This window comes from Sander vitreus, chromosome 12 (genome assembly GCF_031162955.1).
Source record: "Sander vitreus isolate 19-12246 chromosome 12, sanVit1, whole genome shotgun sequence".
Lineage (NCBI taxonomy): Eukaryota > Metazoa > Chordata > Actinopteri > Perciformes > Percidae > Sander > Sander vitreus.
In genome coordinates, this window is record NC_135866.1 from 24,463,530 (window position 1) to 24,751,887 (window position 288,358).

Sequence of the window (288,358 nt, forward strand, 5' to 3'; positions counted from 1 at the left end):
AGAGAACAACCGAGTGGAGGGTGATATCAGAGGACTCACTTAGCCAAGTGAAAAAACTTTGTTGAGATATTTTGAGGTTTGCTTCTTGGTGTGCATAAAATGTGCATAAAAACAGGTGGATCAAGTGTAAATCCAAATGCTAGAAAACACAAAGAGAAATGATCAGTCTACCTTTCTTAGCTCTCAAAGGAGGTAGTGTTGATGTCCAGAGCCGTTTCTTCCTGTAGGTGGACTATGCGGATGCATAGGGCCCCTGCAGCAACTAGGGGGCCCCCAAGCTGCAAGTTCAGCCTCAATAAAATAAAATTGGCATGTCTTTATTTGTAGCCACTAGCAAGTAGCCTTCTTTGTTCTAAACATTTTAAAATAAACCTGTTTGAGGAACATCCTGCATCTGTTGCATTTATTGACATTGTTAACTTTTTTATTATCATTTAAATGTAGGTAAACTGTAGGTTTAAATTTCTTGGGTCAACTTGAGATGTTTAATTTGAATCCGAGAGAGGTTTTTACGAATCTAGCCTGTTTCCCTCTTAAAGTGTAACAGATTGCTGCATCTCCACGGCTCATCTTAAAGGTTTGAACCCCCCCCCTTCATAGTTTGAAAAAATAGGGGTCCCCAAACAGCATCTTGCCTAGGGCCCACCAAAAGCTAGAAACAGCCCTGCTGATGTCACCATCATCATCTGTCTCCTTGCACCCATAAACCCTTGTTGCGTTCTGTGGTTGTTTTCCAATATTTGGTTCAGGTTGCATTTTAACCCCAAACAAACTTCAAGTGGAAGAGGATAGAGACTCTTATTTTTTCAGGCGCCTTGCCACCGGAGGTTTCGGTTTCGTTTCGTTAGTGTTATAATAAAGTGCATCAAAACATGTGACCACGCCCCAAATGAGCCTGAACAAACACCTCCACCAAACGATCCTCAGCAGCACTCTGTCCTTCATGATGGACTTCACCAAACATTTAGAGAAGAACAATTTGACCGAACAGGCATCCCTTTGTCATCACCAACATGGGGCCTCTCACCCTCTCTCCCGGACCACTGAGCTGCAGCAGAGAGAAAGTCTGACACTTTATAAATGCTTCCATTCAAACTTCTGTATATATTTTTCCATTGTCTTCCTAATTTAATCTATTTTGAGCTATAAGCTATTTCTGATGCATCTGCCTTTAATAGTAGAATTCAAGCGTTTCAATATAAATGTAGGTTTTAACTAAACAAATCAGAGTCAGCCATGAAGTCACTTTAGTCTAGTTCTGTAGCCTGATTGGTGTAGGGGTAGATTGGTTTTCAGACATCAAGCATTTGCAGTTGATAAAGAATTTAGTGCATGCTTATTGATGGAGATGAACCTCATGATTGGTAAACATTCTCAAACCCCAGCTGAGCCATAATAACACTGATTAAAGAGGTAGTTAGAGAGGCCATCATTTGTTGTCATCACCGTGATTAGTGTTTGGCTTCTGTGTGAGTTGGTGAACGGGAGGTTCGTCTTGATGTTCGTCTTCTGTGTTTTTTCTTGACTTAATATGAACCATGCAGAAGTTGCCTCTTCAATTTTGGACAGAGGAAGCTAAATCATATAAATATGATAAAATAGAAGAATGGATAGAGGCTTAAAAACAGCAACAAATGAAGAAGGAGAAAGAATATTATAGCCATACTGGTTGAAATCTCACTAAGATTTGTTTAAACATGATTGCACATGCATGATACATATACATGGAAACTCAGAAAGTAAAAATATATGATCTTCCTATCTTGCTATAAACGTGTTAATCAGAGATAACCATGTAAAATAAATATTAAGGATAAAAGGGCAGCACGTGTATATGAATACATTTCAGTCCAATTTATTTTCTCCCTTCCCTACGATTAAACCTACTGTCGGTATAATACGTATTATTGTAAAATCACATAGCAGTAAATCAATTGTTTATGGGACATGGTCAGTATAATTGCACTTCTAATCTCCAAACTCCAGTCTCTTCTTGTGCACAGTACGGCCTTTCTGTTTGACAAATTACTAACTTTAACATTTTTCTTATGTTATTTCTTTCCCACACTATTCTGAATTTGCCATGTAGCTGAAAAAAGTATTTTATGTCCCATTAGAGATGAGGTATGAATATTTTACCCCAATGTCCAAAGTAGCAATGTCCAATATCCCTGCTAATGCCTGTACAGTGTTTTCTGAGCTCATTTATTGTGGTTTTATATGGTATTTAGTTATCTGACCACAAGCCTTATCATTAGTATGAGGGTAAATCACAAGTTATATTACGTTACGATATTATATAGATTTTTTGGGCAATGATAGGATATTTGCTAATATCACAAAGTCTGTCATGATACGATTCCCATTTGATTCCATTCAGGGGCCTGTGATCGATATGAGATGATATCACGTGCCCAACCCAATCAGTTACATTTATACCCACTCAGAAAAATCTACAAAAACATGATTTAACAATTGTATTATTGAGCTCTTCCAGACATTTGAATAAAAACACTAATAAATCTCAAAAAACGGTCTTTTCGAAATAAAGGCTCATCTCAAAGATGATAATATGTTTCAATACAGCAGCATTGTGAATGATGCACCTTATCCTAAAATCTGTGTGTCTATGTTTATTAGACTAGACAAGTGTACATGTGGCGTGAGGGGTAGACCAAGAGACCACACGTATGACCCAGTGAACACAAACACACAGATGGGAGGAGGAGGAGGAGGAGGAGGAGGAGGTGGAGGAGGAGGAGGAGTGAACTAACTAACTCTCTAATCTGCATCTGAGAAAAAGGGAGAGAAAATCAAGTCTGCTGTGTTGTAGAGTGCCAGAGGAGGGGGAGTCGGTAATTACACAGGGAGAGAGAAGGGGAGGGAGAGGGGAAAAAGAGAGAGATGTCAGGGAGTTACAAACAGAGCAAGAGACAGAGACGAACGGGGAAAGGGAAGACATAACGAGAGAGGAGAAGAAAAGAAAGGAGAAGGAACAGAGAGGACAATAAAAAGCTGAAAGGCCATCCCTTGAATATTTCTTGCACCACTGGACCTCCTGTTTGCATGTGTGCAGTTTTATGTAGCTGCGGTTAACAGGATCGGCTTGTTTGTACATTCATGCAAGACATAGTCAGAGGATGGGAGCCCTTCGCCACACTCTTGCTCTCATCTTCCTCTTCTCATCCACCATACAAGCCCAGTGGTGGAGTCTCCTCTGGGCAAACCCCCAAACCAGCACCAGCTCTACTCCTACCTCCATTCCTCCCATCGTCACTTCTCCATCCATTATCTCCCTGGGCCCTTCTGACACCCCAGGGACAACAGAGTGGGTAGTAACAGAGGACGGGGTGACAGAGAAAGCTCCGGAGGGTAGCACTCAGACAGAGGCGTCTGTGCTGTCCCCTTCACCAAGCCAAGGAGTCTCAATCTTTGGCAACAGCACTGCAGAACCTGGGACGTTACCTCCACAGGAGAACGCAGGAGGAGGCAGCAAAGCCAGGGCCCAATACAAACCACTGAAACACTGGAAGAGTGGTGAGTGTGACAATGATGTTAAAGAAAAGAGGCATTTAAAAAACATAATAGCATTATAGACAAGCTCTCCCATTGGCAGAATTGTAAATCAGAGTTGGCTGCAATTACTACGTATTTATTAGTACAGATTAGATAGGTTAGATTACCATAGTAGTTAAACCAGGAGTTCCAAACCTTTTGGCCTTTAAAGAGAAGCAATGTCTACATGTCACCCCTTATACGGCACAGTAGTGTATGGCTATGAGATAAAACAAAAAGTGATGTTCTCTCATGTGACCTATCCAGTATATCATAAAAAAGAAATAATAAAAGGTTAGAATTGTTTTTCTATCTTGTTCATCATCTCCCAGGTTGGGAACTGACTGGATTAAACCATTCTGTAACAATAAAATCACAAAATCTGTCTAAGCAAAGGCCAATTAGCCAAAAAAGGCTAAAAATGGCTAAAATGTCCTTAAACAGCCATTCATTATTATTTTGTCCACTTGGTGGCAGCAGAAACATTATATAGTAGCACCTAATAGAGTTGACATAGCAAACTTGTTAGCAAAAAGTTGCGTATACACATTAAGCAGACGAGGGGCAACCATATCCTTGATTTGGAGTTGTGTCCACCTTAAAGTAAATTCAATATTCAATCCCCTTTTACGTTTGACCGAAAAATATGTTTCCTCACCTGCAAATGCTCCATTTAGTTCACAGGCAGCAAGTCACTTAACTTTGTCTGTCTGCCATTTGGTGCTGAGCAGGTAATGAGCTGTGGGTTTAACAGAGCTTTTAGATGATAAAGAACTGCCTGTTACTGCTGGAAACAAAGTTGATGAGAGTAATTTGAGTAAACCAAAACAGATTAGTCGCCGGTCTTTGAACCACAACAATTAGCTAAAGTCTAAAGGCTAAAATGCTCTGTAGAGCTGAAGGGAACTGCAGAGTCAGTTGATACATCTCTGTGGGTTTGTCACTACAAGGGACCCCTTTTACAATACATGTAGTGATTTAATTAATTGTTAATATGAAAAATATCTACTCACAAACTGGAAGTAACCTATCCCTGGATGGAAGCAATAAGTGATTTTAAATGCCCAAAACATGCAGAGCTACTGTTACTGTTGAATATCTGTAAAGAAATGCTTTGAACTGCCAGGCAAGTAATTCTGCATGCTTGTGAAGGGATTAAACTCTTTAACACGTGATTTAAGGGAAACTGTGTGAGAAGACAGATCTCGTACTCTCTACCATACTCTTTTTTTTGTGTGTAATTGATCCACCATATTTACTAACCTAAGATTGTCTGTCATTAATCGTTGGTTCATGCTGCTGGGTCAGTGGTTCAGTCCCTTATTACAGTAAATCACATCTGATATCTTTCATGTTATCCTATGATGCCCCAGTGTATCTCACGATTCATAACAGAAGCCCTAGTTGTTATTTCTGCAGCGTGCTGGCATGTGACACAGTTGTACTCTGCATTAAAGCTTTTAGATTCTAAGAAATCTAGAGAGAGTGGGTCAAGCAGCAGGAAGCTTTTGTGTCACACAGCAGGGTCAAGGTGGATTTAAAAGGTTATACGTGGCAACGCTAAAGGGGGTTGTTCATATTGGTTTTCTAACTCTATACAAGCTGATCAAGCATCCATGTGGCCAACATGACGAGGATTAGGTTCAGCAGGGGGGAGTTGGAGTGGAAAAATGTGATGTGAAATGACTGAGAGATTTTGAAAGTTTGATTTGGTGACTGAAGCCATGAATGCAGTGGACTTAATGACTGTCATACTGTCTTATTGATATATGCTTAAAGAATAGGTCAGTGACTGAAGGATTTACAGACACTTGTTCACTGGAGTTAATTAATTTAGAAATTAATAAATCATCAGAAATATATAATCAGAAATAAGTGTTAGTATAACGTTTGTGTGTAATATTTGTGTCATTACAATTTAAATGATGTTTAAGTATCTACTCTTACATCACATGACGTCATTACAATGGGATTTGTCCACAGACCTTCCTGGCGTTGTTACTTACTTGTATAGGCCATGTGCATGTTCAAACTAGTGGTGAAAAGTGACTTAACATTTTTTCAAGTATTTTGAGTTATTCTACTTTGGTGAGTATTTCCATTATATTCAACTTTTTAAGATTCTTTTATTGACATTTTAGGCCTTTATTTGTGTAGGACAGCTTAGACTTGAAAGGGGAGACAGAGGGGGAACAACATGCAGTAAAGGGCCACAGGTCGGGGTTGGAGTCGAACCCGCTGCCGCTGCGTCGAGGAGTAAACCTCTATATATGGGTGCCCGCTCTACAAGGTGAGCTAACCAGGCACCCCGTTACATTTAACTTTAAACTTCTACTCCATACATTTATTGGTACATTTACCTCCACTACAAGTACGTGACCACTATAGTTCCAAGTTACATTGCAGAATAGGAGGTTATAATATTATTATTATATATATAATATTATTATAGCCTCTTTGGTTTACCCATTCCACCTGAAAACCTTGAACCTTTTTCCCTACAGTTACTGCTCTCTTCCTACTAGGGCAGTGTGGCTGGAAAAACTGATGAGAGTTGTAGATTTGTTCTTTTCTTAAATGTAATTAAATTTTTATCACAGAATTAAGTATGTTTTATTAATTAGGTTTGATAATGAGGTGAAACATAACTAGCATATTTCCCCCAAACTGTGCTGAGAGATTTACCATGTATTTGACCCATGGTCCGTCTGTTTCTTAAAAATGGCTGCCATCCTAGTCATGACTGGTAATCATCACCAGGTCGCTGCTGCCAAGTCAGTGTCACACCAGATTCCAACAGTGATATCGGCCATTATTTTCAAATGTGTGTTTCACACTATGGAAATGAAAACTCCAACCTCTGCAGTCAGTAGCCGCTGAACCGCAAGTCGGTTGTAGCATGAGCTCTCTCAGAGCAGTCTGTTCCTTTCTGTCATTACAGAGCACTAATGACTTCACATCTGGACTGGAGGTGTAACAGCTTTGGCGTGTTTGTGTGTGCGTTTCACTTATGGTGGTGTGAGTGGTGCACAGAAGCACACCATCAAACACACACATTCCTTAAATCCTCTAATCAGGTGTGTTTCCAGTTGGTCAGGCTGATGAATTAGAGACTCCCAAATGTTTGGGTTTGTGCATGTTCATGTGGGTGAGTTGTGGGTGAGATGTGTGTTTGATGTGTGCGCAATGTATGCAAATGCATTTCTATCTGTGTGTGTGTGTGTGTGTGTGTGTGTGTGTGTGTGTGTGTGTGTGTGTGTGTGTGTGTGTGTGTGTGTGTGTGTGTGTGTGTGTGTGTGTGTGTGTGTGTGTGTGTGTGTGTGTGTGTGTGTGTGTGTGTGTGTGTGTGTGTGTGTGTGTGTGTGTGTGTGTGTGTGTGTGCCAGAGATATAGGTAGCAAGGGTGATCCTGGCTGGAATGCTGAGGTGAGAGTTAGTCGCCACGGGAGATGGACTCTTTAGTGGGGGGAATCAAGGGAATGTGAAGCCATCTCTTCACATTCACACTAAATACTCTAATTGCCAGCCTTTGTGTGTGCATTTCTGTTTCGGAGGATTATGTCGATGCGAGGCAGAGCAGTGAGGCGTAGGCAATGAGTCTGGATCAAATCAAGTCAAATTAAAGCCATGCCAAGATGATTCTGGTATCTCTCCTCTTTACTCTAATTAGTACAGTACAGTGCCCGTACTGTACTGTGTGAAAGAAAAAGTGGAAGGCAATGCAAATGTAGAGAGTTTTTGTTCATCTACATTTTAGTGTTGTCTTTTTCGTCAACAATATTGCATGTTGATATCGCCACAGTCATGACAGCGGTCCTGTCTCGTCTCGTCAATATTATTGTTAACTGAGTTAACACTTCGTGTTCATTTCCATACAGGCTTAGAGGCCTGACAGTTAACGGGATTGATTTGCGCGGGGGTATTTTTCCAACGGTAATGTTATTAGTGTTATAGGTTAGCAGTAGGCCTACACTTAATTAACTGAATAGCATGGAATAGTTAAATAATAGTATGACTATCAAATGGCTGAAGATAAATATCAATTTTACTAATACTGGAACAACAGATTTGATACATTACAAATGTGTGCAAAATGAATGATTTATGCCATTCAACTGTACTTGTTGAGATATGTAGAGAATGTTGTTTTGCTATGGCTCTTAAATTGAATGTGAAACAGCCTGTTTGGGCATACATGTCCCGGAACCTCCCTAGATAGTTGGAGTCAACTTCCGTGTTTTGGTACAGTTGGTTTTTACACCTGATGCAAACCGTATGGGAGAACAAATGAACTGTAATGACCACATTTTCAAGTGGACTTGGGCATGAATGTGTTCACACAACTTTAGGATCCGGGCCCAGGTCCCTAATGTAAAAGCCCCCTTACTGCCTTATATTCCATTATATTTTAATACTTTGAATTGTCACTTGTATTTCCTTCACATAAATAAAGGTATTTCCAACATAAATTGGAACATTAAAAAAAATTATCAGAATGCAGAAGATGAAGTGTTTGACTACAGCCCTGGGTGGAGATCTCAACCCCCCAATGTTGAACCCAAAGTTACGCCCTTGATCTCAGAAGTATAGTTGACTTATAAGTAGATGTTTCAGTCAATAAAAACTATTTTACACATGTTACCTTATTTGTTTCTATGTACACATGTTTCCATTGTCTCTGTCTCTGTCAGAGCGAGGCTCAGGAGGTCATCTGGACCTGACAGAGTTAATTGGCGTTCCCCTCCCTCCCTCCGTCTCCTTCACTCCTGGCTATCAGGGCTTTCCAGCCTACAAATTTGATCCCGAAGCCAACATCGGCCGGCTCACCAAGACCTTTGTGCCAGGGTCCTTCTACAGGGACTTTGCCATCATTGTCACGGTAATGCTAGAGAATTTAACACTTCCACCTTTTATACACTATTCATACTGTCAAAGGGGTCAATGCAGTGGTCAAGATACACTATCAGATTTTATCTTAGTCTACTATATATATAAGTATTGTATAATAAAATACATACATTCATGGCTTTTATTCTATGCCAGAGAACTATCTTTATGGTCAGCTTAAAGCTATGTTGCCACCTTGTGGAATTTTTAAGATAAAGCAATCCTTCATGTTCAGGTGCTATATTTTCAAAAACAAATATTAATGCTTTAGATCTGTAAATGTATTCTATGATACCCATTCCATTTGTACTGGAACTTCTGTATATTACTGTATGTATATGTCTTATGGTATGACTGTAATATTCATATAATCAAAGCGGATGCCAAAGCAATAATCTTTCGTGACCCTATGTCTTTTGCCCTGACTCCAGGTGCGTCCAGCCAGTCAGAGAGGAGGCGTGCTCTTTGCCATCACAGATACCCATCAGAAGGTGGTGGAGCTGGGTTTGGCCCTTACTCCGGTGCGTGGGGGGCTCCAAAGCATCTTACTATACTACACTGACAGAGAGAAAGCTTCCCACAGCCACAAAGCTGCTTCTTTTAGTGTCCCAGACATGACCGACCAGTGGACACGATTCACGGTGAGCATTGCATGCTTTATATATTACATGACAAATTATAGGATAAGAGAGAAATATTCAGCTGATGCAGACCTTTTATTAAAGGTCTTTATCAGCAAGATCAAATCAGTAAAATGTGCAATGAATGTATTCTTTGCATTTTATTATTTTACTTACAGTTGGATAGGGATTGGTTTTGAACCTTTGAAATATATCTGTTGCATAGACTGACATTAGGAAAGAGAGAAGTGAAAGGAAAATGTATCTCAAAGAAGGAACATGCATTTGTTGTTAATGAATGTACACAAATAAGGGCATCAAATCTATTTAAATTCATGAATCCTCACCAATCGGTTTTAAAAAAAAATTTAATTTTAATTTTAGTGAAAACAATGGTAAATCCCCATGACAAAACATTACAATAATAGTCAATTTGCTCTGTCTATCAGTTGGTGGTGGAGCATGACGAGGTGCGTCTCTACATGGACTGTGGAGATGGTGAGAGTACTACTTTCCAACGGAGACCAGAAAGACTCAACTTCTCGCACAATTCAGGCATTTTTGTAGCTAATGCAGGAAACACTGGGCTTGACAAGTTTGTGGTAAGTGAAGAAATCCTCTAAATGTAAGTGTCTCTGTGGATGTCTTTTGAAGGACAAGTAGGGTTTCTCTGCAAAAAAAACCAAAACTGATTGAGACCGACCGCCTGTGTCAATATCAGTGTGCTGTTTGGCCTCAGGATTACATTTGTTTTGTGTGGATGTGTGTGCTTGTGTGTTCTGGCCTCTCATTACCATGTAAAAGAGCTGAAATGTCATCTGCCCTCCGTCCGTCTCCTCTGGAAGATTCACAGCATTGAGCCTACTGAAATAATTTATGTTTGGACGAAACGCTGCAACAAGCGGGGGGAAAAAAAACAACCTTGTTTCTTCCCTGTTTCCAAAAAAAGGCTATTCAGGCCTTTCAACCATTGAAATGACAAATGAAAGCTAGCAAAAAGCTACTTGTGAATGTTTTCACCATTGTAAATGATGTGGTATTAAGAATTGAAATTTCAGACAGGTCCTGTACATGTACAAAAGTAAATAATAAATCAAAAATGTAATGAGAGTCTAATCACCCAAATAGCATTCGGAAGTGGTCATGGACATTACTTGATTTTCTTTTTCAGTAAGCAGTCAAACAGCCTATATTTTGATGTGACAATCATGTAATTAAAAACCAACTCAGTGAAATCATTGGCCAAGAACATGGGTTTGGTGAAAACACAGGCATTACATACTGTATCTTCCTCTTCTTTTCCTTTCTTTTCACTATTCCTTTGCTGTTACATGAATAAAACAGTGGTAAGGTTAACATAGTCAGCCAAAAGCTGGACTAATCAGCAGACTATAGATGTCATTATAATAATAATGATGGTGATCTACAATGCCTCACTTGTCGATGTAGATGTCAAATGAAGCATGGTTCTGCAACTAATGTACTATTTTCAGCTCATGTTTACTGAGAAACTCATAATGTCACATCATTTAGGAAAATAAATCTTGAAAGAACAACCACCTACAAAGTAATTACCACTGATGATGCCTCTCATGCACATGCTTACTGAGCATTGCCAGGCCAGAGTGCACAAAGTGAAATTTGATGCCATTTTCAAGGCTACAGTATAATCCATATCCAACACAGTCTGCATCAGGAGGCAGCCGGGTCTAAACAGGGTCAAAATGTCATAACACAAGTAGTACTACTTCCTGAGCTGGCTGTGTTACAGATTTTACTGGATAGAACTATTAAGATCAGAGAGAGAGAGAGAGAGAGAGAGAGGAAGTAAGAAGGGAGGAAAGAATAGAGATGGTGGAGAAGGAAGGGAGAGGGGTGAGATGTGGATGGGAGGAGAGGATGCGGGAGTGAGTCGATGGCAGAGGAGGAAGTCAGAGACATCAACTTGGTTGTGGTCAGATCAAGGGCTTTACTCAGGCCTTTGAATCTGCTGCTATGTCAACTATGATGGTGTAGTAAGTTTAAACATCCGTCCCAGGCAATAGGAATGACAGCATACTGTATATTCTTAAATACTCAGCTACTACAACTCTGTTCACACTGACATTAGGGCTGCAACTAATGATTTTTCATTATTGTCAATTAATCTGTTGATTATTTTCTTGATTAGTCGATGTTGTTGTTTGGTCCATTGTAAGTGTCAGAAAATGGTGACAAACCGATCAGGGTTTCCCAAAGCCCATGACGTCTTCAAATCTTGTCTTTTGGCCACAACTCAAAGATATTCAGTTTACTGTCATAATGGAGTAAAGAAATAAAGAAATAGAAGAAGAAACATTTACATTTAAGAAGCTGGAATCAGAGATTTTAACTTCTTTCTTAAAAAAATTACTCAGAGTGATTATCACAATATTTGCCGATTAATTTAATAGCTGACAACTAATCGATTAATCTTTGCAGCTCTAACTGGCATTTTTACTGGAATCGCTGTCAGTCCATTTTCAACTCATCGGCACTCACAAAAGATAAATATGAGCTGCTAGTCCCTTGTTGCCATGGTGAGTGGACACGGCCATTCCCACTTTATTTTATGCTTTATTCAGTGTTCCTGACTTTCTGAACGGGTTATCTGAAGCATGACGACATAATATGTGTATGCTCAGCATCAGTCATATCCAATCGGAAATATCTGGGTCACATTGTGTGTGTGTGTGTGTGTGTGTGTGTGTGTGTGTGTGTGTGTGTGTGTGTGTGTGTGTGAGTGTGTGTGTGTGTTTGTGTCCCTGGTTTGTTGTCTTGTGTTTCAAAGAAGAGCAGTCATGGCCATGGGGCCCTTTTTAATCAGCATGTATTTGCGTGTTGTGAATTGCCATCTCTCTCCATGTTCCCATAGAACTATATAAACCTGCACGATTACCACCATGCTGTGAGTTTGAGTGTTGTGCATGTGTCTGTGTGTGCATATGTGTGTGTGTGTGTGTGTGTGTGTGTGTGTGTGTGTGTGTGTGTGTGTGTGTGTGTGTGTGTGTGTGTGTGTGTGTGTGCATCTTTGGAAATCCCGTCTCTATGGTGATATCAGCAAGTGGACTGTACTTCATTGTGTGTGTGGTGCTTCTCTGTTTATAGAGAGGGAGCAAAAGAGGCTACAGCACTACCAACTACAAATAAAACAATCCAAGTTGAAGTTTAAAGCGTCAGGTTGGCAAGAAAGGCTTGGCAGGGGGCCCATTCCCCAGTTGGAGGACCACTGCTTTAGAGCTATGTTCTTCATGTGACTGTTTCTTTATTTGGTTACACTTTACTTGAAGGTATCTCCATAAGAGTGACATGACACTGTCATGAAGGTGTCATAAACATTATAAACAAGTCACAAGATGTTTATGACATGACACTTCTTCTAGTAAGTGTCATTCTTTTTTTGTCATGACAAGTTAGGGTTAGGGTTCATGTGTCATGACAATGTCATGTGTTCATGACAGTGTCATGTCACTCTTATGTAGATACCTCCAACTTTCTTAGACAATACTATTGCTTCAAAATGCAACTGTATCTACGCAGAATCTAGAGAATTTAGTTAGTTAGTTATGATGACGAGGCCTTTAAATGAAACATCCACCCCAAAACATTTTCTTTTCAAAATGTTGTCTTGTTGGTGTAACTGACCAGTGAACTAGGAGAACATTTCAGAAACTCCTGAACATGAGGCTCTGGTTTGATCATAATGCAGACTTATTCAGAGAAATCCATTACTAAAGATAAAAGCATACCAATTTATCCCTGACAGCAGCAATAGGATGACTCTTATTTTGACCGCACAACGTTCTTGTTTTGCATTCTGGGAAATGTAGGAAATGACCTACCTAAATACCTAAGTGGATGTAGACAAGGCAGTTCTGAACATCACAGTTTGAAGATATTTGATAACAGTGTAAGGGTATTGGAAAAAATACATTTTCTTAAAGCTCTTTGTAGTTTTTCGTAGTAATTTGTGATCAGTCAAGTTGTATTTTACGTTGTATTATAAGTCCTGGTTGACTTTGTTATATTGAGTGTGTTTGTATGCACACTACTATCCCGAATATGATTAAGGTTATAGAGTATCCTCCTGGTTATGTGTGTTTGCATGTACACGACATATCCTGGTTTAAGAATGCTAAATATGATGGACCAGGGTAAGAAACTTGAATGCTAATGTGCATGTTGACGTTCTCATTGTCTGGCAGCAACGATCGCATTGATCATTGTACAAACAAAGCTTACTCCTGTCAATCATTGCACCTCACACCGGTCTCACTCACTAGGATTGATTTTAAGATCTTATTACTTGTGATCAAGGCTTTAAATGGTTTGGCCCCTTTGTATCTGGCTGAACTTTTACATCACTATTCAGCAGTCAGAACATTGAAGTGAACCAACCGCTGGCTTTTGGATGTACCAAAAGCTAGGCTAAAAAGTAGAGGGGATTGAGCTTTTGGGGCGGGTTCTCCCATCCTATGGAATAGCCTTCCAATGAATATTCAAGAGGCTAAAGACACACCTTCTTACTCTGGCCTTTGGTCCTAGCTGAGTCCGGGCGTCAAATGTCTTTTAATGTGTTTTGTTGTTTCATGTTATTTGTAAAGATGTATTTTACGTGCTAATTTTTGTATTTTATATTTTACCTTGTTCAGTACATTGGTCAACCACAGTTGTTTTAATGTGCTATATAAATAAATCTGACATTGACAATGACATTTGACATGTCTACATGCACTCACATAACTCATTTACTATGAATGCCAAGATTAAGATAACACTTTATTTAATCCCGAGGATTCTTGCTGTAAGAAATAAGACGATAGTCACAGTGAATGCATTAACTTGGGGTGTACCAACTTTATTATAATATATATATATAACTGAGTTATTATACCTGTATAACCCAGGTGTTTAGATGATTTAAAGAATGTTACCTAATTTTTTTTCTCTCTCTCCCTCTCTCTCTCTCCAGGGATCCATTCAGCAGTTGGTGATTAAAGATGATCCCAGAGCAGCTGAGGAGCAGTGTGAAGACGATGATCCTTATGTGAGAAACACACATAAACACAGATTGTTGACACAAACGAACTCACAATTTAGAACTATTTTAAAAAACAGGAATTTGTTTTATTAATTATTACTTAATAGTTTACAATTCTGTACAAATATACACATGAATCAATAGTACCCCCTAGCGGTCAAAGGACTTTACTAAACCAAAATACCTAGGACCTACCATGGGTTGGTCCTCTCACCTAACTGAATGATCAAATCAGTCAATTATATAATTAATATATTTCCTAAGGGATTTTTCATTAAACGTAACACCTCAGCAAGCAACTGAATTCTAGGGAGAGAAAATCTAAAATTGAAGGTTTTCAGTTGAATATCCTTTCCTTCTCTCATTTTTTTCCTCTACTACTTTATTTTATTTGCTCTATTGTTTGTAACAATATATAACTGGCAAAACATGATACACTGCATAATCATTGGTTGACATCATTTTTCTCTATATCCTTGTTTTCCCAAACCAACACATGTTGTTTGATTAAGGCTTCGGGATACAACAGTGGAGATGATGCTTTGGATGACAGAGAGACAGAGGAGGAAATGATGAAGAACACACACGAGAGAAAACATGGCACAGCACAGGTACGTTGGCTGGATGAAGTGCTGGGAGCAAGTACCTGAAAAGATATCTGTTGAAAGGTGCTTATGGTGTCATGTTTTGTTCGGCAGGATCATTACATCAAATAGAAAAATACTAGATGTCTTTGGCATATATGTCATGCCTTTTAGAAGTTTGGGTGACAAGGTCTGAAAAAAACTAAGTTTACTAAGAGGCACCCAAAGTCTGCAAGAAGGGCTCTAAATGTGTGTGTGTGTGTGTGTGTGTGTCAGCTAGTTGTGTCCTCTGCTGTGTATGATGCACACCCCCTTTCTTATCATCAGAACCTTAAAACAGCACTCCTCCGTGTGTGTGTGTGTGTGTGTGTGTGTGTGTGTGTGTGTGTGTGTGTGTGTGTGTGTGTGTGTGTTTTCTCTGTTCCGGTACCAACTTTCATTTTCCCACAACCAGGAAGTCAGTCTGACCCTGAACATCCCATATTCAACATTGACTTTGAAGCTTCAAAGGAAACTGTCCTTCAGCAGCTGAATAAGGGACTGTTCGGTATTTATGGAATGGATCACCGGAGGAAAATAGGGGAGGGTTGTGTCTTTTTATTCTTTGCTGAGGGGAGGGTCATCCAACATTTTTCAGTCCAGAGGGATGGGGTCACCCAACTTTTGTATTCATGTAACAGCAACATTTCAAAGTGGCTTGTTTGGTGCATATTTTTCCATGTAGCTCTTAGTCTCGGCCCTCCTTCGCTACCAGATGGGTCTGACCCATGAGTTTGCTGGGGGGCAGGGGGAGCTGCCCCCCTGGTGGCTGAAACAGATAATTGCATTGTTTAAAAAATGAGTGGAATAATTCTGGCATGATCAGATTTTTTATAAATATCTTAAATAACACAAAACAACTAAATGGTGGTAGATAATGCATCTGATTTAATATACTGCTTTAGTAAAAAAAAAAAAAAAGGCTGACGATGGGAGCAGCAGGACATAAAAAACTAAAATGACTGTTGTACTATGTCTGGACATCTTACCGTGCCAAGGTTGCAATAAAGGTTTCCTAAATGTCACATTTGATGTCAGCTTACTAATTGATTGCGGGTTTTGTGTAGATTTTGACTTTAATATGTTTATTCCACTTTGTTTAAACGGCGAAGTGGAGAAAGCCTAGTGACGAGTCCATAGCAACCAGTTTGTGTGTTGAATATTACCCAGAGTGCCTTGCTGAATGGTCTCAATATTTTATTGTTTTATTTCATGTGAATACTAGTTTACTAGAGGAGTAACTTAGTATTTGAAGTAATGCAGTAATGCAGGAATTGTGCATATTTTGTTTCCACAACAATGTCAGTGAGTAAATCTACTGAAATGGCCACCACACCATAACAGAGGAGTGGGATGCGTCAGATCAGAATGCAGAGGTTTAGTCTCATATGTCATAGCTGTAAAAAACAAACAAAAAAAACAATGGAAATCTGTATATATTTGCCAAATACAAACTAGTATAGAATGTATTGATTAATTGTTAGGGAAGGGTCATTCCTTTTTTCAAAATTGTTTTGGAGGGTCATAGAAATTTTTTAACTGGTGAGGGGAGGATTATGTTTTTTTTTTTGGCTAAAGGTCCCAAAACTCCTCTGGTGGCCCCTTAAATAAATAACGAACTGTCCCTAACTGTTAGATATTAAAGTCCTGGTTGATGCTTTCTTGTCTGGTCTGGAGACCTTCATCAGCAACAGTGCCCACAAATAGGACAAATCCTGTTAAATTAACAGCTTCACTTGCATAGTATGTGCTCTTTTACTATGTGATAAAACTATTTCGCACACTGCAAGTTACTCAAATTGTTTAATTTTGAAGGATTCTTTAACCATGTGTCCATCTCTGATTGTATCTCACTTTTACTTTTGTTATCGCCCTCCATTTTGTTTGCTACTTAAGTCAATGACAACATACCTTAAAAGTTGATAAGCAAATTTCCATTCAACTTGCAATGGCTGTAATGATTATACATCCTCTGAATTTTCTTTCAGCACTAAGGTTAGGCTAAAATTGATGGTTGTTTATGAGCCGGGATACAGTATTTGCTAAGCAAAATCATGCTTCTCACAGGAAGAATTATTTTAATTTGGGTGACCTATTGACCTGCTCATCTTCTTGATTTCTCTGAGGAGGAGGAGGACAGTGTTCCAGTCAGAGCTCCGCCCACTGAGGTGCCAGAGGTGGAGCTTGATGAGTACTCCGGTCACCAGACCCCAACTGAGGCCACTGAAGAGATACCAATGAGAGGTCAGAGTGACCCTCAATGTACAGTATTCATTTGTTCTGTGTCTTTAGCAGCTCATCAATCTGGCCTACTTCTGTGGTTAAGGTGCCTTGTGACTATGTATAGTATGTATAGGAAACACACTGTACTGTACTTACAGTTTCTTGGCTGTTAGGATTTTGTACTTCATGATCAACATCAATGCAAAGAATAATTTCTACGGAAGATCTGCTAATGTTTTCATTTGCCGCCTCAACAGGGGCAGTGGTGGCCTAAAGCTTAGAAAAGCAGGCTTTTGATACCCAAACTAGCATGATAAACATGGGTTGGAGAAATGAAAGAGTGGCGCTAGTTCTTCTTTGCCTTTTCTCAGGAAGGCACATTACAGCTCCAGAAATGCTACTAAAAGATCATCGTACTATGGTTCCAGGTGTGAATGTTTTTGAATGTGTGAGTGATGCCATACCTTGAAAAGAGAGCACACTTGTTTAGTGAATTTACTGTGCACTAGTTAAATAAAAAGCAGTTTCCTATAGATGTAATTATATTCTGATAGGACCAGATTAGGCAATTTGTTAAAGCAGCAACAGATGCAACAAAAAAGCATGTAGTTAAATAGATAGATAATACATGGTAATGAATATAATGTAGACAACAACAGCAAATAGGTACTTAAAGCATTATACTGTATATATATATATATATATATATATATATATATATATATATATATATATATATATATATATGGCTCTTTGATTGTCACAAAACTGTTACAGTACAAATGTCTGTGTCATGCTCGACAAGTGGCAAGTTACAGTTATGGGTGGTGTTATCCCATAAGAATCTGATTGGTCAAACTAGTTGATGATGTCATATGCTGTGTACAGGGCCACACCAGACAGAGGAGCCAGGGGAGAGATCAGGAGATGTAAGTTCAGACGGGGACTTTCTCGCCTCTCTTTCTCTTTCTTATTTTGCTGTCAGACATTATGACATATTTGAAATATTCTGCACAACAGCATCTTTTTAGTGTGTGTTTTTTACATTTCCAGGGTCATGTCAGGCATGGGTTAAAAGGAGAGCGTGGAGATCCTGGACCCAGAGGTCCACCTGGCCCACCTGGTCACCCAGGCCCCACCCCTCTACCTGGGCAAGCTCAGCCTGGACCAAGAGGCACACAAGGACCACCAGGAATCCCTGGATCCCCAGGACTGCCAGGGAAAGATGGACAGGCGGTGTGTACGCAAACAAGATAGAAAGCGCGTGTGTTGCTACTGTTTTATAGACCTGAGTTCATAAGATTCAGTACTGATCGTAAATCCTTCTCTGTCTTCACAGGGAAGCAAGGGGGATAAAGGAGATCCAGTAAGTTAGTTATGTCTTCTTCTGTCTTCTTTGCAATGCTTTATATCACATGTAATACCTCATCTGTGTTTTTATATCCAGGGTCAGAGAGGATCTCAGGGAGTTCCAGGTTTGGATGGAGAAGCTGGAGCTAAAGGAGAGAAGGTATGACCAAAGCACACAAGTTGCAATTAATAACTTATTACGACTCATAATTCAAAATCCCTTTTATTGTATGTCACCAAATGTACTGTAAAAGACAGATCTTTTCATCCTGTCCTCTTTCCTCTTCCCTTCCCTCTCTACAGGGAGACCCAGGAGTGGGTGAACCAGGCCCTCCCGGCCTCCCTGGGCCTCCTGGACCCCCCAGATCACGCAGTGTACCGGTGAGTATCACGGTTTATGGTTTTACTCTGTGTCTTTTTGCTCTACACGTAACATGTACTTGTGGTATTATTCTGCATTTCTTTGTGATGAAATCCATCCATCCATCCATCCATCTTCGTCCGCTTATCCGGGGTCGGGTCGCGGGGGTAGCAGCTCCAGCAGGGGACCCCAAACTTCCCTTTCCCGAGCCACATTAACCAGCTCCGACTGGGGGATCCCGAGGCGTTCCCAGGCCAGGTTGGAGATATAATCCCTCCACCTAGTCCTGGGTCTTCCCCGGGACCTCCTCCCAGCTGGACGTGCCTGGAACACCTCCCTAGGGAGGCGCATAGGGGGCATCCTTACCAGATGCCAGAACCACCTCAACTGGCTCCTTTCGACGCAAAGGAGCAGCGGCTCTACTCCGAGCTCCTCACGGATAACTGAGCCTCTCACCCTATCTCTAAGGGAGACGCCAGCTACCCTCCTGAGGAAACCCATTTTGGCCGCTCGGCCGTGATGAAATCAGCATTTAGTAAATGTAGATGAGGGTCAAGCCTAGTTGGCAACCTGAGTATGTACAGTATGTGTTAGACTGTGTGTGTATCTGTGTGATAGTATGGAGCAGATGCCCTGGGTTCTGGGTTTGAAGACCTAGACAGCGACACTGAACTCATCAGGGTAAGAAAAAAGGCAGCAGAGATAGACACGATGGTCTCATAGTTTAATCTGCACCGTGGAAATAATAGGAATTCTCTTTTCATCAGGGTCTTCCTGGTCCACCAGGGCCTCCAGGACCTCCAGGGCCTCCAGGACGTCCTGATGCTGGTAGTACTGGAAACCTGTCATCATCTGACACAGCTGAAGGCCTCTCTCCAGGGCTTGCTGGACCACCCGGTACCCCTGGCAAAGATGGGCTCCCAGGCAGACCTGGAATACCAGTAAGTTACCGGGATAAAAGACATACAGTATTCAACTTTCAGTTAAATTTAGTTATGAATAAACGTAAGTACGGAAGGCCTGAGAGGCAAGTTTTCTTTTTTCATAATCTGCAAAATAGGTGGGAAAAAACGTTTTTTGTTCACAAAAGAGGCCACAAGAGGCTGAAGTGCACCACTACCCCATGTTCCAGCACCAATTACTCAAAGCTATAGGTCGTAGTTTCTGTCTCCAACATGAGGAATTCTAAGTAATGACAACAGCACTGTCGGCGCGTCCACATGATACAAGCCTTCCGTGATTGTGCACCCCCACCCCTCCTCCACACAGTCGCTAGTAGCCAAGGAGGACACGCAGGATTAACAAAACATGATGGACTCTTCATAAGAGGTAATTATCTTCACTCAAGTGAAGTCACCGGACGACACAATCTTCTGAACATAGCCATACTGAGAAATACAGCGCGAGTTGTGTGGAGCTGATAGTCTTAATTAGCTCTGTATCAACTCATTTGGCAACGGCTTGAATGTAACGGACGTTCATTAACATTAAAAAGTTATGCACTAAAGCTTTACATACATTTCTAGCCAGAATAAAGATATGACAGTAATGTTACATAACTTGCTAACACACAATATATGTAGCCTACCTTATGTTTAGAGTGGTGCCCTTCAGCCTCTTTTGGCCAAAATGAGTATTACAACAACAAACACTTAACAACAAAATATTCTGGCAAAACCTTTCTTCACCTGTTTCACAGATGAAAAAAATAATTATGTAATTTAGAAATGTGTATTAGGGGTAATAAACACAGGAGAGAAAACTATTTAGATCAGACTTAGAAAATTGATCATCAGAGTTTTTTTCTCACTCACTTTCGCACATAAGACCTACAGATCTGTTTGTTTATTTTCATTGCAAATAATTTGCTATTAAACAGTCCAGAAGTATTATTATATGAATTAATAATTCATGTAGAGACATGCAGAGGGTACTTATAGGACCTACAGACACACATTTGATTAGTCAGAGTTTAAGTACACTGTTTTAAAAACAAGTGATGTTTGAAATGCTGTTGCAAAAAATTATCCATCTCAACAAAAATAATGTTGGATGGTAGACACTGGATACTTAATCAAACATTGTCAGCATGGCAACGGTCAAATTAAATATATGTATATATTGTGAGCAGTATTGACTATACATGTCTTCATTCTGCAAAAAATTGCTTTCAAAAGGCCTGTGAACTCTTGAAATTGGCATAAAATGAAAATTGTGAGGCTAAAACTTAAAGTGACTAGTTTTGAGCATCAGCTGTCAAGTTTCACTATTCACACTGTTTGAGTTCCATTTTGCATTAAAACGTTTGAATACTGTAAAATGTTTATATGTTGTATCATGCTTTGTAAGATTTGCTACCTTATCAATTACATTATTATTATGCAACTACTACCTTTACCTTAATGTTTTACTAGCTGTGTTGCTGTATTGTCATTGTATACTGTCTGTCTTTCTTGTTCTCTACCTTCCCTTCTATTTCCAATCCAAATTCACCTTCAGTTTGTGTCTTCTTTAATGATATTGTAGTGATCAATATTTGTGTGTGTCATGACCAATGACCAGTCTGTCTTTTATCCTCACGCTACCTCTGGTACCATCACCCCTCTGTAATGATTCTCACCCTCCATTTCTCCTCCTCTATCCTCCTCTTCTCCACCTTTTGCTCCACTCCTGCCACCTCGTCCTCCTCTCCACTCTGTTTCAGATGTTTGAGGATTGGTTTAGTGGTTCTGGGCCTGATGGTTCAGGCTTGAGCTCAGAGTTGTCCTCTGACCTCGGCTCTGGTTTCAGTTCTGGGTTCAGTTCTGAATCCAGCTTTGCCTCTGGTTCTGGGCTTGACTTTGGGTCCGCTTGGGGTTCAGGAGAGGTATATCTTCCTGGTTTGCTTGGTTTAACCAGCAAACAATAAAAGGCAGAATTACAGTCAAAAGCCTGAGTATTGATGAAGCAAAACTCATCTTCAATATAAAACAACATTACAGTAAATGTTAATTTGAGACAATTAAAAAAAACTTTAATTGTGTTTTTTTCTTGTTAAAACACTGACACCAGTGATAAAGGTAAAGCTCACTGCCCCAATACTCAGGCTAATGACGTATATTATCTCCAACCATGTTGTTCTGGCAGCTAGCTAAACTGATTTTTTTTTTTTTTTACTTAGCTGGCTGAAGTGCTCTGTGTGTGTGTGTGTGTGTGTGTGTGTGTGCGTGTGCGTGTGCGTGTGCGTGTGTGTGTGTGTGTGTGTGCGTGCGTGTGCGTGTGTGCTTGCACACTGTATTACCTGCTTGGAACTTTGACAAGTAGCTTTGGTTCATTTACTTTCTGTTTAAATGTTGTCATCATTACCAAACGAAACATTTCAGCATGAAGTTTCACTTTCCATGGTGAATGAACTGGAAGGAAATGAACTCAAACTTGCTGTATAACCTCAGTTTGAGCTGCCAATTTGCATTTAATACAACATGGTAAAGGAGCAAATCTGCCTTTTCACTGATGTGATTATGTTCTCGTGTTGTATATTGCCGTATGTTGGCTGTTCTCAGTCAATGCAAATACCAAGGCATACTGATTTGCACCACATCTAAAACTGAGCTACTACATTTATTACTCAAAATGTATTTAGCTAAATACATAATTTGTTTGAGTCTTACCCATACTGAAACAAATAATGTAATGCTAGTCCTAACAGTGGCTCTAGAGCAAAGCACATAAAACACTTAATTCTCATTAATGTGCTTATCAAATGTTATCATACCCTGCCTGTTGACAATTTGGCCCTAATTTAGCATATCAGTGTTTAAAATGGAAATGGGTTCATGATCTGGGCTGTGTAAATGTGCCAAGTACATTTTGTGTTATGTTTTCAATTTTTTTTACCACAGACAATTTTTTAACAATCCAGCTGTTAGTTTACAAAGTCCCTGGCCAGTAGTTTGGTATAAGTATAGACTTTTAGTAGTATAGGCAATAAGTCAGTGTGCCTTGGAATTTAGTACTGAAAAAGTCTGAGGCCTCTGGTACACTATGTTGTCAGTACAGAAACATTGCTGTAACTTTGGTCTGATGCTGCTTAGTTAAAGGAATACATTTAACTTTCCTGTTAAGTGATGAGAGAACAGACAACATCATCCTTGCCTCTAAGGTTGCTAACTCCACTGCTTCATGCTACATCTTAGCTGAATGACAGTAACCAACTCAAGCATAAGGAGCTGAATGGGAGATAAATGTAACTTGTTTATTTGTTAAATAAAATTAATACATGATGCAACAGTAGAGTTGGTCTTAACTGACTATGAGGCTAGTAAGTCAACATTTACACAACACTGTCTAAACCAAAGTGGGTACTGAAGTTAATAACAATTTTGTAGCTGACTCAGTGTGGCATGGATGATCTTATCACTTATGGAAACTGACTAATGACCCAGTATTCCTTTAAACTGACAGGCTGTCACCTTTGGATTTGGCGTTGGTCCCTGTTGGAATGGCTAATGGATCAACAAATAGCTTAGCATTAAATTGCTCCTTTATATTTATATATATTTTTTATATTTGCATATTTTCTGTGACCTATCACTGTTATTTGTCTACCTCTACTCATGTCTGTCTGTGTTTGCATGACCAGGGTCCTGCAGGAAAAGATGGGTCTCCAGGTCTCCCAGGAGCTATCGGAGAGAAGGTATGATCCTCAGCATGGATTGTGTCCTGGCCTAGAAACTCAGTGTGCTATATCAAAGTCACCATCCCCTTTTTTATTGTGGTGATTCAGTGCAGAGGGCATGTTGATATCCACAGGAAAGAAAGAGAAATTATTTTTACTGTACCACATTTAGGCACCACTGGACTAAGCCAAATGACCATGGTTTTGAGATTATATAATGACGATGAAAAAGTCAGGGATACAGTGTTGATTACAAGCAATTTTCTGATAGGCCTAATATTCTACACACACATCTAATCTTGTTTGATGTCCATGTTCAATGATGTATGGACTGCCTCTATTTATACTGAGCGTAATGCTAAATAAAAGCAGAAATTCTCCACAATTAATACTTTCTTTCTTTCTTTCTTTTTTTCTTTCTTTCTTTCTTTTTTTCTTTCTTTCTTTCTTTCTTTCTTTCTTTTTCTTTACATCCGTAGGGTAACCAAGGGTTACCTGGGCCACCTGGACCTAAGGTAATATACTACACAACAATAAACACATTTTTGGTTGTTAGTTCGGAAGAAGGACAACTCAATGTTAACCAGCTTTTTTCTGTTTATCTCTTCAGGGTGAATATGGTACTGTGGGTACAGCAGGGTCCTCAGGGCCACCAGGGCCAAGTGGTCCACAAGGGAAGAGAGGCCCATCAGGTCCCCCAGGACCCCCTGGCCCTCCCGGACCTCCAGGAACCAAATTCTTTGTAGAGGTGACGCCATTTCATACCAAATATCTACGCACATATATCACTGCTGTTGACTAATCCATATGGACCTACTGTACTTTATTTCATGAGCCAAGAAAGAGACAACAGGTTAAGTTAGAGCAGAGAAGAGCGATGGATGGCTGTTCAATGTGCAACAGCAGTCTGTGTTTTTATTTCTAGGATATGGAGGGATCTGGGAAGACTGACATGCTTATTGGAGCTGGAGTCAGAGGCCCACAGGTCAGTGCAAGAGTGTGTGCGTTTGTACTGTACTGTATGTGCGACTGTGTATATTGTTTCATATACAGTAAGTGATTTCTGTTTTTTGTTTTTTACCCCAGGGTCCCCCTGGCATACCTGGTCCACAGGGACCTAAGGTAATCTATTTATAAAAATGCATTACATGTACTCATTATGCTTGCAGAAAGATAGCTAATATATGTATGAGTCCTCTGTGAGTAGTGTGCCATGCATGCACTTTTTATTGCTCCGTCTTGCTCAGTAGTTGAAGATGCTCTCTCATTGTCTTCTGTAGGGTGAGAATGGAGCCACAGGTGCTCCAGGGCTTTCTGTCAAGGTAATTCTGAAATGGCAATGTTTTAGATTTCGTTTTCATATTGTATATAGTATTGTGTCCTTTCTGTTCAGTCTTTACTGTTTATATTTGTGGTCAGTTGATGTAAAATGTAGAGATCTAGGGCTATTTTTAGAGCTCTAGTCTTTTCATGATTTGAGTGTATTGATAGTAACAGTGAGGGATACCCATGAAAAGAAGTTCTCATCATTTATGCAAAATAAGAAGAAATATATTACATATTATGTATGCAACCCCAGTCACAGTGAAATCACCTCAGCTATGTGCATCCTTTGAGTTCTGTCAATGCTGCGTGTGATTGCAGGGTGAGCCAGGAGACCCAGGACCAGAGGGTATTCCGGGTCCTGCTGGACTACCAGGTGCTAGGGTAAGTAGCAGGTGTTTACACAACAAATGTGCTAATGATTCTTACATGATTTTACATTTGCAGTTATTGGTTGCATAGTAGTGTTTTTACGGTGCATCCTTCCTAGTATACAGAACTGAACTGTGCACAGACAATATAACTGTTCCAGTCTGAGTGGGATGATATGTCAAAATAATTTATATAAACCTCCTTAAAGTGCCCATATTATGAAAAAAAACACTTTTTCTGGGATTTGGGGTGTTCTTTTGTGTCTCTGGTGCTTCCATACGCATACAAACTTTGAAAAAAATCCATCCATGCTGTTCTGAGTGAGATACGGTTTCTGAATGTGTCCTGCCTTCAGTCTCTGGGTGAGCTGTTCAAAATTGGCACGGCTTGTGACATCACAAGCCGAAACGAGCTGGCTAACCGCAACTGTTAGCTTGTAGCGTTAGCGCTAGCATGCTACCTCGTTCTCAATAGCAAAGCACTGCTACAACACACACAAGTTCACCATAATCTCCAAAAGAACTACTTCCATGTGCGCCCTCATTTAGAAGTCTCCCAGCTAATCCTGCCTTGTAACTGACCGAAGTTGGAGAAACAGCCTTTCTTTTACTGTCTACGGAGCTAGCTAGCTGACATGATCTACATCTGAGCTGCTGCACATGTGCGAGTGCAATCAAAGATAGTACAGAAGAAGAAGAAAAGAGGTCTCACTCTGTAGCTAAAACAGAGACCAGGTGAAAAGAGGATCTGCAGCAGTGAGAGCGAGCGGTGCAGTACAACAAAAATATGATGTTTTTTGAAAATTAAACCATGTAAACCTATTCTGGTACAACCTTAAAATACAATTATGAACCTGAAAATGAGCATAATATGGGCGCTTTAAGCATAATATGCTTCTTGATAATGGTTAGCAACACATGAATAACTTTTAATTTCTCTTTACTCTACAAACAGGGGGCCAAAGGAGAAAAAGGCAATCAAGGACCCAAGGTAGAGTTACTGAAAACATAATATGTGGATATGAAGTGATTCCTACGTTTTCAAAAAGATTTCAGCCAAGGACCCCTTACAAAATAGAGAATGTACCAGGGACCCCTTATGTCTGTCCCTTGGAATAATTTGATGTCGCTTATTTTTTACACTTCTATATAGTTTTAGTTATGTGAAAGAGCAACACCAGAGAAATGTATTAGAAAGATATTAAGATTTAAAAAATTATAGATTTACGAGATTATAGAAGTAATCTATGAGACTATTACAGATTTAAAAATTGTAATATTATTTGTTGAACGATGAAGTCACCAGGTGGCCAGTAACGTTACACAACTCCAAATGATTGACAACGTTGCTCTGTAACTGCTGCATGTGTAGATAAGCAACAGTTTGCTAACAAGTTCTCCATATCAGCTTAAAAGGTAATGAAATGTGAACTTGTTTTCCGTTGCTCCCTAGTGGCTAAAAAATTAGCTATCGCAGGTAAACTTCCCTGATAACTCTTTGCTTCCTGCCAAGCCAGATGGCCTGCCCCTTTACTCACATTTTTATTATAAAAGTGACTAATTATGATATGTTTTGTCTTCTATAGGGTGATCGAGGCGTTGATGGACTCAGTATCCCAGGACCACCTGGGCTTCCTGGACCTCCTGGACCTATCATTAATCTGCCAGATGTACGCCCCCACACACACACACACACACACACACACACACACACACACACACACACACACACACACACACATCAAATTACATTTAGTTGTTACACGAATGAACATTCAAAAATGATTTGCCACCGTGCAGTGTTTTGCATTCCCTTGCTATACGTTTCGTGTTCCCTCCATAGAGGAAGTCTGTGCTGTATTATGATTTTGTATTATGTACTATGTATTATAACACCGCTGTTTGTGACCACAATATGAGTGGGCACACCCTTGCAGTAGCTGTAACTAGCTCTGGTGCAAGTCTGTATCATTGCTGCCAAGGCTGATTGAGACTGTAGCTGTGATTATGACTATAGCCATATCATATAATATCTGATGGATGTACCGCGGGTGTAAATCCCATGTGGCTTAACGATGCTTTTTCATCTTATGTTAATAGGTACAGTAAAGAGTCACAATAACATCCTTAAAAATAACAAAAATAAACCCCTTTTTCTACCATTTAAAGTCGGTATAGTTTTGTCCTTAATAAAGTTACCCTATTGAATGCATTTTACGAATCTCTAAATATGTAAAACATGCAGACAGTGCCCACATTTAATCATTGCATATTCTGTCTACAGCTGCTGCTCAATGTTACAGATGGTATCTTCAACTTCACAGAGATCAGAGGACCACCAGGGCCCATGGTGCGTAGCACTAAGCTATTAATGTCTTTTAAGATGTTACCTGCCTCCTTCTGCAAATGTTTGAATGCAAACAGACAACAGCAGATAATGAGGACAGAAGGGTGATACCTGGATTACCACTACTTACATGTGTGACATCAACAGTTCAGAGAGAATTATCAGTTACATAAATTGAGATTTGAGCTACAATACAAGGAGCCATTACTTTACTGTAGCAAAAGCAATGCATTTGAAGTGCTTTGGCTGCTTTTGTGTTTGATGTTGTGTATGAGCATGTCATTAACCCAGCTCTGCTGCTTTTGCCTCCATCCGTGCTTACGTGTACATGTGCATGTATGTGTGTGTGGATGTGTGTGTTTTGTCTGCGTGTTGCAGGGCCCTGAAGGCTTGCCTGGCAGAGCTGGATTTCCTGTAAGAGCAATTTTCTACACTACCTTATGCTGAGCATTTGTATCACCTGATGACTGAGTTATGAAAATGTGATATGAGTGTGTACATGAGTATTTTGCCGTTTATGAACAAAGATGCCACAATAATTTGAAAGCAATGTAACATATTCTTCTCCAATTTTGCTTTTGCTGTCTTTGGGCTAAACAGGGTAGGTATGTTATTGCCACGGATGGTGGCTTTTTCTTTTAGGTTACTTTAATATCATTTTAGCCCTTCATAAATCCAGACCAGGACCCATGAAATGTTTGTGAAATGTAGAATCCCCCAATCTACGGCCTTCCTTTTTAAAATGCTATCATCCTAACTAAACCGCCCAACTTACTCCTGATGCCCTTTCATCCCTCCAGGGCCCCAGAGGACCGAAGGGAGACATAGGCCCTCCAGGTGTCCAGGGCCCCGCAGGGTATAAGGTGAGGACTAGACAGAATGGGGATTGTTATAACAAATATCATGTCACAAATACATGTTGAAAAATGTCTTACATATAATACTGTTTATGCAGAAATATATAACCCCTATAACCATTCCTTTACACTTACAGGGAGAGAAGGGAGAGCCGGGGGTGACCATTGCTGCTGATGGATCTGTCTTATCAGCCCCAAAAGGCCCCCAGGGGCCCAAAGGCATCAAGGTACCAGACAAGAGATCCCTTACCCCTATCTGGCCATACCTTACCTAGTAATCTACAGTGGTCAATGACAGTAAGATGATGCATCTAATAATGTAACCCCGGAAAGTCATTTTTATGCCCTGGTCCCTCCATGCTACACCACAGATACTGATATTCACAATAATAAAGAGTCAAGGTCTACCTGCACTGCAGTATATCAACAGCAGTCACTCACAGCACACACATTTGAGTTACTGGATAAGATAAGCACACAGAAGGATGAGGAAATTTAAAGATTGGATGTCAATATTTCTTGCCAACTCTACTGGTGTTGATGCATCCTACAGCGATGTAACTTGACATGTCAGTGTTTTTATGGCTGTTATAATTCAATAAGATTTCACAGCTAAATTGAAATATTATAAACTACTTTACCCCTCCTGCCTAAATAAGTCAAGGTCAAAACTTTCTGTTTTATTATCCCTTGTAATGTACCTCAATTGCTTCCAATGTTCTAGTTATTGCACAACACTGCAAGTGCAGCTGGGTGACACAAGAGTCAAAACCAAAACACTAACTCACTTGAAATCTTAAGCCGGAATAAATACAAAGGAGCTCAACTTTTTTGAAGACTTGAATGAAGACCAAATCTGGGGTTTTGTGAAGATGGGAATATTCTTCAGTTGTTCTAGAGAACTGAAATCTCATACCACATCCTTTTCGTATTCTCATGTGTCATTTTGCTTTTCTGCTTTGTAATGCATAGGGTGACCGTGGGTTCCCTGGACCTGCTGGACTTATGGTGAGTTAATATCAAATAGAACATTAACATCTACAGACTCACAGTAATGTAATGTAACAGTAATTACATTTGTTAATTAGGACATGCTCCACACAAATCTTTTTATTCTTGTTGTTATGAACTACTGTAGAAAATTGCTATGTGAGGAATTGATGTTTGTGTACGTCACTGTGTTTCTGTTTATCCCAGGGCCCAATAGGACCATATGGACAAAAAGGAGAATATGGCTTCCCCGGTCGCCCCGTGAGTACCTTGCATTTGTTGTATATTTGTCAGGAAATGACCGTCCCTTTGTAGGTAGAGAGTGTACTGAGGTACTGCTACTCAAAGCTCAATGTGAAAAATTCATGACCCCAATATATTCTTTATGTAATATATTTCTTAGTGCCAAGAGAAACCTTTCAGTGGGGGACCTTCCACACAAAACATGCAGCACTTCTTGCAGTCTTTGGTTGGCTAGTACTCAAATGATATATTGCACTTGTACAGAGTACATGTACTGATTATAGAAAAAATAAACTACAATAATTTGTGCTAGTGGCCACAGACACAGCCCATTAAAAGTACATGATCAGGGATCTTTTATTAGAACTTGCAGAGCTCCATGTGTCACTCAATGCTTCGCCAGGCTCATGAGAAGGTACGCTAGGCCAAGGCCCGAAATAAGAGAGCACACCAGCTTATGTGCTAAATAATGATGATTCAGAAAATCAGACCAGTAATTAATATAAAAATCACTGATCCATCTCTACATGAAAAATTACCCAAAGTACCCTAGAACTCCCCGGAACTGTTCAAACCTGCAGGATGTCAGCACCTCATGCTTTAGAAGACATGCCTTTATTTGTCCCGCCAGGGGAAATTCACATTTGTAGTATATTTGTAGTACACACTGTACACAAAGCCTGATGTGTTTTAATCTTTCTCTTTCTGTAGGGCCGATCTGGTGCGCCTGGGAGGAAAGGGGACAAAGGAGATGCTGTCGGCCTACCGGTAAGAGGAAAAGGAAAGAAAGAAAAAGATCTGTGATTTTCTTGTAGTTGGATCCCAAATCAATAATGTATTTAACATTTAAGACAGATATATTCATATACCTACAAATAAGACATACAAGAATTGCTGATGTAACAGATCGTTGGTGGTGGTGTGACCCTTTTGGTTACGTTAGGATCGTGGGTTGTCCCTTAAGTTAGTTTTCACTTTGAAACTGTGTGCTGTCTGACACTGATGTGATAATATTATCTCTCTCAGGGACCTCCAGGTCCTCCGGGCCCACCTGGACATCCAGGAAAAATTATTGGGCTGAAAGGAGTAAGTTTCCATCTGCTGCTTTTTATTTCTCTACTTTGCCATTTTCAGTTGGACTGGGGGGATGATACACAGCACTTTACATTACAATATTTAAAATGCTTGTCTCACAGACATACGTTAGGCATAGCTTAAAACAAGCCCAAATCCAGAAAACTTATTTATATATATATTGATGGTCTGCATTATTAAAACAGGTTTGGCTTCCATAGAACATTACTGAACATGTGGATATGCACTAGAATTCGGTATGACATTGGTTCCAGTATTCACAGATATTTTTCAAAATGTTCTACATGCCATTGAAATCATTTGAAATATGCTATAATCTCATAAATCACATAAAAATACAACACATATAATGAAATGTTGTTTTGGACCCCAGGAAGACTAGCTTGTCGTCTAGGTGTCAGCTAATGGGGATCCTTATAATAAAACTGAACTACACATATTGGCTTTGACAAAAAAGATCAGTGATTAAGTATAAGTAGTCTGTGGAGCACCACTATCATTGGAAGCCAGTTTGTTTGTGTGTGAATTAATGTCTGTGAAGCTCATCTACAGTAGAGTGTTTGACCTGACTCATTTAGTCTGATTACACTGCTCTTCTTTGAATTTTAAAGACAGTGTTTCCGGTGCGCCCCAGACCGCACTGCAAAAAGGGACGAGTAAGTCTGAGTTGGACCATCTGATTGGTCTGTTTCACTTTGAAATTGTACCATCCGGTGGTTCTGTTGGTGTGTGGGAGTGGCAGCATGGCAGCTCTCTGGTCTGGGCTACAAACAGCTCTTTTACCTCCCTTCATTTTCTCATCTCCTCCTTCTTGGCTCTCCTACTGTCCTAATGATCCTTAAAAAGGCTACATGTCTGTGGTTCTGGCCCCATTTCATCAGGCATTAACATTCCCCTTGTGTGCAGGTTGTATCTAAACATGTATCTCATTATCTTACCTACCTGACACATATTTATGGTTGGATCTACATGCAAAAATGATTGTAAGTAGTTGCCAGATGTGGATTAAAGATGCAATAGCCATCTGTAAATGTGATGTGGCTATTCCAATCTTTGCTGCATATTGGGTTCGTTTACAGCCAGGTTTTCTGTGTGTTTGTTAAAGCAACACTAGAGAACATTTCCTGCTTCAGTCCCCCTACAGGTTGGAAGCGGAATTGTCCATTACATTACATTGTCCAGTTTATTCGAACTACAGAGCCGCTACCCAATCTGGCAAAGTTGCATAATGTAATGTAATGGACAATTCCGCTTCCAACCTGTAGGGGGACCGAAGTGGGAAAAGTTCTCTAGTGTTGCTTTAAATCCAATCTGATCACCCATGACGAATGTTAATGCCCAGTGTTAAAGGGGGCCTAAGCCTGAATCCTGCTTGCCTCGTCTGTCCTTACCGCCCTCAACATCTCAGGGAAGAGGAAGCGCTGGTTTACCTCTAATTGACATTATTGATACTCTTTTACTGTATGTACATCATAGTCATTGGCAATTCACTTTTCAGTTCAATCAATTCAAAAGAGGAATCTATAGAGGATATTTTACAAAGATTGTGGCCGTGACAGGCTATTTCATTTTTATTTATTCCAAAGAAAGGCTCCTTCCTTAATTGATTGTATTGTGATATATGTCTTTTTTGATATATGTGAGATATATCAAACTTTGGCCTGCCTTTCATCAGGTTGATAGAATGTTTTCTGAAATGTACAGTCTATTCTCGCGGTGCTGGGTTTGTGAGTTCTGTTTGAAGTGTTCAGTTCTGTGGCCTCTGGTGACGCTGCAGCTTCTGTTTTGCCGAATTCCAATCACGTAAACTGGTAAAAGGCTCTACGTAGGGGTTATATACACATACACACATTCTTAACAGAATACCAGCCACAATAACTGTGCAACGTTCATTACAATTGTCAAATTCTGACAAAGTCTGATTACAGGTTGGATGTGGAATTTGATGGAAATATATAATTTTATTAAAATCTAAGAATTATGATTGGAATTTGGCCCTTCAAATGCCACTTTTGAGGTTTGAGGTGTGGTGACGGGCTCCTCCATGTAAAATGAATCTCTAAACTTTCACCTGACTGATGAGTGAATGGGTAGTCATGACACTATCATGATTAAGTGTACAGTAGGTCACATTTTTTTTATGATTAACAATTTTTTTTTTTTAAACACAACACACAAAACATACAATTTGCTAAATGAACATACCCCCCCCCCATCACCACCCACCCAAACAAAAATCAAGAAAAAGATGACACAGTAACTACATCATTCAAGACCATACAACAAAATAATAACAAAATAGACAATAAACTAAGCCCGTCATCATACTTGTCTCTGTCCAGCACAAAGCTTCCTAGGAGCCCTCCAGAAAGCTCAAGTACATTCCCCATTTTCTAGTGTAGACATCAAATCTGGAAAACCGTTTGTATTGTTTGGCCTACAGATTTATACGTTTTAAAGACACATTTCAAATCTCATTATGTCTTATATTGCCTGGTTAGTTATTGAAACTCTCAAAGCAACTGCCATGAATATGTTAGCAACCACACATTGTTTTAAATCTCTCACTTCCCATCACTGTGAAATTTCCTATGTAAACAGGGGAAGTAGTCAAAAAGATTACAGTTAATGTGTTTATTTTACATATGGATTATTGTAGTGCCTATGCTTCCCTCATATTAAATACACATCACATTTTCATACAAGTGTGTCTGTCTTATGGAGTCAACATGCAATGACACAAATCTTTGAATTTGTGACGTGTACAAATCCTCACAAGCTGACAGTTGAGTATCGTGTAACGTAATGCTGATGACAAGGGAGTGCAGGGCTATCTTTGGTCTTTTTCTTATGACTGAAGGCTACAGATTGCATCTATTGGAACGTTGCCTTAAAACCCTCTAAATGTCATTTTCCTTTTAAAGATATTTGCAAGTTGCAATAGATAACTGTCAATGTGATGTAAGGGCACAGAGTTTCATTAAAGGCAGCAGCAGTCAAGGTGTTGTGTGACAGGGGGCTCCAGGAAGTCTTTGACTCGAGTAACTTACTGTAAAACACATTCACCCATGTTAAAAACAGGAACAGTTTAATTGCACTTATTATTACATTTATTAATGCAGATCTGTTTTAGAAAAACATGTTTTAACCCTTTTCCCTAACCTTTTGTATTTTAACCACCACAGCCAAGAGAGGGTTGTACGTGCTGCTGTATCAAGCATGCATCCATTGTATTTAACAGGTGTTTTTGCAGTGCTGACAGTGATGGCTTTTTACATCTGTGTCTTTTTATTACCGTGTTTAACATCCTTTACAGTTTTTAAAACTTTCATTCAATCTATGTGTTGAGCACTCTGTACCTTGTGTACATGCACATGCACGTGCCTGCTGTCACAATGTGCTGCTATCCTTGTAATGTTAACGGCTCTGTGTGTGTGTGTGTGTGTGTGTGTGTGTGTGTGTGTGTGTGTATGTATGTGTGTGTGTAGGAGTCATTGAGAGGGGAAGAGTTAGCTAAAGGAGACAAAGGAGATGTGGGAATACCTGGAGAGCCTGGTAAGACCTTTACAACAGACATCCCATTTAATGCCATTGACTTGCTCTCTCACCTAACACCTGGTTATATATATATATATATATATATATATATATATGTTTTTTTTAATGGTAAATGACTGCCATATCATTCATGTCTCCTCATTTTTCTTCTCAGCACCCGGGTTTCCAGATGGAATTGTGGTGAGTACTGATTCAGCATACACTATAGAGCTAAAGCTAATGTGTCAACGAGTTAGGATTCATGTCATGTTAAAGGTGCACTGATCAATATTTTACATGAACATTGGATCAAATCATTATGTCATGTGTGAAGGGGGACGCTAGCAGTGACAAACCCACCAAGAATGATCACCAGACTCTGCAGTTCCCCTCAGCTCTACCGAGCAGTTTATCGTCTCTCAGCTCATTGTTATGGCCCTTATCTTAGTGTTTTGCTTCCCCCTCACCGCTCTCATCAGCTTAATTTCCAGAAACAGGCAGCTTCTTTCAGCTATAAACCACTGTATGCTACCTGCCCAGTAGCAAACAGCAGACAGACACAGGTAGAGTCTAGCTGGTGAACAAATGGAGCATCTAAGGAGCCAGACATTTCCCTTTAGTAGTTGATATAGACCATGAGAGCTAAACAGGACCTACAGTTGGACTTAATTCATCAGGTGGCCAGAGCCACTAGTACAACAAATGCTATTGTTGTTCATTGTATGCTTGATGTGTAAATGGGCAACTATTTGCCTGCACATAATAATTGCACAACTAGTAATACACGTAATAATATCTGCTCCCTACAAGTGGTCAAAAAAAGATAATTCATACTGCTGTTTTTGCAAGTTAGAAGTTGAAACAGCTGTATGAATATATATGATTCTCATCCACGTTGCTAACATGTGTGAGGCTGTGGTTTTCACAAACAAGTAGGGATATAGTTTGAGAGAGAAAAAAATCAGGAGTCAACATTGACAATGAAATAGGCTTCTGGATCCTCCTGAATTTGTCTTTATATGGCGTGTGGTTGATCTTCAGTATTTGTCACTTTTTTGTGAATTTCTCAGGGTGCAAGAGGTGATCAGGGATACAAAGGTCAGAAGGGAGAGAAGGGTTCCGACGGTCTGCCTGGTCCTCCAGGACTGCCTGGGAGGTCAGGACTTGTGGTAAGTTCTAATAAGTATAAGCTACATCCAGAAAATACTGTTCCACTTAGTTAGTAATTATTCAGGTATTGGAATTATGAATTGTAATCAATGCCTCGGATCACATGACCTAAATATATGTATATGTATATATATATATATATATATATATGATAATGTTTGCTGAGTTTACTGCTGTTGAATATCTTTGAGGTTGCGTGTACCTCAGAGTGAAAATGTACATCTGAATAAAATAGTAAAAAGCAGTGAGAAATTACTAGATGACTATGTTCCTGTAGGGTCCAAAAGGGGAGTCGATCGTGGGTCCTCCAGGAACTGTTGGTCCTGTGGGTGAGCCTGGGGCCCCTGGGTTCGGACGACCTGGTCCCCGAGGGCCGCCTGGTCCTGCTGGACCCCCAGGACCTGCACCCGCATATGAATCGGGTATGTGAATGTGAAGGCGACAGAGAGATGGAGACCTCCGCTCATACCCATAAAAGTTATAGCTCTCATTTATTACATGTGAGTCTGACTGGAGCCCTTGTCTTGTATCTGTTAAATGTATTTCTGACGTGTTATCATCATCATCATCATCAGGTGTCAGTATCCCTGGCCCTCCTGGTCCTGCCGGCCCACCGGGATCTCCAGGATATGCCAATCCGGTAAGGTAGCTGCCATTTAGCAAGGCACTTTACCCATAATCTGCTGTTTTTTCACTTGTCAAGGGCTGTTTTGTGCACTACAAGAAATATACAGTACATACTAACATTTAACATTTAATGCGTACGTTTTTATGTTGCACCATAGAGTAGAACTTTTGTTTTCATTGTATGTATTTACAATGACAATACAGTCAATTCTGATTAATGAGTCCTAAAAATCTCAATTTGTTTTTAGAATTTTTGTGAATTTAGTGACATTGCCTGACTTATTCTACCATAATTTGTCTTACAGTCATATTGACACTTGTTGTAAGAAATGTCCAGAACAGATGTAATTGTGTTGTAGGTATATTGATAAAATGACTATTACTAGTAAATAATGCCGGTATGATGCTGTGATTGTTGTGTATGTTCAGGTAACTATCTATAAGACGGGCCACGCTCTGAGCAGAGAGACTCACCGGGCTGTAGAGGGAACCTTCGCCTATGTGTCTGAAAAGGGAGGAGAGCTCTACATCAGAACACGCAACGGCTGGCGCAAGATCCAGGTGTGTGTGCGGATATGTGTATGTTTGGATCAATGTGTGGACATAACCTGATAAAAATGGACTTGACTGGGGAAATCAACGTGGGATCATAGCTCTTAACCAGATTCTGTATGTGTGTCCCCCTTTCAGCTCGGAGAGTTAATCCATTCGGGACCTTCCCCCTCAGCAGCGTCTCAGACCCGACCACCAGAGTGGATCCAACCACACAGGATCCACAGCCAGGTATACACACACACACACACACACACACACACACACACACGCACGCACGCGCACGCACACACACACACACCCAGTGATTAACACACAATACCAAATAAAATAAGACCTGTTCCTGTTGTGGTCTAAAACTGTCTGAAGTAATGCATACCTCTTTGGAAACACCTTTAAACATATCCTTACATTTAAAACTACTTTACAAAACACACTAATTCCTGCTTTTGTGTAACAGGAGCTTCAAGAGGGCAGTCGAGGATATCAGCCCAGCTATAATGTACTACCACAGACCTTCAACGCTGTACCTGGGGTGAGTGTAACAAACACACACCTACCGACACATACATACATACATACATGCACACATAGGTCCTTTGAACAAGGCCTGCTAGTTGTACCTTGTAGAGGACTGAAAACAAAAGGGGACTGTGCGTTTGCTGTCCTGGGTCCCAAGCTGTGGAATAGTCTTCCTCTGGGACTCAGGTCAGCAAACTGAAGACCTATCTCTTTTCTTAATGTTTTTGTGCTTGAGCCATGTGCTCTATTTTGAGTAGTGAAGCCTCTAATTGTTCTGGTGTAATGTGTGTGCTGTTGTAATGTTTGTGTTGTACTCATTTTGTAAAGCACTTTGTAACCTAGGGTTCGAAAGGTGCTATAAAAAATGAGAAAATGCATTATTTTCTATATATATGTAATTCATAATACATTTATTATTGTTATTATAACACAAATACACATGCTATAGTGTATAAATAACTAATATAAATCAATTGTAATGTTGTGTTATTGTTCATATTACTGTCTGTAATTGTAACAGCAGCTGGTCCTTCCAGCTGTAATCAAGCTTTGCATTGGCTTTGATGTTTACTTAACACAGAAAGAGCACTGGTAAACTTTCCATCGAATAAACCTCAAAAAAAGCATAAACAATAAGTGGTATCAAAATAATGACCTCATCTTGAGCACCAGAAAAAGTGATAAAAAGGCATAGTAAAGTTTTTTTTAAAAGTGATTAAAAAAAAGTCAGTCATGTTTAAAAAAGGAATAAAAAAGTCATAGTATAGTATGTCGAAAGTAAAAAAGTCATAGTCATGTTAAAAAAGTGATAAAAATGTCAAAGTATAGTATGTCGGAAAAAAGTCATAGAATATGTAGTATGTAAAAAAAGTGATAAAAAAAGTCATAGTATATATAGTATGTCGAAAAAAAGTCATAGTATAGTATGTCAAAAAAAGTGATAAAAAGTCATAGTATAGTAGGTCAAAAAAAGTGATAAAGTCAGAGTATAGAATGTCGAAAAAAGTGATAAAAAAGTCATAGTATAGTATGTCGAAAAAAGTGATAAAAAAGTCATAGTATAGCATGTTAAAAAAAGTGATTAAAAAAAAAAGTCAGTCATGTTTAAAAAAGTAAAAAGTTGTAAAAAGTGATAAAAACAAAAGTCATAATATAACATGTCGAAAAAAGTAATGAAAAAGTCATAGTATAGCTTGTTAAAAAAAGTGATAAAAAAGTCATAGTATAGCTATGTTGAAAAAAGTGATTAAAAAGTCATAGTATAGTATGTCGGAAAAGTGATAATCGTATAACATGTCGAAAAGTGATAAAAAAAAGTCAGTCATGTTTAAAAAAGTAATAAAAAAGTCATAGTATAGTATGTCGAAAAAAGTGATAAAAAAAGTCATAGTATAGTATGTCGAAAAAAGTGATAAAAAAGTCATAGTATAGTATGTCAAAAAAAGTGATAAAAAAGTCATAGTATAGTATGTCGAAAAAAGTGATAAAGTCATAGTATAGTATGTTGAAAAAAGTGATTAAAAAAAAAAGTCAGTCATGTTTAAAAAAGTAAAAAGTTGTAAAAAGTGATAAAAACAAAAGTCATAATATAACATGTCGAAAAAAAGTAATGAAAAAGTCATAGTATAGTATGTTAAAAAAGTGATAAAAAAAGTCATAGTATAGTATGTCGAAAAAAGTGATAAAAAAGTCATAGTATAGCATGTCGAAAAAAGTAATAAAAAAGTCATAGTATAGTATGTCGAAAAAAGTGATAAAAAAGTCATAGTATAGTATGTCGAAAAAAGTGATAAAGTCATAGTATACTATGTCGAAAAAAGTGATAAAGTCATAGTATAGTATGTCGAAAAAAGTGATAAAAAAGTTATAGTATAGTATGTCGAAAAAAGTGATAAAAAAAAAGTCTGTCATGTTTAAAAAAGTAATAAAAAAGTCATAGTATAGCATGTCGAAAAAAGTGATAAAAACAAAAGTCATAATATAACATGTCGAAAAAAGAGATAAAAAAAAGTCATAGTATAGTATGTCGTAAAAAGTGATAAAAAAGTCATAGTATAGTATGTCTAAAAAAGTGATAAAAAAGTCATAGTATAGTATGTTAAAAAAAAGTGATAAAAAAAGTCAAAACATAGTATGTCGAAAAAAGTGATAAAAAAAGTCAGTCATGTTTAAAAAAGTAATCAAAAAGTAATAGTATAGTATGTCGTAAAAAAAGTGATAAAAAAAGTCATAGTATAATATGTCGAAAAAAGTGATAAAAGTCATAGTATAGTATGTCGAAAAAAGTGATAAAAAAGTCATAGTATAGCTTGTTGAAAAAAGTGTTAAAAAGTCATAGTATAGTATGTCGAAAAGTGATAATTGTATAACATGTCGAAAAGTGATAAAAAAAAGTCAGTCATGTTGAAAAAAGTGATAAAAAAGTCATAGTATAGTATGTCGAAAAAAGTGATAAAAAAGTCATAGTATAGTATGTCGAAAAAAATGATAAAAAGTCATAGTATAGCATGTCGAAAAAAGTAATAAAAAAGTCATAGTATAGCTTGTTTAAAAAAGTGATTAAAAAGTCATAGTATAGTATGTCGAAAAAAGTGATAAAAAAAAGTCAGTCATGTTTAAAAAAGTAATAAAAAAGTAATAGTATAGTATGTTGTAAAAAGTTATAAAAAACGAAAGTCATAATATAACATTTTGAAAAAAGTAATGAAAAAGTCATAGTATAGCTTGTTGAAAAAAGTGATTAAAAAGTAATAGTATAGTATGTCGAAAAAAGTGATTAAAAAGTCATAGTATAGTATGTCAAAAAAAGTGATAAAAAGTCATAGTATAGCATGTCGAAAAAAGTAATAAAAAAGTCATAGTATAGCTTGTTTAAAAAAGTGATTAAAAAGTCATAGTATAGTATGTCGGAAAAGTGATAATCGTATAACATGTAAAAAAGTAATAAAAAAGTCATAGTATAGTATGTCGTAAAAAGTGATAAAAACGAAAGTCATAGTATAGTATGTCGAAAAAAGTGATAAAAAAGTCATAGTATAGTATGTCGAAAAAAGTGATAAAAAAGTCATAGTATAGTATGTCGAAAAAAGTGATAAAAAAAAGTCAGTCATGTTTAAAAAAGTAATAAAAAAGTAATAGTATAGTATGTCGTAAAAAGTGATAAAAACGAAAGTCATAATATAACATGTCGAAAAAAGTAATGTAAAAGTCATAGTATAGCTTGTTGAAAAAAGTGATTAGAAAGTCATAGTATAGTATGTCGAAAAAAGTGATAAAAAAGTCATAGTATAGTATGTCGAAAAAAGTGATAAAGTCATAGTATAGTATGTCGAAAAAAGTGATAAAAAAAAAGTCAGTCATGTTTAAAAAAGTAATAAAAAAGTAATAGTATAGTATGTTAAAAAAAGTGATAAAAAAAGTAATAGTATAATATGTCGAAAAAAGTGGTAAAAGTCATAGTATAGTATGTCGAAAAAAGTAATAAAAAAGTCATAGTATAGTATGTCGAAAAAAGTGATAAAAAAAAGTCATAGTATAGCTTGTTGAAAAAAGTGATAAAAAAGTCATAGTATAGTATGTCGAAAAAAGTGATAAAAAAAAAGTCTGTCATGTTTAAAAAAGTAATAAAAAAGTAATAGTATAGTATGTCGTAAAAAGTGATAAAAAAGTCATAATATAACATGTCGAAAAAAGTGATAAAAAAGTCATAGTATAGTATGTCGAAAAAAGTAATAAAAAAGTCATAGTATAGTATGTTGAAAAAAGTGATAAAAAAGTCATAGTATAGCTATGTTGAAAAAAGTGATTAAAAAGTCATAGTATAGTATGTCGGAAAAGTGATAATTGTATAACATGTCGAAAAGTGATAAAAAAAAGTCAGTCATGTTGAAAAAAGTGATAAAAAAAAGTCATAGTATAGTCATGTCGAAAAAAGTGATAAAAAAGTCATAGTATAGTATGTCGAAAAAAAGTGATAAAAAAGTCATAGTATAGTATGTCGAAAAAAGTGATAAAAAAAAAGTCAGTCATGTTTAAAAAAGTAATAAAAAAGTCATAGTATAATATGTCGAAAAAAGTGATAAAAAAGTCATAGTATAGTATGTCGAAAAAAGTGATAAAAACAAAAGTCATAGTATAGCATGTCGAAAAAAGTAATAAAAAAGTCATAGTATAGCTTGTTGAAAAAAGTGATTAAAAAGTCATAGTATAGCTTTATTGAAAAAAGTGATTAAAAAGTCATAGTATAGTATGTCGGAAAAGTTATAATCGTATAACATGTCGATAAAAAAGTGGGAAAAGAGTCCTGTCGAAAAGTGCATTTATTTCTCCAAAACAAGAGGTTGGGAAAGAAAGTGACAGGAACACAACTTTTCCCTACATCTATTTGTATTCTTCATTCCTGTAACATGGGTCTTGAAAAGTATTGCACCCTATAGAATTTGAACAGTCAACCTTCAGTCTCCCAACCACTGTCTTATCAAGCTATCCAACCTGACATAAAAGTTGTGTTTTTGACACATTTGTCTCTTTCACTTAGTATATTGGACCTCAAAACTTACCCAAACATGTAAGATTCAAACACTCAACCTTCTGTCTACTAATCATATTAGCGTCCTAAGCTATCTGAACTAATAGAAAAGTTAAGTTTTTGGCATATTTGTCTCTTTCACTTAGGAGATTGGACCTCAAAACTTACAGAGACATATAAGGTTTGAACTCTTAACCGTCTGTCTTCCAACCAAACATTTATCTCCCTAAGATAAGTGAGATGACACAAAAATTATGTTTTTGGCATATTTGTCTCTTTCACTCAGTTTGTCAGACCTCAGAACTTACTGGAACATATAGGATTTGAACACCCAACCTTCTGTCTGCCAATCCTTCTCTTATCACTGTAAGCTATCTGACCTGTCAAAAGAATTTATGATTTTCGTATATATTCGTCTCTTTCGCTTTGTATATTCACCCTCAAAACTTCCTGAAATATGTAAGACTTGAACACTCAATCTTCTGTCTTCCACTGAAAATCTTATCACCCTAAGCGATCTGAACAAAGTTCACAAAGTTTATGTTTTCGTAAAAAAAAGTCATAGTATTGTATGTCAAAAAAGTGATAAAAAATTCATATATGTATGTCAAAAAAAGTCATTGTACAGTATGTTGAAAAAAGTCATAAAAAGTCATTGTATATTATGTTGAAAATAATCATAGTAGGGCTGGACGATTAATCAAAAATGTATCGACATCTTATCGATGTATTATTCCCATGGCGATAATTTAGATAATTTTTATAAAACTAAAACGTGACTTTTTTCACAAGACATTTTCATTTCAAGAAATGTGTGCTTTCATTTTCAATTTTATACATTCATATGCAAGTCATAGTATTGTATGTTGAATAAAAGTGATAAAAAGGTCATAGTATAGCATGTAAAAATGAAAGTCCATCCATCCATCCATCTTCATCCGCTTATCCGGGGTCGGGTCGCGGGGGTAGCAGCTTCAGCAGGGGACCCCAAACTTCCCTTTCCCGGGCCACATTAACCAACTCCGACTGGGGGATCCCTAGGCGTTCCCAGGCCAGGTTAGAGATATAATCCCTCCACCTAGTCCTGGGTCTCCCCCGAGGCCTCCTCCCAGCTGGACGTGCCTGGAACACCTCCCTAGGGAGGCGCCCAGGGGGCATCCTTACCAGATGCCCGAACCACCTCAACTGGCTCCTTTCGACGCAAAGGAGCAGCGGCTCTACTCCGAGCTCCTCACGGATAACTGAGCTTCTCACCCTATCTCTAAGGGAGACGCCAGCTACCCTCCTGAGGAAACCCATTTCGGCCGCTTGTACCCTGGATCTTGTTCTTTCGGTCATGACCCAGCCTTCATGACCATAGGTGAGGGTAGGAACAAAAACTGACCGGTAGATTGAGAGCTTTGCCTTCTGGCTCAGCTCTCTTTTCGTCACAACGGTGCGATAAATTGAATGTTATACCGCACCTGCTGTCTCCGCTCCATTGTCCCCTCACTCGCGAACAAGACCCCAAGGTACTTGAACTCCTTCACTTGGGGTTCTCAGGGACTCATTCCCTACCTGGAGAAGGCACTCCATCGGTTTCCTGCTGAGAACCATGGCCTCCGATTTAGAGGTGCTGATCTTCATCCCAGCCGCTTCACACTCGGCTGCGAACCGATCCAGTGAGTGCTGAAGGTCACAGGCCGATGATGCCATCAGGACCACATCATCTGCAAAAAGCAGCGATGAGATCCCCAGTTCACCGAACTGCAACCCCTCTCCACCCCGACTACGCCTCGATATCCTGTCCATAAATACTACAAACAGGATTGGTGACAAAGCGCAGCCCTGGCGGAGGCCAACTCTCACCTGAAATGAGTCCGACTTACTGCCGAGAACCCGGACACAGCTCTCGCTTTGGTCATACAGAGATTGGATGGCCCTGAGAAGGGACCCCCTCACCCCGTACTCCCGCAGCACCTCCCACAGTATCTCCCGGGGCACCCGGTCATACGCCTTCTCCAGATCCACAAAACACATGTAGACTGGTTGGGCATACTCCCAGGCTCCCTCCAGGATCCTTGCGAGAGTAAAGATCTGGTCCGTTGTTCCACGACCAGGACGGAATCCGCATTGTTCCTCTTCAACCTGAGATTCGACGATCGACCAAACCCTCCTTTCCAGCACCTTGGAGTAGACTTTCCCGGGGAGGCTGAGAAGTGTGATACCCCTGTAATTGGCACACACCCTCTGGTCCCCCTTTTTAAAAAGGGGAACCACCACCCCGGTCTGCCACTCCTTAGGCACCGTCCCAGACTTCCACGCAATGTTGAAGAGGCGTGTCAACCAAGACAATCCCTCCACACCCAGAGCTTTAAGCATTTCTGGACGGATCTCATCAATTCCTGGTGCTTTGCCACTGTGGAGTTGTTTAACTACCTCAGCAACCTCCACCAGCTCTGCCTCTACCATAGAGGGCGTATTAGTCGGATTTAGGAGTTCCTCAAAGTGCTCCTTCCACCGCCCTATTACCTCCTTAGTTGAGGTCAACAGCATCCCATCCTTACTGTACACAGCTTGGATGGTTCCCCGCTTCCCCCTCCTGAGGTGGCGAACGGTTTTCCAGAAGTACCTTGGTGCGACCGAAAGTCCTTCTCCATGTCTTCTCCGAACTTCTCCCACACACGCTGCTTTGCCTCTTTCACGGCAGAGGCTGCAGCCCTTGGGCCCTTCGGTACCTTGCAACTGCCTCCGGAGTCGCCTGGGATAACATATCCCGGAAAGACTCCTTCTTCAGTCGGACGGCTTCCCTGACCACCGGTGTCCACCACGGTGTTCGTGGGTTACCGCCCCTTGAGGCACCTAAGACCCTAAGACCACAGCTCCTCACCGCAGCTTCAGCAATGGAAACTTTGAACATTGTCCACTCGGGTTCAATGCCCCCAGCCTCCACAGGGATGCACGAAAAGCTCCGCCGGAGGTGTGAGTTGAAAGTCTGTCGGACAGGGGCCTCCTCCAGACGTTCCCAATTTACCCGCACTACCCGTTTGGGCTTACCAGGTCTGTCCAGAGTCTTCCCAACCCCCTGACCCAACTCACCACCAGATGGTGATCCACACCCGCCCGCGCCTCACACCCTGGGCAACTCCGGAGAAGAAAAGAGTCCAACCCCTATCCAGGAGTATGGTTCTAGAACCAAGACTGTGCGTAGAGGTAAGCCCCACCAGATCTAACCGGTAGCGTTCCACCTCCCGCACAAGTTCCGGCTCCTTCCCCCACAGAGAGGTGACATTCCACGTCCCCCAGAGCCAGCCTCTGCTGCCCGGGTCTGGTCCGTCGAGGCCCCTGACCTTCACTGCCACCCATGTGGCAGCGCACCCGACCCCAGCGGTTCCTCCCACAGGTGGTGGGCCCATGGGATGGAGAGATGTCCGCCACGTAGCTTTTTCGGGCTGTGCCCGGCCGGGCTCCGTGGCAAACCCGGCCACCAGACGCTCGCTGACGAGCCCTCCATCTGGGCCTGGCTCCAGACGGGGGCCCCGGGCTTCCTCCGGGCAGGGTCACTTCATCCCTTCCTCGATTTTTCATAGGATTTTTGAACCATTCTTTGTCTGGCCCCTCACCTGAGACCACATTGCCTTGGGAGACCCTACCAGGAGCACAAAGCTCCAGACAACACAGCCCTCAGGTTCATAGGGACACACAAAACTCTCCACCACAATAAGGTGATGGTTCCCGGAGAAGGTAAAAAAAAAAAAAATGAACGTGATAAAAAAAAATCGAAAAAAGTGAAGTATAGTATGTCAAAAATAGTCATAGTAAAGCATGTCGAAACAGGTCATAAAAAAGTCATAGTATAGTATGTCAAAGAAAGTCTGGAAGAACATGCAAACTCCACACAAAAAGTCTAAAAATAGCTAAATCATTTTCTAATAGCTGAAGGTTTTGTGAATAGTTTAAAGCTGGAATGACTGACTGGATTTTCTCCTTCCCAGCTCCATCTGGTAGCACTGAACACCCCGCTGAAAGGGGACATGCGTGGCATCCGGGGGGCAGACTTCCAGTGCTACCAGCAGGCCCGCTCCATGGGGCTAACAGCCACCTACAGGGCCTTCCTGTCCTCACACCTCCAGGACCTGTCAACCATCGTGAGGAAGGTGGATCGCAATGACATGCCCGTAGTGAACCTCAGGGTGAGGAGAAATTTACGTTTCACTATTGTGTTCACTGTTTTTCTCAGACATGATTCTTAGGCAATATGTTTTTCATTTCTTGGGGTTAAGGCATGTCACCCACTGTGTTCCTGCAGGTTCAAAGTTACACTGAGCAATCATAATAGATGATTTGTTTATTGTTGACATCAGTCATCCTCTCCTCCTCTACTCTTCTCTCCTCTCCTTTCCTCTCCTCTCCTTTATTTTTGGTCCAAAATATAGTAAGAAAAAAGAGACTCACATTTTATTTAACTTTCTGTCTGCGTCTGCAATGTTGGCCATCTAGCTAACACGCAGATACTGCTCAGGGTGCTGGAAGTGTATAGCAATGCCGGTTCTGGAACGACTGGTCAAGGCCCAATTGAGGGTGGAACATTGCTATTACCAGATGATGGACAATTTGCTGGATTTCAGTCATTTGTGGATGGAGAGTTGCCGGTTTATTTTTGAGCACATCTCTATTTGTTTGACAGGTTTTTTAGATTTTTGTGATTGTGATTCTTCTCTGAAAATGGTCCAATAAAGGGACTATGAAAACCAAACCAAACCAAACCTCTCCTCTCCTTCTTCTCTCAGGGTGAAGTGTTGTTCAGTAGTTGGATGTCCATCTTCTCTGGGAATGGAGGCACATTTGACCCCTCCACACCCATCTACTCCTTTGACGGACGCAACGTGATGATGGACCCAGCATGGTAAGTGTGTATGACTTTACCAATCATTGGCCTCCATGTGCGCCAGATGTAGGGGAAAAGAGACCAGCCAATGTGTTGCATTAGCCTGACAAGCTAACAGTGTCAGCAATGGATGACATAAAGACAAAATATAGCTTCAGATTTTGGGTTTTGATCTCAAATCGGGTAATACCATTTTGGTTCAGAATGCCTGAATAACACAGGCATGGAACAGGATAAGTTTTAGACCTTGGCAGAATTCTAAACACCTACAGTATGGGCAAATTACAATTTCCATTGACCTGACCTGCATGTCTTTAGACCTTGGGAAGAGCACTGGGAGACACACAGACACAGGGAGGAATATGCAAACTCCACACAGAGAGGCTTTTCTTGCTGTGAAGTAACAGTGTTAACCACTGAGGAAACCGGAAGCTAGCCTGGCTCCGCCCTCCTATGTACTTCTGCTCAATTTTAACTTTCCTTCAGTACTACGTCTGGGTTTGCGGTATATTCGTGGGTTTTCTCCGGTCAAATCTTTACCGGTCCAATCAGCGAACAGAGGGAGTGGCTGAGAACAATGACGTTGAGGTCGTGCGCTAGTTTGAGTTGTAGTTCCATAATGGCGGCGGAGAAACATGCGAGCGAAGCCATTCGGTCAGTTGTGGCAACGCTGCCGAATATCCAGAAGTTAAAGCCCGAGCTAGAACAATCTTTGCTGAGTTTTGTTGCTGGCCATGATGTTGTGGCCCTCCTCCCCACGGGGTTCGGGAAAAGTTTGATTTTCCAGCTCGCTCCGTTAGTGGTGAAGGAGTTAGCTAAGGCTAACGCTAGTGATGCTAAACCGACGTCACGACCAAACGTTAGCGATTGGTTATGGCAGATCCAGAGTGGCTCTGGGCAGATCCAATAGTTTTAAACTTCAACAGTACCCACCTTAAAGGAAGTTAACACTTGTCAATGGAGAGAGGCCAGACTCTCTGTACAAATGAAATGTACCAGAGTCTGGTAGGACCAGGCTAACAGGAAGCAACTTCATCACTTAAAGTGTCTCTTTTTTATTTTTTTAATCTACCTAGCTCTCATTCTGATTTAGCACAGTGGCAGCCCATAACCTTACTCACTACGTCTCTCCCCCTCTTCCCCCAGGCCAGAGAAGCTGGTATGGCACGGCTCCAATACGGTGGGCATCCGTGTGACCACTAACTACTGCGAGGCGTGGAGGACGGCTGACGTGGCGGTGACGGGCCAAGCTGCGCTGCTGCAGACAGGACGACTGTTGGGACAACACACCCGCTCCTGCTCCAACCACTACATAGTGCTGTGTATAGAGAACACATATGTGGGGAACACGCATCAAAAGAGGCCCTGAGGAGACTGAGGAAACACGCACACTCGCTCACATTAACACACATGCAGGCGTGCTGAAAGTGCAAGAGTAGAACATGTGACACAGTGCACGTACATTTTCATTCGAATGGGAAACACATGCAGGCACATACACACATTATGATGACATATCACTGCATAGAACTTACTTTCAAGTACACAGACAAAAGGCACTTTTGTTTATACATGCAGATAAAATACACACACGTTATACACACGTTATGCTCCAGTGTAGGCATGCGCCTACACTCGAGCACAGAACAGTGAACACATGCAACGTGCACACACATGTGAGTTCCTTTCACTTTGTTTAGTTTCATCTTTAGCACCAATGTGTAATCCAACACTTTATCATGTTGCCATGCATCCGTCCTAGTCAAATTTCTTATTATTTATATTCACTATGAATATGTAACAGCACAGACATGTACAGTATGTGTTGTTGAAGTGAGAGATGACTCTGGATATCAGGGACTGACACAAGCTGATCTGATCATTCCCCTTAACTGCAAATCTGTTCTACTTTACATTTTTGCTGATCATTTTCAAATGTATGTCATAGTCTTAAATTTTCTTTCTTAATATTTTTCCTACAGTTCGATGCAGCCATTGGTTTCCATCCATTTCCCCACAGTATCAAGTCTGCATTATAGTTATTTTCAGTGTAATGTTACTGTTGCATGGTGATGCAGTTTAGATGTGGATTGTTTTTTTTAAGGCCAGACCCTACAGGCAAAAACATTTATTTTTCATGCCCTGGTCAATTTTAAAGTTATTGGGCTATTTTTCTGAATATTTTTTTCAGAAGGGTGTATAGGTCGTTTTCTCAAAAACAAATTCTCATGTTTATATCACATTTTATTTAAAAAAAATATGGCAAACATGTATTTTTGTGAGTGATAAAAAGAGAGGGAATATTCCCTCTGTAAAACCCTTTGACTCTAATATGTCAACAAAATGAAACAAGAATTTTGAACCTGGCTTTGCCCAATGTTTAGATTTCTGTTCTGGAATTATGGATTTATGCAAATTAGCGCATATTTCATTATATAATGCCTAATTTGCATAATTATTTAAACATAACATTTAAAAAAACTTGTAATACAAAAACAATCTTGTCTTCATGTAAGTAATCAACTCGGGTAGTTTCATGATACCTATTAGTCCAAATGTGAACCCTATTCATTACCTCAGAACAACAACAAATTCTGACAAAAGTAAAGCAGACTTGATGTTCACTGTGATGAAACAAATCAGCCAAATTATTTTAATGGAGGGAAAGAGATACAAACTGTCTGTTTAGAACAGTAAAACATACATTAAAATGTCTTAAACAAACAGCAAAATGGTTAGCTTGGATGTGAAATATACAGGAGGATTTTTGATTAGTAGTAAATGGGACTATGGAAGTTTGAGTAAATATGGCCCATTTACAAATTTCAACCTCATTTCCGAACACAGTGTTGTAGTTTGGCCCTAAGTATTGTGTATCAAAGCTAGCTGTTGTATTTAGACAGCTGAACAGACGTACAGTTATCAGGCTATGCAGGAAAATACGATAATCAGGTGTGTGTGTGTGTGTGTGTGTGTGTGTGTGTGTGTGTCATTTAGGATGGTGATTTCTAGGCAAGGGATGAGGCTGGAAACATTTTATATTTCTGATATTGTCAACAAACCTAGTGAAAAGACCAAAAACAGCTGGTCACTGTAGTTTTTAGCAAACACCAATTAAACAGGAGGAAATAGAGTTTCTGTTTGGGACTATTTTCAGTGGTGGATTAATAAACATTTGGTGCATCAGCAGAACGACGTATGTGTGATTGAGTCAAAATGAACTACAGTGTGTGTTCATGGTAATGAAGGAACATGTCACCCAGAGCAACAGTGTGGCTCATTGATGTGTTTTTAATAGTTTTTGGCCAACAATGAAGCTCAATGGCACAGAGGAAAAAGATATAACAGGCTATATACACACACACACACACACACACACATAATAATTATAATAATAATAATAAGAAGAAGAATAGTTATTAGCTGGATCAGTTCATTGTTGGTTTTGGTCTTTAAATGGGATTTGTTAACAAACAGGAAAATATGGAAAGTATGAGCACAATGTGAACCATTTGGAATACATACTGTACACACGTAATGAGATCTTTCTTTTGTCAGATGTTTTATTTGAGTGACCCTTTAATGTCTGACATCAGTGTCCATGTCTTACTGTCATATTTTAGATGTAAATAGACTGTAGGTAAATGACTTCCTCATAGCAAAGTCAACCAATCACAGCATCACTCATATTTCCTCCAACTGCCTGGAGTTAACCAAAAACAATTGACCACTAAAGTCTAATCTCTAACTGTTGAAGCTACAGATATTAAACATATATTAAAGAGAGTCATGCAATGCTAAACATTTTTTTTTTTTTTTTTAAATGAACCAACCCATGTTAACCAAGAACCTTAGGCTACAAATTCAGGAGAGTACACTGATAATATCAAAGGCTTAATTCGTAATCGTAGTATGGCGCCCCCTGCTGAAAACTTGTTGACTCGCCAGCTTTGTTTACATTATGTTGTATCAGTTTAATACATCATTAATTGGCATCCCATAATCCAATATTAAGTCCAAATCAGGACAATTTCTTTCCAGTTTTCTGCTGAACTTTAGTCCTGTTGCTTCATAAATGATATGAACTAGTTTCAACATTAACATCAGTGCTTTACTGTTAGTATTAGAGTTCAAAAATCAATGTGTGATTTGTATTAATTTATACAGTAGCAGGGCATAGTGTGAACATCTAGCCAGTTCATTTTCAAATTTGGATGAAGTTGGAACATGTGTGTATATATATGTGTTGTTGTTGTCAAAATGTTTTTGTTTTTTTTACTCTGTAGAGGTAGATTTTGTATGATGCACACTAAATGATTTAAGATTTTTCTCTCACCAAACGTTTGAGATGTAGTTCCAGATGATTACAGGCGTGCCTGGATGATGAAATGTTTTGATTTTCAAAGAAGTGGTAGTTTTCCTGATGTCTGATTATACTTAGTTTAAACAAAACTTGAGCTTCTGAGGAAAGATTAACGTTTGTACTGACTGACTGGTGCTCACTGAATAAATGTCTTTTTTTTTTTATGTGGTGAATCCTTCAGTGCCCTTCACTGTCTACCAAAACCTGTAAATATTATTCTCAGGTTTTGCTTTTCATTTTCGGTTTAAAATTACACGTTGATATCTACCAGACACATATGAAAACACTCTTAAAGGACCAGTGTGTAGGATTTAATGGCATCTACTGTTGAGGATGCAGATAGCAACTATGATGGCGTTTCTCCATTACATGGTACCTGCTCGACTCGACTCGCCTCTACTCGCCTCACTGTGCGTCTGTTTTCCATTGCAGATTTTAGTACCGCCTCAGCGTGGCTGGTCGTCATAGCGAAGCCGCAGTAAACTGCCGTGACCTAACGCGACACACACAAACAGAACGTTGAAGGTGTGTTGTTGTTGCCACAGCCAGAACACACATTTAGTTTCAAATGAAGCTGGAAGCAGCAAAGAAAACACAGCTGGCTAAACTATTTAAAAATGGCAGGTTTGTTCAGGACACCCCCCCTCTGTCGCTTTCACGTCACCTTTTGGTATCGACTCAGCTCGCTTGGAACCTCGACTGAGGTGGTACTAAAAAAAGTACCTGTTAGCAGGTACTAGGTACCATGTAATGGAAAAGCGCCATTACTAAATAACCCTTTCCAAGCGGGCAGTAGAATCTATGGTAGCCTTCAGGCAACGTTAAAACTAGGGGTGTGCAAAAAAAAAAAAAAAACATCAATTCACATTCGAATTGTGATTCAACCTCTACCGATTCAAAATCAATTTTTATTTTTTTTTTTATTCTGTCTACTGCAATCACATGGGAAAAGTAACTACATTTACATACTGTGAATTGTTTTTTGTTGTTTTTTTTAAAAAGCGAGAATCGTTTTTGAATCAAATCTTGAGCCTGAAAATCGATATTGAATCGGCACTCCTAGTTAAAACGTGGGGTCGTGAGCTTGTACAAACAACCTATGGGGTAGTTTTTTGGAGGGGAATAAATCCCCCCAAAATACTAAAACAAATGAAATGAACTAAAAAATAATTAAAGAACTGATGGTGAGCACAGTTTTTGATGCCAAAAAGAAGCAACCATGTTGTAACAAAAGATTTACTTTATTAAATGGATATGTACAGCACATTCCTGGATCAAAATAGCAAATCATTTTCTCTTTATATTGAGAATTCTCTAGTTTTTTTTCCTTCAAGAAAAAGATTAAAGAAAAAAATACCCAGATATACAACAGGTGTGCTTCAATTTCCAAAATGTTTTAAAAACTCCCCTTATTGCACCAGAGCCTTATAGACTTGAGTCCCAGGGTTGGCATAAGGATATCAGCCTTGAAACAGCAATCACATCACAAACACACTGTACGCTTGTGTCCCTCAAAACAAGGACAAAGTAAAGACACTTTACACTAGTAAGAAGCTGCAGCTGCTTCCATCACTGTAGCTCCACCACAAACATTATTCAAACAATAATTTGCTTAGAAAAGACCCAAAGACTGTCTATAAAAAGGGTATCCATAAAATCCATAGCTTTAAAAGGAAAAAAAGATCTTTAAAATGGAAAGATGTTATGTGTGTGTGTGTGTGTGTGTGTGTGTGTGTGTGTGTGTGTGTGTGCTTGTGTGAAAAGGTCCAGATGTGCACAGAGGTGAACAAGAAAGCCCAGAATTTAAGTTTGCCGAACAGCTTTAGAAAACTACCTACCAACACCTGGAGGAACGTTCCAAAAAGCATCATATAGAGACTAAGTACACTGAATTTAGCGGGCACGTAATGTAGATATAAATGTTTTAAATATATTAGTACTCATCACGGAACACTGTTACAATGCTCTTTGGCTGCATTTACACAGATACAAACATTGGTATTTTTTCAACCCTGATGGGACTGCATGTCATCACTGTACATCAATGCTTACTTTTTTTTCTTTGCACTTAAGACAGTTGATTAAGTTGTAAAGGAAGCTAATCAATTATCAGCCGTGTGTGGTTGTCCAATCCTACGCCACACACACCTCTCAACTATAATATCACAAGTGTCATATTAAAATGAAAACTTTGGACGAAAAGAAACTCTGTGTGACATCAGTCGCGCATCGTCAGACAATCCGTGAGATCCTAATTGTTGGCTTGTACTTCAATTTAAGATGTCAAAAGTACATACTACTATAAACTGTGTGAGCTTCCATATTCACAAGAAAAACATGTCTAATCTAAGCAGTTTCAAAAAAATACATTAGTGGAAGCAAGAACATTGTTTTTGTTGCACCTGTGTAGAATCAGCCATGATCTCCTGCCCCTGTACAATTAAAAACTGAAAGATTGACTTTGTGTCAGGTTGCTTTTGGAAACTGGAACAATAAAAATTAGGACTTTCTCACATGGTCCAGTTTATAAAATTGAAATGGACAAATATATATATATATATATATATATATATATATATATATATATATATATATATATATATATATATATATATATATATAAAAAAGCTTCTGGCAATTTGAACACTAAGTGGAATTTGACTGGGTTATATGCTGGTGTAAAACTGCTCTGCAGTGGCAATATCATCACATGTAGTGTGTACGTTTGTTATACCAATAATGTTTCATAACTCTGCATTGATTGCGGGCAGTGTGCATCGATCATGTTTTGACTTTGGCGGTGTCGTTAACAAACCATAAAAAAAAATATATAAAAATGCAGCGAGGTGTCAAAAAGTCCGAAGGAAAGAAAAGGCTGTCAAACTTGATGGGAAATGATCACAAAACAAACGGAAACATTAAAACAGATATCAATCACTGTTGGCCTGATTAACACCACTGATCCAAACCTGACAGAGCGGATGTATTTTGATACAAATGGATGTAATGCTTCAGAAACTGTGATCAGTATGTACAAGCAAAGCCATGATAGAAGGCCAATTGTTTATGCATAATTAATACACTAACACCAACCTAAAGAACAAAAACACGGCCAACACAGCATCACTTGCGGTCAAACTAGTTTTCTAAAAGACGTACATGTAAATAACTTAGTATGTCCTGAAGTATTCAGGAGGAAAAGCAGGAAGTAGTTGCTGCTGCAGTGCAAATCTGAGGCTAAAGTATAAAGAGTACATGTCCCTGAGAACCAAAATCTATTGATTGAAGAGGGTTTCCAAAACGCCAAGCATTATCTGCACTGTGTGACCAGGAGTGTGTTCTCAGTCTGCGAAGACAATAGCAGCTCCTCAAGTCAGTGAAAACTCTCCGGCCTCTCAGCTGTAAGCATCCAAAGCAGCATCTTAAAGAGGTGTAGATGGACGGTGCTAAGACTGACACGAGGAGCTGTAGGAGGTAAAAAAAATAAAAAATAACATTGATTTCTAATTCTATGGGCTGTAAGAATGCTCAGACAGAAAACTTTGTAAAATAAAAAATTAAGTTAAGGTTTTAGTTCCTGTTCTTTTTGTTTTCCTCTAAGCTAATTATTTGGTTTCAACGTGCTGGTATGTCTTTTTTTTTTTTTTTTTGCCACTTGGATTCTCTCTAAAATGCATATTTAATGAAGACGATGCACTTTTAAAATGGCAGTTTCCCTTCACTGGATCTTCTTTACTACTATGCATATGTAACCCGACCAAGCTCATCAACAACCATAGGAAATAATTATTTTTCTTTCTAAGAAACAAAGACTTTAATCAATCAATTATGTTAAGTAGAAGGATTGATCTACGAAATCAACCTCTTTTAGACCCAAAGAAGAAGGGGAAAAAAAGAGCCATGGCCGCATCCCAGATGCCTCTTACTCAATTACACACTGTAGGCTCACACTGGCCACACACAAGCATAAGAAGGCAAAATCTCAGAGGGGACGCAAAACTACAATAGCCAGGTTACACTCACATAACTCTGATCTCACGAGAAGAGACAATGGAATTCTGTGTTGTTGTGTTTGGAGTAAAAGTGGGCATTATTTAGTTTGCTCAAGTGCAAAGAGTGAAAAGAAACTTTCACGTTGATGAGGTTTTGATCAGAGATGCTGAGTCAGGCTTTAAAACAGCAGCTTAAAAACACCAAACACACCTCTCTCTCCTCACACAGAGCCAAACACACACACAACAGCTCATCACTCAGAGACTTTGGCTGCCTCAAAGTTGACAGCCAGCTTTCTGTGCTTCCTCTTGCCGGAGGAGCCAGGGGTGTGGCCCGTGGCTGGGACGTTTTGTCGAGGGGGTGTGTGCGGGACTGCATTCGTCGTGGCAACGCCGTCTACTTGACCAGGACTGGACGAGGAGGGGTTGATGTTGGCGGCATATTGGTGCGGCTGGTCGACTTTACCGCCCTGGGGTCCACCCTGAGCCAGAGATTGGCTGTGCTGGTTGTGGGCTTTCTGTGATTCGTTTCTGGTCACAATGTGGGCGGCGCTGTAAAACTCCCGAGTGTCCTGGTTCTTCTTGTTGGCCGAGACTCGTTTCTTAGTCACCTGTTAAGGTCAGAGGACAAGCAGAAAGCTAGGTTACCATGATTGTAGCATTACTTTATCAGCATTAAAAAAAACAAAAAAAAAAACAGAAGGAACACGACACAAAATAGAAATACAGCAAAATCTGAGTGCTCAGTTCGTATATAAGTCTACCTGTAATGGAATAAATTGGTTGTGTGAGCCGATGGGCACTGTTGTGGCAGGCTGGGAGCGGGCGGCACCAGGGAAGGTTCCTGCTGCTCCGTAGAACGGCTGGTTTTGATGGTGGGGAGGAGGCAGCGGCATTCCCCACAGAGGGGCAGGGCCGAAACCCTGGTGAGGCAACAGCAAACCACCTGGAGAAGAAGAGCAAACTCATGGATTCATAGGGCTCTTCATTTCAACAAAGTCTCAAATGACAAAAAAAGACATTACAATTAGAGAACAGACAAATAAAGTGAGACGCTGATTGAAACGTTGCACAAATTGTAGACACATTTCCAAAATGTATTTTGTTGTGATATACGCTTATGACTTTTGGCAATGCCGAAAACAATGGCCAATGAATTGTAGATAAGAAGAATCATGCTGACAATAATCTTGCAGGTTCACAGAAAGCTCCCTACCATCTACCACACACTGTCCATCTAAAATGTAAGGAGAGAAGACTGACCTTGCTGACTGAAGACAGGGCCCATGGCTCCTAAGGGTGGGGGTCGTATCTGCCCCACTCCTGGGTATAGAGGGGGTGGGAGGGGGAAGCCAGATCCCACTGAGTTCTACAGATGAGCAAGAGACATGGAAGCTTTAATTGTAGATCTGTACAATAATACCTACTTATGCACTCACACTCCCTTACAGATTGGACAGCCAAGTAATCAGTTTACCAGCTGCTTTAAGAAAACCAGGTTTTAGCGATAGCTAAATGTTTGTCAACCTGTTTAACTGTTAATATGTCTTGCTTTCCTTCCTCGGGGTACCAGCCAGAGGACTACAGTTAATTTAAAAAAAATAATAAAAACAGGGTTGTGGCAAAAAAGTTGAACATGGCTCAACTTTCTTAAACTTTTAGAAGAACTGTGGAAAGTTGCCACGGTGGCCACTCAAATACATGCAAGTGCACATTTCAGGTCGATAACTTTGTAACGTGCACAGTGTATCTACCATTTACCTCGCGATCCTTGCGAGGAAAGATAAAACAATTGCTGGCATAATATCTTTCCGGATTTTAATCTGAGTTGTGTCTGGTAGGTATTAAAAAAACTGATTTTTCTGATAGAATTCAACCTCATGGATCAGTAACTCGAGGGGGACTTCCCGAATCCTGAAACAGCACGCCACCTACAACCCCAGCGTTGTTTTAACACAGGGCTGGTCTGGATGCCCACTAAGTCAGGGACTAGGGGTGCAAGATATATCGACTCAATATCGTTATCGCGATATCACGTTGCGCGATATTATACCGAAAGTCTCGCGATAATTACGCAATATTTTGTTTGCGTTGCATCCCGCCCGACATGTACCCAAAGAGTATAGAAGCAACAAGAGGCAAAACTCAATAGAACGTTGTGCTATAGAAATAGTTGTAGTGATATAGAAATAGACGGAGACAACAAAACGAAGCGAAAGAAAAGAAAGGACCTAAAGAGAGAGCGAAGGGAGCGAGTGGAGCAAAAAGAACACAAAAGTAAGAAAATGAGTGTTGCTCTGGGAGACGACGAGATAATAGAGATTGAAAGGAAACTTTAGTGGCCAAAAGTAATGCCTCCTCAGTAGCTTGGAAATACTTTGGCTTTAACCCAACAGATGTTGCATTGCATTGTTTTTTATACTGTAGTGTATATACAGCTAGTACAACATGTCCTGTTTTATAGACATGCCCTTTGTTATTTTATACTGTCCAACCAGTAAAACATGTCCTGTTCTGTAGACACGTTGTCCCAGTCCAATATGACCGTCAGTTGAAATAAACTTTGTGTTGTAAGAAAACTTGTTTTATTTGTTATAAATCTATTTTGATGCGTTTTCCCATAACTTTGGTAATTTTACATACGTTTAAAAATATCGAAATTAATATCGATATCGCAATATTCATTATTGATCACATTTTTTCAATATCGTGCACCACTATCAGGGACTGGTGTAATCATCATTTTCTGATTTCAAAACACATCATTGATATTTTTAATGCCTTTTGGACGCTCTCCAAAAAAAAAAAAAAAAAAAGAATCTTCACATTTTTGACACCAACTGATTGAGATAAAAATATCTCACAGGAGGAACAAATAGTGCGAATGATTTCAGACTTCCATAGATCAAAATGTGATGGCTTCCACAGCCCAATAACCATTGCAAGCACACATTCTCACACTTTCTCACAAACACACTAATTTGTGTGTGTTGTACCAGTCTTTGGAGGGCAAAGAAGGCAGCTTTTTCCTTGGCATCATTTTCTGATTGGCACTGGGGACCGTGAACCATCAACCCATTGGACAGCTTCACCTGACACACTACTGTGCGACCCTGTGGAGACAGAAGACAACTTACACATACGCTCACACAAGGCACGCACGTACGCACGCACGCACAACCATCTAGCATATATCTACACCATGCAGGTAAATAAATGTATGCGTGTTGCAAACATACATTGCACTGTGTTACCTGTCTGTTGCCTATGTAGCTGAAATCGGGTGGTGCCATTCCTAACCCCACACAGACACACGTCAGCTCTGACACCTTACTGGTCAGCCCAGCGTTGGAGAGGTTAGCAGAAACGGCCAATGCGGGAGAAGCCATTGCAGCTGCATCACCGTGGGGGGCGTTCATATTTGCTGCTGGAAAGAGAGAAAATGGGATGAAAGGGGAAAAAAACAAACATAAAAAGCATGGTTTAAGTTGTTTACAGACGGGTGGGTATGTAAATCTGGATGCAGTACATTTGCTTGTGGTGTAGTACGTACCTAGTTTCTTGGATGATCGTCTCCTGTTCTGCTGCTGGCCACCGGTGCTATCTGCCTCCTGAGAAGAGGGACTTCCTGTTCCCGCACCGTCAATCTTCAGCATCTCCTTCAGCATCAGGGTTCCCTTCTGCAAAAACAGACAGGAAACAAACCCAGTTCATTTTAAAATCAGGATAGAATAGAAAGAGAACACATAGCCACAGATTGTTGAAGAGGCCTGAACAAAGTCATTAAAGTTGGATTTAAATCACACACATTGGTCAGCCAATTAGTCTGTTCACTGAACATTCTGAACGTTTGTACTATTATCGTTTTCATATCAAAAGCTACAGCTGACATGATAGCAGTGTGTTACCCAGCCGCAATGACTTTGCAAAATCACAACAAGGAAATCTTGACTGCTGTCTGGATCATTTCCTCACTCTCTGCTCGCTTTTGTTTGTAAATTGTAAAACACATAAGCTTGGCTGAAGATGATTTTGTGGAGGATCATCACTGTCAAATATTCATTCCAGAATTGTAACACATTAAGTGCCAGTTTATTTTCATAATGTCAGTGTTGTTTTAAAAAAGTAATTATTTTACTTTTAGTCTACTTATTAGACTGTCATCTTAAGCTATCTTTATCTGTGATACTCACCATGGCGAAGGACTGCGGAGACAACGGGCCATCTGACTGGCTGGCGGGTGCTTGTGGAGGAGCTGGAGGGGGCGGGGTCTGCTGGTTACCCGTGGAGATCTTGAGACCGGCTATCAGGTCCTCAAACTCAGTCGTAGCCTAAGTCAGAGAAATATGTGGAGAGACAGACGCGTGGAAGTGTGGGGACATTTGTTTACACATGCACTGTGGACATATTTAAAAAACGATTCTGACCATTGTGGTTAAAAACAAGCCACTGGGTGACATTGCCTAGACCCTTGCACTGTCCCTTACAACTCGGAGAGGCACATAAAGTGATCGGCTAGGAAAAAGGAGATTGAAAGTGTGTGTGTGTGTGTGTGTGTGTGTGTGTGTGTGTGTGTGTGTGTGTGTGTGTGTGTACCTTATTGGCTGTGTTCTGTGGGGGGAAAAGGGAGTTGACATCTTCATTTTTCTTCAACAGTCTGATGCCACCAACTGGGGCCTGAAAAGTATGCACAAACCATCAATATTCTAGCCACATATTCACACACATGAATATCACATATCACTTATACATTAAAGCAAAGGTCTGCATCCAAAAACACACCAGTACAGCTTACTGTACACACAAACACACATAAATATACATAAACAATTTATCACTCTAGTCCAACAGCATTCTTTATATATTATTATTGCTGTAACACACATTTATATATTCTCCCACACATGCAGTTCAGGTTAATAAACTGCTTAAATCTGAGTTATGTGTGAGATTGTCAGCCTCATCCTGCTCTCCAGCTTATGACCTGTCAGTTTTGTGAGCCAGCAGGTGTGTACTTACAGCTTCATTAGAGTGCTGGTTCTTCTGCTGTTGGAAAAGTCCTTCCTAGAGTTGGAAACACACACCGTTTTGCTTTGAGTGGGTTCTAAAACTAACACTAAATGGAAGAAGTTCCATACATTTTAAATCCCATAGAGACATTTTCAAATCATACCAGAAATGCTTTTTATGATTTGTATTGCCTTTCATCAGCACAACTGTGCATGTGTAACTGCTACACAAGACCATATTATGGGGGTTTGAACCCTAGACTGTATAAAAGACGGACAGAGTCTCCGTGATGTCGCTCACAGGTTTCTGAAGAGCCAAAATGAAGCTCAAAGTGGGGGTCTCCCAGTTGCTCCGGCCTTTGCCATCTTGGCAGTGCCTGACGTCGACTAATCTAAAAATTCGGCAAAGAGGTGGAGCATGGATGGAGCTGAGCCAGGCTGAATGAAGCTGACAGTCTATGGTTGCACAATGCTCTTAATTATGCAGAAATGTAAGCCCGTTTAAAGTTAAAATAACTTGACATGTGTATAACAAGTTCTGGAGAGGGCCAGCACCATATTGGTCTTTTCTCACTATTAAAGGTGCCGTAAGTAGGACTGTGAAGATCCAGGACTCAGCCACAAAATATGAACATCGACAACTTCTCAGTCCCTCCCCCCTTTCCGTTAAAGCCCAAAACGGTCTCCTAAGCCCCTCCCCCCACAAGGGAGAATGAATGTGTCTGCATGTGCATGAGCAGTGATTGACATGCAGTTAGACACCCCCCCGGCCCTGATTGGTGCATCTGAACAGGGAGCTGTGGATTTGTGCAAATCGCACTACAGGCTGTAGGTGGTGCCAGAGGAGCCAGATTTTTTTTTTTTTAATTACTTGCTTCATGTAGTTCTACTGGAACATAGGGTCAGTTTCAGCAAATATGACAGAAAGTTAGTTTTCTAAGTCTTACCTACTGCACCTTTAATATTTTAAAAAGCCCTCAAACACACACTTTCACACACAGACGTACATTGTGCCAGTGAGCAGGAGGGTTGAGAGGAGGACCAGAATTCTGCAGAGACTGCCACACATTACTGTACTCCTGGAGAAGAACAGAGACAACATTAGAAAATGCATATTTGTAAGGTCACATATTTAAAAGGGTCTATAGAAGTGAGAAGGGTTTACACATACAGGTGACTCTGCGCTTACCTTGGACTGTTGTTTCTGGATAGGACCCTTAGAGGGAGAGTTCCTGTTGCCCTGGGAGGCTGCCTTCCCCATACCATGTTTATTGTTATGCTACAGGGGTGGAGCGGTGGAATGGAGAAAGAAAGAGAGAAAAAGTTTGTGGGAAAGGGAAGAAAAAATGGTTGGGTGAGCCTTCCGAGGCCTAGTCCACACAAACATGTTTTTTTTTTGCCTTCGTTCGTTCTAAAATAAAAACGATCCACACTTGCACAGTCTAGAAAAATCTCACAACACAATTGAAGCACTGTCAAAAGCATGCTAAACCAATAGGCGGCGATATAACCACAGTAGCGGAAGAGAAGAAGATGATGTTGGCCAATCAGAAACCTGAAAAAAAAAAGCTGTTACCGGAAGACTACCCACCAACTAGAAGTCTGACGATAAACATACTTACCGTTTATTAAAAGTTCAATCAAGAAAACCCTTACCTGTGTGGGTATAAAGGGTGAACGTGGAGAGTGGTTCAGGCCGGACAACTGGCGATGTGAGTTGAAGTTTGCGGCTGTGGCGGGCTGAGGTTTGACGATGGCGGTGAGTTTGTGCGAGGTTTGATCCACTCGCGTTCCGTGGGTGAAGTTAATGAGAGCGCAGGGAGGGAGGCGGTAACAACGAGGTGAAGTACACCTGAGGACAAAAGGAGGCATGACTAGTTTGAAATCATTCGGGTTTGGAGTGGAAGGCTTTTAATTCTATACTATTCTATCTAGTAGTTAGTGCAGATTTACTGAGTGTGATTACCTGATAGAGAGACCTCCAGCAAATTCTTCATCAAAAAGCACTTCATAGAGAACCTCTGCCTCACGATCCGCTGAAGACAGACACAATATAAACTGTGAGAAGTATATGTTACATTTATATTTTCATTGACATGCATCATACCCTTACAAAAGGTGCTGGAGCTTTGGTAGAATTTTAAACAATATGGAGAAATCAGGATGAAAGAAAGGTGTCCTCACCTCCTTTAATGCCGATGACGGTTCCTCTGAGTCCCAGTGGGACGGTGAAGCCCTCCCTGGTGTTGATGACTCTGTCAAACAGGCGATACTCTGAATCCGGGTCCGGAATCACTCCCTGCTGCTGCTCCAAGGGCTACACACAAACACAGGCATTCATATTACATGTTCAATACTTTGTAAACACGTACAGTATATAGGGCTCGACTATTTCCACTATATCCATTCGTTATTAATCTGCCAATTATCTTTTCAATTGATTTATTGTTTGGTCAATAATATGTCAAAATGATGCCCTTCACAATTTCCTAAAGCTCAAAGTAACATCTTCAAATGAATTGTTTATTTCCAACCAACAGTCCAGAACCAAAAGACATCCCATTTAGGATCACAATAGACAAAAAAGAAGACGCAAAATGTACTCACCCTGAAGAGGAGATGAGGCTTGACTGTCACACGGACTTTCTTGGTGCTCTTCTTCACCTAAGAGAAGGGTGGTGGGAGTGACACAGCGATAGAGAGACAGTGAGTTCACACAGAGAGAACTTCTTATTAGAGACGAGCCGATACCAGTAGGTTGGTCAAACACACACAGCACGGCTGCTTTAACTCGCCGACCGCTTCATTCATAAAACAAGGAAGTACTTTTGGAATATTTTTTTAAAAGAGAGATAAAGAAAGAGAGACTAGGCACATGTCGGTGCTTTGAATGAGAGAAACAAAACCTTATTTTCTGATGGTTTCCCACGCGCTTACACGCACAACAATCGGCTGAAGGAACCTTCTAACCCAGTTCCTTTAAAATAGTTCTGGGGACTTAAAAATACCCTAGAACCTGTGTCGTAAAGCACCTATAGTAAGTGGAGGGAGTATCCTGTAGTTTGAGACTGTGTATGTCAGTCACCTTGGCTTTCTCTACTGCTTCCTCGATCCGCTCCACGATGGCAGAGTCCAGCACCTGTAGGTCACATGAAGTCCTGCCGATGGAGCTTACCGGGTGACTTTTCAACCATGAGGTGATTTCAGCAACCCTCTCCGCCCTGTAGGGTGGGGGGGGGGTATCAGTATCAGATATCACCAATAAATACACCATCAATTCAATTAATTCAGAACTGTGATTGCTGAAAAAAAAAGTTCAATAGGAGGTAGATCCAGAGGAAATGCTCTGGAGCTTATTTAGGCTGAGATTTTTACCCATTCTGGTCCTCTTCAGGCCAAATGTCATCTTCATAGAAAACATCATCATGACCGTTTCTTGACACTGAGTTGAACACCTCAGAAAATCTAGAAAAGCATAAAAAAAAATATATTTTAAATGTTAAAATACTGCAACATTTAACAAATTATTTTATTCAAACATACACTATTTTAGACTGTATGAAGTTAAAAACAAGAATTCAACACATTTCAATGCAACCAAACTGTCCATGCTGCTATCGCACTCCAACAATTGAAGAATTTAGGACTCACCTGACGGAAGATGAATAAATGTTCTCACAGTTTTTATTCATTTTTTTACCTGTCCAGGTATTCGGCCAGTAGTTCCTCCACAGCAGCAGAGTAGAGCCACTCCTTTTCAGTTCTCTTGGTGTATCCAGGAACCTCCTCATTCTTCTTGTTGAACTTGAGGTTCAGGCCGACGTTAGCTTTTTGCTCTCCACAGGGACTGCAAACCATGCAGAAGAAAACATTGGTGACGAGAAAGACAGTAGGAAAAATGAAGTTCTGATCAGTGAAACAAACTAAACCTTTTAATACAAAGGAAATGCAGAACAGCCATGCCAATAATAGACACATTAACCATTTAAAAAATAAATAAAATAAGCACACAAGGTTTCTGCCTGGGAGAGTGAAGGTAGCAATCTCCAATGGTCCTCTAAGATTTAATTCACTACTGATTTACACAGGCCATGAGCAAGTGCAAATTCTTAACATTTTATATAGTTAAAAAAAAAAAAGATCTAAATGTCAGAAAAGCAAGTAAACAAATATGGTGATGGCGCAGTGGGTATGACACATGCCTTTGTGGATGATCCGGGTTCAATTCCCACATCAACCAATGTGTATGAGCAAGACACTTAACCCCTAGTTGCTCCAGATAGCAACTGTAAGTTGCTTTGGATAAAAGCGTTAGCTAAATGACATTTAATGTAAATCTTAGTTTTAACCACTCACTTCCTCTTAGAGCCTCTACCAATGAAGATGCTTCCTGAGAAGCGGGAGACAAGGTAGCTGGTGATGCCGAGACGAGATGCCAGGACGTACCCGGGGCTGTACTTCACACAGTACTTCTACAAAATACAAAGACGTGCAGGCATACAGTACATACGTGAGGCTCAAACAGGTGTGCATGGAAAATATTCTCAGGATCAACACCATTTCTCACTTAAACGACTTCACAAGTCTGTGTGTGTCTCTTACATGCTGGTTCTGGATTAAGGGCTCCAGCTGTGGTTCATGCGGCACACTGAAGACCACTCGTACCCGGCCGTCTTTAATGACATCGCTGGAGTCTTGCACCTGTTATGCAAGTAATAAAAGAGACGGTGATTCTCATTTCAATAAGCAAACGAGCCGACGTGTTGCTTTCCAAAAATGATACACAATAAGCAAGAACACTTGCTAGATAAAAAAACATTATGATCAGAGGAGTTTTTAAAACAACACATTGCAATCAAGTTAATATAGGAGAGAGAGTACAGAAGAAAAAAAATCATTTTCTTGTTTATAGATTACTTTAGCTTTCTGGTATTAATTATAGAATTTTGTTTATCATACCCATTCATTATTGAATACTACTAATTGAAGTTCACTTCAGTATTACACTATTTTAGGATGCTATCCTGATGTCCAACCAGGATAGCAAGAAAAATGTGGGTCAGTGTAATTATGAAATTATTTATTAAGCGGGAAGAGGACAACTCATTTTCATAAAAATGTCTATTTAGAGCCAACCATCCATCCATGACAGTTTTAGATCAAAATAAATCTTAATTTGCCTTTTAAAAGTAAAAAAACAATTTTTTGACTGTCCATTATTTCCACAATGATGTGATCCTCTGACTGAAGCGGAAAAGAGATCACGTACCTCGCCCATGGCACCGTAGTAAGGGTTCCCCACCATGAAGACAGTGGTTGCTGGAGGAAAGAGCTCATCTAAGCTCTTAAAGCAGGTCAGACACGAGTAAAAGGCCTTGATGTCCTGAGAAGACGAAGGGAAACGGGGAATATGGGTGTGTTAGTGAGTGGGTGACATAGGTGGTGAAAGAGTCTTCAGCGTTATCAGTTAACTAGATGTCAATGTGAATGTGCATCTGTATCAGTGATGATAATATACAATTAAAACATCTTACCAATATAAAGTTTGAAATAAAATACTTCATTCTACTCTGTCTGTATAATAAACAAAGTATCATGTGCTTGGGCATGGAGTATGTGTGCCACATTTCACAAAACACTGCTTACGTCATTAACAGACACATATACTTGTCATTTGTAAGGTTTATTTGAAAGTTTAGATGGATTGAGCCCGTCTGCACTCCTCAGCTCGGGCTGTTTTATCTGCCGCCTCGCTGCCCTGCTGGAAAACACCACATCTTAGCACAAAATCTAGGACTGACTAGTACTGCAACTAAGTGTGTATCAGTATGTCCTTGAGTGAATAAACCTCATGGAACCAAAAGGACTTTAACAAGGAGTACAATCTGTCACTAACCGTAACCAAGGTATTTTTTGTTTTAAGCATTTCTTTTATAAATATAAGGTGCCCCGAGCACCAGTCAAGCTACCAGTCCACACTCTGTACTTTGGTCCGTACGGGACGTGAACCGGCGACCAGACTGAACTTCTGCCACCGCACTCCATTCATGGAGCATAATTGGTCACAGGTTTCCATGAAACGTTTATCTGTGTATTCCTTTCTTGTTTGTGTATGCATGTACCTTAACCACAGTCTGGTAGGCGAAAGGCAGGACCTGCTTGGCCCACTGTTTCTCAAGTTCCACCACCCCGTTGGCTTTGGGGACGTACTTCCTTCCCGTCAGCAACTGGCCGTACAAAACCACCGATGTCTCATTCACCATGATGCCTTTCCTCTTCAAGAAACTGCGAGAAAAAGAAATTGTCATTCATCGTCTGTATTTATCAATTATGTTGTTGTTGGGTTTAATACATTACCAAGAAACTTAAAACCTTCTAGTGTGCAATTACAATGGCTTTAAAAGGTATCTTAGCCACTAAGACATGAGAAAGGCAGCAATATGTTTAAACAACATTACTATGAAAATGTTTTACAACAGCTGTGTTTCTCTATGAATTCAGAAAACAGTAAGAGTAAAAGGTATATTGTTTTGTTGTTCATTGTGCCTTACTGTTCAGTGAGTCCCTGGACATCCTTCACCCAGTCCTTCTGCTCCTTGTCAGACAGACAGGTGACTTTGGTGGGGGGAGGAGTGGAGGGCCTGTCATACACTCTTTGGACACCTGGTGGTTCCTCTAGACAAAACCTGCGAAACAGAGTGAAAGATTTCACTTGTAATAGCTGACTCACCTAGCCTAGAAATCTAGACGCACACCCTAGCGGCAGCAAATATCATTTGCAGCCAGGGTCAGTCTAGCAACTCTCCGTTGGCTTGCTAGCTGGAAAAACCAAATTCTGGTCAGGCCAATCACATCGTGTACAGAGTCAGTGGGCGGGCTTAACATAACGACAGCAGAGTTGCGACGGTTCCGCGTGAATTCCCTGCTACTTGAAAACAAAAAAGATGGCTGCTTCTGGCGAACGGCGGTCTTTCGAATCGGCTTTGGCCGCGACTCTGGAAGACTTGGAGTTAAGCACTGAAGTCATTCTTAAAAAAGGAAGATGTGTTCGGCGTTTTGCCGACCAAAAGTTTAATCTATCAACTAGCGTTGCTCTTGGTGGTTGTAGCGCTATCCTATTACGTGCAGAGGGAATTTGCTCACCGATACAAAAATGTACATTTGTGCTAGCTTAAAGGCATAACATGTAACCGTATTGAACTACAGCTCGTGCGGCTGTAGTTCCAATGAGACAACCTGTAGGGGGACCGAAGAGGGAAAAGTTACATAGTATGCCTTTAAGCCAAACAGACATGCATGTTACCACTAATTGGTGATCGTGGATGAGGTTTCACCATCTGATATGTTAAAGCCACTTTGTGTAGAATTTGGCACCCCCCGGCGGTAGAATCTAAAAGGCTCTCTTTTTCAGCATCCACAGAGTTATCATGGGGGAGCGTCTTTTCCATCAACAATCTTTTCAGTTCTTATTGACTGAAAAATCTAATAACATAAAACCACAGACATTCTAATAAAATGGCAATAACATTTTACATTGATTTTTAATACATAGGTTGAATCTTTCCAGATTGAGAAAACCAAGTGATAATCAAAAAATGATTGGTCTGATAGTAATTCTTACTTGACATCGCCATCTGACACTGCAATGATGCGAGCTTCCTCTAGATGCGGCCAGTTGACGAACACCGGCTTCCCCAGTACTTGTGCAGCAACATCATCACATCCCTAACGAGGCAGAGGAAAACAGACAAGGAAGAGGGACACAGTAAATGTGATACACGCAGTGTGCAACAGAGAGAAGGAGAAGTAGACAAGAACACACCAGAGCTAACTCTGTTTTTGTTTTGTTTTTAAATAGTATTTCATCGTATCGATGAGAAGTCAAAGCAGTTGTAGAATTCTGTTTAATTGATGCAGACATTTAATTCAAAATTCAATAACTAGTAAGAAGTACTACATTATTTAAAAGAAGAAATTCTGCTCACAATTTGAGTGTGTGTGTTGATGAGGCGCCCAGCTCCTGTCTCTATGTTTTCCTACATAATACAGCTGCACATGGCAGACTTAAGTAGGTTGTTATAAGAACTAGTAAAATGTATCTTTTTCAGGGATCCTGTGACTTTTCTTGAGCCCCATCTAGAGGAAGCTTGCATCATTGCAGTGTCAGATGGAGACGGAGAGTAAAGATTTGTCTTGCAGCAATAATGATGTAATCAATTGACGCTATTAATAATCATTCAAAAATATTTTGAGTGATTACGATATCCAATTAAGCTATTTGATATACTTTTTTTCATAACGATAATAGACATTTTTATTAAGACACATTTTGAGAAACTCTAATTAATTAAGTCTGCTTTAAATATCTTCAGCAGGTTTATTTTTTATTTTTTAAATGAGATCAGTAAAATGAAAGGAAAGCTCACTGCCTCTGCGTCCTGGCTCGGGAGAATCTCCAGCATCATGTTCTCCCCTCTGCTGCTCTGCTGGAACACAACCACCCCACTCTTCTTCTTAAAGAACTAGAAGTGAGTGAGCCCATCAACAGGAGAGAAAGAGCCAGAGATAAGACAAAGAATGACTGACGATTTTTTATTATTCTACTTCAAAGTAGTGTACAATAAATAAACCCAAGCTATTACTGAGATACTCCATCAGACCCTGTGTTGGGGCTTAGAGCCTTTAAATGTAACCCAGCCATGCAACTAGGGTTGGGCATCGTTTGGATTTTAACGATTCTGATTCCAATTCTTCCTTTCGATTCCGGTTCTTATCGATTCTTGATTCCGATTCTTTGAGGGGTGGAGTTGAAACGGGTCACATGCTTATTTCACAAATAAGAGGCAAAGTTTTATTTTGATTCAGTGGTGGTTTGCAGTTTAACAGGGCTTTTTCAACGCAAAATAAAGCCACACTGGAGCACTGCTTACTGTGCTCCATGGCTGCAACGCAAGAAGCGCCTGGCCGCTACGGAAACCAAAACTTGCGCATGTTAAATTTGGAACCCATGATCAGATTTGAAACCAAACCCTCCAAACGATTCCAATAAAGAAACGATTCCACTGGAATCGTAATTTTTGAAATGATTCCAAGTAGGAATCGGTTCTCGATGCCCAATTCTACATGCAACACGAATATACTGTATATGCACACGCCCACACACCTTGTGTTTGATGTGTTGCAGTGTGGGGAAGCCACAGAAGTACAGAGATGAGCGGTCGAGGCGTCTGCTGACGTGGTCCAATTGTACATGCCAGGCATCCATAGGGATGTCTGCTTTCCTGTAACAAACAAACACAATACAGTCCACCTGCAGTGAACATCAGGCTGAATGTGCACTAAGTGGGTATACTGGCTGAGTTGGTTTTCTTTGGTTGCGTTTGTGTGTGAAAGCATGCACAAATAAAGCTATTCCCTGAACCTGCAATGTGACAGTAAAACCATGACCAATTCCATGCAGCAAAAATTCAAAACAATCCCTCGTCTAGCAAACATGATGAAGTGATATTATGGTATTCAGGATCATTTGAGAAAGACTACTTAAATTCATGTAAGTGTGTACCTACCTGACATGGCAGTGGACGATGTCGGGGAACAGCTGAGGCAGGGGGGAGTTGTACATGAAGTCTTTTTCAGAGTCATATGAGTAGACTGCACACTCTGTGTGACGATTCCTGGCCTTCTCTTCTTTGGTCATCTTGAGATTATAGGGCTCCATGGCTGCTAGTAAGCACCTCTGTTCAATAAACACACGTTTGAGTATGGCTGTTTTAACATAACTGTGGAAGGATTTTTTCCTCTGTCTGTGTGTGTGTGTGTGTGTGTGTGTGTGTGTGTGTGTGTGTGTGTGTGTGTGTGTGTACCTCATCTATGAAAGGAATAAGAACCACAGCCTCCCATTCCTGCTGCTTGCCATTGAGGTCCGTTTTAAAGTCAACAGGGTAGTACTCAATAATGGGTGAATTTTCACTGGTCATCAGGTGCTGAAACATCAAAAACAATAAATTATCATCTTCATCATTTCACGTTTGGATGTTGCATAAACCCCAATATTTGCTCCTTTTTAAATATTGTTCCACATGCAGACACATTTGCGATACTTGTAAGTGAAATCCCCAAAAAGTACCCTGTAACTCTCAGGCAGCAGCTCCTTGCTGGCAGCAGGCAGGACTGCCAACAGTTGCTGGAAGGGCATGAAGGGTTTCTCCAGGTCAAAGGTCAACTTTAACTCTGATATGTTCCTGATGTCAGACAGGAAGGGAGCGTAGTGGTAGGGGTAGTACCTAGAGAGGCATACACACATTATTTAAAGAAGGATTTAAAAATAGAACAAACTGAAGAGAGCAGATGGACGGAAGGGGAAAACAGTGCTCTTATTATTGTCCTCAACTTAAAATCAATGTTTGTTTTTTTTACATAACTAAATGCTTCAATGACTCATTACGTTCTATTTTTTTCCCCGATTTGTTTTTTGACTCAAAGGATAAATGATCCGATACTCTCTCACTTACAAACAGGAGAATGTTTTACATTATCTGAATTCCCCCAGAGTGTTGGAATGAAAAGGATCAAAGAGTGGAGAGTAAGACATATTAAGATGAAGTTCTCACCAGCTCCAGGACTGAACGCCATGGTAGTAGTAGTGGAGAATCCACTGTATACCTTCCACATAACACTTGGCCTGCTTGGCTAGAAAGTCACTGCAAATGAGAGAATAAAGACAGATTTTAGGGTCACTTGCAAATTACAAGTTGATGTATGGGCATCAACTACTGTAAAGCGCTACAGAATGTTTACAGACACATATGTTTGACCTTACATGTCCAATCATTTCTCATGTACTCTTTTTCTGGCCTGCTCAAGGTGAGGAAACTTTAAAAAAAAGCACCTGCCAAGAAGGATTTTACCAATATTAAAAACTGAAATCTTTAATATAACGGTGTCACACCACCAATTTGAAATGCTTTCTGGTGTATAAAATCAGGTATTGTGTGAACCATTTTGTCCCTTGTTGTCTTTGTCTTACCATTTAATATTGTTGCAAATGGACTGGCTTACTGTGAGACTCTCAGTAGAGACCACCAGAACCAAATGTATTAAATAGCTTGTCATCAACTTAATGGCCAGTGTAGTGGGTGACAACGTTTGGACATGCAGGTACCCTTAAAGGGGTGATAGAATGCAAAACTGATTTTACCTTGTCATAGTTGAATAACGACAGTTTGGTGGGTAAATAGGACATACATAGAAGCTCAGAATCCCATTCATACCCCTTTACTATGCAAATCTCACATTTTGAAACTGCCACTGAAAACGGGCGAATCTGAACAAAGCTAAAAGTTGACGTAAGCATCTCAACTCCTAGTCTTTGTCACGCCCCAACATTAGCATAGGCTACACCACTGACCTGAGGTCAGCTTAGTCTTCTGAATCTGGCTAGGTCATGCAGAGCTCCAGAGGTCCGCTATTTAATTACTAAATTCACTTCTGAGACTTTTTTTAATGCGAGAAATCAACTATGTAGAGGTCAAATATGGGCTGTTTTACGAAAATTGATGGCTAATTGCAAATTTTGTCCGACTGTGTGTCGCAGTTCAGCAGGAGCTCAGCAGGCTACGTGACAGCGTCCGGTGCTGCCTCGCCGCCCGGCGTGTCCTACTTCATAGACTCCGGCTCGCTGTGAGCTAGCTGGAAGCCCGCGGCGCTCCATACCCGCGCAAAGTCACCGTTTATGGGTTACTGGAGTACAAAATGCCGAGGCCCTGATGGAGCTCCAGGGCCTGCAGCTAGCCGCGATCTTTACCCATAGGATTGAAGGGACAGTAGCAGCTAACGAAATCCCTAATGTTCACAAAAATGCATTAAATTGAAATCGGACACCATTGTTAGCTTTATAAACCTTGGGGTATACGTTATATAAGTGGCGTGACGAAATTCAAACTGTAAATATACTTCGCGGAGCCCCGTCGTCCAGTAACCGAGAAATGGTGACTTTCACTGTGTATGGAGGTTGCCATTTTCTCGTCAGACTGTGTGGAGCTCCTAAAGTCCGACACGTCTTACCAAATTTGCAATTAGCCATACATTTTCATAAAACGGCCCATATTTGAGCTTTATATAGTTGATTTCTCACATTAAAAAAATCTCAGAAGTGAATTTAATAACGAAATAGCAGACAAACAATGTATAACTTTGCAGTGTCTCCAATGGATGTGTATGTGGTTCGCTCAAACCAATCAGCGTGCAGCTCATCTAAATATTCATGAGCATACCGTATTTGGAAGAAAAGCTCTTGTTCCAAATAGAGCCATATTCACAGGGTAGTTAAGGACCCATAAAATAGCATTCGGTCAATTTTCAGCCCAACCAATGTTACATACCCTATTAGGAGACCTTCAGGAACAGTGTGAAATACCCTATATAATCATTCTATCACCCCTTTAAGCTGGTGTTGTGATACGAGAATTAATTTATAGACTTTTCCTGCATAGTCTTATGCTTTTTTGTTTGTCCATAATCTGCGAGCCCTAGATATCATTTTGATATCTCCTGCAGTAAGTCTTGTTCTTCTATGCACTGTATGTCTGTGTGTATGCGTCTATACACTCACTCAGACACCACATCTACGCCCATCTTGGTCATATAGTAGGTGCGCTTGTATTGTCTGAACTCAGTTTCAAACATATCGTCCTCCTCTTCCTCATCGTCGCCTACTCCTCCTTTTCCTTCTCCAATCACTCTTTCTGGTGAGGTAGAATCCTGCACACACAAGTTATTACTTACAAGGATATATGACTGAAACTGTACAAAACAATGACTGAATGAATTGTTGGGGTTAATTTCTGTTATTGCATACCTGTGTGTGTGTGTGTGTGTGTGTGTGTGTGTGTGTGTGTGTGTGTGTGTGTGAGACATAACAGCAGACCTCATTCTTGTTGGTTTCTTTGCTGGCAGCCTCCCTTTCTGCTGCCAATCCGGCCGCCTCATTCAGATACTTGTTTCCAACTTTACTCTCAAACCACTTCAAGTCCACAAAGATCTCACTGAAATGTTCCCGGTCGAACTTGAGGAAAGAAAGGAGGGAGGGGGGGGAGAGAGAGAACAGATTTAAACAATAATTTACGGTAGTTTCTTGAATATATGCCATCATGTAATAGTTCATTAAGAAACCCACTTCATTTAATTGTACACTAACTTTGTGACAAACCTCTCTGCAGACTCAACTACTACAGTGGGGGTTTTTTTTTCAGTATCCGTTGCACATGCACTAACACCTGCTCTTTAAGGCCCCATATTGTAAAAAGTGAGATTTCCGTCTTTATTACAAGCCGCCAGGACTTCCGTGCGGTTGTGATTTCACAACTATACTATATAAGAGTAGAAAGTGGGACCTTTAACATTTTGAAAGACTATCAATACTTTAAACATTCCAAGTTGGTTAGTACTAAGTATCATAATAAGCAGTGAATCAGTGTTGTCTCACCTCAGCAAGCTTCTCAATGTATTTCTCAAAGTTTCTGAGATTTAGATGGCCGTTCTCATTCAGATAACCTGAGTCAGAAAACAGAATTCAGTTTTTATGTGTATGATATACACTGTAGAAGCAATAAACATATGTCTATGTTATAAAGTCTGACATGTACAAGCAATTTGACCAGCACAAACAACACTTGAAACTAACTACTCACTTCTGAAATATATCAAGACCATGAGAAACTCAGCATCTTGCTTTACACGCAACCATTTTAACGCTCATTTAAAATAAGTACTATGTTGTTTGAGTGTGTGTGTCACTCACCCCCCATGGTGGGCAGAGCACTGATGTACGTCTTGTACAGCAACGGCAGAGCATCATGACTGATGTGAAGATTAGGAAGGTGAGGGATGAAATCGTTTCCCACTAGGAAACCCATTAGAATCCAGTCGTCTATTATTCGCTCCAAGTCATAATCAGAACCAATCTGATTCTGTAAAAACACCATAAACATAATCAGAATACAGAGTAGATTTAATACAGTAAAGGGGAGTATATTAAAGACGGACAAGCTTCTGTTAAAACCTTCCATGGCACGGAAATCATGTATTTGTTTCCATAATTAGCCTGGGATTTTTGATGATTATACTAACTAGTACGGTGCCCGTTGAAAATGTGCCCGTTTGGAACGGGCCGATTGCTTGGCCTGTGGTATTGCTGCTTGTAGAATTCTTCAAAACCAAATTGTACCCCAAAATTACTTACAGAAGGACACCAAACCACTTAATATGCAACTCTACTGTATACCCTACTACTGACTTACCTGACAGAGAACGTTGCAGATTCAGAATGTAATCACTATGAAAATGTGGAGTAATTGGACATTAGCCTCATGGAGTCATGGCAGTGAGCTACCCACCCGGCCCGTTATGAGAGCGACGGTAATGTTATTAGTGTCGTCAGTTAGCAGTAGACTTAATTAACCCGACCCATGGTGAATCTGATAAAAACTGCTGTGTCTGCCCAGTTCAGCGCTGACATTTTCTCGCATTACACAGCGCTGTTAAGGAATTATCTCAGAGATTCCGTTACGTTCTGCCTCGGTTTAGAAGTGGTGAATGTAGGCTACAGCTCACAGCAACTTAATACTATATCGTGTTGGCAAATGGCTTTTTATTGAGTTTCCTCTTAGCGAAATAATAGACACTGAAAAGCGTAGGGCCTTTTTTTTCGCCAAACCTTTATTCCACACAACAGTCGCAATGTTCCTTTCAGCTATCCGCTCGTGCTCCAGGAACGTGAAGAAAAGTTAGTTTGGTATATCCAGCAATCATGTAGCTAACGTTGGAAGCAGGAAAAGAGTCAAAGGCGGTAACAACACCCCCCAAAAATTCCATGACTTTTCCAAAACCTTCTGGGTCTTTTTATGTTTCCAAAACCTTTCCAGGCCTGGAATTAAAAAAAAATAAATTCCATAACTTTTCCAGGTTTTTTCAAAATGTATGAACTCTGACATATATACAGATTCGTATCGCTTTATTAGATAGATAGCGTAAAAGTGTGTATGTGTCTCTCTCTCTCTCTCACCCTGAGCCCAGAGAACTCATAGTCTATGTACTCCCTCATCAGAGACAAGTGAAGCAAGTGAAAAGTAGTCTCCTCTGGAGCCGATATCCTAGAAGAAAAGAAAACAGAAAAGCAAAGGGATCAGAGAAGAAAAGGAAACTGGTAGATCAGAGTATGACCGAACAGACGTGTAAATAAAACTGTGGAAAACCAAATTAAATAAAACTATTCAAAAAGAAGAGAAGGAAGAGAACCTTTTCTGGTTTTTCTTTCCTCCAAAGCGGACCTCTTCTCTGAGCAGGGAGAAATTTGGCTCATGGCTGGTCAAACCCAACATGATCTACAACACAGAGAGCAGGACAGTGTGAGCATCCAAAGAGGATGGGAGCACTAATGTACATCCTGATCTCAGGGAAAAACAAACCCTACCAGGTCAGCATCCAGGCCATATAGGCAGTGTCGGGTGTTTGGGTCGTGACTCGGCTTGGAGTTCTCAGAGCGAATAAACTCCATGATCTTGTGTTCTCCCTCCCCTGGAGTCTGTGATGAAGAGGAATGCAAACTTAGTACAAGCGATATTGAAGCTTTAACAGATTATTATTATTTTTTTTTTTAAAACAGCTGTTTACACACCTCATGGCCAGACAGATAGACGTTGACATTCTGCCATAGCTTGTCGGTGGAGAGCTTGTTGTGGACAAAATACTTGAGCTGCTCCTGGAGTCTTGCCATGAAGTCAGTGCCTGGAAGAAGACTAAAGGTTAAAAAAGGAGTTGCTGCCAACTTAACAGACACATTTACATCGGATATATTAGGATTGTATACATGTCTTGGCTGGTGTGGAAACTGTCAATCAAACTGTGGTATGGACTGGACCAAGACAGCCTGAAAAGAAGGGTCTCGGTTAGCGATGCACCGATCAAACTTTTTCCTCTACTGATACGGATTCCGTAAGTCAAGTCATGATATGTGCCGATTTAGAATACCGATCCGATACCAGTGATCTTTCTCAAAATGTCTAATCTATGTGTGTATGTATGTATGTATATATATATATATATATATATCTCACTGCGTAAAACTCATTTGTATGTAAGATAACAAAATGGCATGGATTGTAGTGTGGCTGCTACATTCCAGTCACTGTTAAATGAGGAACTGTACAAATACAAGGGGTAGGACACAAGCATAACACAACCCTGATTTTCCTCTGGGGGAAATCCCTGCACTAAGGTGGTAACCCGCATGCAGTATGTTACCAAGGGTTAAGGAAGGATCTTGTATAAATGTATATGCTGCTTATACATGTCAGTTAAGTCTCAGTCTCTTTCTTGACAATTCACAATCAGCAGACAGATTCAGTTGTAGTTTAGCTTTCAAATCCATGCTAAAAATCACGTATCTACTAGTATGAAATCATACCCTGGAAATCCAGAGTTCTCGTGAGAGCACAATTTCAATTTGCTCAGCGAGTCACTCTGGCATTCAGTAATGATGCTCATTACCTATGCCCTTGTAGCCGTGCTGCACCAATCACATTGCTGTATCTGATATAGGCGGGCCAGAGGTGAGCTAAACAGATGACGACAGTTTAATCTACCAGTTAGCTCCGCTGGTAGCTAAGCGTATGGGGCTCTGGATACATCACCCCGTGTATTGTTGCGATTGGTCGTAGTGTTATCCAATTGCGTGCAGTGAGATTTTCAATGCTTGGTGCCGCCCCTCGAGTTGGGCCATTTTCATTGCTCAGTACCAGACCCTTAATCTTTCGGATTTGGGTCTGGATTTCAAGGCTAATGAAATCCTGTGGTTGGTTGCTTTCACACCACGAGTAATGCTCACCAAATGCCACAGGGAAGTGGACGGAGACTGCGTAAAAAGGTGGGTCTCGGTCCGGTTGTTTAGTCAGCACCAGAGTTTGATTGACAGCTTTCGCACCATCCAAAACAAACTGAACCAAACAGGCAAATGCACCAGAGTTCATACGAACCATACGAAACAGGTTAGGTATGCAAGCACCCTCAGAATACAAGAGTGCAAACTGCAAAGCTTGAGTTAAGCAGAACTCTGACACTTGTTTGGACTGACTGATGTGCTACTGGACCAACAAGTTGTCCCACATCGAACCAGCAAAGTCACGTTTGTGGTAACCTGGTAATGACTTGCTGAAGTGTCAAACAGATGGAGAAGAAAGTCATGGTGATTCCAAAATAATTTAGAAATTCAACGTGATCACTTTTCTCGATTTGGAAATGTTTGCCGATTAATGTAGGTTAGGAAAAAAAATGATTTCCCTTTCCTGAAATGAACAGGTATCTTTACATGTTCTGCCAAAACGTGTGATGTTCATTTTGTGTAAAGCTTGAGAGCATTCCTACCAGGAGTAATACAGTTGGAGTCGAAGCGAGCCTCTGTGGGAAGCACCTCTCCTTTTTCCAGAGCTTTTTTTATCTTGTCCTCTGCTTCTTTGGCGGACCTAGACACACAGATATCCACACGCAGATATAAAAGAGAGCCGGGCAAACTCACAGTCTCAAGCTGTCTGGTTTCTTCAGTGTTTACCAAAGCAAATGTTGAATTTTAGTTCTAGTTTGTTTGGGGCTCATTCTGCCTTATTAGGCAGCACCACAAACATAACCGCTAAACCACAGAAGTATACCAGACACTGTATAAATAAATACATTTGCAAATATAGTGGTCATCTTGATTAGATAACCAAAATGTGAAAATGAGAATGTGCCAATTTTGACGGTTGAGATTTAACATCATGGTGCAGACATATTCATAACATTCCAGCATAACAACATAACAGAAAAGGTCCAAGGCACTCTTCTTGCAAATATTTTAGCAAGAAGAGTGCCTTGGACCTGTTTTCTCTTTTGAATGTTTGTGTTCCCCTCCCAAAGAGCACCTTGATGATTTGTTTTAACTTCTGAGCCCTCCAGACTTCTTTTTTTTCCTCTTAAATTCCATTTCTTCATTCGGTCATCGCTAAAAAAGGTCCTGCAACAACCTAAATTTTACAATCATGTTATGTTTAATAATCAATGTTCAATTGTCTTTGAGATTAAGAGGAGAAGCTTCGGTGTGCGGGCTACAAGTTTATATATTTTACCATGGGGTAAAAATATTTCCATAAAGTTGAATGAGAACAATAATAAGACCACATTGGTAATCTTATGGTTATAACAGTAAGCTGTGTTCACCCTTTCATAATAAAGCCAGACAAACAAACCAACATTAACTTCAGGTCATGGAGCAAGGTGAGATGATCCGAGCTGACCCAGTTTGGAGGATGTCACCCAATACCCAAACAGAAATAGGAGTTTCTCCCGGTTTCATTTATCCTAAATCCATGTCTACCTGAATCTCCGTCCTCGCTGCTGGTTCATCTTTGCCCTTGGTGCCACGCCATCCACCGCCATGAAGAAGACCTTGCGAGGCTTGATGATCCTGAAGAGCACCTCCAGGTAATGGAAGATGTCAGCAAAAATCTTTTCCTCGGAAATGCGAAAGTGGACATCCTCGTCGTTCGGGTGGGAACACTGATGGATAATCCCATTCATGTCCAGATAGAGATTGTCAAACTCTGGAATCTGAAGAGAGAGATAGAACAAAGACACAAATGCAATGACCTTTAATACATTGTCAAAACGTATTTCTGTGAAGTGACCAATTTGTAAAAGCTGTTGATATTCCTTGACTGCCTGGAACACATCTCTCAGCAACAAAGATAGTGCAGCTCTTTTTGTTTTAACATACAGTGGTGTGTCTGCAAGGGGGGTTTCCTTCACATTTTGAAGGAGCCATAAGTGAAATAGTCAACTCATGTCAGTCACCAAAAGCATTCTAGTGGGCTCCTCCAGCCTGATACAGACAAAGATCCAATAAACTCTCTCCCATGACATTCACATCCAATTTGAAATCTAAGTTAAGTAATAGAGGGGCAAAATGCAATTCATGTTTATTAAACTGTTACTGTTGAGTGACACCAAGTATCAGAGAAGGGAATAACACATATTTTCCATATCCATTGTCATCCAATTTAAACCTGATGGCATAAAATGTCATTTTTGAATGTCTTCACGCACATATCAAAGCTGTCTTACGCAATAAGAGTGACACTGAGCAACGTCCAGCTGATATAACTGCTGCTCAAGCACTGAAATACTATCTGCCCTACTACACGGGGAACTGGGTCACTAAAGTCAACTCCAGTGCCGCTGAAGTAGCCTAAATAGCTAGCTAAGTAATGTAAGGTTAACTCATCAACTGCAGGCTGACCACATCACTTTTACATTTTAAACAACTCCACAGACATTGTAAAGCACAGTGGCTGTAAACTAGCGTTAGCTGACAGCAATATCTAGCTGCAGCCTCTTTAACGTTCCATCTCTTGTTAGCGTAAAGTTGGTTAGCTGCCTGTGAGGGGGTTTATTGTTGTTCAGAATGTTCTAGCCCAACAAAAACCTAAACTACCCGGTGGTATAATATGTGACGTTGCTAAGTTATATTCACGTTGACTGGTTAAACGTTAAAATGTGTAAGGTTTCACGTAACGTTAGAAGATAGCAAAAAAAAAAAAGCGAGTTAACGTTAGTGTTGTGATTTGGTAAATAACGTTACGTCATGTTGTGTGTATCGTTAAATAAATAATGGAGTCAGAAGTTAACAGCAATACATATGTCCTGTCGAAGAGCAAAACATTGGTAAGCTAACTTAGCTACGTGGAATAAAAGTTCCACGGCCCGCTTCTGTTGTAATTAGCTAGCTCGCTAAGCTAACGCTGCGGCTATGACATGTAACGATATTCATCCTTAACGTTAGTTTCCTACCTGATGTTCCTTGACAACTTCACTGAGACAAGGATAGCGCTCTGAAATCCATCGGTAAAATTTCGGTACTCCCATCTTCACCACGAAAGTCTCAACCTCTGGATGAAATTAGCAAACAGTCAAATATGAAAAAGATGTTTAGCTATGGTAACATGAGAACAACTAGCTAGCTAACGTTAGTTGCGCGTGGTCCTTCTGCTAAAACATTCCGCCGCTACTCTGAAAAAAACAGTCGTTCCATTGTTTTGTTTCCGCCTCTCCCTCCCTGTAGTTGTCCCTAGCTTATAATAATACATCCATGATGTAAACCCCCGCCAGAAAATAAATGAATATATGTCTGAAGATATTCATTAACATGAATCTAACATTTTAATAGCAGACATAAATTGGCGTATTTGTGGGGAAAAAATATATAATGTACACATTAAATATAAGCTTACTATGCCTACTACGGTAGCCATACAGTAAAGCTTAAGCCATTCATTTTCATCCATGCGGCCCAGTTTAATGACAGGATACAATCTGGGTGGGGAAAGTGAGAGAGCAGCGCTGGTCCCTCCCTCATTACCACCTGAGGTGCCCTTGAGCAAGGCCCTTAACCCCAACCGCTCCAGTGGAGCTGCTCAGTGGCCAGCAGATCAGACTGTGGTTGTACTGGGCAGCGTCCAGGTATGAATGTGGAACTGTGTGAATGTAACAGGTCGTCGTTGCAAAATGAGAATGTGTTCTCAATTGACTTACCTGGATAAATAAAGGTTAAATAAAAATAAATAAATAATGCAACTTAATTTTATAAAGAATATATGTAGTAGGGGGTCCCTACTCCATCTCTCTTTTAGCTAAGGGGTCATTGGCCTAAAAAACGTTAAAGACCCCTGGTTTAGTGAAAGAAATTAATATTGTTTATAGATGTTTAGCATTTCACAAAGGAAGTGTTAAATACATTGTCATAGTTTGTGAATCGGTTTCATACATTGTAACCAGTTATTAAACTGGGTAAACTGGTAATGTGTTTGGTGAGTTTGTTTGTGTCAAAGTCAGAGAGCCGTGTCTCTCTACAGTGAGAGGTTTTTGTACGGCGGCACACGTTCGGTGAAGGAACCAGACTGGAATTTGGAAGTAAGTCAAATGTTTAAAATGTTTATTATTTCAGGAGCCATTTTTTTTATTTATTTATTATTCTTTTATATTCAATAGTGTAGCAAAACAATTGTTGCCTTTCCATTTTCATGGATTCGTTTTTTTCAACAAATATTTTGCACTGAGAGACAAAGTTCACATTAGCAACAGAAATTCAAAAACTCATTGTAATGAAAGTAAAACATTCAACTAGAGATTACATCGTTATACCCAAGATTAATGGTAAAATTGCATCTTGAGGGCTTGTAGCTTTAATTCAATCTGACAAAGTCAGAGAGCCGTGTCTCTCTACAGTGAGAGGTTTTTGTACGGCGGCTCAGTGACTTTGTATCACTGTGGTACACGTTCGGTGAAGGAACCAGACTGGATGTCGGAAGTAAGTTTCTGCACAAAAATATTAAGTACAATATTTTGGAGTTGTATTTTGAATTCTGTCTTTTGGATGTTTTACAGCAGATGTTTTCAATTTGTTTTATTAATAACACAAACATGTTTTAGTATTTACATTTGTATTTCTCCTCCTTTACCATGGAGATGAACTCAGAGCAGCTATACTAAACATTCCTTTACACATTCCTGTCATACTAATACAACTGCCTGAGATCATAGGATACAACTGCAAACCTGTTTTACAAATGTTTCCAAAATGTGTTTAACCTCAATGCTAATTGTTTTTAAAGCAAATTAAGAGTCAATTAGCCAACTCAAATGCAATTGAACAGAGTGAAGATAACGATGGGTATTTGAAATTCTGCAAAATCTCTTCATTGTGTCATCTATTGTTTTTAACTTAGAAAATATTCAGGGTTTTTTTTTAACAGTGATTGAAATCCACATGAAGAACATTGGATTGACACGTTACTTTTCTGTATTTGTTTATGTCTCCACTAAATACTTTAAAGTAATAAACAGTTAAGGTTTAAATGATTTTGATGAGCACGTTTTAAAATCCGACCAGTTTGTGCCATTTTTTTTCCAGTGTAGTTTGATATATTTAAGGGCATTCTGGATGATGCTTCTCTCTGTGCTGATATGCATGAGAGGCTTCTTAAAGGGAAGTGAAACAATGTGTGAGTGAGAGACTGGTGGAGCAGAAAAACCATCGGACAGAAACTCCTTAAAGCAGAAAATCAACTCTCACACAGTAAAGGTGTGGTGGTTGATTGACAGCTGTGTGGTCCCTGTCCTCTAAGCTGAAAGTAGGGTTGACTATTACTGGTTTCGCAAAATATTTACACAATGAGATTATTCAATAAATAATCCTCAGTAATATGGGTATAATAGCCTAACTAGGTGGGTAAAGACAAATGCTAGAACAGCTAGAACAATCCCAGAAGTGGAAGGTCGTAGATATACTAAAATAGGTCATACAAGTTCAGTCAAGACAATGCTTTAAACGGCAAAAATATCTAATAAAATATGACCAAACGTGATACAATTGTTTCCAAATAATTTATTCAGTTATACAAATACAAAACACCTCTCACTCAAGTTATCATAAAATAGGTATGTCTGGCGGTGTTTACCAAATCCTCTCGATGCCAATGTTGTCCAGATGGATCACCCCTCCACAGAAGGCAGATGTTTAAACCGACAGTATGTGAAGAGTAATGCCATTGCTACTTTAAAAGAACTACAACTGATTCTGAGGTTCTCATTTCTCAACAAGCAACAAACAGCTCACATATCGTGAAAAAAAAAATCCAGTTTGATGTAGCATTGCAGATCAATGACTTAAGTTACATGAGAATTGCTGTAATCACAGACAAAACATGTCCAGTCTCATTTTGTTCCGACAGTAACAGAAACATCAGGAGTTAATCATTTCCATAATCCATTGGTCTTCCTTAACTTCTGTACACTACCCCACATTCTACACTCTTTAGCCAGAAAATAAACTGACGATACGCTTTGACAGAATGAAATTCAAGTCATATTTATTAAAACAGGTTTCTCCCAATCGGAAAAACCCCAAAAACTACACATAAAGGGGGAAAATAATGTGGTTGACAAACAATGAGGGGGAGGGGGGGTAAAAGCTCCATGTAAAGACATAATTTCATGTCATTTTGTCTTGTGCCTTGGCCATTAAAAAGGGAAAATGCATCACACTTTTTAGCGTTTGGCTGGATGTACCCTTGAGAGTGACAGCTTCATTAAAAAGGTACAAGTTTTGATCTGACCTAAAATCATAAAGAGGCGTTCTATTGTAGCACATATAACTTTACTGAAAAGAAACAAAATGCTTTCTGAAGTCTCTTGTTCCATGTGTGCCCCAAGCTAGGTCCTGGTTTTTGTTTTGCTGTAAAATGACAGCACATCTTCTCCTGCTATACTGATGTACTGGTCCAAAGTCTTTATGCTGTAGCTCATTAAAATACGACAGGTTCAGTTTATTTCAGCTCTCCCGGTGCTGTCGGGTATCCTAGTTCAGCAGGCAACCTGGGCTCTCCCTGAATCAGATTGATCCTCTACCAAACAAAGAGGCTGATGGTAGTTCTATCACACACTGAAGACATGGTGGCCCTTCAGACCAGCTCAAGGACCTGTGTAGGGAGAAAAAAAAGAAAAAAAAGAATTGTTTTGTCATCTGTAGCACACTGTCGCTGGAGACAATGAGTTAAAACAGTAAAAATGAACGCAGTCATTGCTTTGATAGGCAACAATAAAAGTGCCGCATGAGGTCCAATAATACAGACTGGAAAATCAGCTTTGCTCTGTTCCGTGACTACGTAGACTGGACATTAACCCCAAAACCACAGTCAAACTAAAATACATTATAATTGTTACAATACATTCTTTCACACTCATCCATTGTGGCATTTAGTCATGCACATGCAGTCTTTCACTGGGAATTCTGCTGCAACCCTGTACAACAAAAGGTGAATGGCTTTTTGTAGTGATGAAGCCTCCTGATGCTTCGTGAACCCTTTTCTTTATTTTCTGAGCCCACTAGATAGCGCTCTCTGTTCAACAAAGGGCTGAAACGACCCAAAATTGCCATTCCTTGAGGCTTTTTCCAAGAGCGCCATCTAGTGGGCTCAGAAAATAAGGAAAATGGTTCATGAAGCTTCATTTGGCCATCACTAGCTTTGTGTGTACTCCTAGTTTACATAGTGACTAGTGTCTATGTATGTTGACTACTAACAAATGTCAAAGGCATAACATTTGGATTACTGATGCGCCTTTTCAAACATGAAGACAGGAGTGCAAAAATGTCAAACATTCTTTTTTTCAAAACAGTTGTTAGTTTTCTGTTTACTGATTGATAGAGCTCCAACTATGCATGTCACCTTGGCAAAAGTCTGGCACCTGGTGCAGTAGTCCTATAGGTGTAAGCTATATGTTTTATGTAGAACCTTCAAAACACTAACCTTGATCGTTCCTTGGCTGTTTGCAGCAATCAGTACATTTGACTCCTGAGAAAAAAAATTAAAAAATATAAAGTATCATTTAATAAAACGCAGCATAGTGTACGTTACGTATGGATATTTTATCATCATGGTGTAATCTCCTTTCTAGTACAGCATTTGTGTGTAATAAGGTGAACTCACTCCATCTGGCATGGCTCTCCAGCAGACAGCGCTGACAAACTCATTGGTGTCATCTTCCTTCTTGTCTTTGTCCAGCACACTCTTAACAGTGTCAAACTTAAATGTTAACAGCGTCTTGGAAAGTCCTTTGTAGTATAGGTACAGGGAGTTGTTTTCACTGCCTACACACACACACACAGTTTTTATTTCGATTTTGAATTTAATAAAACATTTTTAGATTTTGGTTTTCTTGCAGTGGTGCCCCCGCACGACGGAGCAATTATCCATGAAATGCTGCATGACCGATTCATTTGCAACATGGTCAGTATAGGCTTTTTTTAAATTAACTCGATGCTTACCACAGGCAACATAGTCTCCATTGGAGGCCAGGCCTACAAAGTTCTTCTCGTTGATGTGACCCTTGAAGGAGCGCAGGCAGTGAGGCTTGTTGACGTTCCACAGCTTCAGCTGACTGTCTGTTGAACTGTCAAATAAAGGATTTAAATACAATAATGAGTCAAAAACTGTAGGGCATTTGTCACATGACTTGTTAAAACTGCATTTTACTAATCTGTGGTAGAGTATTACCAACTGTCAGCCTGTAAATCTTTGTGAAATGAGTAGAGAAAACAACTAAATGAGCTACAAGTCAGCATCTATTTTTGTCAACTACGTAAAGCACTTGCTACAGGGAAGCATACAGTATATAGTAGATGGTGTGTGTGTATTTTAAGAAGAAATATAAATTGGAAATAAAAAGATGTTATTCATGAAACTCTGATTTGTTGTAACAAAAATATAATTTCAGCACAGTACTGCTAAAAATAAAGCTAAACTGACTTACGCAGAAACTATTTCCTCTCCGTTGACAAACTTGGCGTAAGACACAGCCTTCCTGTGGCCTTTGAATACCATAATTGGCTGCTTAGTGTTGCGTAGATCATAATAGTGGACACAGTGATCTGCGAACAAAAACAAAAAGGCAGGCGTTCAGACGGGAGGGATGAGAGAAGAGGGGGGAAGGGCTGCAGCTAACTCTGTGTCAGTCATATCCAGTAACCACCAAGGCAGGCAGCCATTGTGAAATGATGGTGCAATGCCTTTGTTGACATTTGATAAAATGTGTGTTTCTTACAAGCTATGTGTTCTCCACCAGTTCTGTTTTTGAATGAACGGTACACTATGCCTGCTGGCTTTTATTCCAATGTCCTAGCTTTACTCCAGTAAACCAACAACTTCAGGGTCAAGGAGGGGTTTCCTTTTTTCAGGCTCAGTGGACTTGGACCTTAAGAGACACAGGGAATGGGGTAAATAAGCCAGGGCAATTCACCCCTGGATAACATAAGAGTTTGTATGCAGCTATGCCTGTCCTTGGTACTTGAAAGATTGTTTCTGTGTACAAAAGAACATTTCAAAAGAACATTTCAAATCCTTATTTCTCCCTTGGGGAGAGTAACAAATGAAGTTTTCAGAAGTTTGTGTGGACCACCAGAGTCTGTGAAACCACAAATGAAATGTTGTGGTCTACAAGGACGAACTGCAGTGGCGTGAAGTGTGCGCACACTGTCAAGAGTTCAACAATAACAACACATTTCTAAAAAGTAATTTTTAATAATAATAATTACATGCATCAATGATTTTATTCTCGACCAACTCACAGTCTCAATTCACAGGACAATGACAAGAGAAATCGGTCACTCACAGCCTAAAACCAATCCTGATCTCACCTGCACAGCCAAAGGCCAGATGATACCTTGAGGTCGGACTGAATTTCACACAGCAGACATTGGCCTTGGCCTCGATGCTGGCTACTGAGTTGTCAAGATTGGTTGACCATAACTTCACTGAAACACAAAAACAGACGTGAACTTTTCTCCATTAACTGGAAAGATAGAAGATGACTGTTTGAAAGCTTTGAGACAGAGCACTCTTCGGTTACCTTTAGCGTCATCAGAACCGGAGGCTAACAGCTTGGGGTCCATCAGATTAAAGTCAACACTCCAACACCTTTTTTCATGTTCCTGAAAAGAAAGCAGAGGAAACCTTGAACATGTGTCATAACAAACATTATTGATGAATTGCATAGTTTTAACTAAGCAATCTATTGAGTCAAATCTGTGATTTACCTGTATTGATAATCAAATAAAGAATGGAAACCACGTATTTACACTATGCTACAAACGGCAGCAGCCTGACGAGGTGCTGAGTGTCTATTCTGCGCTGAGCGTTTGACTTCTTTTTCTGGTCGCTGAAAGTTAAAAAAAAATGTTCCACTTTGGGTTAAAGCGCTGCACTCGTTACAGTCTTTTTACCCAGCCATCCAATCACAGTGGAGAAGGGGCAGGTCACATTCCACAAAGACCAACCATCACGTCCTACATGTACATGTGCTGAACAACAACGGAGGAGAAATGTATACTGCTGGACTGTCCTCTCTCTCCCTGCGTGTTTCAGCCTTCCCTTCGTCCAGAGCAAGTACTCTACCTTGTGCCGACTTTTACTCCGTATCATAGCAACCAGATGGAACCAAGCGTCTCAGCTGAAAAAATGCAGACCCTTCAAAGCGCTCTCAAGCGCTGCCAGCTGGGGGGAAAAAAAACACTTTGGTGGACACAGGCCTTAAGTATCATACCTGGTAGACTTTGGACCGCTGGCCGGTGAATCCATCCCACAGAATGACAGTACCCTCATAGTCGCTGCTGGCCAGGAGGTTTTTGTGATAGCTGCTCCAGCTGATACAGCTAAAACAAACAAGGTCGGGATCACTTTAAGATTCAAGCTCACAATTTGTCACGTTCGTAATATGTGCCTCATTCACTATTTGTTTTGACTCAGGCCTTGGTTTCTAGAACGATTTTGATTGTGTATGTTTTTACAAATCCGGAGCGTGAGTTTGATCTGTACAGGTCTGCACGACACTACAACTCACACCCTGGCAAAACAAAAATATGGAGACACTGTTTTTCCTTCTAAGTTCTATAAGTTTCTTCCATTTGATGAAACCAGTTTGTGGTGGTCAGCAGATGTTGCCCTCATGATCATCTTTGTTGAATGTGTGTTCAAACATTTTGGGTTAAAAAGGTGATCCGAAACACTCTCAACACGGCATTGTAGGATCTAAAAAGACGGCTGCACATTAACTCCCCCTACCTGATTTTGGAATTGCAGGTCATTTCATTGACAGGGTAGTGGATGTCCACTGCATCCTGGATCACTGTGCCATACTCAAACACCTTGATCTTTTTGGTCACACCGGCGATGGCAAAGTAGTCACAGTCACGGTCAAACTCAATACTGAAAAACAGGAGCGAATACAGTCACTGATAAATATTATACTGTTAGAAAATGTGTTACAATGGATAAAAAAAAACCAACACATAAATCCAACAAATTCTATATAAAATGTTAATAAAATCCCACACCGAGCCTTCATAGATCAATGCCACAGAGGGTATAGGACTAATATACAAGTTCCTTTTGTTCCTTTTTGTACCTGGAGACAATACTGGAGCCATTATAGAGGTCACTGGCATACGAGAGGGTGGCGAGTGGCCGCACAGAGTTGTAGCGGGTAAACTTAGACAGACACTCCATAAAATCATCCAGCTGGTTCAGGTTCCTGCCTTCATCTGGACACAATATTAAAATACTGTTTACAAGGAGCAATGGGGACATGAACTATATTCTGTATGTTATGGGGAAAAGAGCGACAGTATAACAATACTGAATGTTGAAAGGGCTTCATGTCAATTTTTTTAAACAGCAATACATTCTTAATATTCAATAAATATAATAACCAAAAACAAAGCCTTTTGTATGGTGTGCCACCATGTCGGGTTCCTGCTTTCTGCGTTGCAGCATGCGTCATTCTTCCAATGCTGAGATCATCAGAAACACTCACTCTGTGACAGCAAGCAGTGAAGTTTGAGGCAAATGTGGTCTTAATTTGAACAAATAGTAACTTCAGAAATAGCACTGGGTGAGGCAGACACGGCCAATCAGCCATCCTTCCTCTGAAGTGAACATCCAGTTCTAAGAACTGAAGCTCCTACCCGTATCCTACCTTCATGCAAATGTCCCAGCATGACATGCAGCAAAGGGCCGCAGGTCGGAGTCGAACCCTGGCCCGCTGCGTCGAGGATTAAACCTCTATATATGGGCGCCTGCTCTACCAACTGAGCTATCCGGGCACCCCAACAAATGTCCTGTTTGTACAGAATCAGGACAACATACATATCTGCCTACAGATGTTTCTAGACAAATCGCTGCTGTTGTACTATTGCACCCATTCACTGCGGGATTGGTACCTGTGATGCGGGACATTTTGTTGGAGAAGTAGCACTGCTCCAGATCTTCAAAGTGAGCCGTAAGCCTCTTCCTCCTTGATGCTAGTGTGCTGTTGTACCAGGTCTGTCTTTTGCCCTGGCAAAAACAATCCCAAAGTGTTTAAGAGTACAGTCAACTCAGTGCTAGCTCATACTGACATTTATTCTGTTAAAACTAATGTATTTAATTCAGTTTTACTGAGAATGTGTGGGATGTTTTTCCTGTTAATAAAATACACACCTTGACTTGATAGGCCCTTAGTTTAATATCCATTCTGGCCACTACAGTACATGCCAAAAACATGTGAGAGCTTGCGTACAAAGACTTGTTTAAATAGCTAAGGAACTTATTCCCATATTTCTTTGGAGGCAAAACCAAATGGCCTGCATCATATTATAAAAACTTGCAAATAAGAGATATGCAAAAAATTAGTAGTTAAAAAGATTATTTAAAAGCCAACAAGATAATGAAAATGAGTAGATTTGACTCTTAAAGATGGTTAGAACTGGATTTAAAAGCAAACAGAATGGGTTTCTCTGACTTACCTGGGTTGTTCCACCGAATCCTGGAGGGTGGCTGTAGTCTGGTGGGTCAATAATACTACTGCAGCTGGTCGACAAACAAACAAAAAATATACAGACATATGAGGCACATTATATGGTTATACAGGACCCCATATCATCTTGACTATATGCATGTGCTTTGCTATCAGCTAAGTAACTCCTTCATAAAAGATATAGTAGTTCTTAGGGGTGTGCAAAAAAAATAATAATAAAAAAAAATCGATTCACATTCGTATCGCGATTCAAGCTCTACCGATTCAAGATCGATTCATAGAATTCCAGAAATCATTTTTTTTTTTTATTGTAGGTCTACTGCAAATCACATGGGAAAAGTAACTACATTTACATACTTTTTAAATCGAGAATCGATTTTGAATCGAATCTTGAGCCTAAAAATCGATATTGAATCGTGACCTTTTCTGAATCGTGCACCCCTAGTAGTTCTTAAAGAGCAACAGGCAAAACCTTTTCAGCAGTACGGAAAATCTGTGCTGAAAGATTCTATTTGAGTAAACAAAGAATCTCAATGTGGCTCCTTGCACTGTGATGACAATGGACTCATTTGCTGTGCGGACAGAATTTGTTAGAACACAGAGGTCAGCCGTACCTGGGTGCTGGTGAGGGAGCCTCAACGTTAGGCACCGTACACTCTAACTCCATCATTGGACAGTACAGCCCGCTCATTTCCTGGAAAAGTACACAGAAAGTACATGTTTTGCCTCACAAGTTGTGATGATGAGTGGCTCCAGTGATTGCCAATTCACAATATGATATGATTTCATAATCATGTGTACTGCTCCTCTACCTTTCCATTTAGAACATACTGTGAATGAAAGTTTGGTTACATGTGCAGGAGGGTGATACTTTCTCTGTGACTTTACCTCAACACGCTTAATGTCCTCTTCTAGAAAGCTGAGCTCTTTCTGGAGTTGCTCCAGTTGCTGTTGGCAGAGCCAGAAACAAAGATAAATATTCCTGCATGTGGACAGTTTTCAAAATCATTTCATGACACACAGCAGTGCAATTATAGTACCTCTCTCTTGTTTCTCCTGGCTTCTTTTAGGAACTCCATGAGGATCTGTCTCTGAGCTTCTTGGGATTCCTAGTGGAGAGACAGACATCATACATAATCTTACATAACTACAAGTGAAGCTGCAGATTGCCTTTGCGTATCCTCTGAAGAGATAATAAGATCATGTGAAAACATGTTTAGTTGCCAGTGGGAAAAACATTAACACTAAAGCTGTAACTTTTACTCAAAGTGCATTTTAACTGACCAACTTTTTACTTTATCTAGTACAGGTATACATATATTTTTATACAAGTGATTGTACTTTTACTTGAGTACAATTTCTTTAGTTACAGCCCTGAAATAGAATAACATATTCTATTACTCTTTCCATCACTGGTACTTCCACTGTAATGATAGCATTGCTAACTAAAGTGCAGTTGTGCAGAGAGGAATGATCAAAATGAGGCACAGATTATTAGCAGCAAGTATGTTATTCAATTCAACTACAGGGAACAATCCCAAACCCGAGGGTTTATGGGTGTTGGAAGATGCTTTTTGACAACTGTGGCTACAAGTTGCTCATGTTTCGAATGTCTGGCATGACAAAAGGAATCGAGAACAGGAAGTCAAGTCATATTTTGGACTGATGCTCTTATTTGGCCACTTCTTTATGCCGTCTGAACCAAGAAAAACACCAAAGAAGGCAAGGTACAACATCCACTGCGGATATTTCCATAGAGGTTTGCTCAAACAGACAAATACATGTAAGTGGTTATGAAAGTTTCCTGTTGGTCTTAAAGGTTTGTTTACATCAGTAATAATTGTAAATACAAAAAATGTCCTTACCAAAGACAAAACCAAGCCTACGCTCAATGTCAAAATATGTAGTAACTGAATGTCTTGATTCAAATGATCTCTCAAGTGTCTGTCTCAACAGTCTTCAGAGATTTACAGTGGCATAGTTCCCTAGCGAAACATGCCACCCATGAAGACCGTCACTGCTACTGGACTATCTGTCGAGACAACTAACACAGTGCAACATCCCCTTTTCACCCTAACTGTGCCTCATTATGTGCCCACATTCATGAGCAGTTTACAGCTACAATCTGACCTGCTGGCAGATTCAACAGGGCCATGACAATTAGGGTTGGGCATCGAGTACTGATTCCTACTAATTGTTTCAAAAATTACAATTCCAGTGAAATCGTTTCTTTATTGGAATCGTTTGGAGGGTTTGGTTTCAAATCTGATCATGGGTTCTAAATTTAACATGCGCAAGTTTTGGTTTCCGTAGCGGCCAGGCGCTTGTTGTGTTGCAGCCATGGAGCACAGTAAGTGGCGCTCTGGTGTGGCTTTATTTTACGTTGAAAAATCCCGGTAAAACTGCAAACCACCATTGAATCAAAATAAAACGTTCCTCTTATTTGTGAAATAAGCATATGACCAGTTTCAACTCCACCCCTCAAAGAATCGGAATGGAGAATCAATAAGAATCGGAACTGGAATCAGAATCGTTAAAATCCATGATGCCCAACTCTAATGACAATTTCATACTGGTTTGACATCTGCAAAAAATGTGTACAGTAGTTACACCCCTGTTTTTATGGCACTGCTCTCTGAATTGACATGAGAAACTAATCAACAGGAGGGATAGAGAGGATGTTTGAAAAATGGCACAGGAGAGAGAACAGGCTAGTGTAGACCAAAGCTCCGATGAGCAACTATGAAGGAGGAAAGGGTCCGTGAAATGTGTCAAGAACTGTCTACAGGTTACTGTGTAAAGATAAGCACGTGTAGGACGGAGAGAAAGCTAAAGGTGGCGCCGAGGTTCCCGCTGTTCCTTACTATTCCTGGAGTGAGTTTTACAATTCAGAAGCAGTTAGGATTTTAAAACTATGCCTACTGCTGATGCGACACGACATGATCAACAGGATAGGCGGTGGTTCCTACTTCTCTTTTCCTATAACTTGTTTTAATATCACATGGATTGTCAAGAAATGGGGATGTTCCCGGCTATTCTGAGAGAGCTATGTGCACCAGGTTTTACTGCATTTACTCAGTAAGTGGGAAACCACATACTCTCTGCCACAAGGATCATGTCAAGCACTACTGAATAATACCATTCACATGACTCAACAACTCGTTTTAAACAACACGCTTTAAACACAGCCTAGAGCATCTCCTTGCAGATATATAATACGATACAACTGACAGAAGATGTAATTCCCAGATATGTCATTCCTCATGCTGTCCTCTCTCAAATACGACCACATTCACAGGACTAGCTCTCGTGCATAAACGTCGATGATTGTTAATCATCAGTCCAAAGCCCCTTAAGTCAAATCACATTCATCAGCCAAATCACTGCAATTTTCTTAGCCATTGCACGCAAAGCAATGCAGGATAACAACATGGCAGGCTATAATCTTTTACAAACAGGGTTCTCTTGTCTCAAAACAATCTGACTACAAAGCCAATTGATGGAAACGGAGAAGGATGATGGAAACGGAGCACTTTGGTTCGTTTCTGAGCAACTACTAAACAACCACCCCCAACTGTATAAAAGCTAGTATAGTCCCCCGCTGTCATGCTCAGAAAACCGTTGTTTTGATGCAACTCTGATTTTTTAAGACATTTCCATCCTTCCAGAGCAAAATGTGGAGACTCTTGACATTTGATTATTTGTCTTTTATAATATTGAATATATTCTCATTTTTTGTCCAGAAAAATGGTTCTGCTCCAAAACATATCCTGTGCAGAGTTGCAGGGGGCATGCAAACAGAACCCCAGGACCTTCCTGATGTGAGGCCCCACGATACCAGGGTTTCTACAGTGTTCATAAACTGAATTCAAGACTTTTAAAAAGACCTTTAATTACCACCTAGAATGCAAGCTAACGCCTTTGCAACTATCATACCAGTAAAGAATGATGAAAAACTAGTAGGGACAATAAAACCCACAATTATTAATTAAGTACATTTATTTATTGCCATTTATATCACATTTGTCAGTACTTCCCTGCTGTATATTACGATAACCCGTAATATAAATAATCAATTACATTTATAAAATTGATGGATGCATTTACCAATTAAAAATAAATTACTTCCTCCCCCTAAACCCTAAAATTGACACATGCCCATTATGAGTCGATGAGACTCCTGTAGCCAGCAGTGGCAACAGTGTTTGCTACAGCTCTGATGCCAACTGAAACTCCACAACAACAAAAAACAGCCTCCTGCATGCCCAATCCACTGTTGCACCAGTGAGACTGTCTACTGCAGGCAAAAAAAAATATTCAAGACATTTTAATACCTGTAAAGCCTTTGAGGGAACTGAACTCAATGCTGCCGATTTTTCACTGGCATCAGTCTGCCATAATCATATGGTCACTTCATTTTGATCACATTTAACCCCCATCACTCTACATACCTGCAAACTCAGAAGGGCTGAAAAAGGTGACACATCTTTCCCCCGGATCTACACGATTCACGTGGATGACATTTTCCCATTCAAAACGGCGATTTTCGCCGAAAGGCGACTAGTTTGCAGGTATGACTCTATTTAGTAGATCACTTTGCATATTCCGTCTTTAACATGGACAAGTTATGAGTCATCTGCGACTCAAATAGTCACCATTCCACCTTTTACCATCGAGTAAAAAAAAGAAAGAAATGCATGTCTGATCACTCTTAGACCCTTACTTACCGCCTCCAGCTGCTTCTTCTTCTGGACCAGGAGCTCCAGCATCAGATTGACATTTGCCAGGTCCAAGTTCTCCTGGTCAGGACTCAACACGTCCTGGAACACCTGCCACCTTGACCCATTCTTTGTGGGCCAGAGACACCAATCAGTTACAAGTAACAGACCTTTCTAAAAATGTGAAAATAAGTGTGTGTGCGTGCGTGCGTGCGTGCGTGCGTGTGCGTGCGTGTGTGTGTGCGTGTGTGTGTGTGTTTAAAAGCATTCACAGGTAGAGAGAGACAAAGCAGTTACAGTGTGCATGTGTTGTACTCACAGGATGATCCAGTTTTAGTCTCTTCTCATCTGACCTTTGTTTCTGTTTAAGGATCAGTTCATTTACTGGAACATGGGGATATGAGGTGGAGTAGGTGGTGGGGATGGGGTAAAGGAGAAAAGTGGAAACGCTACATAAGTATACAACAGAAATAAGACCAGAGTGTGACTTAAACAGGAAAGCAATACAACTTTGGGTGAGTCAGTTTAGACGTGGTAGAAACAATAGAGGCCCTACCAATTTCATTATCATAATGGCAGGGTTATTTACTTTCATAGCACTTAATATAAGTGAACTTTCACTGGACTCTGTCCTGCTCAGCATAACGTGTATTTGATCATATATTTCTCAGACGCATTTGAGTCCCGATGACAAGAGTACTTTTGCGCAACCTTATTTCAATTTCAATTAATTAAAGTAATTCATTTCCCTTTCGCTTCATTGTAGCAAACATGATATAAATGTCAAACAAAATAAATCTAATGATTTCATTCTAAGATCATTTTGTTGTCCAGTACAGTGAATATCCTGACACACAAATATGTATGTTCCGTGACTGCTCTTCCATTTCAGAATTGTTTCCTGATCATCAGTGAAAGCAGAAAAGACCTAAGCAACACCTTAGACATGAACAAACATCAACCCTCTGACTCAAAATACTTACCAAGAAAGTTTGGGTAAAGCTGATCCACGTTATCGACAATATAGTTACACTTGGGACACCTGTTGCTGTCCTCCAGACTCTGGCGGATACACTTGAAACTGCAGGAGGGAGAAACAACGGAATACTGTGGAAATAACTGAAACAGTACAAGGAAATGATGTTCCTTTTGTATGCGTTTTCAATAGGCCTAAATGTTTTATCCGTTTGTTGCGCTATTGCACTACTGTCTTTGTTCAAATTCCTGTTTGACATTGGTAGTCACGCCACCTACATGCACACATACCGTCTGTTCATTCATGCTACATTTTCAGTCCAAATCTTTAAGGAATGCTATGAAAAACATGGATGGGCAAAACAGTGGCTTTTCTCAGTAATGCAAAGACTGGTTTGTTGCAGTGGGGAACTATGTTTTTGTTGTTTATGGTTTGTTTAGGAGTTGAGTAAACTGCTGGACAGGTGGAAGAGAAGAAAGTTGTCCTTCTCCATCTCTACCTGTAAGCATCATTAATGCATTACATTTGCACGGTTATTTCGGTTGGCCAAAAGTCTTACAAAATGACAAACACCAGAAATGGTTCTCTCTGACGAGCCCACTTTCTTTTTCTGCATGTTGCTCTGTTGGGTGTGTCATGTTCTCAAACTTCAAAACATTGAAACAACTTACCAAAAGCTGTGCCCACACTTTGTCATGTGTGCCTCTTCTATCATCTCGAAGCAAATGGGACTGGAAAAGTAGACAAAAAGCCGTGTTATGTGCATGTCAAAATTTAGCTTTCAAAATGTTGAAAGCGTGACAGTAAGCTTTTAATGCCCTGCAACTACAATCTACAGAAAAGAACATTTTCACGGCCACTCCAGAGATAACTTACCACACAAAATCGTTGCTTTTATCTTCGTATGAATTCAAGAGGCCGTTGTAAAGGGGTGCTTGATGGAGGGATTTCTTTCTGCTGCCTGAGGACGCAGAGGGTCTGCTCAGAGAAGCAAACCCGCCCCGGGACGACGGTACGGCGGCCAACGTTGGCACCGACAAGACACCATCGCTGGCTGCTGCCAAGGTGCGGGAGGGCACAACATTTCCAGAATTGTTACCATTAAGGTTACTTGTGACGACGTTGCTCCCACCGCTACCGTTTGTGTTCCCAGTGCCTCCTGTGCTGCTGCTACTCGTGCTGGGCACTGAACTTGCCCCACTAGGGCTTTGCTGTGGCCAGTTGTTTGACATCATAAGGCCGACTAGAAACTCCCCAAAATCCGCTGCGTTGCTGTTCAAAGCATTCGGGCAGTGCTGCTACTTGGCTACTTTAGCAGGTTGGCTAGCTAGCTGGCTTGCTTATGTGCTAGCATCCTGGAAGAAAGCAACAGTGGCCAAACACCCAGCGTATTTAAACTTGTCCGCCGGTGTCTGCCTCACTCTTGTCACTGACGGCGTATTACAAAATCGCTGTACTATAAAGGAAAAAAAACACGGACACTGAAACGGCCAATAAAACAACCACAACTGCGTTGTCCAGGAGATTAGCCAGCTAGCTACTGTTAGCTACGGAGAGGAATCTCTTGAGTTTCCTCGATTACCCAGTGTGCTGCCGGCTCTCAACTACCTCCACCTAGCGAGAAGGAGTTAAACTGCATACTTACGAATACCACAGCTGCCAATTTGTCTTTTATTATGTAATTCTACAGTTAGCATTTTTTGTCTGGTCAAATTAATTATTTAATTAAAATCAGCAAGGATTTACAATTTGTTAGGCTGTAGTTTTAGGTGCTTTTGTACTGGATTCCATTACAGACTATCTGTATCTGTTTTTTTAAATATTTGTTCTTCTTCATTTATGTATTGAACTGGGTAATGACATCTTTAGCAGGAAGTTTCACTCTTGACCTTAGAAACAATTTGTGTGACAAAAAGGTTGCTGAGATTTCAACATGACTCTGATGCTGTTAAAAGCTCAGAAAAAGCTAAATGGACTTTTGAGTTGACATCATTTTGTCACAGATAATGAATCCAATACACACACATTGAGTTAACACACAAACATGTAAAATAGTAATCTCAGCACAATCATTTCAAGTAGGAACGCATATAATAAAAGGATTTTGCATTGTCATAGACTAGCATAATAGTTTCAGACTTAAACCAAATTTAGATAAGTTTATTTTTATTTGGCCATGTGCATGCTAAATAATTCTCTCTCATTACTCTGAAATTCTCAGTTGAAACTCTGTGGAATCTGATCAAAATGTTGCATTAAATCAAAACAAATGAAGGGCTTCCCATCCGTTATGTTGTATGTTGTTATCAATATCCTATATTTAATAAAAGGCCAAAATATCAGCAAACTGAGAACAGGATCAACAACAAAAACTAGGGATAATATTGCAATATATGCACAGGTTAATAAATTACTCCCAAGAGGCTAAAAATGACAAATCCCTCTCAGAAAATTATAGAAACATTATACCTCAGGAGATCAAATCCTATTTAGCACCACAGACACTCATGTTCCTTTTGGAATATTCTCAAAATATTATAATGATTTTAGTCCACCATAGAAATACAGTGTCTCCCCATGTTGTCATTTTTTTCAGATTATATTGCCAAACAAGCAGGTAGGTCACATCCACAAAGTGCAGCCAGAAACCGAGCCAAGTAAAACAGTGTCATGTAATTCAAGCATCCACCTGCAGCTTTGCAAATAAAACCTAAGGAGCACTAACATATTCACGCTCACAGTTTATCCAGCCTGCTACTTGCTTTTCCATTTTTACCTCCACGTGGACAAATAAGGGATCCTCCATGTAGGCACGCACAACATGGATTTTCCCGTGTTTTTGTTTGCGGAAGAAGTTTATATGTATCATTATGGAGCTCAGTTAGGATGTGTAATACGGTTTTCAGCAAGAGGAAAATTACTGGATACATTGAAGAGTAAATTAATTTCCCTGAAAAGGACCACCGTGTACAGTAAGATGTGTTTCTCTGTGCTGCGTAGGTCAATCACGCTCAATTTAATGTGTGACTCAAGAAAAAGTAAATATTTATAAATATGAATCATATAGATATGTATTAAAGTTTCAAATTGAGAAATATGTATTTTATTTTTTACAATTTGACATATCTTCCTATATCCTTAAATATGATCTCTGGGGTTTACAGTGCGGATTGATAGCTGAAATGCAAAAAAATGAAAGAATTAAAGAAATAGAATAATAATAAATTATTGAATAAAGTAGTGTGCAACTTGCATATAACGTCAAGACACAAATATCAGTTTTAGCTCATAATTTGAACACCTTAATTACTAATGCTCATGCAACAACTGACTCTGAATGAGTTCCTTTGAGCCAAACACCTGCAGTACTGTATATACATTGTGTTGCATTTGTCCCCCTCAAGCCCTCTCCCTCCCCTTTCTATTTTATACCAGTGGTGGTGAAAAGCTTGCCGTCTTTCTTTCTCCCCTTTTCTTCTTTCTCTCCCTCCTCATTTGTCCTGCACATCAGCCTGGATTTTCTCCCATTGGGTCCCCCTCTTTGCATGAAGAACCAGATTTTGTGTGTGTGTGTGTGTGTGTGTGTGTGTGTGTGTGTGTGTGTGTGTGTGTGCGTGCGTGCGTGCCTGCGTGCGTGTGTGAGTGTGTTTGGGGAATGTGTGTAGTGGTGGCGTGGTGGAGTTAGCCGTGTTGGTGCGTTGGAGGTTAGTGAGCGTCAGACATGTAAGAGAGAAAAAGTGAGTGACACAGAAAAAATAATGAGGGTTTGTGGAGAAATGAATGAGTGAGTGGGGAAGTGTGTGTGTGTGTGTGTGTGTGTGTGTGTGTGTGTGTGTGAGTGGGAGAGAGAGAGAGGGGAAGACAGAGAGCGAGCCTCAGGGTCAGTGGGGTCAAGACCGACAAACTCAGATGAAGGATAATCTGTGGAGGTCCCTTACAGCGGGGGGTGAGGCCCCGGTGGAGCACACTCATTCAGACTCTCTCTCTCTCTCTCACTCACACTCTCTCACACACCCACACACACACACACACACACACACACTTACTCTCTACCACACACCCCTTTCTCACTCTCTTCCTCTCTTTCTCTTCTCCTTCATTCTCCCTTTCTGTTCCTTTTTTGTTGCTTTCTCTAAAACCCACCCCTCCTATTTCTCTTGCTTTTTTTTTGTTGCAGCTGGATTTCAAAGGGCACTTCGCCAGCAGAAAAAGTTGAATGTTTAGCAGGCAGATCCCTCAGTCAGGCAGGCTAGGATTGTGGAATTCCTGCCTCCCACTCTTTAGGAACCGTTTTTGCCCCTTCGGGGGCCTCTGCCATAACTGCCAGCGGCCTCCTCCTCCATCTCCATCTCCACCCTCGAGCCAGGGCCCTGTTTGCAAATTGAGCCTGACAGGAATAGTGGGGTCTGGCTGTCTGGGGGAGAAGAAGAGACAACATTTCAGAAGGTGTGGAACAGCAACAACTGCCAATGGTATCCACTGTTGTTTTCTTATTAGATGGTAAATAATGAGCAATGCATCATAATTAAATACATGAATGAATTTGTCTGCATGTCATAAGCATAAACACAATCGCAATAGTCACTCTTGCAAAAGGATGGACACTTTAAAATCCTCATGTGGTAAAACACAAAAGTCTACTAACAGTTCACTAAAGCTATACGGTCTTATAGCACTTTCAAGATCAGTATATATTTGGTTTGCAGTGTCTGGAAACATCTCAGTAAGTACGTACACCTGTCTTTTGAGTTAGGAGGGCCTGCACACGTTGCCACAAGTTATTTTGCCATTTGCAAGGTATGTTTCATGAGTCAAAATAATAATCCATATATGTTCAACTACAGAAACAAACAGTTTGCCTTAAAGAGACAGTAGGATCATTAAGTGTTTCTGCAGCTCTTAAAATGCACATTAAAACATGGATAATACTTGAAAAAATTCAGTGTGGGGTATTAGTCAAGGTAGATATACATTGTGCTCTGCAGAGTCACCTCTTCTACTGGCTAAGCAGGAATGACAAATTGATTATATAGCTCCACTGTTCAATAGGAATAGTTGCTATGTGACCACGATAGACTGTACAGACTGTACTGATTTGAAGATTTGAATGTATGATTTTCCCAGAAAGTATGGAAACAGACACATACTGTAGTTACCTTAAAAAAACAGTAGGATATAATATCCCGAACTTGGATAAATTAGTTTGATAAAAAGAAACATACCTCAATGTCCACTTTTCACTTTTTGGAGAGGTGGTAAAATATTAGTTGAAAGCTCTGGAGAACACGAGTAAGTGGACCTTGAGTTGATTTTGTCAGCATATAATAATGAGAATAATACTGTCATATATCAATATCTAGCATGTGTGCATGCAGCTGCATGTAGATGATTGGGTTTTGGTATGATTTGCCTGTTAGAGATTTTTTGTAATAGTTTACAGCTGAATCAATAAAATAGAAGAATTAAAGAGCTTATTTTTGGTATTTTCACCTTCAGTTGGGCCATAATTATATATGGACATCTCCTTACATCTCCCCTGCTTTTACCCCCCCCCAGTCAGTGAGATGGATAGGTCAGGAGACGAGGAGTAAAAGGAAGAGAAAAAGGAGAAACGGGTGGAAGAAGGGAGAGGGAAGAGAGGGTTACTCAAACCTCACCTCCTTCACTTTGGAGAGTGTGTGTGTGTGTGTGTGTGTGTGTGTGTGTGTGTGTGTGTGTGTGTGTGTGTGTGTGTGTGTGTGTGTGTGTGAGAGAGAGAGAGAGAGGATGAAAGAGACCGAGGGGTAGCAAGGGAGAGATCAAACACACTTATGTTACTGTAGCAGGAGCAAACACCCCTCCACCCCCATCTCAGCCACCTCCACCATCATCCATCCGTTGCCAGGCTGACAGCAGAGCCTCCGATTAAGAAAACATGGACAGCGGTGGAAAGTAACTTTGTACTTTACTCAAGCACTGTACTTAAGTATGAGTTTTAATGTATTTCTATCTCACTTAAGTGTTTATGCTTCTACTTCACCACATTTCAGAAGGAAATATTGTATACTCGCTGCATTTATTTCACAGCTGGTTACTCTGTTCATTCATATTTTACACATACAACCCATGATGAATTATGATCCATTATAATAGACAGAACTACCAAACAGTATATAAAGTACTATAAAATAACTCCAACTTAATCAGATACAACAGTAAAATGCTGCTTACACATAAATGCATCATTATAAATATAATAGTGACTGTATAACGATATAACACTGACAGTGGTTATTTTCTGCATAAAAAGTAGTTTTACTTTTGATACTTACACAACTTACAATATTGTATGTACAATTCAACAAATGAAGTATCAAAAGTTAAAGTACTCATAATTCAGAAAATTTCGTATTTTTTGTATATTATTATACTAATAATTATTATTATTATTGATGCATTTGTAAGTGGCTTTTTATAGTTGTAGTCGGTTAAGGTGGTGCTAATTTAGTGGGTACTTTAATACAAAGCAGTGCACATATTTTACAAGCTGCATCATGTTTTGTATCTGCAAAGTAACTAGAGCTGTCAAATAAATGTGGTGAAGTAAAACACAAAGTACAATATTTCCATCTCAAATGTAGTGGAGTAGAATGCAATGGCAATACTCGAGTTCTTGAGTAAATGTACATTCCATCACTGCATTGTTAAAGTATTTTTTAATTGTTATTTTTTCTTTATTTTTTTATTGTTATTTTTTTTTTTTTATTCTTTATGATTTCTTCTTCCACCACTGGAGGTGGATGGATGGATGGATGGATGGATGGATGGATGAGATCAGGACAAGAATAATAAATAGGCTACATAAATAAAGTTTACGACCTCTTTCCTGTTGCCCCCTGCATCAGAGAGAGACGTACAGAACAGGACTGGGCGGGGGGGATGAGGAGGGGAGAGGATTTCCCTTGTAAAACTAAGTGTGAGGCAATGGAGGGACGCCCCCCGCCTCCACCACACTTCCCCTACCGGTGATGTCAGGGCGGGCAGGTAAAAAAAAAAACCGTTGGACTCCAGAGAGAGAGAGAGAGAGAGAGAGAGAGAGAGAGAGAGAGAGAGAGAGAGAGAGAGAGAGAGAGAGAGAGAGATGGAGGAGTGAATGGAGGAGGATATTACTACAACTGCATGGACCGGTGCAGAGGAGCAGCAAGTCACTCTCTGAAGCGCACACAGAAGCACAACAAAACCAACAGAAGCTGACGCGCAGACGCCGAACCATGATTTAATGGACGGATATTTTTCCTTTCTCAGAAATTATAGGAAGGCTTCTGCTCAACAAGTAGGGTAGCTATTATAGGGCTGACACTTTGCACTGCACTTCAGTTTGCCTCTGGAGAGACTTTTTCTTTTTTCTTTTTTTTATACTCTGATTCACCTTGCAGCCATATTTTGGAACAGGACGCACTAAATGATGCCGCAGTGGTCAGGTAAAAATAAATGAGAGGCTTTGTGCAAAGTCAGTACGGAGTGAAATTATCTGATTTCACCTGAATTATTCATGCAATTAAAATCTGTCCTCAGTAAAAAAAAAAAAAAAAAATGAAATCAGCCTGGCGACGTTTAAAAGATATTTTCTTTACCTTATAGGTTTACTGAAACGCAGACTGAAATAGTTGGACTTTTTATTTCTACCTGTGAACAAAAACTAAGTGACAAAGGCTACAGACATTTTGAAGACGGCCACGAATGGAAAGGAGGCAAAGCTTCGCCTCTAAAAGTCCACGCAAAGTGCAGAAGTGTGGAGAGCCGCATCGGCGCCAAGAAAGGATTTAGATTAACTTAGCTGAAGGTCTGATGATGTCAAACTTCTACTTTATTCAAATAAATACTAAACATTATAGCCTAACCTCAAAATGCAATAATTCCATGTGAGACATTTTGAATGCGACTTCCTCTTTATTAGTTTGATCCTTTTGGAATGCACTGACAGTTTATATTTAATTACTCTCCTAATTTGTGTACCACAATGAATTAATTTTCATTACAAAACCGGCAGCCTTAACAGACGTGTCTTTATTGCTAGTTAAATGTGCACACATATAACAACCACAGTCTGGTGTGAGACCTCTTGCTGCTGACCTGGAAACCAGAGACATACTTTTAAAAGCTATAGCCTATACCTTTTCCCCCCTTTTAGCTTTAACACAACTTCCCTAGTCTGAGACAATGTTGTTAGTCAGAATACTGGCTATCTTTCTCGTCATCACTAACACGTGGCTGCTCAGCCCGGTTCGCTCCGATGCACTCAGCCGGTACAAACGCGCCATGGCCCGGCGGGCAGACAATGAGCTCTCCAGGCTAGCAGGTGAACCCTGCACCGTCTCCGGCGTCTGGAGGTCCCAGCGGCAACCCCGCTCCCTCTCCCCTTCCCAACACCGCCCTCCAGCGGCTCGTCCGAGGACGCACACGAGCCGGAGAGAGCTGTACACTGTTAAGAGCGCTCCTGCGGTTTGTGCAGGAGGGTGCAAGTTTGACACCGGGGTTCACCGGGTCGCTCCGGTGGAGGAAAATGAGCGAGGCTGGGGCGAAGCAGAGGATGTGGCGGTAGGAGCGGGGAACGGATATGTTACGTTGCCCGGACGGTTCTTTGGAAAACGCTCAACAAATAACAAGAAAGAGCCTAATTATGTCAGTGAAAACACCACACAACAGCCCGGAATGTCTTTGCTTAGAGACGCCGGGCAGACCGTCTCCTCCTCGGATCACGCGCAGTCCCCAGGCGGCTCCCGCTCCAGGTTCACCCGCAGCCTCGGTGGCACGTCATCTTACGAGGCAGACGGCAACTCCAGTTGGGAGAAAGTTTTCCCCGATAGCTCAACAGATTCCAGGGGCCTCCAGGTTCTCTACAGGCTGCGGCAGGAAGATGGAGACCAGCAATTCTCGACCGGGACCCCGGAGGACAGTACCGAGGACTACTCCGGGGAGATGGAGGAGGCGGATACGCCCGCAAACCTGCCCGTCGGGAGCTCCTCTTCCTGGGGGAATCCCGTGCCAAGGGTGCCCCCTTCCTGGATGACCGCCCTTTACTTCAGCGGGCGTCGGGAGCAGCTGAAGGTGAAGCCGGCTGCAGGGGTGGAGCTGCCGAGGGCCAAGTTCAGCCTGGAGCTGTGGGTGAAGCCTGAGGGAGGGCAGAGCAACCCTGCAGTCATAGCAGGTGGGTGAAAACTGACCATATCTGCATCATAGGCACATCATAGATGACAGCTTTAGTTACTTTTCAGATTACATTTCGTATAGGCTTTTTGTCCAGTGAAAACCATGTATCTCCAGATATAGTGATTTTAAATTTAAATGTTTCTGGAGGTGTTTAGGTGTTTTTCTGAGCAGAACACAACCATGAACATCTACAGCCGTAAAATGCGACGTACACATTAATGCCGCAGTAGTATTAACCTCATATAACACATCATATATAATAGTTAAACACTGACAGCGAACATTTCATTGCACAATGAGAGGCTGCTTTTACTTGTCATTCCTTTAAGTACATTTTGCTGATAATACTTACATCCTTTTACTTAGTAAGTAAGGTAAGTAAGGTTTTGAATACAGAACTTTTACTTGTAGTGGAGCATTTTCACAGTGTGGTATTAGTACTTTTACTTAAGTAAAGGATCTGAATACTTCTTCCACCACCACTGTGTATAGGGAATACTCATCTTTGGCATCTCACAAAAGTTGAGCACAGTCTCATGGCCACACACTGAGTTAGGGATAGATGTCCCATGACAGTAATAGGGGAATACATTAATTCATTATTTTTTCTCCATCATACTGTCTGAGAGCTTACTGGTCTCAAGCTCTTGATCTGACCCTCTGCCTGATGGTTCTTTCAGTGGGTTTCAAGATATGTATATCGTACTCCTTGGTTGACATGTTTGCCTTTCAGCGTCAGTTAGTCTCTTTAATTGCTTTATGGCTGATCAGTCTCCAACCTTTTTCTGCTTGCCTTGGTGCTAGGCAGGTAGCGGAGTATCAGGTACAGTTTTAGAGCTTCTTTGCTGAAAAGAATGATAGCAGCAGCTGGAAACAATGTTGATGAGACCCGTGAGAGTGAACCCAAAACAGCAATGTTCCGGGCCAGAAAACCAAGAATTATGATGCTGTATGCCATTGCAAATTGCTTGTGACAGATATACTATATCAAGTAACCCTAATAGCATTTGGGTTTTCCCTTGTAACAGCAATCTCTTGTATTGTGTGAAGTTTGTGTTAAATGGTTTCTAAGAAAAAAAATGAAGGCTGCTTTTCATGACAAAGGTCAATCAGAGTTTAACCAGGGTTTGGTTTCTACTGCAGACATGGTGACAGTGATGGCAGAAATCCCAGTGATCAGGATTACATGATGACATTATGAGTGCTGAAACAATTGGATGAGTAATCGCTTAGTTTATTGACAGAAAATGAATCACCAATTTTGTTAATCAATTAATCATTTAAGTCATTCATTTTGCAAAATTGCCAAAATGTCTCTGGTTTCAGTTTTTCCTGTGAGGATTGGGTTTGTTGATGATTATAAATTCTTTCAAATGTTTTAAAAAATGTGTTTGGGTTTTTGAGTGTAGGGTGGACAAAACAAGACATTTTAAGATATCATGTTGGGCTCTGGAAAATTGTCATGGATATACTAAGGACATTGATAATTGTCAGTCAGACAATGATTAGTGTGCTTGCGAGTAGAGCTAGACCAGGCCAGGTCAATATATTGGCTGATATTAGCTCATTGCAGATATAATAATATCTAATTAATACGATGTATGTGTTGGCCGATAAGTAATTGTAGTACAGAAGTGCCAAAGAAGGTTTGAGTTTATTTAGAAGCAGTATCACCATTACATAGTTTGTACCAGAGAGAACTGACAAGTTTATTTTTTAACAGCAGTACTGTAAAATGTCCCGCTCAGTATGTACCCTGGTCACAATAAAAACAGCAACAACAACAAAAAATCTAAGAGATCAGTATCAAGATTGTACATTATTATTGGCCGACATATTGTTATTTTTAAAACCCCCAAATATCGCTATCGCCCTCAAAAATCCAGCATTGTCCATGGCGGACTATATGCCTGATTGAATTGGATGCTCTGCTAAAGTGACAGCGTGTGCACTGGGATATGCACTTATAAACTCCAAAAACAGTTCACTGTGGTTACATAAGTTAGTAGCTCCCCCGCACACCTGGATGATAGCTTATTCTCTATAAAAGGAGGAAGATACCACTGGTGCTCTGATTAAGGCTCGCTTGCTGAAATGTGTCAGCATAAGAAATATATATTATTTTTCTGTGTGTTATTATTAATATATTAGACTATTATTTACAACCAAATATGTATGTGCACTCAAAATGTCAAATTACAACAAACAACCACAAAGCATGCTCTTCACCCTACCTCAGTTTAACCTCTTGACCTTAGCAATTTTTAGGTCCTAGTTACACTACTGCTGACAACGCTAATAATTATGATGACTAAAATGGGGTAATAATACTGGCATTATGTAATTATGATGATGTTATAGGATAACCATACTGTAGTGATGATGAATATGTTTATTATGATGATAATGGTGAACATGGTGATGATGATAATTGTTTATTAAAAATAACTTTATTTATATAGCACCTTTCATACAGGGGGTGTAGCTCAATGTGCTTTACAATAGAGGAAGAAACAAGAGAATCCATAAAAACAAGCAAATTAAAACAAGAGCAAATACTTTGTGATAAAACCAATTAAATGAATAGCACAGAACAGAGGCAGCAAATAGCAAAAACGGGTCTGCTAAGAACAATAGAATATGTGAAAGATAGAAATAAAACAAAGGGAGGCATAAGAACAATAAAACATGTAAAAGATGAAAATAAAACAAAGGAAGGGTGACAGTTAAAGGCAATGCTGAATAAATATGTTTTCAATTGTTGTTGGTTTATTACATTGGCCACAGTAATAATTTTTTTTCTTCTTCTTTGTTTAATTGTATACAAAAACGCTGCATTGTAAAGTGCATCGAATGGCCATTAAACAAAGAGCCAGGTGATAAATACAGGTGATCCTGTATTAGAAGTGCTAAGCTAATAACTTCCACAATAATCTATAGTGAGGTATCTGAGGACAATAACATTGTTTTGTTTTTTTGTCACAACAATTTAAATTGTATTTCTAGTCTGGACACAGACTTCTCAATAAATACGTGGTTACATAACCGTGAAAATTCCCAGGCTGTGTTTCATTCAGTCTCTCCTCACAGTTAGCTTGCCTGTGGGTTTCCATCGATTCTGAACAGCGACTGCAGACACATTTATCCTATGAAACTTTCATTTAGTCAGGCTCTTCACATAAGGATGAACACCACTGTTTTTTCCAACTTCAAGAATGTTACATTTGACAGAACGACACATACATCAAACAAATTGAAGAGGATAAAAGCGCTATGGTGCAGCACCAAAGCTATCCAGATAGTGAGGGAGACCACAAACTGTTACGTCCGCTCACATTTACTCTGATCAAAGATCCGACGCCATTACTCAACTTTTTTTCCCCTCATTGCTTCCTTATGTGAGGGCGGCATTTTGTGGCATGGGCCTTTCTCTTTGTACTGTCCTGAAGGAATTTGACAAATACAGTGAAAAGCAAACTCCTATTGTTTCTGCTAGACATGACATTGACATTGGTTTGACTTCTAATGGTCAGTGATGATCTTATAAACTATTTGTTTGTTCATTGCATCCTTTATTGTAATGTATGTGTTCCAGAATCTAGTACGTTGCTCGACAAACAATGTAATAATTACGCTGATTCTACATTTCCTTAGGTGCTGCATTGTTGTGGAATGTATTGGAATTATTTTACTGCATTTTGTCCAACATTTATGGCAATACACAAATGTCAACTGAAAGTATTGGCTGATAATAATGACTAGTATTGGCTAATATATTATAATGTATATTATATTTGTTATAGTGTAAGGTTCTAGCGAATTACACAAAGTGCAAAAATGTACAAGCTTAAGATGGCATGTTAAAAAAGTTTAATAAAAGAGTCCCCAGTGGTGATAGACCACCTTATACTTTTCTTCTCTGAGAATTCAAATGCATTTTATGTGTTTAAAAACAAGGCCTTGTCAAATATCTTTAGCTTTGAGTTTGATAAAAATGCTGTCTATGTCAAAAGAGAAGTGTATGACATGGTCAATCACAAAAAAGATTGCTTATTTATCCAGATTTGGTGATAGTTATGGGATTTCAATTACATATAACAGCCTACACTTCTACATGTAGAATTTTTAAAGTTGCACTTATCAATACTTTTCTATGAACAATGGTTTAAATGACGATGTGTAATAAAAAAGGGGACCCTGACGAACAGAGAATAATCCGCCAACTCTCCAGTTCCTCTCAGCTCTACAATGTTTTAGCGTCTTTCAGCTCATTATTTTGGTTTTCTGGCCCAGAACTATGCTGTTATAAACCTTGTTTTCAGCTGCAGCAATCATTCTTTTCACCAAAGAAGCTCTGATACTGTACTGATACTCAGCTACCTGCCCAGTACCAAACAGCAGACAACAAAGTTAGCGACTAGCTAGCGAACATAGTGAAGCATTTAGCAGCTAAAGAGCATATTGCCCTCAGGAGTTGGTGGAAACTGAAACAGAGTTAAAAGGAGAGTGAATATTTGACTTGTTGCCAGAAACATGACGCCAAGTGAATGCTAATGTTGCTGCATGTCTGCTGACTGTGTAACTAGACAACTTTAGAAGGAGATGTTATGTCAATATTGTGTTTTTGCAACACGGTCTCACGGCAGTTCGTGAACATTTTTAATCTATTGATTCGTGTACACGGACACGTTAATCTCGTTTATTTCATGGTGGTCAGCACGTAATGGGAAGCATCTATACGGAGGTTGGGTTTAGGAAAAGAAGAACAGGGAAAGGACACATCACACGCTGGGACACGATCCGCTGTCTCTGGGGAACGTGGGACAACAACAGGACGGTTTAGTTTAGGAAAAGAACAACGGGAAAGAACAACAGGGAAAGTTAACGTTACACGTGGGACACGATCCCCGGTCTCCTGTGTTGTTTGACCCATCCACCACCCCAACCAACCTCCCCGCGCGGATTTTCGGCATTTTGTACTACTCACTACCGTAGTCGTGCTGTGATCACGAAAGATGCTTCCCATTGAAATACATTAGTTTAAAATACGTGGTGACCACTACGAAATAAACAACATTAACGTGTTCGTGTACACGAATCAATAGATTAAATAACGTGACCATTTCACGAACTGCTGTGAGACTGGGTTGATTTTCGGTAGTGGTGGAAAAATGAAGATTCATGAACCATTTACTTTATTTTCTGAGCCCACTAGATGGCACTCTCTGTTCAACAAAGGGTTGACAGCACACTGAATTGCTATTCCTTGAGCCTTTTTCTGTAAACTAAGAGCGCCGTCTCGTGGCTTAGCAAATAGTTCACAAAGCTTCATGAAGCTTCAATAAATTCAGCTTTTAAACATTAGTACATAATTGAATTCAATATTATAATCATGGTAAAAAAGTCTGACCCCAGTGGAGATGAATGGTAGCCTTGAACTAATATTTGTGGTAGTGCAAATGTCTCACAACATAAAGACCACATTTCCCATAAAAACCTTGTAATTTTCTTTTGCAACCACAATGTTGTCACTTTTTTGGCAGTACCTTTTCACCATAACCATCTACTGTTGCATGAAACACAGAAGATTTTAGCTCGATTTTGTTTGACTGAGACAACGCCCTCCTCCTGTTGTGTGCCATTAACTAATGTACCTAGAGCAGAAAATGAGATTGTGAGACAGATTTGGCAATGCAATGTAAGTCGATGTTGACTTTTTGCCTCCAAAGGATGACTTATGGATTTATTCATGATTAGGTGCAATGTGTATCTTAAGCATTGCATGTGGTACTGTGGATACACATAGATTGATTCTAGTGAATTTGTGTAATTACATTTGGTAATACAGTATCATCTAATTCACTTGGCAAAGCTACTTTTTAGCCTCCTAACTGCGGCTTTCTTTAACTGAATTAAATGCTTAACCATGAAACTAGCCCATCTCCTTAGGGATATTTTGCTACAGTTGCCCCTCCTTACACACTCACACACACACACACACACACACACACACACACACACACACACACACACACACACACACACACACATATGCATGTAAACATATACACATGCACATACACTGTTGAGTAGGGTGAAGGGGTTCCCTGACCCCTTGCCGTCCCAGTGTTACACATCTGGGGAGCACATGTGGATCTGTGTGTGTCTGTTGCAACAGCAGATGGAAACATCAGGGCCTTGCCTTGGCTGAGTGAAATACCTCTGTCCTCCTTCCCCTCTCTGTTTTCTCCCACTGTCTCTGGCTCTGTCTATTCTATATTCTATCTGTGTGTCTCATCTTCTCAGAGGTGTACCTCTCTTTCCCCATTGTCCTGTATCCCAAGGACTGCAATCTTGCTGGTTTGTTTGTGTGTTTATTTATTAATTTTCCTGAGGGTGATGACAATTTGTAAATTTGCTCTTCTTTGACTCTGCAAGATAATATTTGCATGTTTTGTGCACCGATATTCTTTCAAAATAATAACATTTTTACTTTTCCCCATTCCCCCTTTGCTGTAGGTGTATTTGACAACTGTTCCCATTCATTGAGTGAGAAGGGCTGGTCGTTAGGCATCCGCACTGTGAAACCTGCTGGCGCCAAAGACGCACGGTTCTACTTCACCCTTCGCACAGACCGAGCCGTAAAATCTACCACTGTCTATAGCCACCAGCGGTACCATGCCAATGCCTGGACTCACCTGATGGCCACTTACAACGGCCACAACATGACCCTGTATGTTGATGGCGCTAAGGTGTGTGGTTTGGTGTGTGAGTTTGGTCATTTACCACTTCACTTTTAACTCGTTGACCACTGAAATACAATGATAACTTACTACTTTGACAAAGTAATCCCAACTCAAGATCCACTTACTAGCTTTCTCTGACTCTGACCATCTATTTCCAAGGTCAAAAATGGTCTTTCATGCTTAGTCTAAAAGTGCCATGAATGTAATCACGACAGCTACTGAGCTCAACAGATCCATCTTCATGACAACTGAGCAAACTCCCACTTATGAAGACATGGCTGACAAGATATGGCTAAAAGCTTAGGAAAAACTAGTAAGTGGACCTTGAGTTAGGATTGTTTTGTAAAACTATTTCCAAGTTCAAGAATGAACTTTAATGCTTAAATGATACTGCTCATATTTTTTTATTCATGCCAGTTGCAGACAATGGCAATCTCAGAACACATCGGCTATCGATCCGACAATGGTTTAGCCTCTGGGAGCAACGGACAATATTTTGGGGGTTCAGGTGTAGCAAGCATAGCCTGGTCATACCAGACTCTCGTACATTTCATTTGTACAGAGAGTCTGGACACTCTCCATTGAGCCACTCTGGATCTGCCATAACCAATCGCTAACGTTTGGTCGTGACGTATGTCATGCGCATGTGCAACAAGAGGGGAGATCGACAAGGCTTATATTTAGCATTAGCATCGCTAGCGTTAGCCTTAGCCAACTTCTTCACCACTAACGGAGCGAGCTAGAAAATCAAACTTTTCCCGAACCCCGTGGGAAGGAGGGCCACAACATCAAGGCCACCAACAAAACTCAGCAAAGATTGTTCTTGCTCTGGCTTTAACTTCTGAATATTCAGCAGTGTTGCCACAACGGACTGAATGGCTTCGCTCGCATTTTTCTCCGCCGCCATTAAGGAACTACAACTCTAGCGCATGGCCATCGTCATCGTTCTCAGCCACTCCCTCTGTTCGCTGATTGGACCACCAAAAATTTGGCTGGAGAAAACAAAAGACTATACCGCGAACCCAGATGTAGTACTGAAGGGAAATGAAAATTGAGTGTAAGTATGTAGGAGGGCGGAGCCAGGCTATAGCCAGCACATTTCCAGGCCAAGACTTCCTATTCTGCGAGAATGGAGATGGAGTTGAGAACCAAAGCTTGAACGCTCAAACCTCATTAGTCAATTCTACTCACACTACAAACGGAAACCAGAACACATCTTGTCCCATTGCCTACAGATTTTGCATTAAAATGCACATATCTGTTTATAGAGATTGCAGACAAAGGTAGTAGGACAGAGTGAGTCTTTGGATTACACCATCAATCATTATTATGATACATTTGTTTCTGCTCCTTCTCTCTTCTTGGCTGTGGTTTCTCCTCTGCTTTTTTTCTCTCAGGTGGGAGAGAGCAGTCTTCAGTCAGGGAATCTCTACAGTCCCTTCATGAAGATGTGCAGAACCCTCTTCCTTGGCAGTAACCAATCAGATCAGGGACACAGCTTCAGGGGCCATATTGGGGGTTTGGTCTTGTGGGGCTATGCCCGCTCTCATGAGGACCTGCTGAAGCAGCCATTTCAAAGTGACAAACGCGAGCCACTTTTGGCGATGTGGGCTGACTTCACTAATGTAACCGACTATATTTAATTTCTACACTTTAAGTTGTTCAGTCTTTGCAGACATTTGTTTATTTAACCATCATCATATAAGGGAAATTATAAAGCATTACTTATCAGTGTTAATCATTTCATCGTTTTATATTGAAATTGGTTTGGATGTAGTATTAAAATGAATTGAAATATAAATTTTGCTTCTAACTTTGAGGTGGAACAGCTTTGGACTCCATACAAAGTTGGCCTCCATCCAACCATCATCACCAGTCCTGTCCCCGAACAAGAACTGGTCTCCTCGTTCTTGCCACCACCATGTGGCTTGACACCCTGCGACAACACCGACATCATCTTCGGCTACAACAACAACTGGCAGCTCCGTTCCACCAAGCGAGTTCGCTATCGGATCGTCAACCTCTCCAATGACGATGGCGGAAACCCCACCGTGTCGCAAGCCCAGATCCAGCTCCAGCACCGTGCCCTAACTGAGGCCTTTAGCCCTTACAACATCACCCTAGATCTTAGCGTGTACCCTGTCAGAAACTCCAGCTTCCGACAGCGGTTTATCCTCAGCAACTGTCGAATTGGGAAGATTGGAAACCGCCGATGTGACCCTGAGTGCGACCACCCAAGGACAGGCCACGATGGAGGGGACTGCCTTAGATTAGGGCCCTGCTACAATTGGAAGAGACAGGATGGAGTTTGTAACATGGAGTGCAACAGTATACACTATGATTATGATGATGGAGACTGCTGTGACCCGGAGGTCACCGACGTCCTCAAGACCTGCTTCGATCCTGAGTCTCCTGACAGGTGAGGTTATAGACAGATGTTCTGCTTTTCAGAGTTTCTCTGTTTAACAGGAATACTCTAATTATTTCCAAGTGCTCTAACATGTAGTTTCTTTTCGATTTCGATTTCTGAACTCTTCCTACAGATTTTTCACATTCAAAGATGATTAGTAGTGAAATGAAGCTTCATGAAGCTTCGTAAACAATATTCTTTATTTTTAAAGCCCACTAGATGGCGGTCTTGGTTTACAGAAAAAGGCTCAAGGAATGGTGTGCTTTCTTAAACGTTTTATTAAATAGAGAGCGCCATCTAGTGGGCTCAGAAAATAAGGAAAATGGTTCACAAAGCTTCATGAAGCTTCATTTGCCCATCACTACCGAGAACATTAAGGGATTATATCTATTGAAGCTCTGGAAGACTTTAAATGTGACACATTTCTGTAGGACGTGTTGAGATTCAGTAACAATGCTCAGCTTAGCTGCGCATTACAAAATGGATGTTACTGAATTTAATTAAATTGTGAATTAAAGCTTTAGTGCGTAACTTTTTCATATGAATGAACGTCAGTTACATTCAAGCCATTGCCAAATGAGTTGCTACAAAGCTAATTAAGACTATCAGCTCCACACAACTCTCTCTGTATTTCTCAGTATGGCTATATTCAGAAGATTGTGTCGTCTGGTGACTTTCGCACGCAGAAACTCGAGTGAAGATAATTACCTCTTCTGAAGAGTCCATCATGTTTTTTTAATCCTCCGTGTCCTCCGTGGCTATCATGGTGGGTACTAGCGACTGCATGGGGGAGGAGTGGGGGCGCATGCGCAATCACGTAGGCTTGTATTGTGTGGACGCGCCGACAGTGTTGTTGTCAATACTTAGAATTCCTCATGGGGGCGGCAGAAACTACGCACTACAGCTTTAAAACAATATTTATGTTGGAGAAGAGAAACCCAGCAACAGAGGGTGTGACGTTATGATTTTTTTTGTACTCATAGAATAATGCTGTGGAGTTTACATTATACTGAAAAGAACAAGATACATTTTGAGTTTGCATTTATAGGAGGGCAAGGGAAATTAGGAATAAAGGCCTAGTTCTCTTTGCGCTTGAGGTAAATAAGGGACTGAGCCTCTTTTTGAGTATTTATGGTAATCAAAATTATAGTTATTATTCTATAGAATTTCAGTGTCAAAGGTGGAATTAAAATAGCAATTATCATTTGTTCAAGAATGGAAAAGAAAAAAAGGGACTCAAGGTATTGATCGTAGTTTGGCTATTTAAAAATGGTGGTTTGTGCAGGATGTCCCACGTCACCCAAGTGGGGATTCTCTCTGACTAATCAGTGCTCTGCAGTGTCTTAGCTCCACCTTCTAGTATTGGCTCAGATCGTTTAAAACCTTGATCCAGGTGATCCAAAAAAAAAGTACCATGTACAAGGTAATATCCACAGCTTTTGCTAATGAAAAAAAGAACGGTTGCAAGCGAGTTAAGTCGAGTCGTGCTCTACCATGCAGTGGAAATGCGCCATTACAGTATTTAGAGCATTTTAAGTAAATCTTTTTCAGGAGGAGGTTGTTGCTGGTCACAAACACTTAATTGAATATGCAGTATAGTGAGCATTTCATCGATATATTGTATATCAATTTATATTAAGACAGGAGGAAAATGTAAAAGAGAGACACAGTGTAGAAAGCATCAGGGGGATAAATATTTAAACCAGTGAGGACAACATGTTTTTCCAGAGGCAAGAAGTCTCTAAGACCCCCCGAGGTGAATATCTGCCTTAGCACACTGAATTGTGCTTCAGCAGGGATGTGCAATGAACAGCTCAACATGCTTCATGTACAAATTGGTACTCTCACTTTACCCAGTAGTTTTAGAGAGAGAGCTCTGTGAAGTGGAGATGGTGGGTGAATAGGCCAAAGTACACACTTATTATTACTAAACAATTCAAGCGACAGCCCGCTGCCTTCCATTTGGTCTGACAGACAGGCTCATGCAGAGTTCCAAATAGCTTGCATAAAGTCTCGCCATGAAGTCGTCGGCCCAGGTTCTTAAAGACCCCATCCTTAATCCAAATTGTAACCACACTCTTTACACTGGGCCACTGGGCAACAGCACATGAGAACTGGAGCTATTTTTTTTTAAAACGATTTAGCAATTGATGTCTGGAGTGTGACAGCTTAACACAAGGATGTATTAATGCTGTTTAAACCAGTAGAATAGTTATTTTTTCCATTTATACGTTAGTCAAATTAACCTCTCTTTACCAATTTACAGGATTTGTTATTACAATTCCTTGTGCTATAATCCAAATCCCAACCTCGCAACTAAAGCAAAGATACAAAGTTTCCTGTCTTCATATCTCTTAAATACTTAATTGGTGTATATAATAATTTACTGTATCTGTATGATTTCAGACTTATTTATAAAGGCCATTTTGTATATGTATCATTATAAAACACATTTGGTATAAAGGAGTGAAATAATGTAGAACATTAAGTTGACTTGGTGCACTATTCCACAATTGGTATAAATAATTCCAGTTTTTCATAATTTAGGTAGCAAATACAACTGGTGATTCAAAATGACAGCTTGACTAACTCCTCCTTTTTTAGTTTCAAATCATGTTAATTATTAGCAAACAAAAGAAAGTAAACAACACAGTGCCAACAAGCACAAAAACGTACATAGCTGAGACAGTTTTTCTAAAAGTTTTTCATCATATTATTTTGGAAATGATTGACCATGATGGCTTATAGTTGCTGGACTATGAATAAAGGAAATATAAAACGTAATATATGCTCATGCATTACTATTGGCAGGTGGCTAGTAAACAGTTTATCTAAGAGGTGGATAATGTCTACTATCAAATGAATAAATGATCAGATCACATAACAGCAGAAGCTTATTGATATTTCCGTTCTGACCAATCAGGAACTGGTACTAACTACCATGTCTAAGTCACAGTTTCAAATATAAACTATATATAACTGACTGTTGGGTTATGTGATACAAACAAGTAGGAATACAGTTTGCTATCTTGTTTGTGGTATTGGGGAGTAATGATGCTACTGATTTAACTACATTTCCAGAAGCCTTTGGGTAGCCTAGCTGTTGTAAAAATGATGTCTCAGTCCCATCAGCAACCTTTTCTCCATTAAGTAGTATGGTTGTACAAAATAAATGCTACATAGAGTGCTGTAGGAATGACTCTTTTAGTATCGCCCTGGTTCCCTCGACAAAAAGCCAATGGGATTTGCTTTTGGATCACAGAAAATAAGCTTTGTGGCAAACACAATTATAATACTTACTACTATGTGTTTTGTTCAGCAAGATAATCTTCACAAATGAACACCACTTTTATAATTTTCGAAGCGTAAATACAATCGGCAGGAGTAAAAAGCTAACGTTAGGCTGTTAACGAACTACACTACGGTCGCATGAATTTAACATCACCACCACTAGCTTCCAACTGATTTTAGATGTTTGGCGTGATGATTTTTGACAAACTGTAGTCTGTAGTCTCATTTAGCCACTTGTTAGCAACCACGTTTTGTAAAGACACGTAAAAGCGTCAACATTCACAAGTGGGGTATTTACTGACATATTTAAGTCGTAGAACATAACGTGAAAATCTCTTAAGCTTGTGTTAACCACAGAACTTATTTCAGGCATCCAACAATAAAGCATTAAAAACACATTGACTACGAAACGAGGGAACTGGAAGTGCAAAAATGCTAACTCATTTCCGGGTTTTAGGATTCTTTCTGGCAGCACTCTATCGTTTTGTTTATTTTCTCCTGGAGAAAAAGACGAAAGAAAGGTGCAGGGCCCCAGTTATGGAGTTATATTCCTATCTTTATTCAAGAGCGCATTATTTCAATTTGAGAACATTTCTCACTATATGTCGTTCAGATTTTGTAATAATTTCCCTCAAAACCTTGCTCTCACACTCAAATAGCCACTGCTCACGCTTGGATTTGCTCTGCTTGTGCTCAAACTTTCTGCTTAGACTCAGATATGTTGTTGCTTGGACAGATTTCCTGCTCTCAGCTTTGGCCCTTCTCCTCACACTCCAATGACCAATGAAATGATCCCTGTCCCGTTGAGGGTGCGTTTGCTTTACGTTGAACGTCTGTTGTGGGCGGCCGCTCTGTAACGGAGTTTATTTACCACCGCCGTCCATTGCTTTATTATTAGTATATGTTAACAATAACTGCACCAATCAGGAAACTGGAGAAAGATTTGAAGTGGGACACATCAAGTTACGTCCACAACTACAAGGGTGAGTAAGCATTTCAGTTATATTACAGTTTAGGTTTTACTATTGGCTCTAACATGAAATTAGCCAAATCCCCAGGAACATGGTTAACCAAACGAGGAAAAAATACAAAGTGGGGTCATCACATATACACATACTGTCCGTCATATGTTGTTCGATCTAGCTAAACTCTATAAAGAAAATCTAATTATTTATGTACATCAAGCTAGGCTATGTGCTAGCGCCATATGCTGCGTGCTTAATTTATGTTACTCACCCTCGTAGTTGTGGACGTAACTTGATGTGTCCCACTTCAAAGCTTTCTCCAGTTTCCTGATTGGTGCAGTTATTGTTAACATATACTAATAAAGGGTGCAGGTGAAAGTGCGTCGACCATTCTGTGCACATTGTTAACATATACTAATAATAAAGCAATGGACGGCGCAGCGGTGGTAAATAAACTCTGTTACAGAGCAGCCGCCCGCAACAGACGTTAAACGTAAAGCGAACGCACCCTCAACGGGGCAGGGATCATTTCATTGGTCAACACTACAGCTGGCATTCTATTGGTTGGGGAATTTTGATACGGTTATAACACAAAAAAAGTCAGAGAGCGCAGGAGAAATCAGAGAGGAGAAGATTTGCAAGCGCGCAGAAAGCTGAGAGCAGGAAATCTGTCCAAGCAACAACACATCTGAGTCCAAGCAGAAAGTTTGAGCACAAGCAGCGCAAATCCAAGCGCGAGCAGTGACTATTTGAGTGTGAGAGCAAGGTTTTGAGGTTTTGAGCAAAGCAAAGCATGCTTTTGACCAAAAGATCAACAGCTTAAATACTTGAACAAACCTGGAGCTGATAGCTCCTTCACTTTCCTTACCCAAAACACAAGGTGCACTTGAGCAAGGCACTTAACATCTGACTGTTTAAATGTCCAACAGAAGAAGACAAGTTGAACTGAACAGCTCCAAATGGCTAGCAGTAGAAGACTGTGGTTGTACTGTGCAGCTTCCAGGTGTGAATTTGAGCAGCTGTGTGAATGCTAAACAGGCTGTTGCTGGAAAAGAACCTGGTGCTTGGTTGACTCTCCCTGGAAGACACAGGTTAAAGTTAGGTAAAAGTAAAAAAAAAAACAAAGTTGGCTTGCATGTGTGTGTTCTCATTGCTTGGCCATATGCAGGACGTTTGAAGTGTGTCATAAGTAAATGTTGATTTATGTTGTCCTTGGTGGGATAGACTAAGCGAGACAGACAGAACATTTTTTTGCTTTGGTAGTTGTTATGGTCAGATGTTCCCTCTGCTCAGTCAGGGCTCTCTACCCTGCAGAGAGGAGATGGACGCTAATGAAAAAGGTTGGACAGCAGACAGCACTCTGCTCTGTTGTTTTGCACAAACGGGTCTGGTCCATTGGCCTCAATTAATCAAAATGCTCAGTGATTTATTCTAGATTTAATTTGATGGTTATTGCAAAGAATATTCCAAAGAACAAATGAAAATATATCCACCACACTTAGTTTTGGATAATAACTAGAATCAGTTTTAGTTTTATATATGATAGGGAATTGGAGAGATCAATGTAATGTGTTGATGTGAGCATGCTTTAATAAATCATTTGATCCGGTTTTGTGCAGAATGTTTTTGCATGAGAGACTTCCATAAATAAGGCCTCTGCTTTTCAGATTTTGAAAGCAAAACTCAAAAGTCACAGGATGTGTGTACTTCTACGCAGTGATGTAACTCCTGCCGTGAATGTTGCCAGAGTTCCTGTCTATAAGCTCCTTACCTCCCACTAAAAACAACATGAACAGCCAATACATAGGAGACCAGAGTGTAGTAAAACTGGGCTAGGTCTTCTGGAAAGGTCCTGACCCCAGCTTGTTGAAAATGCTTGTGTATGCCAGTGCTTTGACATGCCTGCATGCATGTTTGTGTGTGTGTGTGTGTGTGTGTGTGTGTGTGTGTGTGTGTGTGTGTGTGTGTGTGTTTGTGTCCCTGGATCCCAACTCAAAACTTTCTCAGGCTGAGAGACAATTAATGTGAGGATGACATTTCGCTGGCATTTGTCGAGCACTTAACCATTTTTTGGGATCTGGGTTTTTGATATCCCCCCTTCCTCTTTTCTCTGAGCTCTTGGCCAGGTATTCAGATTGTGGGACCCTACATGTGTGCAGCTGCTGCTGGCCGGTACAGGGCCAGAGGTTTTTAGGGCCAAATACTGTCACGACACAAATTTGTTGTTGAGAGCCAGTTCTAGAGCGATGGCCAGGTACACTGCAGATTCTGGCATTACAATAAAGAAAAGGGAACAGGAATGGGAAAGATGGACAGAGAGAGGGAGAGAGAGAGAGAGAGAGAGAGAGAGAGAGAGAGGCAATGGTGGAGAGGGAGTAATGGGGTGGCGGGGGACATCACGTTCATTTATGCTAATAATCCAGGATTTGCTTTTGGTTAGTAAATCCTGAACAGTACACTTGTGTGCAAAGGGCTCCAGGCAACACCCTTGAAAGGACAATCCCGTTCCAACCTTGTTTGATGCTTTACATGCACGTGAATCTCAAGTTTTATTGCGGCCATGTTTTATTCACTAATAAAAACATAACTGCAGTGTTTCCCAGAACAGTGGACGCATCTGAATGAGATTGTTGATTCTCAACATACATACAATTGATCCATGGATGTTGCCTGCCTTATGCTTTCTATGCTAGTGAGCGTTTGCCACATGCAAGGTCATGCAAGTCAATATACTGTAACTGACCATTTGCTAAGCCCCACCTCCCTTAGTTACTGTTGGAAAACGTGGCAAGCTTTCTGTTATTGCATCACACTTATGCAGTTTAGAAGCATACTGGTGGCATATTTACCATTAAATTCTGGAACAATGGGTTCTTGATTTTTGAGAAAAGGTAGTCAAAATCAGCTTCGCTAGCAGATTTTATCAGCTGTAGCTTGCTTAGGGACTATTCATTATTTAATTAAGGGGCCACCAGAGTAGTTTTGGGATCTTCATTCAAAATAGACCTGACCCTCCCTTCACCAGCATTACCTTTTGGATGACTCACCGAAATGACTAAGAGAAAAGGGATGACTCTCTCCAACAATTTATTGTACTGGTTTACGCTTAGACAAAGCTGTACGGAATCCAATTGGTTTTCTGCAGTCATGACTTACGTGACTAAACCTCTGCATCCTCATCTGACGCATCACACTCCTCTGTTATGGTGTGGGGGCCATTTCAGTAGATTTACTCACTAACTTTGTTGTGGAAAAAGCATGGAAACTAAATGCACACTTCCTGCATTACTGCATTACTTCAAATACTAAGTTACTCATCTAGTAAACTAGTATTCACATGAAATAAAACAATAAAACATTGAGACCATTCAGCAAAGCACACCGGGTAATTCAACACGGGTTGCTATGGACTCGTTACTAGGCTTCCTCAGTCATTGTATATTTTAGCATAGGTAAGCTTGCCGAAGAGGAATATTATCCAAAACTCCATTTCTCAGACGAGCGTCAATATGGGAGCTTGCATTTTACCACTCCTTTACTCCTCAAATGCCTTGAAAAGGCTATCATTTGCACATTTTCACAAATAATCACAAATAATCACCGGGACCGAAAGGATATACCTCCCGTCTCATGTCTTCCCGGCTGCCAGCTAGTGCTGTCTGCAGCCAGAGTTTCGGCTTTTTAAAATAAAAGCTTGCGTCTGGTCAGCTATGTTTTCGTACGGTGTTTTGGCTGTTTTTGAACTTAACAGTACAGCAATCATGCTAATGAATGAAATTATTTTTTCAGCAGATGTCTTAGTTACAACATGATTGAGCTAGCAAAGCAGTTTTGTGTTTATATGTGCGAGCGGGATTTATTCAGTTTGGGTAATCCCACGGTCTCTAAAGCTACAGGTCTGGCTGACTAAACAGGGAGGGATCCATCTGCTAGCGATAGGGGCCGAAACTGAGAGAGCTACATGGAGCTACATGGATAAATATGCACCAAACAAGCCACTTTGAAATGTTGCTCTACTCATGAATACAAAAGTTGGGTGACCCTTCCCCGTAGACAAAAAAAATTGGATGAAGCTCCCCTCAACAAAGAATAAAAAGACATGACCCTCCCCTATTTTCCTCCGGTGGTCCATTCCATAAATACCGAACGGTCCCTTATTAAGCTAACGATAGTTCCATAGTTAGTTAAAGAAGCTCCAGCTGACTTAATAATCTTTCCAGCCTAAAGGGAACTCCATTGAAGGGTCTTAAATGTGCATTTGATGGCTATATGGGTTGCTAGGGTGTAAACAAAGCAGGACATAGACGCTAACGTTAACGCTGATAGCATCCAGGATGCAAATTTGCATTTCCTAGGATGGCGAAGGAATGTTCCACCCTACTCTGCCTCTGTCATAAGTGACTTTCAATGTACTACATGTGACTGCAGGCATCTTCTTATAGCACAGAATGTATTAAGCCCCTAGAAGCTGTTTGGATTTAGACACTTTGCATTTACTTTATTTCAGCCTGTAACATTACACAAACACAAGTGAAGTGCACAGTAAAGTATATAATATATTAAAATTTTGAACTGCTGTTCATGTGATATTTTTAGAGTCTGTCTCCTGATTCCGGATGGTTCAAAGTAACTGACTTATCAACAATAATATTTAAAGTGGACACACATCTACAGTTTTACATGGTGACATTGCTAATGCTGACTGCTGTTGATTCATGCAGTGTTTGACTTGCCCACAAATGGTAATTTTGTTAATTTATAACCATGGTTTTCACTTTTAGCCAAGTAGAGCCATTTTTTTTACCAGGTTGGGCCTTAGACTTCCATTAAGGCATCCTCTGAGTCTCAGAAGTTGAAGAGTCAACTTTTTAGTGGTCAACTTTCTGTCACTTGTAATAGTACAGCCGTGGGTGATGGATACTGCATGCAGCCTTGGCAGTACTGAGCTTGAGTTATGTAGTGAGAGCCTTCCCTGAAGCATTTTAAATCTCAAACCTTATTTAGTCAGGCAAAGTGCCTGAGAAAACATTATTATTTACAGTATAACACATGCCCTCTGGGACGGATTGCATCAGGGGGAGGATTACACACAAGAAGGACTCTTGGATGCTGAGTAACACCTTTGGACCAATTTAGAGGCGAAGTGCCTTACTTAATGGTAGATTGTGAGTAGTGTATGTGAGAATGGGGATTACTGCTTCTTATTTAATTCATCTATATTTTTCCCAGCTGAAAGCTGAGATTTTACAGTCACAAGCTCACCTGTCTATCCTTCAGGCTGTAGGAACAATGTAAGCAGCACTTAGCCAAAGCTGAAGTATTTTTAATGAGGAATTATATAAATTATATTTTAATAAATGAGCACTTTCTAAGCTTTAGAAAGAAGCTTTTTTTCAGCCCTACAGCTAAGCTTGATCAAAAGCATAACCCTTACCTTCTATTTAAGAAACCAACATAAAACAAATCATCCAAATACACTAACAGTGACTGAGGTAAAGAATGGTTTAGTAATTTTAACAAAGTTAGCCCCACAGCTGAACTTGATCAATTACATAAAACCTCCCTGCTTGAGACATACAACATGGTACGATAATCCATTATGTTATAATCATCGAAAAACACTTACATCCAAAGATTTGCCTGTGTGAGATGAAAGAAAACAAGACTTCACAAATAAAATTATGTATGATTCATACATTTCACAAAATGTATTTTTGTAGATGATGCACCACTAGATGACTTGGCACTGTTGCTACCCTGTACATAAAGCATATACAATATGTCCCATATACTGACAACCAGATTACTTTTTTTTAATCAAGCAGAAAGCATAGTAGGCTCAGCTAAAAGCCTTAACTGGCATCCACATTCAAGCATTCAGGCAACAGTCCATTGGGCAGCTAGTGAGACCCCATTGCAAGGCTCTCAGACCCAGTAAGGCCTAATGGTGATGGGTGCAAAATATTTCCAGCTATGAAAGCAAATGACATGTGACATCAAATCAGCCAGGGAAAACAAAGTCGGCTTCACACATCAAAGTGCCTCCAGGGTAATTCATCACAGTCAGAGAGAGAAAGAGGTGGGGGGTGGTGGTTTGAAGTACCCTGACCAATTCAAACAATTATGATTAGAAGGCTACATACCGGGCAAAAAAAGATGTTGATGGATTGAAGCAAACTGCCTTCTGCTAAAGAGATGCTCACAGAGAATATATATTACCAAATTCACTCTCACAGGACTAAATTGCATTAACTTGAGCAGAAATTATGGGAATATATAAGGAATATATAAGGAATATTTTGGAAAGTACACTTGTTTATTTTCATTCTGTGATATATGTGTGAAGATGAAACCTATTTGCATGTGGTAGTCATTTTTAGCTTATTTTACCATAACAGCTTGCATGTTTTCCCCTGCAAGTTAGCCAGCCTAACTCAAAAGCTGTAATATTTTCACATTGCAGCCCTGTATATACTGTAGCCTACTGTATTTAATGGTTAACTTAAACCTGTAGTCATTTAAATTACACAACGCAACATACTTAAAACCATCTGTAACAGGAGCAACAAAACGAACAGGAGATGCTAATCAATCACAGTCTAACATGCCTAAAGTGTCCTGAGGTCTAATCAGGCTACATAAGTGAAAACACACTGTGTGAGAGGGCAATGGCTGTGTAGGACCAAAGCCCGTCTACGGAAAGCCGTTCCACTCCCTATTCAGCCCCATTGTACCGAATTTGGTTGCAGTTCCTCCAGAGTTCCACTGGGGGTGATCGCGGTCCAGTGCTAAATGAATGGGACTCTATGGAGCTAGACGGCTACATTTGTCTCTTTCGCCTGATTGTCGTTGAGAAATCTCAGATTTGATTGTAGTTTCTGCAAGTTCAACATGGATTATAGGTCGAAAGTTGAACGAACGAGTACTTATGTCCTTTCGATTTTGTACAGGTTGAGTCGTTGTTGCCCATAACACGCTAGCATTCTGCTAATGAATGCTGATTGGTCAGTGAAGGACTGATTACGATTGGAGATCCCGCTTGACGGCATCCACAGCAGAACCAGAATGTCAGAGTGAATATTTCGGCGTGGTCTTTAAAACATTAGCAAACCTCTTTCTAGCACGTGTATTAACAGGGAGAGCCTAACCTGTCAGCTGTGTTGTCAATGCTTCGAGAGAACAAAGGAAGCGACTCAGAGCTTGCCGTAAAGCAGTATCTCTGGCCGTATATGTGTATGACGTCATTGACATTTTAAAAGGCTTTTTAGAACTTATTTTTTTAACTTATTTTTTATTTATCGTAAACAGTCAGCTTAGAAATACATAGTAACATAAATAGGTATCTGATCAGACCAAAATTTAGAAATAAATAAGTAAATAAATAGAATGAAATAAAGTGAAAACATAAACATAAAAAATAAATGAAGTTTAAAAAAAAAAGAATTAATTAAAGAAAAAGGGGGTGGGGGGTGGATGCTCTCCTCTTCAAAACATTTTAAGCACAACAGGGGTCCATCTCTTCAAAAATGTGTCCCTCTGGAGCCTCAGATTGTGAGTTATTTCTTCCATTCAGTAAAGCTCCCACACCCGCTCGTTCCACCACTGAAATGTTGGTACAGTGGGCTTAAGCCAATTTACATTGATACCCTTAATGGCTGCAGCAAGAAGGATTTGCAGAAGGTATATATCATTCCTTTGATCAAAACCATGAGGGGTGGCTCCCAACAAAGCAACCAACGGGTCCCTATTGACTTCTATGTTAAAAATATTGGCCAGTGCCGAATAGATATCATCCCAATATTTCTTAAGTTTCCCACAAGACCAAAAGGTGTGGACGAAGTTTGAGTCGGTTTCTCCACAGTTCCTCCAGCAGCAACTTGTTGTTGAAGAACTATACTTTCGTGTTATGTGCGGCGTTCTAAAGTATCTTGCTACCATTTTCCATTTGAATTCTCTCCAGCTATTGGAGGAAGTTACTCTGTGCGCCTCGGAACAGATGTTAACCCAGGATTCCAAGGAAATATCTTGCCTAAACTCTGCCTCCCATTTTGCTTTGATATACAAAGTATTGTGAGCTTCCATATTCTGGAGGCAGTTATAAAGACAAGAATAATTTTCCTCTCACTTTCACCTAATTGAACCCTGATGAGATACTGCTCTACCGCAGATGGTGAGCGTATTTTCTCAAACTCCTCCTGCTTATTAAGGAACTGTCGGATTTGAAGGAACCTGAAGAAATCCGTGTTTGGAATCCCAAACTCCTCTGCAATCTGGGAAAAGGACTTTACGTTATTTGACTGAACTAGCTGGTGGATATAAATAAGTCCATATCTAGCCCAGTGTTTGAAGCCTCCATCCAATCGTAGTGGCATAAAATTAGGAGTGAATTTTATTGTAGATAAAGAGGATATGGAGCTTGGTAGTTTATATGTTTTCTGTATTTCTCTCCAGATTCGGGCCGTGTTTTTTGTCCACATATTTATCCTACATGATTTCAGTGATATGTTGGAGAAAGATATCTGTTGAAGTGTATACTCAAATTGTGATATTTATATATTTAACCACCTGGTTGGGATATCATTAATGATCCAGGTAGGGCTGGGCAATATTTCAATATTATATCGATATTGTGATACAAGACTAGATATCGTCTTAGATTTTGAATAATTGTAATATCGTTACATGGTAAGTCTTTTCCTGGTTTCAAAGGCTGCATTACAGTAAAGTGGTGTCATTTTCTGAATTTACCAGACTGTTCTAGCTGTTCTATTATTTGCCTTTATCACTTAGTCATTATATCCACATTATGATGGTTATTTATCTAAAATCTAAATGTGGAAGATATTTTGTGAAAGCACCAATTGTCAACCTTGCAATATTGTTGCAATATCGACATTGAGGTGTTTCGGTCAAAAATATCGGGATATTTGATTTTCTCCATATCGCCTAGCCCTAGATCCAGGCGACCATGGGCTTTAGTTGCGCAGCCCAAAAATATAATTGTAGGCATGGTAAAGAAAGACCCCCATCAGGTTTAGGGAGCTGCAGGGTTTAAGTCGTATTCTGGGCCTCTTGCGTAGACCTACTGACTGTCAATAGCTAACTATGTTACGGCACGCAGCAAGTTGGTATAGCTTAGCAAACTTTCCTAACTCTGAAGAAAAAAACAGCTGTGACTTGTGGATGTTTGGTGGCTAGCTTGCTAGTTAACAAGGTACAGTTTTGGAGCTGTTTAAAAGCAAATTTTCTCTCATACGTTATGCTAGCAGTTTTCCCCACTACCAGTGCTAAGCTAGGCTAAATACGTCCTGAAAAGCTCTCAAACTCTCTCGACTTCTGGTAGTCAGCAGGTGTATTTTCAAAAATGTTGATGCATTTCTTATGCTATGTTTTGGGAAATTTGCTAGTTATTTCACTTATCTGTTTTAGTAATAAGAACGCAGAACACTTTAGCATAATGTTACACTATGTTTAAATACTGTATGTAGCTCATTTTGCTTCTGTCTGTAGATACATATATGGTGTAGGTTACGGTATATGGCCAGGTTTATTTTCAGAACAGTAACAGTAACCACATATTCATAAAGTTCTCACTTTCCAATTGGGCCACCATCTTTTTTTGCAAAGTAATGAAGGAAAAGAGCTCCTGTTTAGCTCAAAACAGTAGATTGCTACAAGGTTTTACTTTTGCAGTGTGCACCGTGGAGCATAATAACCACGATTGAAAAGGGACACGCATAATTTTGGATTTACTTTTTGTTTTTTACTTTCATGCATGGTTATGGCATAGGCTACATTGTTTGCATAAAAAAATGATATTCTGTATTAACTGTTATATCTACTACACCTGTGTAAATGTACACTAGAACTTAAAGGTCCTATATTATGGCCAATTTTCGGGATCGTACAATATATTCTGGGTTTTTACGCTCCGTTTTATTTATCTTTTTAAGCCCCGCCTCCCTAAAAAGCCCAGTCTGCTCTGATTGGTCAATGTTTCCAGGTCTTCTGGTACTACAGACTCCTTGTCTCTGCACCATCATTGCAGTCAGGGAATGACTGTAAAGGCCCAGACACACAGAGCCGATAATTGGCCGTTGGACAGTCTGGTGAGGTCAGTGACTCAAGTCTGTTCGGTGTGTTCCGTGCTGCCATCCGTCTGAGGGGCTGTCGTCCTTCATTTTGGCTGGCACTGCCGGCAGTTGGACTCAAATGACCCATCTGATTGGTAGAGTGCTAACCCGGAAACGGGGTTCAGAATGAGCGTGACTAGAGTCTCTCAAAATCTGATGAAAATCTTTTAAACTGACCTTTGTTGATCTGAAATGAAGACAGATTCAGCAACTGCATGGCCTATTTCTCGCTTAAAGGAACACACCGACTTATTGGGACTTTAGCTTATTCACTGTAACCCCCAGAGTAAGACAAGTCGATACATACCCTTCTCGTGTCCGTGTGTGTTGTAACGCTGTCTGACGGTTCCACTGGTAGCTTAGAATAGCACTGAACCTGTAGGTAACTAGTTCCAACTAGCCTACTGCTCTGAATAAGTGACAAAATAACGGCAACATGTTCCTATTTACATGTTGTGATTTGTAGAGTCACAGCGTGTACAAAAAACAACGTAACATGAGACACAGCCATCTTCTAACCGTAAACAAACTGGGAACTATATTCTCAGAAAGGCGAAGCTCTGCTACTTCTGCTACTTGGGCGGAGTGATTTGCTTTGTAGCAAGCCTTAGTAGGCTAGTAGAGCAGTAGGCTAGTTGGAACCAGTTACCTGCAGGTTCTGTGCTAGGCTAAGCTACCGGTGGAACCGTCAGACAGCGTTACAACACGCACGGACACGAGAAGGGTATGTATCGACTTGTCTTACTCTGGGGGTTACGGTGAATAAGCTAAAGTCCCAATAAGTTCCTTTAAAATGTTTTGAGAAACACGTTTCGGTGAACTATTTTAGTACAATATGAGATCATATTCTGAACAAGCCGCCATGACAGTCTGTCTTTGAATTTCCGGAGAAACAAGACCCATGTGACGCGTTTGTCCAATCAGCTGCCGGTTTTCATTTGTGGGCGACAATACAGATTAGCGCTGCTTGCTGTTATGGAGAGGTATTATGTCACGTCGCTTTGGTGTGTTCCGAGGCACTTTTTTGACCAATTTGGGGAGACTGATCAGCCCAACTGTCTTTTCTGCCGACGTTTGGCCGTCGGCTCTGGGTGTCTGGGCCTTTACAGAACTCTGTATCAGCACTTTCTACCAACATATATTATAGTTGTGACATCACAACCGTACAGAAGTCCTGACGGCACCGTTTCTGAAAACGCCTGTGTGCATTTCTCTATGGATTGAGCGTTGTGATACTTTCACAGTATTTCAACACATTCTCACTCCCATCGTGTACAATTCGGACGTTTGGTCAGGTGCCTTTGGTGTTGTTATTGACGCTAAAAGTCTCCTTTAGTACTACTACTAGCTACCGTTGTTTCTCTTAATAATATGTCATCTTCACACGCCACAGAGCTGCTGCTCTGCCCGGTACGTTCTATACACACGCTGAGGGATGCTTATTGCATCGTATCTGACGCTGAGAGACACTGACCAAGCGTCCGTATTTTACGAGTTGGGAATGAGAACGGGTTGAGTATTTATATTGCAACCTCAACCTGCTTTATAATAATAAAAAAATATATGGAAATCTAACTTTTTACAATATGAGACCTTGGAAATTATGATAATAGTATTCTATGTCTAATATTTTCATGTTTTCTCTTTTTTAATTTCTGCAGGGCCTATATGAGTGTGAAAGAGCTAAAGGAGGAGCTACACCTGAGCGGCACTGACACACTCAATGTTTTCTTTGCCAGCAACTCGGTGCGTGAAGAACTGGCAGGAGCTGCAACCTGGCCATGGGCAAAGGAGGCTCTAACCCACCAAGGTAAGTTAGATTACATCTAACAATTTGTATTTTGTACTTTCTTTTTCTTCTCTCCTCCTTTACCAATTTGACATTATTTTTGTCTTTATTTGATCCTGTTTCTCTTTCTGTGATTATCCATTCCTTCATCATCTCTTTACTTGCTTTACTTACTCTCTTTGTTGTCTACTTTGGTGGTATCCAAACGAGATGGGGAGAGCAATTGGAGCTGGCAGAGATTTTCCCGGCACATTGCCTCTTTCCTCTTCTAATCATTAGGCCCCTTTCCACTGGAAAAGGCTTATCAACCCAACAACAGCCAAACAAACAAACACAAGCAGTGTGGGCTCGTTACAAGACTTTTTTGGGGAGTTTTTCCTTATCCTAAGCGAGGGTTTTGGGAGTTTTGATATTGGGCTATATAAATAAAATTGACTTGAACATTGTGGGCTCTGTAACATTGTTGCCACCCATGCCCACGTGCCAGCTGTTCTTTTATTTATTTATGCACTTTTCTTTTGCTAGTACAAAGTAGTGAGACACATGGGATGTACCTCCAGTGAAAGCATTTATCATTTTAAGAAAATGTCTCACTGGAAGAATTTACATGGCCCTGTAACAAGCAAAATGCGTGAAATACTGTTACATTTCCATCACCTTGTGAATCCCTGCATCAAAGAATCTGTCTGTTCACTACCAGTTGAGTATACTTAATAAAGTGGATCCTTAAAGAAATAGCACATTCAAGCTTTGTCTTGTTTATTTAAAAAAAACAACTTAAATAAACATATTACCCCACACATTTAGTGATGAAATGATTAGTCGATTGATGTTACGATTGACAACTAATTGATTATTAATCGTTTAATCCATTGGAATTTCTGCTTTAATTTAGCTTATATAATTAGGAATTTAATACTTGTGAATTTTGTTTGAAGGTCAGTTTAAATACGGTACTCAGTTTTGTTTCGATTTTATTTTCACTTTGAGCTCTGTTAAGTTCTGCTGGTCATTTTTTATTTAGAAATTTAAAAATAACAGTAGACTAAATTGATAATTGAGGAATTAAAATCATAACTGGGTGATTCAATGACAGTAATTGTTTGCTGCAACCTTATAGGCAAAACATGCAGGTGACGTTTTATGTCCACAGTGCACACATCAAATTTGTGTGTCTTCCAAAGACATTTTTGTTTAAAAGAAATAGCATGAAGAAATGTCAAAAATGCACACACACAGCATAATCAAAGCAAAACCTGCACTATTAAACAAAAATAACGTTTATATATTAGCACCAGCATTTAGCATATGAGTTGTCAACAATGATTTTTAAAATTAGATGCAAAGAAGAGTTGTTTTTACTTCTTTTGACTTCTTTGGTAGAAAGGAGGAGAAAGACAGCTCTTTGCCAAATTTATTTATTTATTTGTGAATATTCAGATGTATTTTCTCATGCCACCACTAGAGGAGCTGGACATCTTAGGCATGGGGAGTACACACTGAACAGCTCCCTGTAAACACATTAGAGTTAAACATTTCACTGGTTTTATTGTGCCCACCTTTTGTTCTAAAAAGCTATAATTCCATTTTGGGGTAATGACATCCCTTGTTGTTGTTTCTTCGGAATAGAAAATAACTGATAATTATATAACGTAATATGTTTTTGTTTTGTAGATGAATGGGCTTGAGAGATAGCTATTCATTTAAATAGGAATACTTTGATGCTACCAGTTCTAATGTCAGAGTAGATGCTATATTTTTGAATGAAACTGTTGAATTTAGTTCTCTACTGAATGTCTCCCACATGACATTTGTTTCAGTTGCTCAGCATCTGTCCTCTTTTTAAAAACGTTAGTGGATGACATGTCGTCTCTGGAGGCTGTTTTTTTAGTGTCTTCGTATTTTAATGTCTTTATTGTTCTATTTCTTCACCACTAAATGCACTGTTTCTAATTAGAGAACCAATAACTTTCATGTCTGTTCTTGATTCTGCGATTATCAGCATGCTGCAGAAAACCTGTTTATCCACTTAAAGGCCATTTTTCTAAGAATTCACCATAGCCCCAAAACCATAGCTGATTTTAAAATTGCTATATTTGGAACACGTTGGTAATGATTTGTATTTTTATTTAGTCTTTAATTTTCTTATTAAATTTGTGTTTTTATAGTACAAAATGTCCACATCCACACCAAAAACACATACCTTGTCGTGCATGGCGCATGGACTAACTTTATACCAAATTCAAACATAAAGATAAAGATGCTATCTTCACAATCCTACCTACGACACCTTTAGGACAGTGGTGAAAGGTGTCAGCTGTTAGGAAAAGGAGGCAAAATGGTGAATACAAGGTTTCTGCAGAGCAATCCTTTATATTCAAGCAAGAAAAAATGGCCCATTGCACCCGTAGCCACCTTACTCTATCCTGTTTCCTTTTCTGTCTTGTTTCTGGTTTACAATACTAAAGTTTTACTTCACTCCTAATTGGTTTTAAATGTCACAGTACTTAGTCTTTTTACAATGGAGGTCTGTTTCTCTTTTGGAAATTCTGTAGCAGAGTACATCTGGAGTTGAATAGCCACACAGCTGGTAGTTAGAATCTGGACTTTGACAGCAATATCACATTTGTTTGCTATCTGTTGTTTTTGTTGGGTGCTTCTGAAATCTTATCAAAAAACAATCCTACATGGGTAATAGATCTGAACACGGTTTCATGTTTTTAGGCACGGAACAGTAGCTGAGTCTGGGGATTTCCTATTATTTATTGTGTTGCCAAAGGGCACTAAACCTGTTCGCCTGTTGAAGGTGTTACAGTCTTGAAAGAGAGTGCTATTTTAGATTTGAACCGTGTTAAGGCTCACATAACTTTTCATTAGAAACTAAAACTATATTTACTTTATTTTATATATTATCAAAATACTAAAATAGACATATATATACTGTGAACTATCTTTTGTACTCAGGTGGGATGGTGCTAAACCCGTCCTACTTCGGTACCATGGGCCACCACAACACCATGATCCATGAGATGGGCCACATCTTTGGACTGTACCATGTCTTTAAGGGAGTTAGCGAGCGAGACTCCTGTGATGACCCATGTCAGGTAGGGCTGTTACATCTTTTCCTCTTGATACTTATGTGACAAAGGGGACGAAGGTATCTATGCAAAGCTGTACTGTATTTACTAAAACCAATGTTATTGTTCTGTGTCATACAGTTTATTGCCTTATTCAAAATGTTACTTTATGTGGGAAAGTGTCTTTCTTCAGTCGTCATGTCTACGCTTAAATGTGCTTTATATGAACCTGGTGATATTTTCAATTATTAAAACGATACTTTAAGCAACAACTAAGAGGGGGTTGTCTGTGTACTCCATCTGCCGTCTGTATTCATGCCTCCCTGGATAGAGCTTTTCACTCTCCTGTGATCATTTGAAAGTAGTTCTGTCATATGCACTTGCAGGAGACCACCCCATCCATGGAGACAGGAGATCTATGTGCTGACACTGCACCAACACCCAAATCCAAAGCGTGCCACGATCCTGGAGCCGTCAGTGATACCTGTGGAGTCGCTATGTACCACAACACACCTTATAGCAATTACATGAGTTACACAGGTACAGTCAATAAACATTCTTTACTTTCCTTACTTGTAATTAACAGCAGGCTTACTGTCAGACATCAATTTTTTTTATTTTTTTTTACTTGAAGGTGCAATATGTAATACTGACAGCTGGTGTTTCAAATAGTTACTGCAGTACAAATTCAAAATACTGGAGAGAGTTGTCTCCCCCGCCCGCTCCTCCCCAGACTCGAAGTTCACAGAGGTTGCCAGGCTGAGACCGCAGCATCCACAACAATGTTGCTAGACGCTTGTCTCACATAGCCAGACATTACTTCACAGCACAGCGGAGTAGCTAACGTTAGATGATGGCTATATTGACAGTTATAAAACCGCGTGCTCACGCGGAGCTCTGTACCCAACTGACAGACACACTTCCTAGGCTTAAAATTACAGCAACAATAGCTAAACACACTGCAAACTCACGGTCCTCTCTTCCCGATTTACAGCGCCCCTTTCTTGGCTTAAAATAACTCACCGTTGTCGGCTACGGCCGCTGAACAGGCTACGTTAACGTTAGCAAGGTTAGCATGGCGGCATTAGCAAGGACCAGTCGGGATCACTTTGCTGGCTGTCTCAATTGTTTTTACAAGTAACCAACTCGGGTACTCAAGCTATAATTCAATGTGAGTACACAAATGTTGAAATGACATAAAATTCCCGTCTCCCGTCTCTGGTCACCAAACAGTTAGAAACATGCTGTTTTTTTGTAGGTCGGGTAGAATCTATCTCCCTTGATCCTGTATGCATTAGCATTGTTGTCAGAAAAGATAGTATTTCAACTTAGCATGCTTCCTTAATATCTGATGATGCATTGGGATCATTTTGGGATTTATTACAGTAAATATATTACATATTGTACCTTTAATGTTAGTTAATAGGCTATATATTTTTTGGCTTTTTTATTGTTGTCTGCACGTCTTCTCTGAAGTCTGCAAGTTTTGCTAGTGTTGTAAAGATAATTAATCTTGATCTCAAACTATGCCATGTGGGGTCTTTGAGGAGGGGAATTTGAGGAAATTGGTCCTGGAAAGGCAAGTCCCTGAAGTTGATGTATAGGAAAGTGTGGGAGCACTGTTTGTAATACACAGCCACACAAGCAATACAATACCATGTATACTGCACACAAATAACTAGCATTACTTTTACATTTTTGTGTGTGTCTCAGTTGTTTTATTTTAGCTAATTTCAGTATTATAATGTGCTTACCTTAAATAATAATAATATACATTACAATAATAAATTACAGTCATAATTAATCTGACAAAACTGAGTTAAAATGAACTATTTCAGATGTCAGTGCATTTAGATTGCACTGTATTATCATGCTTTAAGTCAGGAAAATGATGGCTTAAATAGCTTATTTTGACATCTGAATGTTTTTGCTCAGACAACCTGCACTTAAATGTGTCATTGTATCTTAAGAGCAGAATAATATTATCGTTTTAGTCATTTCATTGTCTGATATACTCAAATTTAGTTGCATGCACTCTGAAAGGTTCATTAAGGACATTGCTGTTGTGTTCACAGGATGTTATTTCACCTCCTCTCCTCACGTCTACAATAAACCTAATTATTTTCAACCATGTGATTAGCACTGAAATTAGATGGAGGCTTGTGTTTGAACCTGATTCATTATGATTGCCTTGACTTTTTATTTTCATTGCACCAAATCAGATGACAACTGCACCAACCATTTCACTCCCAACCAAGTGGCCCGGATGCACTGTTATCTTGACTTAGTTTATCAGAAGTGGCTGATGGACCAGCACCCTGCCCCCATTCCTTTGGCCCCCATAGTGACAGACCAGAGTCCGGATTCTGTCTCTATTTATTGGCTACCGCCTTTGAGGGGACCACTCTATCAGAGGTACGATTGCATGGCTTAATCCTAATTATTTACCTCTTCAAGGTATACACCACATTGAGTTTCATCTGTTGTCTGCACTTGTCTCCTCATCTGAATGCTAATTCTACCACAATCCCAACCGTTATTGTGGACAAATAATGCATGATTATAGTGTTCAAACATATTTAAAAAAAATAGTTGACTCTCATCTGATCCCAAAAGATCTTTGGGAAATATGTTCACCTGATCCTATGACTACTTTAGTGATAGAGGCGCTCTCCAAGTCTTGCCAGAATAAGGCTTGGAGCCTTTAAAAATGACATGATGTTGTTGGCCCAATGTAACATGTTCATGTACTGTTGCTACTGTAGCCTCAAATAAACTCCTCCACAAGTCGGCAAATTCAGAATTTCATGTTTTTACATTCAAAGCTTCTACTGAGGTTTTGAATGAAGCTTGGAATGTCTGTTGTCATATTTTATAACGTCATTAACCCCCCCCCACCCACCCCCAAAAAAAGACAAAAATCCACGAAAAGAATCCTCAATTTGGATAAAGTGGTTCATTAGATTAAATAAATTAGTCTTTTTTTATTAAATACATTTTCTTTAAAGAATATAATTCATTATTTTTGTCAACCTAAGTACATGCCAGCAGGATAATCCAATATGGGCATAAAATAATGATGAAATGATAAACGGCTCATAGCAACATTATGCTACAACAGAAAAAACGCTCTGGCGTTATTGGAAATGTTTGGATCACACAAGTCGGAAAAAATCCTATGAAGCCATCACTGGAATCTAATTCTACAAATAGTATAATACTAATAATATTAATCTAGCCTAATCTTTATCTGCAACTGTGCAGAACTACTGGGATCAAACAATAAATAGACATGCAAAAAAAAAAGGTGGGCAGCATTCCAATGTTGATTAAGAATTCAAATGTCAACATTATGAATGAAGCTTCGAGGCTGTTCTGAATTGAAATATTCAGAACAGCCCTACTTATAGAAATATATTTGCCTTGTTGGGACAAGCAAAAGACAAAGTGTGATATATCAATAATCAGCGACTCTGTTTCCTTTTGTCCCAGCTCCTCCATCCATGTGTCTGGTATCAACTGTGGAGACTGTGAGAAAGACGGTGTTTTCCACCAGTACGCCTCCGAGGCTACCTCACCTCGCATCTGTGACACGTCAGGCTACTGGACACCCGAGGAGGCAGTTGGTCAGTCAAAAATCACTGTGTGTGTGTGTGTGTGTGTTTGTGCATATGTGTCTAAAACAAGGATGATTATTTTCTTTTTAAATGCACCGACAAAATCTAGAATAGTTTTTCAGGATATACTTCTTCTTAATACAATCCTTCCTCAAACCAGTGTAAGAGATTGTTGGAGCTGTATGTAAGGCTGCGACTCAATTATCGTTTGTTAGTGATGAATTACTTGATAGAGATAGATTTTTTTTTCAACTATTGGAATTCATTCAAATAAATAATGGCCAAGTTGAAACCGGTAGTGGTAAATGATTGCTCATCTTTCATCCTAAAATCTACAGCTGACTAAGTTAAGTTCTTCGTCCGATAAACCCTTCTGTCAACAATTATTGACAGTGAGGAATGTGGCGGTTTCAGGATTGAGTTTGTGTCCTTGAGTTCTACTTCTGTCTCTTGTTTCCACAGAGCAGATCTACCCCCTCCCCTGCAAACACACACACACACACACACACACACACACACACACACACACACACACACACACACACACACACACACACACACACACACACACACACACGTCTCTTCCCTGTAAATTTCAGGTGCGTGCAAGGCTAATGGCTCCTGGAAGAGGAAAAAGCAGAAAATCATTAAATGATAATTGCACTCAGCTACAGACCTCTCTCTGTCTCTGTCTTATTTTAGCCAAAGTGAGAACAAGGATTTTTAGGCAAACCGTCTACTCTGGGTAATGTTTGGGTGCTGTACAAACACTAAACCTCAGTCATAAACAAAAAAAGCACCAAAAAAGTGTATCTTGTAGCACTGTACTTTGAAACATAATTCTTTATGTAAGCACATGGTCCTTGTTATTCCAATCATAATTTCTACAGAAGCCTGGTTTCCTTTGCCATGACATATAGGGTGAGGGGAAAGAATCAAAGAACACAAGAAAGCAAACAAGAAAGCAAAGAGAGAGAAAGAGATATACAGAAAGAAAGAACGAAATACCTTACAAACACAATAACACTTTCCTTCTCTTCCGTGGAAACTCTACCCAAATATGTGGAAATCCTCTGCTGGAATTTATGCTTTGAAAACAAGAGGCGAGGAGGAACAGGGGGGATTACGGCTCCCTCTCTTTCGCTGCGGGGATCATAATGATGATAAAGAGTCAATTACAGTCTTACTCTAAACAGTGGTATGCACACAGCTGAGGAGACAGCCAGTCTGCTGGCTTCCCTGGCTCCCTTTTCACTTTCCCACTTCTAAAGACAGATGCTGTGCAGGGTCACTTTGTCAGCCAATGCAGATGGGTAATATTGGCTTCAGCAGGGAAAGTGAAAGGGGAAGTTAGACAAATTCAATGCGGATATCATTGCTGGCAACACAAAACACTTTTACAAGTTTAATGGCAAAACACTGTTTGCAAAATTGTCCTTGAAAATGTTGTCTGTGCCACAGTCTTGACTGGTTTGAGTTTTAAGACACAACTCGGCCTGTTTCAGGAGCCGGCGTTCATGTTGAGAAGGATTAGATTTGTTTGAACTATTTCCAATATATATATATATAAAAAAAAAAAAAAAAGTCATATATTGTTTGAAAAGGTCTTTACACCCCGACAGCAATAAATAACTTATGGGCTCTAAAAAAAGGAGCGAAAAAGATCCGTCTAATGTAGCTGCTATAATCCTGTAAAAATGCCCACCAATCAGTGTCTCTGCTTGGAAAGAACCAATGAAATGCCTCCTTGACCTGCTGTGCATACTCTACCACTCCTGTGTACGAGCCTGAGCTCAATGCGCGTCGTCACCACATTTCTAACAGAAGTCATGTTTGTTTAAAATATTTGGTATGATAATATTATCTGTTTGCTTACCGGTGAATGAGACATGAAGTAAAATTGCGGTCCTTTCTCTGCTCTGAAGCAGCGATGCAGCGGAGCTCGTGCGTGTCTGTGTGTGGCTCAGAGCCCCGAGGGCAGGGGGAGGGGTTAGACCGAGCCCCGAGGAGATGCTACTTTCAAATCTTGCTAGCTTTTCAACATTACTAACCCTGCCTTTAAAGTGGTTTATAATTCAAAATCAGAAAATTTAAAGTAGGTGCATCATGTTGTTCAATGTACTGCATTTTGCAGAGAGTAGATGAAAGGCATGAGAATGTCAATACCTGTACAGGGGAATGGAAATCTAACATGGGCGTACGGTATGCGTCAAAACAGCCAGGGAACAGGGATGCAAACAATTATCCATATATTTGATCATCCACTGGAAATATTAAAGCTACAGTTCTGGTTCACGTTTATGCCTATTTGGGCAAATCTGGACATCATTTACCTGGTGTTCTTTGTCTTTTTTTCACATTGGGTGTGAAATATGTAACACCTCATTAACATCCTGATTTTATTTGGCTTTCTGAGACACAGTTGATAATAAAACTACCATAATGGGATTCCTTTGTAACAATGTAACAAATAAAAACTAATTTTGCCTGGTGTCAAGGTGGTTACGGCTGCGTTGGCCATATTTTAAGTAAGAGGACATGACGCTTTTTTTGTCAACTGGAAAATTCTGCTCTCTCTCTTGTTGCTAATGAGAACGAGTTTGCTGTTAGCTGTTAAAAGTAATACTGATTAATGTGATAAATTGGCCTCTACTACACAGAAGTGGACAAGACATGTTGAGGACAAGGCAGGACACCACAGAAATAAGTAAACCTATCCTTACTGGGAGTATTATTTATTAAGACTAAAAACTCTTACTAATCTGCTTCATCAGGACTGTGGGGTGTGTTTGATCAGATTTGATTGGCAGTGACATCTCCCTGGCAACATGAGGAAAACATCCTCCAACTTTCATCATATTCAGATATTGCTACATTTTGTTAGGCACACAGAAATACATGTCATCACTTTTTTTTCCAACTGAGCCTCGTTACTTCATACCAGCGAGAAGAGCACTGACACGTCTCCGTTGAAATGACCAAAATGGTCCTAATTATGGCTGAAGGTTGTGTATTCATGTAGGATCCCCTCCTTTATAGTAATGAACTGATAGAGAAAATACGTTTTCAGTGCTTTAAATAGTTCAAAGTAATACCAGCCATGCGATATGTGATAAATGAAAGAGCAAATAGTTGGCAATTCAGAGTTATCCATGAGTCTCTGTCCACCAAATCTGATACACAGGTTAATCTTAGACTGCAACACACACAGCCTATGTACTGCTGTGTGTGTGTGTGTGTGTGTGTGTGTGTGTGTGTGTGTTAATAGGAAATGGAGATTCCCCCCCCCCAGGAAAATCCTTTTCCTGAATCTTTATTCAGTGAAAGGGACTCATGCCCTGTTAAAAATTGTTATGTTTTGCCAGTAACACAGTTATTCAGACTCATGCCTTAGCCTTTACAGTGCAACTACAGTCCTTTACTGCTGGGCAAAGAGCAGCTCCACTCGAGAGAACAGTTATTAAAATGGGAGAGGATGTTACTCACATATTCTTCCCAGACTTGTGCGGGAGGTTTAGAAGCAAAAGCAAGTCCAGTATGTTCTACCGATTAGGTTCGAAAAGGCTTCATCTTCAAGGTTCAAGGTTTTAATTTATCATTTGCACAGCAATTACAGGGAAGCAATGGAAATCTTAGGTCTTAGGCTCCCTCCAACAATGCTAATAAAATATGTATAAGCAAGAAAAGGAAGATCACATATGTGCCAACAAAATGAGGATCTAGACACAAATAAGTGCAAGATAGATGTCTGAATGAATGAGAGACATGTCAGTCAAGTGCCCTGACTATCCACTGTCAATGGTTTTCTATTTTCATTTTCATGGCTGAATCAGGATTATGATTGGGCTATACATGGTATGTTCCCAGCTTTTGGGGTTATTGAATGGATGAAGTCATTGAGAGCCCTTTGCAATACATGAATACCATTGTGTGTGTCTGTGTGATGTCATTGAACCCCAGGCCCCCCTGATGTGGAGCAGCCCTGTGATCCCAGCCTCCAGGCCTGGAGTCCTGAGCTCAGCCTTTATGACACTAATGTGACCTCGCCATGTCCCGACACGGAGGGCTGCACCCTCACACTAAGGTTCCTCCACCCTATGGTTCCACACGCACTTACCCTCTGGGTCACCTACATCTCTTTAAGTAAGTGTAACTCTGTTTGATTTTTCAGATTGCACTACTTTTACTTTCTACTTTTACTTTTTTATTATTTGTCAATCAATCCACATGGTAAATTGGCAGTTGAAATGTATCTCTTGCAAATCCTTTTTATGCACACATGCAATTCAGGGGGTATCGCAGGGTCAACCATTGTGTAGCACCCCTGGAACAGTTTAGGGGGTTTGGTCCATGCTCAAGGGTACCTCGGCAGTGCCCAAGAGGCGAACTGGCACCTCTCCATGCATGGTCCGTACGGGGACTTGGACCGACAATCCTCCTGTTCGAAAGCCAAGTCCCCTACAGACTGAGCTACAGCTGCCCCTAAATGCTATGGGCCTTAGAAAGAGCAGCATGACTGTGAAAAAGCAGTGTGCGGTTGGGAAATGCAAAAATAAGTGATGGTTGCTGTGAAACCCTGGGAGACTGGAAACGATGAGGGTTATTAAGCAACGTAAACACAGCACGTGGCGTAAAAAAAGAGGTTAAAGAATTTTAAGCATTGTTATTGGATGTTGCTTATAGCAAATATGAGCCTTGGGATTCATACAAAGTCCTAAACCTTTAAAGGTTCTATATAAGACTTTAAGAACCACTAGACGTTGCACTTGAGCACCAGCATCTCAGGCCAAAACAGACAGGCGCGTCGGCCACACCTCCCCCCTCCCTTCTCAAGAAGAAAAGCCAGCTCAGAGTCATGTTGGAGCCCTTTAGCAGCTCATAGCGCTCTCCATCTCAAAAACGCCAGATCAATGTTGACTCTGATCTTATCTCTCTAATTTCCGCAGGCTTTTTTAGCCGAAGAACGTGTTTTCTTCGGTGGAGGAAAATCTGGAAGTGTCTTCTTTAGCTGAATGCTTCAAACTGGACTCGCTTTTACAATGCTGTGTGGGAGGTCACTCTCTTAGTCTCTTTATAAATGTGAGGGGTAACTGTGCTAATCAGAATGATTTCAAGGCAGTAGCTCATGAGAAATGCTAGAAAACCAGTTGTCATGTACCATTGTACATGAATACATGAATATGTGTAAAATTCTGGTCTCCAGATATAACCCTTACTCTGTTCAGTGTAAAACACAGCTGGACAGTGAAGTTCAAAGTGACAGAAATAACAGCTGACATATCTGTCTGTATTTCCTTGTCACAGACAATCCAGCCATAGCCGACGTCGAGCTGATAACAGACACGGGGAAGAGCATGAACCTCGGACCCCAGCACGTCTTCTGCGACATGCCCCTGACCTTGCGCCTCGACACCCACAACGCTGCCATCACCGCCATAAAACTCTGCACCTTCGATGAGAAGATGGAGATCGACGCTGTCATGTTGTCTTCAGGCCCAGGCAGCCCTCTGTGCACCGGCTGCCAACCTCTGCTGTACAGGATTCAGCGGCAGCCGCCCTTCACCAGCAAATCCCCCTCACCTCAGACCCAGCAGACATTCACTGACAGGTAGATGCTGAATGTTGTGTTTGTAGAGGCAAACTCTTTCATTTACTTTCTTTTACTTCAGTTAAGTTTTAGTAAAGATCCCCTGACGGTCATGTTTTCAGTGTTATTTTGTAATAAAAGCTAATTTCTTTGATTTACTCTCAGTCCTCTAGTACACTACACACATTATAATAGTGACCCCAGCTTGAGAATATGCCCCAAACAGGTAGAGGTAACCACAATATGTAATGGGAATTGAAAGGTGTGTTCTGTCCAAACCACCCTAAAATACCCTGGATTGCCCCTGAGGCAAGTTCCCGAGTCTGGTTTTCTCTCAGGTGTAGATGAATATTTATAACATGGAGGCTGTGCCAACTACTAAAACTGGGTACACACACACAAACACACATAGACACACACACACATACTGCCTTGTCAGACATCAGCAGCCACAGAGGAAAATAAGACTGAGGGTAAAAAGAGTTATTTAAGGCCAACATGGGGAGTTCCAGTTCCACAGCATACCTCTGTGTCTGTGTCCTCAGATCTGCTAATCCAAAGTTATCTGTCACTCAAAAGTGTCTGGTTCTGTTTGAAAAGCTCAGAAGGCAAATGTTTCCAACATGGGGATGCTGAGCTGTGGCCACTGATCCAAATCTGTTTCAACAAGCAAGGTTTCGGGGCTAAGTTGAATAACATTGTACACTGTCCTGTCTCGTATTGTGGCATGTTGAAATGTTTACCAGAATCCAAATTTAAAGCCATAAGCCTTCTTTATCTTACCAAATAGCTGCCAGGATATGACAGTTGTGTCATATGATTGCAGAACATTGTGGGTTTCTGACAAGCTGTTGCTATTTTACAGAGCAGGGTGGATGTTAGGTGGACACGGCTTCAAAAACAGTTTATTTTTCAGGGAGCACGTCTTGTATGTTACACAAGCTGTGTCTAAGTGCAAAAAGATGTAAGAACCAGTGGGAATTGAGTTATGTGGGACTGAGGAGGGCAGAGAGGGGTTGATGTAAGGAGAAGAGAGTGTTTGAGAGCAATGAGTTTGAAAAAGAAGAGAGAGGGAGAAAGGGAGGGCGGGATAATAGAGAGAGGATGAAAAAGAAGAGAGGGGGTGAGACAAAGGAAATTGGAAAAGATATAGATAATTGTTGAGGGACACAAAAGTGAAAGATACTGGAGGAGAGGTAAGGAGAACAGCACATCAGAGGTTTGGAAACGTAAGCAGAGGCATATCTTTTTTAGAATATAAACAAAATGTGAGCAGTAGAGGCCATGAACACCGGAACCCGCGCCATGCGTCCCCCCCATTCTAACAAAACTAAATTGCTTAAGGATTTTTGTTAATACTGTTTAGTAGTTTAAGAGGGAATTAGGCATGTAGGGAAGACGTGCAAAGTGCAACAAGAGAAAGGAAAAAAGATTATTTAAACCTCGCCAAATTTGTCATTGAGAGCCCAATGAGGGCAGAGAGGGAGAGAGCTGTGGCAGAACGTTGGAGGATATATCCAAATAAGGATTCAGTATAGATACATAGGGAAGGAGGGAGTTATTCTTCCATTTCCTTCTCTAATTCATAATTAATTAAGGAAATTTGTAGAGTCTGCAGAAACTGGACAGCACTGAGAGATCTGTGTTCTCCTAGTTAACTTTCGCGCAGTAGATCTATGCTTGGAAAACAAGTAGGAGGCTCTTTTTATAGACACAGCCCACCAACACAGATCAATAGTCCCGACACTGGAGCCAAGGTATCATTACACACACTTCCTGCTGTAGGGCTTTAAGGTCATGGGATACTGCAAGGTTATCGATAGAAGCAACTAAGTTCCACTTTTGTTGCGGTGATCCCATGAGCCATTGTTTGCAGAATCCATCAGGATTAATGCAGAATTGATTTATTGGGGGGGACATACTGCAAACACAATGTTTCCTCTCTACATGGCACAAAGTAAGCAATGATGCTAGAGAATTCAGACATTATGCATTATACTGGCACCAATAACCACAATACAGTAATTCTTTCTTATTTTGTCAAATATTGAATGAGTCATTGGTATCAATCAACAAGCCTGTAAATATTATATGATCAGTTTTACCACAGAGCAGTAAAAACCTGCTTACTACTCCTTAGAAGAACATAACAAAGTTTGGACTTCTATTTAATACTTTTATTCTGCCAATTATTATTATTTCTTTTTTACAATTTGAAGCAATCACGAAATCATTTCTCCTCTCCTCTCCTCTCCTCTCCTCTCCTCTCCTCTCCTCTCCTCTCCAGCTCTGTAAGGCAGGGAGACAAGTACCAGTACACAATCCAAGTGGAAGCAGACGGTCTCCTCAGCGACTCCTCCTCACCTCTCCTCTACACACATGGGCAGTCCTACTGTGGAGATGGCCTCATACAGGGGTCTGTGCACTTTAGTGGATATTTTAACATGACTAATTACACATTGAAAATGTAGATGGCATTGGAAATGAAGGTGATGATGGTTCTCTCTCTGTAGGACAGAAGAGTGTGACGACAGTAATCTGTTGGATGGCGATGGCTGCTCTAAGAAATGCCACATGGAGATGGGCTTCAAATGTAATGGTGAGTGAGTCCCATTCACTCCACTGCAGAAAGAAACATGTCTCTTAGTCTATCTTCACACACACACACACACACACACACACACACACACACACACACACACACACACACACACACACACACACACACACACACACACACACACTTTAAAACCAAAAGCATGTTGAGCAACACATTTGTTTTTATTGTCATACATCAAACCCACCATCTCTGCCCTCTCTTACATAGGAAACATGAACACCATATACTGTAAACGTTTAGTGTAAAAGAGCAGAAATCTTTCATTTGTGCATGCAGCACTAATAAGAAAAGAAAAAAAAATCAAGCCAATCAAATTTAATTTACAACACATAAAAGCTTCTGGCTTGAACTGATTCCACAAACCATTCATGTAGCATCACCGCAACATAAGAGAAAACAGATGAGCCGAAGGGTAAAAAGTAAGTTTTTGCTTTGCTAAATCACAAGTCTTGTATAGAAATCTGAATTATTTTGACATCAGGCTGGCAGAAAAACACCAGAAAAACACTTTTCAGCAGTAACTGTTCAGTCTCAAAACATATGTCAGGCATGCTTCTTTATTAAATAAGTCTTGGCTTTTATTAAATTTCAAGCAATGTATACAGGCTTGGGAATATTGATAAATGAAGTGTATTGATTTGTATCAAAGATCATGTTGTGGTTTTGGATCAGACACTTGCGAGAATTAGCTGAAAGTCGTATTTGAGACACTGTTGCCATTTTTTATTTAGTTTATGTTTTATCGAAAGTAACACGTTTTTCATTATCAAATCTGAAACAGTCAGCCAGCTCTCCCCCAGTGAGAGAGATCATAACCAGCTGTGAAGCCTTTGGTTCTTTTGCTTCTTGTTGACCCCATAGTTATAGTAAGTGATTGGAGGCCACCTTGTAGTTCTGACCGCCAGAATCAAATCATTCAGGGAGGGAGGGGGTAATTATTTCTATTTTTTTCTTAAAAAGAAGCTTAGAATTAGGAAAGAGCAACTGTGGTTTGGTGAGGTTTGGGCAAGAATGCATGATTTGTTCTTAGAATTAACAAACAAAGATTTATGGTACGACATGACACATTAAGAAAGAGTTGATTTGTGGTGCAGTGAGTCATGTGGCTGCCAGAAAACATCTTGGTGGATGTTCAAGATGTTACTGAAAACAGATTCACCTGTTGAGGCTCTTAAAGTCTGACCCACAGGTTCTATTTTTGTTTTGTTTTTGTTCTAGGTCTACGTTTTTTCACTCCAATCTGTATCCAAATGAACATAAATTGGCATATACAGTATTATTAATAATGGATCATTGCTGACACCAGTTTGGGGACTGTCTAAGTTTGTAATGTCAGAATCACTGCCATGTACTGATCTACAGACCATCCTGGTGTAAATTCTTTGCAAGTTTTCACCTATGAGACCAGGGCCAAATGTTGCTCTTTCAACCCTGGGCCAGGTGGTTAAAAAGGCAGTAAAAAGTACCAAAAATATGCAGCATAACATGGCAAAAGACAAACAAAGAAGCCACAGTGGCCCCATATTTTGTGATTCCACCACAGGACAACAATACTTTATGTTTGCACCCTCGCCTAGTCTGAAGCATGCACACAGGCCACAACAGAAGCCTCACAACACAACTTAGAGGGGAATTTACCCAAAACACTCCACTGTAAGCAGAAGGTCGAAGACTGCCTCAGTCAAACATATGTTTTTTGACCTTGACATACAAAAAGTGCAATATGTTAAAGTAAAGCCAGACAGAGAGCATCGAGAACATGAACATCATGCATAATTTAATTGTCATAACTACAAGGGGACGTGGCGAGCGCAGACCTCTGTCAAGGCCATGCCCATCTCTGGGATATGTTTTCATGCTAATCGAATGTGACCAGTTTTAACGCAAACCGTAGCTTAAACGCTAGTCGTCGGGGCATGCGAAAGTAAAAAGAAATCGCTATTTCTATACAAGGCTCAAAATAGCAACACGCTTCCACGGTAGCATAATGAGGGTCCCTACATGTAAACCGAAGCATTAAGAACTTTGTAAGTGTACAGACAGTTTATTACAAAGATAGATTATAAAAACAGTACCGTTCGGTATACAGGCAGGCGCTATCTTGGGAAAACAGTCATGACCAATCGAACGACGAATGCCGTGTTACCAGTAACATAGTTCAAGCACGGCGTTCGTCGTTCGACTGGTCATGACTGCATGAAAACATATCCCAGAGAACGGTCGACTCTGTACCCATATGTTATTAACCCCTAGGTTCATTTTGCGCCGGAATTGTCCTTTAACGAAAGTGAAAAAATCATTTATGTATCCATACCGTGATTTGGATCCGCTCCAATATTGGGGGAAATTATGGGTTCTTCCTTGGCCCATGCTACACTCGTCCACCAAGTTTCATGGAAATTGGGCGAGAAGTTTTTCCGTCATCGAAAACCTAACCTCCCTTGGCGGAGGTAATTAGCTGTTCACTCATGTATACTTGGTTACACACACTTACATTATTCTCTGGCACACACTGAATATTGCTTATATAGTGACACCTCTCCTAATAACCTCATTCAAATCGCAGGCCTGTCATGTCTGGTGTGTCTCCAAGTGTCTCTGTTTCTCATTGAAAGACTTGAGAGCAAGCATTAGCCACAATGACACGAGAAATCAGCTCTACTGTTACTGTGGTATGTGGCGGTCCTCCACAGCCTTAAAAATCCCCCTCTGTGCAACGGAATGTTGGCATCAAATGCTCCTCAGTCATCAGAAGCTACCTCGAATAAGTATGGCTTTTCTAATAACCAACTTTTTGGCGATTTCATAAATATTTCATAATATCACTAAGAAGATGTGACAGGTGAGCTGAGATATAGACAGTATGTTAGTTGCTTCCTTTTTAGGCCATGTATTATTTCCACTAGCAGTTGGATGGTAGTTATTCATGTGTTGTGTAATGCTTTTGTGTTACGAGAGCCTGTTACAGGGCTAACATTTCCATCATCCAGTCAATTTATTTGTCAGGGGGAAACAAGCAGAGACCCCCCACCCCTCTCCCGCCAGAGCTAGCCATGTCGTGACTGAAGCTATTACATCTCGTTTTACAATAAAATACATCATGACTAGGAAGGAAAACAATTTGGCAAAAACAGGTTTTTACAAATTGCAACACTTAAAATCAATTATTCAGTTATACTTCTTAGTCATAGACAGAATATTTGTTTGGTTTTTCTTGCCACATTTGCTTGACCCAGTTAACTCTATGCCAAATTGTTTCGCTCTTGCTTTGTTGTGTTTATAGAGTTTACTAAAGTTCTGCAGTAATCACACCAACTACTTTTATAGTGATCTCGTCACAGACAAGCCATGGACAAGTTGTTAAATAAGTTTCATTTTTATAGATTCTATGATTTATTTTGTAACTGCCTGATTAAATAAAGGTTAAATTGCACAATATGATTACAGCATGCAGATCTTGAATAAAAAACAGATGGTCTTAATAGTTAAGTCAAAGATTGTCAAGTCGTCCTCTTTTTTGTGAGCCTTGATAAATACACAGACTTGGAATTAAAAAAAATAGATAATTATTTTCACAGGTGCTTTCAAAGCAGGAGTGGGGTGTTTGGTGTGTTCACTTAGAATAGTATTGCCAAATGAACTCAGGGTGAAAATAGTCATTGAATTGTGTAGGCATAATTTGCCTTCTATCAGGAACTAATTGAAGCCAATTGTGAAGCACTGACTCACTGACACAGCTTTGTCTAACTTCTGCAGCTGTCCAGACGTTAATGAGGCCAAACTTCTGAAGTGTCTTGATTTTTTCCCCGTCCTTTTTATAAATAGCTGCCACATTACAAGCTGTTCAGCTCATGCTGTCCACTTTTTTTGTGATACACAGCTGTCGCACATTATGTCAGTAACCTTACTTTATTGCACATATATTCGTTGCTCATAGCTTACGTGCGTGTTATGGGTTAAGTTCAATAGCGTTTGTTTTTCTCCTGCTATAAGTCAAATATAATCAATTACATCCTTAGGCTACTAAAGTCTAAAATTCCTCAGAAAAACTACAGGACGTGCTGGTTAAGGAGAAGCACATTCCATTAACCTTTTTCTTTTTACCTTTTACCAAAATCAGCACCTTAGGGCTTTTTAATGGCACTTCACTCAAGAATCAGACTGGAATGGAATCTTGCTGCTAGATAATGTCAAACAAAATAAAGATGAAAGTACGTGAAAGTTCATTCAAAACCTTTTGTTTTACCTTTGGCTGTACGTTCAATTCCCTTTGTATCTTGCACTAAGCGCATCATTCTGTAGGCTTTCTCACTCTTAAAACAGCAAAAACAAAAGTTTATTTCGTACGTAAGAGATAATATCTCCTAATTAGGAGTTAACTTTAAGATAGGTAGGAGAAACTATCTCCTTATTAGGAGATGACACGTTATTATGGATCCCACGTAACTTCTAGGCAAGTCCCGCCCTACGAAGCAGCCGATTGGTTGGGGTTAGGCATTGACCTCCAGCGGTTAAGGTTAGGATAGCTGATTGGTCAGGGGATAGGATCTGAAAAAAATGGGTTATGTTACCTAGCGTAAGCGTAGATGCCAATGGTAGTGTGTGAATGCTATTGAAGGGTGGGCCTTGCCTCAAAGTTGCGTGGGTTCCATAATAACGTGGAGATGACATCTCTTACGTAGGAGATACTGTCTCTTAAGTAGGAGATAGTATCTCCTAGTAGGAGATGAACTTAGGTTTTGGCCAACAATGCCCGCAATTGTTTTTCCACCTTGCCTTTCAGGGCTTCCATAGTCCAGTGATGACAAAATGCCGTAAATAATTGTATTATGCTGCATTAGATTATTATTATTTTTTTTTAAACAATGTATTTATGATTTTCAACAATGGTAAGACAACAAATAGACAGACACCAAGACATTATTAAAAAACATAATTGACAAATATTACTGTGGGAAAATAGCTAAATAAATAACATACACAGGTGAAAAGTAAAATAAATAAATGCAATTGAGAAAAGGGATATTCTCCTCCTTGTTTATATATCAACCTCTCATCACTTAAACATTCCTCCTTTCCTCAGCCCCTTGTAGCTTTTGTATTAATTGGATATATGCCTAGCATGAACAATTTAGGATTTAGAGGTAGATTTATGTCCAGAATATTATATATTGCATGTGATACCTCCCTACAAAACTTTGTAATGTCTTTGCACTCCCACATACAGTAAAACCATGTTTATCTTTCTTGTTCACACTTAATGGAAGTTTCTGGGATATTGTCATTACATTTGTGTAGATTGACTGGAGTTATATACAGTGGTGTGAAAAAAGTGTTTGCCCCCTTCCTCATTTCCTGTTCCTTTGCATGTTTGTCACACTTAAGTGTTTCGAACATCAAACCAATTTAAACAAAAGTCAAGGACAACACAAGTAAACACAAAATGCAATTTGTAAATGAAGGTGTTTATTATTAAAGGAGAAAAAAAATCCAAACCATCATGGCCCTGTGTGAAAAAAGTGATTGCCCCCTTGTTAAAACATACTATAACTGTGGTTGTCCACACCTGAGTTCAATTTCTCTAGCCACACCCAGGCCTGATTATTGCCACACCTGTTCACAATCAAGGCATCACTTAAATAGGAGCTGCTTGACACAGTAAGGTCCACCAGAAGATCCTTAAAAGCTACACATCATGCCGAGACCCAAAGAAATTCAGGAACAATTGAGAAAGAAAGTAATTGAGATCTATCAGTCTGGAAAGGGTTATAAAGCCATTTCCAAAGCTTTGGGAATCCAGCGAACCACAGTGAGAGCCATTATCCACAAATGGCGAAGACATGGAACAGTGGTGAACCTTTCCCAGGAGTGGCCGGCCGCCCAAAATTACCCCAAGAGCGCAGCGACGACTCATCCAAGAGGTCACAAAAGACCCCACAACAACGTCCAAAGAACTGCAGGCCTCACTTGCCTCAGTTAAGGTCAGCGTTCATGCCTCCACCATCAGGAAAAGACTGGGCAAAAATGGCCTGCATGGCAGAGTTCCAAGGAGAAAACCACTGCTGAGCAAAAGAACATCAAAGCTTGTCTCACTTTCTCCAGAACACATCTTGATGATCCCCAAGACTTTTGGGACAACATTCTGTGGACCGATGAGACAAAAGTGGAACTCTTTGGAAGGTGTGTGTCCAAGTATATCTGGCGTAGAAGGAACACTGCATTTCATAAAAAGAACATTATACCAACTGTAAAATATGGTGGTGGTAGTGTGATGGTCTGGGGCTGTTTTGCTGCTTCAGGACCTGGAAGACTTGCCGTGATAAAAGGAACTATGAATTCTGCTGTCTACCAAGAGATCCTGAAGGAGAATGTCCGACCATCTGTTCGTGTACTCAAGCTGAAACGAACTTGGGTTCTGCAGCAGGACAATGATCCTAAACACACCAGCAAGTCCACCACCGAATGGCTGAAGAAAAACTAAAATGAAGACTTTGGAGTGGCCTAGCCAAAGTCCTGACCTGAATCCTATTGAGATGTTGTGGTATGACCTTAAAAAGGCCGTTCATGCTCGAAAACCCTCTAATGTAACTGAATTAGGACAATTCTGCAAAGATGAGTGGGCCAAAATTCCTCCAGGACGCTGTAAAAGCCTCATTGCACGTTATCGCAAACGCTTGGTTGCAGTTGTTGCTGCTAAGGGTGGCCCAACCAGTTATTAGGTTTAGGGGGGCAATCACTTTTTTCACACAGGGCCATGATGGTTTGGATTTTTTTTTCACCTTTAATAATTAACACCTTCATTTACAAATTGCATTTTTGTGTTTACTTGTGTTGTCCTTGACTATTGTTTAAATTGGTTTGATGTTCGAAACACTTAAGTGTGACAAACATGCAAAGGAACAGGAAATGAGGAAGGGGGGCAAACACTTTTTCACACCACTGTATGTGGGCATTAGCCAATTGAATTGTAATAGCTGTAAACTTGTATTTACCGTTTGAGTATGGGCCTCTAAGCACACAGTGCAGATTATGGGCCCTATCTTGCACCCAGCGCGGCGCAGCGCAAAGCCCGACGCAAGTGTCTTTACTAGTTTAAGACCAATGCAGTGGTCAATTTCCCGTCCAGTGCCCACGTCGTTTAAATAGCAAATGCACCTGCGCCCATGGGCGTGCTGGTTTTACAGGGAGGTGTGTTCAGGTGAATTCTTGGCGTATTGCTATCTTAAGGCAGCGGGAAGTGATCGCACCATTGACCAACAAACACCTGGTCTAAAGTCAATAATGAAGCATTTCATTGTTATTTTAACAGCAAATTAGTAAAATGCACCTAGGCTTATGCACAGCGCGCGCACACTATGCTTGTTACACACACACAGGGACGCGCAGCAGCACACAAACATGCAAAAGATTACAAATAAAAATATTACGGTGCAAATACGCCATCATAATAGCAATGCGCCAAGGTACAAACGTGCCTGGCTTTTAAAGGGAACAGGAGATGACACTCTGATTGGTTTATTGCATGTTACGCCCAAAACACACCTATGAATTAATGAAGACACTAAGTACAACCTTTTTGAACCATACGCCCGGCGCACGGAGCCTTTTTTCCGCCGTCAAACTAACAAAAGTGGATTTGGACACGCCCTAAACGCACCTGCGCCATGCACTTCACGTCGTCCGCTTAGATCGTTAAAATAGGGCCCTAAGTGTTATTACTCTGGTGCTACTTTCCATCCCCATGGATAGGAATTTATTGATTTTGTGTTATTTTCACCTGGCTTAATGTTATTACATGTTTTAGAGCCGATAAAAGTGGAACTGATAAAAAAACTAAATTTTAAATGTATTAGCAGACACAATACTAGTTTGCTAATACCTTCTTGTCTGTATCTGTTTTGTACTAGACTTCGAAGAACTACTGATCATTGCTCTGACAGTTTTTTTGTTGTTACTTGGTGACTTATAGATACCTATGGCCCATTGAGGTGCCTTTGGGATTAAACTAACTGGCCAAGCCACATATTAGGTTCTCTTACTGCCTATTAACATTACAAAATTATTGTGATCTTCAATAATTGATTGAAGTCAAAGTTCATTTTTTTTACCATAATTTACAGTCTGTTGACAGCACAGAGAGTCAGATATGGTTGAGTTGACGTGACTAACATTAAAAGTGGCCAATGAAAATACAGACTAGATTTGCTCCGATTTGGTTCACTGACAAATGGATTTGGATGGGAGTCAAACAGTGGGGGATGAGTGTATACCGTGCCAGATTAGGAAACCAGGCTAAATATCCTTTCATAAATCCTCCTCTCATTCTCCTCTCCATCTCTCAAGGTGAACCTAGTCAGTGTTATGTTTTTGACGGAGACGGCGTGTGTGAGGAGTTTGAGCGGGGCTCCAGCGTTCAAGACTGTGGTTACTTCACACCTTTGGGCTACACAGACCAGTGGGCATCCATCGCCACTGCTTCTCACCAGGACCCCAACCACTGTCCCGCCCATGCTGCCACTGGGGAGCCATCACTTACCAAGGTATGAAGTATGAACCACAGGGCACATTAAAGACTTCCAGATGACAATAAACTCCTCGTGGATGCCATTGTGGAAATCCTCAACTCTGGGGCAACAATGTTAGCATTTCTAAACAACTTGTAAGATGTATTCATCTCTGTACTATTTTGGTCTGAGTAGGACAGTAGGCTTGAACTTTTGGCCACAGTCTGGCCCAATTTATTAAGGCTCCTGCTCGCGGCCGACAGCAAATCTTGACCAACCAGCTAAATCCTCATAGAGGGTAATATCCAGAACATGAAGGAGATGGACCATTGAAAAGTTCTCACTTTATTTTCTACCAACACAGCAAGTTACTTCACATCGGTAATGGTGCACTTATTTGTCCATGACGATATCTAACTAAAATGGAAGGAGTCTGTCTGTCCTTCAATTTTCTCGACACCCGTTCATCTGACCAATTTCACACATGGCGAGTGTATTGTTGCTGAGCACCCAAGGAAGTGCAGTGTCAAGTGAGCTCTTGAAATCTACGGAGCATATTCCTCAGCTAACTTTCAGGGCCCTATTTTAACGATCTAAGCGCACGGCGCAGGTTAAAATAATAATGAAATGCTGTGCTATTGACTTTAGACCAGGTTTTTGTTGGTCAATAGTGCAATCACTTCCCGCTGCCTCAAGATAGCAATACGCCAAGAATTCACCTGAAAACACCTCCCTGTAAGACCAGCACGCCCATGGGCGCAAAGATGGACGCAGGTGCATTTGCTATTTTAACAACGTGGGTGCTGGACGGTCTTAAAATAGAAGAGACACTTGCGTTGGGCTTTGTGCCGCGCTGCGTCTGGTGCAAGATAGGCCCTCAGTGTTCGGTGTCTCTCTCTCTCTCTCTCTCTCTAACCTTTGCACTCTTTTTCTAACTCATATTCTTTCTATCTCTCTATTGCTCTACTGCCTCTCACTTCCCCTTTGCATCATACAAGACATTCAAGACAAATAAATGTAAAAAAAGAAAATCTAAAATTATTTCTGAAGCTAAGCAGCGACTAGCAAGGACAGGCCTGAAAAGGAAGGGCTTGGCAAACCACTTTGGGGGACATTTTGACAAAACTTTGTATGACAGCACAGCAACTTTGAATACTTTGCACAGCTCCCTCATTCTTTTTACAATTTAAGAACAAAGTACGTCAATCATATTCCAGCACTGACATCTCCCCTAACATTTCTGCAATCACACAAAACCCTTTAGATCCATCATCGCTTCCAAATGATGTCACAGTTTTAGAAATGTGTTCTTCTCAGCTGGACAAAAAAAACATGATTTAAGCCACTTTTATCAAGGGAGGATTGTTGGTGTCAGACACACTGGTTCCAGCATGTCAGAACTGGCAAACCTCCCAGGATTTTTAAATGCTACAGTGTCCGTATGAGGAAAGGTGTAATAAACAAAACAAATCAAAGTGTCATGAATAAAGTCAGCATGGCCTGCATCAAATGCTTCACTATCAGAAGAGAATTTGGGCTCTTCTCAAGGCACATAATAGTCCAATAGAAATTATGAAATAAGACCTGCAATTCAGATTTTATGAACCTTCCATTGTTCCACTATAACAAGGTCTAATGGGAAAAACATTAGCGGTTTCACAGTATGTATGCTGTATATGTATATATTGTATTGACGATAAGCGTGATATTTAAAAATATAACATTAATATCATGTTACAAATACACGTTCAAATCGTGTAAAAAACTGCTGCTCTCGCTTTGTCTCCCTCCCTCAACGCCTCACACATTGGATTTTTTTGTTTATCAGTTCATTCGGTTCAGGTTGCCTTTTCACTATTGGAGATGTTGTAATACGACATCGAAGTACTCTATTTACTATTTTAAGAACATCTCCAGAAGGTTTCAAATTGCCTATCTACTACCTTTCCAACGAGGGCTCCACTGTGATCGTATTCCTGTCAGAGGCTTTGTAATCCAGCATGGAACAGCAGTGCTTTTTAGAGACTTTAGAAAACTAATAAATCCAACAATGAATGTCTTTAGTGGTTATTTATCCATTTGTCCGTATTGAAAGGAGTTGTTGATGTAGTAACTAACCGTTAGCTGAAGCCTTACGGATGGCAAGATATATCCCATGATGCATTAAGTCAAGTCTGTGGGCGAATCAGAGGCTGTGTTTCTGACTAGGCATATGTGCCTAAAAGTGCTGATCTTAGAGGCTACGCGCAATGAAATAACATGACAATGACCCCATCCTAGTATCAGTAGATCTGTGCTGTTTGGGCAGCAACCGGAATAATAAGAGGAATAGCGTGAGTGTAATGAATGTGTAGATTGTCCTTTGCTTAACAAAGTTAAAGATGAATTCTGATAGTATTGTTGTTTTTCAAATGTTCTATAGATATTGCAATAATATCGTTATTGTGTATTATTTTGGCCACGATAATCGTGTAGTGAAAATCTGATATTGTGACAGCCCTACATGAAGTACTTGTTACATTAAAAGGTCCGATAAGGATAGGCTACCTGGACAGTAAAACAAGATCAGTTAAAATTACATTTAATATTATGGAAGCAAAAACAAGATTATCTATATTTATTTATTATATAATAGGCATTGTGTATTTCTCTTGTTCTGTGTGAAGCTCTGCAGGTACCAGCACCTGGAGGCGAGCGAGAAACTGCCCACAGACGCCTGGTTCCCTTGCACAGCCCAGTCCGACACAAATAATGACCTGGAACATTCATTTTGGCTGAAGGTACGTGTGTGTGTGTGTGTGTGTGTGTGTGTGTTTGCTTGCACATACTGTATCTGTTTTCCCCACCACTGAATGGCTGTGGGTGGCTTCTCTGTCTTCAACAGCTCCCATCACGTTCCAATACTTTTTTAAGTGGGGTTGAAGGGCCTCTTACACAGGCTGCTGCCTTAAACCACACACGCACACATTCCTCAAGTTCTATCATTGCATTTATTTGTACTTTAATTACTCATTTTTCAGGACAACTGTGAATTATGGGTACTAATGATCTGTAGATGATTACCAAATCATGACTAACCCTCTACTTATTCTTTATTTACTTTTGTGCATTTTTTGATTTTAATTTTTTTACCGACTGCATGCTAATCATCAAAATCTTTCAATAATGACCATTACCAGTTGACTAATAGGGGAAGATTAAGTGTTATATAATTAACTCATCATTCATAATTAAATGCTTAAAAGGTTCATGAGTTATTAAAATACTGGCATCTGAAGGAATAATAGTCATTTTGTAGTAAAAAGATCATTATAAATACATACATTTTAATTTATGACGGCCCCAAAAATGTAGAGCAACAAATAACTGAATTACCTATGATGTTCTAGTCATTCAAAATGATTCTCCAGCATTACGTATCATTAACTAATTGTTTATTTGTGAATTAAAAGTAACGTTTAGAATGAATGACAATTGATGTTGGCAGAGAATTACAATAGCTGCTGCTGCTAAGATGATTTAAATGCCTATTTGCCCTGTTTATCTTTGCAGCACCAATATTCACTTGTGCTTCAGATGTCCTGGTTTGTGTAGTGTACTGTATTTGGACCTGACTTTCCATTCCAGACCTGTGTGTGGTTCTCATATTTAGTCATTTTGTATTATTACTCTTTCAACAATCAACCTTGCAGGTCCAGACTAAGCGTAGGCTAGCTGTTGATTTGAGTGATAGCTTCAAAACATTGTCCGTCATGCTCTAGATTTTAAGGTCCTTTACAGTCATGAGTCTGCCTCTTTCCTTCCTTGCACATATTCATACATTTTTATTTCTCTGTCATCATTTCCACTTCTTTGTTGAATGACTCATCTTTCCATACCCTGCTACCTTTATGGACACCCTTTTTATCAGGCACATCTCTGCAACCTCTCTGGAAGGCCGCCTTCTCCCCATAGACTCTTTCACCGTCTCAAAAGCCTCATGATAACACCCATATCTGCCAGCTCTCCCTGAAACACATCTTTTTCCGTTAAGTGCTCTTTCTATCTCTAAAAGGCCTCCCTTGCCTTACATATTAAATCTCATTCCTCAGCCATCTTATCATATCCATTTCTGCCAGCTCTCTGAAAGGCGTCCGTCTCATTCAACAGTTCTACTTCTATCTTTGGAAGCCCTTCCTCATTATCTAAAAGTGATACTCCAAAATCCATTTTTGTGAGTGTGAAACGCTTACAGTCTGTAAGCTAAACAGGTGGCTGTGAAAAGCTGAAGCACAGAGACCAGGGTCAACTTGGAATTACGGCAGTTACATTGGATTTTTAGTCGTAACACAATTATGTACCTGCCCTGCAGCATAATGCACATGCATGTGCACTGGTTAGGACGTTCTACAGAACCCACTTCTGCTCTTCCTTTGGTCACTAAGACAGATCTACATTAGGCTTCTTTTTCTTTTTTAATCTTTTTTTATTTGTGTGGAATTCCTAATTTGTAATGCCCAATTCTTGTCACTGCTAACTTCTGGCGAGGACATGACTTGTGCTACTACCATGACAAATGGCATTATCCGACGCTTTTCACCTGCCACAGGGAGCTTCACAAGAGCTTTACACAATCCTCCCAGTTCCACTGCTCACTGTGCAGGTGACTGGCAACCAGAAGAAGTCGCTAGTACATCGACAAGTACAAGCAGCAAGAACCCTAAGTTCCATCGTGTTCATTGCAAAGCACAACCAAGCTGGGCCAGGAATCAAAGCGTTCCTGAGGCTACCATAGTTTCTCTATTTACTGTTTATCAACAATTTGATCACAAGCTAGAAGTGTAATGCAAGAATGAAGACATTTTAACTACCATTTTAACCCCACATTGATGGGTGCACGTATGAATCAACAATGACCAACATACTATTCTCACAGTTGGACTTTTAGTTTCAGTTAGGACTTTTTCAGTAATGTTATTTCATAGCATCATCATCTATATCTTTTTTGGTTTTCTTTCTTTGAAATTATTGCCACTTTTATTATTGATCCAGGTGGGATTTGTCCATCCTGGAGTGGCCGCCTCTGTGATGGTGTACCTGGCTTCAGATGGGTCGTGGTCTGGAGAGCAGTGTCAGAGGACAGCCACCATCCTTCTGTCTGATACTACTGGCAAGAACCACTCACTAGGTACTTTTTACTTGTATCGATTTCTATGTATTTGATTGTTTTTAGAGTATGATAATGCTGTATGATAAAGACAAACCACGGAATGGACATCAAAGTATAAACAAAGGTTAGAAGCTAAAGGACTACTTGAAACCCTTCGATCTACCTAGGCACATATGACCTCTCCTGCCATCGGAACCCGTTGGTGGTGAACGTGACCCATGACCTCTCTCGACCCTTCTTCATCACGGCCTCTGTTATTCTCCTCTTCTCCTCCCCCTTTGTGGCAGTGGGGAGTGTGGCCCTGAGGACCTCCTGCCACTTCAGCACCTTCGCCCTGACCGGGTGCGCATCAGAGGGTGGGCTCTCCCACAACTACCTACTTAACACACACACACACGCATGCTTTCACACGCACAACATGCCGGTAACGGTTTCATACAGTGCTTAAAAAAGGGACCATTTGTACACATCTCATAATATTATTATTCCACAGATATTGAATGGAAAACATTTTAATTTTAATGAAAGTAATATATAAAATAAACATCATAAAAGCAATATGTCAAGTGTTTGGAAGTTTGACACATTGGTTATGTGAAAATACAAACAGAACTGTTCATTGGTACCTTTTTTTAGAATAGAAGTTTTAGAATCCATTCTGAAACTTTAATAAAGTACTCCACCGATTTAGCATTGCACTCCTACTGTATACAATTGTCGCACTCAAGATGGACAGTTTAAAAAACAAGGATGAAAATTGATGCAGCAGAACCGGCAATGTCGTCTTTTTTAATCCACACATTATTTTTTCCTCAAGTGACATCATTTGAGTAAAAGCCTTTATCAAAACGTTACGCAGCTTCTTTTAGACCGACAAAAGGCTTAATACATTTTGATGTGTGAAATCGGTGGAGTTCCCCTTTAATGTAGCATACACTTTAGTAGGAAAGAAGCACAATCTCAATCGGAAAAAGATCATTTTGACAATGAATTTTCATTCTTGGCATTTTTTAATTGACAGCCTCCCAAAACCTTGGAGTTTTCCTTTAATTTGATAGAATTTGCTTTCCCAGAAATAGTGATTGTTTAGGCCTCCTAGTTGCTTGCTCTGTCTATCCCTGCCTCTCATCCTTCTCCTTCTCCCTCTCCCATCCTCCCTCCTTCCCGGAAATAGCTGTTTGCGGCAGCCGTGTCAAATGAACAGCTGCAGTCCTCCCCAGTTAGAGCACGCCTCTGTCAGGTAGGCCCTCTGGAATCAAACACTTAACAATCAGCGAGCTGAAACAACAAACAAAAGAACTATCTATATATCAGTGTGTCTCTATAGGTGTACAGGAGGAGGGGAGTCCTCTCACTGCTCTGTTCAGTGTCAACGTGGTTTCAGTATCACTGTCCTCAACAGCAGGGGAACCCTTCCCCACCAGGTACACTGAATATCGCATCATGTGTTGCACTGTTGAAATAGCATTTTACAATGTCCTTTCAATGTTAAGTTATTGCCTGGTTATCCATATACAAAAGTTTATTATGCAAGAAATAGTTGGGTGGGTGTTGACATTTAACAAAGATGTAAGAGGGACAGCACCAAGGTCTCAGGAGAAAGACATTGACAGACAAACAGTAGGGCTTTCAGTGTTTCAAATTCTAGAGTAGTCCTACAATAATTTGTTCCACTATTTGTATTCTTTTACTCACTCAAAATGTGTGGTTGCATCCTCATTTGCTTCCATAACCTGGGGTAACTTAATTACACTACAGATGAATGATGACAGAAACCAAACAGATTTAATGTCTCAGTTTAACAGATGTCACTGAATGTCAAAGGAAAAGCCCAATGAATTGTCTACAGAATTCAGACAGAATGTTAGGAATCATATACGTAAAGGTATAACCTCTAAAAGATGTGAAATAGGGCACAAATCAACAAAAGGTTGATGCAAAGGCTTGACTATTGTGATGAGAATCAGCAAGGACCTCCCCATACCTAAATAGATTAATTGTTAAGGTCCTGTCTCCATATCATATGCAATTCTTTGGATCAGTTTTACTTTTTGTTGAGTTATTTTGTGGTTACATTTTTAATAGTAAACTACAAAGAAAATTTGATTGACACTTTTAGTGATATTGTATATAATTAGTAAGATGTTTCAAAAGACAGGCAGTCTCTCACTATTATTACAGTATCTTTCTTTCTTTCTTTCTTTCTTTCATTCATTCAAGAGAGAAACACATTTGGAGTGTTTCCATGGTTCGTGGGATCGCGTAGTTAGCTGCCAGCCTGTAGATTGCGGCCTGCCCGATCAGTCTCATGTCTACCACGCCATATTCAGTTGCCCCTGGGGAACCACCTTTGGCAAACAATGTTCCTTCACCTGTGGATCACCAGCTATACTACAAGGTAAGTCATAGATTTGTCTATTCTGATCTACTCTAGTCCAGTCTTTTCTTTTCCAGTCTATTAGATCCAGTCCAGTCTTGTGTATTGTTAGTATAGTCTTTGTTAAACAGCAATGCATGAAGAACAAACAACTGTAAAATACATTGTCACACTTGGTCACACTTACTGTACATGTGCATTACATTTACATTTGGAATACCAACACTATTAGGCTAACCATGCAAAGACAAACCTATTTTTCAAAAATGTCCCAAATTTTTTTTTGCCTTAAGATTATGATACTGGTATTACCGCCAAAGAGGTTATGTTTTCGGCTCGGTTTGTCCGTTTGTTGGTTTGTTTACTGAAAAACCTCGAAACTTTGATGGAAGGGTGTAGCATGGGCCACGGAAGAACCCATTACTTTTTGGAGCGGATCCGAATCATGTGTGATACACACATTATCTTTCACTTTCGTTAACATTGTGAGATTGAAGCATTTGTGCTGCGTTCATGTTGTTTCGGAATAATCGTAAGAAAATAATTCCGGATCATATTTCATGGCTCACCTGATCCGTTTCCTTTGACACTCGTTATCATGCAAATACTGGAAACAGCTAGTTTAAATGCTCTGAGCAATAAAATACAATACATCTTTTTTTTAACATCTATGCTGTTTCCACATTACGACTTAAAGCTCATGAACACACCAAAGTCGGAAGAACAACTTCCCAACGTGGGAAATGGGACCATCCGATGAGCACGTGAATGCAGCATTGGCCTTGGTGGAGGTCTGCGCTTTCCGAGTGCCATTCTAGTTACTTATTGGCTGCTGTTTCCAATGAGTTTTAATCTAACGGATCATTTAGAATTCGAAGAACCTCATTTGACGAACACACTTCTTCAGTTTCTCCCAATTATTAACATTACTGAATGATAATGTGGCCAACATTTCTCTATAAAATAATACCTTTCAATTAATAACTAATTTCCTTTGCTGCTACAACCCACCTTCTGCCAGTTGCAGTTCAGTCTAGTGAATAGACAAACCACAGCAAGATGCTTCCACTAGTTACAGTCCATAAAATGAAATGGACATTAAACCTTAATTTTACGAAATTACGTATTAAAATTGGAGGCCTGTTTTTTTTTATAGGGCGAATCCTGTTACAGTTAAAGACAGTGTTTAAAACAAATTAGTTTAGAAAACAGCTAAGACAAGGGGAACTAATCTACAATTGCAATAAAATCACAGTGGAAATGCCATTTACTAAATCACAACCATGTCTTCTCTCAATGAAGCTAACAGTGCTTGTCTTTGCTTTATGGCCTTGAAAATGTTAGAGTGAACTGCACAAATTGAAATTGATGAGAGCGCTGATAGAAACATCTACATGGCATATTCCTGTTCCCTTTACACACTACTCGGATGTCCACAAAGTTTTTAAAAACACCACTTGCACCATAATGACTCAGAACAAATCTTGCCTGTGGGCACCCATAATTAGAAGCCCCACCACACGCACAAATTCATAGTTACACCCCCTGATTGAATGAAAGTTACGCAATGTAGTAGATGCTTCTTGAAGTGATTAGATGGAACAAGCGTGATGTCCACACACTTGTGTTTGTGGTCGGAAAGCCTTAGTGAATGCTCAAATGTCGTAGTGGAGTCAGCAGTTAGACCCATGTATTCATGATCTAAATACAGATTGCGCAGAAATAATTCTATTTGTGGCTTTTGGTTTCGTGAGATATGTTTGAAGGCCATCATGCGTCACTCAGCACACTGTGTAGTTCACAAGAATATATTCAGTACACACCAGTACAGCTGTAATGGATTTTGATCATCACAACACCGGCACAATGTTTAAATAGCTTATTAAAATGTGATGCCATGTACATTTTATAGACCCAATAAAAATTGTGCAATGTTTAGGGTGTTATGATTCTCCACACATACAACACTCATGCTTCATGTGAGGCCATACAGGCATAGAAAACATTAGCTTTGGGCAACATTGAAGACATAACTGTACAAGACAGAGCCATGAAACAAAACCAAAATGTTTAGTGGGACACAAATTAATTCATGCTGTTGACTTACTTGTGCTTCCCCCATGTACGTCTTTGTGTTTTAGTTATAGTGCAGAACATATAACCTTTTAGAAATGTATGTGTTAGAATCAGAATCAGTAATACTCTCCGGGGGAAAATTGGTTTACGTTCAAGTTTCTCTCACTCTAGATTACAAATAAATATAAACATAGAGAAATTCTAAGAAAAATATAAATAAGTATTTAAAAAAATGAGCATTATTTGCTGACAACATCATTTTATTCTTAAAACACATCCATGCCTTCACTGTTCAATCTAATCGGCCTGTTTGGTAGTATCTCCGCATATAAAGTAATGGTTTAAAATCATCACTAATGCTGCTTAACAGAAATGAAAGACAATGTATGAACCAATACTTATTTACTTACAAGCTCTCATCTAATTTTACATATTTGGGTATCAAAATAACACCTCATTTAGAATCTATAGCACCAACAAACTATGAAGGAATTTTTAAGAAACTCACAATACTCTTTTTTACGGAATAAGAAATGTATTTGATTCTGCTTATCTCTGCTGTATCTTCCAGTTGATACTGGGGAGCTGAAATGTCCAAATCTTTATTTGTGCTATTTAGCAACATAATTGAGAACTATAAACTCTATTTTTCTTCTGGAGATGCTCCGTCACGGATGGACATGGAGTCATGCTCCTTAAGGGACTATTGCATTTGTACCTGTATTCAGCCAAGTTACTGCTCACCCTATAGTTCTTAATATGGTTAAGGTATGGTATGAGGTAAAAGCATATATGAACATATTGGACTCTCTGTCACAATTCAGCCAAGTGTGCGGCAATGTTTCATTTAAACCAGGCAAGCTAGATGCAGGATTTCAGATATGGGCAAAGAAAGGAATAAGTAAAGTAGGTGACCTCTTTAAAGAAGGAATTCTAATGACCTTGGAAGAAATCTCTTTAACATATGACATCCCAAGGAAACATTTTATTTATCTTTTTTAATAATTGTACTACTGAAAATTCAATAAAAACATTGTTAAAAAAAGCCTACGTAAGTGGCCTGATGTGTATACTTATACGTCGAGCCGGCGTGTGTGTGTGTGTGTGTGTGTGTGGGGAGTGGGTGATAGAGCGAGGGAGAAGTGAGAGAGTGACGGCGATTAGCTTCGGAGCGAGTACAGACTCTAGAGTCATAGTGAGAGAAACAAAGTGTCTCCCCTGTGTTTTCTGGTCGGAAACCTGTAGCAGGAAAAGTTAACCCTCTCCTTGATTTCATGTTGTTTATGGAGAAGGAGAACCAGGAAATGAGTCGGGGGAAATGCAACGCTACCAAGCCACGGCCGAGCAGTGTGCGTCGCTGCGACGTGTAGTTACATTTTTGGAGAGGTGCACGTCAGGCTACGGGGTAGGGTCCGGTGTAGACGCAGAGGGGTCTGGGGGGGTACGCCATCGATTCGACACAGAAGCATAAAACGTATGCTCTATGTTGCAATCTTTAAAAAGTGAAAAATAATTTGATAATCCGCTCCAAAATGTAATTGGTTCTACCTTGGCCCATGCTACACCCTTCCACCAAAGTTTCATGAAAATCAGGCTAGTTCAGGCTTCTGTAATCCTCCTGACAGACAAACACACCAACAAACAAAAAACAACAAACTGAACTAAAAAACATAACCTCCTTAGCGGAGGTAATAAAGATTAATGCCATGCCATTTTACAACATTATTTACCAAGTATATTTTACTGCATTGCTCAATGGTGTTAGACACACTTTCTTTCCTCTGTCCAACTGTACTCTGAAACAACCCCCCACCTTAGGTGACAGTGACAGGTTGGTCTGTTTGGAGGACGGTCTGTGGTCTTTCCCAGAGGCCTACTGCAAGATAGAGTGTCCAGAGGTTCCAAACATACCCGATGCCAAGCTGTTAACAGCAGACTGTCTGGCCTCAGGGCACGATGTTGGCTCTGCCTGCCGTTACAAATGCAACCCAGGCTTCTATGTAACAGGGAGCCTCAAAAAGAAGACACAGAGGAGGTAAGTCTTTTTTTTTGTTGACTGTTGGCAACTTAGTGGAGAGAGAATTGTGCTACAGCTGCCATGGTTTGAAACGGCATTTATACTAGCATCACTCATTATGAAAAATGTATGTATTAATAGCAGTAAATGTTAAAACATCCATGATAGAGCAAATGTTTGTCTCCTCTTTTGTTTCTGTGCAGTGTGTTCTGGGTTCTGAAACCGTGAATTATGATTGAGATTGATTTTTTTTTTAGGCATATTATTTATTTGTATGTACAAAAAGAACTGTTTATTATTATGTTGATATATATTGTGGGTTGTGCCACACTTTAAATACTAATAAATCTGTGTAGACAGCAGACCAAAGTAAATGCAGTATTTTATTACGCTAGCTCCCTGCGTAATGGAGGAAATTCCTTCTTTTCCTTTATTTTACAAGATTCCCATTACGCACTGCTTGATGAAACTAGGATATTTGATTTAGATATGTTATGCAATCGTATAACAATGCATCACATGAACACTCAAACCTTAAGGGCAAAGTCTTAAATATCGATGGGTGCAATTTAAAGAGGCATTTGCTTTGGTCCATCATCTGTGAAACTATTTTCTGCTTTGGAACAAGCTCACATTAGGGTCCAATAAAATATGTACAGCTGCTAACTGGACCTCGTCATTACTACGCCAATTGTATTCATTGGGTAACTGCTCATTACTGAACACAGTTCACATGTTGTTAATGAGGGTTTCTAATAGGAGACACAGCCTCTGGGGTACGTTTATATCCAGCTTTTGATGGAGTCAGCTATCTCTCTTCACACATTTCAGCCTGTATTATTAGTAATCAAGCACGAGTTCATGTACCATATATTAAGTAATGCAACATTTTCCTTGCTGTCTTGAATTCTAGCTAAATTGCAGTGTATCAAACAGCTTTTAGTATCATATAAGGCCAGTAAAAAATATACATTTTATAGTTTTGTATGCATTAAATTTCCACCAAATACAGTGGGAAAATATCTTGTATAAAGATCCATTTGCAGCTGGGTATCTTTATGAGTTACGCTTTCACAAATATATGTGTAAACATTTTAATAACTCCTGATGCTTTATTAGTCCAACATGTGGAAGTAAACTGCAGCAGCTATTAAAGAGCTTTAAACAGGACTTTTACGCTTACGTTTGACACATGTATCCACATAAATTTATATCACATACTGTTGCATTTACACACTACGTGCTCCACACCGGAGATCTTTTTTTTTTTTTTTACTGTAGAATGGGCACTCTGTATGTGTTTCATTATTTAAACAGTAAAAGTAAAATGGGACGATAGAGTATGTGAGGAGGGGTATAGAGTGCATGTGGTTCTACTAAGGCTGTACCGAATGTCATGATTTTTACAATCAAAACTTATATTCAGGTTTTTGAATGAAGCTTTGAATGTCTGTGGTCATATTTTATGACGTCATCACCCTAAAATAAATCCTACATTTGAATAAAGTGATTCATCGGACTAAATGAGCTTACTGATTTACTCCTAAATCAACTTTCTTTATTTACTAAAACTTATCAGTTTCGTCAGCATGTAGGCAGCAAGGGCATACAATAATGATGAATAATAATTGCACCCTTAGGCATAAAGCAACATTATGCTACACTATGCTTGTTTTTGTGAGTGTTTGTATGTGTGTGTGTCAGTAGCGGTGGGAACTGTATGAGCAAAATACAGTGCACTTGTTATGCAAAATCTAATGTAGCCTGACAAATGTTACTTAGATTTTGATTAATACATTTTGACTTTTGGACTTTACAACGTTCTGGAGTTATTGCATGTTTCAATCACACCAGTTAGAAATAATCCTATGCAGCCACCACTGGAATATTATTCTAAAAATAGCATAATACTAATAATATTAGAATAAATGAAGCTTTGAAGCTTCAAACTATTTGGTACAGCCCTAAGGACCAAAAGGGTTTGTCATAAAAAAAAACCTCAATACACTCGCCATATCTTTAATAAATGTGTCCACTTTGGTGCTCTGTATCACTGAAGAATACAACACAATAGGGTTTCAGCCACCATGAAATGTTACATTTATTTGTTTTAAACTCTGGTAGGTTGATCTTCTCTGTGAAACATCCTCTAGATGCATAGAAGGAAAAAACAACAACCAAGAACTAAGCATGAACTCGCGATGAAGAACTCTTCGAAACTCCCATGAAAGGAAAACAGTACTGGCTACACATTGGTCACATAACCCATATGCCCATTATTGCTTGTAGCTAAAAACTCTTGAATGTAATTCAAATCCGGAAAAACCTTGTGTTGCCTAGAAAAAAAATCACTTGGATATGTTTTCATTTGCTCCTATTGTCTCTAGGAAGTACTTCAAGTTGGAGTGCCTGGAGGGGGGGCAGTGGGAGGAAACTAACTGTGAGTCAATATCCTGCCCAGCCCTACCTGATGTATTCCAGGGCATGTTTACCTGCACCAATGGCCTGTATTATGACAGCCTCTGCACCCTGCAGTGCCCAGGTGCCACAGAAAATGTAAGATTTTAACAGTTGTGTGTTTAGTCCCCAGGTCAAATGGAAGTATTTCTGGTCATATCAATAATAACACAGTAATGTGAAGTCAATTTTAGATCAGTCAGACAGGGTGAGACACCTGAGTTGTCTACACTGGATGCTATTAAACTTGGTCATGATGTAGTAAAAAATAAGCCAAATTCTAAAAGGAGATACAGGTTGCATTACTGTGGAAATGTGTAATAATAATCTTCATATCTTTGCAGTACCAACATTTTTGTTCATCAAATATACTGCACCAGAACTGGTCTAAATCTGCATTTTAAGACTATTTTTGGGGCATTTTAGGCCTTTATTTATATAAGACAGCTGAATGACATGCAGCAAAGGGCCGCAGGGCAGAGTCAAACCTGCGGCCGCTGCGTCGAGGAGTAGACCTCTATATATGGGCGCCTGCTCTACCAGGTGCGCTACCCAGGCGCCCCTTAAATGTTGTTTATTGTCAGACATAACCCCCTACAGCCATTCCTCTCAGGACAACAGACACCACAATAACTGTATGGCCAGCAGCTGTGGTTTATAGGGTTTATATTACAACATGTTTACATGCTGTAATTTAAAAAAAAACACATTCTTTTTTTTTTTTTTTTATCATACTGTCTCTCGGAATATACCTGTATTCACCCTCTGCTTGAAACGCTCTGTGTTAGCGTCTGTCTCTTTAAGCCCCCCTCCCTAAAAACCCAGTCTGCTCTGATTGGTCAGCGTTTCCAGGTCTTCCACATCCACCCTCTCAGAATCTTTGCACCGTCATTGCAACATTGCATGACTATAACTGCAATGGAGTTGAGTTTTCATTAAAACAAAATTATGAATGGTGTGATAACTGCATGCCAAATTATTCAGAGCACACAAGGACATTGCAAAGGCTATTTTTAAAGAGAGTTTGAGGTAGTCCACAAAAAAACACACCGGGGCTACTTTCACTTACAGCTAACTTCACGAAGAACGATGAGGCAGGACACCATCACCGATCTGTTTTAACCTAATACTCTTGTGTCCAGCTCAGCAAAAAACACCGGATCTGTAGCATGTTACCGTGTCAATCACGACTGAGCCTGTTTGTAACCGGTATGCTGCCAGCAACGTGATCTTCACCTGTTTAACTGATTTTATGAGATAGTACGCGACTGTCCTGCTATTTTTTACAGACGTGTGAACTCACCACAGACAGTTGCCCTGTTCATGGACTCAGGGTGCTTGCTGCTAAGAGTGAATAAGGGAAACGTTGGAAAGCATATTTCGCATTATTTTAAAAGAACGGGAAACACCGATGTATGAAACTGCCAATTCGATTAATTTACTTGTTAATCGAAGGTGCCGGAACGCCGTTTTGGATCATTCCGGCCCACTTTAACCCCTGACCTCAACCTGCTTTATGACAAAAAAGACATGTAAATCTCACTTTTTACAAAATGGGACCTTTAAATTCAGAAAATCAGTGATTAAATAATTTATTTCATCATTGTCTCATCTGTCGATGTGCGTCTGTATTGGGAGCTTCGTGTTTACCCATGTAACTGCCAATTACTAGACCAAATTATGGTTGAAACTAAACTGACTGAATTCATGTTTTCCCAAACCGTTTCTCTTGAGCTGTGTGAAGACAGTGCAGCAAAAGTATAGGCCGCATGAATTTTAGTATCTGTTTGTTTCCAGAGGGAGATTCGCTGCACTAAGGAGGGTGAATGGACGGCAGAGTTCACGATGTGCTCCGAAATCAAGGGATCGTGCTCTCTTCCTCCAGATCTCAACTCTGTAGAGTACAGCTGTGACCAAGGGATGGATGTCGGTGAGTGTAACCCTTCTTTCAGCAATGACAGTGTAATACATCAAAAACAGTGGTCATTATATTCTCTTCCATCTGTCAAACTAAATAAAGTCATACACAGTAGCCTGCCTGGCAGTGACGGACTGGGATCAAAAAACGGCCCTGGCATTTGCAACACACTGGCCCTATTTTTGTCAATAACCTAGCTTGGAAATGAGTTATTCTGCCTTGAATCTTTCCACACACCTCGCCGCAGTACAATCTTGAATATCTGTGGCTGGATGCATAAAATAACTAATCAAATTAATCAAAATTAACCAAAGACATATTATCAGTAGTGGCCCATAGGGGTCCCATAGGGGGGTGGCCCTTCTGCCAAATTCCAGATGGCCAGTCCGTCACTGCTGCCTGGTCTTTTGCTTGTCTGGTTACACACTACTTGACTGAACAGACAAAGCAATCATGACGGTAGAGCATGTTTTTGTCAACACTTGTGCTTTTTTCTCCTCTTCTCTCACTCATTCCTCCTTTTCTATTGATATCTTTTGAGTCACTGACCAGCTCAAGCATTTTGTGTAAATACAGACGGAGGCATTTTTAAGTATCTCTCCATAATGACCCCATGCGCGCGCACGCACACGCACGCACACACACACACACACAGTAGAAGCCCTTGCAGAGTGATGGTTGCCAAAAGTCCAGACCACAGGTGACGGCGTGGTCTGAAGTTATGTGGTCTGTTTTTTTTTGTCAGTGTTTGAACATGTGTTGTTTTTTTTATCCTTTTCCTTGCAGGTGCTGTTTGCTACCCAACATGCATTGTGGCTCAAGACATGGATCTGCGTGACCCAGTGGTGCTGCCCAGTGGCACTACAGTTGACTCTTTAAAGCACTGGATGCTACCAACCAAAATCCAGGTGAGTCTCCTGAGGAGTGGTGTCAAGTAACTGAATGTAAGGAAAACTAAACACCTCTTCATTTCACAAATTGAAAAAGTAAAAACAGCAGCCAATCAAGGGGAATGTTTTCTATAACAGTTACACAAATAACATTGCCAAATATACACAAAAATGGACAGGAGTAGACACATACTGTAGCAACACATCTTCTTGACTGTGCACTGTGCACTGACTGTCTACTGACTGATTGTTTGCTGCCATACCAATAAAGTTTTGGCCTTTTACAACAGCAGCTTAAATGCTGTCTGTAAAAGCTTTGAAACCAGTTGTATCTGTTTAAAAAAAAAGTAGTACCAAGGGGTAATTCTAGCAATTTGATATTTCACTTCCATAAAGTTGGGGAACTTGAGAGAAATAAATAATGGTCAAATTCAAAACTACAGAGCCCGACAAGACCTTTAACTGCTAGTATAGCTCAAGCTCCAAAATGCTAGATCTTACCCATAATGCAACCCTTAAAGTGTCTTTCATTAGAACCTCCATGCCTGGCGAATGCCGACATCTTTCAATCTCCAGTTTGTTTTTGTTGTGATGTCATTTAAGTATTTCTCTCATAGTTGAGAAACATGAGGCTATATAACACACAGGCTGTGCAGTTCTCAGGAAAATCAGGCTCGACCCTACATAAACCCGCATAGCGTCTGTCCAAGACCGACCCGAGCCTGAACTAAGGCAGCGGTTTTGGGCCTGAGCCCGGTTAAAAACCTGAATTTCCACTGTGATTTTCTTTTTAACATTAACAGATTTATTTCAAGCTGAAGTCAACTAAGGTCTTTTCAGTGCATTACTAGACATTTGTGACACAATATCCGCCTTCTTAAATGTTCAGCACAGCCCAAAAACATATGCGTCATATGCCACATTAAACAGAGATTGTATAACATTTCTCCTCATTAATGATGGCGGGAGTCTAGAGAATGTTCTAGGCAACAGATGTCAGTGACATTAGTTTTGAACAACAGTGAAAAATCAATGAGACAAATGTCAAATGTGGCTGTATAATTTATGATAAATATCGTGGCCCTATCAGATTCGGGCATAGAATCAAAGCTCTACCTGTGACTAATGCAGTGCCCATATAAATTTCAACCTGCAGAACTGTGAATGACTATTTCTTTGACATTTTTCCATCCCATCCGGTTCTAAATGCTGTTTCAGAGGATTTTTTTCTAATTTTGGCTTTTTGGCATGACCATTGTGCTGATATTGTGTATCTTAAAAATCACATTATCTATTATTGGCAGCTTAAGTGCAGTTTAGCAATGCAGTTCATTTGCGTTGGTATGGAAAAATCTATATTTGTCACACTACTATTGATCACAAACTGGTATTCACTATATACATATATGTATATGCTTCAAATCAATGTCTATTTGATCCAGTTCAATATTTTATTCATTTATTGTTTATTTATGAGGGATATTACCTATAACATTATCACAACCAAATGTGAGAGATGCAAGTTTTATTAGAACGTCTAGCCTCCGCTAATTTGCAGTCCTTGTCCTTGGTCAGGCTTTTACAAAAACAACCACAGCAACAAACACAGCACAACAAACAGTCTATTAAATTCTCAAAAAATTAAATCAAATAAAAACAGAATTTACATAAAAATGGTGTCCCTAAAGGACACCATTAGTGCTCACATCTCTGTTGTTGTTTAAGCCATAGTTTGGCTTTTGTGTTAAACACTTTCAGTTCTGTTTGGGATTTAAGTTCTGTGGATAAAGAGTTCCATAAATGTACACCTTTTACTGATCAGGAGGGTTGACCAAAAGTTGTTCTGCACATTGGGACTCTACAATTATGGTTTACTGCTCTTCTTGTTAATGTACGACCATCATTTAAAAAATAAAAAATTCGGGGCAACCTCTAGCTCACCCAGTAAGAGCGTGCGCCCCATGTAGGCTGAGTCCTTTGCAGCGGCCCGGATTCAAGTCCGAACTGTGACCCTTCGCTGAGTGTCATACCCCATCTCTCTCCCACCTTTCCTGTCTATCCACTGTCACTATCAAATAAAAGGAAAAGCCCCCAAAAAATAACAGCACTGAGATTTTTACACAACAATATCCATCAGAATGAATAATGCATACAAACATCTGGTGGTCTGTACAACAGCATGGGCTACCAGCACTAAGCTACTGCTCCAGATTGACTCATTAAAGCACACCGTTCATTGCAGTTTATGACAAAGACAACTCATTTGGGGGACAGTCAACATTCAAATAAACATAGAGGATTTGCTGCCATAGATATTTGCAACAAAATTGACATCTCACACTTTGTTAGCTACCTTCAGAATTATTATTTATATCTCTGAGCTCTTATGTTTTTATGAGAATTAGAGTCTGGTCTTTGCTTCACTGTGAAACATACTTAGTTAAAAAACAAAAGGGGGTGGCAAAAAGTGCTACACCAATGAAAGGGACGACACAAAGGGTTTGTGCTTTGTTAGTTTAGAGCCAATGGTGTGTGAGAGGATAGATGAATGGAGATGTTGACTTTTGGCTTTAAATTTAGCGTGAAGTGAACTACATGTTTTTTAGCTGTAATAAAAGGCATCCCCATCGATTCATGCCAAGTTAACACCAGATACACTGGAAATATATTATTACCACATTCAAATTTAAAAAGGAGCCAAAAAAATATTCTTCTTCTTCTTTAACAAATGTAATGTGAAATCAGATAGATAGATAGATACTTTATTGATCCCCAAGGAGAAATTCAGGTTATGCGGTGAAATCATTTCCAGCTCTTTCTAGTAAAGGACTCATGTTTTTGAGTCTACTGAAGCCACTTTGTCTGTACAGAAAACAGAAAATTGCAGTGAACATTGGAATTATCTTATCGTTATTAGCATTTAAAAAAGCTTTTAAACAACACCTTTCCAGTTTAAGTCTTCATGAGACTAAAAACACTTTTAAAAATGGATATATTTTGGAGTGAGTATAGTAAACTAAATACATAAAGTACAGAATTTTCTTTTTCTTGATATATATTATCTCAAACTCAAAGGTCTTAATGCCTAAAAATGAATCCCTCTGTCAAAGACTTTTGAATTCATCACAATGTGTGCAAATATGTTTCACATCAGATGTTTGACTGAATCATTGGCAAGACAGTATCTTTTAAGATTTTTAAGAAAAACACTTTAAATTCCCAGTTGCACCAGCTAATCTCACACACTATCACACAACAAAATCCACCTTGTGTGTGTGCGTTTTGCCTTCGTTATCATTGAAGTGTTTTTGCATTACTGGAAATCACAGGCAGATAGCAAGAGTAAAGGTTCCAGTTGACGTCAAGACTGCTCTTGGGTCAGAGTTATAGTACTGTTGTTGCTTTAAATGTGGGTTATGTTACCCAATATCATATCTCAGGAATCACTTTTACGTTATGCTGTCGCAAACACTGCTCCAGTTTCGCCTCACTTTTGGGTGGTCAGCCAGCCAGTTAATCCTACCTTGCCAAGGTCAAATAGTTGGATGGAGGTCTGGTTACTTACGCCATATCTCTGACACTGTCTTGTGATTTTGAGGCATTGTGTTATCTCAAATCTCAGAATAAGGTTTCCATTGCTGGGTCAGGCTGCACAGGAAATCACAGGGGAGGATCCCATTTCTCTGTCCATATTTGTTAGTCAATCAGCTATCTGCTAACTACCTTGTAAATTCCCAGGGTCAAATAACTGACAGAAGACCACAGCCTCGCCCAATGACACCACAGAATTTCGAGTTTTGCATCCACTTAAGGTTTTCATGCAAACACACACTGCAAAAAGGCATTGAACGGCATTGAAATTGTCATAATTTATTACACATGTCAAAACAATACGATAAATACAAGTCTGCAATCAGAATGAGTGCAATATGTAGTCTTGTTCATTTATAATATAACAGGCAAGGCAAATGCTAGTGGATCATTGGCAAAAAGGTACCATAACTGTATTTAGCTCTGCACTATTATTAATGTAATTTATTGGTATTTTGTCATTAAAATAAAACTATAAGCATATATATACATATAAGTTGATTTTTCATGACATGAATGAGAGGAGGTTGGCATTATCTTCCATCTATGGCTACATAATGGATGTTCTCCTCAAATCAATGGTTCTACCTGAACTAGTACTACTCTGGAGCCTCAAGCTTACACAACTCCTAAAAAAATGCTTTTGTGACTGAGTGTGGTATTGTTTTCCATGGCAAACAGTGGTTATCCATTTCCTGTGACTACGTTGCTCAACCGTTGTTCTTATGTACTTTGTTTTCCAGAGCATAGTCTGCACAGGGATGATGAAGTGGTACCCTAACCCTCAACATATCCATTGTATTCAGTCATGTGAGGTAAGAGCCCAAACAGCCAAGCAGTACTGCATCAAATACAGGAGTATGTGCAAATACTTTCCATCCAGATATCACTCACCAACATCTTTGAAACTGTTAAATGAGTGAATGTCTATTTTAATCGTGACTAATATTGTGTCCAAGGACTATAAAAGTATTTACTGCAGTACCTGAGTTAAGATGTTTCCCTGTCACATATCTGATGTTTTAAGTGTGGTAAGAAGAGAACAACAGTTCAAAGAAGTGAAAGGCCAACAAAATGGTTATGGCTGCATGCACTGTTTGTACCATACATTTGGTGGTTTTCATGATACACAGCTGTCCTTTGGTGTCTATTCAAGCTGACAGCAAATAAGTATCACTTAATGTAACTGAGACCAAAGTGGCTTTGGGAACAGAGTTTGATACATCTTGCTTAACCATCTGGTGCCTCTGTTTTCATAAACATTAGGTGAAAGTGTGATTCACTTCTTACATAGCATGTCTACAATGCAAGTGCTTTCAAAGCCTTGAGGTTAGGAAGATCTCAGTTTGGCTTTTATCCCATTATTATCAAGGATATTTTAATAATGTCGAGATAGTACTTAATCTTTAAAACAATTACACCATGTCTAGGGATAACCACATTACATTTACTGCTCTAGCCACACTCTTCCAATAATATTAAACATGAAGCAAAACATGCTGTATTCCTGTTGTCATCACTACTCAAGATACCAGAGCCAGTATCCAATGCGCTTCTCATTTCATGATGACAAATGTATATTCGCACACTTAAAACCTTACAAGAATCCTTTTCAAATCTGTCCAAAGAAGCATTTTTTTTCTAAAAGGGATCTTGGCATTGCCAAATGTTGTTAGGCCTGCCATGCCTAATGGATTATCTGATAAAAAAATAAAAAATAATCACTGCATTGTCTTAGATTAAGATGAATTATTTAGGCTGACACAAGGCCTTTAAAACTTTCTGCCTAGCTCCAAAACAGTCTTCCCTTGTGTGTATTGAAACTCTTTCTATTTTACAAAGGGAGCCAGATAAAATGCCCTGTTTATTGACAAGGTAACACAGTCTAATGTCTTGTGAATTTACATGCATTTTCAAGGAAAATAAATTGCTGAATATTTCTTGTAGTAAAATGTAACTGGTTAGTTTGTATAACAACATGTTTGACTGAGACAAGCCATAAGTAAAAAGTGGTAGCAAGTCTATTTAAGACAAAGGGTTTAAAATTAAAGTGATGGAATATTCTCTGTTGGATGTTTTCTTACCCACCGAGCAAAGCACAAAAAATACACAAAAAACTAGAGGAGAAAATCCAGAGTCTGCTAAGTCTGATGCACTTCTTAATATGGAAACTAAATCTGTCACTCCTGCCCCAGTTTTAATCATGAAAGATTATGTTTTATCAATGTGTTGCTGTGAGCTTTAAAAAATGTATTTGCCCAAATGATCATATCCAACCTGTACATAACAAGAAGGACTCTGAGAGCGTCAACTCGCAATGTAATCTTGGAACGAGCACCGCAGAGAATAGAGATATATTTAATTTGATTCGGACCAAGACCACCTCTTTTCGTCAGCTCAGCTGTTCTCCCCCCGGACCATGTTTCACACCTGTAATTTTGGTTCAGCTCAAACTGAAGAGTTCAAAAGTCTAGACCAAACAAGGTAGGTGTAAAATGGCTAAAGTACGCTCCATAGCCACGGTGTAACCCCTTAACACAGAACTATAAATGCACCTTAAGAATGATGTTGAGTCACTATCTCCCAAATTACCAGATAGATTGCTATGCAGTTTGGTATGAATATTTACAATGCACCACTGTCAGGTTAATAAAAGGTTATACAGGAAGTGCATTCCAGAGTTTGGGAGCTCTGACAACATAAGCCTGATCACCTCAAAATTGGACCTGGGAACAGCAGGAAGTAGCTGACTAGATGATCTCAGATGGTGTTCAGGCTCATTGGGTGTTAGGAGATCCTTTATATATTTAACTAGCTTTATTCCAAAGTGCTCAACTACATCTCACGGTCTTCATCAACGGCTGAAATTTGCTTAGTTGTCATGGAGATGGCTGTATTGGTCGTATTTTAGGAGGTTGATCATGACCACTAATATAGATACTATTTCTGACAAGTGAGCTATCGCCACAACAACTGCTAAAATCCATCCACTGCTGAAGACTGTGATATTATGTCGAAAGTTCCAGAAAAACAAATTCTATTGTTTTAGGTAAGTAATAAGTAACATCAAACGTAAATGACAGATTACTATGATTACCCTGAGCACATTCAAGCCCTTGGGGGTAAAAATCCCTCCCATTACTTGGCTCACCACTACTGGTAGGAAAAGCAAAATGGTCCCGATGCTGTTCCGTCCAACACCTTCATATTGTGGGGTATAATAAACAATGCTGCACTTAGAGGTCGCTGTAGCATGACTTTAGACTTTTGGGCTTGTTCAATTTCATCATATTTCATGTCCTGTAGTTTGTACCTTAATTGAAAGTTAGTTACAATTTAACGTCCATCTCTGCTCAGTAATATTTTAGCAGTGACAGTATATCATCTAAAATCATAAAACCAGTTTTTATTTGGCATTCATCCATTGGGTTCAGAAAAGGCTGGAACTACCGATGGAACACATAAACTGTTGATGTCTCACGGTATTAAAATATTCTTCCTACTGCCAGCACTACATTTTCCTCTTCCACCTTCCCGTGAATGTTGCTAGGCAAAACAGTTGCTTATAACCTGCTCCTCCATGACAACACTATAAATTATACCAGACCACATGTGCTGCATATGCACCATGCCAGATCTCATCCAGATGCCATTGCTCCCAATCTTTCTCTTACTCTGCCTCTCTTTCCATTCTTTCTTAAAACCCATTGACAATTAGTGTAAAAGTCAGCTCATGAATCATATCGAAACAGCATCCCCTGTACAGTGCAACTGCCAGGCTGAGACTGTTCTGTAATGGTTTCATCTACTTTATAGCTTTAGAAATATTTCTATCAGTGACAAAATACCTGCCGTGTCTTAATAGAAGTGTCTTTCTTAGATTGTTCTCAGCATTATTAAAAAAGTGTGTAACGGAAAGCCAATTAAATGCATTGACTCATGCATCACTTAATAAATGACATCTAGGCAAAGAGGACATAATCTATCTAAAACATTTGGTTGGTGGACGCTGTGTTAATCCCCTTGATCACATATATCTATATCACAATATTTCTGCATGAGGCAGGATATAAACAAAAAGAACATTTCTAATTCTAACCTCTGCCACACATCTGACACATAAAGTTATCCTCTGGCTCAAATAGCCTAAATGTCTTATACACTCCAACTGGTTTGTACAAACTGTTTTGTTTGTTTCTAATATAAAACAAAAAAATTGGATCACAAAAAAATAGCCTGAATGTTTGCTGTTTGCTATAGATGGAAGATCAGGGTTGACATATATTGAAGACAAAGTAAACCAATAGTGAACTTAACAATATATCAACACTTGTTGTAATTACAGTTGCGAAACTAGAAAGACTATTGTTTAACAAACATTTTTTTTAATGCACAGCTCTACTTAATGTTTTAATTTATTCTGAAACACTTGCTGCAGTTGTTTAATTGAAGACCAATGCGACCACAGCAAATTAATCAAATGAGTCTCTGTAGACAAAAGGCAGCCAGAAGAGTTGAGGTTGTTAGTTCAGACAACAGACAACCCTAATTATTAGACACTGGAATAATTTCTGTCAGGTCTATTAAGTCAAGAACAACACAGACAATAAAAATGCTTTAGGAAATTATATTGAATAAATTACAAATTAAATTTGGTGGTACGGCTCTGTTCAAAGGAGTCCCCTGACCTTTCATGAGCACCATGAACGGGACAGCAGCAGCAGCATTAAGGGACACTCACACAGTTTAAGACTGGGAGAGCTAAACTATTCCCCCATATGAACAGAGCAGCAACGATGATATAGAAGCAAATGCCACGTTATACACGACAAGGTGGAGCAGGGGAGGAGGTGGGTAGCATAGATGCGAGCAGCAAGCAGTTAGAAGCAAACGAAAGCAGCTTTAAGTAGGGCGCCCTGTTTGAGTGTAGCCATTTAGCAGTGAGGGGAGTTGACCAGCTGATGCAGATCAGCTGTTGCAGCTCAGCTGATGCTGCTCAGCTGATGCGACCATGTTATTGGCCAATAGCTGTTAGCATCACCTTGACTACTTGGCCTGCCAGAACTGACGCTGACGCTCAATTTATGATTTCTTTCTGTTGGTTAATTTAGAATAAGTGAATTGAAAGTAGTGGAGTCAAAACCACAAGTCTATTCACAGAGGAAATCATTGTTGGCTTTCTTCCAAATACAGAGCTTGCTATCCAAAAAAAAAGTCATGGATTTTTGCTCATCTAAGATAGAAATGTGTGACTGAAAGCACATATAGGACCCTATTTTAACGATCTAAGCGCACGGTGCTGTTGGCTGTTAATATCGCTTTATTAGACTTTTCCGTCGGTTGGATGGCCGTTCTGGACTTTTCCTGAACGCACAGCCTGTCAGTCCGTCCCTGTTCAGTCCAGCAGGCTATTCGGTGATTAGTATCTCTAGCATATTCTCGGTCTTTCCTGGGGTCTCTCTTAAATCTTCAAGTTGGACTTGCCTTAAAAATATCTCCACAGAGAGTTACACAGGTATCCAGTAGGGAAATCTACCTCTACTCTGAGCTTCTCCTGAAAACCAAGGTATATGGGGCTCACTGGCAACTGTTTAAGGGCTGGTGAAAGTCCAGAAACATTAACCCATGCTCCAGGACATGCTCTACTTCTTGCAAAAGTCTTTTGAGAATGTGGTAACCCAAGGGGGTTAGGAATTACTGCTGGTATCGAGGACTATGAATTCTTTAGCTCAGAACCACCCACTGGCGCAGTTTTTTGGAGATAGGTCATGAGTTTGATGTTGAATTTTCATACAGTTGGGACATCTGTACAACTTTATTTCCATACAACAGAATGCCGTCATTAACTGTGTTGCTTACCTTGATGTGTTTTCGGAGGTTTAAGGTTTACAGGTGGAAAGGCACCTAACCCTGCACCTAACTGTGTTAGCTGCATGCACTTCACTGGGAGGATGGTACAGGGACATGCAATCAGTTCATTGCTGGAAACCATGCATTAGAAGTAAAAGTTTTTTTTTTTTTTTTACAGGTGACCTTTTTTTAAATATGGAAGTAAAAAGCAGCAAAAGTTGGCACACAACTGGCAGTGAGTAGCATTTTGAAGTGCAGGCACGATCTTCAATCATGTGTTTATGTGCACTTAAGTCATCTGATTATTTACAGATTTTGGCAATAACTCTCTAAAGGATTTAGAGAAACACAGCTACAGTATATTTGTGAAACTTGACTACTTTGCCGTATAAATGGTGAACCAGATTTCTTAAAGACCCAGAATGAGAGAGATCGCTTTGGAGCGATTGCAATGGCATGAAAGCCAATATTACTACTTATTGGTGTGCATTGTTGTACCCCAAACAATTCAATCCCAAACCTGCCAAAAGTGAAAGGAACTACACTGGAAAGTTCAACCATTTAATAATCTGGTTTCCACAACCAGCAGGCTATTTGTACAATTCAAACACAGCATAAACTGTTTCACAGAGCTTGTCCTCTCATGTCACAATACAGGTTTCACCACTTAACCTGGTTCTAATAGTCTTTAATACACTTAAATATGACAATCATGATTCAGAAACATGGTAAGTGATGAGATAAGATTAAGTAAGATTACAGGCTAACTACATGTAAACTGGGTTTTTAGAGTAATCAATACTTTCTATACTGCACATATATACAGTACACGTTAACCACAGTACAGTCCTGCTTTAACCTAGTTCTCACAATACTTTTTCTTCTGAGCATATATAAACCTAGGATTCACCAAGTACTATGGCTTATAAATAATATATAATGCCTGGCACACTATGGTGGACTGTGTTGTACAATTTCCCGGAGCCAAACTACAATACACAACACATTCACAGACCTCCCTTGAACTCCCTGAACTGTCTTTCCTATCAAAGGGAAAAACACCTTGAGTCAGTCAAGTAGAGAAGAGAAAAAGACAAACCTCACACTCCCCCAACTGTTTCCAGTGAGCTCTGGGCAAGAGGGGCGAACAGGACGAAGGAGGGGGAGATGATGAAATATCTGCTTTTAAAAGAAAGATACAGATACTTGGTGGGAAGTGATAAATAAACATATTGCATATCTGTTTTATAAAGAAGAGCTTGGCTAGTGCTGATTACAGCACATGCTCCCCTACAAATAGCCCTGCTAAGAGGTGGAATATTGATGTTAGCGAGGTGTGGGGTTGGATGCTGCTGCTTTGTTTGTCCTTTTTACACTGATTTGAAGGGAGTTATTGTATAATGGTAATTAAGGGTGTCACAATATTGAAATTGAAAACGACCAAAATTAAGTCACAATCTCGGATTTCGAATTAAAAAATGGAATCGTCGTTGCTGCCATGCCCCCATGTTACGTCCGGTCTGCTTGCCAAGCGGAAAACAACACACACATGTAGCCTGCTCGAGGCAAGGGGGTAAGCCAGCTTCCACAAAGCGTACCTCCTATGGCACCATTTTGATGCTACCTTGTTAAGACTATTAATTTTTCAGAGAAGACTATGGACATGGCTATTTTATTGTTTTTTGTTTGTTTTGTTGTGAACTCGAATGTCATCTTCTGTGAAGAAGACTGCAGTTACAAAAGAGAAACTAGATGGCAGGTTATAGATATAAGTTCTTACATTATGTTAAAGGAGAACTCCGGGCAATGTTTACGTTAATCTTGATCACTATAAGTATGTGAGTACAGTTGATAGCAAAAAAACGAGCCGAATCGGTGCTAGCAATATGGAGCTGCTGCAGCTAATGCCGAGAGCTCCCACTTAGCTAAAACAGCAGTTTTGGGGGCATATCATAAAGAGTGCCTTTGTGCCTCTTTAACAGACACAAAATGCAATTAAAATGTCTGTGCAACATGAACAGGGCCCTTACATGACAACAAGATGCGTTTTCAATTCAGACATTGTTTAAATTCACTTACCCTGTTAGCTGCTAGCTGCCGTCTGGGATGAGTGAGTGTGTTCAGCCAGGCTTCAGTAATAATCATCACGCAGCAGTTCTGTGTGTATTTGTAGCATATATATCCATTTTGTGTGCGATCCATCTGGCGTTGGTGAATAGTAGTCTCTGCAGTGGCAAACTGTGTGTTAGTTGCCTTAGCCAGGCTAGCAGGCCAGACCGGCATCCTTCTATTTCCTCCCCGCCTGCCGCGGCCGACAACAATCCACGGGCGCCTGCTGGTCTGGTGGATGTCCTCCAGAGGACAGTTCATGCTTTCGTGGCGAAATATTTGCGGCAAAAAAAGTTTATTTCCCCCTCAAAAATAGGTAATTGAGCACTGTAGTGGTTATGATCATATCAGTGACTATGTAACTACATGGAAATGGACCAAATGATGCCTGTTTCTTGTAAAGTAACAGCGTTACAGGAGGCTGGCTGTAGTCTTGCGCTGAAGTCCCGCGGGAATTCAGTTGTAGCAGGAAAGGGTAAACAGCAGTGTGCAGATCGGAGCGTAGTGTGTGAAGAGTGAAGATGGTTCACAAGGGAAAAAGCTTAGAGTAACGTAACTATGGAGCTAGAGCTAGCCTTCAGTAACGCTATTACTGTACAAGAAACAGGCATCATTTGGCCCGTTTCTATGTAGTTACATAGTCACTGATATGATCATAACCACTACAGTGCTCAATTACCTATTTTTGAGGGGGAAATAAACTTTTTTCGCCGCAAAAATTTCGCCGCGAAAGCATGAACTGTCCTCTGGAGGACATCCACCAGACCAGCGGGCACCCGTGGATTGTTGTCGGCCGCGGCAGGCGGGGAAGGCGGGGAGGAAATAGAAGGATGCCGGTCTGGCCTGCTAGCCTGGCTAAGTCAGCTAACACACAGTTTGGCACTGCAGAGACTACTATTCACCAACGCCAGATGGATCGCACACAAAATGGATATATATGCTACAAATACACACAGAACTGCTGCGTGATGATTATTACTGAAGCCTGGCTGAACACACTCATTCATCCCAGACGGCAGCTAGCAGCTAACAGGGTAAGTGAATTTAAACAATGTCTGAGTTGAAAACGCATCTTGTTGTCATGTAAGGGCCCTGTTCATGTTGCACAGACATTTTAATTGCATTTTGTGTCTGTTACAGAGGCACAAAGGCACTCTTTATGATATGCCCCCAAAACTGCCGTTTTAGCTAAGTGGGAGCTCTCGGCATTAGCTGCAGCAGCTCCATATTGCTAGCACTGATTCGGCTCGTTTTTTTTTGCTATCGACAGTACTCACATACTTATAGTGATCAAGATTAACGTAAAAATTGCCCAGAGTTCTCCTTTAACACATGTTTTAAATTTGAGAATGTAGTGTGGTACATTGCGAACAAAGGTCAGATATTATATTGCATAAGAGTCTAGTCTAAAAATGGCACAGCAACCTGTGCTTTAAAAAAAAAAAAAAAAATGTAAAAATCGAGAATCAAATCGAACCGTGACCTTAGAATTGAAAATGTAACCGAATCGAGGATTTGGAGACTCGTGACACCCCTAATGGTAATACACAAACCAGTTGACCTTTTAATTACCCATGGGGGACTACAGTGTGGAGCCAACTCTGGCTGGTTTAATACTCTTAATGAGTCTGTGCTTACCAGAGTAAGGTATATGCTGCCTGGAAGGGAGTGTTAATAATAACAATTAACCTCAACATAGAGCCCTGACCTCAGAATTAACCGCATGTGGGCAAAGTGTGGGGTCTGCTAATTTTAACAGTATTTTCACCAGGAAAGACATGTGAAATGGAGATCAAACCCACATTAAAGCTCAGCAGTGGAAATATGTAAGATACAAATGAAACTGACAGCAGGCTAAGCAAGTCTGTATTATGCATGACTGCCCAAGACTGAAGGTAACAACGATTTACGTACTAGTAGTGATTTGGGTGAGGCATCTGGTGCAATTGCTGGTAAAGTATTTACTCAGAAACAGAACGATTAAATAGATTTATTAATGCCAAGGCAGTTTAGTTGGGAAAGGCAAGGGGATTCGTCAAGTAAGGAGTTCTTTGAAGTGCAGACAAAAAAACTGCAGAAATCTTCTCAGCAGCTGCTCTCTCCCCCTGCGCAGGTTAGGTAGAACCCTAAGTCTTTGAATTGACTCCATCAGCTCATCGGAGAAAGCCAAAAGTATCTTTGGCCCTGAGCACTTATTTTCATATTGTTGGCACTTCAGGGAAGCCCTGAAGGTTTTGCCTAAAAACATCAAAAAGGTTTTCATCATGACATGTTTGATATTCTATGTAACTTAAATTCCACAAATTTGCATGCCACTCCGGAGTTTCTCAAGAACGACTCCCACACTGGCCAGAGCATTGCAAAAAAACTGTTTTTGGAACAGGAATTGTCATAAATAGGTATTCTACGTAAGGTAAAGCATATCTGAACAGTCATCAAATGACATCTGTCTGTCTACTCTGTCTATCCTAGTTTAAATAAAAGTTCAGCTAAAGTAAACCTATCTTGCTTATTTACATTAAATGTATACTTATGTCAGTTTGTTTATCCTGGAATGTCAAACAAAACAATTTTCATTCCATCTCTTCGAAAAGACTCCAAAAGTTGAATCCATTTCCACTGCTTCATGAAGCTTCAAGAACAATTTTCTTTATTTTCTGAGCCCACTAGAGCCCCGCCAAGAGTAACTTTTTGATATTAACGAACGTTAAGTTACATTCAAGCCATTGCCAAATGAGTCGCTACAAAGGTAATCAAGACTATCAGCTCCACACAACTCTCTGTTTATTTTTTAGTATGGCTATATTCAGAAGATTGTGTCGTCTGGTGACTTTCGCGCGCAGAAACTCAAGTGAAGATAATGACCTCTTCTGAAGAGACCATCATGTTTTATTAATCCTCTGTGTCCTCCTTGGCTACTAGCAACAGCGTGGAGGAGGGGATAGGGCTGCGCGCGATCATGGAAGGCTTGTATCATATGGACGCGTCAACAGTTTTGTTGTCATTACTTAGAATTCCTCATGGGGGCGACAGAAAACTATAGCTTTATACTAACAGCACCATCTTGTGGGCTCAGAAAAAAAAAAAAAAAAGGTTCACGAAGCTTCATGAGGCTTCATTTTGGCCATTACTAGGTTTATCAGACTGGGCAATTCTTTTTGTGAGTTAGGCCAACACTTCAAGAAACCTCAGTAGTGTAGTCCAGCATCTTCTTTGCCCCCATGATATGCAAACATCATGCACATGTTTTACAAAGCTAATGTGAAGGATAAATGGCTGATTTAGTCAGATAATTATGCTAACGTAAACGGACCTTAGCATTTAACTAGTGATGACCAAATGGAGCATCATCATGAACCATTTTCTTTATTTTCTGAGCCCACTAGATGGCACTCTCTGTTTAACAAATGGTTGAAAGCACACTGAAATGCCATTCCTTGAGCCTTTTTCTTTAAACCAAAAGTGCCATCTAGTGGGCTCAGAAAATGAATAAATGGGTTCACAAAGCTACTTTCAACCAAATGTGCAAACAAATCATGCTAAGCTATTTATCACCTCAGGTAGTTAACTTCCTCTTCCATCACGAAATACTCAGTTTATCCCCAACATTAGCATCAGTGCTTCATATTAGGCTGAATTTGTTTACCAACGGGTAACATGTGCAGCAACGGCTGAATTAATGTATCCACTAAAATAAAGTGCATGTAAACTATTTGCTATTTGCAACTGACTCTTTCGCATGACTGAATGAAAAACTTGGATTGGACTTGGATAATGCTGCATGAGTGTTTATTTTGATATTAGATCCAAACAAATTCATGACTATGACAGCATCTGCCACTTACTGAAAATCTTTTTTTCTGGGAACATTCTGCCTTCTCGGCCTCCCCCGCCTCGTGTGATGTAAAATCATCATTTTGGGGAGAATATTAACACTGTTTCTTGTTTGTAACTTGTTTCTAGCCTTTTGGAGGGGATGGCTGGTGTGACACTATCAACAACAGAGCCTACTGCCAGTATGACGGAGGAGACTGCTGCCCGTCTACACTCTCCACCAGAAAGGTACACAATCAGACATTTACATAGAAAGAGAAATATTGATTTTCATCAGTTTTCTGCAATCTGTTTTTTTTTTTTTTTATAATAAAAAATAAATTTGGGGGTATTCTTTCAACAGATACAATATAACTTACAATTTGTGTCCACTTTGTTTAAAAGGTAGCAAAAGTGTTTGCAGGCTTGCATCTTGCAATCAAGATGGAGTTTAGAAGCTGAAGCTGGATTTAAAGCCAGATTCTTCCTGTTTACAGTAGTAGAAATCCATCTCTTTTGGCACGAGCACTGTGCTACTACGCAGGAGACTTCTACTAAGCAAACAAACACAAATCCTTGCCACTTTCCCCTCTCTCCTGTTAACGACTGCGCCTATTTAGTCTCCCTCATCTGTACTTGAAACAACAGAGGAGACTTGTGCCCTGCAGCTTTTCCACTCAAATGGTAAATAAGCAGGTTTTCACCACCCCATGCTGCTATATACTTTCTCACTTCTCATATTAAGCCATTGCTCCACTGCAGCAAGAACTAGTCAGAACACACTTAACTACAGTATGGACATAATATACCCAATGAGATTTTCTGCTATTACAACATGATAGTTTTAGCTAACCCCAACGTATTATTTTGATTGTGCATCTTGAAGCGAGAGTTCGGATTTTTTAAAGTGGGGTTGTATGACTTATCCATAGTCAGTGTATTTCCTACAGTAGATGGCGGTCTGCACGCCTCCCAGTTTGGAGAAGCAGTCAGGAGTACAGACACAGAAGCTAAACAATGTACTGCTGTGGACAGGGGCAGCATCTAAATGTATGTTAACCACCTAAATAAAAGGACCACCTAAAAAAATCGATATCACTTCAAGTGTACGCTAAAAATATTTTCACCACTTTGTCTTGCTGTCAGACAGCCCTGTTTAAAGGTGCCGTAGGTAGGATTGTGAAGATCCAGGACTTAGCCAAACAATTTGAACATCGACAACTTCTCAGTCCCTCCCCTCTTTCTGCTAAAGCCCAAAACGGTCTCCTAAGCCCCTCCCCCCCACAAGGGAGAATGAATGCGTGTGCATGAGCAGTGATTGACACGCAGTTAGACACCCCCCCGGCCCTGATTGGTGCATCTGAACAGGGAGCGGTGAATTTTGCAAATCTCACTACAGGCTGTAGGTGGTGCCAGAGGAGCTGGATTTTATTTTAAATGACCTGCTTCATGTAGTTCTACTGGAACATAGGGTCAGTTTCCACAAATATGACAGAAAGTTAGTTTTATAAGTCTTACCTACTGCACCTTTAAGTTTAAACGGGGGGAAATGAAGCTGTTTATGTCTATGCTCTCATCAGAGCCACCAGACTCCATTTTACCTTACAGAACACAGGATTTGCTGGTCTACCGCTGCCTTGAATGGTTAGTTAGTTTGTTAATGTTGTTGGCTCTTAAACCTTTTAAATCACCAAAGTCACACAATAACAAACTTACCAATCGAGGTTAGTAAGTAGAAGGTAAAGCTGTGAAAATATCCTAAATATGTAGCGTACACTACACAGCGTGATTTTTTATTTTTTTTAGATGGGCCTTTTTTAGATGGCTGAAATACATTTAGCTGCTGCCCCGTCCTTAGCGTCAGTGTCGGGACTCCTGCCTGCTTCTCCAAACTGGGGGCATGCCGACCGCCATCTACTGTAGGAAATACACTGACTACAAGTAACTTATCCCATCCAACTTCCAAACGATCCCTTTAAATGGAGATGAGAAGCATTTTTGTATTGCAGCTCTTCAGTGTAATGCAGATCTTTAATCCATTTACATTTCCAAAAAAAAACATTTATTGCATGCCTAATAAGTTTGACAAATATGGACATCTTTGTGTTTATCCATCCTAACACACTCTCCCTGGTGATAGCTTGTTCGTGCTCACTACAAATGAAAATGCATCACAATACATTAATTGCTCTAAATGATTGCTGTATGTATTGGGTGGCTAAGAGGAATGGTATGAATAATAATGAGCTAGGTCAGGTCAGGCCAGTGGTGGAAACCAGGCCACTCATTCCCTCAACTGCTTCTACATAAACATGTATTTTTTCCTATTTTTTCGTGCTTTCATGAGAACTTCTCTCCCATGTGGACATTTGGGAAGAAGCCCCACCCCCCTTCACTATACCCTATTTGGCTACTGTACAGCCACATATTCATGACACTCTATCAGAGGGCCCTGCCTATTAATTCCAATGGCCTACAGTTGGCCGAGCCTTGGCTGTCTACTTCATGTCCGCAGCACGCCATGACTCACTGGCAGCTCCTTCCTAAATTGAGAAGGAGTTCAGCGAGAAGCTGCCATCATAATAAATGAGCTGCCAGACTGCCTCTAACTGCTCTTTTATAGGACGGGGGTGGTGGGGATGGGTGGGGGGTATAAGTGTGGGAGCAGCAAGGTATCTGACGGTTTGCAGTTTAGTCGGCCACTGTAAAACAGCAGCTCAGTTCTGAGGAAGTCAACTAAACCGCCGTGAGAGTCAGCATCCTGACTGCCACCGCGGCTCCAGCAGAGCGATGGAGCAGAGGGGGGTAATGAAGAGTGGTGGATGGTGGGTTTGTTTACAGAACTCTCTGTTTCTATGTGGCTCGACTTGTGCAGGTGTAGGAAATTACAGGTTTTTAACACAGCGTGACCCACATCACATATTTTCCCTGCTGTCAAACAAGAAATTTTTTTTAAGAGAGAATATTTTATGCCAATTGCTACGGTTTCAGTTAACACGCACATATGACGATGAGGTGAGTTGGATTTTTACTTTATTCTGCAAGTAACATTGTGGCACTTCTTCCAGTACTTGGCAGGATAAGTAACCTGCATCTGAATTACATCAATTATTTGAATCAATATTCATATCTATTTGTGTTTGGATCAGCCATACCGGTCCAGCTGCATCCTTTTTTTATGGAGCTCAGGCAGTATTGGTTTTATTTCCAGGGGTAGTTACAATGATGACAAGGGAGGAGGGATACACGAGAGATGATTCAGGTAGGATTAAGTCATCGGCCAATGGGGAAGACTCCAAAAGAAAAGATCTGAGCTGCCACCCCATCTATGGAAACACATAATCTTCCTTTGATTTGTTAACTGGAGTCTGTGTTCTAGTCCAACAAAGGGCTAGATAAGTAAAATCAGCAAGAGAACAGAAGGAAGATAAAGAGGACATTTTATTTTATTTTTTTAAGCTTTTACATTTGGAATCAATTGCATAATTCAAAGGTGCTTTTATCCATTTTAAACCTTTTCTTGTCACATGAATTATGCTCATAAGTAAACAGCAGGGAGGCAACAAATCCAAACCCTCAGAAACAGCCAAAAGACTTGGCTTTTGTTTCTGTGGATGAGGCAAAAATGAGCCCTTTCTTTCCTTCCAAAGGTAGTTAGAAGGCGTCAAAGTTGGAGCATTGCTTGGAGTGTTCTGCAGATGCATTAATGAATCAAGATAAAGCTGTGAAGGAAACATTTAATGGCAGTGCCAAATCGTCTTAAATGGGACTGCTGGCATTTTAAGTGAAGCTCGGGCCTTCTGCAGCTCATTGAGACCTCTTAGTGGAACTATTACCCTGCCATCAACCCCGGCTCCCTCCAAAACTGAGCGCAATCCGCAGTGAAGGCCGACAAGCTGCTACCTCCCACTCTCCTTCTCACCCTGCTTGCAGTCATCCTTATTTTCTTTCTCTGCCTCCCACTCCGCTTTCCCCCTCTCCCTTTTTTCTCTCAATCTTCCTCTCACTCCTTCTCTCCAGGAGCGAATGTTTACATTTCTTGCAACAGACTGCTTCACGGGGCACCAGAGTTTATTTTGCAACCTGTGGTGATGGCTCGCTTCCTAGACAAGAGCTGGCAGCCTCTTGTTGTTGATTCTTAACATGTGTTCATCCGTTCACCTCCACGGCGGTGCGTTCCTCCCTCCTTTCCCTCCCGAAGACCCTCAAGGTTTCTCGCCATTCAAAGGCCACGTTGAACCATTTGACATCATGCGCTTTATCGGCCTCTGGGGGGTCGTTGGAGTTCTCTTTGAAACTGTGAGGAAATACAACAAGTCTACTAAGACCACACTCAGGTTACTAAGTGATACTCACCTTTCAGCATAAACACAATGTAGAAGTGGAGTTCACTAGCTGCTAGGTCAGTTCAAGCAAATGTAGTTTTTATTGTCTGTTTTTGCCATTCAAAGTCGTGCTCTTTGCTACAGTTGAAATATAACAACCCTATTGGGAAGCCTCTTCAACTAGTGCATTTTTCAGTGACTCTGCTTTTACTGAAGGTCCTGATGTAATATTTCCTTTTACCCTGCTGCTTTTTCTTTTCTAGGCTTTTGTTCCACCTACTTGCACTAGAATAGGCCATATATATGCACATCATTTTATCAGATTTCATCAAAGACCATCCCAGGCAGTTTTAAACAAGGAAACCAACCAAATGGAATGTGTGTTTTCTTGGTTTAGTCATCCATTAAAAATGACATCTGCACCAGACATGCCTGAAAAGTCACATCTTGTGTTTCTGTTTGAATCCAGCCACAGATTGAAAGATCTATAGTGGTTCCGGGAAGCCGAGCACTAAATGTTGTGCTTTTTTACCAACAGGTCATTCAGTTTGGGGCGGACTGCAACGAGGATGAGTGCACTTGCCGTGATCCGGACGCTGAGGAAAATAAGAGCAAAGCCAAACACTTGGGAGGAGACGGAGGAGGAATGCAATAAGATGGAGGGATTAAAGAGGCTGAACTTGTGTTAAACAGAGTCAAACCACAGACTATATACCACAACAAACAAACAAAAACTTCATACATAAAAAGGCCATTTTATCATAAGTGATGTTAAAAAGCATCACATGTGACTCATGCTGGTTTGAAAATGTGATTACTTCCTGCACAAATCCAGCCACACATCCACACGTGAATATATGTTTTCTTTTCCTATTAACAAGTTAAGGGTCACCTTCACTGCTGGATCTGTGTAAGAGCAGAAAATGATATTTTGAAAACGAGACCCTAACACAGGTCTAGTTCAAATAGGGTTACAACACAGTCTATCCACTCTTGTACAAATGAAGTCATCCTTATTGGATCAAATCAGTATTGTAAATAGATTCAAGTACTTTTCTGGACTTGATTAGCTTGGGATAAAAAAACAAACAAAAGAACTGGCTGTGCCTGAAAACTGTTTCAGTCCATGCACAGACCTGACAGTAACGGCTACTGCTGCTAACTGTGTTTACTGTAGCATCCAGTTAGAGGAGAAACATTATCTATGGAAGTATTTCAAAGTACCATCTTTGAATCATACTGAAGCCAAAACAGTTCTGTTTTTTAACTTGTCCGATGGCTTATTCAAAACCAAATGAGGACGAGTCAAATCTAAGTCAAGTGGGTAAAAGAAAATCACAATCACAGAAACATTTCTTCAAAAAAACCCTACTCCCTACTGTCAAAAACCTCCCAAATACTAAAATTAGTTACAGTCTTCATCATCAGGTTCTTTAGGAATGTAAAAGAATACATATCTGTAAAGACTAACATGTATAGAATAATATATTTGGATCACCTAACATATCTAACATATCATGTATTAGTCACACAAGTCATCACTATTTATATCAAAGATCCAGTAATACAAACATTTATCTGTACCATACGGCATGTGCACAGGGCTTCCCAAAATGTATTTTCTGTGATTGTGTTCAGTTGTATTTACACAAAAAAACATGTCATACAAATTACGTCACATATTTTGAATTATAAACACTACATCCATATCTAAATGGGGAAAATCAGGCAAATGTCAGATATCAATGTCAGAATTATTGTTCTAAAACATGGATTTCCACTAAAACAAAGGTGCACTTAAAACTGTGAAAAACTAATAAAATGTTGGAGTCACCAAAGCAGTAGATAAACGAAAAATGATAAACCAAAAATGAAGATAACTAAGACTTTTGGGAAGCCTGGGTATATTTTTTGCTCAACACAGACTTCAAACTTCTCCTGCTTGCATGTTCGTATGTCAGGTTCTGGTGTCCTTTAGCCGGAAATCATGAAGTACCCCATATTGTATCTATAAAAAGTGTAATCATGTTCTTTGTGATATTTTACAGTACTTTATACTCTATATGAAATAAATATCAACTTGATATTGACCCATGTAATGTCTTTTGTGGGTTTCTGCACATGAACAAATAATATGTTATATATAATAAAATGTGGCTGACTCAACAGTATATATATACACACACACACACACACACACACACACACACACACACACACACACACACACACACACACACACGGGTGGATTATTGGCCTCACTGTAATACTTTAGCTCACGTTTTGCATGACTCACAAGTGAATACACATACAGTAAATACTGGGAAATTCTCCTAAGCAATTTTAAAGGGTCAGTTCACCAAAATTACAGAAAACAAAAAAGCTGGCCAGTATTGCTGAAACACCATTAGATGGTAATAATATGAAGGAATTAATTCAGTATTGTGACACACCTGCCGCTCATAGTCTGAGGGCCAGATGTACGTACATTTGTGAATGTAGCGTTATCAGCGCCATGGCCAAGCTCATGTCGTATTTACCAAAACTGCAGTTCATCAGGTAATCAGCGCCTTTCTCCGCCCACTATACCGTAAATTGCGCTGTAGCAAAGCGTTAAGTACTGGTGCTAGGATACGGCTGAGTGCAGACTGCAATATTCCCACTGCTGATGCTATGACTGTTTGAAATAATCCTGATGCCAATATTTGTAATGTAGCGAGGAGTTTAACAACTGCTGGAATGGAATGTGAACGCTGAGTTGGGAGATTCGTCGTCATCTTTAATTTCTTCCAGTAACTGTAATATTGCATGGCTGCTTAACCTGTAACGCTTAATGATTTCGTGTTCACTCAACTGAAAAAGTGTGATGTTTGTTGCAAAACAGGCAGGCAGTCTGCGCTTTTACCTCAGTGCGGCCTGTTTGTACATACCTCGCCATGCTTTTACGCGCACGTTGCGAAACAAATGAAGTGGGGGCAAAAGCGTTAGTACATCTGGCTCAGAGTGCTCTACCCAAACTGACCAGAGTAGCCAAACGTGACATTCAGACCATTCAGGCATTCAGAGGCCTTTCTCAATCTGCATTCTAGTCTGTTCTTGTTTTCTCGTGGAAATGTCATCACTCAGCCCGAATACTGTTATGACTCAAAGTCTGCATCTTGCCAAGTGTATGTTCTTGCTGACTTGTTTGGATTTCAGGTAGCCAAGTATCCCCATATGCATTCCACGCTAGAGCTTTGATTCTCTGGCCAAACCCAATTGGGTCAGGGATTGGGTTACGTGTAGCCAACCCAATTCAAGCCGGGGCCTGTAATTTTTGCAAAATTCCCCCCGGGCTTGAATTAGGTTGGTATGCGCAAATTTCCCGGTGTACAATTTTTTTTATAAATGCAGACCTTATAGTCTGTTTAATGTCATTAATAATGTATGGGCTGTGTGTGACCGCCATCTTCTGGATATCTATTCAGCTTACATACAAGAATAAAAAGCACACCGATAGATTCTTTTATTTTTATGTTGGAAATTCAGGTTTTTAATTGGGCTTGGGCCCAAAATTGCTGCCATGGTTCCGGCTCGGGTCTGACTTGGACAGAAACTATGCAGGTCCATGTAGGGCCAGGCCTGATTTGTTTGGGCCCAATCATAGCTGTCTTTCCAGCAACAATCTGTGATGGCTGGGATTTGGAGATAGGGTCAGGGCTGTTATATTTTTTTGTCACTTTTAAGTTTTAGGATTTTTTCAGGCGAGAAAGTGACCATTTAGATTTGGAATATGTGGTCGGTTTATCCAACTAATTCCTATTGCTCTGATGTGAGGACCCGGGTAGACCAGCTGTTGAGAGCAATCGTCCATCATTATCCCGGTGAGCCCACTCTTATCTCAGGCCTTTTGGTAATTTACTGCTGGCTCTGATGTCTCCGTAATGTTTTGATAAAAAAAAGCCTTTTGGATACATTTTGGTCTCAGAAATGAAATATCATGTTTGTTGTTGCCACATTAGGTTTCTGAAGGTAAAGTTAAGGTTTGAGTTGGTAATTAATGTTGTAAAACAGCAATGCCTATGTGGACTTTGGGGTCCTTGTATATACAGATTTCACCACATTTTAATAAAAATCAACAATCAATATATAAAGAAAAATGAACAGAGGCAGTGCAGTCTATATTACATTTAGTTTTGTTTTTGAACATACATTACAGATTGGATAACAGGTGTATGTTTTGACTGCACCTCAGTGTCTGCCAGTGGACCTTTGACTTGAGATCACTGTCACAGTACAGTAAGGTGCAGTTGTGTTGAGGTGTAAATGTTAGAGCCGAGCTGAGCTGGTGACATCAGCAAGATCTCCGCTATGCCAATTTCAAATTAAGTAATTCAAGAGCATGGAAAACTATAGAGCAAACAAATTAGAAAAGATTTCTTCTGACAACTGATGGTTGAAGAATATCTATACAGACACTTTTCACAATATATTATTTATTGTTTTTTTGAAATAGCAAAGATCAAAGTGAAAAAAGTTTATAATAGCCACAGACAGTATAGATAATAATATCATGCAGATAGTAGATGGTTGGTTTACATATATCTCAAAGGTTGTGTTGCCTTATTCACTTTATTTTCAATTACACTTAATTAGTTTGTCATTTTACTATTAAAAAAGAAAAGTATACAGTAATATTTTAATCAACCAATCACAATCCAGTTTCAGATAATGGATCTCATGTTTAAATCACAGAAAGTAGAGCCCTCTGCTCTTTACATCACAACTGCAATAGAGCAGATTAATCCAATTGCTGTACTAAGCTACACAGGAGATATTACAATACAATATTGTATCTACTAAAGCACACTGAAGTGTTATGTAAAATGTCACCTGCTGTATATTTATATACAGAAAAAAACAACTGTGATATAATGTGATGCATTTATGAAATACTTTGCTGCCTATACAAAAATCTACAAGTGTTCATTTTAGTATTCACATATGAGATTTGTTAAAAATCAACAAACAATATAAATTTGCATTTCTTTGACATCAATCTCCAACATGGCCACTGCACAATGATAAAATGATAACGGAACCAATAGAGGTAATATACTCACAATAAACACACAGTATTAGTGGAAATGTCGCATAAAGCTTTCTAAAGACATTGTTGCATGACGTTTAATCATACAGAGAAGCAGTTGAAAACATTAACACTGTTAATTTGCAGTTTCAATACAGAATTATCACTTTTAACAGTGGTTCATTGGTTTGATTTTGAATGATGTGAAAACGATGAAAGAAACTGTTTGGCAGGTTTTATTGAATGTGTAGAAAAAAAATGAGCAGATCTGTGTACTTACTCTGTGATGCCTGTTTATTTAGTAAAACTCCTTTATAACAGCTTCACTTAATGCAAGCTATTAATACTACATTCAGCAGGTTATATCACTAAAACTTTTATGATAATGATATGTACAAGTTTGTTTTTTCTTGTCTATACTACTAAAATAACTCTCAGCAGACCATCCTCTCTTATTGTTCTTTTACCTTTCTAATAAAATCTCTAACTGTTTACATGCTCCCTCGCCTTTTTCATAGAAACATGGATAACTTTGTAAAATACTTGCTTTTTTAAATATGTTGCACTGTATTAACATTTCAACATGTTTGAATGACAAAACCAGGTTTGTAAGTACTAGTTCAGAGGCTGACTTAATTCAAAATATGTAAAAAGTAGAGATGCACCGATTACAACTTTCTAGGCCGATTCCGATTTTCTTTGAGTTAGGCGATTCCGATTACATTTTTTCAACCACTTTACAGCACACACAAATATTTATTTTCTATCTTTTCTTTAATAGAACATTTTGCACAGAACATTTTTTGAACAGATAATGGATCACTATAAAATAGAACTATATAAATGACTCCTGGTGTGGGAAATTCACACACATCTAAAGTGCAACGTTAGAACCATTTCCTTCTTTTCACATCCAATATCCAACTAAAAAAATGTGATTTTGGTTTTTGGTGTCGTCCCTCCACGCCCTACTTTTTCCTTGCAGGTGTTGCATATTGCAAACTTGTTATCTTCTGCACACACACTGAAGAATTTCCAAACAGCTGACATGTTGCAGGTTAATTCACGAGGTTCCCTACATGTTCGAGAATAGCGCGGGCAGGTATGCGCGACACACGGCGGAAAAGTTGAGAGAAAGGAAAAAGAGACTGTGCTCTCACGTCTGTGTGTGCGTGCGTGTGTCCTTGAAAACTGTAACTCGTATAACTTATGTTGTCAGTTAATTGTAGCATTGACCGGCATGACATCGGCATATGTCAGACTGACCTGCCGGTCGCCGGTCATGGCCGAGCACGTGAAAACCGGCCAATTCTGGTCACCAGCCAGACTATCGGTGCATTTCTAGTAAAAAGAGAAGTGAAAACTGTATAAGCAACTCTACACAATACAGCAGCCAATGACAAATCACAGCTGAGATACATGAGGTTTTAGACCATAAAGTAGTGATGGCCAAATGAAGCCTCATAAAGCTTTGTGAACCATTTTCCTTTTTTTCCTGAGCCCACTAGATGGTTCTCTGTTCAGCAAAGTGTTGAAAGCACACTGAAATGCCATTCCTTTTTCTTTAGACCAAGAGCGTCATCTAGAGGGCTCAGAAAATAAAGATGGTTCACAAAGCTTCATGAGGCTTTATTTGGCCATCACTACCAGGAAGTGTTCACCCACTGGGTTTGTTGCAGTTATTCATAATAAATGAGTACGGCAAGAATCAGAAGCTGTAAAATATTTACCAATGGTTGGGATGTACCAGTGAAACTGAAGTTACAATGAATTTTAAATATTTTAAAGACCCAGAAACTCCTGGATCTATTATGAAAACTTTACAAGAGTTAGTTGTTGTTACTTTACTTTAGGTCGGGTCTAAGAAGCAGCTAGCTTTATCCAGGCAAACTTGTCTTCTAAAGAATTATGTTCCCATTAGTGATAGCCAAATGATGCTTTTTGAACCATTTTCTGAGCCCACTAGATGGCGCTCTCTGTTCAACAAAGGGTTGAAAGCACACTGAGTTGCCATTCCTTGAACCTTTTTCTTTAAACCAAGAGCGCCATCTAGTGGGGTCAACAAATACAACTAACGGTTCATGAAGCTTCATTTGGGCATTCTTTTTTCCCATACAAGTAAACTGCATTCTCATTTACGTTTCAAGAAAAAAGTACTTTCTCTTAGATAACACATCCTCGGTGCATGTTGTGAAACAGTCGCAGTTTTAAACACATGGTTAATGTTGTGAATTGAAACAAAACTACTTGGTTAGGTACATAATAAGATTATGGTTTGGGTTAAAATAAGTATGTTTGTTATGTAACTTCCATTACATACATAAGTTAAAATAAGTCAACATTCACTATTGGTTTCACACAGGACACAAACAGCGGTCTCCTGTGTGAAAGTCCTGCGTTTGTTTGACCCATCAATCCACCCAGATCTCATCCTTAAGCGGACATTGAACGCAGACTTTGATTAGAAACGTATTTGTATAACGTTAAAAACAAACTTAATCTGGGACAAATAAGTTTCTCTTGAAACGTAATTGAGAATGCAGTTTAGTTGTACGGGAACGGAAGATTTAGGAGACAGGGCTGATCTAGGCTGTAGGATGGATATAGGCAACCTAAAAAGTCACAATCACTCTCCGTTTTTGGCATGTTTGACATCAAGAGTTGTCTTTTGTAATTTCTTTCACCAAAATGTCTAAAGATGTGCCTAAGTTTAGATCTAAACAGGCACAAATGAGCTCATGTATATCCCAGATCGGACCTTTTAATATCTGACTGAATATAAAGAAGCCAAATGAAATAGCACTTTCCCATATAGATTAGACTATTAAGAGGTCAGACGTTTGCAACAAAGGGGTAAAACAACAAGTTCCTTCTATGTATCAACACTTAAAGAGAAGATTGTTGAGTCCAACAAAGAAATACAGTGAAATAAAATGCATGGCTTTATGTTTTGTCCCTCTAAGTTATTTGTTGTTCTAAAATATAAGTGCATTGAATACTATAGGTCTGTCTTTTTTCCCAGTTGCATTACATTTTATTGTGAGATGGAATCGTTCATGCCAATGTGCATTTAAATCATAAAAATAGGAAGAATTAAAGAACCTGGGATAGGCCTGCTGCAAAAGGATCCATTTTAGTTGTCCATGCCATTCCTGCCTTGCAATATTTCACACTAAACAACAACTAAAAACATTCAAATTTAAACGCCTTTAATCTAGCAAAAAGTAAGCCTCGGTATCTAAGTAAACATGTTCATCGAGTGCCTGCAGCTGCTTCACAGCTGAATAGTTGTATTTATATTGGGCTTTTATCTTAAGAGCTTTACAATTTGCTTCGCATTCACTCACACGCCGATGGCAGCGAGCTTCCTGGCCAGCCATCAGGAGCAGTTTGGGGTTCAGTGTCTTCCCCAAGAAAACTTCAACATCGAACGGCCAACCCTGTGATTAGTAAAGTAAAGCTTTACTTCAGCTTTACTTGCTTCACATGCTTTAGTCCATAAGATGTTAATATGTCATTATTAAGAATCATACCGCAATGAAGAACAAATGAGAACTGATTAAAGGCAATCAAACAAGAGAGGCGTTTGTTGTGAAGCATCTGTCAAGTTTGCGTTGATTTTCACTTTTCATTGCAAGGGAGGAATGGACTTCAGCATAGCTCAAACAAAGCACAGCTAAGAGTTATTGATCAAAAAGGCATTGTTTATTAGGTGATTATCTATCTAGACTATCTAGATATATCTAGACTTCAGAGATCAACTCCTCTGACTAGACCTTTGAATACATTTACCAATAACATGGTAAAGCTAAACAGAGTATAAGGCATTTCAAATAAAGTTTGGCATTTGCTTATGACACCATGAATGCAAATAGCTTATGGAAACAAATGTGAAACCTGCATTTTATGTGTTTCTTTGTTGGGTTTGACAAATCTTCCATATTCCTGTACACATCCAACCCTTTAATCATTTCACAGCTCCTTGGGCTCACCGTAGTCATTATACATGACTGTGAGCGTCTGCTCGTCACAGGCCTTGTGTACGTCCTGGCCCATGTCTGACCAGTTCAGCCCAAAGGCCTTGCTGTCAGTGTAACGGCAGGACAGGAACTTGAGGGACATCCTGCGGAGGCCGATCTTCGGCTCCTGAAGAAGACCCTTACACCACGGGGAGAGTTCATCTAGCTGGGAGAGGATGAGGCTGGCCTTCCTGTTGGAACAAAAGTGAGGAAATAATTAAAGTGTGTTATGTTTGCTTTATATCTTGATAACATCCATAAACTTGTCATATGTAAGAGCAAATTTCAACAGTACAAACGGAACATGGAAACAATATAAATGGAGTACAGTGTGCTACTATTTTCCAGATTATGGGACTGTTCTGTGTGAAGTAGGCAAAGACAACATACACATACATGTATGCTTTTTTATGTTTTATTCATGCAATGACTTTTTAAGACATAAAAAATACTACAGACAGACAATGAGTGATGTATTATCTGTAAATATCATCAACAAATTACCAAGGGAATAGAAGACAGAGCGAGCCAAAACACTGTTTTTCTGTTGAGCCTAAATAAAAGTTGTGCGTCAACTATCCTCTGACATTTGTGCAAACACATTTGGATGTTGATCCCCGTTTAATGTGTCAAATTTAATTATCGCAAGGCATCTTAGCCTTAAGGTGCTTTTGGGAGTCAGGGCCATGGTCTGACCAGGCAGCCAGTAGATGGTGTAAACTGTAGTCTTTCTTGACACCAAATTGCACTGCACCACTGGACTGCCACTGCACTTCCTACTTTATCACATAGGAAGTCATCAAAATAGCAAAGGGGAGCAGCGAGGAAAAACACAACTTCACCTCTGGAATCTCCTTGCGCTTATATTGTGATGCACTGCCATAATTTGCCTCTAACAGAATTCTACAGCATACAAATTTCTATTCAAACTAAAACTCTGACTGACCAATCCTCTACATTGGTCTTTAGGGTTAAGAAAGCTGTTGAAATGCAATGATCTGTGGGAAACACTTGCACATCAGCCTTCAGATACATTCAACGACAATCTACAGTCCAGAAATCACACTGTGGCTCTGCTGACGTTTTAGAATGACATCACCGTATGACAGAACCTAAACCTACCCTTCTACCACTGCTTCCCGAAGGAGCTCACAGGGTAAGGTGCACTGTTACTGACACATTCCAACTTTGACCCAAAGCACACAGTGGCTGCTAAAGGTCTGTGTTGGAAAAAAGAAAGTAAAACAGTGGAAAATTGAATGAATGAAGGAATGAATGGCCGTGGCAAGTAAAGAGCTGGTCCTGTGGAGAAAAACAGTCTAATGGACGGCTGTAATACTGTGGAGAGGCACAGGCGAGACTATGAAATGCTTAAACTTGTACTTTGGCCAAACCAGGCCAGCTGAAAAACTATCTCCGTTAGTAACATGATCCAAAGAGGTCACATAAATACGTCTCATACTGGAGGGACACTGCCTGCAATAAATAATCATTAAGCCTAATGCAGCCTGTTTGGCCCTCGTAGTGAAATCCTGTCAAGTGTTTGTCTAAAGTCAGAAAATGGCAGCGGGAGAAGATTTCATTCATTCCACACACACCTTCTCCTCATTCTTTAGCCAAACCAGCACTTCTACAGCACAGTGTCCCCATTCTGCCAAACCACAAGTCTGCTGGACGCACCAGAGTCATAGCACATTATCCTGATGAACTAGTGACACGTCAGAGCACCCAGGCTACACATTCAGCATGCCCCAGTTAGAGGATACTGATAGAATAAACATTTGTCTATTTCTAAGTCTTTTACCTATCCATAGCTCTAGTTCTATAGATTTCCTTTTCACATGCAGACCACTTTCAGCAGATTACTTGACAGAGTCCGCCTGCAAATGTTTGGTTTCCCTCCCGTATGCATCAATTTAACTCAGTTTGGAATGCAACATGTGCAGCTGAAAGCAAACCACAATGAATTCACAAATATATGGTGACCCACTAATCATCATGGGCACTCACCTGATAGTTATGAAGCAGACTGGATGATCTGTCATGCAAATGGTGATGGAGAGGTGAAAATGATGAAAAGCAAAGATGACACTGAAAAGGGAGATGATGGCAGGGAAAATAATGGAGCGGAAGACGTTATTCTCACTGGTGATCTCAAAATGACTGATGATGGTAAAGAATATAGTAAGGGTGATAATGCCAGCGACATGTATGTATATGTCAGTGTGAAAGAAATACTGTATTACAAAAAATGTAAACCAATATTGCTTTTAAAGGGTGAGTTCATCCAAATTACATTAGCAGATATAGCCGGTGAAGATTGTGTGATATGATAGAAAGCCCCAGAAAATGGTGTGGTTTTATTGTTGTATCTAAGGTCAAGAATTAAGTTTGAACCTAAGGTCTCAGTCGTTTAAAGTGCTCTAAAAATGGATTCATGACAAAGAGGTAAAGCCCATTCACTGATGAAGCTGATGATATGATTGAAAGCTCCAGAAGAGCTACAAAATGGACGTTAAGGTGAGATTGTTTTCTTATTTTAAGGCCCTGACATACACTAAAATGGACATAAATGCAGACAGCTGGGCGAATGTGCACACTTTATACTACATTGGTGTCTGTGCAATGCAGACATGTTCACACGTGCAATCTGCACTCATGGTCCATTTTGGGCCGCAATTTGCAACCATTTATACAGACCAGAAAAAAACAGCACATGTGCTTTACGGTGGAAACACACAACCACTATAAAAGTTTTAACTAAGAACTGTCACATTCGGTTTTTCCTGTCTTCATCTTCAACAGCAGCCTTCCTGTGTGCATGCTGTAGAATGGTCCACAGCGGACACAGTCTCTGAGAACAATGGCTAATCCCACACGGACAAGAGCTCTGCTCCTGCAAGTATGTACACATAAATTGTTGTGGTCAGTGGGCACACACCCAGAGAGGAGATCACTCTGGTCGCCACATGGAAAATGCTGGAGCCCTTACTCAGTAATGTCTGTTACAGAGCTTAAGTTAGCCAACATAAGCTACTTGTCATACCAGAACTAGTCTATATCCATGACGTTCCACTTCCGGGACTGCTCTGTTGCCGCCAGAAATTCCGCCGGATGTCACTCTTTTCGCCCAGATGTCCGTTACCTTACGCTTTCTTTGTGTTGGAATTTTAAACTCCGGTGGATTTTTGAGGACTATGGTTAACTGCTCCTCAGATCTCTGCAGGGTAAATCCAGACTGCTAGCTAGACTATCTGTCCAATCTGAGTTTTCTGTTGAACGACTAAAACAACTTTTGAACGTACACTTTCCACCAAAACAAGTTCCTTCCCGAGGCTATTTTGCAGAGGCACCGGGGCTCTGACCAGCATAGAGCCGCCCGTAACAATTAGAATTGGTTTAAAGAAATGCCAATAAACCAGAGCAAGTTTCTCTTCCATCCCGTAATGCTGTGTGGACTAGCCAGACCCTCCTCTGCAGCGCTGTGGAGGAAGGTCTAGCAATGAGATTATACCAGACCAAACAAGGTTGTAGCAGGAAAACTACCGATTGTATTTAATATATATAAAATGATGTTGTGTTTTTTTGCTCATGAATTCAACTTTTCATTTGTAAGAAAAGGAATGTTTTTTTGTTGTTTGTTTTTTCAGAAATTACATAGATTCACTTATACTTGCAATACTCAAACACAAAAATATCTTACTAATTCTAACTACTAAATGTATAACTAGTACATAATGTAATTAAAAGTGGCACATGGTCCGGTCTGGATTGATTTGCAGCTCCGGATCCGGACCTTGATCCTGCAAACCATCAGAATTAAGTGAGAAAATATGTTTTTTTATTTGTAACTTGTGATGACCCACACTTCTTTTTTTATTTTGTTGATTAGGTGCAATTTTTTGGAGTATGAACTTAAGTTGGCACTGACCAACACACTGTAATAATACAGACACTGTGTGGTCTGTGGCTTCTGCAGTATTTCATCTCCTGTCTTATGCTGACTCCAAAAAAACTGCTGTTCTCTAAACATATACTGTAGCACATCACCATATTTGCTGGTGTTAATGTTATTTCTGGAAGATTAACATATTCTGTATGCCATAATAAGCCACAATTCCTTTCAAATAGGCTAAACACTTTTAGTCAAACATATTTCTGCTATTTTTGGCATTCCTTTATAATTTGCAAACCATTATACATATAGAGATACATAAGAAGCAACATCCTCTTTGCAATCACGTGGCTATTATAAGTTCTTTGCATATGTTATTGTATTGTTTTTGGAATCGGAGCGTATTTTGAATGTTATATGTACATATGGATGCTCAGCAAGTCAGTGTCTCCTTTGCAAATGCATATCAACAGAGCCGTAACAGCAACCTCTACAGCCTCAGTTAAGTTTTCTGCTCTAGAAACTGCAAAGAAAGAAATAACAATTCTAATGATGTCAGTCTTCCCGGTCAGCCTGTCTGCAGACAAGGCGGCTTGTGTTGGTACTGCTGCTGAGCTGCCATACTGTCATTCATATCATTTTTCTGAAACCTCATTATGTTCCCATATTGTGCCACAGATTTCAGTGGTTTGTGGAAATCAGGATTTTTATTTGCTTGTGGTTTGTTATGCATTCATTTAAGCAGAGGAACGTTTCAAAGGTGCCAAATAGCAACGGTTGTCACCATAAATCCTTGTGCATGTATAGGAGTGGAAAATGGTGTACAAGATACAATGTGAGTGTCCCTTAAGAAGACTCTCACCCCAAACATTTGTGTGGTTTTGACTGTGCACGTGCATGCAATGCAGGCATGTAGACGCACATGAATGGTCATATGCAATACACATGAATACTTTAGAATACAAAATCAACTTTTAACATTTATTATTGTGTTGTATTCATCAATTGAAAAGTACTTTTTGAGTGTTAGGTATATTTGGCATTTTATTTGAGATTACAATACTTTCTGTCAATCTGGGAACATTATTATCATTGTTATAACTCATTAATATCCGATGCAGACATACATTTTATTTATTTATTATTTCTTAATTTAATAATAGAGATACCATTTGGTTGTCTTAAATAAAAAAATCCATTTATATGGTAAAAAAAAACATTAGCATGGCAACATAGTGACACACAGATCCAAGACCTGCAGCAATACCTGGACCCTGCTCAACCTGAGTAGACCGAATGTAATTTTCCTCAGGAAGTGTGTTTTTGGATTGCACAGAAGTTGTAGGGAGGTGATCGGGGTGGAAGTACAGTGAAGTAATGCAGGACTTTTACCCTAAACACTGGAGTTGTGTTGTGTTCTGCGTCCCACTTGATGTTGGGTTCAGGTATCTAAAACACATTAGTTAAGCCAGGCAGACACAGTACAGATTCTGCTAAACTGATCGTCCCAGACCAATTTTAGAATCTGGCCAAATTTCTGCCAGATCGGTTGTCATTTGACGTGCAGTTTCAGGGGGGTCGTGATGCCTGATTAATCACCCGAACGATCGAAGCTGTCGGACGATCAGTTTGATTTATGTCAGAAATGTTCTTTTTTTACCCAGTTTGCCACATGGCTGCTATCAAAGGACTTGTTGCAAACTGTAATGAGCTTGTAATTGGAGTAGTATTTTATATGTTGTGGCTAAGACGACTATGATATAAAACTGAACTTTGCTACAGCCAGACCAGACTGTCAGAGACATAAGACTTTCACTCAGGATACTGGGGTCCACGTCTCATGTCAAACTAAAAGTCAACTGTCATTTTGAAATTGTTATGCAATGATGTCCGTGATGTCATGTGATGTCCTCATTTTAGTAGTTTTACGTGACTTGTTTTAAGCCAATCCTTAATATTTTACTAACCCTTAGTATCTTTACTGCCTAAACTTAACTAGTTTATGTTTCACAATGTTTACTACACGTTTAAAATTGAGACCATTATGTTAAATAGAACGGTCACATGTTGACGGTCACAGTAAACAGAACAGTTGCATGTGTCGTTTTGGGAGCATTTGGAAACTGACTTATAAATGTCTTCAAGGTATGAGGATGTGTTGCAAAATGCACTTGCTGTTGCAAATTAGTGGTTTATTAATGTCATTTCTTGAGACGGCGTTGGGACATCCTACAAGAGACCATTATCAGATCTCTCTCTAGCATCATATTAGGGGCACAGAGCAAATATACTTACAGATGTTAAAGACTTCCCTTCAACCCCCTTAGAATTGCACAACATATCTTTATCTGAAATAATGTTTTCTGGTTTTAAAAACTGTAGGGTCATTACTAATTAAATAATGTTTCTGTTCACTACAGAAACCAATAAATCACTGTTGGATGAGCAGCTGAAAGGCACTGCTAATTTTGACTTTTTATAGTACAATACACACAGTTAAAGTAAACAGTCTGCTGTGATTATGATTATGATTTCCTGAGAGAAATTCTAACCATAACAATACTTATTATTACAAGCACTCCTCTGATTAGAGAGACTGGCATGTAAAAACAGAAAGAAAATAGGAAAAATTCTAATATTTTTCAGTTCATCAAAGGGCACAGTCTAACTGAGGACACTGTCAGGACTGAAATGGCCAGGACGGAGGATTTTCTTTCAGGCCAGCCAAAACATCTAGCGTTTATAAGTCAACAGCCAAGCGGCGTGCCTGAAATGATGGGTACTCCCCTGGTGATGACAAGGTCTGGCCCTCGGGAGAAGAAGTGTCAAGCCTTGGAGAGACAGCCTTTCGTTGAGTTTATGGTTTGAGTTAAAATGTCACGCGATGTTGCATGACAAGGGCAACAAAAATGTCCTCCGCAGGATGCCAAAGGGTCTCGTTAGTGAGATTCGATATGTTTCTAAAAACAGCAGATCTGAATATCTGATGTTATAAGAAAGATAAAGCCACATTTGTTCATTCATTTGATTCCAGATATTGCTTACTTGGCTGATAGGAGTTTACATTGAGTCAGAGCCTGAGCGGAGTTCTTGTTATCAGTATTTTGACTAGCTAATGAAAATCCTACTCTGTCCACATTGTTTGTGACAGGGAAACTGGGGAATTCTCTTCATGAGACATTGAGCTGATTTGGGAAGATGAAACTGTGTGCGTGTCTGTGGTATGTGCATATACAGTATGTGGTGTGTGTGTGTGTGTTAGAGGGGAGCCTGTCTGCTCTGTTGTTTACTGTCGGCGGTACCACAGATTGTTTGGGTGGGAGAGGTATTCCTTCTCAAGTGGCCAAAGAAATTGTGATTTAAGAGCAAACCACAAACAAAAGGGACTTAAAGAGGGGTTGTTATGGAGAACAAGGATTGTCTAGTCTCTGGGCAGATTTTAACAGACACGGATCTTCAGTTAGCGGCTGTAGCAACTGAAATTCGGCCATTGCAAACCCCAGAGCTGGGGATCTGATCCCCAGACCACCCTGACTCCCTGCCGGATCAGCAAACTTTCTGTTGCTGCCTTTACATGGGTTAGACCTGATAAACCTTAACCCTAAACCTTTAATAATATACATTTGTTTATATTAAAGTGCTCATATTATGCTTTTTGGCTTTTTCCCTTTCCTTTATTGTGTTGTATATCTTTTTTGTGCACGTTATAGGTTTACAAAGTGAAAAAGGCCAAAGTCCGCCCCAAAGGGACTTAACCTCTCCAACAGAAAACACTGTTCACAAACTGCTCCAAACAGCTCTATTGTAGTCCAGCCTTTTCTTCAGAGACAAACGTGCACCACTTTGTAACACGTTGTAATACTCTCCTAGCTGCTAGCATGGCACGCCCTCATGCTCTGCTTCTGACTGGCTAGTAGTCCTTACCGAGGTACTGCACATGTGCGACTCCCAACAAAGATGGAATAGAAGTGTGATGTCTCACTCTGTAGCTAAAACAGAGAGCTCAACACACAGGGTGAAAAGAGGAGCTGCAGCAATGTGAAGTACAACACAAATATGGTGTTTTTGGAAAATTAAACCATGTAAACCTATTCTGATATAACCTCTTAATACAATTATGAACCTGAAAATGAGTATTATATGAGCACTTTAAATCTGAATCTGCAGTGATCATGGGCCTAAATGTAAAATATGTGTGCATAACTTCCCTAATAGACCATTCTAACTTCTAACGTAGGCTAAACATACAACCTGGTGGGTAGTCTATATCCATGACGTTTCATTTCCGGGATTGCTCAGCTGCCGCCTGAAGATCTGCACTATGTCCTTCTTTTCGGCCAGATGTCCGTTACCTTATGCTTTCTTTGTGTTGAAATTTTAAACTCTGGTCGATTTATAAGGACTATGGTTAACTGCTCCTCAGATCTCTGCAGGGTAAATCCAGACTACCTGTCCAATCTGAGTTTTCTGTTGCACGACTAAAATAACCTATGAACGTACACGTTCCGCCAAAAGAAGTTCCTTCCCGAGGCTATTTTGCAGCGGCACTGTGGCTCTGTGCGGCGTTTAGTGCTACCCGTGGCGATTGTGATTGGTTTAAAGTAGGCCTGTCAAATGATTGAATGAACCGAATTTCTATAGTTAATCGCGATTAATCGCATATTTTATCACATGATTAAAATTCTATTATTTTGCATTTGCAACAGTTTTTAAGAACATATTAACAATCGAAAGCATTTTTTACCAGTGTATGTTGATTGGGAATCAAATGAATGCAAAGAAAGTTACTTTATGAACTTGATTTTAAGATTTGTAATTATTTAATTACTGTAAACAAAAGAAAAATGTGTGAATCTGTCATTATTGCACAATTCCTCCAAGTACCTAACTAAAAAACTAAAAATCCCTATCCTTACCAGAGTCAATATAGTGTTTAGTAACTCCTAAATAACGTTGATTACTCACTGACGTCCAGTGATCACCGGTTAATGAGACAGCGTTTGCAGCACTTTGCAGCTGTTCCAGTTGGGCTGCAGGATGTGATACGAGTCAGTGGCAGCTTGATGATAAGTAACGGTGCTGCAAAGGGTCAAAATAGTAGCCTGTTAGGCATGACGCAAAGCCGAGTGAAGTGTAAAATAAATTAATAAATGCCGGCATGCGATTAATGCGATTTAAAAAAATTAACCGCATTGCGATTAACGCGTTAACGCTGACAGCCCTAGTTTAAAGACATGCCAATAAACCAGAGTACTTTTCTCTCCCAGCCCGTAATGCTGTGCGGACTAGCCAGACCCTCCTCCGCAGTGCTGTGGAGGAAGGTCTGGCAATGCGAGACGACCTGGTGGGTAAATACTCCCTAAAGTAGGTGCGTTGTGGGTGAGGATCCACATCTATCTTAAATGTTCTAAGATCCAGACACTGTACTTTTAGGTAATAATAAGAGGAGAAAATGTAGGAAGATGAACAACAAGACCAATATGAAGATGTCTCACAACATCAACTAGGTTTCTGCACTGATGCTTGGACCCCAATGATTTGGTGGGTGGAATAAACAGTTGCATCTCTGCACCAATGTTTACCAGCTCGAAGACGCTGTGATACTTTATGCCAACAAACCATTGGCTCAGAAAAATGTTTAAGGATATAATCTTTTTCCTAATACGACCATAATGTTTATACGTGCTAAGACCCAAATACAAAGAGCAAATCAAGATCAGACCCCTCTGTTTGGGTCAGCCTTTGTTGATCAAAATGACCTTAGGTGCTTTCGCAGAACCAGGCCAAAATCAATACTGTATACGTGAAAAGTCAGAAACTTTGCATGACCATTATTTTGGTTTGCTGAAATGATATCAGTATTTTTGTCCTGGCAACCATTTATCTGTTTTTGTTTTTCCCAGCGGCCGAACAACGTCAGAGAAACAAAGTGTTTGACGCCTCGGGGAAGTTGTCAGCACACTTAGACACACAGCAGTGGAGCTGTAAGGCTATTAACCTCTCTGCCTGCCTGCTCGCTTGTTAACAATAGACAGTATACAGCTCTGCTTCAGGTTCAGAGTCTCTCCTCACACCAAACCAGATACATAGGAAAGTCTAATGTTCACTTGATGACTTGGCTAAACAAAACATGTTTATACTTCCTCCCCTGTTGCCAGGCCTCACCTTGAATGCACTTCTCTTCTGCTTTTCCAGCTCTGAGGTGCCTTTATTAACATTAATCACCCCTTCCTTTAACTAAATTGGGGGGCTGTTAATCTAAGTGCATTTTAATGGAACACTTCAGAAGCAACTCCCTCAATTACATCAACTCTTTCCAGCATGGTCCCTATTAAAAACAACCTTTCATTTAGGGAGGGGGGAACCCACAGACGGAGAGGGAAACAGAGGGAATTAAGGGAGCCTTGGTTAATCAGTTTCACCTGCCAAAGTGAAAGCATGTAGCACAGAATGCCGTTTATAAGTATATTTTAAATCAGACACATGGCTCTGTTTATAAAACATTAAGCTAAAATTTTACATTATGGGTACTTATCCGTAGTTTGGGGGGAAATTTGGGGCACCCCCTGGATGTGCGTTACTAAATGGCCCCGGTGATGTCACAGAGGTTAAGCTCACTCGGCTTCCCAGTCAGTTTGAATGAATTTTCCCCGTAAATGTAATTCACACAAACAACCGCCTACAATCAAAGACAGGACTTTGGAAGCTGGGAGCAGAAAATCTGCCACCTTTGAGAATCAAAACAAAAGTCGGATGCCGCCAAGCTTCGAATGGGCTGATCCCATGGAGATTTGGCTGTGTGAGCCACTGTATGATGTGTTTTTAATTGTGCTGGAGAAAAAGGTGTTTTGGAACAAATTACAGCAGTACAGCAACATTATGGCAGTACTGACCGCATTGCCTAGTGTCGCAATAACAACATTTGTAGCACACATCAGACGCAACACAGGGTTAGGGTACAGTAGCAGATGTTGATCTGGGAGTAAAAGTTATAAAATTGCTGCCTTTCTAGAGAGTCAAGACGGGATGTGCGACCTTACATAGAAAATAGGTGCACGTGTTTTGTCATGCATCATACGCTATTGGCTACAATGCATTGAGAAGAAAATTGGTTGTGTCCATTAGAAAATGAAGGGGGCCCAATTTTGCTTTGCGATGCATCGCTTTCAGTTGGTTGCTGCTGTCGCTGGGCCGAACAAAGCTAAAGTGAAACGATATTGCCGCTGGCATAGCTGGCTTTTTTTTTTTTACTCTGCCTTCAAGTGTAGCTGTTTGGAAAAACTACAAAGACTTTTGATTTCCAAAATGTTCGGACAGCATTAGGGGTGTAACGGTACCCCGGTTTAGGAGTCATGGTTCAGTGCGAGTTCGGTACAGCGGAAAAAAAATCCTCAAATGCATAAGGCTACGTTTCTTTTCATTATTTTGAACAGACAGTGGTGCAAGTGTCAAAGAGACACAACCCTCTTGCTGGGGACTGAGCGTTTTGCCCACTAGCAACTTAGGCAAACTAATTTCATTATGACAATAAGGAACATTTCAAACACTTCTGTATTACACTGTGCGGACACTGAAGAAACACTTTCCACAAAGGCAACACGTCCCAATAGGCTATAAAACTGAAAAGCACCTCTTATGCACCCAAACATTTATCATCCCAGTGATCGGCACATCTGGGTGATGCTGTTCAATGTGCATTAGCATGTTGAATGTGTTTCCATTCACATCCCCTACAATGGTTGAGCAACACTGACACACTATCCTTTTATACACAACTCTTTCTCCGTTTGTCGTAGTGAACCGGCAGACAGGTCTTCCGTCTCCGGCGTTTCATTTATGTTCAGCTTTTATGCAGCTTAAAATTTCTCACGCTTGTAAACTTTGGTTCTGCATTACATGCATCAATCTACATACTGTGTATTCTGCATGCAGCTACGTGCACCGGGCGGCGTGCACTGGCTGTAACCCCCGTGAGCCCTAGTTCTGATCCAGTATTCCCCGGCCCTGCGTCAGTCTCTCAGTACCTTCTGGCTTCCCTAACCTGTCTGTGGCACTCAGCCTCAAGCCCATTCCTTCTTTTTTTATTGACTCACAAAATATAAACAGAAAAACAAGAGTCAAAAAGACAAAAGATACACAATTCTGACAATTTATCAACATGCAAAAGAGTCCTGCCGTTTCTAACCCCCTCCAAACCAATATTCAAATCTGAACCAACCTTTACCAATTAAACAATATTTATAATCAATGCGTTTTTTTAAACGCCAAATGTTGTTAGTAAAACAGCTGCAAACATTGCTAAACCAGGACAAGTGTATTTGCTGGCGGTTATTTTTCGGCATTTTAATGGCTTTATCCTATGTAGCTTTACAAGTTTTGATTCAATTAGAAAACTTTTATGGTATGTAGGAATACCTCTACAAGTAGTTGGAATTGTGAGTGAAGTCCATGAATCACTGTTAGGATGTTAAGAGTTTCACATGACCAGTGAGGGGTAAAGTAATCACTAATGGAGCCTATATGTCATTTCCAGTCCAGTCCAAATCTGCCATATGTTAAATCTTTATGGACAGCAAACAGCTGAATCAATATCTGGCTTTTCCCACATATTTGGAATTGCTGGTGACTATTCCATTTTTGAAAGGACAGTGTGCTCAAATTGCGCAGTAAAGTAGTGTTCACACCAAACCAAGCCAGACTCTTGTCTCATTGCCACTTTTCTTCAATCTTGCAGCCAGGCTGTACTGTTATTGTTCAACGTTCAGTACAACAGAATGGACTTTCTTGGTGGGAGGGCAACTCATAAATGGAGTAGGCACGCACGCATGCACGCACATCTCTGCAATTTCAGAGGCTGATTACAGTGATCACAGTCAACACATTGTTAACATGGCTCAGTCTTTTGGTATTATGTAAAAGTTTGACTCAGGGCCGAGCTACAGGGCTGTCCTGAGTCAGCCTTGTATATTGTTGGAACTTTCTGATAAATTGACCATAAAGTTGATGATCAATTAACTGGAAGGAATGCATATTTGAGTTTACATATCAGGGCACTTCTGAGTGGGAAAGGGAATTCCAATTGTTTTACACTCTCAACTCATCTACTGCAGTATTGAAACAAAAGGGTGCTTAAGGTGGCCAATCATTTTCCATCTTTTGCTCTTTGCCTTGCTTTAAAAACTCGGAGAAACTGGCATCTTATTTTGAAAGTAGAACAATTTAAAATAAAAATGGGTCAAATGAAAGCTGTACCTGGGTCCCAGCTCATCCTCACACCTCCAGGTGAATTCCCCGAAGCTCTCGTAGCGCTGGTTGTAGTGGTAGAGCACGCGGCGAAGCGTCGGAGCACCCAGATCCATCAGAGTGTTGTAGGCCGTCTGCTGCTCCTTCCCACTGGTGTAACCGTTGAACAGGTTGTAGATCTTATCCGCTATTTCTGGAAGGGCAAACACAATCACAGGTCAACGCTAGATAATTCACATAGTATCACGGCAGCTGCAAATGATGGTTGGTTTTTGCTACTCAAGGGTTAGTGTTAGTGACTCAGCTTTCTCTGGACAGAGCACTGCCTTGCTGATGTTTTGAGAGACACTTAGAGCTGCAAATAAGTAATATTTTCATTATCGATTAATCTGCCAATTACTTTCTTGATTTAACAATTAATTATGTGGTTTATAAATAACGGAAAAAATATCCAAAAGATTCAATTTCATAAAGCCTGAGGTGACGTCTTCAAATGTCTTCTTTTGTATGACGCACTGTCCCAAACTCAAAGATGTTCAGTTTACTATCACATAAAGAGAAAAGCAGAAAATCCTCACATGAGAAGCTGAAACTAGATCATTTTTGATGATAAAGAAATTATTGATTGATCATCAAAATAGTTTTTCTGTGTACTGACTAATTAATCAGTCGACTAACCATTTCAGCTCTAGAGATGCTGTTAGGATTTGAGGTCCTATTGAGAGAGAACTTTAGCCTCCAATAAATATTCCACCACAGACGTCTTTCTGTCAAACAATAGGACAAATCTATGGGGTCTCCAATAGTGGAAATGTTATGCTTTTTATTAACTACCGCTGCCCCATTTTGCATTTTAGATTATTAAGACAGATGTCATTCTACATGCATATTTTCACAATGATAACATCTTAAAATTAATAAATCATAAACATATCAATCTAAAGCCAAAGTGGTTGAGGAAATTCGTTTTTTAATCAGGTAAGGAACTTATCCACCTGTCCTGGTTAACAATGCCAATACAATCCGTTCACAGAGGGAGCCACAAAGTGGATGTATTGTATTTCACACCATTCATGTATTTCCAGGCATTGAAATCAACAGCGTAAGCGTATCACACTTCACTGGTTGGAGCATTTTTGCATTGGCGGATTCAAATCAGCAGCAGGATCCGCAATAACATCCTGGCTATAAATCTCTTGCATGTATGGAGCGGCAAAAAATTTCACTCTTATTTAATTTTTGATTCTATGGAATAACAATTTGTCGTAGTCAAAACAAAATTTGAATATCTGCATGGAATTGTAGTTTTCAGTGACCAGAAAAGGTCCTGTTCCAGAGAGGAAAACGCTCTCTGTGACTTTAGGAATTGCTCGATCTTTGCTTGATCTGAGCTGAAAGTGATCTTTAACATCTGTTTTGTGAGGTCTTGAAACAAAGCTGCAAACAAAAACAGCAAATGTCTGTCCTTTGAGTTAGCCGTTCTTATTTTCAGATACTAGCAAATTGAGAAACATTATCTCCCTAATTTCATCTGATGATTATATTCCTGTACATAAATGTAGCCAAACGTAGAAGGTAAACTTCCTCACAATCACCTCAAGGACATGTACAGTGTTGGAACATGAAACCCACCTCTGTGAGCCACCTGTGATCACTACAGAAAGATGATTCACCTCTCCGACTTTAGCTGTGTCTCTTTCCTCACCTTGTGCTTTGACGTCATCCACAGTTGGACACGGAGTTTTAATAGTGACTTCACTTGGACTAGAACGGCGCCCTGTGTTGTCTACTGCCCACAGCCGGAACCTAGACACATAAACACACATGAAACTCATTATACATTCTGCTGCTGATTGTGAGTGATAAATCATTCTCTACAAAACCTAATCCGGTCGTATAGATTTTCAGCAATGGACTTTGATGAATCTGCTGTACCAACATCACATCACATCATTTAATGCAGTTGTTGATTCAATTAGAAGGCTCCCCTTGTTGTAGATGAAAGCCTGCATTACCAATACAGGACTTTCACTAGTGCTAGGCTGACAATAAGCACTTCTTTACAGGGCTAATAACCTGTCACTTCACTGAATAAATATCTCCACCTAGTGAGAAAAACACAAACTGCATCCACCTGCAGCACCACAAAATTACAAGCAGTAGCAGAGGATAAATTCCATCACATTTTTTATCATCAGCCTGGAGATATATAGAGATATTTTACTCAAATAGCAGGTACAGATAAAACAAGATTGATGGACTACAGATATGCATACTTCACTGAAAAGAGATACTTGATATATTTCGAGCGACAGACTTAACATTAAAACCCTTTCCAACATGTCTTCAAAGACTTTTGAGTATGTTTCCTGTGTCACGCTTACATAATTGTGCATACTTCTCCACACACAATACATTTCCAACCTACAAGGCACCAATCCTAAGCTTTGTGAGGGCTCTGTCTGTATGAAAACACAAGGAGCGTACAGCGCCCTGAAGGTAGAGATAACGCCTCGGCTCGAAGAGATGAATGAGCTGCCAGACAGGATGGAGAGAGCAGGAGCCCCGCTGATGCTGGGATTAACATGGCATGTGTAGCTGCTCACTCAGCTCACATACAACCAAAAGGTTTTCCCTCTTCATTTTTATTGTCTCACTCGTCTCTCTTTTTCTTTCTCTAACACAGACTTTTTCCTCTGCTTCTCCATTTCTTTCCCTCCACCTTAATCTGCCTTTCCTACCTACGACGTGCGTGTGGCTTCCCTCCTGGCAGGCTGTCTGTGAGATAAGTGTCAGCATGTGTATGAGAGCATCTGGTGTGTGTATCTGTGTGTGTGTGTGTGTGTGTGTGTGTGTGTGTGAAAGATCTTGGTTACTGCATCACATTGTTAAACTTCTTCATTCAGGCATACACATACACAGACAGAATAAAGAACTATTCAAATGTAACAAGGAGTAAAATCCAGAAAAAATTGGTCTTAGAATTTAGTATTTGTGGTGGATTACACATTTATTTCAGGTATCAATTATTTTTTCAGCAACAACTCTAACCTTAAATCACCCAAAATATTCTGATTAAAAAACTACTTGCAACAAAAAAAGTTACCTTAGCTGAAACCATTACTCTAATGCCTAGCTCTGAAATAACCCTGAATTACCTTGGTCAGTAAACATGTCACACCCAACACATTTAGTTAGTGGTTAGTACAGTATGTGGTACACTTGGGAATAAACTCACTCTTTCCCTAAGGACTATAAATACATCTGGAAACTATAATGTGGTCATGAACTTCTGACTCAGCCTGTATTTGACCCACTGGCCTTAAAGTGCTCATATTATGCTTTTTGGCTTTTCCCCTTTCCTTTATTGTGTTGTATATCTTTTTGTGCATGTTATAGGTTTACAAAGTGAAAAAGCCCAAAGTCCACCCCAAAGGGACTTACCATCTCCAACAGAAAACACTGTTCACAAACTGCTCCAAACAGCTCTATTGTAGTCCAGCCTTTACTTCCGTGACGAACGTGCATCACTTTGTAATAAAGGCTGACAATTATTCGGGACTCCTGCGGGTCACGGTATTCCCGCGGGAGTCCCACGGTACAGGAGTCAATTTCACTGTTGGTAACATGATAGGACGGAATAGAGCATAGCAGGGCAGGATATGACGGGAGTATTTTCGTGGGCTCGGGATGGGATGGGAGCGACAATTGATTCCCGTGTAACCCTCTACTTTATAACACACGTTATAATGCTCGCCTAGCTGCTAGCATGGCAAGCCCTCATACTCTGCAACTGACAAGCTAGCAGTACTTCCTGAGCATGTGCAACTCCCAACAAAGATGGTACAGAAGTAAGAGGTCTCACTCTGTAGCTAAAACAGAGAGCTCAACATACAGGGTGAAAAAAGGAGCTGCAGCAATGTGCAGCACAACAAAAATATGGTGTTTTCTGAAATTTAAACCACATAAACCTATTCTGGTACAACCTCTAAATACAATTATGAACCTGAAAATGAGCATAATATGAGCACTTTAATATTGCATACTCACTTAGGAAGAATATATATAATTACTTATGCTGTGTTCACAAAATGTAATTTCCCCTTGTGGGATCAATAAAGTAGGTCTTAATCTTGACCAAATGTAAAACGAACTTTCGCTTTTAGCCTGATTGCGGGATCATTTGTTTATTCATGTTACGCACGGAAGGAGGAGGGGCTCCATGTATATACCAACAACATTTTTTTTCCGCCATTTCTTCCCGTCATCCACCATGACCAAAATAACCACTATAGCTGCATTGTATCTGTTGCTAAAGTCCCAGATATGTCGGAAAACCAAACGCCGTTGTGTCTGGGTTTATAACATCATCTGGAGGCGCACACAGCTCGGTAATTTCATCACCCACAGACAGCTACAATAACTGCCAAAAAATTGCTTCGTGTTTAGTGGGAACACACCATTAACATAAGGACGGTTCCGTAGATTGTAGGATTAAAAACCAGCCTTCAGTGTTTAGTTTGACACAAATAAGCCAAGATTATAGTATGCTAAGGTACATCAAAGGCACTATGTGTAAGAATTGAAATATTTGGAACCCCCTAGTGAAAGTAAAAAAAGGACACCTAATTTTAACCTACTGGTTGTTGTGATAAAGGAGTACTCCATTTAAGGGAAATTTGTCCATGCTGTCTTACCCAGAATTCCATGAGAAGATCAATATGAACTTTCTCTCAGTTTGTTTAAGACAGATAGCTAAGTGGGGTGTGTATCATAGCTCAGTGCAGATTGTCGGTTATGATAGCTAGCTAAAGAATGAATAAAAACAACAAGCAGGAAATCCCTGTGCCTTCTTTGGCAACTCCAAAACGATAATATATTTGAAAACTAAAAGCTAATATGTCAAATCTGCGCAAATAACACAGGGCAAAAATTGGCTTTAAGTTCAAAGTGGACGCTGATAGGCTGGTTTTAGTCAGTAGATAGCTCCAAATGTGGAAGCTAACTGCTTGTTGTTTTGTATTTCTACATACACCAACTTGTTAATGTGCCACTTTGGAGATGTTGAAAGGCACCTCTGATGGAGCTAGGCTAGTTACTGTAGTTCCCACTGCTTACTTTGTGCTAACTTTATCTAGGCTAAACACACAAAAAATGTTTAAAAAATCAGTTTGCTAGGAACAGCAAATGTCTGTTTATAAATGTTTTATAAAAGTCTGTGAATAAAGGTTTCCCCATTTCATACTACAAACTAATTGTAGACACTATAAACAACTAATATTTATAGTATACTGTTTTTGCAGTTAGTATACAATAAATCTGCATACTTATCTTTTTTATTCTGACAGGAAATGATGCAATTTTTGCAACATGACATGTCAATTCAACTGTGACTTTCAATGGCACTGACAATAAAACTTCACAAAGAGAATGATGATTTCTGTTGTTTCTTGTTTTGGTCTTTCTGTAGCTGTCTCACCACATTCGCAATTACTCTAATCTTTTCCAGCTGTGCGTAGCACCTACAGTATATTTCCTTTATGCAATGCATTGTGGGACAAAGGTTTCCAGCAGCAGCAAACTCAAACAGCAACTGTTTTTAGTATGAATAGTGACTTTTGTAAGTATACTTAATTTGTACACTTTTTAATAAGTGTGAACACAATACATACTCACAACTTGCTTAGAATGTGAGTGTATTTTATAGAAATGGAACACGTTTCTAAAGGCAGTCAAATTGGTAAAAATAAAGCAAGGCAGCTATTTGCTTTACCTTCAATCTCAAACCCTCTGACAGTGCAGAAGCTCTTTTTAGAACTAATTTGGAATGAGATCTGGTTACTGGGTCAGTTTAGTTTGCTTGTTCATTAGAAAAGAAGAGAGGGACTTACATGTATGTGGTGTCAGGCTCCAGGCAGCGAATGATCATGCTGATGGAGGAGGACAGGAGGTTGGGGATGTCCCCCAACATCACACATGGCGACCTGGCCCCAGACAAGATGTCATCCACAAAGCTCAAAAGGGTTTCTGCGGCAGAGAGAAAAGATACATTCAGAGTCATAATTCACCCAAGGGTTCACCTCAAAAGCGATTTATGCAGAGTTTGAGATGAGACTTACTAAAATGTTATGATTAATAGTTTAGAGCTGTTGAGGTTTTTGTCCTCAAAGCAATTTTTGATTTCTTGTCTGCTCTTTTCTTGATTTTCTCTTTTTACAGTAATGTTACATTAAAAGTAACTTTGCTTTGCTTATTGTTACAAAAATCTCAATTTAAGTCAAAACTCTTGAGGCTATTATTGGACAACATTACACTTATCACTTTTACTTCTTTACCACTGTTCAGCTCTTACACAATTAGATGGTTGAGCAAATGTAAACATGGTGCATTATTTAGTGGAATACATTTTTTCAAGGTACTTTGAGGTAATAAAGCCAGCTCTGCTGAACATCCCCCAGGCTAAATAAGGTATATGCAGAACGGGGATATGCCTGTTACTGTAGGTCTAGATTCATGCAACTTGCTCACTGTTGCACTGTAAACAGACATCTTAAAACAATGTAAAACAGATGCGTTGCTCTACCACAACACACATACTTGTAGGGTCTGTCCATGCGAGTTCTAGTGCTATGTTTTATTTCTTAAGGGAAGAGAGTCGTCAACCATCTCACTAAAATGGAAGGAGTCTCTGGGCCAGATGTACTATCGCTTTTGCGCCCACTTCAGGCGTATTTGTTTCGCAACGTGCGCGTAAAAGCATGGCGAGGTATGTACAAACAGGCCGCACTGAGGTAAAAGCGCAGACTGCCTGTCGCGGGGACTGAAAATGCAAATTACGCTTTTCCGTGTCATGCATATGCATTCATGAGAGGGTGAAGGGGGAAGTGGGAGTTTCCCATAAAGAGATGGGAGGAGAAGCGTAAAGTGCACCTAATTATGTATTCCGGGAGCGTGTCTATGTTCCCCGGGTCCTATGTTCCCCTCTTTGTATGAGACTGGGGAACATAGGACCCTTTTTCCACCATTACTGCCAAATTCCATGGCTGTTTAGGGTTAGAAAAAGGGTCCTATGCTCCCCGGTATGTATTGCTACAGGGGAACATAGGACCCTTTTTGGGAAAAACGTGGAACATAGGACCTTTCTTCTAAAAAAGGGGAACACAGGACCCGGGGAACATAGGACCAGTTGCAGAGTATGAGGGAGTGCCATGCTAGCAGCTAGGCGAGCATTATAACGTGTGTTACAAAGTGACGCACGTTCGTCACGGAAGTAAAGGCTGGACTACAATAGAGCTGTTTGGAGCAGTTTGTGAACAGTGTTTTCTGTTGGAGATGGTAAGTCCCTTTGGGGTGGACTTTGGGCTTTTTCACTTTGTAAACCTATAACATGCACAAAAATATATATAACACTATAAAGGAAAGGGGAAACGCCAAAAAGCATAATATGAGCACTTTAAGACTTTTAAAATACTTTTTAATACAACCTATGATGAAATTGAATGCCAACTTCACAGCCATAATGGAAAATCTGTGTGGATTTTAGGTCTGAAAAAATAATTATTTACCTTGTAAAGTTACCTGAATTTAATAAAAAATTTTTATACATTAGCGCGTTCCATTTACCTCGGAACTTGGAAGCCGGAGCTGGGAATTACATCACACCCGAGTTGAATGCGTTCCATTTACAAGTCGGATTTTCACTGTTTTCATTAGCTAGCTCTAGCCCGGTTAGCCATTGTTAGCAATACCAGTTTATAACAACGCATTACGCAGGTTTTTTTGTGCATACAAACAGCGTAACAACATGTCCACAGATAGAAGTTGAACATGCCTGTGTGAACGACTGATTCAGTGAGACACAAATAAGACAGAAGTGCTTATCACTTTATCCCAGCTGGCACATGACCAACCTTCAACGTTGAAATGTGGTTGAAATAACGTCAGTTGTTGTTTCAACCACGAAACACCATTAAAACAACATCTAATGCTAAATGGTTGTAGAAAGGTCAAGTAAATATACATAAATCAACGTTGAAATGATGTAAGGTGAATCAACATGTCTTCAACCACATTATAAATGAATTTTCTTCCTTTTAAAATATAATCAAAAACCATTATTAATTTATGTGAATTGTATGTAAATTGTATACTACTTATATTCTGATCATAGACAAATTCAAATATCTGAATGAAAATGTAAAAATAGAAGAAAACAACGATAATAATAATAATAATAATAATAATAATAATAATAATAATAATGTTAAGAAGAAATCAATTTGCCCTTTTTTTCTGTAGCCGTTAGTATTTCAGACCTGTCAAGGTAACTCTCAAGATTACACGCAAGCAATGATTTCTGGGTATGTTAGTTCTCGAAGGTGCAGCAGTGGAGAGGTTATGCTCTTTTAAACTGAAATTAGAGAATAGTGGGGAATGAGTGGGATGATTATTATTTGTAATAAGTGGCGATTTTAATTCAAATCCAGTAATTGGTGTTAATATAACTTTTTGGATGCCAACCGCCTTTAAAAACCAGAAAAAAAATAATTGTGCTCCGTGCATGTAGCACCTTCACGCCAATTGGACATTTTGGACAGTGAAGACGGAGATTGGAAAAAAGAAGCAGGACATTTTTATGATGGAAGGATTAGAGACTTCATTTATGATCGAAGGATATACCTTTTTTATTTTACATATTATTTTTAAAGGTAAGTCAATATTAAAAGGCATGCAGTTATTTTATGTAATATATAAATAATTAAGAATTACATAAATGCTAACACTGTAGTTTGCTAGCTAGCTAATATAACGTTTAACATTAGCTGACGTTAACGTTACCTTAGCTACATTTTAACTTGGCACTGTAATGTCAACTTGTTCTTTTGTAGTAGCTAGTGTGATTTCGTGGTAGCCAAAGAGTATAATGTGTAACATTACCGATAGGCCGCTAATTAAGTTGGTAATTTTAGATTTTTTTATATTGACCTAGAAGTCAAGCTAGCTTAATGTTAGCCGCTATGCTACAGCGATTCGGGGTTTCCGAAGCAGTTCTCCACAGGCAAATTCTACCCGTTAGAATTTATACCGTTCACCCAGAAAATGGTATAAGCAGCAATACTGGAGTCCAAGCAATTGACCCATTCCGAACAGGCATGTTTTCAACGGGCACTGTGTGTGTGTGTCAAAGAGATTTTATTGACAGAATTATCAGACACAGGCATGGTTAGATACATCTGACAAAAAAAAAAAACCTTAGAGAAAAGATATAGCACTCTTGGCCATTAACTTTCAGTCAGCCTAGCTACTCAGAGAAAGATAAAAAAGAACAGCGTGTTTGGTGTTGCAGTGATATATACAGTCCATTCAGTCAACTTTACTGCTGCAGATGAATGTTTAAGGGCATCTAGACACTCTATGCTGAGGGAGAAAAATGTTACTCATTTACTGTCCGCCCACTTTTCCCCAGCACATTCCAAACAGCCGTCTTTAGGTAAAAAGTTTTCTCTCACTTCTAGGTCTAGCTCCCCCACATTTTAAATAACTTAATCTTGACGCCTAAAAAAAGACTTGATGTCATCTCCAAGGCTATAAAAACAACACACACTATATATCACATGCAATACATAGGTGTCAAAATAGGTGTCAAAATAGGTGTCAAAACCATAAACCTTGCGTAAAACAAATTTAAGGAAAACTTTTTTTTTACTTTAAAGCATTAACTACCTATGACAAAATGCTTGTAAAATAAATAAAATTCAATAAAATGTTTTGATTATATTTATAAACAATATCTGAAAAAGCTTTAATAGATACCATCAAGGCAGAGATGTAGTGGTGCATGACGCAGGTACATGGTGCATGGGGGATTTACCATAAAGCCTACCTACCTAAAATAGCCAGATACTGGCTGCAGCCAGTCATGTTACAATCTTTCATTTAATCTATGGCATTGACCGTGCAAAGAGATCTTTGCTCCCTGACTTTCACCTTTAAGGCAGTGCCCCCTTCCTGGCATTAAACAAAAAGGAAACACTGATGTATTACTGCCAATTAGATTAATTTACTTATTAACCCAAGGTGCCGGATCGTTACGGCCCACTTTAACCCCGGGGTACAGTATACCCACCTAAATATACACCACTGAATCAGTAATAACACGTAACTTAACCTGAGACTCTCACATGAGAGAGAAGCCACCCTCTGACCCCCACCTCCTGCGTTTCCATCACCTCCTCTTCAGGGCTTCTTTCCTGCTGCCCAGGCTGGTGGAGACACACGCAGCTCGCTATGTTTTCCCAGCTGGCCCTGCGTACGTCAAAAGGGCATTTGGCCACCGAGGTGTGTGTTTCACTGTAAGGGGAAAAACCCTCTGCTTTGAAAAGCCAAGTCTGCTTGTGTGCAAAGGTGTGTGAAGTGATGGGTGCTCTGAGGTGGTCATCTGTGACCCTCCGATACACAAGCAGTGCCTGTCTGTGTGTATTTATACAATATGTGTGTGAAATGATGGACACCCCGAGGTGGTCACCTGTGTCTTTCCTCCACAAGAGCTTTCCCTCACTGTGTGCCTGTGTGGGTGTGTAAATATGTGTATGTGTGAGTGATGGGTGCTCTGAGGTGGTCACCTATGTCTTCCCTGTCGACCCTGGCCTGTGTCACCAGCTGGTAAACAGCAGACCAAGTGCCATGGAGTCATGGAGAGAGAGCCTGAAGATGAAAAAAGGTGTGCAGCAGCTGTCAGAGAGATGGTGTTTACCCAGTGCAGAGACTGACACTCGAGTGAAAGATATAAACAGTGCTGGTGATGTAAATGAAAAGTGACATTGTAAGGCTTTGCACCACTTAGCATATTAATTGCAAAGCCGGTTGGAATGTCTGTCTAGCGTATAAGGAGGCGTATAAAAAGGAAACAGTGTTTGTAACCTCGCTGGAGAACGCCCTTTGGAAATATGTTGGGTAATTCTCTCTATATCTGAGCAAGTTGAGCTCTGAATGGGAAATTGCGACTAACATCAATCCTCGTACAGTTACGGCCTGTCTAAGCAACACAAGCTGTTCACTTTGGATTTGTGACCATAGTAACTACTGTATTTCACACTGTGTTTACCACAAAGGTCTCACACTGCAGACCTTTATGAGGCTAACTAAAACATTCTTAAAGCTCTAATAAAAACAGTCTAGGTGTAACTTCGAATGGATGCACTTTCTTTCTTAACCATTCATGGAACAAATTCAATTTCTTTTGTGGCTGGAAAAATAGGAGAAACCAGCATGGAGCTTTATATTATTATTTTCCCTTTCAGCTACAGTAGAGAGCAAGAAAAACACAGGACAGAAAGAAGTTAAACAATTTCCTGTGTTTGCTTTTCTGTCACATGTCACTGTGCCAATTTTCTCATGAACACTGCAGCAGAACAATGTAGTGCTTTTTGAACAGGGATTTACCTGGGCTGGCGGTACTGTATTTGTCTATATATTGGACCCAATAAATCTTCCAACTGTGATGACAAAGCTGGTTGTTTGTCATTATCTTTTTAAATTATCCATACAGCATGAGTGTTTTTCTGATCTGGTTGCCCCTATGGTTAGGATGACATTGTCTGTGAGTGGCTTCCAAAACACATATGACCGCAACAAAAATGATGAGCGTGTTCTGGTCTGGCACTTAAAGGATAAGTTTGGGTTTCTAAAAGTCTATACGCTCACATGCCACATGTGTGAACTCATTCCTTCTCTCTATACAGACTCCATGCTGACTCAAGTAAGCAGGCTACCTCTCACCTCTCATGACCCCTAAAGCTTGAGGGCATGCTAAGCATTAAGCACGCAGTTTACGTTACGTTATTTTCTCCTACGCCAACGCAACACTGTAGTTAATTTCCTGGGTGATGTGTCTCCACGCATTGTTTTTCAAATCCCTGTAGCTAATAAAAGTCATGTCCTGTTGAATGGGAAGGCTGAGCCGAGACGAAGCAGAGATGATCTGCATTTCCCTAATTTGTTAATTCATGCATGAATTTAGACAACTTCAGTCAGGATTATCTTCCTAAGCGGTTTTATTCCTCTTTTTTTTTTTTAAAGTGCCTATTTATGCTTTATAACTGTTTTTCTTTTCTTTTTTATTGTATTTTGAAAATGTGTAGTGTGTGACATTTGTATTTGTTGTGACATGTGTTTGTATTGTTTGTGTTTATCGGTGTAACAATAAATATGAGGCCCTCTTGGCCAGGTTATTCTTTGAAAATAAAAATTTGAAAATTTTGAAAATTTTTGTTTAATAATACTTTGGTCCTATTTTCGTAGTTTTAGCTATCCTTTTGATTAGTAATTATAACATTGTACTAACAAAGTTAATTGCTGAACAAGGCAACATCGCTTAAGACAAGTCTGATGGGACAAGAAACACGAGCAGTCAGACTATTAGACAGGTTGTAGATAAACCCAGATTAGTTACATTTATTTGGAAGACAAATCAAAGGTAAACAATTAAATTACAACCCAACCCAATCTGTTGTTAACATCCATCACAGTTTACAGACTGGCCTCTTTCTTGCTCTTTCAGAGTTCACTGTAGCACTGTTGGTGTGTTCTCAGATCTCAGTACAAAGTTAACCAACATGATGGCCAAAGCTAAACACATAAGATCCCAGGTTGAGATACACAGGAATTCCCCTTCCGTCCAAAAAAATCTGTTACATTGCTTTCTTGAAAATTTTTAACGTTTGGCCTCACCTCAATCACTGATGTCAAGGCACGTATTTTGCCTTTGCAGTATCAAATGGACTGTGATTAAGGGTTGTTAGCCAAGTACAAATGGGTGATCCATTTTCACATACACACGTCCCTGTCTGCTCTGAATCCCAAACTGCCTTTCTCACATGTTGTAATGTTGTGCAGGAGGAGGAGGAGGAGGAGAAGGGAGACGGGCTGTAAAACAATTGTTCATGAACCCTTCAACAATCATTTGCTCAAACACAAAGTCATAAGCTCATTAAAACACAGCGTTGCAGATATGGATGTCTGAAAATATGAAAACACCTTAAAGCCTTTGGCTGACTTTAGACTGTGGTGAACTAAACCTGCATAACATTATTACTCCGTGGGTTCAAGAGCTGCCATCCATTCTTTATCTGTCCAATCTTTCTTGTCAATCCCATCTGTTCTGACAGTTTCCTCTGTAAACCACCTGAAGCAGCAGAAGTGTGGTACCCAGCCCAGTGAAAACAGTTTGAGGAACCCCACCGCGCAGCGTCATGACGACAGGAATTCTTTATTTGGGTCAGGCTTTATCTGGACAGAAGAAAAGAAAGTGCACCTAACTTGACACTAACAAATATCTCAGTTAAAGGAAACGGGTAACACTGCGAACACTGTGTGCTGCCATGGCATTTATGGACATGACTCAACACCAGGGGGAAATACAAAGAAACAAAATGTTTCTCTTGTGCGTTGATTGCTGACAGACAGACAGCTTAAAAAATAAAATTGATTCTGGAAGCGAATCAGAGCAATACTTCAACCTTGATGGCTGAAGACTTGGCCAGCTAGTGAGAGGTACTACAGTATGAACTTGAATATTCCTAACAAAACAGTGTGTGAAGAATTTTGACCTTGCACAGATTATTTCACTTATAGGCTTAATTCCTGAGCCATATTATCACCGTGAATCTCTGCCCAGGTTGCAAACTTGTCCCCCACAGGGTTATTATGATTGTACATCCTCTGCACATATATGCATAAGGCCCCTTAAGAATGCTACAGCTTTACAGCAGCAAGGAGATCCTAGATTTACTGTGAGCCGCAGGACAAAAAAGAAAGTGATTTTTCATAGCAAGGGTTTCGACGCAATTATTATCTATCAAAATTCTTATAGTTAATTACTAGTTAGTTAATTTAAATAATTAATTAAAAACTTAATGTTTAGTGAGATAAAACAATGACATGAAGGAGAATATATATCTTTTGTATAGTGAAGAGATTACGGGTCAAAACAGCAGATGAATGACACTTTGAATCAAAAGAGGAAATTGAAGGTCTGATGATTCATCCCATCTTGGAAGTGACAGTTGGCAAGACAAAATAGCACATTTTGAGTAACTTAAATCATTCAAAACATATTGAAATGTATTTTCTCTTACTTGCTGTAACAGGCTGTGCTTCCCATCTGAGGAACATGCTCCATGGAAGATGATTTAAAACTAGCAATTGAGACCTTAAACTCATTATTAAGATGTTAACTGAGGTAGCAAATCAAGTGAGAAGTAGGGTAATTTTTTGTCATAGACCTCTATACAATCAGCCTTCTTTTTGCAACCAGTGAAGTAACCTCCTGCTGGCCATTAGAAAGAATGCAAGTTTAAGGCGCTTCCGCATTGTCTTCACTTTTCAGGACCTGAGGTTTCTGCCAGAAAGGGTATATTTTAACCCAAACCATGATCTTTTCCTAAACCTAACCAAGTAGTTTTGTTGCCTAACCTAAACCTAACCAGATTTTCTGGCAGAAAGGCTAACTTTTTCCATGTGCCTATGTGCGCATGTACACTACTTTCTGCAAACAATCACAATGCAACACGTTGCATTTTATAGATGGAAAAATTACAGATCTGTGACACAACACCTGGCAGTGATGATGCAAAACTGGGTCTGAAAATGTCTGAAATCTCAATTTACTGCTCACTATTGACTAAACTATTGAGAATCCGAGGAGTGACCCTCAGGCACGGCATGTGGCTTCAGTGGACTTTTAAGTTATCTGCTTCATTCTGTAATTCTGTTTCCATCACACTTTATCAAGTTGTACTTCATTGTTCAAAGTTCCCAGTTATGTCATAATTTTGACTAATTTTAATGATGTAATGTAATCTGCCTGAATGTGAGCTAATGTGTTTCTTGCTTGATATTGTATATTGTCATATTCTTTTGTGTTGTATTATCTTGTATGTTGTTGTCTTCCTGCCTCGGGACTACAGGTGAAAATTTGCATTTATGCTATAACCTGGCTCATTTACAGTCTGTACAGAAATGTTAGATTGTTCATTAATGTGCACTGTCTCAAATAAATAAATAAAAAAAAAAAAAAAAAAAATTGATACACAAATGTTTCTCAGCCAAGCGTAAAAGCGTTTTTTTGGGATTGAAAATGTGCATAAAAACAGCCAGATGGAAACACACTCTGTGTGTTACACTGAGCATAACATACCAAATATGACCAAAGGTAACACCAAATTATATGTCTCTTTAAAGAGAATAGATTTAAATCAGGTTAAGTAAAACAGTGTCACTTGAGAGTCCCACTTGCAATGGAAAATCATGTTCTACGCAGAGCAATAACATGCCACACACTGTGGAGACACAGTTCACTTTGAGGAACTTGTCATTCAGCTGGAGTTGTTTACCCTCAGCATTCTTAAAGTATGATTTGTTGGAAAAATCAAGGATTGCCAGGAGACGGATGTGAGTTATGGGATGTCTCACCTTTTGAAGTCCTGCCTGATGTCATCAGTTAAGTTGTGCAGGCCTGGACCCTTAGTGTGCATGTGTGTGTGTGTGTGTGTGTGTGTGGACCCTTTCAGCCAATCCACTGCTGTTTCTCCGCTTCTTAATGGAAAGGACAGGTGCTTTAAAGATGATAATGTTTTTACTGTGGAATCTTAATGTCTATCAGACATCAGATAGTCTTTCCTGTCTGTGCGTTATATACAAAGCTGGAGTTGAGACATGTTTCGCTTAAAGACTAAGGGCAGGCTCATAGCTAGCAGGCAAGCTAGCCTTTATCTAAAATTCAAAAAATACTTAAACAAATGAACAAATGACAAATGAACGTGATGTATCTTCTTGGTTTATTCCCCTCAGAAAGAGAATGTGATTTTAGGGGGAAGTAAATTATCTGAGCTATTTTTTTTTACAAACAACATCTGCCCAGTATCTGAGACTTTAGGTCATTGAGCACAGGTTTCAGTTTGGCTTTCTCTACTGGCACGATGGTACCGAACCTGGCAACCTCATTGTGACAACAAATCTTCAGGGTGTTACGCACAGTTACTACATTTCGATTTGTGCAAAGGTTAAGAAATATTTTTATATAAATTCACAGGTATATGGGCACGTTTATAAATGAACTAAATGCGGGCTGGCAGCGGGTGAGAACAAAAATATGTTTTTTAGTGCATTGTTTATACATACAATATATATACAAACTGGCAAAGGGATTGATTGATATCAGTGGATTTGACTTTGATATAATTGCGGGTAACGGGTTGGTTCCGGTAAAGAACTTTGTGGTTGCGGGAAAGTTTGCAAAACTGGATCCGTGCAGGACTCGGTCTTCAGTCTTTAAGCTAAGCTATACTAAGCACATCTCGACTCCAGCTCTGTACTTAAAACTCTTCTGCTATTATAGCACCATGTTTTACAGTGAAATCAGTCATCCAGTAAAGCAGACATCAGCTTTAGAGAGGCACGTATCATGAACCTGATGAACTCAGAGGAGGGGGGAAAACAAGAGTGAGGCAGCGAGTGGGAGAGAGCACACACACAAACACAATTACTGTATACACGTAAACACTACAACAGGTTTCACTACAATTTATCCACTTCTGTTAAAGCAGACAGCTTCCTTGTAACTAGCTGTAATTGGCACACACGCACACACACACACACACACACACACACACACACACACACACACACACACACACACACACACACACACACACACACATGCAGTAAAATCCTTAACAAATAACATCTGGACTTGGTTCTCTACCTTTCCATTGAAAAAAGCAAAGAGACCAGCAACACAACAACAACAGATCACCGACAAACCCTTCCCTGTTATTTCTTGGCATTTCAGCGCTGGTCACAACCACTACCAGACCATGATGTTTGGCCACACAGAAAGTTTTCTTTTTACTTTTAAAGAACTACATCCCATTAGATATGGAGGGGTCATTGTAGAGGACCAGAAAGAAGAAGATAAGTGGATAAAGAGGGTGGGATGGAGGGTCTCTCTCAAAAAAAAAAAAAAAAAGTCCTCGCGTGAAAGAGAAAGAACAGCCCTTCAATCTATGAGTGCTTTCTCCCAATGTTGTGATTGATATGTGTGCTGCAGAGCTGCCATTTGCCACACGGCAGTGCAATTCATAGAACATTACATCTTCAGAGAGGCAATACATTGTTTTATAATTTGATAGAAGTGCTATCTGACCAAATTGATAGCAGTTGCTGTGAGAACACACTGAACGCCAACCATACATTTTGCCAAATATGTCAATAGAGGAATGAAACACTTTGGACAAAGGCGGATACATCAGTCAATAACACACCAGCATTTTATGAGAAGGATGAATGTTACATGTCCATCAACTGAACAGTTACAAAACAATAAAACTAAACCTGCATGTCCACATATGAGTATATGTGGTTTTTATGGGGAAGGTCAAAATTTTGCCTTCCCTCAACAGTTCTGCTTTCTTTCATCTCTGTTACTCCCCCCCCCAATCCCTTTTTGTTTATCTGTCTTTCCCCTTACAAGTTGTCTCAAATGAGCTCCCCTCTCTTATGAGCAAAACACTGACACTTTTTTAAAGTGCTTCTGGAGTGTTTAGGCTGCCTGTCAGTTGTTCCTCTCACGCAACCAACTTCTATTTCTACAAATGAGTTCACACCGACTTGAGTGAAGCACAATCCCTGTAGGGAGTCATTCAAATCAGGCAGATTTCCCACCTTCTATGAACTAGTGTACTAAATCTACAACGATCCGTCACGGCCCACAGTTTCACGATAAAATTGTCGGTTTCACTGAGGCTTCAAAGGCCTGTAAAAACATTTCTTCTGTCTATTGATCTGACCAGTAGTTTTGGTGGTATTCCTCATATTATGGCGCTTACCCACTGCTAGTACCAGCTCTACTCTACTCGGCTCGACCATTGCAGATTTAGTACCGCCTCATGCCTGAGGCGAGCGTGGCTGGTCGTCATAGCGATGCCGCAGGAAACTGCCATGACCTAACGCGACACACACACAGAACGTCAAAGGTGTGTTGTTTTTTTACTCTCGGCAAGAACATTTTTGTTTCAAAAGAAGCTAGGGGCAGCAAAAAAAAAACGCCGCTGGCTAAACTATTTAAAAACGGCAGGTTTGTTTAGGACACCCCTCGTCTGTCGCTAGCAATGACTACGCAGTGATTAGTGACGATTCTCTCTGATCAGTCAGTAGTCTGCAGGTTTTCACCTCACCTTTTGGTATCGCCTCAGCTCGCTTGGAACCTCGACGGAGGTGATACTAAAAAAAAGTACCTGTTAGCAGGTACCAGGGACTTTTATTTCGTAATGGAAAACCAAAAAAGGCGAGCAGAGTCGAGGCGAGTTGAGCAGGTACCATGTACTGGAAAAACGCCAGTAGACAGTGAAGCTCATGGTGAAAACAGTTTAGTCAGCCGCTGTCCTTTCAGCACCAAATGAGCTGTGCTGAAGGACAGCTTGTTTTGTGTATAGTGGATGGAGGCGGTATAATGGTTAGATTGCTTCTGTAGTGACTATACATCCTTCTGTCCTTTCTTTTGAGAACCCATTCCTTTTCTTATTGACTCTTATTCATTAGTGTACAATGAAAAATGCTTCTCTTTGACTTGTTTCTCATGTAAAACAGCACAGACACGCTGCATCTCTTTCCAAGTTCTCTCCCATTGTTTACAGCTATCCTGACATGTTAAAGTAGAGGTGTGCCGATTTTACACATCAAAGTCTGTTTCCATGTCTTAGGGAGTGCATATATGAAAAAAAAAACATTGATAATGGCATATCTGATAATGCTGGTTGGGGCTTAACACTTTTGCAAGGCACTGTATCTGTGTCACATTCTCATTAGGGGCTGAGCCCCCTAAAGGTCTGATCATAGAATGGCCCCCCAACTAAGGTAAATGCAATACTAAGGACTTCCTTTCTTGGAGCATACAAGCACAGTTCGCTGTGCTATTGCATGCGCTGTAAGAGCCGTTTGCAGAGGGCAACAGAGAAGGTTGTGTGTGGTATTTACAAGAAAAGTAATAAATCCACATGGAAAATGATAATAGCAGGACTGGAGGTGATTCAGACAGTACCGGAATGCTATTACTGATATGTTTTTTAATAATTCCATGACCACATGCCAAATAGACTGATTAACCAGTGTAGTTTAACCCCTGACATAGAGTTAATTTATCGTTTTAATTATGATGTCCAAAGAGGCCCATCAGCTTTCCAACAAAGATTGAAGTATCGCTTTTTAATAAAAGATTTTTAAGGAAGTTATAAGCTGCTACAGAAATAACACAGCTGATAATATGGCACAAATAAAATGAATTAGGTAAAGAGCTTTGTCCTGTACATTTTGAGTTTGGTGACAGCTGTCACCACATTTTAAGTGAATACTCTTTTTGTATCTAATAAAGTCTTTTAGTACCGCCCTGTCTTAATTAGAAGATTTGTCCTATTAGCTGTCTGTCATGGTGGTTTGGCCTTTCAAGTCCAACTCAGAAGAAAAGTGTGAATCTGAGTAACGGCACATTGTGAATGACCAGCAGAATAAATATATATAAAAGAGTGAGTATATGCACGTGTCTTTGTATGTATTAGGTCATCCCGTCATGCGGATGCCCAGCAAAGTGAAACACGCAGGTAAGGTTTCTTTCACCTTATGGAGACATTTAGCTACTACAGACTGTATTTTCAATGTGTCTTTTATGGAAACACAAGCAATTAGAAGCATACAGTTAAGGGTCATTGATAAAAAAAAATTGTATCCTAAATTGCATGCCCATGGGTATCATGGACTCACACTGCATCATGCACATGATGCTGTATGACTGTACGACTTAATCAAAAACAAACGTTTTGTCTATTACTCTATGGTTTAGCAAAGAAAGAGTTTGTATCCTTCTCTAAAGTTGACATCAGGGAAGCAAGAAAGCTTTTGTGGTTTGAACCCTGGCTATGCAAACTAGCTATTGAAACATGGCTCTGGACCCAAACTACTTGATAGGGATTGGAATCTCGGGATCACTTCCAGCTATGCTTGTTGCAAAGAGGAAAGCTCTGACTCCCATCTGTTTATGTATTGAACAGGAGTTCAAAGAAACCCAGACTGTTTGGAAGCCCTGGGTGGGTCCTACAGAGAGGTCCAACTTTATACTCCATAGAGAGACATCAATGCTCATGTTGGCAGTGATGAAGAAACCTGGAGGGACAGGGATCTAAAAAATGTAGTGGTATTTTGTTATTGAACTGTCATGGCCTATGCAACACCATGTACAACTGTGAGGTACTTCACAAGTGTACGTGGCAGCACAGCACAATGCCAAAGATCAATGATGAACTTTGCGGTCATAACATCAGATCTAAAGCGTGTGCCTGGGACACTCAAGTAAAAGAATGCAGAGCTGTCAACTGATGACCACCTGTGGGTAGTTGGAACAGATGGTTGGGGAAGCTGCTAGACTTGATTAACCTCAATGTGCAGTAAGGGTGAGCCGGGGCCCCTGTCCAGAGGATGCTTAAGTCCTACCTTTGTAGGATTTTCCTGCATAGTAGGGGTGGCTCGGGACATGGCAGTATTTGGGAGGGTCAGCACCTCCAAGTCTGAGGCCATGGTAGTCTGTAAAGTGGTGGTGTTTTCCAATCTTGTGGTTCTGATCTTGAATGACGGTAAGATGCTGGCAGTATATTGTCTATACATATATAGACATGGGTACAAGCATAAAAATGTTTCCTTCACAGTGCACACTTAGAGACTAGGTAAGGAGCACATATTGTGGGCAAGCATAGAACCACTCCACCTGTGCATTGAAAAAAGCCAGCTAAGGTGGTCTAGGCTTCTGATTCGGATGCATTATATATTATTGAATACATCAATCTAGAAGGGAACTTGGGGGCAAACCCAGGACATTCTTGAGGGATAACATATTTCATCTAGCCTGAGAATGCCTTGGGATTCCCCAGGTGGAGCTACAAACAAAAACAAATTACACAGCATAGTTAACATGGCCAGCAAGATTGCTGGACATCAGTTAATTTCTCTGACCACGATCTGCGAATCCAGGGTAGTGAGGAAAGGACAAGCAATGACTATATCCCCTATTTCAGGCGTATGAGGTGCTGCCATCAGGCAGAAGATATAGGGTGCCGTCCTTACAAACCAACCAGGCTCGCAAGTCATTCATTCCTACCAGCATTGCACTACTGAATAAGTTAGGGAAAATAACTTGATCCTTTCTGTGTGATAATACTGCACTTTGGTATAATATTAAAACTGATGATGTTGCACCTTACTATTGATAGCCCACTGGTGCTAACGACACTGCACTTTACTATCTTATAATGTGGAGATATTTGGGACTGTGTATTGTTGTTGTGCGGGGGGGGGTCTGTTGTCTGTCTGTCTATCTGATGAGCTGTATGGTGCAAGACGAATTTCCAAAAGGATCAATAAATGTCTATCTATGTAGCGAGTTAAAGGGACTTCTGGGCTGTTGCTTCCTCTGTAACCTGGACTCAGAAAACCAGGGGAAAGTGGTTGGGGTTCAAATGTCATCTATGGGTGGAAATTACACTTACTGTGTTAACACCCAGCTATGCAGAAATGAAGGGGGTGACTTTGGATTGCTCAAGATGAAGTGCTGCGCTCACTGCAGTAAATAGAAAGCAGGTGGGAAGGGTCAAGTAGTGGCAGCACAGAGGAAGTGACTGGTGCTAAGAGGAAGCTCAGCCTGCTTTAGGTTTGGGCTGAAACAATCATATTCCAGTCACCCTTGGTGTCTGTGCATATGCATGTGTGTGTGATGTAGATAGGTGAGTAATGTGTTTATTGATTGGAATCCGTGTTCCACTGACCCTTGAGCAAACCTTGCCCTCGCTGGGTGATCAAAGCTGTTACATCATCGGATTGCTCCCAGCTCAGGGGATGTTTGTTTTCACAGCGAGACTGGTCCAACCGAGTGGTGCCCTGACTTAAAGCAGACTTCCTATTCATGAAGCTTCCACACATCTGTTGGGGACCGTGCAAATGCGTGTGTGTATGTGTGCGCTTACACTATGATCTCACCTTGTGTGCCTGAAGCTTGTTAAGGGAGCGATTACTGCACAAACAAGCTGTTGTCAGCTCCAGATCTAGCCGAGTCCAGGATGCTATAATCATCAGCTGTATGTATGTAGACTTATCTCACATTTCATAACCACAAACAAGATTAAAAAAACTTAAATGCAACCGTGCAGCCATCAACAACAATATGTTCAGCGTATAAACAACACAGCTTTAAGCATGTTTTGTAGAAAATGGGGGCATATTCCGACATCTGTTTCTGATGAACCTGCAGAGAAAGTAAAGGGCAGATATTTGGTCTTTTTTTTGTGCTTCTTTCACAGATGATCTGTAGTGTCTGTTCAGATCTTTTCCCGTAAATGGATGCTCTGTTTTTACTGTCCTTCTGGAATTTATCATGCAACCCATTTGGGGATTAAATTCGGGGAATAAGTCATATTTCAGATATTGAAGTAGCATCAAACACAAATTTGGGGGGTAGAGGAGTAGGGAAATATAAAGAAGTAACAGGAAAAACAAACTATCTCTGGATGTAGAACAACGTCTATCTACTGTACTTATTCATTACATTTACACAATTGTACATTTGGACCGGATTGTATGACATTGTGCTCTTTTCACTGTCTCTATTTAAAAAAAAAAGAAAAAAGTTAGATAAAAAAACTGGAGAGAGAGAGCACGAGAGAGAATATAAAATAAAAAATAAATTATTTAAACATAGCAGATTCACTGCTGTCATTCAGATTTTTAGCTGCAATATCATTAACGTCATTATTTTCTAATGTACCATGTCACCTGTTTCAATAATTGTGTTTCATCTTTACCTTTCCTTGTTTTGTTCTTTTACTTTTTAGGGAGTCTGTTGTAACATCTGGCCAGGGACTACAAATTAAAACTAGCCTTTTGGCTAATTCTGGCATATTTACAACAATGTTTATTAATACGCACTGTCCCTGTCAAATACATAAATAAATAAAAAATAAATGAATAGCAAATTCACTTAAAAGTTTGGGAAAGTTGATATCATTCATTGAAGTTATACAGTTTTAAAATCCAGAGAATCCCTCATTCTAACCACCAGAACCATAGTAAGCTGAAAAAATACATTTATTTATTGAAATATCTTCTACTGAGAAACTGTATGTCCGCAATTGTAGAGAACAAGTCCATATATTCTTGTTGATGGATTTCCCTTGTCACATGTCTAGGGAGGGGATTCCACTTGATCTACAGTGGTGTGAAAAAGGGTTTGCCCCCTTCCTGATTTCTTATTTTTTTTGTGTTGTCACACTTAAATGTTTCAGATCATCAAACAAATTTAAATATTAGTCAAAGTTAACACAAGTAAACACAAAATGCAGTTTTTAAATGAAGGTTGTTATTATTAAGGGAAAACAAAATCCAAACCTATGGCACTGTGTGAAAAAGTGATTGCCCCCTAAACCTAATAACTGATTGGGCCACCCTTAGCAGCAACAACTGTAATCAAGCCAGACATTCTCCTTCAGGATTGTTTGGTAGACAGCAGAATTCATGGTTCCATTTATCACAGCAAGTCCTCCAGGTCCTGAAGCAGCAAAACAGCCCCAGACCATCACACTACCACCACCATATTTTACTGTTGGTATGATGTTCTTTTTACACCAGATGTACTGTAATGGGAAACACACCTTCCAAAAAGTTCAACTTTTGTCTTGTCAATCCACAGAGTATTTTCCCAAAAGTCTTGGGGATTATCAAGATGTTTTCTGGCAAAAATGAGACAAGACTTAATGTTCTTTTTGCTCAGCAGTGTTTTCCGTCTTGGAACTCTGCCATGCAGGCCATTTTTGCCCAATCTCTTTCTTACGGTGGAGTCATGAACACTGACCTTAACTGAAGCAAGTGAGGCCTGCAGTTCTTTGGATGTTGTTGTGGGGTCTTTTGTCTTGGATGAGTCGTCGCTGCGATCTTGGGGTAATTTTGGTTGGCCGGCCACTCCTGGGAAGGTTCACCACTGTTCCATGTTATGTTTTAACAGGGGGGGGGGGGGGGGCAAACACTTTTTTTTACACAGGGCCATGTAGGTTTGGATTTTTTTTCCCCCTTAATAATAAAAACCTTCATTTAGTAACTGCATTTTGTGTTTACTTGTGTTATCTTTGTCTTATATTTAAATTTGTTTGATGATCTGAAACATTTAAGTGTGACAAACGTGCAAAAAAATAAGAAATCAGGAAGGGGGCAAACACTTTCACACCACTGTATGTTAACCACATTACGCAGTTGTACCAATGGCCGTTAAAGTATCATTAAAGATGGTGCATGAGATACTGCAATACATCCATCATAACTCCTAATTTATTATCCTGTAAAACATGATGCCATAAATCCATGGAGCTGGGGGTTTCACTATTTCTTTGTCATAAGAAAGTTGTTAGGAAAACTACTTTAATGGCCTTAAAGCTCCTCGTCAGCGCTATATAGTGTACTTTAAATGGTAGCCTGAAAACATTTCAACTGTAGGCTTTTTCATCCAACAAATGCTGTATGACCCATGTTGACCCCGTCTTGATGCCTTTAGTAAAGGAGGCCAGAGAAGGGGCCAACCTTGAATAAATAACATAGAAATGAGGTGGTCAGAAAAAGATTAAAAAAGAGTAGATAAGAATTTTAGGGGAAGAAAAGCGATGGATAGGAGGAACAGGAGATGAAAGAAAAAGACGAGGGAGTGGTGAAGAAAAAGCAAAGAGAGGGGGAGAGAGGCAGCCAAGGGGAGATTTGTTCGAGAATTATACATCAGCTCATGTGAGACTGTTTCTCCAAGATGACAGAAGACTGACGGCTGAAATCAAAAACACACTGTACAGCCAAGCTTTCCAGATCTTTCCATCTTTTTCAACCTCGCTCCTGTCTTTCTGTTTCCTTCCCTCTTTCCCTGGCTCCTCGGTGGTCTTTTGCTCCCCTTCTCGTAACTCAACATAACATCCAAGCAGCCACCTTTGCCTGTGTTTTCACATCATAGTGTCATCTCCAAAGTAATCAATCATCTGCAAAACACGAGATGCATAGGGAACTCTCCTCCATTATATGTTTTTCTGTCTCCCTTTAATGCAGCTGAGACACACAAACTAGAGCTGGATATCTTTCACTCAGTGTAATTAGAGCTGCGCCAGGCAATTTCGCACATCGGAGAGTCCAAATGGCACCAAGAGGGAGCTGTTAAAAGTTTTGAAAAACTTTTACACCCAGAAGTTACGGAATGTGATCTCGGTTAACTCTGTAATCCTCTGACCTATGCGATATCTTCTTGGTGTCTGGCGGACATAAAGGAGGTGACAGGTTCAAATATATTTGCAAGTCTAGCTCTCTCTGGACGCAGCGTTCACTCATTGCTCTTTTGGAGAACGTTTTGTGTTTAGATTCTCTTCCAGTGGGTGGAAATGTCAGCAAACTTTGATTTGCATAAAGAGGGCCACATCTACAGTATCTCTCCATCATCCCCCATCTATATCAAGGAACTATTTTCATTTGCAGCTATACTTTGTGATTTAGGCCTATAGAACTATATTCATCATGCACATTAGTGCTGGCCAAAATTGAATAGATCTTTTCTTCTGAGTTTGGTACATGGTCTGCACTGGTACATACTGCTTCCAGCACAGCCTTGTACTCTCTGACACTAACAAAGGGGGTGACTGTAGCTCAATCCATAGGGACTTGGGTTGGGACCGGAGGGTCGCTGGTTCAAATCCTTGTAAGGACCAAAGTACGTAGAGTGTGGACTGGTAGCTGGAGCACTGCCAAGGTGCTCTTGAGCAAGGCACTGAACCCCCCCCCCCCCAAACCACTCAGGGCACCTGTCCAGCAGTTGCAGCCCACTCAGTCTGACATCTCTCCATTTGTGCATGTATAGTGTGTTCTAACAGAGTATACATTGTAATTTCCCCACTGGGGATCAATAAAAAGTATAAATTATTAAAATTATAAAACCTTCACCTTCTTCCTCCTACTTCACATTTGCACTGATTATTACCAACTGCCAGTAAGATGGAAACATTCTAATATTTAAGCTGCACTAATCAATATATATATATTAACAATGGACTAAATAAGCACATACTGTATGTAGGAAATGTTAACATGTCAATGTTGTGTTTACAGCATGTTCCACTGTTCCGCCGTCTCTCCCGTACATGCCAAACTGCTACCTGTATATCATGTGCCAACTTTGTTAGCGAGCCCTGCACTCTGGTGGCCTAAAAGGTTCACTTTGTCTAATACCAGGATCAGACCACACAATTTTTTTTGTCTTTCACGACAGTCACTATGTCAGACTAGACAGACATATTGCCAAACAGTCTTGCTGTCTTGGAAAGAGGAGTGGCAACACTACGAGCATGACACCGACCAGCCCCCAGACCGATGTCGTGAAGATCACGTGCAAGTTCATAGGTCGACGCTTTGGTGGAGCAGCAGCCTCTCAAAAACTCACGAAAATCTTTTAAGCTGACTGTTGTTGATCTGAAATAAATACAGATTAATCAACTGCGTAGCTTATTTGTCTTATTTCCAAACAAGCCGCCATTGTGGTCTGTTTTGAAATCCGGGAGCCCCCTGATTGTAGATTACTATTCACTATTTGTAATGTATGCAGCATCATTGTGCCCAAAATGAATTCCCCCCAGGGGACAATAAAGTGTATCATATCATATTGTAGCGTGCAATGCTGGGAAGCGGGGCGATCCCTGCCGTGAAAAAGCCTATATTGGCACTGTTTGTGCCTTTCCTCCACCAGACAGCAGCAGTAGCGTCTCTCCTTCTTTTCGCCATGTTTACATATGTGCGCCAAAGAGGCAGAGGCCCAATCCCAAAGTGAGCCCTGAGGACTAAGGACTAAAGACTCACAGACTTAATTGATCTCAGGTGCTAAGTGAGTGAGTGTGTGAGGTTACATGGGCTCAGATAGGTATAAATGGGATTGGGACAGCACTTCACGAGATCACATGTTACCTTGGCGACGTTTAATAACAAAGATGTTGCTGACACTTGCCGGTTTGGGAATTTTCATTTTAAGTTTGTTGCTTTCCACACGGCCAAGGCACAGGAGACAGCTGCCTGATTCCACATTTTTTCAAACTCTTGTTTTACGAGCTGGAAAACAGGTTGGTCTGTGTTCCCTGGTTGTGTGTCGTGCCGTTGTTTACCTTTGTAATTTCCGGATTTCCCTATGGTCTCCGCGGTAAACGTCACAACGCTTTGAACTGTGGGTAATTCCCTTTGGTGAAGTCTGCATCGATGCAGACTCACGGAAAGGGCTCGGTAAGTGTGTACTCAAACCCTCACGCCCTTTGAAATTCGACATTGAGACAACCCTAAGCCCTTACGAATTTCACGAGAACGCGCACCAAAGTCCGTGAGTCTGTGAGTCTGGACTTTGGGATTGGGCCAGAGAGCGCTCTCTCTTCCTTGTCACATGTCGCACAAGGCTTTCTGCGTGGTGGTCTTGAAGCATCCCAGACGTTAGATCGCAGATCTTTGATAATTAAGAGGTAAAGACACACGACTTTGAACGTTTGTCTGCGACGTGTCTGTCGGGTCAGAATCGGGCTGAATTTGTGTAGTCTGATCCTACGATCCTATGATAGTAGTTTCATAGTAGTTTTACAGTCAAGAGAATAAGCATTGATATTTCCACACATTAAATGTTATTTCTCATTAGAGAAGCTTTGATGTACTTTAACTTCTTTCAAAGGGAAGAAACTTGGATGCTGGATTCTCCCTACACTGCAAATAACAGCACAACAAATATCTCCGTATGGTCATAAAGTCAAAACAGCTGCCCGGCACTTTGAACAGCCCTGAAATGATGTGGTCTTTTGCAATTCAGGGTGGACTTGATTCATCGCCAGCATTAATGTGCTGCAGCAGAAAGATACAGGTCTTTTGTCCTTATTGGACCAGATGCTAATCTCTAACTTCATCAGAAAAAAAATTGTCCAGCATCATAAAATAGTAGAGAATGACTGAGCCCAACAATGTTTGATAATATCGTAACATGGGGATGTTTTTGTTGGGTAGAAAACAGCATTTAGATATTTAGAAGAAAGAGATGTTGAGGAGTGTTAATCAAATCAAAAGACTAAAACCTTTTTGGGCCCATAACAAAGCATGGTTGCATTATTTTAGAATGGTTCTAGCTAATGTTTGGCATTTATAAACCCAAGTGGGGGCTTTTTTAGTTTCTCAATTCTATAAATATTATACAAAAGATGTATTATCACAAATAAGGCCCAGAGTACTTTGAAATGAGAATTTCACAAACGTGCCAACCTTATGTAAAAAAAAATTTAAACACACTAGACTAAAAGTAGCAGCAAACATCCTAAGGTAGGCACTGAAGTGCATAGTATATATATATGACAACTTTACACCCAAAGACTGCTAAGGAAGCATAACTAGAGTTGTAAACTCAGCTTTCTTAACAGTGCAATGCCATGCATTTCTTGCAGAGGAGAATGAACAAAATGGGGCTTTAGGCAACAAGCAAGTAGAGTCTGATAAATTCATCCTCTGCTTCAATTTTCCAGTGATGAATTACACCTTCCAGGCAAGTGGGTTGTCTGTGAGTTTGTTTTGAAGCAATTAATGAAGAGACTGGAGTCTGTTTTTCCAGTCAGAACGTAGCATAATATCTATGCCATCCTTTAAGGGCCTAAAAAGAGCCAGTGATTAGTTATGGAACTAGCTGGAAAATTTGAAGAAATTATCCTTGAAAGTAACCTCCATTAGTTTAATGAGGATGGCTAACGTGCATGACACCATGGAAACACGCATTGTCTTATTTAGAGTGCAACAGAATCAGTAAACTGGAAAAGCTCAGAAAGACAGAAACAATCCACTGAGTGGAATATTCCTGTGCCACAGTTGTTTCTTGCCCAGTATCAATGCTAATTTCCATGAAAACACTGCCACAAGTTCCATGGTAGTTACAGTATCTTGTTAGATACAAGACTTTTTGTTTATCTGATTGGAATATTCCTCACTATTTCTTATATATCTCTGTATCAACCACTAACTGATGACAACAAAGAGACATCAGCAGGTTTTTTGAATTTTTTTTTTTAGCCATAATGACTTAATCTGTACTTGAGATTAGAGCGGTTCCTGTTGCGTAACAAAGAAATGATGTTTCTTTCAATATGTCTGACCATGATTAAGTCTTTCCAAAAACTGTAAACTTTGATGTTGTACCAAAGTACTATTGCGAAGCCTGAAAGATTGACTTTGTGGCCCGATAAGAACTTTATTTGAACTTTAAGTGTAAGTAAACATTATATCGGCACTGCAGCCCCAAAATGTTCTCCCAACCACAGAAAGTCATGCCGGATACTTGAGCATCCACTGTTTTCATCTTCTCTGTTTATCGCTCTGACAGCACAGATTAGGGGATGGGACAAAAATTTGTTTTGTTAGGCTATGGAACACAGTGGTAATGCTGAGCTGACATGGGTGATTTGTTCAAAGGGCACAGGAAGAAATTATGCTCCAAAATTCCAAAACAGAAACTGAAAGGTCACATTCGCCATTTAAGTGATATGTCATTGTTGTTTGTCAAAGTGCTCCCCTGCATTAAAGTTGCAGTTGTCCTCCCGCCATCACTATACATTATCACAGAGTTTCCACTGATGGTGAACTTTCCATTTATTTACTCCAACATAAGCTTATTGACAGTAAAGCTGGATTACCACCCTGGTGAAGTGAGTAACTGGCCCTGGGCCTCAAATCTCCAGGGGCCACAAAAGCCCCAGGTTTCATGCCACAATCAATTGTAATTTTCTTCACAAATACAGGAATGTGTACTACTATAGCACAGCATTAGCTGATGTAATAAGTGCATGTAGGTTGGTCATGATGACACCCAGCCCTGAAGAGAGTCCCTGTGTGAAAACCTAGTTCCAAGATGATACTGCACTGCTACATTAAAACTTGTGTTTGATCAAATAACCACAAAGTTGACATGCATTTATGTTAATATTCCAGAATAGGAATACTGTACACAATGAGCAGTGGCCAAGCAACGTTTGTGCCCTAGTGTCCCAAAGAAGGTCAACCCAGCCATTCGGTGTCATAATGATATTGGATTTTATTTATTTTTTTCTCAAAAAAACTGCTGGATCTGGAATTGTGGGAATGTGCTTCCGCATTGTAAAGCAGTACACACCTTATACACTAAAATCCAGGCTTTCTTTTCTAAAATACCTCCAAAGAAAACATAATACAATAACTCAAATGGGGGAATATCCAACAATATGTATTAACTATTACATTTTGTGTTTCAGTCGCAATAAACAGCCAACTGTGTATTGTTGTCTTGGCAGAAGATCGAGTCTAAAGATTTGCTTTACAATTCAGGACTTTACAACTGAAACACCTGTCCATTGCATTGTGACTCATATTATGACGGCAAATGTAGGCAAAACGTATGTTGCCACTTGGCACAGCCTGATAAACCTAATGATGTATCAAAACATTGTCTGACATTGACAGACCTTCCTCCACAGCGCTGCGAAAGAGGGTCTGGCAAGTCCACACAGCATTCCGGGAAGGGAGAAAAACATGCTCTGCTTTATTGCCATTTCTTTAAACCAATCACAATCGTCATGGGTGACACTAAGCGCTGCACAAAGCCACGGTGTCACTGCAAAATAGCCTCGGGAAGGAACTTGTTTTGGTGGAACACGTGTACGTTCAAAGGTTATTTTAGTCGTGCAACAGAAAACTCAGATTGGACAGATCAAGCTCAGTCTAGCTACCTGTCTGGATTTACCCTGCAGAGATCTGAGGAGCAGTTATTCATAGTCCTCATAAATCAGCCGGAGTTTAAAATTCCAACACAAAGAAAGTGTAAGGTAACGGACATCCGGCCGAAAAAGGACATACGGCGACATTTTTGGCGGCAACGGAGCAATCCCAGAAGTGGATAGTCATGGATATAGACTAATCAAAACGTAATTTAACATTAAAACTGAGCTTCCATGAAAATGCTCACAAAACTTTTGGTGTTTTATGGTAACTCTTAGTGTATATGATCTCTCTGAGCCATTCCGTGGGCCTTTTGCTGCTAAAAAGCCCCCACTCTTCTGGAAGATTTCCACAATACTTTAGAACCTGGCTGTAGAGCAGGCAGTCCACATACTTTTCACTTTATACTTTTTTAAAATGCCCTCTAATTATGGTTTAGGTACTTGCTTTTGCATCACCAATCTCTGAAATACATACACTGCTTGCAATATGAGAGTGGATATAAACAGAGCAGTTTACACAGCACATATCCTTCCTTGTAGATATAAATGAGTGGTAAATATTTTTTAGTCTGCAGCTGGAGCTTTGAAATACTGACTTAAATACATGCATTCACTTATGGTACAAAAGAATATAAAATCCCTCACAGCTAAAAAAAAAAAGAGAGCATTACTGCTGAACCTATAGCTCTTATTCACTATAACAACACTAACAAAGAAAATGCCCACCTGCTTTCCTCTCCTGTCTGAATCAGTTGCATTGATTAATGATCCTCACTGTTCTGACTAATACAGTTTATTCTCTCATTAAGCTACAACAAACTTCGGTACTCACAGGGAACTGTAACAGTCTCCATTATGGATCGGGTCATTACTGCTAAAATAAACTGCCCCTGTTTTACCAGCTTCCTCTCATATAGATCCAGCCAAATAAGCTGTGCGCTCTGTTATGGATGACAGAACTACACACACTACTGCTGCTCCTGTGGTTGCTTATATGATTTCCTCCTTTTAGTGAAAACGTGGGGAAAATATACCTTAATAAGCAAATCACTGAATCCATATGGATGAAACTGTGAGAAAAATACAAAACCCTTTGAAAACACTTAAAGGCAAATAACTTAAGTTTGTTTACAGTTTATGTTGTCAATTACTGTAAGAAACAGATGTTAATTAATATCATACATTCATATGGCTACTTTGTCATTACCATTATGACAAATGGCAAGACATTTTTTGCAACACTGAAAGCAATTACAGTGGTACATTATATAACAATGCCTATTTTATGAAATCAGTCCAGTAATCAGAATTCAGTGTAATCAACAAACTAAATACTCTAAATAAATACTTCAGTTCTCCATTATTATTATTACTGGTGTACTCCATCTTGTGGAGGCCTTAAAAACTACAACTGAATTAGGCCTATAACAAATGGAGTGATGTGTAAACCTGGGCATGTATGTAAAACTATATAAAATACACCTGTTTTAAAGTGGTATTGTTAAGTTAATGTTAAAGATTACTTTTGTAGGACAAGTCTTCCAAATTGCAGGGAACACTCTTATGATAAAACATGACATTCTGATAAGTTAGACTTCCAACTTTTTCTATGACGACAGCAACATAAGGGGAGATTTTGAGCTTTTTTCCAAGTGGTAGACGAGATGAAACAAATTAGGCTCATGTTGCCACATGGTGCTGACAAATTGGCAGGTTTATGGTTTGAGCCAGCATAAATAATGAACACTGGCCAACAGCTGCCCATACAAAGTGAGGCCAACTGACTAAGTCATTACCCATCTGAAATTGGTACACATCCAAAACATCAACAGTCCCACTTGCTGGTTCAGTGAATGTTAGAAACACAAACTGAACAACGCACAAACAACATCTTATTTCAAGTTCCAGTAAGTGGATGAAGCATAACTAAGAAGTCAAGAATACGTATATTTGTGAAACATTTTTTCACTAACCGCTACTAAATCTGGCATCACTGCTTGCCTGGCAACATAGGTCTATTTTCCAATTTTCCAACTGCTGGTCCTTTATCATCGATGGCCAAACTCTTGATGTGGGCAGTTCTGGGCCGACGTACCTGTCTCAACTTTGGAGTGGTCGGTCCTCTCTGTCACCTTCTCCTGGCTAATAAGGTAATCAACAATCCGCACGCCGATTGGTGGCTCGGTGTGGTTCCACTCCATGATGACCAATGAGCTGCTGGGCTCGTAGGTGTAAGACAGTTTCAGCCTGGCAACAGAGTGACAGAGATGCAAAACCATGCTACTGAGTGAAAGAAGCTGTCAGCAAATGGGTCTTAATACTGTGATTGACAGTAAACATTATCCCTTGTGTTCCGCTAAAACTGCAACCCAATAAGAAACAACAAACACTTCTGTCAACATAAAATATAGGCATTTATCCCCTGATGTCTGACTTGGCTTATGCTGAAGCAGTTATCTGCAGCTATGTAGCATTGAGACCCATGTGTACAGGTTTTCATGCCAACCAATTAATGCAGCAGCTCATTTCATTGATGAGCATTCCCAAACTGGGCAGCAGAAATAAATCCATGGCTGCTATAATCATTGACCTAAGACAATGGGCCCCTGGGCCCAAACATGTAACAAGCCAGTAATCCATTCAGTAATCCATCCATGGCTGAAATATTTGGTGGCAATACAATTCTGTGTAGAATAGCATCCCGATGGCACATGACTTGAGACCATTGCAGCATGATATAGAGTTCTGCCAGTAAAATTATGGATATACCATCCATCATTTTTGGAGAAAGGTAATATTGTAAGTTACTAACATAGGTTGGGGAAGTGGGGCGCAGGTGGGCAGTCCGTCTGTGCCGAAAGCGCTGGAATCACACCGACACCAGTCATCGATAACATCCCCTTTCCCCGAACACCACAGCATGCTCATCATCGCCTCATGAAGAGCCTATGAAGAGAGGAAGAGAGAGAGAGAGAGAGAGAGAGAGAGAGAGAGAGAGAGAGAGAGAGAGAGAGAGAGAGACACACACACAAAAACAAACATGAAACCAAAATTCAAAGCACTTATATTGGAACATGCAATATTAAAATGTAAATATTTTCCATGAAATTCTATTCCCGCATCAAGCATTTTATATTATAGTTTTTTCCACAAATGAAAAAAATTAAAACCCTTTCCATCAAATCATTTCCCAAGTTTTAAATTTTTTGGGGACACTGCGCATGATCAGAGCCTTAACCCCAGGCCATTTCCTAGGGCACCATTGCCCGTGTTTTTCAATACATACATTTTAATTTCCGGAAAATCTTATAGATCAGTTTGGGGGAGAATTGAAGAGAGGTTTAAGTTTTGGCTCAAACTAAAACTTCTCTTCAAGCCCCCCATTTCAAACGTGTTCAAAAGACCCCCTAAAGCCCGTGACATTCTAGTCACTAGAACACACTAGTGTGTCCATCTAGACACTTCCCCTTTACCCACTGTTAGCTATGGAAACTACAAACGTGGCAACCGTACCCAATGCATTTACAACCATTGCAGCAGGACCTCATCCACACACAATGACACTCATGATATTAAAGGTGGCCCTGGGGTGTTTTCTTGTAAACAGACAAAAGTTATGTTCACATTCAATAATACACACGAAAACACATTGTGTGTCCTTGAGCTAAGGAATGTGTTGAATGTGTTTCCTTCCTCATAAAACATTTACACAGTCGGTTTTAAAGTATTATGAATCCAGAATTGTTTACATTCATGTTTACTAGCTTTTTTTCTCCAGTTTTTCCACCCCAAAGTAACTTTTGGTATTATTTATTTAGATATACGTGACGTCTAGCACCCCAGCAGGAAAAGGTAAGCTGTATTGCCTGACATCCAGAAATGATCTAATACACACTTTCGGTGTATTATTCGGACTATATGGAACCAACATCACCATGTTTCTTCTTGTAAAGCTTGTCCTACCTAGCAACAGTAATTAAGGGGTGCGGGACTTTGGAAATGTATATTGTCCTAGTAGCTACATAATTATATATGCATCATCCCTTTCAGGAAGTTAAGCATTTAATTACACCTCCGTTGTTGAGTTCTGGTTAAATATTTTTTAGTAATATAGTAGTATAGTTTGATGTGTACATATTGATGTAATTGATTGGCTGGACCATGGATTCTCACCCTTAAATTGACCCAAATTAAATTCATATTTAGATTCTTAGTGTGGATATTACCTGATGGCGACATCATGTCGTAATTGTACTGTTTTTCTAATAGGGAGGCAAAACTAATACTTTGATTCTTTGTAAAAAAAAACAACCTTATATCAGTTCATCAGCGATGGATATATACAGTATACACACCCCTAGTAATTATATGTAATGGTGATACTTGTAAGGGCACGCCAAATAATTATGCAAAATGTTGCCTGTGCATCGTGTTTTTTCGAGCATCTGTACAGTCAAACACTAGCAAACTCCAAACAGCCTGTGTTGATAACAGCGGCTGTATCCGTGTGCCTTAACTTTTGGATGAAAGCCTGACCCCCAGCAGCGTGGAGAGCACCGAATCGACCTTTCTTCCTGCCGGAGGAATAGAAGCGGTAACCACATACAGTATTGATGAAGTCAAATAAGTCACAGCACATTAGGCAGATTATAACACAGCATGCTGCCAGCAGAGTAAGGCATGATACTCCAGAAGGAAAAGACTTCTCTGTAACCTCTTTCATAATGAGGCCGTGAGGTTTTTCGGCCCTGATGGATCACCTACATGCAAACACATGGTGTGTTTCATTGCAGGATGCCAGTTAATAGAGTGACTTTGGTTTAATGATTACAAACCCATACTGATGTCTGGATGTTTTGTATAACTAGCTGGATATTAGGTGGCTTAGATAATAAAATGGTGGGAAACTTGACATTCTAGTACATCAGTGTCACGGAAAATGTAGTCTATATTGACGACATTTCATTTCCGGGATTGTTTAGGTGCCGCCGAAAATTCCGCCGGATGTTCCTCTTTCTTTGTGTTGGCATTTTAAACTCCGGTGGATTTATGAGGACTGTGGTTAACTGCTCCTCAGATCTCTGCAGGGTAAATCCAGATAGCTAGCTAGACTATCTGTCCAATCTGAGTTTTCTGTTGCACGACTAAAACAACTTTTGAACGTACACGTTCCACCAAAACAAGTTCCTACCCAAGGCTATTTTGCAGCGCCACCGTGGCTCTGTCCGGCGCTTAGTGCCCCCCAAGACGATTGTGATTGGTTTAAAGAAATGCCAATAAAGGAGAGCACGTTTTTCTCCCATCCTGGAATGCTGTGTGGACTAGCCAGCCAAATTGGTGTTTTCAGGCATTAGACTGTCACACATAGTTAGGGATGAACACTGTACACACCTGGTAGGTCTCATTGTTGGACACCAGTTCAAAGATGGGCGCGGCCTTGGTGATCTGCAGCAGGACAGGCTCGGACTGCTGCCGCCCTTGCACCACCCTCGGGCTCATGTGACAGAGGTGACAGGAGCGCGGGCACTGGCCTTGGCTGTTGCAGTCCATACGGACACCGGCAGCCATGCGCTTTGCACCCGTGTCCAGCAGACTGGCGATGTATGCGGGGTAGGTCAGCGTCCTCGGCTCCTTGTCGCGCTCCTCGGACTCCTCCGAAGGCGAGTTACCTGATAGACGAGAGGAAATGTACTGGTAAGCTCTTTCTCATTATACTTTTTTTGACATAATTTGCACTTTACATAAGACACACAGCAAACGCAATCAAATGTATTATATGCAAAGATCATGACAATGAAACTATAAAAAAAGCATGTGTGAAGTTTTATATATATATATATATATATGTAGATGGTGAGGTCACATATTCCTAGTGATGAGATTAGGGAATAAACTACCCCCCTCTTTGTAGCAACATGGCACAACTACAAAGCATCAATGTGTTGCCATACAGTAGCTCCCTTCTGTAGACTTTTTAGCTTCTCTACATCACAGGCTGAATACATGAACAAGAGTGTAAATATTTGGGCCACAGCTACAAAGAGCTAAATGTTCCCTCTAGCAACGAAGGTGAATGTGGAGGCATGTACTGAACAATGAAACGTTTACATTGTATTAACGTGACTATTGCTGTTAGAGGCTGTTACTGACCTTCATGATTTTTGCCCCTGCTCAGTTTATGGGACTTGAATTAATTCCTCAAAATGATCAACAACTGAGAAAGATACAGTGTAAACCAGTAAGATGAAACCAGGGTCTTCTACTCATTTTTCTTACGGTAACAATAGGTTGCACATACATTACTTCATTTTAGACAATGCAGAAATGTATAGTGGAACAATACTTTTTACTTCACAACACATACTGTATGCATCAGGCTTAGATACTAGCCATTCGTATTTCTCATATGTTTTATACACAACTGTAAGACAGGTGAACTCCTGCACACTACCAGCACCGACTTCATATGAGACACAACATTTTGGTTTGTTGAGTTAGTTTAACTTTTGCATTATGTAAATATGTGAATCAAATATTCCACATAAACTGTAATTGTGTGTCAGACAGAGTGAGATATCCACTTGCAAGGGGAGCTAGAGAGCAGAGAGAGAGGGAAACATGCTTAATGCAGAACTATTTGTCTTTTTTAAAAGGGGGAATTTTTCAGATTACCATTTTGGGAGACTGCCCGGGCTGTGAGAAAACACAGGCAATGTAAAAGCTCTAGCACCAATTAGGGAATACGCTTGTTGTGCGAGCTGCCTCTGATGGAATACAACTCAGGGTTATGAGCCACGAGCTCATGGACCAAAACGTGCACAAGAATGAAGGCAAAGAGAAGGCAATTTTTCTAAGAGTATAGTATGAATAATTCCACTGCTTTAATGTTTACTTTTTGTTTCACAACTCCTTTAAAAGTAACCTTTTGCACTTTCCTTTTGTTTTGTATTCAATGTAACAGAATGTGCATCTATATTTCAGTGCTTTAAGCTGTATGCTTTGTAAGAAGAGGAGTCATCTAAATAAAGGTTATTCTAATAATGTAAGATGGGATAGACGTACAAATCCTCACACTTAATACCTCAAAACAAACATTTGTCATATACCCACATTCACACCACCGCCCATCCTTCAGACCAAATACTTTTGAACAGAATTTCTTCAGAATATCTCCATGGATTGTCATAATGATGTGTGTGTGTGTGTGTGTGTGTGTGTGTGTGTGTGTGTGTGTGTGTGTGTGTGTGTGTGTGTGTGTGTGTGCGCGTGCACCTGAGTGTGGGTGACTTGCCATTAAAAAAAAAAGTGCTACAATAACAATGTTCTGTGTTTGCTTTTGGGTGCACGTGTGAGTAATTAATGCCTTGTTGATTATACCTCATCTCCCACACATCACTCAAATATACACAAACTTTATTTTGCATGATGCCTATTGAGTTTCAAAGGTTTTCCAAGTAATAGCATGATTAACTACTGTAGTTACAGTCAGTTAAATTCAGCTTCGTAAAAGGTCATAATATTAATAAAGGATTTGGAGATAAATGACCATCAAAATACAAAGTAAAAGAACTCAAAGCCACTATGTGCAGATTTTGTTTGTGGTTATAATATCTCTACCATTGTCCGAAGTTTTTGTCTTTTGCAGAATACGTTGTAAATGAAAGCCCATTCATCTTACGGTCACATGCCAACATTCACCCATTCACACACACATTCATACACTGATGGCAGAGGCTGCCATGCAAGGTGCCAAACCTGCTCATCAGGACACTTCGACACCAACTCTGAAGAAGCTGGACATCGAACCAGGAACCTTCACTCAAAACACAGTAACACAACAGCAACACAAACCCTGTTTCATATCAGAATGCTGCAGAGACAGAGAGACCATGGTGCACCTGGGCCCCTTTATATAAATTAGCAATCAGACCACAACCAGAACAGGTGAAAGAAAAAAAATCAAACAAATGTCACATGGGAGCAGTGGGAGAACATAACAACCTGCAAATCTAATATGCTAAACAATGAGAAATGACACCCTGGGAAATTTAACAGTCAGGTGTAATGATTAAAAGACTCCTTTGATAACACAGGCAGCTGCCTCCACATCCATTAATGAACTGGAAACAAAATAAAAAGCTGTATTTGTGTATGTGAATAGGTATTATCCATGTGCATATGTTTATGTAAATCCCACCAAATCTGAATATTTTAGGTCTTATAATATTGTTCATTTGTAATGCCCTTGCTAGTTGTGGGCCTCTTTGCATGCATTTGTTTATGTCCTTGACAATGTTAGCATGCAGCTTCAAAGCCCTGTGATTGGGTTACTGAGAAAAATCGACAGATAAGCCTTTACCAATCAGAGGAATGTGTAGCTAAATGAGGTCGGTTGGAGGGGCGAGTCACATCAGGGGAGAATGAAATCAAACTCTGGATGTTCACAGCTCTTGACCCCTGGGCGGCATTGGTGTGCGCGTGTGCAAGCATGAAATGTCTGAGTAACGTGTGTAAGTGGGTGGGTAGAAGTATATTAATGAAAAATAGAAAACACCTAATAAGACAGAAAAACTATCTAAAACCAATTTGTGTGATTGTGTAAGTGCACGGACGCATGTGCACATTTGCATTCACAGACTGATTCATCTGTACGTTGCCAAGGATGTCAATGTCCTTGCGCTCCTGACCGGCCAAACTTTAATCTATCCCTGTCAAACTGGCTCACTTCCCACTAATCAGATCTCATCATTCTATCTTCACTTGCCACCTCCTGGCAAATGGAAATTAAATGTGGCAGTTGTATTAGGACAGCTGGGTTACTTTTAGGGCAAAGAAGATTGGCAATGATTAGTTCTGTTTAGTTTTGGTTTAGTTCAGTGTCAGCTGGGACCATGGGGGGAAATTAAAATGAACGAGCAGGCCGGCCTGAAGACACCTGATAGTCAAACATACACAATATACAATCAACTAAACCCTCTGTGATTTTCTTTAAATTTGAAATGTAGGGGCTATACAAAGTCTATATATTATGTATGTCCTCAAAGAAATACTGTTATTTCTTTTAGAAGAAATGGCACATTAATTCACTTTCATAAAAACACACTCTGAATTATTACTGAATTTAATACACTCAGGGGGTTTGCTGTGAGCTAACAGTAAAGGGATGGTTCATATTTTTAAGTTAACCCTAACGTAGTTTGATAAGCAGGCAGGAGTACCGACACAGGAGCTAAGCAATGTACTGCTGTAGACAGGGGCAACAGCTTAACATATTTCAGCCACCTTAAAAAAAAAATAAAAAAATCAATATCAGTTTAAGTGTACGCTATATTTATAGAATCATTTTACAGCTTTATCTTGCCGTCAGACAGCCCTGTTTAAATTTACGTAATGGAACAGAAGCTGTTCTATGCTCTCCTCAAAGCCACCAGACTCCATTGACAAAAACAGTCATTTTACCTCACAGGACACAGGATTTGCTGGTCTACCGCTGCCTTGATCAGTTAGTTTGTTCGTGGTATTGTGTGACTTTGGTGTTTCAAAGGGTTAGGAACTAACAAAACTAACGAGGCTTTTTAAAGACTTTATTTAGCTTAAGAAGTAGGAGAAATTACTGGGTTCTATACCAATACAAACATGGCCACCATTTGTAACTTCAAAAGAAAACTGTCACTGTCTGTATTTTATAAAAGCAGGAACACACTCCAAAACAGATTATTACTAGTTCAATGTGACTTGTTAACAGTATCCACTAATAACACACAAGTGTCTACTTCAATTTTTTATATTTCGTCTGTTCTGCACATGACAACTGTTGTTCCCTTTAACATAGAGGGAAAATGGCCCTCCAGAACATTCTGTGAAAAGCCTCTCTGAAAGTCACAGATAAATATCAAGAGTCATGTTGGACTCACCCAACCAGCTCCTCTGGTGGACAGCTGGTGGGGTATCAAACTCCTGGGGTCGCTAACTGCTTAATGAGTGTTTATTTCTTGACATGCTGCTTTACTGTTTTATGAATTTCAATTAATGTGATAAATCTTGTCTGAATTGACGCTTAGCATGTGTCCATCACCTGATAAGTGGCCTGAATAAACTGACTTCATGCTCTCCTCTTTCACATAAAGTATCCCAAGATAAAAGAAAATAGCTACTTTAATACAGTATGTGAATCACGTTAACAGGCAGAAGTATGCACCTGGGGTCTCATTTATAAAACTGTGCGTAGGATCCTTACTAAAAGCCCAAAAGCCAAAAATGGCGTACGGCAAAAAAAATTCTGAGTTACGCACATCTGTAAGCAATGTTCCCTTTATAAATCACAGATTACCTACAAGTGTGCGTACGTGAATCAGCCTCTTATCCCGCCCTATACACGCCCATTTTTAACCATAAAAAAGTCAATGCAAAGCACCTCATGAATACTGATCAGTATGTTAACGACCCTGGCAGTTGTTCTTTCGTTACGCCGAATCATGACGGAAAAAGCAAAAAAAATTCTCAGACGCTCGGGTATTGCTGCAAATTGAATTATAATTTCGGCCTGTTCTCGCACAGTGTAGGGAAACCTGACTACCTATATAAATAATACCGTCCAAAATCGGCAGACTTTACGGCACTTGGGGACAGCTTCGATATATCAGACCAATATGATAAGATTTAACAGAACTAAATATTATATCCAAACAAGCCTTAGTGATAAAGTTGAAGATTATATATCATATGTATAAAAAACACTTTGTCACAAAAAACACGCTGTCTGCCATTAACCCTCTGGAAACAGCCGGTTTCCCCCAGAGTGGCGAGGACCTGTATTTGGACCGGGATGGCACGGTTCCGGCGCATTGCCCTCTCTACTGGACCCAATTCAGTACATAGATCTAAGAGCTCAGCTTTAGGGAACTTAAATCGGCATGGTCCCTGAAGCCTTTTTCTCTCTGGATTCTTCCATTGTCGTAGTCCTCCTGCAGTGCCAGCAGTGCCATCATGCAGCATTACGCACGGGGGTCACCGCAGTATGTTTACAACAATTTGTGATTGTTAACACTTGCCAAAATCACAGCAACAACTAGTGGTATCCCCGATCCCAAGATACAATTTGAAAATGAACGTCTAAAAGGCAAACACACGTTTCTTCATGCAGGTTTTGTCACAAACAGTATTAAAGTTTGGACTGATAATAAGGACATTAAGTGTAACGATTGTTATACGGCTGTATTTCCAGACTTTGACATTTGATGATATGTGCACAGTATTAAAGACAGATATTTAGTTATTTACACTGTGTTCTGCCGTTATCTAATGCTAGGGTATTTGATGCTATCCTGTATTCCATGGAGTCGGGCCGTCTCATCCTCCTGCGCTCCGTAGTGGACAACGTGACGGTGAGACAGCGCCGATTAAACATTAAGAACACATTTTTATTTAAGATTTGAGTTGGATTTTTACAATGGAAAAATGATCACTCAGTACAAGCGCAAATAACACTGCTGGATTTGATCTTCATGGTAACGTGGATTATATGGAGTGATAAAATGTGCGTGAGGCATCAATACTTGAAAGTATTACGAGTAATCGTTATTCCCATATTTACTTTCTGCAGTCTGACTTCAGTTCACCAACTCACCATCTGCGTCGCCAATTGAATCGAAGTGGCGTACGCACATTTTCAGCCCCGTTTTGTGCGTATGCCACGTTTATAAATGAGACCCCTGGCCTTTAAAATCCACATACATGTTGTTGTACATAATGTGGTGTTCAGGGACACAGTGCATGATTGTGCAGGATAACATGGTTTCCTGTGTATGGATGTCTCCATTATAAGTATTTGTCTTCCCAAGGTGAAGTATGTGTTTTTGCTGGGAGGTAAAAATGTTATTTTCTCTAATACTCATGCTGTTTTTTTATGTCACACAAAAGCCAACAAGAGAGGAGCATCTTCTTCTTTGAACCTTGCTTAACGTCTTCCTCCCTTTGCCATTTTCAGCTTTTCTTTGTCTCTTTTTACAGCATCTCCCTTTCCTTTCACTCTCTCTCTTACCAAGTAAAAAACACAATCACACCTATGCACATACATGTGTGGTACAGAAGGTGTGAGGGCGGAAAGCTGTAATATAATATTCCCTCTCTGCATCTTCCTACTAAAGACAAGAACAATATCTATTTTCTCACATTTCCTGACACTTTCTTTGCTTTTGCTTTCTCCTTTAACTCTCTTTTACTCACTTTCTCATTTCCCCCCTTTTTTCTTCTGTCAGTCTTTTTCTCTCTTAAGGTCTACAAGGTGAATTCACACAATTATCTAAGCATCTAAACTGCTGTCAACTTCAACCCACGCACTCAAGCACACACCTGCTTTTAGGGGAGACTAATGCATAGCAGTACAGTATATCGCTTTGAAGAGAATAAATCTCAAAGAAAATACAAACACATTTATGCAAGCACACATAGATAAAGCTTATTAAATGTAATCTGTGTTTGACAGAGTCAGGCTCCTCACAAAGGGAAATGATGACGAGACAAAATACTCAAAAACAATATCCTATCCTCCTTCTCCTCCTCTTCGTTCTTTCAGAAATACAATTTTGGATTCAATCTTTGCTGGACTGCACCAAATTGTATGTAAATGTATTTCTGACGACGAGGGGTTGAGTACCCCTGTGAGCCTGTGTGTGTGTGAGCGTGTGATACTTGTATGCTTGTGTAAACATATTTCAGTTATTGAAGTGCTGAAAGTGATTTCCTGTGCTACATGCAGGCTTATTAGAATACACCACCCCCCCAGTCCTTCACTGACCAATCAGCATTCATTAGCAGAATGCTAGCATGTTATGGGCAACAACGACTCAACCTTGAAGAAATCAAAAGGACATAAGTACTCGTTCATTCAACTTTTGACCTATAATCCATGTTGAACTTGCAAAAACTACAATCAAATCTGAGATTTCTCAACGACAATCAGGCGAAAGAGACAAATGTAGCCGTCTAGCTCCATAGAGTCCCATTCATTTAGCACTGGACCGCGATCACCCCCAGTGGAACTCTGGAGGAACTGCAACCAAATTCGGTACAATGGGGCTGAATAGGGAGTGGAACGGCTTGTTTCAGACAGACGGTCTGAGAAAAATAATTACTAATTTGAACATTAAAGCATGTAAACATTATTTACATTATATTGTAGTATAAACCCAAAATACAAGCATGAACCTGAAAATGAGCATGATTTGTCTCCTTTAAGTCTGAGTCTGACAATATTGTTGAATATATATATTGAGTTCAATGCTAAATCAGTGGAGTACTGTGCAATAACACTGAAGTGGTGCTGAGGGTTAACATTTTAAAACGTAAGTCGCAACAGAAGACCTGGACATGGCCTGAAAACCAATCTTTCATACCAGCTGAGACCTAACAGGCGTCACTAAACTGTAGACACAGGACAGATGCACGATGGGAAACTCATAGAATGAGCATGTATTAGGGTATATACTTACCCATGTGTGTGTGTGTGTGTGTGTGTGTGTGTGTGTGTGTGTGTGTGTTGGTATGAAGCTGGGGATTTGGTGCTGCTTTGACCCATGCTGTACCAAGTGGAATGACTCAATCATCTCTATAGTACACAACAGATGGAGCTCAGAGCTGTTCAGATTCATATAACACCTCTCCATGTACCCCTGCCTCCCACACTCCCCAATGAGAGGTGACTCCTGTTCATCAGCTACCGACTGACTCAGGTCGGTCCTCCTGTTTACATAAATACAGTAGACTTTCGACTCTATACCGTTTATGGGTGCGAGCCAGAAGAGAAGAAAGAGAGACACGGGAAAAGAAAGATCTATTTAAGCATGTGATGTTCACATGTTGTAATATATGACAGCGTTTTGGAGTGAAAGCTTTCATTTCCTGTTTATTGCAAGCCCGCGGATCCTGCCCATTATATCGGCTTTCATCAGACTTCTTTGTGAAACGATCACTCATTAAATCATCATTGATCTTTGTGATCAAAGGGCTATCTATGACTTCAGCCTCTGACACAATCAGCCTTGTTTTTAACTGAGGCTTTTAAACCTAATGCCCGACTCTGTGCTCCTGCATGAAGCCATCTCTCCTCCATCCTGTGTAGAATACCATTTACTATGACTCCACTGACTTCAGTAATTACTCTTTTAGCCACTAGATGATGCTAGTGGATCACTGACATGGCATCGAATTTTGGAAAGAGGAGTTATCGATGTACATGCTCCACTGTTCAGCAGACAAAAACAGGGCAAATCCTACCTAACCTTTTAAATGTGCTTGGCCGAGATGAATATTATATGGTTATGGAACGTAATCATGAGCTCCTGCTGATCTGAGAATGTTGGAAATCAAAGCAGGCAGTAGCTTAGTAAATGGGAAAGCAGTGAGATGGAAAACGGCATTAAAAAGGGGGAGTTTTGGTGGGATCACGTCTATTGTATTCATTAGGAGAAAAATGATAAACAGAATTAGAAGGCAGCAAAGAGGAAACTGAACGAGACGCAGATAAACAAATACTCTGGGTATACTGTGTGTCTGTCTGTGTGATACATTCTAAACTCCAAACCTGTGAAATGGAATACATCAGAGTGCTTAAACAAACCTGTGCGACACGCAAATCTTCTGAGATGTGTTGTGCAGTTTTTCTTTACGTGTGTGCACATGTGCGTGCGTGTTTGAAGCGACACCTTCCCAGGCAGCCACATGCAGCCTGTGCCTGATAATTCACGGCGGGGTGACACTCTGTTTGCATCCAGCTAAAGGAAATTGTCCACAAAAAGTGTGCATCTTTCTTTAGGCTGCAAAGCCACGCTGAGATTCGGTGCGATTGCTTCTGCGTGCAGGGTGTGAGCGCAAAAAGGTGAGGCAAAGGAAAGACGTACAATTGTCATTGTGTTTGTGCGTGTGTGAAAAAGAGGGAGGGGCAGGAGCAGCGAGAATGTGTATGTTTTTGTGCAAGTGCAAAAATCTGATGACTGACTGGCAGGAACTGCATTGGCATGTGTACGCTTTGCAGTGCAACAACACTGTATGTGAATCTATGTTAGCAGCACAAAGACCTACTTCAACAAGACAATCAGCACCGACTCAAACTCCTAGGAAGCTGAATATATATATATATATATATATATATATATATATATATATATGCATATATATATATATATATATATATATGAACTACTGTTAACTGGCTGACCTGCACCTCAACGAGAGAGCACATTTCCCCATCATATCAATTTACAAATCGCTAATTTACTGTTGGAACAGCTAATTAACCTGGGGATTTATCACTAACCTCCCATTAAGGACTCAGTAATAGGGAAATAATGAAGCTGAGGAAACAAGATTTTAGTCATTTGCTATATACTTTACTGGTAATCACTAATCTGTTTACTGGTGAGGAATGGCTACTTTGCATCAAATGGCAGTTATAACAACTCAAAGGTCAACAAATACTTTATTACGTGTTATTTATTTACTTTTAGAATTAATAAAATATATCAGAAAAAAAGAATAAAGTAGGCAGGCATATTTGAATGTTTAGATAACTAAAGGAATTACTCAACTACAGGGCATGCTGCTGTACACTATTCCTTGTTTAGCTGCTGGGTGTTTTCAATAGTTTTCAAAAGGATGCACTGCAGTTGGTAGAGGCGTTATGTGTGAATGGTGCTGACTGATGCATCCCACACCATCAGGAGGTCCAGTGTGTTTGCTGCAGGCCAGATATGCTAAGTGATCTTTTGAGCTGGTAGTGCAACGCTCAATGTAAAAAAACGATTCGGTTGGCACTGGTTTATGTTGCACACACAAATAAAATCACCCATAAAATCTGATTGTAAAGGCCTCTGAAAACATATTTTCTCAATCAGCTTTTGACTTTGCACAACGGGATCCTACATGAAAATGTACTTATCTGCCAAAAGTAGAAATAATAATGCAATACATTCTTTTTTTTAAATATCCCCGTGTGTGTTTCTGCCTGGGCACTTGTCACTGATTTGAAGTGAACGTAGCTCAGTTTAACTGAGTGGGAAAAAAATGTGATGTGATGTAATATGAGGTAACAGTTGTGGGGTTGTTTGCCTATGTTGCCAGGCCACTTTCAATCAAATCTGATTTAACTATGGAGCGTGGAGTTGGCCTAGTGGTTGGAGGCATACTACTGACTTACATGTACATTGAACTGCAGTGTCCCCGGTTTGTTTCCGCCGGGGTTACTTTGTTGCATGTCTTACCCCTTTGCACTGTCTGCATCTACAGGGTCACTGTCTCATGAAGGCAAAATGTCAAAAAAATAAAAACAAACATATCTTATCAAACCACAGCCAGACAGTATTCATGAAGCTGATTAGCTGAATACTTTTTGTTTTTTTCTGAACTTTAACTTTTATTGTCGCTCATTTTAATCATGAATTATGTAATATTATAGAGAAATACTTAAGATTTGAAACCACATTTTCAGGGGCTTTAAATCTGAATCTAAAAAGAATGGATCATTTCAAAGGTACATTTATTTTTTTTATCTGGTCTGCTTTAGTATTTCATAGGGAAACCATCTGGATCCTCATGCTGACAATTGCAATAAAATGACCTCATGTCCCCTCCGCATATTTCACCCTCACAGCTGTATAAACTTGGTTGCTCTAATTACAGTTTCCTATATGAGGGCTCCAGAGCCACGGATCTGGCATCTGAGTACAGAAACAAAAAACAACTTAAAATGTATTTGTGATTATGGCTTTTCAGAATAACATACCATGCTATTCTGTCATCATAGGAAAAGTGGTACCCTATTTTCTAAGTGATGTTGACTAAGTGACTTTTAGTACATTGTATCGCTGTCTGGCAATGACACATTTCCTCCCACCTGCTTTTATGACTATTTTAATACTATGTACAAAAATAGAAATACCAAGATTTTAAGAAAAGAAATATCACAAATACCAAATTTCTTTTCTTAGCTTAGGTGGAAACGTTGGCATATTAATAAAAGGAAGCTATGATTAAGGCTGATGGAAAGGATTTATGAATGTGTGGGTGAGATAAAGGTGAGATTTTTTGGTATGCATGATTCTGTATCTCAGAAGAAAAAAAACGTCTCTTACTCAGGCACGGATCAATGGATAAAGAAGAGTAAAAATATCTGGTCTTACTTTATAGCCAGGAAACTTCACAACCTAAAGTTCTCTTAACGTTCAACATTGTTTTAATGCATCGATACATCTGTGGCATTAGCCTGCACCCCTACATTTTCTTTTACCTTTGCAGGCTTTCACAACCCTTCAATGTACCTTATCTGGCTTCATCCAACCAACCAACATAACTAGCCATTCAAAAGCACACAGAGAAGTTGACCACAGCAGCATCAGCCATCAAGGCTCCTGAAGCCCTTGATGGGAGCTTCATGTTTAAAGCAGTATGTGGAGCATGGCACGCTGGGAGCAGCCGCTGTTCGTCTAAGTGCTGATTAGCGGTGCTGACCGCGGCCTGACAGACCCATTAGTGACATCTCCTTCATGGATGCTGAAGGGCCCAGTAATGCCGTCCACCTGTCAGTGTTCTCTACATGTTCTCTGTACATGTTCATCAGCTTCACTTTCGTAACTTTTCTTAGATCTCCTCATTCTTCTTTATTCATGATGTCTCTATATTTTTTACAGTTTTCCTCTTCGGTTTTCCTATCCCCTACATCCCCAACTAACGTGTTTCCATTGGTTTTCACTGTCCGCGCAAATTGAAGCTTTAAAAAACTAACTCATGGAAAATGATGAAGTTGACATTAGCATCAGGCTTCTTGAGCTATTAATGGCATTCCTAGCAGCCTGGAATTATCAGTGGCAATAATAATTTGTTAAAAATGGTCAAAGCACCAAGCTACATAAATCATTACCTGGAGAAACCATTTTGTTCATATAATACTATTTTGCAGCAGCAAGTATGTTTCCATAGAAAAGTAATATGTTTTTAAACAACATAATGAGGAAACAGTAATGAATGTACAAGCCATTTCAATCCATAAACCGTATGACGTCTCACTGACGCTGGCCCCTCGCAAAATGTTGATAGTAAGCATATCTGCATAACGTTGACTGACCTTGTTTCCTTTTGGTTTCACAACATATCCACTCCTGAAATACAATATCCGCTTGTAGCATGATTAATATTTTTATTGTGACACTCCACTTGGTTAAGTTTAGGGAAGGATCGTGGTCTCGGTTAAATATTAAAAAAGTCAACTTGAAGCCTGAGACAGGACATGTTTACTTGATTAACATTTAACAGAAAGCAACTGTCAATATAATTTTGAAATCTGGAGACCGCCACAAAGCCAGAAACTGTGGACCCGTAAGCTACTGACAGTACTTTCAAAAGGTTGCTGAGAAAGATGTCATTAACAACGTTTTTTTTCAAGCAATTTCGGTTTACGTCACATGCAGTTTGGCTTTAGAGCAAATCATTGTACCGAAACAGCTTGCACCTAATAGAGCAAATACAATCTGTATTGTAAGCCGGAATCCACCATACTGTAGGGATGTAGATGTAACCACTGTCAGATGTGTTTCATTTCTACCTATGGTTTATCTGTCTTTGTCTTTAGTTCCTTTCTTTCTATCCACCTCATCTGCTGTTCAACCTGGGTTTGTTGGGTGTTTTGGCCAAGAGCGATTTATCATTTTATCCCCCTGCATGCTTCACAGTCAAATATAACACCCCCGGCTCTTTTCTCTCACAGATCTGTGAAATGTTGCAGGCTATATTGCAGACCAGTGTGAGATCGCCTGCTACTAAAGACCAGAGTAATGTAGTGTAGCAAAATGTGTCATAGCTGCTAGTGGTTTCCAGTTTCTTTGGGTTGTATTGCTGTATGGGAGGAGCTCTAAGAGGCTTTTAATGAACCTCGAATCCAGGAGAGAGACAATTGAATAGGGTGTAATGATTTTAGAAACTGCAGGTGGCTGAGAAATAACATGAAGCATGACTAGAAAAGGCCGGGTTTACATCAGTGAAATAGCGCTGCCTGAGACCTTACAAGCCTGAATATCTGTCACCGACTACAAAACAACTCCTCTTGACTGATGACCTTTTCTTTCTTTTATACACAGGACTTCAGACTTTGTCGAATGAATATTAATTTCATGTTCTTTTTTACTGAATTCATATATATTTGACATTCTAGCCTACCGCATATAGAGAGAACATGCCCTTTTTTTTATCTTGCAGTGTTATTTTTTTAGCTTTTATTCCGGGGTATTTATTTTGAGATTTTGTTTGAGTTGGCCATTCAATTTTCATTTCTCCCTTAAAAAAAAGTCAGGCGGAAAAACCCAATGTAAATTAAAACGATATTTACTTTCTGGACATGTATTGGTTTTCATGTATACCATGTATACATTTCCTATAATATGAAAATACATTTTCACATTTCAGTATCAGATCAGTATTGGCACCTTTAATGCCAGTTGGAAATGGAAAAAAAAAGTCATGTCAGAAAAACACCGGCCTGTGAATTTAAAGGTATAAATACAGTAGCTATGATGTAGTGTAGTTAAGAAAAATCGACACTTCATAAATCGTCTATTTAGAGAAGATATGAATGTTCAACACATTCTCACTCCCATCGCGTAAAATACGGACGCTTAGTCAGGTGCCTTAGGCAAAATGTCTCCTTTAGCGTCATATCTAAACACGCTTTATCTAAAACGCGCTGGGTCGGGACTATTGTTGTCACTTTTGCCGCAGTTAGATTTAGGAAAAGTGGGTGGGGTTACAAAATGCACGTTTCTGTGACACGCGGGACACGAACCCCGGTCTCTGGGGTGAAAGTCCTGTGATGTTTGACCCATCCACCCTCCCCAAGCGGAATTTCGGGCTTTTATATTACTTGCTGCCATTGCCGCTCTTAATACTACGTCATCTTAAAGCGCCGCGGAGCTACTTCTCTGCCCGGTGAGTTTCATACGCACGCTGAGGGATGCTTATTGCGTCGTATCTGACGTTGAGAGACAGTGACCATGCGTCCGTATTTTACGAGTTGGGAGTGAGAACGGATTGGAATGTTATACTGTTTTGCATAAAAAAAACATGAGATCTTCAACTTTTAGAATCTGTAAACCAATTACGTTCAAAACTATCCAAACTGCCCAAACTATATCTTATTCCGAAGCATTTTAACAATAAAGTCGTACAAATACAAACTTAAGAGCAAGTTGTGATCAAAAGGGGGTTCCGGGATCATTAATCTACTAAGACATGCCTGATATCACTGGAGACTAGAAAGTCCGAGCTTTTTAAAGACACATCAACGCACCTCAAACTTCACATTTTACAGTCGCACTTACACTTTACAGACATCAATCTATGTTCCTGTCAAAAATATTTCACCAAGGCTTATGTTATTTTCACCAAAAACGGCAGATTTAGTTATTTACGTGCCTGATGCAATGGTAAACAACTTGAGAAAAATTGTGGTGATATTGCCTTTGAAATTTAGAATTTAGAATATGTGAGGATAAAAATCTTATTTTCTTTCTTCATTTCATCTCCATTTACTCTGGAATGGTAATATAGATTTACTTACAACGGATTACAGTTTTTTCCAACTGCTTATGTCTCCTTTTTAGAAAAACTCTACACACAATTCCCAAAACTGCACACACAAAATGCAAAATGCCTCACATCTCCTTCAAAATGAAACACTGCATTCAAATGTAATGCTGAAATAGTCATTAGATAGTTGCATGCAGTATGGACGCCACTGTAAAGCTACTCAATCCGTGGTTGATCACATGATCAATAAGTGTGGCCCTGATCTCATCAGAGATGGCTCTCCTTCTTCCTCTTCTTCCCTCCTCCTCCTCTTCCTCCTCCTCCTCCTCCTCATTGTCGTCCCCTGTCTCTCCCTCCTACTCCCCTTGCTCTCTGTCTATTGTTGACATCCATTGTTCAAAACAGGTAATCTGACCTTTGACCTCTGTATAGGCCTATACTAAAGCACTGATTGGTTAGTGTTCAGTTATGACATAATGTGTTTGCAAATGTGAGGAGAGTGTGTGCGCCCTGGTAAATAAGTGTAGCATTTTGATTGGTTGTGTTTAGAAAAGGAAAGCAAGTCACTTCCTGTTAGATTTTTGTGTCTTAGGTAGAGACTTGTGTGTAATGTTTTGAAAGAAGTGTTTTATGCTATTGAAAACTGAGTGAAAGGCTGAGAAATAGCTTATGGTTTTGGAGATTTGCTGTGTGGTTTTGCACTTTGAGTGAGAGGTTTCAATAATCGTGTGACATGAAAAGACGTGTGTAAGCGGTTGAAAAAAAACTAATATTCCATATCTTCATATTAAATGAGAGCATGCATATAGGCCCTATGCTTGAGGAGCTATTCATAAATCATCTGTCTGTTATTTCAGGCATTTTTTTTTTTAAAGTGCTCATATTATGCTTATTTTCAGGTACATAACTATGTATTTAGAGGTTATATCAGAATAGGTTTACATGGTTTAATTTTCAAAAAACACCATATTTATGTTGTACTTCACATTGCTGCAGCTCCTTTTTTCACCCTGTGTGTTGAGCTCTCTGTTTTAGCTACAGAGTGAGACATCACACTTCTGTTACATCGTTGTTGGGAGTCGCACATGCGCAGTACCTAGGTAAGGACTACTAGCCAGTCAGAAGCAGAGCATGAGGGCGTGCCACGCTAGCAGCTAGGCGAGCATTATAACGTGTGTTACAAAGTGACGCATGTTTGTCTCTGAAGTAAAGGCTGGACTACAATAGAGCTGTTTGGAGCAGTTTGTGAACAGTGTTTTCTGTTGGAGAGGTTAAGTCCCTTTGGGGCGGACTTTGGGCTTTTTGACTTGTAAAGCTATAATGTGCACAAAAAAGATATCATATATATCTTATGTATCTTATATATATATATATATATATATATATATATATATATATATATATATATATATATATATTTTAAAGATATATAAAAAAGTAAAGGGGAAAAGCCAAAAAGCATAATATGAGCACTTTAAAAGCTATTTATATGAACTAACAATGAGCACAGATTTTCATTACCTCCCACTTATCGTTAACAAGAGCAGAACACATGAAAGGTCACAGAGCTATTGTGAAAATTGCTGCTGAATTGGCGTTTAAGGCGATGTGACAGGGCCACAATACATTAAACTCAAATAGCTTCTAAATAAATACAACATTCAGATGTATGAAAAACCTCTAGTGCCATTATGTCACACATATATGCAGATCCGATTTTACGCAGCAGTGCACCAAAAGTAGAAAGTAGAAAAGAAACTAACAGGTAAGAAAATCTCCTTTGTAGAAAGGCCCAAGCTTTTTGACACTGACTGCGTCTGATGAGCACAAATAAAGAAATCAGCATATATTTCGTAGTAATATATCATCATGTGAGAAAAACAAACAAGTCATTTGCATTATTGGAGAGCCCATTTCAAACCTTGCTGTCAGCAGGTCTGTATTTCACTTAAGTCTCTAGTCTGCATTCACAAGCACTGTGAACACTTTCTTATCAAACGGATCCAAAATGTTGTATTCTCACTTTACACTTGTACTAGGTACATCAGACAGCACAGACGCGCCCAGTGGGGAATCGGAGGAGTAAGAATGGTGAAACGGAGCACAACAGAGCAGTCATTTAAATTAAATTTTGATAATTGCGAAATTATGATGATCACCTATATACAGGTGGCTGATCTTTGCAGATTCTCTTAAAGGGATCATTTCCCTTCTACATGTGTAGGGGAGTAGAGACTGACTCATCAAGTGACAAGAGAAAGATAAGAGAAAGAGAATAAACTTGAGAGCCAAAGCAGCTCCTGTAGAAAAGAAGATAATGATGACATAAAAAGGATTAAAACTTAAGGAAGAAGTGAAAGAAACTATATGGACAGGTAAGTTCACAAAAAATAATATTTAGTCATTTAGTTATTTAATAGCTGAAAACATTCTAAATATAGCATACATTTAAACAGATATTGATTTTTCTAGGTGGCTAAAACAGGTTTTGCTGTATACAGCATTAACATTGCCCATGCTACACCCTCCCACCAAATTTTCGTGAAAATCAGGGCAATAGTATCATCCTGCTGACAGATAGACAGACAGACAGACATATAGGTGAATCTACAGTATCTATTTGGTGATTTAAGGGCGAGATGAGTGATTTTTTTCAAAAAACTTTTGGCAAAAATGTAGCACCAGTGTTGTATGCTTAGTAGTTTTAGTCTAATGTTCACTGTGTCAACAGCTTTCCACTTTGCATGAAAGTGCCAGGCAATGCTCTGAGGTGATCTGTCAACACTGAATAACTACGCTGCAGCTGCTGAAAGAAATGTCTCTCCCACTCATCAACTATTCACGGAAATAATTTGACTGTCAAAATAAGTACAACTTCTTCTCTTAAGCAACAAAAAGCCCATGGCAGTGACAACTTATTTATGTTAATGACAGTTTTTAGAAAGGCAGACTAGTCTGATGCAACTCAGCAGTAGGTTCTGGTTCGATTTGGTTAAAAAAAAAAAAAAAAAAAAAAAATACCATTCCCTTCCTATTCAAATACAACTTGAGGGCTATCACCTTGGACATGCTTACTACAGGGACTGCTCCAGAAATGACTCTCCATCAGGCTTGTTCATGTGCCTTCTGGAGTTTCCACTTGCATGACACACACACACACACACACACACACACACACACACACACACACACAGGAGAAAAAAATTCACCAATGAAAGGTGAGGACCATAAAGGTCGACTACGCCATGGGGGATTTCTTTTTTTTCACATCGATAAAGATCAATTTGAGCGTCTGAGGCTGTTGGTAATAAGATATAAGATGGTTGTAGGGGGACTTGTCTGCCAAAAATCTATAGCAGGTGCCATCAATTTTACCCTGCCAACTGGGACTTACAGTGAAGACTCGACAGCACACACACACGCACACACACACACACACACACACACACACACACACACACACACAATAATAAAATGGTTTACACCTGGTTCTAGTTCCTCTGGGATCTGCCAGTGTGAAGCTATGTGTTGGGATATTTTTTTGAAACATATTCTTTCATTTTTTTTATCATCTACATATTTATTCTCTCACTGTTATTCTGCTGTGGGCGGCCATGCAGGTGCATTTGGGGCTAGGCCCTTATCTTTTCAAATGAGAGTGGCAGCTGGCATTTTCTTCACACAGAGATTACAGAGAGGGCGAAGGGAGGGAAAGTTTTCTTCGCACTACTTTTATCGGACACGGCGCTGACCTTCACGGCGGGCTTTGACACCACTCCAACCACTAAACTCTCGCCTCATCCAAACAAGCTAAGAGAGAAATTGAAAAATGGAGGATAAAAGTTCTGTGAAAGGCATCTGAAACTTTTGCCCTTTGGCGCAATCTTTAACAAAATCATCTGCATACCAAACCCTGTTAATCTCAGACAGAGCCAGCACAAATGTCAGACAATTGCAAAAACTGTATTTCAGAGTAATTGAGATAATCTTATATTTAGATTTAAAATCAGACTTGTTTCAATGAGCAATTTTATCTTTTTTGGGGCATTGTTTTATGGAGGGAATATTTATTCACAATTCAAATTGAAAGTCCAAAGAGAAAACGAAGCAAGATCAAATTTAAAAATAGTATTATTTTAATTAAAAATAGTATTATTTTACTACGCTACTAGCTATTTGCATTGCAATTTTTTTTGTACAGTTCTTAAAAATAAATAAAAAGGAAACTTGTTTTGGGGAGAATAATAATTATTACTATTAATTAATTACTCTGGGCTGAGATTTTCTAGGAACCTTACCAAAAAGGCATGTTTACTACTTGCTTGCAGTCTTCTTCTTCTCTGTGCAATAATGCCTATCTCGGCGCGTTACTGCCACCTGTTGATCAGTGGAATAACGTGACACGATTGGTAAGACTGTGTATCGGTCGGGGACCCAATCGTAGACAGCTCCATAGCGCTACTAGAGGTCTAAAACTCCACAGTCATCCTAATTTAAAGCCTCTGAACACCCACACAGGTGTTTTCAGTTATTCTGGCTGATTAGACCTCTGCTCAGGTTGAAGGTGGGCCGGAGCTTCGATGGGAATTTATTAGGTCACAAATCTTCATCTACCAATAAGAATGATGAAGGTGTGATTTGTCCTGCCCTAACAGGTGCACCAAAGCTAACAGGAGACTCAGGAAGATGTCAGTCAATCAGTCTACACACACCCACACAGTCCTAGATAGAGGTCCAGTCAGCCAGATTAACTGAAAACACCTGTGTGGGTGTTCAGAGCCTTTCAAGCTGCAGTTTATTTTTGCGTCGTTGGGCTAAAAGTCCATTATAATCTCTCAGCATGTTGTAATTCAAGTGGTCTGAAAGAAATCTAGACTTCTGTGCCTCCTCTTGGCTTGGTTTTTAGGCTTCAATAAATCTAGCCGTCACTGGAGACTTTGGCCAATCAGAGGTCATTTCAGAGAGAGAAAGAGAGAGAGAGAGAGAGAGAGAAAGAGAGAGAGAGAGAGAGAGAGAGAGAGAGAGAGAGACAGAGAGAGAGAGAGAGAGAGAAAGACAGAGAGAGAGAGAGATCCTATTGACTGCTCTGCACATGCATTGCCCATTTGCAAACGTATATATTGAGTATTTTGATTACTACCTTGCTTGTAAAAAAATAAATGAACTACACTAAACAATAACAGCCTTTGTGACCTTATTTAAGACTTCTGTTAGCTGGACATCCAAAATTATTTCAAGTAAAAATCACTTACTGCTGACAGCCAGATTTGCTTAATTCAAGCAAAAGAATGCTCATGTCTGAATGTTTTTACTCAAATTTGATGAGGCATTGTTGCAGTGTACCTTCAAATGGGTGGCATTAGATGAGTTGGCAGTGTGTGAAAAGAGTCATGACGGAAAAAAAGAAAAGTGGCAGTTGAAAATATTGAATTATCGAGTGTGTCTTCTGCTGGCTTACAAAGAGAAAATCTGTGTAAAGTTCACAGCAGTTAGAGAGGAGACTCACTTTTATCAATCACTTTTCATTACAGGGCTCAGAAACAGAGGCTTGCTGAAGGCTGTTGACAAGCTATAGGGTTGAACATAAAATCTCTCACTGTGTAGGTAGAATCAAAGCAAGAAAACATACCTCCCCGGGGAGGCCGCTTCTGCAGCAATTATCCTCCAACAGCTATGGCACCTTGCATATCGTACAAATTTAGAATGGCTGTCACTATTAAATGGGTTATGTATTGGAGAGTGCCCTGATTAAGCCCCTCTGAGGGTTTTTTGCATCTCTCCATCACATATTTTATGGATTATGTGTATCTGCATCTGCAGTATTTGTATATGTGTAAATAATAAACTAAACCAGGGATCTTCACCAGGGGGTCCGGGACCCCTAGGGGGTCCTCAGAGTCATTGCAGGGGGGCCTCCAAATTATTGTTAATTTTTGAACGTTTAAAAAAAATTAAAAAGTCTTAACATGATTCCAACATATTATTAGCTAATATAAATCCCCACTGATGATAGGCATACTGGCCCATAGGTAAGGTAGTCACTAAGGTAGCACAGATATAGTTCATCCCAAAGGATTGACTGTTCCACATCATGATTTATAAATATAATTCATAAAACATTTGAATAGCTTGAATAGCTTAGTATTCTATGCAAAAAAAAAGATATCTATAAAGGCCTTAGGCTGCCCTAAAAGTTAGTGTAGGCCCAGTTTAATATAGAACTTCATTTTATCCAATATTTGTAGTAGGGGGGTCCCTGATCCGTCTCTGTTTCAGTTAAGTGGTCCTTGGCTTAAAAAACGTTGAAGACCCCTGAACTAAACTAAACTGTTAATTTGTGCATAGCTGGTGTACAGCAAGGCAAATCAGTTGTTATAGTTTAATGTCACATAAATTATAGGTTTGAGCATATGCACCTATGTGTAATGCTACTTGATCTCAGTTTGTACAGTTTTAGTGCATGAAGAGATGATCATTTTCCATGGCCATCCTGTTCTTTTTCTATATTTTTCCATCTTGTGAGAGACTTCATATGAGGATGCTGTGGTTAAATTTGTTTAAGTACACTGGAAATGCCAATTCATTGTGGTTTTCCGTTCCAGTTTATCTATTAACCTGACACATTAAAGTAGCACAGTGTGATTTCTTTGGCACTTTGCCTGGCAAGTGAACAAAGCTTAACAAATGTTTAATACAAAAAAATTGTTGTATGTCTGGGTCCATGTGGCCTTAGAATCAGAGGAAATATTTGTACTTATTCTGAATTGTAATATCTGAAATCTAAAATGCGGTTTATATTTGAGTCTGACCTGAAAACCTTTAAAACTCTTTTAAAATGGCAGTATAGATCTACAGACACATGTCACATTAAAAGAAAAAAAAATGAATACACATAACAAATGCAGGGCAAGAGTATGAAAAATAATGCTATGGCATCCACAGTCACTTCCCAGCTGATCCCAAGCCAACTGACCACCCATGGGAGATTACGGAGTAGACGGCACTCTCCAGCAGATCATCGAAACACCGAACAAGGGAGAATCTTTCACATTTCTGCATTTACAGTATATTATAGAACAAGACATGAAAAGATAGTACGGAAGGAGGCTACAGATGATGAATAAGTAGCGAGAAAAAGGGTATTGATGAAGTCATTAAATAAATATAAAAAGGATGCAAGGAAAGAACTAAAAGAAATGGAAAAGAGGGTAAAAGAAAACTTTTGAAACCCATTTCCGACACTCAAAAAAACAAAAAACATTGGCATTATTTTATATACACTGTATGTGCAAGATTTTTTTCTTAAAGTGGCGGAAATTGACTTTGATACAAACGTCAAAAACATCCTCAAAAAGAAGGAAGGAAATATGATGTAAGGGAGGAAGGAGGCATGGTGGAAAGAAAGAAGAGAGAAGGAGGACGGAGGAAAGCAGCCTGGTTACCCAAATTTTGGTAAGTCCCTGGTTGGAAAACCGTTGACCAATCAGAGCTTTGCAGGTGTGATTAAGAATGGGGACATCTTCCAGTACCAAAGCCAGAAAAAAAATAACGAAAAACATTTCCAGAAAAAGGGTGCAAAGCTTTGATGAGGTTAAAGGTTCAATTGACATATTTCTTCTGTCATCTTGTTAAACATGAACTATTCCTAGTAACCAATTTCAGACCTGGCATATCAGCCGAAAATGATATCGGCAAGACAGATACTACTGATTGGCCTAAATAATGAAATGAAATGAAATGTTGAGTGAGGTGAGTCTGACTATCAGACTGAGAGGGAAGGAAGATGACAAAAAAGTGAAAGAAAGGAAGGAAGAAAGAAAGGATGATACAGACCTACGCACACGCACACACACACACACACACACACACACACACACACACACACACACACACACACACAAGGTCTATTCCCTCAGCCTCTCCTCCATTTCTGTTTCTCCTCTCTGTGTTCAACAAATTCTCTTTCTCTCTCTCCCACTCTACGTCAGTCTCTCCCTACCATTTCTTAGTGATTATAAATAACCTATGGAAGCCGTTTCAGAGAGTGCAGCCTTGCCGCAGGAGCTGTCCCAGCAAATGGAATATAATAAGCCACCCACCCCCCCTGCAGCCTCCCTGTGTGCTGCAGGTCCAATTGGTGCAGCATGAAATATCAGTAATTAGGCAGATAGAAGATTCTCGTAGCAATTACTGCCTGATATCCGAGACATTTGTTAAGCTTGTTAGTGGGGACTGGTAGCTTCATTAGGAGAGGAGTGAGTGGTGGCAACAGCAATAAAGTTGATTTATATCCACAATGCTGGTGACCTTTGTCGCACTTCTTTTATTTTCATCTGCTCTGCCATCAAATTAAATTTCATACAGAAACAATAATAAACACAATCTTCAGAGAAAATTGTTTCCATTTTTTTTTTGGTGGGAGGATGCAGTACAATTAGTGGTAGGAAATATCCCGATTCTATCACATGGTGATGGAGTATGTGCCAGCGTAAGTGGTGTGTCATTGTCCAGTGACAATCATGTCGAAAGACTTGATTGACTAGCACTTAATCCTTCAGTATCTGAAATCCTAAAAATGACCAAATCTGGAGACACATGGTGTTCACTTGGCAGCACCAATACGAGAAGCCAAACTTAGAAATGGAAGAATCTATCATTATTATTTCTTTAATATACCTCGGAAATAAAAGCTTTTCAAGAACCAACAAAAGACATGCCTTGTTTAAGTTTTACTGCCATGTTTTTTAGCTAACTAAAGAAAAAATTCAGTGCAACACAGTAAGAGGCATGCATTCTACATCAAATTATTCAAAACTGTAGTTATGATGCTTTTAAATGACAACAACATGGCTGAATTGACCTATTACAGGACCATGGGCGCCGCCGTTTAAATGGGCTTACAGGGGCTCAATCCCTGGTCAATGAGCGAGTTGTTGTTCTTCAACTGTTTATATGCGTGGCAGTTTCCTGGTCTATGGTAATTAACTTTAAAAGCCATGTTTGCTGTCTGGAAAGAAATGTGAAAGTGTTGCTCAAAAACGCTAAAATCAAAGAGAAATTGCAGCGGGAGTCGCAGCTATAGGGGAAACATTCCCAAGCTGACTAGTTATTTTAAAGCTGCAGCAAGCCCCGAGGTCGAGACAAACGAAAACCCTCCAGCAGCAGAGTAGCTGTGAAAGGACACCGGCAGAAGTACCACCTGCTTCCACAGGTTATCCAGCAGACAGTTAGCTAGCTTTGCATAGACCTATCGCCCACACTTTGTTTTAGCCCTGGAAACGTAGTAGTAGTTGTAGCAGTATTCTAACTAATGTTAGTATAGTTAATTAGGAATATGTACAGCATGAGCAGAATATCAACACAAATAATAAATATGTTAAAACTAGAGTTTGACACAGGTCTCCTCTACAGACAGTCCCTCATTAATAGGTTTGCAATGCAGAACCTTGTACCTTAGTGGTGAAAATTCCAAACAGATAACTAATTAATCAAATTACCAATTGACACACAATGAACCTGAGCTTTTAGGGCACAACTTTAATCACAAAATGCTATATTCCACAAATTTTGATCTTAAAAGTCTCATGTGGCACACACAATGAAAACATTTGTTAAATTAAATTACATATCACACAGTAGGTTTATCAGACCATTACAACATTGTGTTAGCCTGACAAGCCAGACCCACATCAAGAGGTTGGGTCTGGGAACTCACCATTGACAGGGCTCAATCCGAGGGGCGGGATAAACGCTCGTCTTTCAAATTCCCTCTGCAAGCAATAGGATGGCGCTACAACCAGGCAGAGCAACGAAGAAGGTAGCAGAGCTAGTTGATAGATTAAACTTTTGCCGTATCCGGTCGGCAACTCCGAACACATCCTCCTTTTTTAAGAATAATTTCAGTGCCGTTCTTTGTTCTTTTCTCAAAGAAAAGCTTAACTCTAAGTCTTCCAGAAGACCGCTGTTCCCAGCAGCAGCAGCCATAAGCCCACCCACCGACTTTATACACGATGTGATTGGCCTGACCAGAGTTTGGTTTTTCCAGCTCGCAAGCCAACGGAGAGTGCCTAGACCCCCCTGGCTGCAAATTAAATTTGCTGCCGCTAGGGTGCGTCTAGATTTCTAGGCTAACATTGTGTATGTTCATCACTGAATCTCATCAAAGGGGAGTCTGCAGTGGTAATTTCCTCAAGATTATACAAGTAGCAACGCAAGAAATGTGAAATTTATGCGCAAGTCAGTATTTGAAATGATGTAGAGCAAACTTTGCTTATTTGAATGTGTTGTATAACTGCAAATATAGCTAATGATGTCTAGAGTCTGACTTTACAGTAAACCCTACATTCATAATGGCATATTATGCATTTTGTGTTTAAAATTAAGAGTTTAGTAAATTAGTTTTGCTCTCTGCATTAACAGTTTTGTACATTGGAACTTGAGAGAACTGAGTCAAAGCAAACTACTGTAATATGTGTAAACTGAATTTCAGGTTCAGTATGTCTGCAAATTTAGGTTCTCAACGAGTTGGAGAAAATCTGCCTTTGTTATGAACAGCTATCAAACTCAAAACGGAATTATTTATGTATGAATGCTTTCTAACAGGCTTATAAACCCTGCACAACCTCAGATCTAACTGTCATATAATGACTTAATTAATTAATTACTGCCAGTCCTACAACGGAGCTCAGATAGTCGATTCATGAGCTGAGGACAATGTGTACTACAGGAGAGAAACATCTCTATGAAAACAAAGCCAGTAGTCAATAATGAAGACACAGTGCCTTTTTTAATAGCCACTGTTTGCAAGCATTAATTAAGTCTTTGAAAGTGTTTCAAACAAATGCAATTACAGAGCGCACAAATGATCTTCAGTTACAGGAGGTTGAAATTAAAGTCCTGCAAAAGTTTGCAAAAATTGAGGTGGTGACATTTTATTTTGTATTTTGTTCTGTCAAGCAGTATGCAAATAGTCACAGGATTCACTGCTTTGATATAGTTCCTTTTATTTTTACGGGTTTTAAAGGTTATAAAATAAAAATAAAAAATAACAAGGGATCAAAGATGGAATATCAATGTAGATGAACACAAAAAAGGCATTTCTTTTCCTTCTATTGTGGTTATTCTCTGCAAAAAAACCTTGCCGTGAGGATGAATAAAAATTGCAATGCCTGCACAGGTATGACCATACAGTGTCTCTAAGAAACTACTAAGTTATTTCTCACTGATTGCAGTGGAAATCACACTCTGTTCCCAACAGTGCAGAGAGCTCTACTTGTCTATGAGCCCACATTACATGTTAATTTAAAACTGTGAAAAAGATTCAATCTTTCATGAAATCCAATGGCCTGCGACGGTCTACACAAGCACCTCAGGACTATTTGAAAGCATACCTGCAGCCTTATCCACAATTACCTTTGATGGCAGCAGAATAACCATATTGGTCTATATTAACATTTTATGCAAAGTGAAATTCTTACCATTACAGCTCTGCCTTTTGAAATGAATCCCTGGTAAAGACTAAACTTGGGTAATAAGCATATCTCTTTGGGTGAGACAATTGGACAGCTCTGTCCATTTCTCATTTACGGAGCCAGACTGTATGTATGTCGTGATTTTTATTTTAAGGTGAGCAGATCTCGCTGCAGCTTTTGACTCTCGGTCACTGTGAACAGCCTGCTGATTCCTCTGTGTTCCAGCATTTTGTCAAACAGTATGTACAGCGACTGCAACAAGGAGCAAACACAGTTTCCAAAGCTCAGATGACACCTCTCAAATATTGCGCAAGTAAATAGTGCTGCAGTGTTCCGCATACAAATGCACAAACAAAATACACGTGTTCACATTGAGCCTGTCTCTTTGCTTTCTCTCTCTTATATGACTAATTTGTCTGTGCTAATGTACAGATAGTTAATATGCAGAGAGCAGGTTAGAGTAGATCAATATACATGGACAAACACAAGCAAATCTGGTAGTAATGCATCCGTGTGTCACTGGGCAACAATCAGAGACACTGTAATTGTATAGTTATAATGTAATGCCTTAAAGATGGTTTGTTTGACGATTTATTAATGGAAGCTTTTTGTACTTCCCTACATGACATGATTTGGTGTGGTTGAAGAATAGTTTTGCTTTCATTTTGGCCACAGTTTAAAGACCCTGAAAAACCTATTTTCTTAAACAACTTATACTATGAGTTAGGTGGACAGTGGACACACGGCAAATTTGAACAGTTTTGGTTATTTCCCAGAGGAGATTTCTGTATTTGTTTTTTTTCTCAATGCTCTTCTTACTGGTTTGACGTGGGTGGGGCTCAGTTGGAAAACGGTGATGTCACATATTCCGTGCGCCAAGCAGAATCTAGAATCGTTCTCATCCATTTTAAAATAAATGGGACCAACATTTTCAAAATGAACATCATGCTGTATTGAAGAAGACTTCACACTAGCAATTGAGACCATAAACTCATTATCATTTTTTTTAATTTAGGTAATAATTCAAGTGAGAAGTGGGGTAATTTTCCCATAGACTTCTAAGAAAACTGACTTATTTTTGCAACCAGTGGAGGCGCCCCCTGCTGGAAATTAGATAGGATGCAGTTTTAAGACACTTCCACATTGGCTTCACTTTTCAGACACGGAAGCTTTGTCCATTATTTTTACAGTCTATGGTAAGACAGGTAAACTGATATACCGTGTAACCAATCAGAGAGCCAGAATAAGCAGCTAAGCTGGAAAGAACTGTAAGTGAGTGAGCAAGGTTGGTTGATGGCACTTTGTGTACTGCTCATGCAGGGCTTGACATTAACTTTTTTGCTCACCAGCCACTGTGGCTAGTGGTTTTCCAAAAGCTACTAGCCACTCAGCATCTTCACTAGCCACCATTTTGTGGAAAATTCCAGCTGCGTTCCTGTGTCGGGCGATGGCACAGTAGGCTACTCCAGCCACCAGTGCTACAATATAAAGGCATGCCACCTGCCAAAGCGGCTAGTAAGAGTGACTGTGTTACCCATCACTGCCGAAAACTACCCACATTTGGCGGGTTGGCGGGTGCTAATGTCAAGCCCTGTGCTCATGTAACAATGTTGTTGTGGATTACTTAATTACTACTTGTTCTGAGTACAAATAAGATGTATTGGCATCCTTCAGTGCGCCAGCGCAGTACTGTTGCCACAGATACTAGACACCACAACTCCGGTGTACTGAGAAATACAGAGAGCTTTCCCTGGCGGTGATATGCTCAATCATTGTGTGAACTCGTTTGGCAAAAGCTTGAATGTAACAGACGTTAATTTATATGTAAAAGTCGCGCACTCTAGCTCTAAAGTGACGGGAAACATCTGTAAAAAAAAAAAAAAGACAAGATACAGGTCAGTGATAAACATGTTGGCAGTTTTTGCAGAACATACTTGACATGGTGTAACTGATGCCACAATTAATAATGTTTCTGCTTGGAGTTTCGGGTGTTTTAATTTTAGAGGCATAAGCAATTTTGGAAATATTGTGGGATGTGAATATTCACAGGATATATGTTGGACTTTTAAACTATCAACAAAATTAACACAAAAAGTCACACTTGTGTCTAAATATAGACTTATTATCTTTTCTCTGCTCTTTTTGGCAGCGTCCAGTTCACTTGTGAATATATTCAGCCTGCATGTCTGCAGACACATCATTAGCAGCTATCACCAAGAGAGGGTATAAAGTGTCAAATGACTGCTTTTAAATAACAAAAATCCCTAATTACACCTTTTCAACCAAGACGACAAGTCTGGCACTCCAAATAAAAATGCCTTCATCTTGCAGACCCAGAAAAAACTCTCAAAACCCATTTACTGTATAATTAAATGTAAATGTCAAAATGTGTTATTTAATAATAATTATCCAGTGGCTGAAATGATTCATTTTGACTGGATTTTTGACAGATAAAATAAATCTTTCATTTACTGAGCTAATAAAAAGGAAATTACCCTTCATCCACCAGTGCTAATTTCAAGACACCAAATATTTCAAAGGTGATGTTTTCCCATCCCATAATGTCAGTGGAACTGGGGTATACAGTATATCTGGGTAAAGATAGTAAACTCCTTTTCTAATGTTGTAGACTCTATTCAGTGCAGACCTCATCATCTTCTTTAGGTTTTACAATTATACTCCCAGCAAAGTGAGAGTATGTCATGTTGTTTCTGATGTAATCAACACAAGTTTTTCTTTAACAAAATTTATGTTTTCTTTATTCTAGTACACCACCCTCCCTTCCTCTATCTGGGTAAAAGGGGCTGTAATCAAAAAACTGAAAACATTCAGTCTGGGGCAGGAATGGCTGCACAGGGCTCTCGCCTGACGGGACAAGCAAACATGGAGCTGGCTGAGCCGTAATGGCTAGCTAACAATGGCAATAGTGCTCCCTCGGCCTAGCTAATCGCTGCCACTATGCACTACACGGGTCGGGCTCCAGTGGGAAATTGGTACCTCTGATCAGTGGATCACAAAGGGAGAGAGAGGGTGGAGGAAACGGGGACAGTGCAAACAGAGCATTAGTTAGCTCGATGCCCATGGACACGTCCCTACTTCTTCACAGAGCAAAGGTTTGTTTGCTGCTATATTAATGTTCTGAATGTCCAGAACAAGCTCTTTAAAGAAACTCGAAAATGAATAGTAACAGGTTGAAATATTTGGATGTAGTGGGAGATTAATTTTTACTTGTTTTGAGAAATAATGTTTATAGGATTCAGTTATAAACAGATATAACTTGACAAGAAGGGTATTTTGTTAAAGTGCACAGGCAAATTTGTGTTATTCCCTTGTTGATTCCACCCTTCATGTCCCAACTAAGCAGTAGGATTCTCAATGATCCCACACTGGCTTCCCAATCACATTCAATGCCATTTCTGTTTTTACTGCTTTTACACTACAAAACTAAAAGCAGCAGTAAGTAAGCCAGATATACCAATATTTCAATATTAAAATGTTGTTTCAAGACATCTGGGCTATTCTGATATGTAGCGGGAGAAGGAAACACAAGTTAAACTACTTCTTTTTCTCACTACTTTGTGCTGCATCATCTCCATCCTGAAGCAATATTTCAGGTTGGGAACGTTGGACAGTGATATCAGGCCAGAAACAGACCAAAGCATGGTTCTTGTTAGCATTTCTAAATTGTCACAATTTCATTTGAGGAAAACTCTAAAATATTTTATTTTTGTTCATTTGTCATTCTGTCCTAATTCATGGTCTATTTGACATGGTTAATAATGATGCTTCACTGGTGCAGAGGACAATAATCGTCAATAAGTCGTAATGGTCATTTGGTCAACAGCCCTATTAAGATGCTTCAATCAGTCCTGATACTGAACACCATTAGCTCTCTGACATTCCCAATACAGTTCTTCAGTGTGTGCAGTTCAGTTACTTCTCAGTTTAAACAACATAATTGACTGACTGTAGTCAAATCATATGAATTATGCAAAGCTCAGTATTTAGCCGTTTGGATTTTCTGAAATGTGAAGTTTCCAGAATAAAGTTTTAAAGTAGTCCTGTGAGCCAGACCAGTCTTGCAGCCTTCCTCTCCAGTTAGACACCATCCACAACAGAGCCAGTCTGACAGAACCCAGCAGAAACATAATGGGGGCAAAGGCTATTGAATATACTGTTTTATAAAGGTTATAAATGTATGGAATCAAAATAACTACACCAAGGGAAAAGATAACTTGTGCTGCAGTGAACTATGTGCATTAAATAAACAAGCACTACTTTATCTGTGTGAGAAAAGAAGGTGGTAAAGTGTGATACGCTTCCTCCCAATGTCCCTGCTGGTGTATCATATTTCACAGACCTAGATGCTTATATCTTAATATAGAAAAATCCATCTTCTATGGAATTCTTCGGTGTATAAAATTTTGGCCAGGCACATCTATCCTGGCAGAAGTAATTTGGTGTACTGTCACCGTGTTTTATTAATTGATGTGTACACCCTCAGACACATCAATGTGAGTAAACACATACAGAACAGTCATACCTCCAACTATAGTGATGAACCCCACCTCTAGCTACCTGCTGCATCCCAGAAATAGAACACATAGAATGGGTAAACAAGCCCAGAGGACCGTCACAGCCAGATCAACACGTTAGGGTGGCCCAGGGCTGAAAAGAGCTCCTATTAAAAGCACAGGCTTACAGATATTCAAGTCCATCTTAAAACAACAGTCAGGCCCATATGAACATTGAAACAGTTGTAACTTTCTGTAATCATTCCTCTTGCTCATACTGGCCAATAAGCAATCCCTTCCTAATGTGTGTTTGTGTTGATAGTTTATATAGCAATACAGTAGCTTTATATGCTTCCCCCCTTAATCTCTATAAACAGATATCTGCATATGAATGCATGAATGAATGGGACAAGATTTTGGTAACCTGTTTTGGTTTCAATTTGTTTGAGTAGTATTGACTATCACTATTTGAGCAGGTCTGTGTGGAGAGCAAAACAGGTGGAACACATTGGCCGAAATGCAATCTTGGAGCAATCTGATAACGATTTTGATATTTATTAGTTAAAAAAAAAGTATCTGCATTCATATGCAGTTTAAATATGTATCCGTTTATAGAGATTAGCAGCAATGTCGTCTGGAGCTAAACACCTACAAATGACTGGTGCAAGGAAGAGGATGTTTTGGCCTGGATATCCTCTGGCTACACTGGAACCCCAGAAACATTGGCTGTTTCCCTGAGAGGCTATATTGTTGTCAGATAGCCGATGGGTTACGAGATTGTATCCCCCCCCATTCTCTGTGCAATGTGCAAAGTTTTTCTACGCTGGAATATTACCGGGATAAGATCTGCTGCCCTTCACAATGGTCTTTAATCTCAACTGGCCCCAATGAAGCTACTCAGCGGCCATCAGTGGAACTCTGGAGTTGTAAAGGGCACCTTGGCATCTGGGAGAGGTTTATTGAGCATGCACACTCTGCAACGCCTGACTTGATATTCACCAGTGTACTTGAGGAGAACCTACAACCTAAACACCTGTGGATAGTGGAAGAAGTGCATGCTGGGTTTTCATGGCACAAATGTAGGGCCTCTTGAGAAAACCAGAGCAAACATGGTGGTGACTCAGTTGAATTGCCTCTCGAAAAGTTTTCAGCTCTCCCTTCCACATGGCTGGGGATGCCCATGGATGGTTCCGTAAACATGACAGTCAAATCAAATTATTTCTGTGGCCTCTCCAGTCATGACGTGAATCCAACTGAGCATCTGTGAGATGAGATAGAAAATAGATACTCCTAGCAGGGATGCACTAAAAGCCTGGCTGGCTGGAATAGTGGAAAGCACCTGAATAAATATGGGCTAGCATCCCTGTTAAAAACAAATCCGAGCCCCAACTCACAAAAGCTGCCCTGCTAGCAAAAGTGGATGACACTCAATATTAGGCAGTTTGTGTGGAGTCTACATGCCTTCATATTTCATCAAATACTGTTCTTGTCAGGGTTGTATGTTTCTGTATATGTTCGTTTCCTGTTTTATTTTGAAAGTTCTCTGTTCTCCCTTGTGTTGTCTTGTTTTGATTCCTGTCTTGTGTTTTCCTGCCTATTCTGATTGTTCTGTCCCGCCCTGATGTGTTTCACCTGTTGTGTCACCTGTCCCTCGTTAGTCCTCGTTACCTGGTGTATTTAGTCCCTGTTCTGTCTTTGTCTCTTCTCGGATCATTTCATTCTGTTTGCCATTTATTCTGTTGCTGTGTAGTCTGTTGGATGCTTTCTCTGTGCTGTTGTGGATTCTGTTTTTGTGCTGTTCTTTTCAGTTGTGGATTCTGTTTTTTTGTTTGTTCCTGCCTGGCTACCTTCCTGAGGACACTTATTTTGTAAGACTGTCTTTTGTTTAATAAATCACCTCTAAACTGCATTTGGGTCCAAGCCTTTCCTGACAAACCGTGACAGTTCTGTAATTTCTATTACATATTTCCCTGGACTAGCTGTCCAACTTTTGTCAGATTCCATATGTTTTTCCCTCTGCAGTATATCTATTCTTCAAGGTGTCCACTTTTGTAATGCGTGAAATTTCCTTGCTGTTGCTATCAGCTGTAAACCACATTTGGCTGGGATAGGAGCAAGAGGCTCTGGGGTTATCTGGAACACACACACACACACACACACGGTTTGCGTGGCCAGGAGTGAGTGACTATAGTTGTTATCTCAGACATATCTCCAGACAGCACCCAAGTCTGTGCACCCCAAGCCTTTTAGACACACTAGTCTGGTCAGATGGATAGGGTGGAGGGAGGCAGAAAAAGACAGAGAACGAGTCAGTTTAGATGCATTGCCAAAGAGAGATGGATGGAATGAAGGCGGAGGGCGAGAAATTGTAAAGGAGAGGGGTGAGTGAGAGAGGGAAGAGTCAAACCATTTAGATGTGCCACGATGGGGAGAGAGAGCGAGAGAGGGAGAGAGCGAGCGAGCTGGGGTAAATGAAAGCAAATTCCTGATGTGGGTGATGGGGGAGCAGATAGAGAGCAAGCAGAGAGGACCAGAGAGATGATGACCTGTCTGGATTAAGCTGCTGTATGTCAGGAAATTGGCTACTGACCCAATGCTCCCTGACAAGCCATGAAACTGTCACAACATCCAGCTTAACAAGTCATTTAGTGCTGAGTCCTAAATTATTGATTTACTAGTTAAGTAAAAAAGATCCATTTGAATTGAATACTGCCATTTCTATCCCAGTTCTAGAGGTTTGGTGTCAGCAGGGCTGGCCCTGTACATCTGGGGGCCCTAAGCAGAATAACTTTGGGGCCCTGTCTTACAGTTGCCAACCCAACCCCAGAGTGGCTGCGGGCCCTAAGCAGCCGCTTAGTTCACGTATAGGGAGGGTCGGCGTTGGGTGTCAGTATGTTGAAGTCAAGAGGATGAGTACATTTAGAAAGCAAGACCTGTTGGAAATGGGATTTTTTTTTTTTTTTATATATATAAATTAGTGTCTGTAGATTAAAAGAATATAGAATAGGGCAGGTTACTGCATATAATCAAGGACACTTAATTTCAGAAAATACTTGAATTTATTTGCATTAGAAGCAGGTTGAAATATCCTTACTGCATTGTTACATTGTGTTCGCCTTTAAGGAAAATAAGACTTTAAGTGGTCCATTTAAAGAAAAAAAAGCTTTATAAGGAGGATTTCTTTTGCATTTTAGATTGTAACGTGCCCAATGTTGCAAAAATGGTGTCTCCTAAGAGCCAGAGGTTACATCTAGCTTTTGTCTCAACACTCTCTAAGACTATGTTCTTGCGTCGTGACAACATATGTGACACTAAAAAAGGAAGCTGGCGGAAAAGCTAAAACTTTATTACAGCACAGCTAATGTATATAGTACGTGTAAAAAACGTGATGTGGTAGCAGGTGGCTTTAGTTGTGGAACATCACTGCATTAAGACAGCTACAAACAGCTTGCTTCTGTACAAACAGCTGTACTTTTTTTAAATGCTGGGCATTTATACCAAGTTGAGCTGATGTAATGCTAGCTACAAAGAACAAGCTAAATATCAGATACCTTGTGCAACCAAATGTGATATCTAAAGGCGAGCACAACACATCTGCCCAGGGCTATGCAGGAATTAGTTGTATGCTTTGTATAAATCTAATGCATAATTACTACTTAAATGCACTGCAGCTATCACTGCAAATGGAGAACACACGCTGTTCATTACAAACAAATTAATGTCTAGCTTAAGCCAACAGACTGACAAAGTTGGTGTGGACAAGGTGTGAGACAAGCGAGGACACTAAGAGGAAGCAGAGACTGGCTGCTGATGTGATTTGGCTCTGTGGTGGCCCTGCAGACAGTTGTGTTACTGTAGTTTTGTGCAGTGTGTGTCCACTTGCATGATTGATTGCCTTAGGTTTCAATGTCCATACATATATAACCCTTGGTTTGACTTTTATCTCATTTTATCATTTTCTTTAAGCAACCATGTCGCAGCACCACAGTTTCAATAACTCACACAACTTGGAGTTACATACAGTATGATTATGATTATTTTGCATATTGTAATTGTACTACTACTACTACTACTACTATTGCTACTTCTGTTTACTCTGTATACAACAGCTGTTGGAAAAGGGATCACTATATATCTCTGTTGCTATTCCTCTGGCCGCCTCTTTCGTCAATTTCTTTATTTATTCAATTTGAGGGTCTAATGATTGCCCTTCTTAAATTCTAATGCAAGACTTAAAACATTCAGCAAATGATGACAACTCTCAACATAACTCCTTAGCACTCCTCAGATCAAAATGGTATCTTCACTAATTAGGGCTGAACTGGGGAAGATGGGGCTCTGATCTGAAATTTTGTTTTTGTCATTTTCAAGAGAGCCCCAAACCCTACCATCCTTTCAAAAGTCCACCGGGTGGCGTCTGTCCTCTGAACAATAGAATCATTTTTGTCTCAATTTCTATTCAAATCACACTTCAGCCACCATCTTTCTTCTTTTCCATCTTACCATCATTGCATGACCTCTCTGTTCTCTTTTCCACTTCTCCTACACACACACACACACACACACACACACACACACACACAACAGCTTCGGAGACAGAGCTATTGAATACTTCTGGTGGAGTTGGTAAGAAACTTTCCACTTTGTCAAGGCAGAGCAGATGGATGCTGGCTTAGTAATGACTACACACACCTCCACACACACACACTGACAATTTGATGCATGAACACACATGTGTGAGTAAAGTGTGTCTTTAAGTCTAGGCACACGCATATATCCCTTAGTAGTAATGATGTGGCTGCCATTGTGTTTCAGTATAGAAGGAGAAGAACTGTGCTGGTTGACAGATACTTTTCAGAGCCCTGCTGAGGATGGCGGGGCTCTCTAACACCTGCAGCCTCTGTGTGTGTGTGTGTGTGTGTGTGTGTGTGTGTGTGTGTGTGTGTGTGTGTGTGCGCGCGTGCGTGCGTATGTGCGCATGTTTGAAAGAGAGCATGGAGAATGACAGAAGAAGAAGTAAGAAACAGACAAAGCATTCCTGTGCGTACGTTTACACTGGAATTCCTTTTCTTAATGTTTATTTCTACACATAAACTATATATGTATACACACGTTGACTGACACATTATACAATGCTTTCGGTCACCATACATCTTATCATTGCAGCACTTCTCCCATTGTCAAGAGTAGATAGACAATAGAGATCTGAGGCTCACACAAATACACGCACACCTGCACACACCTACACACACACACACACACACACACACAAGACAGAAACCAGAAGGTAGTGTACATGCTTAGACTTCTGAAATCCATTTGCGGTTTTCATCTTCTTCCCCTTCCCGTCATCTATCTATCCTGTATATCCTGTCACCATCACTCACCAAAACTCCACTCACTGATTTACTCCCCCGACCCTGCAGGACTGAGCATGTGTGCGCCTGTGAGTATATTTGAGGATGAGAAATGGATTTCTGGGTGCGCGTGTGTGCGTGCAAGGAAGTTAGTGTGAGTGCATCTGTGTTGTCGACATCCTTTTGTACGCATGCACTATTTATCTGATGATTTTTTGATTACACATTTGTGTGTGCGAGTGTGCGTCAAGTCTTTCAAGGACTTCAGATGAAAGGCGAACATCGCATGCAACCAGAGCTGCAAATGACAAGGTGCTGATAGGGCGTCATTTCTCTCGCTGTCAGACAGGAAGACGGTGACGAAATGAATTCTGGAGATTTTAAAGCTTGCTTTCTGACCAGAGTGAGTCCCAGCATAGTGTGCGGCTGTCGCTCAACTGGAAAGAGGAGTGCAGACAAGCACAAATACATTGATTTTTGTATATATGTTCTTAGGTTGATCTTATATTGGGTAGACTACAGTATGTCAAGCTATAACCCAAATATTAAATCTTAATCCCACTGTTATCTTAAACCTAACCTCAGCTCTTAACCTAAGTCCTAATACCCATTTCTGTGTTTTTGTGTTTTAAGCTGAGCTGGACTGGAGAATAATTGGTTAAAAACAGATCCGTGATGATGTTTTGCCCCTCATTGTTCTCTGTGATGTTTGCTGTATTTGCTGTAAAATGCTACATTGCTTTTAAGGAAATAACGGGAGTAACAGGCAAACCAGCTTTAAAAGTGTGTTTGTTCTTTTTAGTGCTGTGCGCGGGATCCAATTCATGCCGATATGAAGATTGGTTCATGTGGATTTCGAAGTAACTGATAAATATTTAAAGAAATTTTTAAGTTAAATTGCGAACGAAATGTGACCCATTTACCAGGCTATACCTAGGGGAAATACTGCTTTAAACATGTACATCTTATCACGCTCACAAAGACAGAAGTAAAGAATTGAATTGTGTACAGAATTATGTCTGCAGGAAAATCAGTTTTAGTTCCTGGGCCATAGTTCCTGCACCTTAAAAAGTTCCTGCTTCTGAATACTGTTTTTTTTTCTTTTGCGTAAAAGGGTCAAGTCTGCAGTAGAGACACTTTGAAATCTGGCTAGATTTGATGTTCTTGGGGCTTAAAGTCAAAGGGATCTTTGGGCTTAATCTTGCCTCATTTAACCATGTGCTGTTACAACAAATAGATTATATAACTTTAAATTACAACCACATAATGCACCATATTAATGTAAGAATGAGTGTCCCTTTCTGTGATTAAAGGTCTGCTAATTATTTTGTTTTGAAACACTGTAAACTCTTGAACGATTTGGAACAAGCAGAAACGTTCACTTCATAAAATAAAATAATTCTGATACAGAATATGAGACTAAATATAGAGATATAGACTGTTTTGATGTGGGTGTCGTATTTCAAAACAAGTAAATGGTTATTAAATAACCCTGCAGCAAGGTGTTGATTCAAGTCTGCTAATGTACGAATTGTAGCCCCTGAATAATTAAGCTAAATATGTGTGTTATAGTTTGTGCCCACAATAATGACATCCCAGTGGTAGTCTGGAACAGGCAGTACCTCTGTGGCTCAGAGATAAGCCTCTGGGTGTATGACAGATCATCAGCCTCAAAGGTTAACCAGGAGGGTGACAAAAGCCTTGTTATTTGGGTCATGCAGGGAGGGCAGCAACTACCAAAGTGCAGTCAGACAGAGAGCTGCAGTTGGTTAGAGAATGGCACAGGGTGTGTCCAGACAGAAGAGGGACACCAGTTGTTTTCCCGGATCCCTAGAGTGGTGATTTGATTGTTTGAAATGTCTTCGTTTTTTTTACAATTATTATACGATTACCTCATATAATGTGGCACAGTTTCTCACTGCATGGTAACAACAACCAGGACTTGGCTGTAATTCTCACCCCCACGATATGTTTTCCTTACATCAGAAAAACCCAGGAAGGTGGCAGCATGTTGATTTTCCTTTGTGCGGGGTGTAGTGTATATTTTGTAAATGGAGTAAATGGGGGGTATAGAATATTACAATACATATCTTATAGGGTGTTTTCAAGGGGAGTTTTTTCTCAGACTCTCAGCAAAATCTCCACTTCAGTAGAACTTACATACACCAAACTTTATAGTTTCATTCCTATCTATATTCTGAAAGTTTGTACAAAGGAGTTTGTTCATATAACATTCATAGTCAAATTTATACAACATTCTTTTCCCCATAAACATGGTGGAAATGGATTTTTTATGGCTGGTGACAGTATTTTCTGATTTATGGAGTGATAAAAAAGAGATAACTTAATATCCCCTCTGTGAAATCCTTTGACTCTACTATGTCAACAAAATGAAACAGGTTTTTGAACCTGGCTTTATCCAATGTTCAGTTTTCTCTCCTGGAAATGTACGAAAATTAGCATATATTTAATTAGATAGTCTCATTTGCATATTTATTTTTACATTACAATTTCAGAAAGCTTGCAACACAAAAAAGTATTGTCTTAATGTAAGTAATCAACTGGGAAAGTTTCATGGTGATATATATTAGTTCAAATTCACCTGTAGTGCCTTGCCTTAATATTTTCTGGTTATCTTATCTTATCTCTATATGTTTGGCTAACCTGTTTTTACTTTTTTTTTCTCTAGTCAAACTGTTTGTGTTTCCTACCATGTTGGATTCCCTTTAGCAGTATCTTTGTGTTCCGAGATCTCAGACTTTAACTTGGTGAGTAAGATCATGTATTTACTGAAAGGAATGATGGTCAGAACCACAGGTTGTATTAATAGTTACCCTATTACTGTATGTATTCGATCAAGTCTTGTATTGAGGGTTTAGGGAAATTCATGCTGTATGCTGGTAAATAATACTGAGTCATTGTTAGTGCTGTGTACTGTTGGCCAGATGCTATATTTACAGTACAGTACACTGTTCCTGCATATATTAAACCACACATAGAATTTGAGTAAATATATGCATATGATATATATCATAAAAATGGTTTTGGTGTGTTTTGTGTGGCAGATGTGGCAGAGGCAGATGTGTGAGACCTGAGTGTTTTTTCCACAGCATTATTGTGAAAGGTTTTAGCTCTCTCCCTCTGTAACCAGTAAAGGTCACTGCCATCTAACTAACTAACAGTTATCCTCACCAAAAGGTCACCTATTTGCTGAGTACATAACTGCATAATTAAAAGGATTTCAATGTATTAAAATTGACTTTGGAATGGATAGAAGAGACCATGGAAGGTTATTACCATAGCAACCCTGTCGTTTATCATACATGCCTTTTTTGTAAATGCCAGATCTAACCGTTCTGACAACTTATTCCCACTTCCTGGGTATTTCCATCAGTGGGAGCGAGCCGGTCTCCTTCAACCCCACGGTTCACGCTTTTTGTTCCAGACCTTTTTAAGTGTGAAAATTGACTAACGCCTAACGGTGTCAAAATGAATCCCCATGCCACCCACTCGTGTACTAAATGCTGAGCAGATTTTTAGAGGACAGGAAACTCAAGGAAAAAAATAAAATAAAAAATTCTGATTTAACCTTTCATCTGCCTCGGAGAAGTTTAACTGAGCACCGTATTCACACTCATTCACAGGTGGGAGCTCACAATTACAGCCCCATCTTCTGCCATTGGACAGAGCCATCGGAAGGTGATTGCCTAACCTAAAGGTGCACCAGTATTTCTATAGTCATTTTAGCAACGCTATAATTTCCTATTTATACTCCATTCTCAACCTTCTGTAATGATTTGTGGATTTAAAGTGCAAAGAGAATCCTTACAGCTTCCAATCCTGATTCCCCGCCCACTTTACCAAACAGTAAAGCTGGAAAGTGTCGTCTGACTGAAAAATAAAGAACGACAAAGATAGTTTTCTTAAAACAAAAATTGATTTCATATGGACTTGTGGCTTCTACAGGAACAGAAACCAAAACGGGATGCAGTAATTTATTTTGAAATATGGGATG

At 39.9% G+C, this 288,358-nt stretch overlaps 5 protein-coding genes and 1 long non-coding RNA gene across 12 annotated transcripts in view; 3 read left to right on the forward strand and 3 right to left on the reverse strand.

Annotated features, from left to right (window-relative positions):
* The first annotated feature begins 3,140 nt into the window (after nucleotides 1–3,140).
* col15a1b (collagen, type XV, alpha 1b) lies at nucleotides 3,141–49,639 on the forward strand. The gene is made up of 44 exons (XM_078263334.1): nucleotides 3,141–3,537; nucleotides 8,246–8,433; nucleotides 8,873–9,082; nucleotides 9,511–9,663; nucleotides 14,052–14,126; nucleotides 14,633–14,731; nucleotides 16,873–16,987; nucleotides 17,855–17,895; nucleotides 18,020–18,202; nucleotides 18,306–18,332; nucleotides 18,414–18,476; nucleotides 18,620–18,697; nucleotides 19,296–19,358; nucleotides 19,445–19,618; nucleotides 21,382–21,543; nucleotides 23,299–23,352; nucleotides 23,814–23,849; nucleotides 23,945–24,082; nucleotides 24,260–24,319; nucleotides 24,421–24,456; nucleotides 24,615–24,656; nucleotides 24,979–25,041; nucleotides 25,984–26,019; nucleotides 26,615–26,698; nucleotides 27,313–27,378; nucleotides 27,754–27,789; nucleotides 28,176–28,238; nucleotides 28,370–28,459; nucleotides 29,205–29,240; nucleotides 29,430–29,483; nucleotides 30,177–30,233; nucleotides 30,492–30,551; nucleotides 31,172–31,216; nucleotides 34,049–34,115; nucleotides 34,273–34,298; nucleotides 35,168–35,266; nucleotides 35,545–35,689; nucleotides 35,843–35,907; nucleotides 36,324–36,455; nucleotides 36,585–36,677; nucleotides 36,907–36,981; nucleotides 45,471–45,668; nucleotides 46,266–46,381; nucleotides 47,510–49,639. Exons 1-44 carry the CDS (start codon nucleotides 3,141–3,143, stop codon nucleotides 47,730–47,732), a joined length of 4,323 nt encoding a protein of 1,440 aa, XP_078119460.1. The 3' UTR covers nucleotides 47,733–49,639.
* Nucleotides 49,640–53,323: 3,684 nt separating this feature from the next.
* xrn1 (5'-3' exoribonuclease 1) lies at nucleotides 53,324–79,815 on the reverse strand. Of its 6 annotated transcripts, XM_078264811.1 has the most exons (42): nucleotides 79,603–79,815; nucleotides 78,131–78,363; nucleotides 77,146–77,243; nucleotides 75,401–75,510; nucleotides 75,197–75,307; nucleotides 75,022–75,107; nucleotides 74,789–74,876; nucleotides 73,526–73,694; nucleotides 73,211–73,278; nucleotides 72,653–72,790; nucleotides 72,338–72,486; nucleotides 70,338–70,427; nucleotides 69,854–70,010; nucleotides 69,591–69,710; nucleotides 69,294–69,463; nucleotides 68,891–69,008; nucleotides 68,154–68,249; nucleotides 67,349–67,452; nucleotides 66,279–66,413; nucleotides 65,850–66,012; nucleotides 64,997–65,110; nucleotides 64,330–64,428; nucleotides 64,084–64,199; nucleotides 63,428–63,574; nucleotides 63,103–63,192; nucleotides 62,813–62,948; nucleotides 62,335–62,391; nucleotides 61,912–62,044; nucleotides 61,694–61,763; nucleotides 61,384–61,579; nucleotides 60,917–61,006; nucleotides 60,735–60,806; nucleotides 59,738–59,782; nucleotides 59,315–59,395; nucleotides 58,912–59,049; nucleotides 58,272–58,398; nucleotides 57,958–58,145; nucleotides 57,715–57,831; nucleotides 55,982–56,087; nucleotides 55,483–55,664; nucleotides 54,930–55,329; nucleotides 53,324–54,191 (listed from the first exon to the last, which is right to left on the reverse strand). In XM_078264811.1, exons 1-41 carry the CDS (start codon nucleotides 79,675–79,677, stop codon nucleotides 54,973–54,975), a joined length of 5,139 nt encoding a protein of 1,712 aa, XP_078120937.1. In that variant the 5' UTR covers nucleotides 79,678–79,815; the 3' UTR covers nucleotides 53,324–54,191; nucleotides 54,930–54,972. The 6 variants fall into 6 exon arrangements, with proteins under 6 accessions (XP_078120937.1, XP_078120940.1, XP_078120939.1 ...); XM_078264814.1 differs by having other exon boundaries at nucleotides 53,324–55,329; nucleotides 68,157–68,249; XM_078264813.1 differs by having other exon boundaries at nucleotides 53,324–55,329; nucleotides 57,958–58,142.
* An 845-nt stretch (nucleotides 79,816–80,660) lies between these two features.
* On the forward strand, nucleotides 80,661–88,582 carry LOC144527002 (uncharacterized). Its single transcript, XR_013502788.1, has 2 exons — nucleotides 80,661–80,721; nucleotides 85,949–88,582. It is a non-coding gene; the product is annotated as an uncharacterized LOC144527002 (long non-coding RNA).
* On the reverse strand, nucleotides 82,176–96,433 carry cop1 (COP1 E3 ubiquitin ligase). Of its 2 annotated transcripts, XM_078264817.1 has the most exons (20): nucleotides 95,728–96,431; nucleotides 95,523–95,582; nucleotides 94,859–94,956; nucleotides 94,195–94,259; nucleotides 93,885–94,004; nucleotides 90,198–90,266; nucleotides 90,046–90,105; nucleotides 89,772–89,851; nucleotides 89,147–89,210; nucleotides 88,583–88,697; nucleotides 87,769–87,904; nucleotides 87,426–87,569; nucleotides 86,908–87,016; nucleotides 86,215–86,296; nucleotides 86,003–86,119; nucleotides 85,120–85,237; nucleotides 84,635–84,759; nucleotides 84,297–84,457; nucleotides 84,117–84,161; nucleotides 82,176–83,288 (listed from the first exon to the last, which is right to left on the reverse strand). In XM_078264817.1, the coding sequence occupies exons 1-20, from the start codon at nucleotides 96,084–96,086 to the stop codon at nucleotides 83,271–83,273; spliced, it is 2,145 nt and encodes a 714-aa protein (XP_078120943.1). In that variant the 5' UTR covers nucleotides 96,087–96,431; the 3' UTR covers nucleotides 82,176–83,270. The 2 variants fall into 2 exon arrangements, 1 of the variants encoding a protein (XP_078120943.1); XR_013502787.1 differs by lacking the exons at nucleotides 82,176–83,288; nucleotides 84,117–84,161; nucleotides 84,297–84,457; nucleotides 84,635–84,759 and adding an exon at nucleotides 85,411–85,560 and having other exon boundaries at nucleotides 85,149–85,237; nucleotides 95,728–96,433.
* A 6,599-nt stretch (nucleotides 96,434–103,032) lies between these two features.
* Nucleotides 103,033–191,430, forward strand: pappa2 (pappalysin 2). Its single transcript, XM_078264957.1, has 27 exons — nucleotides 103,033–104,038; nucleotides 110,560–110,792; nucleotides 112,184–112,411; nucleotides 112,607–113,205; nucleotides 129,247–129,395; nucleotides 132,339–132,478; nucleotides 132,838–132,991; nucleotides 134,674–134,866; nucleotides 135,944–136,077; nucleotides 140,029–140,211; nucleotides 141,373–141,676; nucleotides 143,943–144,071; nucleotides 144,169–144,254; nucleotides 152,619–152,815; nucleotides 155,446–155,559; nucleotides 157,811–157,946; nucleotides 158,096–158,270; nucleotides 159,103–159,168; nucleotides 159,256–159,352; nucleotides 160,149–160,326; nucleotides 164,200–164,416; nucleotides 166,786–166,954; nucleotides 168,653–168,785; nucleotides 169,560–169,681; nucleotides 173,998–174,069; nucleotides 185,177–185,275; nucleotides 189,890–191,430. Exons 1-27 carry the CDS (start codon nucleotides 103,051–103,053, stop codon nucleotides 190,004–190,006), a joined length of 5,412 nt encoding a protein of 1,803 aa, XP_078121083.1. The 5' UTR covers nucleotides 103,033–103,050; the 3' UTR covers nucleotides 190,007–191,430.
* Nucleotides 191,431–198,391: 6,961 nt separating this feature from the next.
* astn1 (astrotactin 1) overlaps nucleotides 198,392–288,358 on the reverse strand; it is a 402,453-nt gene continuing 312,486 nt past the window's right edge. The window contains exons 18-24 of the mRNA XM_078264989.1: nucleotides 247,825–248,102; nucleotides 245,246–245,379; nucleotides 244,529–244,680; nucleotides 217,468–217,603; nucleotides 213,282–213,382; nucleotides 211,586–211,769; nucleotides 198,392–198,629 (exon numbers count right to left, since the gene is read on the reverse strand). Coding sequence (XP_078121115.1) covers nucleotides 198,392–198,629; nucleotides 211,586–211,769; nucleotides 213,282–213,382; nucleotides 217,468–217,603; nucleotides 244,529–244,680; nucleotides 245,246–245,379; nucleotides 247,825–248,102 — 1,223 coding nt within the window. The remainder of the gene's footprint in view (nucleotides 198,630–211,585; nucleotides 211,770–213,281; nucleotides 213,383–217,467; nucleotides 217,604–244,528; nucleotides 244,681–245,245; nucleotides 245,380–247,824; nucleotides 248,103–288,358) is intronic.

Coding starts and splice junctions, on each gene's coding strand:
- col15a1b (XM_078263334.1), top strand. CDS start 3,141: ATGGGAGCCCTTCGCCACACTCTTGCTCTCATCTTCCTCTTCTCATCC. Junction 17,896..18,019: donor CAGGGGAGAGATCAGGAGAT/GTAAGTTCAGAC, acceptor TTACATTTCCAG/GGTCATGTCAGGCATGGGTT. Junction 27,790..28,175: donor CTGGCAGAGCTGGATTTCCT/GTAAGAGCAATT, acceptor TCATCCCTCCAG/GGCCCCAGAGGACCGAAGGG.
- xrn1 (XM_078264811.1), bottom strand. CDS start 79,677: ATGGGAGTACCGAAATTTTACCGATGGATTTCAGAGCGCTATCCTTGT. Junction 70,011..70,337: donor GGCGTTCAGTCCTGGAGCTG/GTGAGAACTTCA, acceptor ATGCCTCTCTAG/GTACTACCCCTACCACTACG. Junction 69,464..69,590: donor TTATTCCTTTCATAGATGAG/GTACACACACAC, acceptor TTTATTGAACAG/AGGTGCTTACTAGCAGCCAT.
- cop1 (XM_078264817.1), bottom strand. CDS start 96,086: ATGATGTCAAACAACTGGCCACAGCAAAGCCCTAGTGGGGCAAGTTCA. Junction 94,260..94,858: donor GCTTTACCCAAACTTTCTTG/GTAAGTATTTTG, acceptor CCCATGTTCCAG/TAAATGAACTGATCCTTAAA. Junction 84,458..84,634: donor TGGAGACTATGTTGCCTGTG/GTAAGCATCGAG, acceptor GTGTGTGTGTAG/GCAGTGAAAACAACTCCCTG.
- pappa2 (XM_078264957.1), top strand. CDS start 103,051: ATGTTGTTAGTCAGAATACTGGCTATCTTTCTCGTCATCACTAACACG. Junction 104,039..110,559: donor CAACCCTGCAGTCATAGCAG/GTGGGTGAAAAC, acceptor CCTTTGCTGTAG/GTGTATTTGACAACTGTTCC. Junction 169,682..173,997: donor TGCTACCAACCAAAATCCAG/GTGAGTCTCCTG, acceptor TTTGTTTTCCAG/AGCATAGTCTGCACAGGGAT.